Source organism: Hyperolius riggenbachi, chromosome 4 (assembly GCF_040937935.1).
Source record: "Hyperolius riggenbachi isolate aHypRig1 chromosome 4, aHypRig1.pri, whole genome shotgun sequence".
NCBI classification, from domain to species: Eukaryota; Metazoa; Chordata; class Amphibia; order Anura; family Hyperoliidae; genus Hyperolius; species Hyperolius riggenbachi.
This window is the reverse complement of record NC_090649.1, coordinates 141735921-141958451: the sequence shown is the minus strand read 5'-3', so window position 1 is coordinate 141958451 and position 222531 is coordinate 141735921. Positions and strand designations below refer to the sequence as shown.

The 222531-nt window shown below is 44.3% G+C and overlaps 2 protein-coding genes across 3 annotated transcripts; both read right to left on the bottom strand.

The window, feature by feature from the left end:
- Window positions 1–23792: 23792 nt before the first annotated feature.
- WWTR1 (WW domain containing transcription regulator 1) lies at window positions 23793–153392 on the bottom strand. Of its 2 annotated transcripts, none has more exons than XM_068280738.1 (6): window positions 152615–153392; window positions 65325–65464; window positions 38754–38965; window positions 27754–27887; window positions 25917–26029; window positions 23793–24584 (listed from the first exon to the last, which is right to left on the bottom strand). In XM_068280738.1, the coding sequence occupies exons 1-6, from the start codon at window positions 153022–153024 to the stop codon at window positions 24403–24405; spliced, it is 1191 nt and encodes a 396-aa protein (XP_068136839.1). In that variant the 5' UTR covers window positions 153025–153392; the 3' UTR covers window positions 23793–24402. The 2 variants fall into 2 exon arrangements, with proteins under 2 accessions (XP_068136839.1, XP_068136840.1); XM_068280739.1 differs by having other exon boundaries at window positions 23796–24584; window positions 38760–38965; window positions 152615–153390.
- Window positions 153393–205386: 51994 nt separating this feature from the next.
- Window positions 205387–217761, bottom strand: COMMD2 (COMM domain containing 2). Its single transcript, XM_068279228.1, has 5 exons — window positions 217608–217761; window positions 214286–214363; window positions 212140–212222; window positions 211882–212055; window positions 205387–206492 (listed from the first exon to the last, which is right to left on the bottom strand). Exons 1-5 carry the CDS (start codon window positions 217672–217674, stop codon window positions 206295–206297), a joined length of 600 nt encoding a protein of 199 aa, XP_068135329.1. The 5' UTR covers window positions 217675–217761; the 3' UTR covers window positions 205387–206294.
- Window positions 217762–222531: the final 4770 nt, after the last annotated feature.

Here is a 222531-nt window from a genome sequence, read left to right as displayed (position 1 = left end):
CAATTTATGGGGAGATTATTATTTAGTATGTATATACAGTACACTGCCATCTTCCACAGCACTGTACGGAGTATATTGTCTTGTCACTTATCTGTCCCTCAGAGGGGCTCACAATCTAATCCCTATCACAGTCATATGTCTGTATGTATCATGTAGTGTATGTATCATAGTCTAGGGCAGGGGTCCCCAAACTTTTTCGAACAAGGGCCGGGTCAAGATACTTCAGACTGCTGGGGGGCTGGAAAATACAGAAAATGATGTAGAAAAACTGTACATTGAACCTAGGTATTGTAGACAGCGCCTATTAACATGGATAGCCCTCATGTCTCCCATTTATCCAGACCCGATATTATGCCACCAACACAGCATGTGTAGATAGTATGACTCCCAACACAGCTTTCTGGCTTCCATATGGAAGGGTGGTGCCAGCACTGCTATGCAATATGCGGGCAACCAATATTTAAAGATGCATCAGACGGCATCTATAAGTAATACATTTTGTATGTGGGGGCAAGTGAAAAAGCCTCAGGGGGCCACATTTGGCCCGTGGTCCTTAGAGGACCACTGGTCTAGGGCCAATTTAGGGGGAAGCCAATTAACTTATCTGTATGATTTTCGGATGTGGGAGGAAACTGGAGTGCTTGGGGGAAACCCACACAGACACTGGGAGAACATACAAACTCCTTGCAGATAGTTTGCTGGCTGGAATTCGAACCAGGGACTCAGTGTTGCAAGAGTGCTAAGCACTAAGCCACTATGCTACCCAATGTGATATCATTTGACTGCCTGAACTGCTTTGCATTGGCTGTGTCTTCCTGAAGGTGGTGATGTTAAAGTGTACCCGAGCTGAAGCTCGTGTTCAAAATCACATACCGTACTTACCTAAGAAGAGGAAAGCCTCTGGATCCCAATGAGGCTTCCCACGGCGTCCTCTGGTCCCCATTGCCACTTGTGGACCCTCCAAAGATTACTAACAAGGGCTTATCAGTAATCATACTGCGCCTGTGCAAGGATGGCCTGCACAGTAAGCTGGAGCTGCTTGTGTACTTGCATAGGTGCAGTACAGCGGTGCTCATGCATAAAGAGGGACAAAGTTGCAATCTTCAAGAGTGTACTGGGCAAATGTGGTGATCTGGAGAAGGACATGGGGAGCCTCTGAAGGATCCAGAGGATTCCCTTTTTTTATGTAAGTATACAGTATGTTTTTTGAACTTAGGGCCACCTGGGGTTCACTTTTAGCTGTGTCTTACTGAAAATCAAATGGAACACATTCTCCTGGCTGTCCCCAGACTTGAATGTTAATGTGCCTGTGCTTGTTGCTTGTGTGCAGGGATTCTTCCAGGTATCATACTCGGAAAAAACTGTGACGTCCAGAAGTGATTGGTATAAATCTACCCTTCAGAGCATTCCTTCTTTCTCTGGGTATTAGTGTAGCATCGTCCTCACTGCTACTGGACAAAATGTAACCTCAAGGGCTGCAAATAGGAATGGCATGCACAGCAAATCCTGCCCTAGCAATTACTGACATCAAAGAGATGTGCGAACTGTAAGATAATTGTTGCAGAAATATAAAAAATACATTATTACAGTGAAAATGTAACAAAACCACGCCCTTAAAGATGGGCTGGTGATATTGCTTTGGCTTTTAACTTCATAAAGTTATATTTCAGTTGCTGAGCGCATGCTACTAGTGATGGGAATTCCGGCTCTTTTCAGAGAATCGGCTCTTCTGAATCGGCTCCCATTAAAGAGCCGGTTCTTACGGCTCTCAATCGGCTCTTCATTAAATATCACTGGACACCACTAAGAATCGGAGTAAAAGCCCCGCCCCCGTCTCCATGACAACTCCAGACTGCTTCGCTGACTGGGGCAATCCCTCCTGCTACTGCTCTGCTCTGCCCCATACACTCCTACAAGCTGCAACTACAGGACTACATCTCCCAGCATGCCTTAGCGCCCTTTATTACATAGCTGTGTGGGGCGGCTGAGGCATCGGCTCTTTTAAAACTGAGAGCCGGCTCTTGTCGTTCACAGCAAAGAGTTGGCCCATCACTACATGCTACTACACAGGCGTGGCCACAATCGTGCCAAAAGAGAAGCGTGGCCCGGATCAGTTGGAGGGTTCCGGGGCAGCGACAGAGGATCAGAGGACTGTATTTACTTTTGTACATTAATTACACCTCAGGTTCTCTTTAAAGAGAATCCTAGGCGGAACTGAAAGAAAAAAAAAACATATTACCTGACTCTCCTCCCTGAGTTAATCAAGCTGCTTTTCGCCATCCCATATCGATCCTTTTGTCCGCTGGGTCTAAATGTAGATTTTTTTTACGAAAGTGGTAGTGACCGGGGTCACAGCACCTCACTGAGTGAGTAGTGCACACTCACCTTACCGCGAGCTCACTTCTTCCTGTGTCCTCTCTCTATTCCCACTGGGGCAACTATACTCCATGTGTAATGAGGAGAGGACACAGGAGGAGCACGCCATTACAACACTCCTCACGAGGCCTGAGGTAGCACATTTTAGATGGGTAGGGGGAGACCTGGGTGCCCAGCAGTTGGCCCTGCATGTTGGCAGCACCATAGATTTTTAATAGGTTTCTAGGTGCATCATGATTCCCTCCTCCACTCAGCTCCAAGTGCTCCAACAATGTCGAATAGTTACATAACTGATGATTCCAGCTGCGACATCTGCTTTATCACTTGAAAGATGGCAGAGAAATCTGCTCACTGGAATCTCAGAGAATTTAAAAAAAGTGAGTTGTTAGATAGAAAAACATGCTAGCTTACTCTGTGGCTGCATTATATACAGTCCATGATCTCTGTCAAAAGTCAGAACCAACACACGACACATCATACTTACCTCCTGTGTAGTATACTCATCAATCTTTTTCTCCTCTCCTGTGTCCACTGTGATCAATGGAATTCTCCATCCTCCATTTTAAATGGCGATGGCCCAGTAACAGCTTCCTGGTCAACTGTTCAACTGCAATATCTCGCATGAGATCTGCAGACACGTGGCCCTGCACAACACTATCGCCGTGCTGGAAATTTTTACTTTCTTGTATGTGTGATTCAATTTTTATGCAGAATTTGATAAATATTTAATGCACCATAGAGCCATATTAACCACTTCCCGACCGCCCACTACACAGGGGCGGCGGGGAAGTTGAGCCCTGCAGGACGGCCTCACCCACAGAGGCGGCGGTCCATTTAAGGGCATGGGCGGAGCGATCGCGTCATCCGTGACGCGATCCTCCGCCGGCGCCTGTCACCGCTCGCTCGCCGCAACATCCCGCCGGCTATACGGAAGCGCCGGCGGGATGTTAACCCCGCGATCGCCGCATACAAAGTGTATAATACACTTTGTAATGTTTACAAAGTGTATTATACAGGCTGCCTCCTGCCCTGGTGGTCCCAGTGTCCGAGGGACCACCAGGGCAGGCTGCAGCCACCCTAGTCTGCACCCAAGCACACTGATTTCTCCCCCCCTGCCCCAGATCGCCCACAGCACCCATCAGACCCCCCCCCTGCCCACCCCCCAGACCCCTGTTTGCACCCAATCACCCCCCTAATCACCCATCAATCACTCCCTGTCACTATCTGTCAACGCTATTTTTTTTTTATCCCCCCCCCTGCTCCCTGCCCCCTCCTGATCACCCCCCACCCCTCAGATTCTCCCCAGACCCCCCCCCCCCCCAGACCACCCCCCCCTGTTTACTGTATGCATCTATCCCCCTGATCACCTGTCAATCACCTGTCAATCACCCGTCAATCACCCATCAATCACCCGTCAATCACCCCCTGTCACTGCCACCCATCAATCAGCCCCTAACCTGCCCCTTGCGGGCAATCTGATCACCCCCCCACACCAATAGATCGCCCACAGATCCGACATCAGATCACCTCCCAAATCCATTGTTTACATCTATTCTCTCCTCTAAACACCCACTAATTACCCATCAATCACCCATCAATCACCCCCTATCACCACTTGTCACTTTTACCTATCAGATCAGACCCTAATCTGCCCCTTGCGGGCACCCAATCACCCGCCCACACGCTCAGATTGCCCTCTGACCCCCCCTTATCAATTCACCAGTGCATTAATTACATCTGTTCTTCCCTGTAATAACCCACTGATCACCTGTCAATCACCTGCCAATCACCTATCACCCATCAATCACCCCCTGTCACCCCCTGTCACTGCCACCCATCAATCAGCCCCTAACCTGCCCCTTGCGGGCAATCTGATCACCCACCCACACCATTAGATCGCCCGCAAACCCGCCGTCAGATTACCTCCCAAATGTATCGTTTACATCTTTTATCTTCTCTAAACACCCACTAATTACCCATCAATCACCCCCTATCACCACCTGTCACTGTTACCTATCAGATCAGACCCTAATCTGCCCCTTGCGGGCACCCAATCACCCGCCCACACGCTCAGATTGCCCTCAGACCCCCCCCCCCCCCTTATCAATTCGCCAGTGCATTAATTACATCTGTCCTTCCCTGTAATAACCCACTGATCACCTGTCAATCACCTGCCAATCACCTATCACCCATCAATCACCCCCTGTCACCCCCTGTCACTGCCACCCATCAATCAGCCCCTAACCTGCCCCTTGCGGGCAATCTGATCACCCACCCACACCATTAGATCGCCCGCAAACCCGCCGTCAGATTACCTCCCAAATGTATCGTTTACATCTTTTATCTTCTCTAAACACCCACTAATTACCCATCAATCACCCCCTATCACCACCTGTCACTGTTATCTATCAGATCAGACCCTAATCTGCCCCTTGCGGGCACCCAATCACCCGCCCACACGCTCAGATTGCCCTCAGACACCCCCCCCCCTTATCAATTCGCCAGTGCATTAATTACATCTGTCCTTCCCTGTAATAACCCACTGATCACCTGTCAATCACCTGCCAATCACCTATCACCCATCAATCACCCCCTGTCACTGCCACCCAACAATCAGCCCCTAACCTGCCCCTTGCGGGCAATCTGATCACCCACCCACACCAATAGATCGCCCGCAGATCCGACATCAGATCACCACCCAAGCGCAGTGTTTCCATCTATTCTCTCCTCTAAACACCCACTAATTACCCATCAATCACCCATCAATCACTCCCTATCACCACCTGTCACTGTTACCTATCAGATCAGACCCTAATCTGCCCCTTGCGGGCACCCAATCGACCGCCTACACGCTCAGATTGCCCTCAGACCCCCCCTTATCAATTCGCCAGTGCAATATTTACATCTGTTCTCCCCTGTAATAACCCACTGATTACCTGTCAATCACCTATCAATCACCCATCAATCACCCCCTGTCACTGCCACCCATCAATCACCCCCTGTCACTGCCACCCATCAATCACCCGCTGTCACTGCCACCCATCAATCAGCCCCTAACCTGCCCCTTGCGGGCAAACTGATCACCCACCCACACCAATAGATCGCCCCCGCAGATCCGACATCAGATCACCACCCAAGCGCAGTGTTTCCATCTATTCTCTACCCTAAACACCCACTAATTACCCATCAATCACCCCCTGTCACTGCTACCTATCAGATTAGACCCCTATCTGCCCCTAGGGCACTCAATCACCCGCCCACACCCTCAGAATGCCCTCAGACCCCAGCCCTGATCACCTCGCCAGTGCATTGCTTGCATCCATTCCCCCCTCTAATCACACCTTGAGACACCCATCAATCACCTCCTGTCACCCCCTAGCACACCTACCCATCAGATCAGGCCCCAATTTGCCCCGTGTGGGCTCCTGATCACTCGGCCAAACCCTCAGACCCCCTTCCGATCACCTCCCCAGTGCATGGATTGCATCTATTTTCCCCTCTAACCACCCCCTGAGACACCCATCAATCACCTCCTGTCACCCCCTAGCACTCCTATCCATCAGATCAGGCCCAATACAACCTGTCATCTAAAAGGCCACCCTGCTTATGACCGGTTCCACAAAATTCGCCCCCTCATAGACCACCTGTCATCAAAATTTGCAGATGCTTATACCCCTGAACAGTCATTTTGAGACATTTGGTTTCCAGACTACTCACGGTTTTGGGCCTGTAAAATGCCAGGGCGGTATAGGAACCCCACAAGTGACCCCATTTTAGAAAAAAAAGACACCCCAAGGTATTATGTTAGGTGTATGACGAGTTCATAGAAGATTTAATTTTTTGTCAAAAGTTAGCGGAAATTAATTTTTATTGGTTTTTTTTTCACAAAGTGTCATTTTTCACTAACTTGTGACAAAAAATAAAATCTTCTATGAACTCGCCATACACCTAACGGAATACCTTGGGGTGTCTTCTTTCTAAAATGGGGTCACTTGTGGGGTTCCTATACTGCCCTGGCATTTTAGGGGCCCTAAACCGCGAGGAGTAGTCTAGAAAACAAATGCTTCAAAATGACCTGTGAATAGGACGTTGGGCCCCTTAGCGCACCTAGGCTGCAAAAAAGTGTCACACATGTGGTACCGCCGTACTCAGGAAAAGTAGTATAATGTGTTTTGGGGTGTATTTTTACACATACCCATGCTGGGTGGGAGAAATTTCTATGTAAATGGACAATTGTGTGTAAAAAAATCAAACAATTGTCATTTACAGAGATATTTCTCCCACTTAGCATGGGTATGTGTAAAAATACACCCCAAAACGCATTATACTACTTCTCCTGAGTACAGCGGTACCACATGTGTGGCACTTTTTTACACCCTAAGTACGCTAAGGGGCCCAAAGTCCAATGAGTACCTTTAGGATTTCACAGGTCATTTTGCGACATTTGGTTTCAAGACTACTCCTCACGGTTTAGGGCCCCTAAAATGCCAGGGCAGTATAGGAACCCCACAAATGACCCCATTCTAGAAAGAAGACACCCAAAGGTATTCCGTACGGAGTATGGTGAGTTCATAGAAGATTTTATTTTTTGTCACAAGTTAGCGGAAAATGACACTTTGTGAAAAAAAACTATTAAAATCAATTTCCGCTAACTTGTGACAAAAAAATAAAATCTTCTATGAACTCACCATACTCCTAACGGAATACCTTGGGGTGTCTTCTTTCTAAAATGGGGTCATTAGTGGGGTTCCTATACTGCCCTGGCATTTTAGGGGCCCTAAACCGTGAGGAGTAGTCTTGAAACAAAAATGACCTGTGAAATCCTAAAGGTACTCATTGGACTTTGGGCCCCTTAGTGCAGTTAGGGTGCAAAAAAGTGCCACACATGTGGTATCGCCGTACTCGGGAGAAGTAGTACAATGTGTTTTGGGGTGTATTTTTACACATACCCATGCTGGGTGGGAGAAATACCTCTGTAAATGACAATCTTTAGATTTTTTTACACACAATTGTCCATTTACAGAGGTATTTCTCCCACCCAGCATGGGTATGTGTAAAAATACACCCCAAAACACATTGTACTACTTCTCCCGAGTATGGCGATACCACATGTGTGGCACTTTTTTGCACCCTAACTGCGCTAAAGGGCCCAAAGTCCAATGAGTACCTTTAGGATTTCACAGGTCATTTTGAGAAATTTCGTTTCAAGACTACTCCTCACGGTTTAGGGCCCCTAAAATGCCAGGGCAGTATAGGAACCCCACAAATGACCCCATTTTAGAAAGAAGACACCCCAAGGTATTCCGTTAGGAGTATGGTGAGTTCATAGAAGATTTTATTTTTTGTCAAAAGTTAGCGGAAATTGATTTTAATTGTGTTTTTTCACAAAGTGTCATTTTCCGCTAACTTGTGACAAAAAATAAAATCTTCTATGAACTCGCCATACTACTAACGGAATACCTTGGGGTGTCTTCTTTCTAAAATGGGGTCATTTGTGGGGTTCCTATACTGCCCTGGCATTTTAGGGGCCCTAAACCGTGAGGAGTAGTCTTGAAACGAAATTTCTCAAAATGACCTGTGAAATCCTAAAGGTACTCATTGGACTTTGGGCCCTTTAGCGCAGTTAGGGTGCAAAAAAGTGCCACACATGTGGTATCGCCGTACTCAGGAGAAGTAGTATAATGTGTTTTGTGGTGTATTTTCACACATACCCATGCTGAGTGGGAGAAATATCTCTGTAAATGGACAATTGTGTGTAAAAAAAATTAACAAATTGTCATTTACAGAGATATTTCTCCCACCCAGCATGGGTATGTGTAAAAATACACCCCAAAACACATTATACTACTTCTCCTGAGTACGGCAATACCACATGTGTGGCACTTTTTTGCAGCCTAACTGCGCTAAGGGGTCCAAAGTCCAATGAGCACCTTTAGGCTTTACAGGGGTGCTTACAATTTAGCACCCCCCAAAATGTCAGGACAGTAAACACACCCCACAAATGATCCCATTTTGGAAAGTAGACCCTTCAAGGTATTCAGAGAGGGGCATGGTGAGTCCGTGGCAGATTTCATTTTTTTTTGTCGCAAGTTAGAAGAAATGGAAACTTTTTTTTTTTTTTTTTTTTTCTCACAAAGTGTCATTTTCTGCTTACTTGTGACAAAAAATAATATCTTCTATGAACTCACTATGCCTCTCAGTGAATACTTTGGGATGTCTTCTTTCCAAAATGGGGTCATTTGGGGGGTATTTATACTATCCTGGAATTCTAGCCCCTCATGAAACATGACAGGGGGTCAGAAAAGTCAGAGATGCTTGAAAATGGGAAAATTCACTTTTGGCACCATAGTTTGTAAACGCTATAACTTTTACCCAAACCAATAAATATACACTGAATGGGTTTTTTTTTATCAAAAACATGTTTGTCCACATTTTTCGCACTGCATGTATACAGAAATTTTACTTTATTTGAAAACTGTCAGCACAGAAAGTTAAAAAAATCATTTTTTTGCCAAAATTCATGTCTTTTTTGATGAATATAATAAAAAGTAAAAATCGCAGGAGCAATCAAATAGCATCAAAAGAAAGCTGTATTAGTGACAAGAAAAGGAGCCAAAATTCATTTAGGTGGTAGGTTGTATGAGCGAGCAATAAACCGTGAAAGCTGCAGTGGTCTGAATGGAAAAAAAGTGGCCGGTCCTTAAGGGGTAGAAAGCCCTAGGTCCTCAAGTGGTTAATATTCCACAGTTAAAGGTTCACTAAGAAAAAGAAAGTGAGGGTGAAATTTTTTTATTAGGACAAAGACAACAAAAAGCAAACACTTTTTTGTTTGGCAGGGTTAAAAAGTCATAGTACAGCAAAGTCCCCAGTATCCGGCACCAGCGGGAATCGCCTGATGCCAAATACACGTGCTTGCCGGTTGCTTCAGCAATCAGCCGACAAAAGCACTAACCTCCCTCCCCATGCATCATAAAATACAGAGCCTCCGGGACTGTCTTCTAACTTTCCTGTAGTTCCTAGCGGCTTTCCGGCATCCTCCATGTACAGCTCCCACCGCGTCACCTGACCCAAGTCAGGTCATGTGACACACCGGGAGCCGTGCACGGCACTGGAAAGCTGCTATGAGCTACAGGAAGATTAGAAAACGGCGCTGGAGGCTTAATGAGTATTTTATGCCCTGCAAACCCCCCCAATAAACCCAAAGCACAGTCCCCGTTATCCCATTAGGCATGCCGGTTAGATGAGACTTCCGGTTGCCTGAGTTTCGAATAACGGGGACTTTGCTATAATAAGTATGGTATTTATTGCTGTTTGTGCTCCTGTCAAGTGACTCTCTGAGAATTGGGACAGTGAAGAGAATTGGCTGTAAAAGGGACACTAGCAGCAATAAGAACTCAGCAGAGGGGCTAACTCTTCCCCACTCTATCCAAAAAGTGTCCTAATTGTAATGAAGAATTTTCTAAGTCCAGAACCTTATGATAGGCAATAATAGACTATATGAGCACATGTGGAGTTTATCCTCTTGTGGGTAGCTGGGCTGCAGCTATTCTGGGTAAGTCTTGTCTGTGGGCTTGGGTTTGGTCACTGGCTGCTGTACTTGTCTAAGACGTTTCAGAAGTTCATCCTGCTCTGTGGTTTATGTGGATGTAATCTATTCCAAGGTTGTAAATGACACTATTTTTTGTGCGTCTGGAATGGAAAAACTCATTTCTGTCTGGGTCTGCTGGGCTGTTGTAAATGGATGTCTGTAAAGAGTTGGCCTTAGTAGTTTACACTGTTTGGAAACTGTATTTACAGCCAGGGAAGGCCAGATTGTGGCTGATAGCAGCTTCCAATGTGCTGAAGCTTTTATAAAGGTGCTTTTCACGAGTGGTCAAACCTATCAGACATGAATGTGGAGGAAAACTATGTGTGCATTTAAAAGAAGAAATAAAACATGATATATTTAGAAAAGAGGAGTTGGATGATCATCCAGGAAAATATTAAGGTTAGTCCGAGGGTATGGGCACACCATGGTCGTTCTCGACCCAGCTGCAGAGTTCTATTCTTACGAGCAAAATTTCTACTAAAGCTGAATTAAAGTCACAAAGGAGAAAAAGTAAAAACTTTACAAGACATCATTGATAATATACGTATTTGCAGCTGGTTCTTCTGCATTATTATTATTATTTTTTTAGAAATAACAATTTAATAAGTTACTGATGATCATAAATGTGTTTTGAAGTGCCCAATGATATCAGTCAGCTATAAAGCTTCTTTTTCTGCCCCCCTGAACCTTCTCTGATATCACCAGGTCCCTTTTTCAATTCACATTTTCTCCTAAGTACACATCTTATCAATATGCCTTTTTAACCATCAGAAACAAGAAAATACTCTCGACAGTACTTTTCCATCTGCTTTGTGGTACTTATTTAATTGCAAAATGCTGAAAGGTTATTTTAAACAGAAGATAAAAAACGATCTCTTAGGAGAAAACGTAAGGTGTCCATTCATCAGACGACTTGGCGGCCGATCGACCATCTGATTCAATTATTGTAACCGGATGAAAACCAGTGCTGCCAAGAGCATGCCTGATCAACAATGCAACCGACTTAGGGCCAAAATTGGTTGCATGTATCGATCGGACATGCTGCAAGATGGAGAGATGACGTGCCCAATTGGGTGCGTGGTGGTAACGGTGTGCGATATCGGGATGAGCAACAAACACAACGGAACTCCCTGTTGCCCCATGCAGTATACTTTACCTGTCGGTGTCTGCTGCTGGTTCCATCCTACGTGCACATATGCGTGTCCCACGTGGTTGCCGGCATATACCTGGGCACAAGAGAGTATACCTAGGATTAAGACATCTAGTTTAATGCATGTGCGGCTGCTGTCTATGAGTACCTCTCTCGTCTGATGTTTTTGCCGGGAGGTGTGCTCCTGGCCAGCTGCCCACACCTTGGGATGCCTTTCCCCCTGTTGGTAAGTCCTCGTGCCTCTTGGAGCCTAAGTGTGGATTTCTTGTGGTGGCGCGCTCTGTTGAGCGCGCCGTCTTAAATGTCCCACATGTATCGGTACGGGTTTTTACTTATCGTAGCTTGGGGAGTTGCCATGACGATTGACTCTCCCAGCATGGCATCATGTGTCTCCATGGCGACGCGCCATGACGATCGACCTCCCCGGCGCGGCGTCATACGTCTCCATAGCGACGTGCCTTCCGGATGCCATGTCACTTGTACGAGGCTACGCACTGCCGGCCATTGGATCTTTTCTTTTGGTCCTTTACCACGCCCCTTCCGCTCCGGCGGTGTTACTGGCACTTACAACAGCGCTGACAGCGGGTCAGCGCTGTTATTGGCTATTTTCTTTTTCGTTTTCCGGAAGTTTACTCTGACTTTTGTTTCCGCTCTTCCAGCTTCGGTTAACGGTTTCCAGTGGCATAGAGGGACTCCCACGGCAGGAATAGACACCCAATTGATTTGAAGTTTCTGGTGAGTGACAGCCATAGACTCCAGCACTATTAGGACGTTTATATGTTTTATAGCAAAGTTTGCAATGAGACCCTTAAGGGGGCATTACGTTTGTGATAGATACTATCTGTAGATTGGTGTCTCACATACATATTCAGCATTGATCGTCCTATTTAATTTATTTATGTGAAGGGGCGTATTCTTGGCTTGTATGGGCTGACCTGATTTGTCACTTTTGTATTTAATGTGATGTGCACTTTAGTTGGATGTTTGTCTGCACTTATCTGAGGAAGGGGACCCTGCGTGGCCCCGAAACAATTGTCATACATAGTGTTGACACATTATGTTGTAATAAATCAACTTTTTGGCTTACTGGAAAAGCTGGTGTGCGAACCTACTCTTGGACCTTTTGGAATATCATCTGATGTTGCTTTGCATCTAAAGGTTCAGCACCCTTATACAATACGGAAAGGTGTGCCGCTCCAGACCCTACTAGTGTACTGGGCACAATAGAGATCTGTCTCTTGGTCGATTTAGGCGATAACACAAATTGAGTAGGGGCCTTGGTGTCTCATGGTGGACAGAGACAAGGCTGTGCAGCTGAATAATTACAAAAAATGCACACCGTCCATCACAAGAAAGGGAAAGGACGTATTTAAAATTAATGGAACTGTCACAATTTGAGGGATAATGTTAATATAAAGTTTCATGTCATTCTTCTTTAAAACAGATAAAGAAAGCAGTTTGGCATGCAGAGGTGTCTCAGTAGGAGCAACGTGTAATGCCCTACCCTTAATAGGAAATTATTTTAAACATAAAGTGCTTTATTTATTTACATATTCATAAGCTGGAAGATATTGGAGAGCATTGAAGATCATAAGTGATTCAGCACAGACAGGCGGGATTTATTTGTCTGCTACAAAGTGACAAAAGTGTGCACCCCTTGCACTATAGCCAGGGTTGTTGGAGCATTAGTCAACTAAGCAGTTGCATCTCTGAGGTTCTATGCCAGTGTGTTGCATTATTGCTATGCTGCTAGTGTGAATTCACTCGTCAGACTACCTTTACCAGTAACAGTAGTATTAACCCTTTCTAATCCCATGTTTGAATATGTCAAACATTGGCCTCTCCTGATATAAGTCCAACGTCGAACATGGTTCGTTATAGGAAAAATGGCTGCCACTAGGTGGTGCTGTTGCTGGGTAAAATATGGCACAGTGTCAGCCTCTTTAGATCAAAGTGTTGGATTAAGTCTGACGCTTTGATCACCACTGGCCCCATCCTCCGATGCTGCGCCACCTAATTTAAACATTATGTGACAATATTTGGGGTAATCACTAGCGGTGGCATTGCGGATTAGATCCAGCATCACCCTATGTGCATCAAGGGCTCGGACAATTGTCTGATACTTTGATTCCCTCCACTGTGCCGCGTAATTACAAAATTATACTAGGCATGTGCGGGGGTGGAGCTACAGAGCACAAGCAGGTGCTGGGCCTGCTCTTCCCCCTGATGCTGGGTTGCCTACTCGGGGGGGGGGGGGGGGGGGGGCGTGGTGATGAAGAAGTTGGGTTGGAAAGGGTTAATGAAGACAAATGGTACAGACTAACCAGCAAGCTCATGGTGAACCAGAACTCATTGGCGTGTGTGAGGGGCTACAATGGTCCTATAAGCCTACTGACTAAAATGCATGTAAAACAAAAGCTTTCTTGAAACAGAAAGAATTTGCGATAATTCAGGTTTGAATGCTGGCCTAGTACAAGGGGTCACAAGCTCAGCAATTGAAATATAACCTTGTGAAGTTAAAGCCATTGCGCACCAGCCTGTCTTTAAGGGCGTGTTTTTTTGTTACACTTTTACTGTAATAATGTAGCTTTTATATTTCTGCAACAATTATCTTACACTCCGAACATCTCTTTAATGTCAGTAATTGCTAGGGCAGGATTTGCTGTGCATGCCATTCCTATTTGCAGCCCTTGAGGCTACATTTTGTCCAGTAGCAGTGAGGACGATGCTACACTGATACCCAGAGAAAGAAGGAATGGTCTAAAGCATAGAATAATACCAACCACTTCTGGACATTATTATTTATATGGTGCCAACATCTTCCACAGTGCTGTACAGAGTATATTGTCTTGTCACTGTCTCTCAGAGGGGCTCACAATCTAATCCCTAGTTACCATAGTCTTATGTCTATGTATGTATCGTGCAGTGTATGTGTATTGTCTAGGGCCACTTTTAGGGGGAAGCCAATTAACTTCTGTATGTTTTTGGGATGTGGGAGAAAACCGGAGTACCCGGAGGAAACCCACACAGACACGGGGAGAACATACAAACTCATTGCAGATGTTGACCTGGCTGGGATTCGAACCAGCGACCCAGCATTGCAAGGCGAGAGCGCTAACCACTACGCCACCGTACTGCGCCGGACATCACAGGTCTTTCCAAGTATGAGACCTGGAAGGACTTCTGCACACAAGCAACAAGCACAGACTCAGGTCAAACAAGAGACACTCACCAAAGAAGAGAGAAGCTTCTGGATCCTCCTGAGGCTCCCCACATCCTCCTCCAGGGAATCAGGAAAAAAAGGGTGCCTGGGGCTAATGAACTATTTGGGCGCCCTATAGTCGCTAATGTAAAATATTGGCTATTGGGAATCAAAGAAAAAATTAGGGCGCCCGATAAATTTTGTTTTGAATTGAATTCATTTGTAAATTATCGGTATAGCTTTTTACACCATTTTTTTTGTTTTGATAATTTGTAAAATGTTGTTTTAACTTTTTATATCTTTTTTTCAATTTTGATAATTTTTAATTATCTTTTATAGCATTTTGAAATTTTTTGTTTTGAGACTTATAATTTTGTTAAATATCGTTTTTGTATTAACGTTATTTGCAGCAGAGAAAGGGAGTTTTAGGGTTAGACGTCAAGGGGATGTTAGGGTTAGGCACCAGCAGGGGGGGTCTTAGGGTTAGGCACCACCGGGAGGGGGGGGGTCTTAGGGTTAAGAACCACCAGGAGAGTCTTAGGGTTAAGCACCAACAGGGGAGTCTAAGGGAGGTAGAGGAAGGGTTCTGTGAGAGAGTGAGGTTAGGTTTATGCTAAGTACTCACGGGGGACAATTGTAGCTGTCGCTGCACACGGGAGCGTGTGCGCGACAGTTCGTCGACAAGTCCCTCTGCATCCACACTGCAGCAGAGGGATTAGCGATGCGGCGGAAGCTGTCGCCGAGGTTCCTCCCCCCCGCCGGAAGCTCCGTGTGCCGTGTGTGGGTACCTGTCGCTAGCCCGCATACACATGCGGGACTAGCGACAGTTCCGGCGAGGTTGCGGCGACGGCTGTAGCCGGCGATTGAACATATCAATCGCCTGGCGACAGCTCCGACGGGCGACGGTTCGGGGCGCGCGCGTCATACACACGGGCGAACCGTCACCGCAACACGCGCGTGCCACGTGGTTGCGGCGACGGCCGTACCCCGTGTGTATGAGCCTTTAGTTGTAGTTAAATATCAGTAATATTTACCAATGTTTTACTATAGTTATTACAATTGGATGTTAATTGTAGAGCTAGCTACAGTCCCTCTGCAGAAAAGCATTTAAAGCCCTTTTACCTGCACAGTGAGAAATATAAACCTCAGCCTAGTTCTGAATAGGATTGGGACCGTATATATTCATATTTATCAAGTCATGTCATTTACCCTTTAAATACCATATATGTGTTGAACATTGCCCAATGCCAGTAAGTCTTTTAATGCATTCTGTAGGACAGTTGATTGATTAGGGGATTAGCGGACCCAGCAGGAAACTTCATGGGGAAATTCTGCTATCATGAATGGGTGGACAGCATCCTTTCGAACTGCTAGGTTTCTGATAGGTATATTTATTGTATTTATAAAGCGCCAACATATTACGCAGTGCTGAAGTAAAGTACACCCACACTATTCAGCCAATCACAACACTTCGTGTTTTAGAGAGTGCTGTGATTGGATTTCTGGTTTCCTGGTGTGTCCTCTAAACTAGACCAGCACCAGACAGTTATATTATCTTTGATAAGAACCTATAATGTTAATCTAATAAAGATGAATAATAAGTGAACACACCAGACACCGGCACCTTCTGGAGGGTTTATTGCATATTTGCCCAAACAAAGAAGCATTGAATAAGATGGCATAAACAAAGGAAAGAGTATCCGCTATAAGGTCTATCCATGTGTCTCTCAGCTTCATAGGCAGCATACATTCATATACAGAACAGTCAGAGGGGAAAAAATCAACAACACTCACATTGATTACAAAGTAGGTACAAATATGGAGCACATTACAAAATAATGTAAAATAATTGTAGTGTCTACATTTACAGCAATAAAAACAGAATTCCATGCAGATACATCTCAAAATTTGTCAAAAAAAACAAACAAAACAAAAAACACTGCAGTGATGTAGTGTGAGGCGGCAGCAGGCTGCAGGTTGGAGACATTAGTGTTGTACTGCATACCCTTTACACAAGCACATCATACACTGGGGGAGGAGCTTCTAGAAACGGACAGGTCAGTGCCTCAAATAATGTCACAACTCTGGCTGTAATATAAAAAAGTATTTTACCCAAAGCTGTTGATTTACACTGGAGAACATTAGTGACCTGGACTAAATGTTCATTGTACACGACCACAGAAAGTATATATATATATATATATATATATATATATATATATATATATACACATATACATACACACACACACACTCTGGCAGCTGCAGCATTCCGATCTGCTAACATACAATACAGAGTCAACATTATACCAGTACCAGGAAAGGCAAAATGGAGGCACTGTGGGCCAATGTTTTGTGAATCCTCTGACTCCTTTCTCAAGGAAAGCCTTACTATTCGGTAGGTTTTAGTTGAAATGTGTCTATTTTTATCTAATGGTGGTTCCCACACATGAAGGATTAAATACCTTGGCACCCTTGATATCACATTAAGTTATGCTGCTTAAACTCCCCCATTTATTGATGTGCATACCACATAAGCCTAAGTACTGGCCAACTAACAGCAGAAGGGGGGTGAGAATCCAGGCCAGGTTTTTTAGATTGCCTATGTTGTCCAGTGTTCTCCAGCCTTAGTAAGTCCATAGTATGATTAAGTCCATCAATTACATTACACATGTCAACTCAGGTACATAAATGTATAGCTGCTCTATTGCAGTGTTTCTCCATGTTTGTCCAGTAGTATATCTATAATCACAACACTTTGCCTTAAGTGTACCCTGAACTATTAGAAGTGACACATACCACCACACTCTACTATTGGCATCAAATCAGGACAGTGTCTTCTCCATAATGTAAGCAAGGACACACACTAGCCCATACATCATTCACTTCATGTTCACTTTGGTATTGGTTATTACAGTACACAGATTCTCCCAGAATGCAAATGTACAGGAAGTGCTCAGCCCTGCAGTAGGAGGTTGAGCCCCACCAGTGTATGTGGGTGAATTCCACCCAAGGAGCCTGGTTTGCAAAGGCATGGTGGTTAAGTGGCTATAGTTACAGCCAGGACACTCTGCGTGCATTCTGTATATTCTCCCCAAGTTTGTGCGAGTTTCCTTCAGGTGCTGTGGTTACCTCCCACATCCCAAGAACATCCTGGTAGACTTCCTCTGACCCTGAATTGTGGTGTACAGGCACTAGGCTGGGAGCCCCTCTGACAGACGCTTAGTGTTGTGACTAGTTTAATGTACTCTATAAAGTGCTGTGCAGAATGTTTCAGCACTGTATAAATGCGTAATAATATGATGTGACCCTACCAACCTGGCCTGGGCTTACTAATAAAAAGTTCCTTCTGCAAGTTCAAGCACTTGGCTGCAATTGCAGAACCACTAATTTGCTAACCTTTCGGCAACCCTTGCTATGACTCACGCAAGTTTTGCAGGCTCTTGCCACTTAATTACAGACTTTTGTTTTTAAATTAAGCCATGCAAGGCTTATAGAATCAGGTATGTTCTCCAGACCAGGTCTGAAGACCTATGTAATTTAATGGCTGATGGATTTGTTCAGATGCTAGAAGGTAATACTGCTGAATTGCAACAGTCAAGTTTCCAAATAACAACATAAGCCAGTTACTTCTTACTTCTGAAAATAATGACTTCTGGCCCCCAAACAGTAATCAACCAGTAAGGCACAAAGCCATGTACAATGTATAATAAGGCTGAACTATAAATCAAGGTAACTTTTCAGTAACCTGACTCTAATCAAATCGTCTTGTAATGGGTTCCTATATTTCCAAAGATTACAGTATATGATTTGGTTTTTGAAGTTCCATGCTTGGTGAGCAGGTATGGCTAGGATATGAGCAGCAAACAGCTAATGCATCCAATGACCAAGCTACTGTATCCATTCAGATGCGAATGCACTGACTTTTCTGGCTCCTTGCTGTGACATCTAGCAGTTATACATACTTTTTTTTCCCGCTTATTCTATGTTTTATCAAGGCGGGATTTATACTTTTTGTGCCTGTAGGCCAAGTATGTTGTGGCTCCCCTTTCTTGTGCAGCACTGCCCCTCCCATTCCATGTGCAGCCCCCTCTTCCATGTGTATCATCCATGTACAGCAGCTCCTCTCTTTCATGAACAGCTCTATCAGGGATCACTTTCCCTTTTCATGTGTTGCTCCCCATTTTCATCCCCATTATATATGTAGAAACCCTTTTTCACGTTCAATTGCCGCCTTGGGCAGCAGCCGTCCAAGGCCCTGCCCTTTGTGGCCTTTCTAGTAATCCGGCCCTTTGAATGGTGCCTGTTGCTGTCCATAAAATGATTGTGTATCATATACCATAGACCAAATACACGTAACTGCGGTAAGATTTCAAATAGCATATGTGTAAGGAACGGTAAAATTGTCACGTGCTTCAGCTATATTACCTTTTGGCCCCTTGTCTTGTACAGTACTCTCTCTATAATTCATGTCATTTCTGACTACATGCGTCCACAACTCTGTTTAGTCTCCACACATTTGTATTGGCAGCTCTCTTCTTACTCTGGCATAAAAGGCAAACAGCCGTTTCATGTAAACAAAAAATATTTCAAAGTTTCACATAAAGAGCAGAAAAAAAAACACCTTTTTTTGTAAAACATATTTAACCGTGGATCTGAGAATGCAAAATATGTTGAAATTGAGGGCCAGATGATGAATTTTTGCTTGTGAAGAAAGATTATTCATTTTCAAAGACACAAGACAGCCATCAAAATCAGTGAGCTGCACTTAAAGAGAGATTTCATTATTGCTGAAGAAAACGTAGTGCTTTCAGATCAGCTCTATACGCAGCAAGGATTTATTTCGGCTTGGTTACTTCATATTCACAGGCATATAACACACATCCATTCCACAGTGTTTCAACCAGGATCTAGCAGATAGGGGTGTCAAGTTTTGCTGCTAATCACTGGATCCCTCTGTGGTGGAAATGCGTAACAAAGCCTTTCATTAGCTCCAAGCAGCTTATTATTCCTGCTGTGAGATGGGTCTTGCGGCAACAGTACTCCCAACACTGATGCCAAGGCTGTGTGGATGGAAATTTTATAATGGAAGGGGAATTCCCCTTTAGAGCTGTCTCAATGTCTGGCCTGGGAAAAGTGTCCAATCAGCTGATGTGACTCCCGCCTCAGCTCACTTGCTTCATGCTAGCTCCAGTTCTGTGACTCAGGTACCACTGAACACAAGAATCAGCATCACAGCCAAACAACATGGATTTTAGTCAAATGGAAAAAATGGACCGCTAGTCGGATTTAAAAAAAATAAAAAATCCATGTTAATAGTATTTTATAACAAACGTGACACACTTCTCTTTAATGACATTCAGCTTAGTCTCTTAAAAGCTGAGTTACTCTTTGCCAGACCAGGCAGCATACCCCATAGGGTGTACCTACTCTGATGATCCACTGGAGGAGCTCACACGGTTTGTGGGGAATAATCTCAGATGCAGCAACACATCTGCTACCCACTACTTATCATTTTTAAATAAAGAAGAACAGTGGTGGGAATGGCACTCAAAAGGACTGGGAACAGCAGCTGGACCTTGGTTAGGATATCGTGCTCTAGATCAATTACAGTTCAGTATATCCAATAAGAGAAAAAGCAGATCTGGCACCAATATGCAATAATCCAAGTGTTTCCCTTTAATCCAGTAGATACAGGCAATACATTAGGAGTATAGAGTGGTCGGCCTACCACTGTATACTCCTAATGTATTGCCTGTATCTACTGGATTAAAGGGAAACACTTGGATTATTGCATATTGGTGCCAGATCTGCTTTTTCTCTTATTGGATCCACTACTTATCATGCATGCCACTCTGATATCACAACGGATATACTCATCTGGGTAAACAGGCCTATAGGTAAGCATGGGTCCATCCTGCTTGTCCGCTGTTCTGCTGCCCCCCTCTCTGGAAAGTAGTCTAGCATCAGCCCTAGTATGATCTAACAATAATGCTCTATACCCACTAAGCGATTTTGCATGACAAACAATTTTTCTCATGATATCGTACAACATCTCTTAATGAAAATTCTTTAAACAAGGTTTAACGATGCACACCACCTGCGGGTATCATTCGTTTTTGAAAGACCAACGCGTCTGATTGAGTCGTTGAGGATCGCTCCAATCCTCATTGACGTGCGCAGGTTTTGCCGATTTGGCCAAATGGATCAGGGAAACAATCGTTCGTCTTCGGAGATCCATCTGGACGAATCTGCCAGTGGGTATAGATCACCATAGGTGTAATGTACGCATTTATAACCTAAAACATGATAAGTACAAACGATGTACAGTAACCCAGAGTGACCAAATACTAACCAAATTCCAATTCTGTAATTGATAAAAAATGGCAATATAAGTGTCTTGCCTACTATTTCAATGCATAGTAATATTACTTATTTCTGTATCAGCCATCTGTGTCACCCACTGGACAACAGAGAAGTCAATAATATATTCACAAATGCCATAAGAAGGTTTTATTAGAGTTATGTTTGGCCCGTGATAACTGTGGTTCACATTACATATTAATAAAACCAAGTGATAGCTGAGGACATACGCTGACCTGGCATAGCACCATCAGTAAACATAAATGGTGCAACAAGTGTTAATAAACTGCTATAATGTTTCACCACTGCCTGTACTAATGCACTGTGGCATCCCCTTTGGTTGCTGTTTGACTTGTGTGTTGTTCAGTGGTAGTCAAGGTAGAATTGTCCCTCCTGCTACTGGTGTACAGAAGGAAGGGGATCAGACCGCACTTAAGCCTGAGCGAAGCATACTGTAAATGATCTCAGACTTATTTTAGGACATCTCATATTGCACGACTATAAATGCTTCAGCTCCAGTGTAATGCATCGCTATAGACCTCTGTAACTTTCCTATCAATTTCAAACTCCAAAACTTAGACTGCTTACACTTCATGCAACATGTTGTAGAAACTCTACACTCCTGGCAGCAAGCAAAATAGACAAAGGCAATTAAGTACATGTTAGAGGATAAAGCAGCAAATACTGGATACAAAAGGCATACGTCATATACCATCTTGTCAATCTAGATTGGCCAGGAATTCATTTACTAAGACAACATATCCTTTTCTCTGCTAGTCAATTACTGCGTTCCACTTTCTAAAAGCAACTGTTTAAACTACTCCTTAATCACAATGCTAAATCTAGCAACTCATCTGAATAAAAATCACCTCTCAATTCTATTTATAGTTACAGTAAGCAGATCACCTTCAAATTTCCACTAGTATACTCGCAAACACTGCTTTGGTTCCAAAACACTACATGCAAAGTGCCTGAAACTTCTTTTAGTTTCAGTTTAACTGTATAACCTGTTTTTTCACCTAAGATACTTCCTACAAAAAATTGCATTGCTGTAAAAAATACAATATGCATATGGCCCTACAGAATCTGACAAAAAAACAAAACTTAGCTCCACTTAGTGATGTGTTTTATATTTAAAGTGAACCCGAGGTGAAAATAAACTGATGGGATAAACAATTGTATTTATCCTCCTACTCCTTAAACTGACCTTTTTCTAAATATCCCATGGTTTTATTTTAGATTAAAACATTTACAAAGTAGATTGAATGTTTTCTTGCCTCTGCTCAATGGCAGCCTATTAAGTGTCCCTGAATTAAAATACATGAACTATTTTCTCAGAAGTTGTAGTCTGCCAGGAAAACTTAGATGGCTGTAATTAGCTTATCAGTGATGTTTACTATATTTCTCGCAGGGTAACGACAAGACAGAAGCTATCACTTCCATAACTAGAAATTAACTCTTTCAGGCAGCAAAGTAAAACAGCCTGGTTATAAGTATGTTTTGCCCTGTATATACACATGTTTATCTCATCATGTCACATGTCACCTCGGGTACACTTAAATATTGAGCTTGCATTTATGATGACAGAACCCATGATGTACTGTTGGATTAATAGTTGTGAAAGGCATCACTGGTCTGTAATTTTGAAACAGGTCTACAGCCACACCTAACTAGTTACGATTGAACAGACATCCTATACTTGCTGCTAAGGACCTGGTTTGGTGGAGATGCATCTCAATGGCCTGGAAACCAAAAACAGGCACCAGGGGTATGTGGTAAGGCCTACATACTATCAAGACAGACGTTTTGCTTGTCTTAACAATGAAAAACAACAAAAAAACAGTCAGATGTACTAAAGATCAGTCAATTTTTCAAAGGCATGAACGATATTCTCACTAATTAACTGAGCCTTTATATTTTTTTTCCCCCCAAGATAACAAAACGGCAGCCTCAATAGTTTATGAAACGGGTACGGCAATGCTTAACTTCATCAAACCTGACAATGGATACATTTATTGTCTCTTTTAGATTCTTGTAACACAATGCCAATCAAAATTATTCTTTATCCAGCAATGTAGACCAATGAAAAAAAAATTATAATAAAAAAAATAATATTCTACTACTAAGTGTCAATGATAGTTCCTATTCCTCCATCTTCATAAAATGTATAACCCATGCCACTAAATATCCCTCCCAGCCCTCTTGATTTCAACCATTGCACTTTCAGGATTTTTCATTTATTCTTCATTTGCCTGAAAGGTTACAGGTTTGTTCTGCAACACTGACAGGCAAACTGCAAGACCCTGCAGAGGGACAAAAGTCCATATACCCAAAGTAAGTGCAAAGAAGGATCTCTTGTGGATTACAAAATGTTGCATCAAGAGATTCTGATCAATAATGCCTTTAAAAATTCTGTTATAAAATAAAGCTTAGCCTTTTTTTATATAAATATTCTGTTGCTTAAAAAAACATTTTCTGGATTTTAGGACGTCATCTGCATCTATCGCTTAACTGTTTAACTGGTGCCCAAAATGCTTACTCAGTCCCACATTTCCAAAGTAATACAGGATATACTGTAGACAGACCCAGCAATCTGGCAGCGGCTAACGATTACTCTATCGCCACTGAAAAGGCAAGTCGGGTCATTTATATATATAAATTTTACTTTTACAAAAGTCATACACAAAAAATTGGTTCCAATATATGTAAGCTACATGCTAATTATTTTCCTGTACATAAAATACCCTCCAACTGTGTGAGTTTTTCAGAAAACCCACTCATAGAAGTATCTGTTTTTTTTTTTGTAATTCAACTACTCCCTTTGATAGTTTCAGAGATCCCATTTCTTTATGTTATAAAAAAAAGTCTAAATTCAGTTATAGTTAGTTAAAAAAATAGTGCTTAATAAAATAAACAATACAATTGAATATGCATTAAAAAATACCAGTACAAAAATCACATCATTTATAAAGAAAAAAAAAGTGGTAGTTAGTACCAAGCTGGTCAATGTTACAATATTGTAGTGTTTATTGAACATTATGCTACTTTCAAATTGGAAGCACTTTTGTTCCCCCCCCCCCCCCCCCGCCTCCCCCTTAAAAGCTATACAGTAATATACTGAACAATAAATCTAAACGTAGTGTTTGTGTTTATGCAAAAATTAAAAAAAAAAAGAAAAAGGGGGGAAAAAAAGTAAAAAGGTCAAAAAAAAAAGAAAGAAACAACCTAGGTAGCTTGGCATAATATGGAAAACTACTTGTTATATGATTTCCAGCACAATTTTTCTACTGTCACAATGATTTAAAGCTTATCTTAAAAAGGTTAACAAGTATTACAAACTATAGTTATAAATAAGGTGTATGTATACTGCACAGTTCCATTTGATTCTTTGCTTGTAATTAATAACCTATGTTCTCCTAGACTAAGGCCATCACCAGATCTAGATGCAGAAACATGACCTGTGAGATGGCCTCACCTTGCTAAGCCTCAGACTGTTTGCAATCACCACTATGGCAAGGTGGAGATATAATATGGAATAATAAAATGCGTTTCTGATAAACAAATATATATGACTGAACAATTTAGTTCTGTTAATGCAGATGAGTCAATATGTGAGTCAACTCATGAATGTTTTCTGAGGCTCATCATACATTTCCATACAAGAACTACAATAAAGATAGGTTATTGAGGACAAAAACACAAAGCAGCCTGAGCTTCAGCAATCTACAGCCAGGTGAGGTAGGTGTCATTTTTGTTTAACACACACTCCACGTCGTTTAGACTTGGGATCAGATCTTCAGACTCCAATGTTCCAAGGTCCACATTTGTCCCTGGGAGCGCATCAAGGAAATCTGGAAATCGCGTTTGTTGGTTCAGATTCAAAGCAGGCTGACCAAGAATTTCACCTAGGGAAAAAAAGAAAGAATGCAGTGAGTTATAGGATAACAGGACAATATCCCCATAATGTAGCCTCATGTGCCAGGTACCTAAAGTATCCAGTTCAAACTCCTAATCCTCACTTGCAAAGCTCTCCATAACCCGTCCCCTCCATACACTTCTTCAGCAATATCCAGATATGATCCCAACATAAACCCCTCTAGTCCTTAAACTTGGCTAAGCCCCTCTTGCTCCTAGACATCTCCTAAGCTTTACCCCTTCTTTGAAACTTTCATCCTTGACAAGCGTCAATTCTTCAAACTTCAATTGAATCCTTATCTGCACCTCAAAATACAAGCTTACAATCTGCCCTAGGCCCTTTTCAGACAGATATGTCGATCTGTACCAGATTCCAAAGGACTTGTTGCTAACTCCATTAGATTACTGTACCCAGTGTCTGCACCCCTCTCTAAGATTACAAAGGTGAGCTCCTCCTACTAGTGTTTCTTGTCTTTGAATAAACATCAATATCAAATAGCAAAAAGATTAAAAAAAGTTGAGACAGGGGTTTCAAAGGAAAACAGGTGTGAAGGTAAAATGCAATTTTTAATTATAAAAGGAAAATACCAACAACCACATATCATAATAAAAACAGAGGCTCACAAGAATGTATGTTCAAATTATAACAAGGCCTGATGTATGTTTCGTGGCTTACAAGGGACACTGTATCAGACAGTTCATAGCATATATGAATCCTACAGTGACCATGTTAAAAACCATCAATCATGGTATGGTCCAGTTAAACAGTGAGCATAGTATCTGACCACAGGGACCACCTCACAAGGCAATAAAACTGATAACAAGTGCTTCCAATAGAAGACCCAAAAAAATGTGGGTAACAAAGCAGCAATTAATAGTTCACCAAATGGAAGAGGATAAGACAAAAGACGAATGGGAACCCTGTATAAGTGAGGAGAAAAGCATCACGTCTAGTGAAGACTATGATGTGAATAGCCTGCATTGGTGTCCCAGGTAGTTGGCACTGGAGATGTGATTTTAAATTTAACTGGGCAGCTTTTTGCTTTATAGCCAGAACCAGATCTGCATAGGAAAAATCATACAGTATTTGGAACGTTAATGATTGATAACTGACTGCTGGATTAACCAATGAATTAGCTGTCAGGTGATCAATCATTAGCCTTCCTAGACTGATAAGTCCCACGTAAAACTCCAGTTCTACTCACATAAATTCTGCCTCTTGCTTACATGGGCTGTAGTCAATGAATCTGGAAACAAGGTGTTGGTTAACCACACATGCTATTATTTACCACCAATGCAGGTGTATTAGAATTCCTTCATACCTGTGTCCATTTCCTCCATATTATTGAGGAAGTCTTCAGGTGTCGTTGGTATGCTGTAACATCCAAGGCCAAGGCCACTGTCTGTGCTTTGTTCTCTGGAGTGGTATGGGCCACTGTGAAGGGACACAAATAAAATGGACGTTAATATTTACCGCACTTTGTATTGCTACATAATATAAGATTTCTACAAATAGAGAACCTGTTCATTATACCAGGGGCTCTTTTACATGGGCAGTGCATCCACCCCCTGTCAACTGCTCCTGTTGAACTGCCAGGTGTTTGCAAGAAGCTGTGAGTGTTTGGCACAGGCGGTTTATTTGAAATGTAATATACAGTATAGCTAGTTTTAGTTACTGGTTTATTTTACATTTTGGACTAAAAATAGATATTTTAACAAGGTTTTTTTTAAAAAAAGCACTTCATAAAAATGAAATTTCCACTTACCTGGGGCTTCCTCCAGCCCACCGTAGGTCGCAAACTCTCTCGGCCCCTGGCTGGCGGCTCCATTAGCAGATGACTTCGGCCTGAAGTCGTCCGGTCCGCGTCCCTCTTCCTGATGAGAGTTCTCATGCTGGGCGGCTACGCGTCATCATGCCAGCCGGCGTGAGAGTCCTGAGCATGCGCGGTTCAATATTAGAGAACTGCCTGGGGACCTTGCGGCCTACGGTGGGCTGGAGGAAGCTCCAGGTAAGTGGAAATTTCATCTTTATGAAGTGCTCTGTGTCTCTAAACTCCTGCTTCTCATTTCTGTCCTCTGGATCACTAGGGTTCAAATCAACACTCTGATGGTCCAGGAACAGAAAGGGAACAGGAAGGACTATCAAAGTAATACTGTAAGAGAAAAAAGTGTCCCTGGGGGTTACTTACCTCAGGAGGGGGAAGCCTCTGGATCCTAATGAAGCTTCTCATGTCTTCTTCAGCCTTGGGGGATCCAGCGCTGGTAGCCCCTGAACAGCATGCAGCAATACTTACCAATCCAAGTTCCTGCGTAGGCACAGTACAAGCTTCCCCTTGGTCTGCAGCGGAAATAGCCAGGCCCAATCGTGTCTGCTCCACTGAGCAGGTGCGAGTTGCCTGCACAGCAGAGCAGACCTGATCATCCCCGCTATTTCCCCTAGAACCTGAGAGGAAGCTTGTACTGCACCTGTGCAGGAGCGAGGATTGGTAAATACTGTCATGCGCTTAAGCCCCTACTGGCCGTGCACCGCCTGCCAGCGGGGGGCTGCCAGTGCTGGATCACCAAGGCTGAAGAGGACAGGCAAAGCCTCATTAGAATCCAGAGGCTTCCTCCTCCCAAGGTAAGTACCCCATAGGAGTACTTTAAATCACTCAAATGGGGACATCGATAGCTATAAAAACCAAAACCAAGATCCCCACGCCTTCCAGAGATAAAAGGTTTTCTTGGAGCACCCACTTACAATGTGATATGATAAAAGGATTTTTTTTGAAACATATGTGCACAGAGGGAGATATTGCTTGCTTGGTAGTTGGAACACTTCCCACAATGCAATCAGGTTCACAGACACGGAACAGTCATGACCATGGGCATGACATCACACTGTGGGAGGGGTTTCACAATCCCTGCCACGCAGAACCCCTGATGATCTATTCGAGAAACGGTAAAGATTTCTCATGGGAAAGGGGGGATCGGCTAATGATTGGGATGAAGCTCAATCTTGGGTTTAAAATTCTCTTTAAGTAGGACAAATAAGCAAAAATCTAAATTACAAATATGTATCTTATCCTATGCCCAATCCCATAAAACATTCTTCTTTAAAGGATCAATAAGTTGTAAATGATACATTTTATGAAGGAATTGTATTTGTTTGAAACTTGCCTGTTCAGGAAAGGGTCTGAACCATTGTTTGATATGGATCGTATATCCTGGTTCATGGTGGGGGGATTCACTGTAGTCTGAACAGGGGCGATGGATTCAGACTCCATTGGTAACTGTCGACAAAGTGCAGCTTCCTGTTAAGAAGAAAAACATGGAGAGAAATGATTAGATGCTTAGTAGACATGAATTCCCACATAAGCAGCACTGCATGGAGGAAGAAGGACTCAATGCTCATTTTCAGGAGCCATATTTAGACTAATGGGCGGGTCACACAGACTAATGACGCTGTCAGATTTTAGAAAACGTGAGCCGCTTCCTACAGGTGACTGAATGGCTGGAAGTCATGCTTTTCCTGTCAGCAATCATTTAGTCAAAATCTGGATCCATTAAACTTTATATGAGCTAAATGCAATAATTGGGTTGTTTCCACATGTCCCAATAACCTGGAGCCAATGGGTGGGTATGATACTGCAAAGAGTGTCATTAATGTACACAATAAGGATGAGACGTGACTCATACGAAGGGAGGAAGGAACTGAGGCATGAGAGATGGAGAGCACGTGTTGCCAGCTCATGCAACACGCCTTCCGCCTCGCTTGCTAAAGCCCCATACATTGGTGTCATTAACCTGCTGAGCGGTCTGGACGAGCTCAGCTCGCCCAACACCGCCAGAGGCTGCCGCTCAGGCCCTGCTGGGCCGATTTTAATGAAATAAAAAGCAGCACACGCAGCCGTCACTTTGCCAGCCGCGTGTGCTGCCTGATCGCCGCTGCAGCGCGGCGATCCGCCGCGTGCAGTGGCGAAAGAGGGTCCCCCCAGCCGCCCGAGCCCAGCGTAGCCGGAACAAACAGTTCCGGCCAGCGCTAAGGGCTGGATCGGAGGCGGCTGACGTCAGGACGTCGGCTGACGTCCATGACGTCACTCCGCTCGTCGCCATGGCGACGAGGTAAGCGAAACACGGAAGGCCGCTTATTGCGGCCTTCCGTGTTACTTCTGGCCGCCGGAGGCGATCGGAAGAACGCCTCCGGAGCGCCCTCTAGTGGGCTTTCATGCAGCCAACTTTCAGTTGGCTGCATGAAATAGTTTTTTTTTTATTTAAAAAACTCCCGCAGCCACCCTGGCGATTTAATCAGAACGCCAGGGTGGTTAAGACACCACTTTCACTCAGCATGATTTATCTGTTCTGTGTGATATTGATTAGTGAATGGCAGTTGCTTAGTCCAACTGCCAAAAAAAGTGTACAGTGAGCAGGGAGGTTGTCCAACATCACTGCATAAATCTTTTTCAGGGAATGTCTTTATAAAGAATACAGGCCATGCAGAGAATCCCCCATAAAGAGATAGACTAATCCAAAACCGGTAATGTCAGATTTCTACTACCTACTGTAAGTGACAGCAACATAGGAGAGAAGTAATGTATGGCTCATTTTACTCTGGAAGAAATGTACTTCTTATTTGTATGTGTTTTATATTTTAAAGATTTTAGTGACAGTTCCTCTTTAAAGGACAACTGACCTAGAGGCTGCCATATTTATTTACTTGTAAGCAATACTAGTTACCTGGCATTCTGCTGATCTTTTATGCATCAGTAGTATCTGACTCACACACCTGAAAACAGCATGTGGCAAATGCAGGCAAACTTTTGATCTGCATGCTTGTTAAGGACCACCTGAATGAGCTCTGTTGCAGTTTCTGTTGCCAGATGCAGGAAGACACCTCCAGCTCATTCTCTACCCTCCCCTCTCAGTAGAAAAGATTGGGGAGTGTGGCAGATAATCTATACACTATATACTGATCAGAGATCACGCAAAGTGATCACGAAAGGTTGCCTCAGGAGACAGTTATCTCCATGGCTGTGTGTAACTACACAACTGAGCATTAACCCAACAAAAAACAGATGCAGCATAACGGAAGAAGACCAGTAATAGATCCTACCAGGTAAAACAGTGACCATTATTACACAAAGAGAGTATGCTTTTTTACGAGAAATTAGACATACTCATCTTAAGTATTTCCTAACAGGGCTACACCGTTCCACTTTGAATTGACATCAGTGAAATAACACACCTTTAATCCAAATAATTATGGTATTAAGCTGTAAATAAACTCAAAAACGATTCACAGGCACGCTAGCGCTTTTCAATTGTCGTCTCAGGTGCTGCGGCTTTAAGACTGTAATAGCAGAGCAGGTTCAGGGAATGTCTTGGTGTCACTGGATTGCTCAGTAAATTTACTTCATGAGTGTCTTAGATAAAAATGCGCCAAAGGTCTCGACAAGTTCAAACATGTTTTAGGCTTCTATTTTAGGCTCGGTGACAGCCGGGATACATTTTTGTTTCATAGTGTGGAAGTGCCTTTTATAATTTATCCAGTGCACCATACAGCTATCAAGGGTGGCTTGATATGGTTCTGTAAACACAGACATAGCATGTAGGAATGTAAGCTCTTTTGGGCAGGGCCCTCTTCCCTCCTGTGTCAGGTTACTGTCATTGTTTGTCTAATTTTTTTTTTTTAAACCTTCATTAATGTAAAATGCTGCATAATACCCTTGAGTTTCATTAATAATGCAGAAAAATAAACTATGCACTGGCTTTTTTCCCCCCCGAGATGACTCCTAAATTCAAGAAGGACACTGTACCAGTCAAGACTGAAGCCAAGTCTAAGGCTTTGAAGGCCAAGAAGGCTGTGTTGAAGGGTGTACACAGTCACAGGAAAAAGAAGATCCACACCTCTCCTACTTTCCGGAGACCCAAAACATTGAGACTGAGGAGGCAACCCAAATAGCCCAGAAAGAGCGTCCCCACAAGGAACAAGCTTGACCATTATGCCACCATTAAGAGTCAAACTCAAATCAAAAGTTGGCCAAAATTGCACACTAGGACCAATTCACGGGCCAACCTCAATGTTTAGTGGCCAGCTCCCTCCCTTATAAAGTTCCCTGGTGTGTAATGCCCCACCTCGCTCCATACCCTATACAGTTGCCTAGTGTCTAGGAGGCTCCTCCCACTCCTGTACAGTTCCCCGGTGTCTAGCAGTCCCCCTTTGCATCCCTAAACAGTTCCCTGGGGTCTAGTGCTTCCTCCCCCCCATATAGCTAACCTGGTGGTCTAGAATGGGCCAAGCATAATGCAAAGTGGGGAAACCACTTGCGGGACAAATTTGCTGGCTCTGAAGCCAAGCTTTGGCCCTCAGATTTTGACATGTCTGGCTTAATGCAATACAGAAATAGTCAGCCATTGATCCCCTGCCTCCACACTGTTCGGGTGGTGAAAATGTACTGCTATCTCCATTCATTTCTTTGATCAATAAACTATCCAAAATTACTTGTGAATTTGTCGAGTTCGTCCGATACGTGGGGTCAATAGATCACTGTCAGATTACATTTAAGTGTTATTCAGTTAAGTGACTCAATCTGCTGGATATATGGACCTGTGCATGACTACCCAAAGGCTAGATTTCTCTGATGAATATTAAGTACAGACAAGTCTGGATGTGTGTAGACTAATAGACTGTGCCGGGCACAGCAATGGCATTCACATCCTGCTTAGCATATCTCACTACTACAGAATGCCTGTTCCCAGCTATACGCTTCATACAAGCATTAGATACTACAAATGTTTAGCCTGCCAACATAACACTACAGGGTCTGTTTACAAAAGGGAGAACAGGTTGTTCTCCAGAACAGCGCCACTCATTTCTTTAATATAACTAACCTTTTCTGACCACCACATTTATAAAAGTGGCAATCAGCTGAAAATATCACCATTATGCAGTGTTTTCTCCACTTTTACCATGACTATTACATAACAGCACTTTGGCAGTGGCAAACTCCATCAGACATAGTTCACCCTTTTTGCTAAACACTGAAAAATGTGAAAGTAGCAAGTTGCGCCCACAATGATAGTCTATAGGCCCCTTACCTCTGCTTTTCAAGTAATGGTCAAAGCTAGGACTAATGGTTGAGCAGTTACCTGTTAATTTGGGTGAATGAGGCTTCTGATATTAGAATCTGATAGAAAAGTTGGTACTGTATACACCATTATGAAAGTAGTTATCAGATTTCGAAAATTGAAAATTGTTTTTGTTCTTCTCTTTTTATTGATAGGTCTCAGAAGGGTGGTACTGTTCTACCTGCAGCTAACTGATGCACAGGCAGCACAGAGGCGTAGTCCATAGCACTCTCGCCTTGCAGCGCTGGGTCCCCAGTTCGAATCCCAGCCAAGGCACTATCTGCATGGAGTTTGTATGTTCCCTGTGTCTGCATGGATTTCCTCTGCGCAATCCAATTTCCCATCACATCTTGGTTTCCACCTAAAATTGGCCCTAGACTTTGATGGATACATGACTATGGTAAGGATTCGATTGTGAGCTCCTCTGAGGAACAGTTAGTGACAAGACTATACATACTCCGTAAAAGTGTTGCAGAAGATGTTGGTGCTACATAAATACTAAATAATAACAATAATGCAGGAAGACAGGAGCTATAAATCTGAATCCAACCTACATTGCCACCTCCTGGTAAGTATAAAGCCTGGTACACACCTTCAATCTGTTCATAGTATTCAAAATCTGTCGGCCATCATGTTACACGTAGGTGGTTAAATTGGCCAATCAAAACTGAAGGTTTGTACCAGGCTTACAACTGCAACCCATCCTGACAGGCATAGTTAATATCTGTGAGTGCTACGATTCTTGTCTATTTCATCTTCAGTCTACACAACAATGTACAAGGCTCCTTGCAATATTGGGTACCTGGGGACTATTTGTGTTTGTAAACAATATTCTGGTATGAATCATCTTGGAAGAGGTGCAAGGGGTATTTTGAATCAAGAAATTCCCCGGGCTAATATGAGTTCAGGCTTGTTAGTTTAATACCCCCAGAGTAAGGCGTTCACTGCAAGTAATTAAATTGGCCACAAGGAGTCTTGAGTTTTGCCTACAAAAATGCAAACCCCCAACAGGACAAATCCCTGAAAGAGACTTCTTTTCTCTCTGCTGGGTGTGTCTGCTCCCAGCCCAGCAGCTGTCAAGTCTAGAGTGGTTAGAACGCCATCTAGTAACTGCTGTCAGGTTAAAAAGAGACTAGAGAGACTTGCCAAAGGAATTCCATAGCCTTTCACCCGAGCCCTTCCGCCTCATTCCAGTTACCTAGCAACCAGTCACAGTACTAACTCAGCAGTTCTCAGGACACAGGTTATGCTAAGGATAATAAGCCAGAAGTGACGGATTAGCTTTGGGACAACGTACTTATTACAATTAAGTCATTACAGCGGGGAGCATTGCATTGCAAAAGTCTTTGATGAAGGCTGAAGACTGTTATGGGGTTTATTAATGCAACTTTACCAGAAGAAAAATTACCTTTAGTGAACACTAAAGAGTCTGAGTATGCACACTATTCTGCACTCATAAAAGGAGACCACGTAGCTCTTTGATAAGGACGTCCAGTGATAGAGCTTCCCATCGGTAACTAAACTGCTTCACTATGATGCCTGCCATATATCTGCTATCTGGTTCAGATGCAGGTGATGCTCACAAGTGATCATTCACTAATCCTTATACTATGTAATTATCCAAAGCAATCCAACATCAAGCTGTGTAACTGAAACAGAACATTTACTTTAGATTAGAAGAAGTTTTTAATTACAGATTTTTAAACATGCTATTCTACCCTTGGAATGACCAAACGCCTTGCTGAACATTAAAGCAAACATTAAAGGACAACTGAAGCGAGAGGGATACGGAGCCGTGTATATGGAGGCTGCCATATTTATTTCCTTTTAAGCAATATCAGTTGCCTGGCAGTCCTGCTGATCCTCTGCCTCTAATACTTTTAGCCATAGACTCTGAACAAGCATGCAGCAGATCAGGTGTTTCTAAAATTATAGTCAGATCTGAAAAGATTAGCTGCATGCTTGTTTCTGGTGTTGGCTGGGCTGCCAGTCAACTGGTATTGTGTAAGAGGAAATAAGTATGGCAGCCTCCATATTCTTCTCACTAAAGTTGGCCTTCAAAGTAAGCCTGTGCCCAACTGTTTATAGAGTGACAGTCAGGCCTAATGCTGGGAATACACAGCTCGATTCTGAGCCATTTAGATGGCTCGATAATTTCCGACATGTCCGATCTCCCGCCCGATCATTTTGCCGGAAGATAAGAGAATCGCCCCCGGAATCGAGCGGGGAATCGATTGAGCGACAAAATCGAGCCGTGTATACCCAGCATAAATCATATACCATGCCTGCCCCTTCCTTCCTCACTAATCTGCTCCAGTTGTCCAATTATCACTAGATCGGTGTACACTCTTCCTGTTGCCAATATCACACGAATAGAAATGGTGACCGTTGGGCAGTGAGAGCAGATTAGTGAGAGAGGGATGGAAAAAGCACAATTTGCTACTCAGGTCCATGTCTCCTCACTCCACTCCATGACTGCTCTTTGGTCTTCAATAATTTCTGAACCACTGATCCAAGACGTGTATGCAGATCAGGTGTTGTGTATCTAATAGATGCATGTCTGTTATAGGCATGTGACTCCAAAACCACAGAAGTGTACATTTTACCATGACAACCTAGACAATCAGCATGGCATGTTCACCTTCAACTACTCTGTGGTCCAGGCATGCCCTTGCTATAGCACAGCCATTGGAGAGGATAACTACGTCTGGTACACAGGTGGTGTAAACAAGGGAAATCACAAAATCAAGATCCCTGAACTGAATACAGAGGCCATTTTTATCTGAAGCTAATGCTATAGGATTTAGTGGAATGTGATGGCAAGAGCCACATATTGTTTTGACAGCTACGTTTATTGTAATATATGAACCTGGATCTTTTATTATTATAAAAAATCATGTCTGTAGGGGGAGAGGAGATACTTGTGATTATTAAAGCAGAGGTTACTATTACAGCCCATCCCCAGGACAAAAAATGATTAAAGTTCTGGGTAGAGAAGTAAGGGGGCAACTTTTGGGTTTTTATTACTTTCATTCCCCAATACTGTCTGTCTTCAACATTAGTGTCGGGAAGAACAAAACAAAATTACAAGTTTTTTTTTATTGTGCCTCATTTCCTTTCCTCAGGGCCACCAAATTTCATATTAAGCCACAAAGCTTCACGGAAGAAATACAAAATATTCTAAAACCAGCACCAGATTTATGTGTGAAGCCAACCTACTTGGGTAACTTTTAGTACTAATGACCACAGAAGTGGAGGTAAGGAAAGCCGTGGTTCGTAACCAGAACACCTATTCACATTGTTGCTTTTAGACTAGGGCCTGTTAGCTGTAGCTTGGGGGATTGTCATGATCCAGACTTCCACACATCATTCCAATACCTTATTTGTATTATTTCTTAGTATTTAATCTTGGTTAGAGAGTGTAAGCAGTACTGCAGGAGGCACCTATCTATAGATGTTCCACTTTGCAGCGCTTATGGTTCCTGGAAGTAGAGTGTGTCAGATGTCAGGCATAAGAGGCTACGTAAAATGTGTGATCTGACCTCCAACACTTGTCATATTGGGAAGCCGAGTTAATGAACATCTGAGTAGTGACAAGTCTCTCCTGATAAACTGGTGACGTCAGTGTGAGGATGTCCCTCCCTACAAAGGTGCACCACAAGTTATAATAAAGCTTGGTGTGTAACGCAATCATTAGTATAATTGCTTGCATGTTTATTTATTCACTTGCAGAAATGAAAAACAAGGTCAAGGTGGAGGCGATCAGTGCAAGTATAATATGCATTAGCAACATCCATACCCTCCCTGTTCTTCCTCGTTTACCAGAGTGCATTTTGGCATCTGTGTTTGCAGTATTTGTTCCTCATACTAAAGTCTTTTGCACACTTTTTTAACTTAGGTCATCTGAAATGATCATTTACAGAATACCCAGATAGCTCATGGTGACCCAGAACCAATAGGAAAGTAGAAGGGGCTAAAAGAAACCAAAAAGCCCTCTTACTGAAAAACAACAGTGAATATAATTTTGCCTTCTTAAAACAGAAGGTACTGTATATACTCGTGTATAAGCCCCCACCCCCACCCCCCCCCCCCCCACCCCACGGCTTATATGCGAGTCAGTTGAGCAGAACGGATGGTGGAGCAGGCTTTGTTACTGACAGAAGAGTGTAAGGATTGCGCACTAGTGATCCTGCTCTTGCCAGCCAGCTCTCTGCTGTGTCTGTGCCCCCATCTATCTGCAACATGGTGTGCAGAGTGCGCTGCTCAAGACTACCTGTGTCCCCTGGCTTGTGGAGCAGAGTGTGCAAGCAACATGTCAGCGGTGCAATGATCGGGGACTCCTCCTGTGTGGCAATTGCTGTGTCTCATATTTATGACACCATCTAGTGTCATCTTAAAACACAGCTGTATCATCCTTGGGGCACATCTGGCTATGGGGAGAGAGGCTGACTTGCACTGGGGGCACACAGGCTACTGTGTAGGCTGGGTATACTGCATGGGAGTGCTTATCCACACATGTATACATTACATTTTGCTTATTAAAGCCTTTAAAAGACAACTGAAGTGAGATGTATATGGAAGCTGCCATATTTATTTCCTTCTAAACAATGCCAGTTTCCTGGCAGCCCTGCTCTTCTATTTGGCTGCAGTAGTGTCTTAATAACATCAGAAACCATGCAGCTAATCTTGTCAGATCTGTCAATAATGACAAAAACACCTGATCTGCTGCATGCTTGTTCAGGGTCTATGGCTAAATGTATTAGAGGCAGAGGATCAGCAGGATAGCCAGGTAACTGGTATTGCTTCAAAGGAAAAACATATGACAGCTTCCATATATGGATGTCATGCTGCACCCACTGTTTCCACAAAGACCCTGCTATAAGTGATTGCAAAATAGTTCCCCACCAGAAAACACAAGGTACTAAACTGTGGTAGCCCTCCCAATATCAATCACTATCCCATACATCCAGTATGTCCAATAGTCTTTTATCTATGAGCTTATATTTATACAGCAGAGCAAGAATGCAAACAGTTCATCTGTCTGCACTTAACTCGAGTATCTGTATTTGGTGAACTTGAATGCTGTAAATTACTTTGACAATTCCTGTCTATGCACAAATGACTCAGACTGAAAGAATGTCTGCAAATGGAAAGTAGAAGAAAAGCCTAAAGTCCGGTATTCTTGTGCAGAAAGTCAAGTTTGTTGACATGTAGTGGGACATTATAGACCACAAATTATGCAGTCTCTTTACCATTAGGGATTCTCCTAACTTACAGTGAGACTATCAAGTGACTCATTCCTAGAGATCTCATGAGAAATTCCACCAGCAGTTTTTCCATCATTCCCCAGATCTTCGTGCTGCTTTACAAGTATAACTACAGTGGTACACTGCATGGACAGAGAACTACAGTGGCGGTGAAGGATGGTGCTCATTGTTTAAGTGTAGCAGTAGAACACATAAAATAACAGTGTCACGTTACCTTTATTATTTAATGTGCTAGGATATGTCTTTATGATAATCTATCTCTGTGACCAGAGGCCTGTGTTGGCCTAATATTTCAGACCCACATCTGACCCGCAGCCCGCAACACAACACTCTTTCTGGTGAATCTAATACCCGCACTCGACCCGCAAGGCTCAGGACCCGTAAACTTGCCTGCGACCTCCACAACCTGTTTTTATCATTTTCTCCGAGGCCGATTTCATTGCCTCGGGTTACCCTTTTTGCACACAGGGTAAGGCAATAGCAATGAAAGTCTATGGGCCTAGCACTGGACCGTTGCAAAGTCAACAGTGTTTTACCATTGGACTTCTGTGGCGATGGAATGCATGTAAGTCAATGAGTGATGCAGAAAATTAAAATACGTTGGCGGTGCGGAACAACAAGAATACAACAGGGAACCTGGGAATCCCAGTGACATACTTCCTGTCAAGCAGAGAGTACATCACTGGGCAAGGGGTGGTAAAGGCGTGTAAGGGGTGTCGCTATGAATATGACCCTGTCGGCACACTCTGCGGCATGGTCATATGAATAACGATTTGTGCATTGCGATGGGGCGGAGCATCGCACCGAAAACGCACTGGCCAGGTGTAAAACAGGTCTTAAAAGACAACTGTAGTGAGAGGTGTATGGAGGCTACAGTAGAGAAAAGTCCAGTAGCTCAACCGCTATAATAAAACTTTTGCTATAATTGCACAAATCCAGGTCGAGACCCAGTCAATTTTTTATTTTGTAGGTGTATGGAGGCTGCCATATTTATTTCCTTTTAACCAATACCAGTTGCTTGGCAGCCCTGCAGTTCTATTTTGCTGCAGCAGTGTCTGAATTACACCAGAAACAAGCATGCATCTAATCTTGTCAAATCTGACAATAGTGTCAGAAACTCCTGATCTGCATATGCTTGTTCTGGGTCTATGGCTAATAGTATTAGTGGCAGAGGATCAGCTGGATAGCCAAGTAACTGGTATTGCTTAAAAAGAAATCAATATGGCAGTCTCCATATACCTCTCACTACAGTTGTCCTTTAAAGTCTAATTGGATAGCTGCAAAGTAGAGCTTAGCTTGTACGTATGATGATCAATCCCTGTGCCCTGAACCCCCCCAACCCCCCTCCCTCCCCCCCTCCCCTCCCCTTCATATGCGTGCAGCAACCTTTCTCTGGGCAACTGTTTGCACACACTAGGCATCCACATGTCAATGCATGGACGTTACTATTGGTCAAAGAGATGTGTGGCAATTCTTCCATAGGTGTGGCTGAACCCAAATAACTAGGGAGCACGTATCTCTATGGCTCTATAGTAACAGTTGTTTGATAGGCCTATGCATAATCTGAGTGGAATATATGCAGTTTTGGAACAACTGTCTATGTAAAAATAAAGGGGGCAATGCTAGTGATCCAGGAAAAGAAGGAAGTTGGGTCAATCAAAGCCATCAGCTGTTTGTCAATTAGTCATCCAAGCAACTCAAGGTTTTATTTGGCTGAAATAAATCCCCTCCAAGGGTGCACATTAGGACAAGTGTTTATTATTATTATGCAATGCTGCTGCCTACATTCACCTGTCGTAGGAGTTCTTCTTGCCGCATTCTGATCCTTTCTCTTTCCATCTGGATCCTCTGCAGGCGGAGCTTCTGTTGCTGCTGTTGCTGGGCAGTGAGTGAATTGGGCAGATTGATCAGTGCTGCTTGGTGATTCTGGGAGTGATGGCTCTGTTGGGACATGGCTGGACTAGAAGTCATCTGTTGCTGATGCTGGTGATTCATTACTAGAAGAAAAGGGAGATGGTTTATTAGTCCAAGATTCCTAAACTGTACTGTATCTCATGTCACTGAAGTGAGCAAAGACCTGAGCAGTTTACTGAGTGGATTCAACAGTACAATAAGTAGACAAGACAAGACAAGTAACAGTTATATCACTCTTTTCTCCTGGTGGACTCAAAGCGCCAGAGCTGCAGCCACTAGGGTGTGCTCAGTAGGCAGTAGCAGTGTTAGGGAGTCTAGCAAGGGGCGTCTCTAGCCATTTTGTCACTCCAGGCAAGAAAACCTGTGGAGCCCCGCTATGAAAATAATCGTAATGCAGCAGCTTTTCACCAGGAAATAACCGTAATGCTGCAATGTTTAACCAGTAAATAATTGTAATGTGGCAGCGTTTCACCAGAAAGAAGGGGGCACAAAGGGGACAGAAAGAGGCACAATGGGGGACAGAAAAAAGCACAAAGGGGGACAGAAGAAAACACAGGGAGACAGAGGCACAAAAGGGGGACAGAAGACGGCAGAAGGGGATGTAAGGATGCACAGGCAGACAGAAGGAGGCAGATAGGGACAGAAAGTTCCATAGGGAGACAGAAGAAGGCACAAAGGAGGCACATGGAGACAGGAGGCACAAAGGGAGACAGAAGGAGGCACAGGAGGACAGGAGGAGGCAGAGTGGGACTGAAGGAGGAACAGGGGGCAGAGGTAGCACAAGGGGACAAATAAAGGCAAAGGGGACATAAGGAGGCACAGGGGGACATAAGGAGGCACAGAAGGAGGCAGAGGTGGCAAAGGGCGACTGAAGGAGGCACAAAGGGAGACAGGACAAACAGGGGGTCAGACATGGCACAAAGGACTGAAGGAGACACAAGGAGACAGAAGGAGGCACAATAGGGACAGAAGGGGGCACAAAGGGGTAAAGAAGGATGCACAATATACAGAGGTGGCAGCTGCCTGCAACTTACGCTAAGTAGATGCAGCAGAAGCAAGAAATAGAACACCCACGTGGCAGGGTTTAATCTGGTGGCAGGGCTTAATGTGGGGGGTGGGGCTTAATCCAGCAACATGGCACCCCCCAGAACCAATGGCACTCCAGGCAATGGCCTGTACTGCCTATGCCTAGAGGCGCCCCTGAGTCTAGGCAAACTTGGCCCTCCAGCTGTTACGGAACTACAAGTCCCACGATGCATTTGCCCTTATGAGTCATGACTGTGGCTGTCAGACTCCTGCAATGCATTGTGGGACTTGTAGTTCCGTAACAGCTGTAGGGCCAAGTTTGCCCATGCCTGGTCTAGCCCAAGGTCTCCTACTGAATAGGTGCTGGCTTACTGAACAGGAAGAGCTGAGATTCAAACCCCGGTCACCTGTGTCAGAGGCAGAGCCCTTAAAGAGGAACTCCAGTGAAAATAATGTAATAAAAATGCTTCATTTTTACAATAATTATGTATAAATGATTTGGCCAGTGTTTGCCCACTGTAATATCTTTCCTGTCCCTGATTTACATTCTGACATTTACCACATGGTGACATTTTTACTGCTGGCAGGTGATGTCACTGGAATGAGATGCTGCTTGCTTTTTTTTGGCAGTTGGACCCAGCTGTAAACAGCTATTATTTCCCATAATACAATGAGCTTCACAGACAGGAAACTGTCAGGACCATGGTCCTGACATCCCACTGTGGGAGAGGTTTCACCACAAGATCAGCTATACAGAGCCCCCTGATGATCCATTTGAGGAAAGGAAAAGATTTCTCATGGGAAAGGGGGTATCAGCTACTGATTGGGGTGAAGATCAATTCTTGGTCACGGTTTCTCTCTAACCAGTACACTATCCAGCCACAAGTAGTAACATAGGCCCTGGGTTACCAAGGATGGGCTGTAGTAGAAACCATGTGTTAACCAGAATACCTGGACTGGACTATGTCAAAAGGCTGCCATTCACTGCTCGATTGCCACCAGATCTACCAGCAGATAGATCCCTCTGTGATCGAATCTGATCAAAGAGGGATCTATTGGCTGCCTACACTGCAAACAGATTTTGAATCGATTTCACTATGAAACTGATTCAAAATCTGTGGAACTGCCCCTGCGCCCCCCCCCCCTGCATACATTACCTGATCCGGTTGGCGTGAGTCCCCCGGTCTCCGCTCTGGGCTCCAGCTTCACTTTACTTCCTGTCGGGGGAAGTTTAAACTGTAGAGGGCGCTCTACTGTTTAAACTTCCTGTCGGGACAGGAAGAAGTGAAGCCTTCCAGAGCCCAGCGGAGAAGGGACAGCTGTAGAGCGGGGTATACGCGCCGGCTGGATCAGGTAATGTATTGCCACTAGTGTCGGTCGTCGGACATTCGAACGCCGCTATCGACACACTCCCGACCCGATGACGATCGAGCGAAATCTTCCGCGCGGACAGGTCGACGGTAATGATCGATTTCGGACAGAAATCGATCGTTCGGTCAGCGTTTGCGCAACGATTTCACAGCAGATTCGATCACAGTGATTGAATCTGCTGTATATCGGCGGGAAATAGTATAAGTGTATGGGCCCCTAAATGTTTCCTTTTGTTAGATTGAAAAAGATTACAACGCTACCCTGGATCATATCAGATCATAGTAATAACTGTTTAGCAACCACATGTAGCACTTACAGTGCAATTTAAAAAAAAAAAATATTTAGGTAAAATGATCGTTACTGAAGGTGCATTAAGCTACTGCAATTTCACAGATGCTATTTCACTCACCTTTTAGCAAAGCTTCACTAAGATCTGATATGACTCAGATGAGGTTTTCAAAAATTTGACACATTTATAGCAAATTTCTCCCTGACCTCAGTAAATTAGGGCCACTGTGAAATGCGTCTAGGGCTGCCGTTTTCTCCCCCCCCCCCCCCGATCTACTATGGTAACCTGCCTCATTTTTAGCAGTTTTCTGAACTCACCTGTCCCGCTGTGCTGCTCCACCTGTGCTTCCCATCTTTATCCCCAGCACTGGCTGCCTCTTCTTAGTGACCTGATGCATGTGTAATGACATGCGCCCAGTAATGGAGAAGAAACAGCCAGCGCCGGTAATTGGGGACAGCGAGCACGGAGGCAGCGCATTTGGAAATGTGAGTTACTGTCAAAAACAGTCCAGGGTCCCGGGGAGTAGTGGAGAGAGATCTGGGGAGGGGCCTGGCAGTACTCGGGGACCATCGGTAAAAATGCCCCCTTTGCTTAAATGGTAGCAGCAGCCCTGCTTGGTAGATCAGTTAGCCTGGTACGAAGCCCTACCTGCTAATCTCATTCATGTCCCAAGCTATACATGTATATTGCATGAAGACACAAAGTAGCAATACACAGGAGGTAACATAGAGTTGGTTGATCTAGTCTGCCAGTGATCTACTGATTCCAATAATTTCAATCAATAACCTTTTTAATCACTTTTGGACTGTTTGATCAATCCCAGTACGTTTTCTGCTGAGAGTCAGTGGGGAGTAGTGGTAAATCAATCTCTTGGCAAACTTGCTAGCTTTAGAATATCCAGGGCTGTGGAGTGGGTACAAAAATTATCCGACTAAAACTCCTCAGACTATGAAACCACCGACTCCAGGTACCCAAAATTGCTCCAACTACTTCACTCCAACCCCACAGCCCTTGAAGGGCTATGGAGTTGGTACAAAAATCATTCGACTCCAACTCCGACTCCTCAGTTTATGAAACCACTGACTCTGACTTCAGGTACCCAAAATTGCTCTGACTCTGACCCCACAGCCCTGAGAATATCCTTCCTGAATTTTGGCAAACAAAGTGGAAAGTCATGTGGTAGCTGTGTTAAGCACAGTCTGGATGCCCAATAAAGTTGTAATAATTTGAATGTAAAAGAAAAGATCCTGAAACCGCAGATACCGTATATGAAAAGAAAAATGCTTGCACAAATCCTTTTAAAAAGGCTTCAGCAGTGACAGCACTGCTGACTATCTGTGCTATTATATCCAACGTGATAAGATAAGGTAGGTTAGAAAAATGTTGTTTGCAAATATAATTATTAACACAACGCAAGAATTAGGTCATGTTTGAATAAAAAAGCTGTATGTGTGTCCCCAGGCCACCCACTTGAGACGCATACTACTTGATACTCAGGTAATCCGAGCCACATATTTCTTGTGTATCTGAAACTTTATAGTTGGGAGTGACCAGATATTTAAACTGCAGCTTGAAAAAAAAAATCTCAACATATGGAAAGTTCGTAAGCAGAGCATCTTTAAAGGTGCAGCAAGTCTTTTACTCCCAGTAAATACAGCTGCAAGCAATTCACCTCTCCAGCAGAAAGACTACCAGTAGAAGCTGGATACAGTAATTTAACCCTCGCAAACAGTTTAAAAGTAATTTGACAGAATGTATCGGAGCACTTAATGCTGGCTGTATGGTGCAGAAGACATGCTAGAATGCAAGTGGAATGAGCCAACAGGACTTTCCAATCTTGGGAACATACCGCCTCTCTCCACTGCCTCATATTCCATAGGAATGTGTATGCACCATCTGCTGGTTATTGTTACGTTACCTGGAGCAATGCTGCTGCTCCCTCTGTGCCTCTGCTGTCACACAAGTGTCCAGTTTAATGGCAGTGTATTCAGTTGGCACCTGAGTAGTGAGGTTTCTTGCTGAATTTCCTAATCTCACGGATAGCCCAGAACTACAAGTAGGTTAGGTATACATGGGGAGGGCAGAAACATGTAATCCCAGCAGACACAGGAGGGTGGCCAGAGATTCAAGCGTCATCTGATCACTGAAGACTGTATAAAGACAAGATGCTATAGCCTATATCGAGGGGCGAAACTAGACTTAATAGGGACCGCCTGCAAAAATAGCAAGGGGCCCATTGGTCTCTGAACCCCATGATGGTCACATGATCGGGAGGCGGCGAATAGCGGCAGAGAGTGTTCTGCTGTGAAACAGTGTCTTGAAGTAGGAAAAAATTGCAGACACTCCTGCTACTCTGCATGGCGGGAGGAGGTGGCAGGACGGTTTTTGTGAGTGAACAGGGAGGGTTTTTTTGCTAACTGGCTGCACTTGCAGTTGGGGAAAGGGCGGTGCCCCCAAAGCCTCTGGGCCCCCCTGCGATAGCAGGGGTCACAGGGGTGATTGTTACACCCATGCCTATATTAGGCCTGAAAGATAAATTGAATTTAAACCGAAATCGCGATCACCAAGAGTATCGCAATGACGTAATTTCCTCATAGGTGAAGTTTGAAGAAGCAACTTCATACTTCCCCCAAGTCCGGGCGGGTGCGGCCCGCAGCATCGGCAGTGTTGGACATACCTTCTGCCCGAACCCAACACTGTCTGGTCTCTATTGCCGTGTGCCAGCTCTTGTGCACGGAATACTTCCTGGTTCCTGTGTGTCACAAGACATACAGGAAGTGTGCCATGCATTAGATCCTGCAGGAGAAGAAGTGGATAGACGGTGCGTCGCTGGACTTGTGCCGGAATGTATATTCCGCAGCTTGGGGGACAGAGGAGGCACAGAGAGAGACCCAGAGCAGGTACAGAGAGAGACACAGAGGAGACACAAACAAAGGGAAAATATAGAGACACAAAGGAGACACAGATGGTGCACAAAGAGAGGCAGGGAAACAAACAAGCACAGAGGGGGGACAAAGCTTGATTTGAAGGAAATCGTGAATCGAACTCGTGACTTTGGACAGAAATCGATCAATTAAATTTTTTCCTAAAATCGTTCAGGCCTAGCCTATATCCTATTAACTTTTTTATGGAGTTTTCTCCATGGAAATATTTTCAAACCTTATTAATAAAATACCTTTAAAAGCCCTTCCAGTGATGTCACAGCCTACGCTGATTAGCCTCTCCTCACGCCGAGCATTCTGGGAGACCAGACATTATTTACACTTACTTAGGAGCTCTCAGTACAGTATACAAACATTCGGCAGAGCTGCACCTGACAGGACTAAAGATGTCACCACCTGTGATAAATTTCAGAATGTAAATCAGGTAGAGGACAGATCTTATAATGGTCAGACTATAACTAATTTATAAATCGTAGGTATGCAATGAAGTAGCTAGATCCGCACTTGGTCTCCAACTCGAAATCGTTTATTCAGGACATATCCCAGCGCAGTAAAGCAGCATGTGCTGACATGTTACTCATCTTACTCATTGGCTAGGAGTAAGGACCTGCGAGTCCGAAACATGTCAGCAGATGCTGCTTTACTGCGCTGGGATATGTCCTGAATAAACAATTTCGAGTTGGAGACCAAGTGCGGATCTAGCTACTTCATTGCATACCTACGTTTGGCTTGGCAGCCTGTGATCCAGCTCAGTCCTATCTTGTATAGTGCAGCGGTGTTCCACACTTTCACCTCTAATTTATAAATCAATACCGGAAAAAAAAAAATAATAAAAACAAAAACATTTTAGTCATGTTATTTTCACTGCAGTTCCTCTTGAACACATCTGGGTTGGTTTGGATTTCCATTGGCGTGCGCTGGTCCGCTCATCTGGGGTGCTAATCTCCCAGATTACCTTCTTCTGAGTTCCCCTCTGTCAGCAGAACTCAGAATTCAGCTGAGAGCCATTTTGCTCAGCACTACCATTTGTTTGTCTTCACATTAACTTATGAGGACTGCCCAATGTCAGGTGTCAGACTGTACAGAGTCTGATGGAAAACACATGTCTGTGGCTTTATGGACAGCAAAACCCACCGGCTTTATAATTTTTGCTGCAAATCAGAGGCGCTGGCCCCTTTCTCTTCATCTAGCCGGCCTCGCCAGTAAAGGGAGACGTATGCTGAGCATATTTCTGAGAAGCGGCGCAGGCCGTCCAACAAGATCAATGAAAAACACAGACTCTTTTTTTTTTTCTACTTGGGTTGAACTTTGTTCCAAAAATCTGCAAGGTATTTAGAAAGTGGAAATCCAAAAGACAGTAACAGTTTTACATCTGAAACCCATGGCTGCGACTTACCAGCAAAGGGAGAGTTCTCACGCAACTATAAATGGTTAGTGCATATTTCTGAAACGGCACGAATCCCAACACAACATAAAGCAAGGATGAGAGTGGAAGCTCAAGGCAACCAATCAGATTTCAGTTTATTGCAGTCAGACTAGTGAAAGGTCATATTTGGAAAGTTTGCTATGAGTGGCAAGAAAGCACAAAAAATATGAGAAATAGCTGTTCCTCAAGGAAACATGTGAATGTAATAAAGGCTCGCGAAAATATTAGGTGACGGGTGAAGCTGAAAAATGTCTCACCTTGCTCACACAAATTACTCGGCTATGTACTAAACTATGCCCTACTGATAAGCTAATTCAATAGGGGAAGATGCAATACGTGCTCCAATATTGCAGTCCTCCGTATTACGCCTTTTATAATGTAATTTGTGCTCCTATTGCCGGTGCCCAAATTACTCAGTGAACGCTGCTATAGCCGTGATTCAAATCATGGCCTAAGGTGGCACACAAATCTTAGGTGCCGCAAGGAGCCCCTTTTAATGGTCTTGCACTAAAACAACTTCGCTGTATTTACCATTTAAGAGTGAGGATTCAGACAAAAGCAGAGACGGTTCTCTCATCCAGCAAGGTGAAACATTTGCATCAGGCGCATTGATTACAGGGGTAGCATGTTTGTACTGTGTGTTCACACTTACAGCATGCAGTCAGAGTAGGAGGAGAAGTGAGTGGAGAGCGAGTAAGGTGAAGAGGTCATCATTGGGGAAAAGCAGCTTGTTGTGCTGTGTGAGGAGTCTGACAGTGAGTGTTAGGGGGAGGCAGGAGAGCAGCAGTGTTTCATTTGACTTGCGCAGCAGAAGGGAGGAGGTGGCACTTCTGTCCTGAATGAGGAGGACCCTCACAAGTTTGCCTCAGGCAGCAAAAAGTTTAGAACCAGCCCTGAATAAATGTACCAAGTAAAAGAATGTCTTCATATACATCGTCACCTTCTGTCTGTAAAAAGCTCATTATGTCTGGTGGAAAGCCCAACTTTTTAATGGTTACATCTCTAAACTTCAAAAGTCCCCATCTTTAACACTGGAGAGTTTGTCTTTGTTATCTCTATCACTGGCCATGTAACCTGACAGTTACAGAAACAATGATGTATAATTATTATTGCAGTAGAGTACCAGTTTTCCAGAACTCAACTAACCAGTAGTCTCAAGTAACCAGAACAAGTTGCCAGCAGTACTCACAGTGGTGAAGGCCTACTTCTTAGGCCGTTTTTGGGCTCTGCTGTGTTCAGAGACTAGGTTCCCAGGCTCCCCCAAGGTTAATATACTTTTGTTTCAAGGGTGTTTATTGAAAAGATTTACATTCACATATTAAACTTACATGAGAACTGCAAATTCCCTACTCAGGGGATGCGTGATAATAGCTTCATAGTTAACAGCAGTAAAAACCATGAGGGCTCTTTCACACTAGAGGCTGCGGTAGAAAAGGCTGAAAGTCAGCCTTTTGCTTAACGCCAATACATAGCGTTTTCAAAGCATTTTCAAAGAGTTTTACAGCTCATATGAAAACGTCTTTTTTTCTACTATAAAAATAAGTGAACAAATTAGCTGTAAAACGCTTTGAAAACGCTGAAGTTGGCGTTTTCCATTGACTATCATTGAAACGCCAACAGCCAACTTCGGCTGTAAACAGCCCTGAAAAAGCTCCTGGGAGCGTTAAAACGCAACGCTCCAAAACGCCGAGTTAGATGTGAAAGGTAAAATGAAAGTCTATGGACTTTCTTTTACCTAGCAAAACGCCAACTTCGGCCATGGCGTTAAAACGCCGAAAAATCCCTCCAGTGTGAAAGGGCCCTTAGTGATTTATAATTGTAGCATATATGGAAGATAAAACAAGAGATAAACACATGCTTACATTTTTTTTTATGGGAAGGGAAGGAAAACAGGGAACAAGGAAGGAAAAGGAATAAGTGGATTAAGGGAAGATCCATGGGTGGGAATCCCACATCATGCCAATGGACACTACCAGTGGAAAGGAGAGGGATTGAAAAGGGATAGGGAGAGGGGATAGGGGGAAAGGAAGGGGTTGATGATATATATGCCCAAAGCTGGCCCAACGACCCAACAGTTTCAAGCACAATCATTTAAAAATAGTGTAACCTTTTGACAACTACCGCAGGTAGCATATTACTCGCTAGAGGGTTGAGGACTCAAAAGGAATGAAGAGTGTAGGACAATCCTTCATTATTCTGCCATGTAATTCTCGGGTCCCAAACCTTTGCTTTAATATACTTTCAATTACCGGATTATAACATTTACGGTAATACAGACTTCATGGTATGTATAATGTGTAGGATTAGCTAGGCCTATTTTTAACATTGAGTTTCAAGTAACCAGAAAGCACAGTTATCCAGCATCAGTCAATCCCTGTCCAGGCCAGCTAACCAAGACTCTACTGTAGTAATACAAGACATTTACATAAAGCTCACATTTTCTGCAGCACTTTAGTGACAGGATTTGGTCACTGTATACTGTAAACAACCCTCACAAGGGCTCAGAACCATATGCCATATGCATGTGCAACATTTCAATAAATGCTGTGACAAGCAGCCAGCAATAGATTTGTATTAGGAGCCTCTGCTGTCCGCAAGATTGTCACTCCTCAGAAACATTGATGACCTTCAGTCACTGGGGAAATGGAGGACATCATAAGCCAAGTGCAGACATTGTTTGTCAGCCAAAAGGCGGCCATACACTGGTGGATTTGACATTAGATCGACCAACAGATAGATCCCTCTCTGATCGAGTCTGATCAGAGAGGGATCATATGGCTGCCTTTACTGCAAACAGATTGAGAATCGATTTCAGCATGAAATCGATTCACCATCTGTGGAGCTGCCGCTGCCCCCCCCTGCAGACATTACCTGATCCGGCCGGCGCAAGTCCCCACTGTCTTCTTCTCCGCTCTGGGCTCCAGCTTCACTGTACTTCCTGTCCGGGGAAGTTTAAACAGTAGAGGGCGCTCTACTGTTTAAACTTCCTGTCGGGACAGGAAGAAGTGAAGCCTGCCGGAGCCCAGCAGAGAAGGAGTAGCGTGGACAGAGGGGATATGCACCGGCCGGATCAGGTAATGTATTGCTAGCTAGCGTCAGTCGTCGGAAATTCGAACGCCTCTATCAATGCACTCCCGACCCGCTGGCAATCGAGCAAAATCTTCCGCGTAGACAGATCGATTGGAACAATCGATTTCGGACGGAATACGATCATTCGGTTGGCGTTTGCGCAACGATTTCACAGCGGATTCGATCACAGTGATCGAATCTGCTGTATATCGGCGGGAAATAGTATAAGTGTATGGGCCCCTTTAGGATAGACTGAGCAGACTATAATTGTAGTAGCCTAATCTGCTATCTCAGACGGACTCTGCTAAAGCTAGACAGGAAGTAGAAGTCATTTTTCACTCTAAATTGTCAAGGAACAGTGCTGTTCTTCATGGACAAGTACTAATGACACCAATGAGACTTCTATGGAATTTTAACCATTTGGATCACTGGCACCACAAGTATCCTACTCCTCTATCAAGACACAGTTCAAATTAACATCTTTGTAGTAATGTACTGCATTTGTTTATTGCTGATCTCAGCCACAACAAAATCCATCCAAACCATTCCCAGTTTTGTTGTTTTTCTCTTAATACCTCTATCAAATAGACAGGGCATCTGAACACCCAAGCTTGTTTTTCCTCCTCTTATAGTGGGGTATGTATAAGGAATGATCAGTGTGATAGTCCCGCAGGAGGCCCATGATTAACCTCACTATGGGCTGGTGCACACCGAGCGGCTTTTTCAGCGTTTCTGCAGCCGCTTGCGGCTGCAGATACGCTTGGTCAATGTATCTCAATGGGGTGGTTCACACCAGAGCGGGAGGCGTTTTGCAGAAACGAATCCTCCCGGGGTGAGGCATTTTTTGGATTGCGGATGCGTTTCTGCCTCAATGTTAAGTAAAGGGAAAAACGCAAACCGCTCTGAAAAACGCCTGTTCAGAGCGGTTTTGCCGGCGTTTTTGTTACAGAAGCTGTTCAGTAACAGCTTTACTGTAACAATATATGAAATCTACCACACCAAAACCGCTGCACAAAACCGCAAAACGCTAGCTGAAATGCTACAGAAAAAAAAGAAAAAGCGTTTCAAAATCTGCTAGCATTTTGCGGATCTGCTAGCGGTTTTTGGTGTGCACCAGGCCTCTAGGAGAACTTGAAGTGAGAGGAATAGGGAGGCTGCCATCTTCATTTTGAAACAATGTCAGTTGCCTGACTTCTGTGCTGCTGCTTTGCCTCTAATATTTCATGTCACTGGCCCAGAAGGAGCATGCGGATCAGATGCTTTCACTTTGGTCTGACTCCCCTGGCTGCATGCATGTTGCAGGTGTGTGACTCAAAACCAATTATAGCCTTAAAGAGACACTGAAGCGGGAAAAAAATGATGATCTAATGATTTGTATGTGTAGTACAGCTAAGAAAATAAACATTAGCAGCAGAGACATAAGTCTAACATTGTTTGCAGTAAAGGAAAAGCTAAGAAACTCCAGTTGTTATCTATGCAAATTAGCCATTGAGCTCCACGACTTTCAAAGTCGCAGAGAACTCTGCCAGACACTTGAGATAATAAGCTTTAAAAGACATTGGCCTCAATTCACTAAGATCATGCTAGAGATAATAAGGCAAGAGAAAACTTACCTCCACACGTGAGAGAGTTATCTTACCTCTTCATTCCTTAAAGAGAAACTGTAACGACAAAACGGCCCCTGGGGGGTACTCACCTCGGGTGGGGGAAGCCTCAGGATCCTAATGAGGCTTCCCACGCCGTCCTGCATCCCTCAGGGGTCTCGCTGTAGCCCTCCGTACAGCCGTGACGCAATATTTACCTTCCTGGCTCCTGCGCAGGCGCTCTGATGGCTGTCGGCTCCGAAGTAGGCGGAAATACCCGATCGCCGTCGGGTCTGCTCTACTGCGCAGGCGCCAGTTGCCTGCGCAGTAGAGCGGACCCGACGGAGATCGGGTATTTCCGTCTATTTCCGTGCCGAAAGTCGCCACAGCGCCCCCGCTGGAGCCAGCAAAGGTAAATATTGAAGCTACAGTCGGCTCTGTCGCCGCTGTTCGGAGGGCTGCAGCGAGACCCCCGTGGGACAGAGGACGGCGTGGGAAGCCTCATTAGGATCCGGAGGCTTCCCCCACCCGAGGTGAGTACCCACCAGGGGAGGTTTTTGTTGTTACAGAGTCTCTTTAAGTTACCTCTCCTGTAGTTAATTTATCTCCTCTGTAGTTAATTTACCTCCTCGGTAGATATTTTCACATGCAGCTAATTAACAGCCTGTCTTTAACTCTGGGGTTATTTTAAGGATTGGAGAGTTAATTTAAAGACAGAAGAGTTAACTTTAGGCTTGCCTGAGGTAAAATGTTTCCTGAATACTACATGCCTTATCACCATGGTAACAACTCTAGAAGAGTTATTAAAGACAGGAGATAAGTTTAGTGAATTGAGGCCAATGTATCTTTTTTTCCCTCTGCTGGGAAGATTTTCCAGAGCAGGCTAGTGAACTTTTGAACCCATTTAGAAAGCTGAGTAGTGTCTAAACTGCAAATATTAGAGAATGATACAATGTTATAAAAAATACGATATAACTGAAAATAAAAATATTAGAATATTTTGTTTACTACTAAAATTCTAGTAATTATCTTTATTACACAACCAATTCATTATATCATAATTTTTTTTCGCTTCAGTGTCTCTTTAAGCTCCGCATGACTGCCAGGCAACTGGCATTGTTTATAAGGAAATAATGGCAGTCTCTGTATTTCAGGCTCCTTTTAAGCTCTATACAGCCAAGGAGGAGGGAAGGACATTGCCCATGGTATCTAGCAGCCAAAAAAGAGTTAGCTAGAAGGGTCATGGTGGACAGCAAGAGGTAGGACAGATATTGTTCCTGCAAAATAATGTATTTGTATGAAGATTTCTTATTTGTATTTAATGGAGAGAGGTACACTAGACATGTGGTGTTTTTCCTGAGATCTCCAGGCATTTTTAATAATATATAATTACAGCCCCTCCCAAACACACACACACACACACACACACACACACACACACACACACACACACACACACACACACACACACACACACACACACACACACACACACACACATAGTGGCATTCTAAAAGATATAAATACCACAAATATTAACTTAAAACTGCAGTCATTCGACCACTGTAGAATTCCTCTTCCCGAATCTTCCAGCACTGTGGAAGGAATGCCAAAAGGTCATGCGCTGCATAAGGGGTGGCATGTCCTGCACTCCTATGGGACCCAGCCTGCAAGGCATACTGGAGATAAACAATCCCTACACAGAAATTGCTGAAATAAAACCTGATTGATTGGTCTTACAAACCATGCCAGCCAGACTGCACCGTGACTTTTGGTGTCCCTGGAGGTATCAGGAAAAAAGGTTGCACAAGCAGTCTTTTAGGGGTAGGCATTGGTAAAGAGAGGTTTTAGGGTTAGGCATCGGTAGAAGGAGGTCTATGGTTAGGCATTGATAGAGGGAGGTCTTAAAGATAGTCATCGGTAGAGGGAGGTCTTAGGGTTAAGCATCAGTAGAGAGAAGTCTAAAGGTGCCCATACACTCGTCAGATTGGCAGCAGATAGATAAGAAATGCATCTGATGATCTATCTGATGCGTTTTTAGAACATTTTTTACCAGGATAGAATTCCAATAGATTTCAGTTTGAAATCTATTGAAATTCGATCTGATGGCATTTTTTTGCCATCAGATTTCCATTAAGGCCAATGCAAACTGATAAGCAATCTCATCAGATCGACCTAAATTTTCCACCCTGCCAGTTCGATGGAAATCCATCGAAATCGATCGAAATCGGCCATCGATCGGTCGATTGGCCAACCGATTTGCAATCGATCTATCGATCGGGATCGATCGGTCGGCCAGAAAATTGGCTGAGTGTATGGGCCCCTTAAGGGTTAGACATCGGTAGAAGAAGGTTTTAGGGTTATGCATCAGTAGAGGGAGGTCTTAGGGTTAAGCATGGGTAGAGGGAGGTCTTTGCATTGGTAGAGGGAGGCTTTAGGCATAGGCATCAGTAGAGGGAAGTCTTTGCATCGGTAGAGGGAGGCTTTCGGCATAGGCATCAGTAGAGGGAGGTCTAGAGTTAGGGATCGGTAGAGGGAGGTCTTAGGGTAAGGCATTAGTAGAGGGAGGGTTAATATTACCGATATTTTACTAATGGAATTACCGGTAAGTAGTAGAATATTGGCAATTTTACAGATATTCTATCTTTTTCCAGGCACCTTTTTTCCATATACGCTCCCTGGATGCTACCCAAACATGTATAAAAACACTAGTCAGACACAAGATAACAACAGCTTTCATTGCAGCCATTGTCTTGTGACTGATCTGTGTTACCATGAACATGCCGTTAGTAACCAGGGTTGCTAATAGTTACAGTATGCTGGTTGACCACATTAGAGACCTTTTAGTGTGATCTGAATGTGAAGGTCTAGATTAGAATAACACCCAGCCAGATAAAAACAGTAAAAATAAATAATTAATATTAAGTTTGACACAAGAGGAGGAAGTTAAAGCGTCTCTTTCTGAGCCAATTCATCCTTCAGCATTTTTGCACAGAGATTACTCATCCCTTTCAGTGACTGAAGAGGCGCTGTGCAGTGTTTACACAATCGCAATTTTCAGCTTGTAATTACAGCCTTTATATCTTCTATTTCAAAACAGCTCTATTGTAACTCATCTCGGTAATGGCTGGGGCCGTGTTGATATATCATTAAAGAAAAATCCTGGAGATCTACTTTAAATCCCAGGGTTGATTAAACTACTTAGTGAATCAAAAAACGTGGTAATTTTCCTCTAAGCATAGATTACATACTGGATTACACACTGCGATCCAGCTTTTCAGTGTAGGTGTGGCTTCTTCCTCATTTCTGTGCTATATACAGAGACCTTTCTATGAGTGTAGACTGCCTCAGGGGACCACAGAAACAAATCCAAAGCACAAAACTGCTCACTCTCACACACAAGCATGGAGGGAAAGTGTTGTCTCTCACTAATGCCAATCACATTTTGCTTTCAGTTTTAATGTATAGATAAACTGAGGAGTCAATGCCCAGCAAAGGAGTTACCAGATAATAGGAACTGTGATACTGTGTGTGGAGAAAGGATAAGAGAAAAGAAGGGGGTCCGCTTCTATGTCTTCAAGAATTTATTAAGGACTTTACCAATTTTCACATTGTTTTTTATGAGATATTGGCTTGTGGGGGCGGGTGTCGGCCCGTCCCTCCCTCCTTTTGGGTGGAACGGTGCTAACCCCTCCCCTACTTTCCATTTTAAAACTGTGTGTTTGAGCTGTAAAATGTTGCTATGATTAAGGACCAAGTATAGGTCCGAAACATGTCAGCTTTTGTATGTCCTATTGCTGTTTGGGGATAAGTCCTTAATAAATTCTTGAAGACATAGAAGCGGACCCCCTTCTTTTCTCTTATCTGTTCCTTTGCCTAGGCTGCCTAAGGTCCAGCTCTGTCTATTGCTGGAGTGTAGCAGTTATTCCTTGTGTTCATTGTGGAGAAAGGAACTGGAGCTTGTTAGCATGCCTAGAATAAACATTGGCCTAAAATACATCCAGGTGTCTCCATGGGTCAACCTGTACATTCCTTATTGTTGCTATGATTTTGTGGTGCATAATATTACTGTACTGCTAATTATATTTGCAATATTTCTATACATTTTCCTATTCCAGCACTAAAATCCCCCCCTCTTAATGCCTAACACTAACCTCCCTCTAGAAACCTAATACTAACTTTCCTGTTTCCACCTTCTCACCTACACTCCTAACACTAACCTTCCATTCACCACTCCTAACACTAATCTTCCCCTCTTCACTCCTAACACAAACCTTCCCCTCTCCACTCCTAACACAAACTTTTCCCTCTCCACTCCTAACACAAACCTTTCCCTCTCCACTCCTAACACCAACCTTCCATTCACCACTCCTAACACTAATCTTCCCCTCTTCACTCCTAACACAAACTTTTCCCTCTCCACTCCTAACACAAACCTTTCCCTCTCCACTCCTAACACCAACCTTCCATTCACCACTCCTAACACTAATCTTCCCCTCTTCACTCCTAACACAAACCTTTCCCTCTCCACTGCTAACACAAACCTTCCCCTCTCCACTCCTAACACAAACCTTCCTCTCTTCACTCCTAACACAAACCTTTCCGTCTCCACTGCTAACACAAACCTTCCCCTCTCCACTCCTAACACAAACCTTTTCCTCTCCACTGCTAACACAAACCTTCCCCTCTCCACTCCTAACACAAACCTTCCACTCTCCACTCCTAACACAAACCTTCCACTCTCCACTCCTAACACAAACCTTCCTCTCTTCACTCCTAACACAAACCTTCCTCTCTTCACTCCTAACACAAACCTTTCCCTCTTCACTCCTAACACAAACCTTCCTCTCTTCACTCCTAACACAAACCTTCCACTCTCCACTCCTAACACAAACCTTCCATTCACCATTCCTAACACTAACCTTCCCACCTCCACTCCTAACACAAACCTTCCCCTCTCCACTCCTAACACAAACCTTTCCCTCTTCACTCCTAACACAAACCTTCCATTCACCACTCCTAACACTAACCTTCCCACCTTCACTCCTAACACTAACCTTCCCCTCTCCATTCTCAACACTAACCTTCCCCTCTCCATTCTCAACACTAACCTTCCCGCCTCCACTCCTAACACAAACCTTCCTCTCTTCACTCCTAACACAAACCTTCCTCTCTTCACTCCTAACACAAACCTTTCCGTCTCCACTGCTAACACAAACCTTCCCCTCTCCACTCCTAACACAAACCTTTCCCTCTCCACTGCTAACACAAACCTTTCCCTCTCCACTGTTAACACAACCCTTCCCCTCTCCACTCCTAACACAAACCTTTCCCTCTCCACTCCTAACACAAACCTTTCCCTCTCCACTCCTAACACAAACCTTTCCCTCTTCACTCCTAACACAAACCTTCCTCTCTTCACTCCTAACACAAACCTTCCATTCACCACTCCTAACACTAACCTTCCCACCTCCACTCCTAACACACACCTTCCCCTCTCCACTCCTAACACTAACCTTCCCCTCTCCATTCTCAACACTAACCTTCCCGCCACCACTCCTAACACTAACCTCCCTCTACAAACCCAACACTAACTTACCAGTCTCCACTCCTAATACAAACCTTCCCGCCATCTCTACTCCTAAAAGATGTATTGTTGCTATTATAAGAAATGGCTTCAGTTCAAATAAAATGAAGAGTAACCACTGAAGTACTCGTGTCTATAAATAATCCACTTTATGCAAGGCAACACCAGAGGCCAGTCAACTGACACTCATGATTCAGAAGATTTAGGGAGAGTACACATCCAATTTTGATTGGCCAATGACTGGCCAATTTTACCACTTTCATTTAGTATAAGAGCTTACCTACATAATCTGTTCGTAGTATTCCAAATCTTTTAGCCCTCATACTACATAGAAGCGGTAAAAATGGCCAATCATTGGCCTATCAAAGTTGAATGTGTGTATGCACCCATAGAGGCAGAGAACAGTAGCCAGGCTAGTACAATCTAATAAAAGGAAGCCAGTGCTGGCATCTTCCACACCCCTTGGGAAATGGATTTCCTCAAACAGGGCTATCTCAGGCTATTTGCTTACCTGGGTGACTGCTGATTATTGCAGTGTTTGCTTTTGGGTAATACTATACTTTGTTTATATTTGCTTTATTATGCATCAGCGCCATGGAATATGTTATAAAGCAATAATAATAATAATAATAACTGTCAAATATTGCATCCCATGAATGTTAGTTATTTTATATTTGTATATTTCCATATATGAGTGCTTGTGTGTGAACAAATTACTGCTGTTAGAGAAATATCCTCCTTTGCAAGCCAATTTTGACATTTCTCACTTTGCCAGGGTCTATGATAGTTATTATATGTTTATTTGTGATGCTATTCCTAAGTATTTATATATTGGCACTGTAAACTATATTAAAATGGCTCTGCATATGGTCTGGGTGTGTCTGGTGGCATAACTACGGAGACAAAGGCCTCACTGCATATTTTCACTGCTCCCCCAGCACTGTATATGTAATATACACACTGGGCCGTGCCCTACAACCTGGTTCCCAGGAACAGCTGCAGATGTAAGCAGGAGTGGCAAACAGGTTGTTAATGACATTCACAAACAGAGGTGATCATTATCACTGTGATCCCAGTATATGCAAGGAACACATTTATTAGAATCGCTGGCATATACAGTGCCAATCAATGGACTACTTGAGAATTGGGTCTTTTTTGCATTTATTCGCATTCTCCACGATAAAAAAAATATCAAACAAACCTTTTTTTCCACATACAATGTGCAGTTACAATTGTATTGCTTTTTGCTGCAAAATCTCAAATTAAAATAAAAAATTGCGCATGAAAAACCTGAACACATTGAAATATGATGGAAGAATGAAAAGCAGACGCAATATCACATATCAGACGCAATATCAATAAGGTGCCTGCCTTAGGCTCCCATGCACACTGCAAATCCGTTTTACGATTCCGATTCTGTTTCCGATTCTCCCTGAAAACATTCAACAGAAAAACGGCTAAAAAAAATGCAGCTTGCAGTAAAGATTAAAAATCGGAATCGGATGTAAAAACCGATTAAAAAGCGGAATCGCATGCAGTGTGCAGGGAGCCTAAGGCCTCTTGCACACTGCAAGAAATTCAGATTCAGATTCCGCTTTTTAATCAGTTTTTACCTCCGATTCAGATTCAGATTTGCAGTGTGCAAGGAGCAAACTGCAAATCTGAATCTGAATCTGAAGTAAAAACAGATTAAAAAGCGGAATCTGAATCTGAATTGCTTGCAGTGTGCAAGAGGCCTAAAAGTTACTGTAGTGCAGTGTCTGCAGGTGGGCGCCGTGGCAACCTCTGCATGCACATCTGTCATGCCCCTGGGTGTGCCTATATACTATATTCCTTTACTCCAAACTTTCCCTTCAGACCACTCAGAGTCGGGATTAAAGACAAGAGGGAGACACCACATGGTTTAAGCCCACTAACTAAAGTAAGCATAAGGCCCGGTTCACACTTGCGGTGGCCCTCCGGAATCGCCGTGCCGGAGCCGCACCGCTTGCAGAACGGACGGAACGGACGCACGGCATAGCAATGAAAGCCTATGCGTCCGTTCACATGCGGCCGGACCGGATCCGGACTCCGGCCTCCGTTCCAACATGCGCTATTTTTTCATCCGGCTCCTCCGGCAGCCGTATCCGGGGCGGAGCCGGACTGCACCATCCGGCCAATACAAACCAATGGGAACCGGAGAGCGCACAACACACTGGCTGAGAAATCCGGATGTTCTACCCCACTTCCTATGGGGATTGTTGCGGCGATATTGGATGGGGACACATGGGCAAGCATTTTGGAGTGGAGCAGCACAGCTGGATCCGGATCCGGAGATGTTGGCAGCATGTCGCAGGTGGAGGTGAGTGCTAAACAGCAGAGGGCCTGATTCCACAGGTCCCCCTTCTGCTGACCTCCCAGAGCCCAACATTTTTTTTGTTTTTAACGTTACTTTTGCCAAACGGATCCGGATCGCATCCTGATGGACACCTGATGCAACCTGACCGGATCCGGATCGGATCCGGATCAGAACCGTACGGTTCCGATCCGGATCCGGTCCGGATCCGGTCAGGTCATCCGGTCCGTTTGGCAAACAACCGCAAGTGTGAATGGGGCCTAACATCACTACTTGGTATACGATTAAGAGGAGCTCTGGGCATGAAGAATTTCTGGTTCTCCTCTGAACTAAGTACTTACCAAATTTTTAAGATAAGAAAGAGGGACACCTTTAAGACACACCCCTGCCACACCTCTAACCACGCCCCCACCAAACCCCTAGCCATGCATACCACAATGAATTCATAAACCAAACATAACATTAGATGTGAAAATGACAATGGTCACATGCCCACTGCACCCGCTGTCTGAAATATATAATTTTAGATAACAATTTTAGATTGTGGCAATTTTTTCTTTTTAGACCTTTAGTGCTGTTTCCACCACAAAGTGAGGGGAGAACGTGGTAGCCGGGAATATATCCTTTAGGAGGTTTTCAACATATGTCGCTACATCTTGGCTTTCGGCTCCCTCAGGTAGGTCTAGTAAACATAAATTGTTCCTTCTATTCCTATTTTCAGCATTGGTTTTTTAGACCTTTGGTAGTGAGTCTAAAGGATTGTTGTATATTTTTTTTATCTGCATAGAGCTTGAAGGATGTAGTGTCTATGGTTGCTTTGTGCACAAGGCATGTGCTGTACTGAGTTACTGCAGACCTGATGTGGTTGGCATCTGCTGAAGTGCCTGAACACATGGAAAAACCTATGCGGCAAGCAAAATCTAATCTAAATTGGCAAGTTGTTGTGGAAAGGATGTGTTAAAAGGTGAAAAACAAAACGGAGACTTTCCATCGTCGTCTACTGATCTGTGAAGCCAGCATACAGTTATTCCATGATATCCTCTCGAAACAATAGGACATTCCCCCCCTCCTCGCAACAGGATATGGAAAGGTCTGGAGCTTGTGTTTATAACTTTCAGGAGCGATTACTGAAACTGCTCATTGTTTTGGGGTTTCCTGACTGTTTCATTTCCAATAAAAAGGGTATCAGGTACATTACACCACTGTCTCTATCGTTCTCATCAGTAAATAATATCACGTGTTAGGACGGACAATTCAACTCTACTAACCCCACACTTTATTTAAAGTGAACCCAAGGTGAAAATAAACTGAGAGATAAACAATTGTATTTATCCTCCTACTCCTAAAAATGTTTTTTTTAGATACCTCATGGTTGTTTTTTTTATATGTAAACATTTACAAAGTAGATTGAATGTTTTGTTGTTTCTGCTCAGTGGCAGCCTATTAAGCGTCCCTAAATGAAAATACATGAATTATTAACCTTTTTCAATCGCCTCTTCTCTCATAAGTTATATTCTGTCAGGAAAACTTCTATGGTTGTAATTAGCTTATCAGTGATGTTTACTGTATTCTTGACAAGGTACAGACAAGACAGAAACTGTCACTTCCATGCCTAATAATTAACTCTTTCACGCAGAAAAATAAATCAAGTAAAACAGCCTGGCTATTAATAAGCACACATTTTTATCTCATTGTGTCACATTTAGCCTTGGGTACACTGTAAGTCCCACTACAGGTATGCTTTTTATTCAAGTTTTATATATATATATATATATATATATATATATATATATATATATATATATATATATATATATATATAAAATATATATATATATATATATATATATATATATATATATATATATATATATATATATTTTATGTTCGATGCATATAAACATTTTAATGTAAAAGATGATGGTTTGGCATTTCAAACTTATTTTTGAAACAGTTTCTTTAAAGTTTTCATCTTCCACTGATGTCCTCGACACTCCCTCCTCTATCTTAGCCCAACCCCTTGCAGTGACACAAACGCATGTGGCCATTGCAGTGTCAAAGGTCATGTGACATGAGAAAGGAAGTGACTGTTTTGTCTGGTAAAACCACGCCTCCTACAGAATGCCTATCCAATTGAACTCGTGGCTGTCAGTCTGCAGTGGGCTATTGTGGTTCCAGAGGAGAGAACCAGTGCATCCTTTCTCCTGTAACATGGAAAACGTCAATGATGGACTCCCATGGTTTCATGGCCAGTGTCAGGTGGATGGGGCAAAGTGAGCAGGGACCTTGATGTCAGCTAAAGAGGAGGCGGACACCGATGGAATACTGCAAAAGGTAATTTAAACTAATGCAATAACAACTATTTTTTTTTAATGAGTAAAGTGGATCCGAGGTGAACTTTTACTCATTGCATAATTGTGTTCCTTTCCTATTGTTTATAGGGCATTCCTCAAGCTAAATACTTTTTTGTTTTAATACTCTAATTCCCTATTCCCTACAAACTAAACAAGCCACACCCACATGTTTTCAGAGAGCCTTGGCAGTAGCAAGGGCTCATGGGAGCTCAGTCTGGGCAGGAGGAGGTGTTACTAGCCATTGATTTCAGAGGCAGAGGGGAGGAGAGGGGATTAGGTTTTTTTTCACAGGCTAGGTGCTCAAGATGCAGATTAGCCTGCCTCTGTGTAATGTTTACAAACAACATGGCTGCTGTCATTGTATCACAGGAAGAAATGATCATATTCTATTAAAGCTGTTTGCAGCAAGATTTGCTGTGTAAACTATCTAAACTTTAGATAAGATATATAGACAAGTTACTTGTTATAGTTAATTTTTCATCTCGGATCCGCTTTAAATATAAAGCTATTAGCTATATGAATAGATTGTAAGCTCACAAGGGCAGGGACCTCCCCCTAGTGTTTCTCATACTGCTGTAATTTTAACATATGTACATGTACCAACTACATATCAACTATGTATGTATCTGTATTTATTGTATTCAATGGCATGACTGTACAGTGTCTTGTATTTCTTATGTATATTTGTTCCCCATTATTTGTTTGTACTATGTACAGCGCTACGAAAGATGTTGGCGCTATATAAATAAAAAATAATAATAAATAGATAGGCACCTCAACTGAATTTTTTTCTTGTATACTTCATAGCAGTGTATTTTGTCATTTGACTTGATTTCACTATTATTTTCTCACAATAAAGTCTATCACAATGGCAAAAAAATACCGGTAAATATTATGTTTAGCCCTATGTTAAATGCATAAAAAATGTGCATTTAAAATGGTCTTACAATAATTACTGAACTCACCAGTTGCACAGGATCCCAGTGCCCATGTTTGCATCAGGGATCCTAGTCAGACCCACCCCTTAGTGATACTTACTGAGTCTCAGTGGTTATGTGACTTGGACAAGACCAGGTTCAGACTGCCAGGCCTGGGAGGGGAGTGGAAGGAGGAGCACGTATGTCGCAGTGCAGTGAGGAGCTGACCACCTGTGATCTGCTGCAAAATGTGACTTCATATTCATTTTTGCAAGTTTAAGAGACACTGGAAGGAAATAAGGGCCCTTTTCCACTAGCAGTCGCTAGCGTTCACGCTGAACGCTAGCGATTGCTGAATCGCAATTACCGGCGATTCCCCGACGTTTGCGGCCGCGATTTTGCTATGCTATGCACTGCATAGCAAAATCGCGGCAAATATCGCTCCGCCGCGCGTTCACGTTCCCGTAAAAAACTAATTGCGGTAGTGGAAATGACCTACCGCGATTCCTATGTTAAAAAGCAAACCGTAGCGATTGTAAAATCGCTAGCGGTTTGCGTCTTTGCGATTCAGCCAGCGCAAACGCGCTGGTGGAAAAGGGCCGTAAGAGAGACCCTGGGGGGTGCTTAACTCTGGTTAGGGAAGCCTCTGGATCCTAATGAGGCTTTCTTGTCCTCTTTTCTAGCCCTAATCCAGCGCTGGCACCCCCGAAAATCCACCAACAGGTTCGTCTGCGGATGCGCATAAGCAACTGCAGCACGTGGCGTACCTTTGGGATCCAGTGCAGGTGCAGTACCATCTTCCCCCTCAGGCTCTGCCGGAAATGGTCGAGCCCGATCGTGTCTGTTCTCTGCTGCTGTCTGGGGTCCTCAGTGCCGGATCGGTGCTGCACATGAGGACTGGGAAAGCCTCATTAGGATCCACAGGCTACCCCCTCCTGAGGTAAGTACACGCAGGGGCTCTTTTTTTTCCTTACAGGTTCTCCTTAATCTTACATGCAAACTTTAAAAAAAATGCTTTTAAAAAATCAATCTGAACTAGGGCTTTGAGTTAAATTATGAAAATCAGTGCCATGTTGTAAAGCTTTTACAAAGTGCACTAAAAATGTTTTGATTTTCATGTGACTGTATCCAAAAAACAGGCCATTTAAAGTTGAAGCCTACCATCAGTCATTGGAAGTGCCCTGCACTGGAATGTAAAACAGATTCACCAGCCTAGATATGAGGATCAACTGATGTAAACAGTTAGAAACTGCACTGAAAGTTGAGTTTTGTAACAGACCACTCGCCAAGTCTCCTGTTGCGGCTGTTCATTATAATGAAATCCAAGGTGTGATAGCAGCTGTTCAACAAACTCTTCTCTTCTCAAGCCAACAACCCAAAAAAAACCCTTTTGGATCACAGTATCCTATATCACATTGCTAAACAGCCCGGTTTCAAACGCAAACGTCACTTAATCTGGCATTCCAGCCATGGGTTAGGAAGGCACCAAATGAAACAGAACACATTACGCATCACATTGAGTCATTATTGTTTTCCAGAATTAACATTGCCTAATTTTGAACAGATGGCGTTCGGAATAAACACTTGGTGTTGTGAGCGGCTCGCACTAAAAACAAGCAAATGAATGGAAACAAAGCAGAACTTGCGGCACGGGGTAAAATATTTGAAGATTAAGCGATCTCTCCCCTGAGGTTTTTATTTGCTCACAGTCATGCTAGGATGTGGTATTGCTTAGTCACTTTTATCAAAATAATATGAAAGTGTTTAGAAGTGCTTTTTGTATATGCAAACAAAGCCAAAATATGGTGCAAGGCAGGGGAGCCGAAGACACAAAGCACACTCAACTTTCCATGTTATAAATAAGAATTTCAGCAAGAAGAACATATGTTCCTGATTAAACATAGAAGCTCGGGATCAGTCTTGGGATGCTTAGAATTTTGAGCCAGCAGATGGCAGGTCTTCAAAAGAAAGATATATTTTAATTCTGAGACTAGGAAGAGAATGAAAGGATAGAGACATAGGTGTAGACTGCCATTTCTTTCAAGATGGAACACTTCAAATTGGACTCTGGGGTGCCAGCCAAAAAGAACTTTTAACTCGCTCTGCTTTTCACATTATTCTCTTGAAAAGTCTACTAGGACGTTGGCGTGGCGTGCTTTGGCCCTCTCACAACATGGAATTTATATGTGCTTAGGTATGTGACATTTGACTATTGGAAACCTACAGGCAAGAGCAAGCCATAGACTTGTTAAGCTACTCTCTTGCAACAGCCTATAGCCAAGTCTTTCTCAGAAAGTCTTTCATATACACAACGTGCCAAATGTAAGCTGAAAGGAGCCTACGGAAAAATAATCCGTACAACTAGTTATCCATTACACTACAGATCAGTTAACAACCACCCCTGGTACCGTAAATCTCAGCTAGAAGTTCTGGTCAGGTGATTTTGGTGCATTGGGTATTTGGGATCTTAGAGATTGTGGGTATATTATTGTTACATGAAAGCATTATTGTGCAATCACTGAATTAAAATGTGTGCCAATATAATAATCTGAACTTTTGTATAGCGCATTTCTCCTGTCGGACTCAAAGCGCTCAAGAGGACACCCTGCGGTGTTAGGGAGTCTTGCCTTTAACTCCTTACTGAATAGGTACTGACCCTAGCCAGGATTTGAACCCTGGTCTCCCAAGTCAAACGAGGTGCCCGTAACCAGTAAACTATACAGCCACTACTGTTCACTCATTGCTAACAGACAGAGAACGCTCATTTTACAATGACCATGGTCTACCGTGTGTACAGAGCTTTAGAGAACAAGCTTCTTACAGCTCAATTTGCAAAACTCATGATGGTCTGATATGACCTAGGCATGGGTTGTACATTTTACCACCTGTTAGCAGAGATGTTTCAGTAAATCCAGACCAGACTTGTAGACCCACCTTATGATCTCCATCTTGGGAGAAATGAGTCTTATTCAGTGATCTACAAATTATATTACTGAAATGAATGACAGTCCAGTTTCTCTACAGGCCTCAGCCCTCTATGCCCAGAATGGCTTGGATGAACAGCAGTCCACTTGGATTTTTTTCTTTAGACAATTGCTTTGTTGTTGAGAGCATTAAAGGGCCTCCTGCTTCTTCTCACCATGCTGACTCCATAGGACAGAAGTGCAGTATGGACTACTGTCAGTGGCTGCTGTACAGACTGTTACCTGAAATAATCATAAATGATGGTTCTAAGAAAGACCAAGATCTGTATGACCCTTTAAGGAGCTTCATGAATAGACTTGTCAAGGCCAAGACATGTGTGGTGGGGTTGCAGGATAAAAGCTGGATGCCAAGAGTCCAAATTCTCCCACCTCTGGTAGGGTAGGCAGATGCATTACTAGAGCCTTATTCAGTTTCACTATAGTAAGATAAACGCTTACTAAGCACAATTATGTGAAGCATAGGAGCCTTTGTCAAAAGAATAACTAAAACGGTCCTGGTGTAAAACTTATAAATAAAAACCAAAACCTCTTTAGCATAAAACAAACAAAGAACACATACCAAGATTGGGTTGGGACATCGCCAGTGACCTTTGGCTAAGAGGGGTGGAGGTGGTAACAGGATGGTGGTTCAGATGAGCCATTGGCTGTTGTTGCATTGTCTTCCGTGGGTCTTGCCATGTTGTAATTTTCTCCATGTGGCTGTAATGAAAAAGAAACATTGTTATAAATAACACTAGATTTATAAACAACTGCTCACCATAGCTAGATAATAGGCCTGAAAGATAAATCGAATTTAAATCGAAATCGCGATCACCAAGATCACAATTTCGGAATCGTCAAATCGGCAATTATCGCGATCACGTCATTTCCACATGGGGGAAGTTTGAAGAAGTGTGCTTGGCAAAACTCCGGGTTCCTGTATGTCACATGACATACAGAAAGTATTCCGCGCATTAGAAGCTATGTCCAGAACTGATGCAGCTTGGGGGACAGAGGAGGCACAGAGAGACACAGAGAGAAACAGAGCGGGCACAAAGACACAAAGGGGGCAAGAGAAAGACCCAGAAATCGTTCAGGCCTACTAGATAAGACAGAAATAAATTAGAAGTTGACGATTAAAGTGTTTCATGTCAACTTGCTGATATCTTGTTATTATCAGAGCCCCTTATACTGGGTACACACAATGCTATTTACCGCCAGATCGACGGAAATCGGAACGATTATTTCCATCATGTACAATCTGCCCCCGTTCGTTAACGGGATACATTTCCCTACGTTATCATGGGAAAATCGTTCCTGTTATCAATCAGGAGGCGTTTGGACATGTACACACAATGCAACTTCCTGTCAGATTACACAGCGATCAGACGAGAAACTGCACCGTGTGTACCCAGCATAATGGATATGAGATACCAGTAGGTGAATTAATCCATAAGTAATTACTCATAGCCAAATGTCATCTGCTTTCACTATTTCTATCAAGGCATATACCGTAATAGTATGCGATATAAAATGAATTCCCTACATAAACAAGTGTTTTGTTTTTCTCTTTTCTTCTGTGAAGACGTGTCACACGTTTCTTTTCTAAAATGGTTTTCCCCACAGGTAATAAAATACCCTTGGTAGCTTCAGACACTGTATACATTTCCACATTCCTGTGGTACCACCCATCAGCACAAGCACTCCTGCCCTGTAACCACTAAAATGTGTTTCTTTCAGGATACAGAGAATACAGGCAGATGTTATCCACTCTGTACCTGTGAGCTGCTAGTAATTTCAGTAATAAGAAAATAGATATAGCACAATGTAATGCCTCAGGCCCCTTTCACACTGGGGCGTTGCGGCATTTTACCATACTGCTACCGCAGGGCAATGTAAGTATGGGTTGAATCACATTGCCTGCGGTGCACTGGAAGTGCCTCATTTAACGCTAGTAAATACTCGGGTTACCGTGCGGCACCTGCAGCGGCTTGCGGCAATCTGAGATTGGTCAGGAGTCATGTAAGTCTATGGCGACACATGGATTTTTAAAAACGATGGCGGCAACGGTGCAGTGCACAAGCATGTTTTAACAATACACTTCACCCATGTCCCAAAAACAGGAAGTGAGCACAAGCAAGCATCACTTCCTGTTTGGACAGCTGTCAGACAGGGGTTACCGCATACTAACGCGGTAATCCCCGAAGGCCTGTTTTTGGCGGTGCGGGCACAGCACGTCAACGCTGCCGCCAATATGCAGTCAGAAGCCGGCCTCAGACATGCATGTCAAACGCTAATCCAAGAGCTAAATCTGACCCACAGTGCCCTTTAAATTTGGCCCCCAAGCTGTTTCCCCACTTTTCATTATATTTGAAACTCGAACAAGTGTACCAGCACCTTTACTCTGGAATACATCACTGCACTCTGTACACAATGCCCCAGGAATTGAGTGAGATGAAGCCAACAGTTGTCTTGTTCTTTTGTTATGCAAACACATTTAAATGACACATAACAGGAGCAGGGAGTCAGACAGCCAGTGGAATGGCTACTGGTGCCAGGATAGGGGCTTTTGTCACTGTGAGGAAGGAGAAGATATTATGACTCAGTTGCATCAAAGCATGACCGCATTCTGCCTAAAGTCAGAGAAGAACAAATCACAAAACTCTATCTTCTGAAGGCCTGACTCATTGATTGCACTCCCCACTGAGACACCCACTCCATGCAGCAGATGCACAGGCAGAGGTTGGGAAACCTATTTATACTGTAGTTGGCTAAGTGATGTGTCATTCAGAACACCAAGCGTGGTAATAGAGCTATACACTACTACATTAGCATTTCCCTATCAGAGAGCTGTACATGTGCACAGTGACAAGGCAATAACATGAAAGTATTATGGCTGCTCAAGACTGTGTTGTGCTAACAGGTTCCAATTATTGGACGCTCCCCAGGGGGAAGTAATACTCAGCAGCACATTTTATTGCTGAACGGGAAAAAAAAGAGGAATTGGAACAGATTCATAAATCCTGTAGAAAAGCAACTGTCCAGGTTTCCCATACTAAGTACAAGTAGTCCCCGACTTATGAACACCCAACATATAAATGGCATGAAAACGGAAATAAGTCAAACATTTTTTTTTCAAACAGGCCTTTTAGATTTTTGACAAAATCAATATCAAAGAAATTCAAAGAAAAATGTTTTTTAAACTCTGTAAAATGACATTTTTCTGCGATACACTATTTACACTATACTATATAGAGAGTTCAAAGTTCTGCATAAACATTTTACATATTTTAAAGCAAACCTGTGATCTAGCACTGTATACAGGGGGACAGAAGGAGGCACATAGGGGGACAGGGATCAGAGGTGGTACAGAGTGATACGGCGGAGGCAGAGGTACACAGTGGAGGCACTGAGGGAATAGGGGGACAGAGGTGATACAGTGGGGGGCAGAGGTGGCACAGAGGGAGACACTGAGGGAACAAGGATAGAGGTAACACAGTGTGTGTGTGTGTGGGGGGGGGGGGCTCAGAGGGGGACAATGAAGGCAGAGGGAAACAAAGGTGACATAGAGGGGGACATTGGAGGCACAGGGGAGGTACAGGGGACAGAGGTTGGTATCTCTGTATAGATCCTTTAGGAGTGCTTTTCTAAAGAATAAAGGAAATGCTGAGAACCCCCATGAGGAGATATACTAGTCCAAAACCTGTCAGATTGTTACTGCCAACTGTAAAGGTAATTTGTAGTGCATTTTGCTGAGGGAGAAATGTACATCTTATATGTATGTGTTTACATGTGTTTTTTTCACAATAGTGGTCTTTAATGGAACAATCATTCTACAAAACCTCTGTGCAACACCACACAATCTCTATATTTTGAAAATAACTTAATCTTCTCAATTATCAGTACACTTAAGGACACTTTAGCAATCATGCCTGGTACACACTATGCAATTTCCCTGAGTCGAAACGATTATTTCTCACAGATCCAATCTGATTTTTGATCCTTTTCTGATCGATTTTTTGAACACTTCAAAAACTCCCGAGTCAATATTCATTAATTTTACTAAGAATATTGTCTTTTCTCCAAAGTACACGGGGAAAGGCGATTCAGGAGGTGAAATCAAATCGAATTTCCCTGAGTCTTATCAGGGCTTGTGCAAGAAGCAATAGGTCTCTTGTTTCAGTGACAGGACAGGGCATGTTCAGTGTCTGATCAGCTTGTGCTCAGTTCAGAAGACCTGTAAACACACCTAGACCAGCAGGAGGTTACTTCACCAATGCAAAAGCAGGTGCTGGGAAATGCTGACTGGGGCACCCAAGTGCAAACATTCACCTCATGAAAAGAAGGAAACTCAACCCTACCCGCCCGCACCTCCAGGACATGATGAAAAACCGGCTATTCTGGCAGCCTGAATGAAAGATAACAAAACACTGGGTGAAGTGTAGTCTCAATACAAGGTTAGCCAAGTAAATAGCTAAGGAAAAAACAAAAACCTCCAAGATTGTTGTACAAAATCAGATGTTGTGTGCTGCTTGAAAGAAACATGTCCTGAGGGTATCAGGCCATCTTCTGCAGTGTTCTGCATCTCCACTCATTTTGTGTGCGTTTTCTGTCTCCTGCCCACATAAATATCCTGACAGAGACATAGCATAGTGCATGACTGAACTAGAGCAACATAAACACAAGAGACAAGAACATAAAAATAATAAACACAATTCTATAATAATAGTCCAGGGGACATGAAAGGTTCCTGGACAAAAAAAAAAGTTTAACGTTTGCTGAAGTATATCAATACTCATGTTCTCATAATTAATTTTTTTTAAAATGCAAAAAAAAAAAAAAGAAAGAAATCCAAGAAACTAAAATTGAAAGACACTGAGGCTGACCATAAACTATTCCAAAATAACAAGGGAATTTGGTGGAATGCTTTCAACTTTTGCTTAACCAGAACTGGCATCAAGGATGGGGGCATTATTACAAAATCAACCGTTGAAAACAATTGCAAATAAATGCACTAAGTTCTCAAACTGGTAAAAGTAAACCCATTTTTATTATCAAAAACAGGATATATAAAAAGTATCTAAAGCCAATCTCCTAAAACAAAACCTCAACACATAGTTTAAGCATCCTATTCTAACAATGTTCATATTTCCGCTGGATTAGCTCATAAACATGCCACTGTACAACAGTTCCATAGATTTCCCCATACAATGTTGTTATTCACATCCCCTCAAAGGAGGAATCATAGTATTGTATGATACTGATTACATTGCTGCCTGAGGGCAAGGTACATAAACACCTTCTTAATTCCTCTTGTAATGGACAACCATCCACAAACTGATGTCTAAGAAGCTTGATGGTCACCTATGAAGTGTTGGTACAAAAAAAACCAAACCAATCTTGAAGTCAAGATGTGGATATTTCACTTGAACGGTTGCTGATATTGTGTATCTATAGTCCGTCACCACAGCAATGTAGTACAAAGATGCCGTGCAAATATCTATATGATGCCTCAAAGTCATGTACTCTGTGTAAAAGATGTGAGAAAAACAGCAGTCTGCTGATAAGGATCAGTGCCGATGTCATCTAGATAAGCTCCCTGCTCTTTTTGCTTATTAGTTTTGTTTATAGCTGTTGGAACATGAATGGAAGATCTGACAGCAGTGAAAGCTAAATGTGGCAAAACCACAGCAGTGGCGGCTGGTCATGGCTGTACCTTCCAAGTGACTAGCAACCATCCATAGCATCAGAATGTGTTGCTAGGCTGTAGACTAGCAATGTGGTCCATTCTTCTTCAGCTTTTTGCCAAGGTGGAAGAATTTGGCAGACTGCTATTACATTTCTCCACAATGGCTTAATATAATATCCTTACTGCTTAGCTCTTTACCCCCCCCCCTCTATAGGACAGTACAAACTGCCCAACACAGATCCAAATAAACATGTCTATACAGTGATCACTGGAAATCTGTCATCTAAAGTGATCACACAGGATTGTTTCAGGTGAGCAAAGTCTAGAATGCATACATAGCACTAGCATAGTTGTGAAGTTGTCACTGCTTCTCTTATTCTATTGAGATTCTACTGCACCCCCACAGAATCAGTCCTTTGCTCTTCCATACTGGTCTGGTATGCTGGCTCCTCCGCCAGCGAGAGACACAAGCTTCATAAAGGGTCATCAGATCAGCAGAGAAAATCATCAGGAAACCTCTCCCTGCACTCGACTTCCCCTACAACTCTAGAGTGTTGAGGATCGCACACGATCCCTCTCACACAGCCCACCGCTACTTCAGTCTGCACCCATTAGGCAGGAGGTTTCGGGTCAACTCCACCAGACACAGGAATCCTTTCTTCCCCTCTGCTGTCAACCTCTTGAACTCCATCCACGTGCTCCCATCCACCAGTGCCCCCCCATAGGTTCAGTTGCTGCTATGATTAACCTATGAAGGCAGGCAATGTAATTACACTGTACTACTTCTTCCCTGAGTCACTACATACTGTATTGTCACTGTATTGTATATTGTTTATATGCAATATATTTTTATACTGTATATGGTATGTTGAGCTATGTAGTGCCAAACCCAATTCTGGGCATGACCCAGTCATGCCTGGCAAAATAAGGCCTTGTTCACATCTAGAAGTGCAATAGCTGACGCCAGCGTTTTGCGATTTTATGCGTGATTATTTTTGGAGCCTCCTGGCACTTACCTGCGCATTGCGTTTTTTTGTAAAGCGCTTTTTTAAGCGCGATTTGTTTTTTCACTTTATGATGCAAGTTAGGAAGTTAACTTTTTGACCCGGAAAATAATAAATACAATGTATTTATTCATAGAAGTGCTGGGGAAATCGCTATACACAGCGCTTTTTCAAGCATTTTGCGATTTCACTTTACCTTCCATTGAGGCAAATTGCCCCACAAATGGTACAGGCAGCGCCTTGCTGAGCGGATTGGAATCAAACCGCTCATACATTTTGCTTTTTACCAAGGTGGTACATGAACATTTTCATAGGGAATCATTGCACAAGGGCTTTTAGGGTGATTTTGAAAATCGCCAGCGCTTAAAAAAAGCCAAAAGCACCCTTAGTGTGAACAAGCCGTAAAGGATTCTGATTATCACCTCCCCTGCCAGTGACATCCCGGTTTTACTTTAGCAATACACTAAAGCGTTGGGTGGTCAATGGTAGTTTGTTTTTAAGCCAGTGGGTCATGAATAAAGTTGGCAGGTCACCCTCCGGTATCTGATCCGATCAATGGCTGGCAATGCATGTGCTTCTCATATTTATCCACTCTACTAAACAGTACATGGGTAAACAAGAGCAACATTGCACCTTGGCTGTTGATATGCTTGCGGTGATGCTGATCACAATGGAGTTTGTCACCAGGAAGGTCAGGGAGAATAAATGTGCTGAATTGTACTGAGATTTCTCTGCACTAGCCACTTGCTGGAACACAATGCACAGCACATGCTGACAAGCCAAGAGGGGCAGAGCCATGTGCCTTTGTGTTAACTGTGCACTTATCCAGCAAGCACTCCATCTTACTGACGGGAAGAAGTAATTATGGAGACCGAGAGGTTTTCTTGGTTTATATTCTGTATAAATGCTCGGAGCTGGCACAGCTACAAAGAGACACATACACAACTTAACCGACACCCTCCAGACGCTTAAAGTAAAAAAACAAAGTGCTAAGAGTTGAAAGGGTTGTCAGAGCTAGGAACAAATTAATAAAGCTGCCAAGTTGGGGGTAATGAGTTAGAGGAACTGATAGAACACTCTCTGATAAACAATTTATCCTTCCATTTCATTTGTGTACATTAATGTGTTTTAAGAGACATGGGTTTGCTTTAACAGATGCAGAGGATGTCTTTTTCAGTTTCCCATTTGTGTCTGGGGTTTTCTCGTATGGCTAGGAGGCAGTAATATAATTTGCCATAAGGATTTTCCATTCAAAGGTGAATAAGAACGATGGAAAGTCAGATACAACTTCATGGCGTGCTCTAACTAAAGGTGGCCATACACTTAGCAATTTTTCCAGTAAATGGTCCTAGTACATTATAGCGTTCAATAAAAAGGTATAATTACAGCTTTTTTCTGGCCATCTTCTTCAGGAGAGGTAAGGGCCTGTTCAGACTATATGCGTTCCTAGCCGTTTTCAGGGAACGCGTACTGGTACCAAAAACGCATAGAAACGGCTCCTAATGCTTTTGAATGGGCTAGTTCACATGTATGCGTATGAGACGCATACGTTTCTCATCCGCATTGCTGCACGCAGTTCTGTGCCATACGCATAGAAACGGACGCAATGAAAGTCTATGGACGCGTATCAAAAACGCGTACTATTGCGCTTTTAGCGTCCGTTTTCCTCTGCGGTTCCCATAATTCTTTTTTTTCCCCTGGGTCACGTGTTTGTGCAAAACGCAATAGAAAACGCATTCAAACGCAAGAAAAACACATGCGTTTTTCAACTTGCGTTTCTTTGAATTTATACGCGTTCTACAAACGCAGCAAGTATGAACAGGCCCTAAGGCCAACCCCAACAGCATACATGTAAAAAGAGCATTGGGAAATGTGGGCGCAGGGTGCAGACGAAAAACAGCTCACCATGCTGTGACAAATTTCTCAGCGGCGTTCATTACTAAAGTTTTACATTTTAAAGTGTTGAATTCTGGGACTTCGTGAAAACTCCTAAAGTAAATCCATGAGTGTATTCTGTAAACACTGAGTGACAAATTCTTGTCATACTCAACTGGGAAGACGTAGTGTGCCAACTTTTACAGTAGACATTTTGACACCAAAGATGCAACAAGATCTGGGAGGCCCTTTTATTTTGCTGCCTGAAAGAGTTAATTTCTAGGCATGGAAGTGAAAAGACTCGGTACCTTGTTGGGAGTATAGTAAACATCACTGATAAGCAAATTACGGCCATAAAAGTTTTCCTGGCACAATACAATTTCTGAGTTCAGGGGAGAGATAGAAAAAGGTCAATAGATTATATAGTTTAACTCTGGGACACTTAATAGTCTGCCACTGATTAAAGACAGTAAAACATTCAACCTATTTTGTAAATGTTTAAATATAATATAAAACCATAGGATACTTTAAAGTTGTTTTAAGAGTAGGAGGATAAATATACCTGTTTATCTCATTCGTTTATTTTCACCTCGGATTCTGTACTGTGGCGGCAGAACCAAAATAAAAACAGGACAATTCATGTGTTCACAATGTTGGCAAGATCATAAGTGTTTTACAGAATTTGAGGTCAGGGCGCATAAATAATCCACTCAGCTCACCAGATCTTTTTTTATCCATTTCCGTCCAGTTTCCAAACCCTTAAAGAGACTCCGTAACAAAAATTGCATCCTGTTTTTTATCATCCTACAAGTTCCAAAAGCTATTCTAATGTGTTCTGGCTAACTGCAGCACTTTGTACTATGACAGTCTCTGTAATAAATCAATGTATCTTTCCCCTGTCAGACTTGTCGGCCTGTGTCTGGAAGGCTGCCAAGTTCTTCAGTGTTGTGGTTCTGCTATGAACTCCCCCTTCCTGGCCCCTCTATGCACACTGCCTGTGTGTTATTTAGATAGGGCAGCTTCTCTCTTATCTTTTACAAGCTGGATAAATCGTCCTCTGAGCTGGCTGAGCTTTCACATACTGAAGAATTACAGACAAGGGCAAAGCTGTTTGCAGGAAGAAACGAGCAGCCTGAAACTTCAGTGCATGAGAACAGGGGGAAAGAAACACACAAATGATCTCTTTAGATTCAAAAGGAAGGGTGTATACAGCCTGCTTGTGTATGGATGTATTTTCTATGTGTGGACATACTGTACATCAACCTACTTCCTGTTTTGGTGGACATTTTGTTTGTTTATAAACAAACTTTTTAAAACTGTTTTTAACCACTTTTAATGCGGCAGGGAGCGGCGAAATTGTGTCAGAGGGTAATAGGAGATGTCCCCTAACGCACTGGTATGTTTACTTTTGTGCGATTTTAACAATACAGATTCTCTTTAAAAGGTCTGAAAGTGAAGAAATTATCATCATCTGCATTCTTAGAGCAACCCTGAAGTGACAATGAACTGATGAGATAAGTAATCGTATCTATAATCCTAATCCTACATAGGACTTCCCTAGAACCCCATTGTCTTATTTTTTTATTTAAAGGTTAAAAATCTAGGTTTCAAGTTTTGATGTCTTCAGAAGAATGAGGGTAGATTTTCAATGTTATTCAGCTCACACACACAGCAAATAAAAAAATCTGTTGAGCTTTTTAGCAGACTTTTACTGCAATTTGGAGGAAAAAAAAACATGCAGGATTATAACTGCAGAAAGCAGGGAATGCACTATGACATATCTGCTGTGCCAGAATGATATATGCAGCTGATTATCTGGGAAGTGACAACTCACTTCTAGCACTGGTGGAAAATCTGTTTTCTTAGGTGATAATTAAAATGTCATAACAATCTTTTGTTGATGTTGCTGATGGTCATGCACTACTGACACAAATTCTAGTACAGTATAAACAAAGCGAAAATTAATGTATCATTGTACTAGACAGAATGGTTCATTATCATAGCATAACTACTGCCAGATGTACAGTATGTAATGTCCTTATACAGAATATACACAATGGCTATCATTCATAAAGGACCAGTCGGTAGTGCGGGAAAACACCGTTCTTCTCCGCAAGCGGTACTTAAGACTTCAGGGTGGTCGTTCATAAAAAAAGTTGAATGTTGCGATACAAGTGCGGAGGTTTTCTGGAGGAAGCTGGCGGTAGCGTGGCGGAAGACATGCGGAAACATAAAAGCTGCCCGATTCCCTCCGTGCGCTGCTCTGTCTGATGCTGCTTGGGAGGTTCGTCCCATTCATTCACAAGTAATCCGCCCGCCTATCGCTACTGTCGAGCAAGCGGTATTTTCCTTCCGCATACCGCTTGCTCTAATCTTTATGAATGGACGTGTTTGTTACTTTTTCTAGAATAATCTAGAAAAACTCCGCACAAGGCGGAAATGTATCGCTCTTCACAGGAATGTGAGCTTTTCATGCGGAAAGAGCATTTATGAATGGGGATTTTGCTGAGTGTTCGGTAAAGTCAGCGGTATTAAGCATTTCCGCATGTGGAAATGCTTTATGAATGATAGCCAATATATAACTATAATTTACAGCTTACTGCCTCATCTGCTAACCCCTTTGTCTACTCCCCCAGTGTCTCCGCCCCTCTGCCCTCTAGATTGTAAGCTCACAAGATCAAGGACCTCTCCCCTGTGTTTCCTGTTTCTGTATCTTTTATCAAATGAACATCCATCAGTATTGGTGATGTTTTTCAAACTACACATCAGTTGTATGTACCTGTACTTGTATCACTGGTTGTCCTGATTGTATAGAATGTTGTACTGCTCATGTATCTATGCACCCCATTATGTATGTTTTGCACATTGTAAAGTGCCACGGCAGATTTTGGTGCTTTATAATGTATATAGATTGCAAACTAACAGGATATAAGCCCGACGAAGGCTGCAAGGTCGAAAGCTTGCTTATTTTTATTCATTTTTAGTTAGCCAATAAATGGTATCATCCTGATTTAAAACTTCTTGCTTTTACTGATGGCTAACACGGTACAATACCCTACTGTATATAGATTAATAATTATTCTTATTTTAGGCCACGTTCACATCATGAAACGTTGATAGCCGTGCGTTCGGAATGCAACGCGTACGAACGCACGCCATCTGCGTTTCTATGCAAGTGAATGGGTCAGCCGCGTGTTTTGTTGAAAAATGCGTGCAGCATGCGTTCGCAGACTGCACTGGTCTGGAACGCATGCAGTGTGATCATCAGACAGTGCAGTCTATGCACTTTCTGATGTCGTGCGTTTCGGCTTCCTGCACATGTTGCCGAAATCCGGACGGCAACGCGTGCAGTGTGAACGGGGCCATCTAGGCCTAGAGTGAAGACAGGAGCTATTGGAATACCAGAGCACTCTCCATGTTTGGCTTCTTGGCACAGATATGTGAGATATTTCTGAAGAGATACAGGAGCTGTTTGTTCAGTTAGCCCTACATGTTTGATGGTGTTTCAAGCTTATGAGACAACAATCTCGAAACCAAGGTTGCACAGAAATTGTTAGTGAGGCAATACTGCAGAGATTGGAAGACAGGCCGGTTTCACACCAGCAACCAGCGTTTTGATTACGGTGCGATCAGACTATTGCATTGGACTGCAACGCTAAAAACAGGCTTTGGAGATACCTGTGGCAGTGTAATGACCCTTCAAGTAATTTTTGGCATCGATTCAAATCATTATTGAGGCTCTCTAGCGCTCACTTCCAGTGGCTGAAATTCACATTGCAAGCAAGTGTATTAAAAAAATACGCTTGTGCGCAGAAGCACTGCAAAAAAAGTTTAAAATATCTCCTGCGCCATTGCCTTACATGACTTCCGGTCAATGAACGTCACCGTGGATGTTGAGCCATAAGGCGCTGATAACCCCGTGATAACCTGCGGTAAAAACTGGTAACACAATGGGCTTGATTCACAAAGCGGTGCTAACCCAGTTAGAGACTTTAGGCATGATAACCATTGCACCACGCTGGTGAAAAGCCAGTTTAGGCGTGATAAGTTTAGGTGTAATAAGTTTAGGCATGATAAGTTTAGATAAGTTTCGATCGCTTGCAAAGTCTCGCACGCAAAGCAGCGCCATTAAACTTTATGCAAAGTGCACCAGACTTTGCTAGCGCAAAACTTTTGATCAGCTGTGCACTGCGGCGCTAACCCAGTTGGCGCTTAAACTTATCTTGCCTAAACTTATCACTCCTAAAGTTATCACACCTAAACTTATCACACCTAAACTTATCATGCCTAAACTGAGTTTAGGCATGATAAAGGGCTTTTCACCAGCGTGCTAACTGTTAGCACCGCTTTGTGAATCAGGCCCCATGTGTGTGATGTGAAAGTGGCCATGCTCCAATTATGACTGCTACCTCGAACCCCCCTCCCAAAATAAAAATAATCACAACACAGTACTGTGTCTCTTTGTGTCTCTAATACTACATTGTATAGTCCACTGACTATACAATGTAGAAGAGGTGATGTCATAAGATAGTTACCAATAGGGATGGCCAGTGAGATGCAAACTAAAATCTACTTTCATGCCTACATTGCACTCTAATACAACAAGGTCAGTAATGTTATCATGGCTCACTCATGTATGAACAAAAACTTAAAGGGAAGCTGAGATGAGTGTGATATAGAGGCTGACATATTTACAGTATTTCCTTTTAAACAGTGCAAGTTGCCCGACTATCCCCCTTATACTTTGTGTCACTAATACTTTTAGCCATAAACGCTAAACAAGCATGCAGATCAGGTGCTCTGACTGATGTTTGACTGGATTAGCCACATGCTTGTTTCAGGGTTGTGACTCGGTCCCTTCACATGCTAGAAGATTAAAAGGACTGCCAGGCAACTAGTATTGCATAAAAGGAATTAAATATGGCAGCCTCCATATCCCTCTCAAATCAGGTTCACTTTAAGGGGCTATTAAGTCATACAGCATGCTATGAGTATTGAATTAAATCCTTTGCCAGTAATGGTTAATAGATTAAATCTAAAGCACTAGTGGGATTTCTTGGAAGGCATCTTCTTGGAAAGTAAATTTAAATATTTACCTGGTTTTCCCAAATGTAAAATCCTGCCTAATAACTACAAGAATATACAAACACCTCACGATTATCCAGTAATATCTTTCCACAAATCTGTACTAGATGAAAGCCTCATACACATGCTGAGTGGCCTCTACTGCCCCCCTTCTATAGGACATTACAGGCTACTCAGCAAAGCCAAGTGAGCATAAACGGTCACTAGTTACAGGTAAAATGTCAGCTGAAATGATCACAAACGATTGACTGACAATCTTCAGCAGTCAAGTACTGATCTATAGATTATGTCAGTCATTGCGTGTTCACAATGACAGTTGCAGATTTTTATAGACAACGTTTGTCATCACTCTAAAACAGGAAAGATCTAATCATGTAAAGGAGGTGCAATGATCTTGTTGCACATCAAGGAAGTTCAGCTGAGGCAAGTGTAGCACACTGCACTAAATCAGCTTCTAAATTTCCTTTCTGTGCTCCTAAACAGAGATTATTATTATTATTATTTAGTATTTATATAGCGCCGACATATTAAGCAGCGCTGTACAGAGTATATATATATCTTGTCACTAACTGTCCCTCAAAGGAGCTCACATTCTAATCCCTACCATTGCCATATGTCTATATTATGTAGTGTAAGTACTGTAGTCTAGGGCCAATTTTAGGGGGAGCCAATTAACTTATCCGTATGTTTTTGGAATGTGGGAGGAAACCGGAGTGCCCGGAGGAAACCCACGCAGACACGGAGAGAACATACAAACTCTTTGCAGATAGTGCCCTGGCTGGGATTCGAACCAGGGACCCAGCGCTGCAAGGTGAGAGAGCTAACCACTACGCCACCGTGCTGCCCAGAGATAGGAGAGAGATAGGAGAGAGATAGGAGAGAGATAGGAGAGAGATAGGAGAGTTTAAAAAAAACTATTTCCCTGTTTGTATGGGCTAATCTCCAGTGGGTGTGATTTTATTTGTGTGCACCTAAGGTACTCAAACGGAAAATGCATTCGAACTGACAGCCAACAGAAAATCATCGAGCTGTTTCCATCTTTTTTTATGTGTAAGGTTGACGGAAAAAAGTGACATGTTCCTTTTTTGGACATTGCATGCATGCATTCACTGAAAAAAATAAGCTAGTGTTAGGCAGAGGAGAGGGGGGAGGTTAGTGTTAGGCATTGGAGAGGGAAGAGTAGTGTTAGGCAGAAGAGAGGGGGGACTATTGTAAGGAAAAGAGGGTGGAAGGTTACCATCCTCCACATGACACCGGTAGTAATGTAAACTATATTACTACAGAAAAGAACCACATTACATGTTAAGAGTGGAGACAGGGAGGTTAGTGTTAGGCAGAGGAGAGGGGAGGGTAGTGTTAGGCAGAAGGGAGGAGGGAGGTTAGTGTTAGGAGTGGAGACAGGAAGGTTAGTGTTAAGCAGAGTAGAGGGGAGGTTATTATTAGGCATTAAAGAGGGGGGAGATTAGTGTTCAGCATTGGAGAGGGGGTAGGTTGGTGTTAGGCACCGAAGAGTGGAGGGTGGTGTTAGGCAGAACGTTGGGGGGGGGGGGGGGGGGGGGCTAGTGTTAGGAAGAGGGGTTGGAAGGTTACCATCTTCCATACCGGTAGTAATGTGCAAAATGAATTACTGCAGAAAAGTATCACATTAGATGTAAAAATCCTGTACTTTGAATACCATCGTTTCTATCCGCTAATGGAATAAGCTCAGACATAGTAACAGACTGTAAGTGGTATTATATATAGCTGTGGTTATGAATGCAGATGAAGCAAGAGGCAGGAACTGGTAAGCGATGTGCTATTGTCACCACCTTAATCTGAGACAATTGCATGTCGCAGTTCTCTTTATGCATCAGTATGCCCCATATCGTGTTTGTATATCTAGATTGTAACTAATATCTTTCAGCAGAGCAAGGAGCATTAACACAATTGTGAGAAGCTCAACTGTTCCTGGCAGGAGCGTCAAGAAGAACCAGTAACTCCTCACCAGTGACCTAGTTATCCCGCTGTAAATAGAATAATGGAGATGATTATGCTGAAACCTACAATCTAGTTTGTGGCACATGACACACACGGAAGCATAAAGCAGACAGCCGGGAATGTCTATGCAATGGAAGGTTTACAGCTTTGATGTTAGGAAGTATAATACTAGGCTTTACCTATCCAATACCAAATTTCCTTTGTTGGACCTCGTAGTGAAACCAAAGAAAAATATGGCTCAGTCTTACACCCTATCAGTTCCGTAGGTGGTTTTACGTCCTTTCCAACCATCTTCTATATCTAAACATGATATTCTGCCCAAGTCTTCGAAAGATCCAGTTGTAGCCACAAGGGAGCCCCTTCCCTGATTTATACGGTCAGGGAGGAACAAGTTAGGGCAACTGCTCAATATGTACAATACAAGCTGTGCGCACTATACAGTGTAGTCTGGGCGAGCTAAGCAAGTACGGTATTTTCTGTTCTTACATGTTGCCTGAGGGCTGGGGTGACCTTCCGGGTCATAGGAGAACCTGGTGAAAAGTCCCTCCCTCACGGCTATTCAGGGAAGCCTTCTACAGATAGCAAGCAAGGCAATAGATACAGCTTTAGCCACAGCTAATAACCCTCAAAAAGGATGTTATAATTCATGTAAACGATACACGATTTCTGATTTCACTAAGACTTGGTGCACATCAGAACGCAAAACAGACATCTTTTTGTCCGTTTTGCTGAATCCGAATCAACGAAAATTGCAGAGATTAACAGCTCCTATGTTATTAATAGGATCCATGTCAGCTCGCAACAGATCCATAATATTCACTGCGGTTAGCGGAATGTAAAGTTCTGACCTGGACGATGCCTATAGTGGAAACAGATCTTAAAGTGGAACTTTTGCACAGGACAGAAGGAAAACATAAAGAACTTCATCCTGTATGTTTTTAGAGAGTTTAGCCTGTCCAAGTCCTCACCTGTGACTAATCACAAGTGTAATTTGATCACTCAGCTGTGTCAGCTCAGGAATCTCCTCTGCCAAGCCAGAGCAGCTATTTTGAAAACATAAGATGTTAACCCTATGTCTGCTTCCATGAAAGCAGGAAGTAGACACACTGTAGATTTATTGCAGGATTTGTATCAGCAGTAACAAATAATTTTTTTAAAGGTTATTATGCTGTTGCTAATTTTTTATAGCAGAGATGAAGTTCTGAGTTCAGGTCCGTTTTAATATATTGATAGCTGTCTTATGTTTCCCATCGGCTAGGATACAACAATTAACAACAGAGAGCTTACTGGAAAAATATAACATCATGCTGTTCTGGGCTTATGTCGCTACAGAAATTCAGGCGTGAATGTGGCATGGAGACACTGCTCCCATATGCACTATTGTACGTACTGTAATCAGTATTTATTTACCAGCTAAGCAAGAAAAAAAGCTGTATTTCATCACACCAAGTGATGACATAAAGGGAAAAATCATTGGTTAAGTGTCATAATGGTGAAAGAAGCCTCCATGAAGCTGGACCCTCTGTGAATACACTAGGTATGAATCATGCCATGAATTGTATGTCTCTCCCTGTGACACAAGCATGAGGTGGTAGAGGAAACAAAGGTCTGTCAGCCCTCCAGCACGTGCCCATGTGACTGACATCTGCACCACAGGCTGGCCTGCAGAGGCAACTCTGTTACAACAGGAAAGACTTCCTGCTCACACAACACTCCCCTTATCCTCTGCGGCTTCACATGCACTGGAATCACTAACAACTTTGTTTCACAAAGGACGGGAGAGTTCAAGGTAGGCTTTGAAGAAAATTGCAACCAAGTTAAAATTGCTGGTTCAGCCAAAGCATAATAATCACCCCCAATGTGGTATGAATCAAAGACAGTTTTTAAAACTAAACAGAAAATTAATGGATTGTGCCTGATATTGCTCTTGCACACGACAGCTATTTTTGTGTACACATCATATATTCAAGGGAAGCATATTTTAGGACTGAGTGAATATTATTAGGAATCGGGCCTACACTACACACTACACACTACTGGGAGGGGGGGCTGCTACACTACACACTACACCCCCCCCCCTCAATAAATTGCATGGGGACCAGTACCCATTGCCTCCTCCCTCAAGTTACACCGCTGCCCCCTCTTGCAAGAGTGGCGAGTAAAACACTTCCCCATCTTCCTCCCCCTACTTTAGCCCCCCAACACACACCTGGTTTCTGCACTCTAGAGCTTTATATTTACCTGCTCCAGCACTGAGTCATGTCTCCACACACTCTCTGCTTGCATAGCTCTGACTTCCCATACATGTCATGTGATTGGGAGCCAGAGGGATACATCTACAACTACGAGTACGGCTTCCAGAAAGAACTGAGAAGACCCGATGCATGCTGGAGCAGGTAAGTATTACACTACTCACTGCTCCCCCCTCCCCTGGGTGTTAAGATATTTCTCTGAGCTTTTCCATTGCAACAGTATTTATAAAGGAATCAGGGTCAGACTGCAGGGGGCATAAAATATATACAGTAATTCATGAAGAATCCAATGAAAACAATGGAATACAATCATTACAATTAGTATAATTCTTAACAACAATAACAAAAATCTATTCAATCTCAGGCTGGTTACACTAAAATTATAATTATGTCCCTCTTCTGTGACTGGAGTTGCACTTTAAGTTTGTTCTGCCCAAGAATCCTTTAGGGCCAGAGCCCACTAACGCAGTTGTATCCGCTTTTCAGTTAAACATCAATGCTACAGATGCTGAAAAGCGGACAGAAGCAGACACAACTGTGTTAGTGGGCTCAGACCCTTACTAATAAAGCTATGTATACATCGGCCTGCTTCCACAAGTGAGAAGTGACAGATCATGTAGAAGGGATCTGATGTACCACCTTGCCCCACTTTTTTCAGATGTCAGCACAGATCTGAGCAAAGACTCAATCCAGCCACTGCCAATGCTATCACTGTGACACTCAGTGCAGAGTACAAAGCTTGGTGGGCATCAAACCTCTGCCCCCTAGAGGAAAATGTACCATAATGCCCCATCACCCTTTTGATTAATAAGCTGTCTGTTATCTATGAGAAGTATATCAGTCAGATATGTTGACGTCAACAGATCACTGGCTTATTTGAGCAAAATGATAGTCTTCTGGAAAAAAATAACACGTCTTCACACTATTAGCTCCCCCTATCCTTTAGTTTCTGATAAAAAACAATGTTGTAACAATGCATGCAGCTAAAACAGCAATTTTCTGGTCTTAGATTTTAATATGCAACAATGGTAACACTATAAACCAATCATTAGAACTGCCATTAAAGCCCTTTTTAAGTCATGCTTATGAATTTTATTTTGTAACGTTTGTCTGTTTGTTTAAAAAAACAAACCATGAAATAACAAAGCTTTTCTCTATTAGGTAGGCACTGCAGGGCCGGAGCTACCATAGGAAAAAATAGGCAGTTGCTCCAGGGCCCCAGAGCCTGTAGGGGCCCCCAAGGTGTCCCTCCCCCATCTTAAATGTTGCTCCCCAGGGACTCTGCAGAGTCTGTTAAGTTGGGGGTTGATTGGGGGAGGGTCAGCAGCCAGCTCAGGGGACCAAGAGGGAAATTTGGCGGCAAAAAAGGGCCTTTAATGGCGCTTTTTGGTCGGGGGTGTCAGTTGGGGGGCCCCCAGGCTAATTTTGCCCTAGGGCCCAATTGTTACTTGAACCGGCCTTGAGGCACTGTGATTTTAAGATGTAAAACCCTTGATTAGACTAGAGACATGGCAGAACGTCCCTGCATCGAGGTGAAGATTCCAATGGGGCTGCTTGTTTGTGTCTATTCTTAGAGTCTCTCAAAATACTTTGTTGGCACACAGCATCAACTTCTTCCCCTGGGCTCGCATTTACAGCTGTTGCAAAGCACTCTGGGTGGCTCCGCACTGTACCCTTGAAAACAACTGGTGGGATCCTTACACCAATATCTAAGTGCAGCTGTCAAAGTTTCCTTTCCAACTTTAGACGTGGACTAACCCTCATCAAAGCAAGTGATGGTGAGGACTCATCGGGTTTCCTAAAGACTTTTACTCAAATATTAAACCCCCAGTTTAGGCTTGTGTAAAAAGTATCATAATTTGCAATGCACATAGGCCTTGATTCATTAAGACTTATCAAATCAATAACCGAACTCGATAAGTTGATTTTAGGATTCATCAGTTATTTACAGCTGTTAGCGAGCATTCGGTAATCATTCGGTAATGATGCGGTAAAACGGAAGAAAGTGCAATTCATGAAAATGAAAGTGGGCGTGGTTTAGCGTTAAATTTAGGATTAGTTATCTCCTTCACTGCTCTGTCGTTATTCCTGTCAGATCATTGCTGACAGAGAAGATGGAGCCATTTGTAGTGGTTATGTGTCAGCTGAGAGTGATTCAAAGGCGCAGAAGGGCAATAATAAGGTCTAGAACTACATCAATTTGCAAGAGAATGGCTTTATTTGCTAGACTAGGACATCTGCATTTCTCTTGAATCATCTTGTAAGAGAACACAGGTAGTGCCAGGGTTAACTAAATTGCTAGCTGCACTACATTTTTTCAGAAAAGGCTCCTATCAAGCCATAGCTGGCAAAATTGTGGGATTGTCCCAAACCACTTCCAGAATCCTGGTCCAGGTGTTAAGCACAATTCAGAATGTTGCTATGTGGTGTTCAAAGGACTGCCTTTTTACCCACAATTCCACGGGAATCTTATGGCCTTGTGTTAAATTACCGCTGTAAAATGGAAATACCGACACGTTACCTAATGGTTACCGCATTGTTATCGAATTCACACCAAATGCGGAAAAACCTTGATGAATATAACTAGAAATCGATAAACTTCGAATTCAGTAACGAACTGGAAAAAGCTATCGCAAAGACTATGATGAATCCAGGCCAAAGTGCACAATTGGTGCAGCTCTGCAAAACTTGCAAATGAGAGCCATACCCTCATTTGCTATTAAGAGCAATAGTGGATTGCTGAACAGGTACTTCAAACAAAAACATTTTGGATGATATGTGCTTAGCAAAGCACTTTCAATCCCCCACATGTAGTAGAAATGGTAGATGATTTACTGTATATACTCGAGTATAGAAATTTAGGTCTGACTCACTAAATAGTATAGGGGTCGACTTATACACGAGTCACAAGCAATACTGAGCACACTGAGTAATGTGTGTACTATTGGTGACATTCCCATTTGCAGCAATTTATCCAGTAGTAAGTGACACATTCTTGATAATGGAAATGCCAAGAAAGCACAGGTCTGAAAGTCCTGGCCGCAACAATTACCAAAGAAAGGGGCAGGGGGAAAATACTGGGCTGTAGGAAGGGGATTGAATAACTGCTGCACTTGGAGCTCTGGAGGAATTATTAGCTGCACTTACAGGACAGGAGGGGTTAATGGCTGCAATACTGTAGGCAGTGCAGTCAATAAACCCTCCTGGTCCCCAAGTGCAGCTTTTGATTCTCCCTGGGCCCCAAGTGCAGCCATAAACTTTGCTGGGTAGACTTATACTTGAGTCAAGAAAAATTTCCAGCTTGAGAAGGTCAAATATTGGAGTTGACTTATACACAAGGTCAACTTGTATTCAAGTATAAGGTATCATTTGGTTTCCAAATCAAAAGCACATTTGACAATCGTTATTGTGTTAAAACAGTTTGAACAGGCTGTAGTGGGCTACTGCAGCGTCTGAGAACAGGCATTCACTATCAGGACTGTGGAGTCGGTACAAAAATCATCTCACTCTGACTCCTCAGTTTATGAAACCACCGACTCCAACTTAACAGCCCTGTTCTTAATAGAATTTCATGTTACTTTCTACAAAAATCTATTACAACTGATAGGTTTTTTGATCCATGTTTGATTGCTTTATCAGTCCAAGATTGACGAGGAAAAAAGTGGACAGAAATCATCACATCGGATCTAATAACAAGAAGGACAAGGTGATAAACTATCGATGTTGAGTGCTTATATCTTCTACTACTGTATTCCTGTCTTTACTCACAGACTGCTAACTCTGTGGTAAATCATAATTTGTGGGTGATGGCATCTAACGTTTATAATCTAGCTGGCCATGAAAAGCTTTATTAAATGTCGGCTGTTCATTATAGCTCTGCAAGACGCATGTTTTCAAGTGATTGCATATTTTAACATGATCGTGCCCAAACTCCAGTTTATGGTGCTGTAGGGAACACATATAGATGGACTAGCTGAGCCCAACATGTGTCCAGCAGACAATGAGTCAAACATCTTCCAGAGTCCCTTTCTACTGACAGAGTTCATTGTCAGTATTCAGAATGCTCCAGACTTAACTCTGTAACCAATGACACTCAGGGAAACAAAACCTCCTTTGATTTCTATTGGTAATTTAGCATTTAAGATGTGGACAGCCAGAGCTCAGGGAGAGAACAAAAGGAAACAAACTGAAACATACAATTCAGATTGTGTTCTTTGCAGCAAATACACTCTTATGTCTCTAGCTTGTTAGCAATGATGTATCTCCTCAGCCAATATTGTGACCAAATGGCTGTAGTCATGATTAAGGCCTCTAAGAAAAAAGGTTCAGTATGCAGTATGTGGCTTAGGCCACTTTTCTACAGACTGCGTTTCAATCTAATGTTTGGATTGCATGCACTGTGATTAAACTTACAATCTTACAATCTTTTTAGGAGGGGCAATTATGTTAAAGAGGATTTTAAAGTAAAAACATGATTTTTTGGGAGACTTCAGAGTCTCTTTAAGGCAACCCTATCCATACAGTAAACACTGAGAATTAACCCTTTCAGTGCTCCCTGCAAAGTAAAACCAAGTTAAAACTTCAGGGTTTTGTTTAATATAATGGTATTGAAGAATTGTTTTTTCTATAAAGGTTGTCATGCTGTGGCTAATCTTTTAGAGCAGAGAAGGAAGTTCTGAGTTTAGTCCCACTTTAAACAAAGTCAATTGGGGTTCCCTTTTTCCACTTCATCTTTATTTCGCAAGTATGCTGGATAATGTACCCAGAATTGTATCTGGTACACATGGCAATGGCAGTTATGGCAGTAAAAGACAAGATCTGAGAATATACATGCTACATACAATGGAAGCATGCACCGATCAGAGAATCAGTTCATCAGTTAGGGTGTAGGGCGGGATCTGCATAACAGATCAGGGTTCAAAACTCAGGGTGAGCAACAGATGCAGTCCAGGAGACAGGTGAGGTGATGTTTCCCAAGGGCTAGAGTGCTGAAACCTGATGGGGCGCTTTAGTTCAGTAGGAGGAAGGCCCTATGTTTCCACCTCCCTCAGGTTTGGCTATATTTTAGTTGAACCCCGCTCCTCAATCTAACTTGTAACACCTCCCTCCATGTTAGCCAAACTCTTAACTGATCCTCGTTTTTCCTGCCGATATCTGAGTTTGGCTGCGCTGAAGCTGAACTTAATACTCATCCGTGCACTGTGCACTGTCCCCATCACTCCATGCGCTCAGCTATGTCATAGCAAAGCACCTGCACTAAATCTTCAATCAGCTATTAGTGGCGCCACAATTAAGCACCCTGGCCTCCCACACCTGCAAATTTATATTGCACTCTATGAGGGCGCCATGACACAACCAAAAACAACTCTTTGGGAATCCCATCTCCTGATTTTTAGAAACTTGGACATGAAAGAAAAAAAGCAGATAAATATATTTACACATTATAACTGGCTGTGCCAAATCACCTCGATCATCTGGAGTAGCTTAGCCTGTGAAGCATACATACTGCGCTCTCATGAGGTCTGACACTTCCCAGCAGATCTTTGCTGTACGCTGTAAGGTGTTTGGCAGGTCGGATTCTTGACACTTTTGAAGGGGCTTTTTCCAAGTTAGTGACAAACCGACTTCTCCCAGCGCTCAGAATTTCCAGCAGATAATGCAAGAGGTCTTGCAGAGTTCAGCTGTCAGACAGAGCGGTCCCCTCCAGTGGAAAATTAGCACCATCGCTCCAAATGCATTTGTGCAAAGCAGGTCCTGGCACAGCGAGCAACACTAATCATTCCCAAAGCCCAAACTTTAAACTTGAGAGAGGCTTAACCACTTCAATGCCTAATCCCAGAGGAGCCATGAAGAATACCATGTTTTAAGTTTAAATAACAGGCCAGCATTGATTTACATCTGTAATACTGCAGACTGTCATTGTCTTTTTACTTTTAAGTGGACCCGAACTCTTGCACAAGACAGAAGGAGAACATAGAGAAATACACCCTGTATGTATTTAGAGAGTTATATGATCTTTCTGCTGTGTCAGCTGGCTGCCTCAGCAGAACAGCTAATTTATAAACACAGGAAGCTAACCCTATGTCTGCTTGCATGAAAGCAGGAAGGAGACACACTGCAGATTCATTGCAGGATTTGTATCAGCTTTAACAAAGAAATGTTTTTCATTCAAGGCCATTATGCTGTTGCTTATCCTTTAGAGAAGAGAGAGGAAGTTCTGAGTTCAGGTCCCCTTTCAGCGCATTGTACGATCATCCAGTTTGGTCGAACCCATTTAAAAAAAAATCCCATCTAATGAGACCCACATAAAACGTATTGATTTTCCATATCATACTGAACATTCCTCCCCAGAGATATATAATCCGTAACAATAATATTTTTGTTCTATAACAAAAACATTTCATGTAAAATCAAACATCAGAACACGAGAGTGTGTTAGAATCCTGAATAACATCTGACAATATTGCTGTGCCCTGACCCTTAAATAAGAACGTCACATCTCCTGAAGGCAACAAATGCGGCTTTTCCACGAATGCAGCACCTGCTATACATTCCAAACTATACTGCATTACTAAAATAGTCTTTGCTACAGCAGAAGCTCCTCTATACAAATATGAGACCTCAAGCTTCATGGCTGCTTGCTGTACCACTTCCAGCAACTATCAGACAGCACGGGTCAAATACAAGTCAAATCTATGCTATAAACTAAAAGCTGGGGAACTTGACTGGAGTATGAAGCCACCATTAGCTTTCTCAGAGATCTGGGACTAGCTGGAACACACTCAGCTACTCCATACACCATACCAAGCCAGGCCTGATTGGTCCTTGTACAAACTGCAGCATGGCATGCAGTCATCATGCAGCAGGCTCTTGTGTACAACGCCCACCCCCCAACCTCTCTACCCTTCCCCAAGTTCTCTGTATGCTGGAGAAGTCTGCAGTGCCTGTTCTGCTCCATCAGAAATGGACAGAGTCAGTGTGATAAGCTAAGGCTGAGAGCACACTGCTCTGTCAGTTTTCTGTATGCATTTTCTGCACACTACGTGTGTCTGTATGTGTGAAAACATGCACGATTTATCACAGAAGCTAATGTAATTGAGAAAATGCATGCATCCTGTTTTTCTCTGCATGGGGAAAACACATTCAAGTGTGCACTAGCCAATTAAATAACATTTGTTCTCGGTTTGCCTGTGCAGAAAGGGGGGGGGGGGGCATTCACCATATGCTTGCTTGTTTCTGCAATTCCTGCATCTAAACATACTCCATCCTCCTGCTGTCAGCTATCAATCTCCCTGTAGACCCCTTCAGAATGTTTACAATGTCTTTCTCAACCGCTTCTTTTTGCCTGCTTTTCCTGAAAATCCACATGTCACGTCATCCTCCCACTGTCAGCAACACCATATACATTGCTCCCTCTCTGCTATCGTCTCCCCTTTTCTCTAGCCACGAACTATTCCTATTTCTGTGCTCACACTACCCCTCCTCTGCTCTCACTAAACCTAACTTGCATACACACAAGTCCCACCCCCACATCTCTCTGCTCTGCCTACTACTCCTCCTGGCTTCTGGGGACATATCACCGAACCCAGGGCCCACTCCTAGACCTCACACTGCTCAGACTACAACTCATTCCACCAATAACAAACCTCACCACCTCCCCTCCCAGAACACCTACAATCTTATTGACATCCCCCTTCTTCCCAGCTCTCCCCTCCCTATATCTGGGGCTCTATGGAACTCCCGCTCCGTTTGTAATAAACTGGCCTTTATCCATGACATGTTTATCTCCAACACTTTCACCTTCCTGGGGCTCACTGAAACATGGATAACTCCATCAGACACGGTGTCTCCAGCTGCTCTATCATATGGAGGTCTAAAATTGAGTCATGCCCCTAGACCTGGCCACAAACATGGAGGGGGGGTGGGGATCCTCCTCTCTGAACACTGTTCATTTAAACCACTCACACCACTGCCCGCACTCTCATCCTTTGAAGTTCATGCTGTCCGTCTCTACTCTCCATACCACATTCAGATTGCTGTTGTCTACCGCCCGCCCGGTCCAGCCTCTACTTTCATCGATCACTTTTCAGCATGGCTTCTCCAGTTCCTCTCCACTGATATACCCTCTATCATCATTGGAGATTTTAATATACCCATCGATACTAATTGCCCTACTGCCACCAAACTGCTCTCTCTCACCTCCTCGTTTGACCTCGCCCAATGTTCCTCCACTTCCACCCACAAAGACGGCCACACTCTTGACCTTGTCTTTACCCGCCTCTGTTCTATTTCAAGCTTTCATAACACTCCGCTTCCCCTCTCAGACCACAACCTGCTTACCTTCTCAATCAATTCTTCTCTACTGTCAACTCCTCCAACACTACACCATACAGTCACGCGCAGGAATTACCGTAACCTGGATGTGAATTCCCTGACTGAGGCCTTGCAACCTCTAAGTACCCTGTCTTCCTACACTGACCCTGAGGCAGCATCCAGTTACTTATTTAATGTAGTCTCCTCTGCCATGAATTCAGCCGTTCCACTCACCACCACCCGCCCCCGCCAAACTAACAGGCAGCCCTGGCTCACTGAACAATTCAAACAGCTGAAAAGGCACTCCAGGATGGCAGAAAGATGCTGGAGAAAAAGCACTGCTGTAGAAGATTTCAATCACTATAAACAAACTTTGCAGGAGCTCAGGGATGCCCTCACCTCTGCTAAGCAGTCTTATTTCTCCTCGCTCATTTCCTTACAGTCCCACAACCCAAAACAATTGTTCAACACCTTTAACTCCCTACTTCGTCCCCCACCTCCTCCCCCTACCACATGTCTGTCAGCCGACAACTTTGCATCATACTTTACAAGCAAGATTGATGCAATACGCAATAGCTTCAACACGCAACCATTTTTACCAGCACAGCCGTCACCTATAAATTCCTTCTGTCCGCCTGCACCCTCACCCACCACTAACTGCCTTCCCCCCGCTCCACAAGACCAGTCTCCAACTCTAACATCTTTCACCACACTAACTGAACAGTGTCTTTCCTCACTAATCTCCAAAGCGCATCTCACTACCTGTGCCCTGGACCCCATTCCCTCTCATCTAATCCCCCAGCTTTCCTCCTCCTTTAATCCCGCTCTAACAACTCTATTCAACCTGTCTATCTCCACTGGCACTTTTCCTTCCTTATTCAAACAAGCTATCATCACACCACTAATCAAAAAACCCTCTCTTGATCCAACTTCTCTATCCAACTACCGTCCTGTCTCGCTCCTCCCCTTTGCTTCTAAACTGCTGGAACGTCACATCCATTCAGAATTGTCTGCCTTTCTCTCTACCAACTCCTTACTTGACCCCTTTCAATCTGGATTCCGCACACACCATTCCACTGAAACTGTCCTCACGAAAGTTGCTAATGACCTACTGGTAGCTAAATCCAAAGGCCAGTTCTCCATTCTAATACTCCTTGACCTTTCCTCTGCCTTTGACACGGTTGATCATGCTCTGCTTCTACAGACACTGTCATCTTTAGGAATCAAGGGACAAGCACATTCCTGGATCTCCTCTTATCTCTCTGGACGCTCTTACACTGTCTCCTTCTCTAACACCAAGTCCTCTCCACACCCACTGTCTGTTGGTGTACCTCAAGGCTCTGTTCTTGGGCCACTTCTTTTCTCAATCTACACCCGTGGCCTGGGACAACTAATTAACTCTTTTGACTTCCAGTATCACCTCTATGCGGATGACACCCAAATCTATCTCTCAGCTCCTGACCTGTCCTCACTACTATTCAGAGTCCCCGACTGTCTACGTGCCGTTTCTGCATTCATGTCCTCCCGCTTCCTCAAACTCAACATGACTAAAACGGAAATTGTGATTTTTCCACCATTGCTAACTACACCCCCACCAATTGCAACCATAACGGTAGACAACACCCCAATAACCTCAACCACTAAGGCCCGCTGCTTGGGGGTTATACTTGACTCAGAGCTCTCCTTTAAACCTCACATTGCCTCATTATCCACCACCTGCTATTTCCAGCTCAAAAATATATTCCGTATCCGTCCCTTCCTCACACAAGAGGCCACCAAAATGCTTGTTCATGCCTTAATCATCTCCCGCCTAGACTACTGCAACACCCTGCTTTGTGGCCTACCAAAAAACAGGCTAGCTCCTCTCCAATCCCTTCTAAATTCAGCGGCCCGCCTCATTCACCTTTCCACACGCTCTTCCGATGCAGCCCCACTGTGCCATTCTCTCCACTGGTTACCCATCACCCAGAGGATCCAGTTCAAACTCCTGACTCTAACATACAAAGCCCTCCACGAGTTGTCTCCTCCATACATCTCCTCACTCATCTCAAGATATTGTCCCTCCCGCAACCTTCGCTCCTCCCAAGAAATTCTCCTGGCATCTAAGCTGATCACCTCCTCTCATGCTCGCATCCAGGACTTTACACGAGCATCAGCCCTTATCTGGAACTCTCTTCCACAGCCTGTACGTCATGCTCCAAACCTGGACATCTTCAAACGCACTCTTAAAACACACCTTTTCAGACAAGCTTATAACATTCTCTAGCCCTTATTTACTTATCTGTCACAATGTAATCAGAGGCAAAGAATCACTGCCTCATCCATCCTCCACCCCCTTACCTAGTGTGTCCCCCACTACCCATTAGATTGTAAGCTCGCAAGGGCAGGGTCATCCTCCTAATGTTTACTGTTCTTGTAACAATATTTGTGCTGCTTGGAACTCTGTTGTACATTTGTTAGTTGTATCTATGTTCCCCTTGTCGTCTTATTGTGCTTTGTAAAGCGCTGCGGAATATGTTGGCGCTATATAAATAAAAAAAAATAAAAATAATAATAATAATAATAATAATAATTCAAAGTTTCGCAGGGGGGCCCAGTGATTTCTAGTTACACACCCAATCCTGCTCTGTGCACTTATTGCCCATGCAGCAAGATGGGAGGTTTCTAGGCAGTCTGTACGCCCCAGAAAGTACATACTCAATGATTCTAAAGCAACTTTGGTTTCAGCTAATTTTGGAAATCCATAGCTTGCTGGATTGCAGGAAACCCCCTGATTCTCAAAAGAATCACGCACGAAGCATGCACACCACAATCCCCGCACTAAGCCTCCGCCTATTGCTCCACCCACACTAAATCGCCCCCCCCCCCACTAAGCCATCTCACACACTAAGCTGTGTCCTGCATAATTAATTATTCACGGACGCAGCTGCTTGCACACATCACAACACTTTGCCGCCGCCCACAGGTGTTTCTGGGTCCATGCATATTTACAACCATCAGTTAGTGTACAGTATTATGTGGCACCCTGAGATTCTAAACTTTAAGGCAGCAAGCAGCTTCAGGCTTGTACATTAATGTAAGCAGAGGCACAGTGCACCGTACACTGCCTGCTCTGCTGCATGTGACCCGGTGCTGCTTCTGCTGTTGTCATACACTGACACCTTTACTGAACAGCACTTTATACCTCTGATATTCTGATCTTAAGTCACGTATAAAAGCAAAAAAGTCTCAATAAGCAGACTAATCGTGAGAAGTTCAAAACGCTCGTTGGCCCTGAGCGAATCCACTGCCTGCTGTATCCAGGAAATCCTGCCAGACAGACACTGTTTGTAAATGGCTGGGAAATATGGTCTATTGCCATGAAAAACATAGGAAAAAAAAGTATGATCTACATTAAAGAGCCAGTCTTTGCCCAAACTGCACCTTGTCCGAGATAAAGGGACCTTGTCTATTACCGGCGACAGGCATCAACCGCAAAAAGAAGCTGCATTAACCAACTAGTTTATGTAAGAACTTGTGACACTGCGTTGCCTACATTTCACAGTTATAGTCACCCCTAATATATTAATTGGAATAAAGCAAACAAAGGGTTAAAGCTCACTGTAAAAGTACAGGTCATTAAGGCATCTCTCATTTTAAAGAGAAACCATGACCAAGAATTGAACTTCATCTCAGTCAGTAGCTGATACCCCCTTTGCTATGAGAAATCTATTCCTTTTCTCAATTGGATCATCAGGGGGCTCTGTTTGGCTGTGGTGAAACCACTCCCACAGGAAACTGTGAGGACCATGGTGCTGGCAGTTTCCTGTCTGTGAACCTCGTTACATTGTGGGAAATAACTGTTTACAGTTGTTTCCAAATGCCAAAAAAACAAGCAGCAGCTACTTCCACTGACATCACTTGCCAGCAGTAAAAATGTCATCATGTGGTAAGTGTCAGAATGTAAATCAAGGAGAGGAAAGCTTTTACAATGGGCAAACACTACTAAATCATTTATACATGATTATTGTAAAAATTAAGCACTTTTTTATGACATTGTTTTCACTGCAGTTCATCTTTAAAGGGGGGCTCTTAATTCCTCTCAAACATTAATTATTACAATGATCCGTCATAAGATACAAGTGCTCAGAACTAGAAGGAAATGTACCTGAAGCTTACAACTTCCTGGAGCTGTTTACTGTCACCTTAGTACAAGGACAAAGAAAATGGCAGTTTCTATTACTTTACTTTAAAGGGATTTAGCCATTTATTTGACGAGCCTGCTACAAAGTCTACCTCATACTACCTTCTCCTGTATAGGTCCGCAGTAAGGTTATATTAAAAAAACCCTCTCCTTCCCTTCTCCATTGCCACAGCCCAGCTCTTCTGCCAATGCCACGCTACACCTCACACTCAGATTGGTGAGGAGAACAGCCTGTTTCCTTAAAGGGAACCTGAAGCGAGAGTTATATGGAGGCTGCCATATTTACTTCCACAGACAATACCAGTTGTCTGACAGTCCTACTAATCATTCTGGCATAAGTAGGGTCTGAATCACACACCTGACACAAGCATGCAGCTAATCTTATCAGAATTTTGTCAGATCTGCATGCATGTTCAGGGTCTATGCCTAAAAATATTAAGGTGTCCATACATCTAGCAAATTTGACTGTGCGATCAACCATTCGATTCAATCATTTTATAGACTCGAGAGGGAATCAAGAGTGTTACAGAATTCCCAATCGATGAAAAGTGGCTGATTTCATGTCGAATCAACCAGCTTACTCGATTGAGCATGATGCAAGAGATCGGTCGATCGCACAGGAATTGGCTACAGTTCACAGGTCAATCGATCAACTCTAAATCGATGTTTGCATTCAGGGCATGGAGGCACAACATTGGTCAGATTGATTAGTGAAGGTGAATCGCATAGGATATCATTTGTAGTGTGTGGGTCACTAGTCGATCGACTTTCGATCAACCATACTGAAGTTGATTACTTAATAAAGTCGATCGCTTTGTCAATTGAATCAGAATCGCTAGATGTATGGCTACCTTTAGAGGCAGAGGCTCAGCAGGACTGCCAAGCAATGTGCATTGTTTAAAATTAAATAAATACGTCAGCCTCCATATCCCTCCCTTACTTTAGGTCCCCTTTAAGATGTCCACTAATAATACAATCAATTGTACAATCTTACCAAATCTATGTAGTAGAAGGTTAAACTGAGAGAATATACTTTGAATGGATACTTTAGGTAGTCCCTAATATTGTATAAAAGTGGTAAAATTATATCATAAGTGGGCACCTTTAGGGTGCATACACACTAACAATTTTAATTGGCAATGATTGGCCAATTTTACCACTTCCATATAGTATGGCAGCTTACCTACACAATCTGTTCATAGTATTCAAAATCTATGTACCCGCTACATGGAAGTGGTGAAACTGACCAATCAATATTGGATGTGAGTAAGCAACTCAAGGTGCCATGTGTGATAATGGCATAACATACACACGTGCATTAGCTGCTGATTTATGCAAATGTATGCACTCCCTTTGCTGATGAAATCAAATAATTTGATGTGTTATTAAAATTTGGTTTGGTGACTACAAATTAAAGGGTAACTGAGACGGATGAAAAGTAAAGTTTTATACATACCTGGGGCTTCCTCCAGCCCCCTTCAGGCTAATCAGTCCCTCGCTGTCCACCACCCGGATCTTCTGCTATGAGTCCTGGTAATTCAGCCAGTCAGCGCTGTCCGGCCGCATGCCGCTCCCACAGCCAGGAGCATTCTGCACCTGCGCAATAGTGCTGCACAGGTGTAGTATGCTCCTGGCGGCGGAGTGTGTGCATGCGCACTACGCCTGACTGGCTCAAGTACCTGGACTCATAGCAGAAGATCCAGGTGGTGGAGGAGGACAACGAGGGACTGATTATCCTGAAGGCAGCTGGAGGAAGCCCCAGGTATGTATAAAACTTTAATTTCATCTGTCTCAGGTTTACTTTGTTACACAGTAGTACTATACTCTACATATGCACTCCCCACAGAGCTACAGGGAATCCACTGAGAATGCTGTGCACATTGAACACAGAGGTGTTGTCTGTTTACAATCTCCTCATTCCCCTGCAGAGTACCTGCACATCATTCTTACATGTACCCACACTTACATTGCCTAGGGCCTGATAGATGTTCTTTGTTCCGGTTTGAACCTTTTACAAGTACTCTTACCAAGGACTAGTTTTAGTCTAAAGGGAATAAATATAGTAGTCTACATATCCTTCTCACTTCAGTTGTCTTGTAAAATTCCTAAGCGTTGGCAGTTAAGAGACGAATTTCATGTTACATACTTTTAATCAACAAAATTGTAATATGCAAATTAGAGGAGTCGGAGTCGTGGAGTCGGAGTCGGTGGAATCCTAAACTGAGGAGTCGGAGTCGGAGTCGGTGGATTTTTGGACCGACTCCACAGCCCTGGTTGTCAAGTAGTTAAAACACACTCAAGTATAGGTACACTGCCACTTAAAAGCCAACCTTGGAGCAGAGACTTTATCTCAGAAAGATGAAGGAAAATGGCTAGTTATATCCAGAAATTGTATAACTAAATATCCATGTTCTGGATGAAAAGCACATGTGTAGTGTGTGGCAAGTACATCCTATGACTATCCTAAAAACTATTACTTTAAAATCGCTTATTGCATAATTTGTTTAACTAACTCACCAGTAATAACATTTTTATTTTTAGCTGAAGTCCACATGAACTGCAGAAAATAGCTGTTTTGGCAGCCAATTGCATTAGCGCTCCTAAGGGTCTACTTACACAACGTGCATTGCGTAATGCGAGCGCTTTAACACTTGCGTGCTTCAATGCATTGCTATGCTGGTATGCTTTTGTGTTGCTCTGCATTTTTATTATGTGTTATGGAAAGGAATTCCAGAACATGAACATCCAGAACACATCATATGGGTGTTTAGTGCACTTTATAATAAACATGTGCATTAAAGCTGACACAACTACAGAGTCTTCATATTACCATAGAAATGTATTGTGTCTCCTATGTCTGTGCTATCCCCAGCCATGCATGCATTAGTGTACTGTTGTTATGCAATGATCTGCAATGCACACATGTGAGTAGTCCTACAGAACAGAGTTAAGGTCGCCTGCATGGATCTTGGCTCGATACCTACAGCGACAGTTCGGGGCCAAGAACTGTACAGATGCACTGCTAGCCTACGGGCTAAAGGCATGTACTATTGGTACAGAGCAGGAAGGAAAGCTGAGGAGCAGTACACAATGGAGCAGAAGCGGTAATGAGCAGAGCAAGGTTCTCGATCTATGTTTATGCTTCTATCTAGCATGCTTTAGAAGTTGCTTATCTGCTGCACAATACTTTTAAAATGCAGAGAAACATGCATGGGTCTTAAAGTTCCAATACTGTAAAGATGTTGAGTATTGGAAGAGACCAAGTGAGTGATCATCCCTGACCATGGGATTTGAGGAAAAGCCACAAAGGCCATGACCTATGGCACCGGGAAACAAAGGGCAAACAGCGGCTACCCACACTCAGGCAGGTAAACAGCTAAACATGTAAACTGCACTGGTCACAAGCCCGCTCCGTGGCCATCCTGCTTTAAGAGCTCTTTTCCATTGGGGTAGTGATGTTAATGTGGCTACATCGCCGTATCGCATCACTTCCGCGGCTGGCCGCTTCACTTCTGCATCGGGAGATGCGGAAGTGTATGGAGGGGACAGTGGGCGGATGCTCCGGTCACAATGGAAACTGTTCCATTGCCGTGCATTGGGATCAGGACACCTGCAGTGCAAAGCGGCTATGTAGCCGCATCACACCACTTCTAATGGAAACGAGCCCTAACAGGGGCGAGCAGTGGGGCACACCAGTGCATGGGATGGAGCAAAGGACTAAGGGTTAATCCACACTGGCTGCATTTTGTACGGCAATTGAGTTTTGAAAAACACATTCTCATTCAGCTGATTAAAAATTGCGGAAAAATCAACCCAATTTTGAAAAATCATGGCAAATTGAAGTGATCGATGTTGCCATGACTCTCAGTCAATTGAATGCAGCCAGTGTGGATCAGCCCTAAGGGAAGCATGGGCTGGGGGGAGTGCAGGACCAGGGTAGTACACAGGATGGGGGGGGGGGGGACCAGGGAGAGCATAAGATGGAGGAGCACAAGAGGATCAGGGGTTAGGGATGTTGGTGAGAGTGATCCTCGGGCAGCAAAGTGAACGATTAGCATTAGCAGCTCTGCGGACGAGGAACTTCTGGGTACCGGCTATTTTTTTGTTATTTGCATTACACAGGTAACTGTAGGGATAGCAGAATATGAACATTTTGACCATAGTGATCCTTTAGAACATGTGTGACATTGGTGTCTACAGAAATGCCATTTGAGCAAATGTCACTGAAGACACCCCTTGTTTTTTCCATGTGTCTATCTGCTCCAGCACTAAGTATCCTGTTCTATAGGCCATTTCCTCTCTATGACATGTACAAAAACATAAAGTGGCGTAAGTACGGAGATAAGGCCCTTTTCCTGAACAGGTGCGGCTGCCCTTCTGCTAATCTCACATCTCAACATTTAAACTTCAAAAAGATGTCTCAGCAGCATGAATCAGTTAGTTTGCCTATTAAAAGATCTTAATCCGTGTCTGGGTGAGATGTAAAATGGAGCAGATGCTGTTTGAGAACGGCCTGATCTTTGCAAGGTTTTCAGCACCCGTCTCTAAATATGGGCTCCACCGCCATTTTTCCATTATAGATCTTTGATGTATTTTTAGTGCAGGAAAAACCTGTGAAGATATGTATTGCCCTACACCTCCTGCTAATCCTGTTACTCTTAATATCCTCTTACCAGCACCTTTGTCTATATAGCTGGGGGGACTTCAGAAGAGTTTTTACAAATCTACTCACAGTGGACCTGGAATATCAGAGCTGCCAGCATGTATATAGCGGTGCACCCCAAGATCCCCCAAAAGGCATGCTAATAGGTGGCAGAGGCATGCTAATAGGTGGCAGGATTACTCATCACTGTGAAGTGGGCACACACTGTGCCCAAAGTAAATACTGAGGGTCAATATGTAAAGCATCTGATATTCTGGCATCAGAATAGATAATTCTTGAGGCTCAACTGTAATCTGAACATCCGGCTTCCTCTTGCTGTAGTGTACTATCCTCTATATATTGCTTAAAGAGGAACTCCAGTGAAAATAATGTAATAAAAAAGTGCTTCATTTTTACAATAATTATGTATAAATGATTTAGTCAGTGTTTGCTCATTGTAAAATCTTTCCTCTCCCAGATTCACATTCTGACATTTATTACATGGTGACATTTTTACTGTGGGCAGGTTATGTAGCTGCTGCTAGCTGTTTTGGCTGTTACAGACAGCTGTAAACAGCCATTTCCTGTCTGTGAACATTGTTACATTGTGGCAGTTTGCCCAGAGTACCGAGGTACCAGAGCCTCTTGTAGGAGGGGCTTCATCACAAAAACCCTGATGGTCTGTTTGTGAAATGCAATAGATTTGTCATGTAAAAGGGGGTATCAGCTACTGATTGGGATAAAGTTCAATTCTTGGTCGGAGTTTCTCTTTAAGGCTGGTTTTACATCTATTTTTTGTGTTGCGTTGGGGATGTAATGTCCCTGACACATCTCACTGCAACAGAGATGTGGGGCAAAAAATGACAAGCATGTGACCCTGAGAGGGTCATATGCATAGCACCGCCCTTGCTCAGTGAAACAGTCCCTGCTGGGCAGGAAGTACATAACTGGGAATCCCGTCGCTCCACGCAAGAGTGCCGCACTGTGCTTTGTCATTAACACTATGTGCATTGCCTATAAACTATGTTTACCCCAAGCACCGTGCTGTGAGCGCAGTGCTTGCGGTAACGTGCTTTTGCCCTTGCGTCGGATCGGATGCTTATGGCGCACCGCAAGGGACCGCAGCCTCCATAGACTTTAATTGCCTTTGCGGCAAAATAGGGTAATGCAATGCAGGTTTAGCCAGCATGTACAAAAGGGGTTTAAAGAATACCTGACCCAAGCAAGGCTACCTGGGGTTAGCACTGAGGTATATTCATGCTGTGTCCACATCCAAATCCTTACAGAATACATACAGCAAAAACCTGGGGGTTTTCAGCCATTCCACAGTCCATCCAAAGATGGCTAAAGTTAGAATTCCACTATAAATCCTCATGAATGTTGAAGATGTATAAGAAATGATGTCGCAAGTCCTGTGCTGGGATGAGCATTACTCTCCATGAACCATCCTGCAGCAAAATCCTGCCCAGTGCCCACCCTAGCCTGTGAGCTCTGCCCACCAACGCAATAAAGCTTAGGGGTGAATGTTGTGCCAGTCGCACAGCACAGATCAAGGTAGGTAACTGTCATGATTCATGCGGGGAGGGGTGGAAAGACCAGTTTGAGGTACCTGTCCATGTAATAGTACTTGTCATTTATTAGATGCAGATCTCTGTACAGATATGGGATTTGTCACAACCGTGACACACTTTCATTAGTACATATTTTTGAGTGTTGTAGGCCCAGCTACTAAACATCATCTAAGGTTCACCTCACACCGCAGCACAAAATGTCCCATTTTGCTGGATCATAAAAACTGTTGGTGATCCAAAGTTCATGATAGGATCCATTCACAGTGTCAGTCCAGAACAGATTTGTTTGATGCGACCCAATAATCACAACACCAAAATCTAATCTGCATGATTTTCCTGGACAGCGGATGTTTCCTACAGAATTCTATGGTGGAAACGCATTTGCACTAGACTCCTACTGGACACAAAACACCACTGAACTGGACACTGCACTGTCTGCTATCAATGTTTGTGATTCAGCTCCACACGAACCAAGTATTATAGTTTACTAATTACAGTACTCAAATCTGACCTTTTTGTGATAGGTGAGGCTGTAGCAGCTAACATTCCTGTCTTGAAACTGAAATCACATAACCAGAAGCACCGGAATACAGAAAATTAAAGGAATACTGTAGGGGGTCGGGGGGAAATTAGTTGAACTTACCCGGGGCTTCTAATGGTCCCCCGCAGACATCCTGTGCCCGTGCAGCCACTCACCGATGCTCCGGCCGCGTCTCCGGTTCACTTCTAGAATTTCAGGCTTTAAAGTCTGGAAACCACTGCGCCTGCGTTGCTGTGTCCTCGCTCCCGCTGATGTCACTAGGAGCATACTGCGCAGGCACAGACCATACTAGGCTTGTGCTATACACTCCTGGTGACATCAGCGGGACCGAGGACACAGCAATGCAGGTGCAGTGGTTTTCAGACTTTAAAGTCTGAAATTCCAGAAGTGAACTGGAGGCGGAGCCAGAGCATCGGTGAGTGGCTGCGCGGGCACAGGATGTCTGCGGGGGACCATTAGAAGTCCCGGGTAAGTTCAACTCATTTTTCACCAACCCCCTACAGTATCCCTTTTAGGCCTCTTGCACACTGCAAGCGATTCAGATTCAGATTCCGCTTTTTAATCGGTTTTTACTTCCGATTCCGATTTGCAGTTTGCTCCCTGCACACTGCAAATCGGAATCTGAATCAGATGTAAAAACTGATTAAAAAGCGGAATCTGAATCGGAATCACTTGCAGTGTGCAAGAGGCCTAAGGCTGTGTGTGTGAAGCTGCTGCCGGTGCTTACTGTAGATTACATCGTTCAGCTATTCAGGTTGCAGAGGGGATGACACAGACCTATGCACTCTGAGCAGATTACAGCCTATAGCAATGACAGTCCATGGTGAAATCTCTGTACTTCCGATCAGGTACAGTACTTTAAAATGAATTTATTTAACATGACTTAAACCAAAAGCTTTTAGACACAGACACAGCACATTTATATTGCGATTTTCTCCTGGCGGGCTCAAAGAGACTGAGCTGCAGCCACTAGGGCGTGCTCCATAAGCAGTAGCAGTGTTTTGGAGTATTGCCCAAGGTTTCCTTACTGAGATGCTGATTTACTGAATAAAGAGCTGAGATTCAAACCCTGGTCTCCTGTGTCAGAGACAGAGCCACTATCCTGCCACAAATAAACACAAGCTTTGCCACTAAGTGACTACCTAGACCCCGTAAAACATTTGTACTGTTTCTGGAAAGAAACATTAAGATCTCTTTCTATCTCGGCTATCGATGGTCCAAAATGGATTTTACTCCTCCTACAAATGAAGCAAAACCCTGATGTGTTTTTACCCTTCTTGCAGCCTACAAAGGGAAGAATCCATTCAACATGGCAGCGTCGCTTAGTCAATATTGTTTTTGGGAATGGTATAGATTTTCATTGTACTTTGCAGTTTCCTGTTTTCTGCAGGAAAATGAATCAGTCATTTGCTTATTCAAGATAAAACTAGGGGAAAAACGAGGAATTATATTGTTCTTTCAGAAGCCAATTTAGCAGGAGATGGAAGGATCCATGAGTCAGTATCCTGCACTGCTGATCTCTGTGCTGCCTAACATCTAATACACACTGCTACAAGAGGCTGATATGACCCAGCATATCAGCATTATACACTGTATATACATGTATGCTGCCCAACATCTAATACACACTGCTACAAGAGGCTGATATGACCCAGCATATCAGCATTATACACTGTATATACATGTATGCTGCCCAACATCTAATACACACTGCTACAAGAGGCTGATATGACCCAGCATATCAGCATTATACACTGTATATACAAGTATGCTGCTCAACATCTAATACCTACTGCTACACACATGAGGCTGATATGACCCAGCATATCAGCATTATACACTGTATATACAAGTATGCTGCTCAACATCTAATACACACTGCTACACACATGAGGCTGATATGACCCAGCATATCAGCATTGTATACTGTAAATACACAGGTATGCTGTCCAACATCTAATACACACTGCTACAAGAGGCTGATATGACCCAGCATATCAGCATTATACACTGTATATACAAGTATGCTGCTCAACATCTAATACACACTGCTACACACATGAGGCTGATATGACCCAGCATATCAGCATTATACACTGTATATACAAGTATGCTGCTCAACATCTAATACACACTGCTACACACATGAGGCTGATATGACCCAGCATATCAGCATTGTATACTGTAAATACACAGGTATGCTGTCCAACATCTAATACACACTGCTACAAGAGGCTGATATGACCCAGCATATCAGTATTATATACGGTATATACAAGTATGCTGCACAACATCTAATACACACTGCTACAAGAGGCTGATATGACCCAGCATATCAGCATTATACACTGTATATACATGTATGCTGCCCAACATCTAATACACACTGCTAAAAGAGGCTGATATGACCCAGCATATCAGTATTATATACGGTATATACAAGTATGCTGCACAACATCTAATACACACTACTACAAGAGGCTGATATGACCCAGCATATCAGCATTATACACTGTATATACATGTATGCTGCCCAACATCTAATACACACTGCTACAAGAGGCTGATATGACCCAGCATATCAGCATTATACACTGTATATACATGTATGCTGCCCAACATCTAATACACACTGCTACAAGAGGCTGATATGACCCAGCATATCAGTATTATATACGGTATATACAAGTATGCTGCACAACATCTAATACACACTGCTACAAGAGGCTGATATAACCCAGCATAACAGCATTATACACTGTATATACAAGTATGCTGCTCAACATCTAATACCTACTGCTACACACATGAGGCTGATATGACCCAGCATATCAGCATTATACACTGTATATACAAGTATGCTGCTCAACATCTAATACACACTGCTACAAGAGGCTGATATAACCCAGCATATCAGCATTATACACTGTATATACAAGTATGCTGCACAACATCTAATACACACTGCTACAAGAGGCTGATATAACCCAGCATATCAGCATTATATACGGTTCTTTGGTTTAGAAACAGTGAAAAGGGATTCTAGGGGTGGTAATTGGGTCAAAAATCTTCAACGTAGGGAAAGTTATTGGATTTCTTTCTTTGAGGCGGTAGGCCCTCTGGGACTAAATGAACGCAATGATTTATCGTTATTTTGTAACTAGTGATATTTTGCCTGTATTATGTTTATTTGAGCAATATGAATATTATTCTCATTTTGATGTTTTTATAATGTAACTCTTCTGTTTTTTTCTTTTTCTCCTTTCTCTCTCCTCCCTGTTATAGGTTGAATGTGAGGGGGAGGAGCCCGCCTGCAGCCCCATCTACCAGCGGAATCATGCATCTTGGTCAGGTAGCCCAGCCTCTTTACTCTGTCTAATAGGGTTTGAGCCAACCACTTATACATTTTGTCTGAGAACTTTGTAATTGCCAGCGTGTGCCCGCCTGTTGCTAGGTGTCCGCTTTTGTTCTGGGTCACGTGGGAGGGTTGGTCCCTTAGCGTCCCCTTACTGGTGTGGGGGTGGGGCTTCCCTACATGGATCAGTCAGTGTGGGGCTATTGGTTAGAATGAGACGCTGCATACGCATGCGCTCTAGTATCCTGGCTGTGCAGATGACGACTTCCGGCCCGCTCCTTCCGGTATTTGGTACGCAGACGGCGTCCCGGAAGTATCCCATGCGGACATTGTGGCTGCGCTGCATGTGGCGATCTCCTCCCTCCGTTATCCTAACTGTGAGTATTTAAGGGGGGATATGAGGGGGGCTCAGTGTCCTGATGAAGCACTCCGTGCTGAGTGCGAAACAGCTGTAGACGTCTCTTCCATGCTTGTCACCCTCTCTCCTGGCTGACCATTGCTCTGGTCTTTTGCATTGCTTTTAAATGGAATCATAATAAAGGCCTGTTTTTACTGGATGTGCCCAGCCGCCTTTTGCCTTTACACTGTCTTCACCCGCTGGATCTTGTTAGTGCTTGGAGCACTCCGGAGTGTTTTTGGGCCCTGAGTCTTGTGCACCTCCCCCTCTATCTACTGTCAGCATTATATACGGTATATACATGTATGCTGCCCAACATATAATATACACTGCTACGAGAGGCTGTTATAACCCAGCATATCAGCATTATATACGGTATATACATGTATGCTACCCAACATCTAATACACACTGTTACAAGAGGCTGATATAACCCAGCATATCAGCATTATATCAACAAACAACAAACAAACACAGAACATTTATATCGCGCTTTTCTCCTGGCGGACTCAAAGCGCCAGAGCTGCAGCCACTAGGACGCGCTCTATAGGCAGTAGCAGCGTTAGGGAGACTTCTACTGAATAGTTGCAGGCTTACTGAACCGGCAGAGCCGAGATTCGAACCCAGGTCTCCTGTGTCAGAGGCAGAGCCCTTAACCATTACACTATCCAGCCACTTATATATATGGTATATACATGTATGCTGCCCAACATCTAATATACACTGTTACAAGAGGCTGTTATAACCCAGCATATCAGCATTAACATAATGTATATAAATGCATTTTTGATTTTCAACTGTAACTGCGTGCATTGAAACGTTTTAATAACACATGCTCTTCTCGGAGCTTGTGTTTTACATTGTCTTTCATTGTAACGCGTAATGCAAGCATTGCCCAATTAAAAACTCCATGGAATGTCAAACTACAATGCACAAAAATGCAACGTTAGAGGAGAAAGGTAAAATGAAAGTCTATGAACTTACACTTTACCTAAGAAAACGCACACAATGGCCGTTGCGTCAAAATGCGCAAAATCATCCCTGATGTAAAATTAGGCCTAATACACAATGCTACAAGAGGCTGGTATAACTCAGCATATATCCCAGCATATCAGTAATATATAGATAATACACACTGCTACAAGAGGCTGGTATAACTCAGCTTATATCCCAGCATATCAGTAATATATAGATAATACACACTGCTACAAGAGGCTGGTATAACTCAGCATATATCCCAGCATATCAGCAATATATAGATAATACACAATGCTACAAGAGGCTGGTATAACTCAGCATATATCCCAGCATATCAGCAATATACAGTATAGATAGTACACATTGCTACAAGAGGCTGGTATAAATCAGCATACTATATACATACAGGAAGGCTCATGAAGTTATGTAAAATACATCATTCTATTTACAGATGTCAACATGTTTAACATATATATTTTTGAGTCTGTTACAATGTGTTCTTTCATACTAAACATTATTCTATTTTTGCAATAGTTTTCTTAAACAAACACACTGGAAGCCATCCAAGCTAAAAATTCCCTGGCAGCAAGTATCTTTTGCTATGTAAAATCAATTATATTCAGTTCTAGCTGGATATGGGAGATGTTTTCGGCTGATAAATAATATATATGTCATGCTGTACGGATTGCTATATATAGAAATTCAGCCATCTAGTTCAACTGAAAAAAAGCAGTGATCGGAATGGAATCCTCAGCCCTTGACATGGTTAGGATAAAAATATCTATGTAGGTTTCATAAGTTCTATACAAACAAAAAACTGTGCTTAACGATTCTGCATGAAACTAAATATAACCGAGTCCCCATGCCTAACCTTACCCTGCATCATGGATATGCTAACACAAACTTTATCCATCTCATATTTTATTAACGTCCCAGCCATCCCTTATCACTCAGTTTTCCTAACTGTACCCTAATTCTAACCCTAACCAGACCTACAACGATCATACCAGCAGGTTAAATGTCATTTTTGTGATGTAAACGCTGTGCAATCATAGTGTCAAAAAGTCCTGCTAAAAACTGGTTAATATGTCCTATATAGATCTTTGTAGGTTACTGCAAAGTCTAGAGCAGGGGTCTCAAACTCGCGGCCCGCGGGCCGTTTACGGCCCTCGATACAATATTTTGTGGCCCTCGCCTGCAAAAGCTTCCTTATAGTTCGCTTCAGTGCTCCCAAGTAATCCGCCGCATCCCCGCCGCTAAACGAGGGCTGCAGAGCCCCCAAATCGCCCGGGGGGCAATCCGCCGGCATTTCCTGGAAGGGGCAGAGCTTTCAGCTTCAGCTCTGCCTCTCCTGACGTCAATCGCCGCATGGATCGCCGCCTCTCCCCGCCCCTCTCTGTAAAGGAAGAGTGAGAGGGGCGGGCAGAGGCGGCGAAGCGCCGCGATTGACGTCAGGAGGGGCATAGCTGAAGATGAAAGCTCTGCCCCTTCCAGGAAATGCCGGCGGATTGCCCCTTGGGCGATTTGGGGGCTCTGCAGTCCTTGTTTTGCGGCGGGGACACGGCGGATTACTTGTAATGGGAGCACTGAAGCGAACTATAAGGTAAAATAGGCAAAATAGTTTGCTTCAGTGTGAATTTGATTTTGAAATAAAAATCAATGCAAGCGACGGGGGTGGGTGGGAAGGGGGGTTTGCTGGGCCGGTGGTGTTGCTGCTGATTGTGAAATCCCTTATGCGGCCCAGCCTCATCCTGACTTTGCCTCCTGCGGCCCCCAGGTAAATTGAGTTTGAGACCCCTGGTCTAGAGGGCTGCTTTAATGAGATATTCAAAAAGACCTCTAAGTGCCTTATGAAATCCACTGGTATACACAGTTAAAGTGTACCTGAGATGACAGGAAATAAACGTTTTATACATACCTGGGGCTTCCTTCAGCCCTCTCCACGCAGATCGCTCCCTTGCCGGCGTACAAAGCCTACTGGATCCTCCTGTAGCAGCCCCGTTATCTTCGGCCAGTCGGCGCAGGAACAGCGTGGCCAAGCGCGCTCCCCTGTCTCGTTCCTTTGGCTGGGTGCGTTCTATGTCTGAACAGTAGCACTGCGCAAGTGCAAAACGCTCCTGGCAACGAGGACGGACACGCGTTGTCCAGTTCGTGCATGCGCAGTATGCCCGACTGGCCGTGGAGAGAACATGGAGCGATCTGTGTGGAGGGGGCTGGAGGAAGCCCCAGGTATGCAAAAAACTTTTATTTCCTGTCATCTCAGGTTCCCTTTAATGCCATCTCAAAAACACTAAAAAGTCCAAACTGTGACTTAAGGGTGAATTCTGGACTCTCGGGAACCCCCTATACATATTCCTGGCCTTCCTCTATTTCTGAAACCCGGCATGTGTACAGCAGTCGCTGACCCTTTTTGGCTGCTCAGCCAGCTTTGGCCGAGTGATAGCCTAGATCATTATTCTTCCCACTTACCCCTGCCTGCTGCATGACATAAATCCTGTGCCTCCCCCCATAGCAACAGAACGTACAGCCTCGGCCCTGCAATGTTGCCTGAGGTATCTGGTCCTGATCCCCACCCGGTTACATGTCTCGTATGTGGGTATGAGCTTATAGCCTGGTACATGCTTTCAATTATGATTGGTCAATCACTGACCAATTTTATTATCTCCATGTCGTATCAGGGTTTTCCTGCACCATCAGCACATAGTATTCAATATCTGTTGACCCTCATACTACAAAAAGGTGGTAACATTGGTCATTGATTGGCCAAACATAATTGAAAGTGTGTACCAGGCTTTAGGGTGCATAAACACATCCAATTTTAATTGGCTAATTGTACCACCTCTATGTAGTATGAAGGCCAACAGATTTTGAACAGATTGTGAAGGTAAGCCCTCAAACACTACATGGAAGTGTGAAAGAAAGGGGGAGAACCGAGAGCCCAATATGGTGTAGTATGTTAATGAGGTGATGTCTGATGCAAACACACACAATGGTTATACTCACAAGGACGGGTCGCCTCCAAGGCAACCACTGGATAAGCAGGCGGGGAGAATTGTAACCTGACCCCGCTCAGGGTTAAGAAATCGCTCTCTGTAGATAGAAGGAAATGGGGATACACCCCTCCACCAAGGGTGGACTAAACAGAGGCGCTATATCTGGCTCTTGACCCGACTTTGCTCCCTCCAAAAATTGTTTGCCTGAAGAAGCGGGACTGTTACCCGTGAAACGCGTTGCACTTTTGGAGCTCATAGTAAATGTTACTTTAAACTTGAAGTAACCTGCCCGTTGTCTGGCCATTTTTTCAGAAGGGAGGTGAGTCCACCCACTTCCCCCTTTTTAACAATTTTAACTAATTTTACTCTACTTGGCGCCTCTGTTGTTATACCACATAACATGGAAGTGGTAACATTGGCCAATCATTTCAGAAATGAAATGCAACAGCAGCAACCGGTATTGTGACTGTGCACAAAAGTTGAAGTGCAACATTTAACAGTGCTGCAAAAAAGAAACTGTCTGTATATGTGTCGTGGATGATGATACAGGATGGCCACTTACCCACTACTTAACTGAAGTCACAGAATGTATGGCCATATCTCCTCATTACCCCCGACCTTGCAGCAAGTTTCCTCTTCAGAACAATGGAGATGCCCCTGAATTGTCACCATTTTCCATGCTGTACTATTTGTATGCACTATATATATATATATATATATATATATATGATGGAATACGCTGATGAGTACTGAAATATGTACTCTTCACATCTGTCATAAAAATTAAACAAGCATTACTAATAGATGTAATCAGGGCTGTGGAGTCGGAGTTGTGGGTTCAGAACACTTTTTGGGCACCTGAAGTCGGAGTTTACCAAAACAGAGGAGTCGGAGTTCTGGAGTTGCAGCAATTTTTAGGTACCCGGAGTTGGAGGTTTCATAAACTGAGGAGTCAGGGTCAGATGATTTTTGCACCCACTCCATGGCCCTACAAGGGTGAGGAGTCAGAGCAATTTTGGGTACCTGCAGTCAGAGTCGGTGGTTTCATAAACTGAGGAGTTGGAGTCGGATGATTTTTGTACACATTCCATAGCCCTGCAAAGTCGAAGAATCTAAGCAATTTTTAGGTACCTGGATTCAGAGATTTCATAAACTGAGGAGTTGGAGTCGGATGATTTTTGTGCCAACTCCACAGCCCTGGATGTGATGCACCAGATTACTCTATTCTTATACAGCTAGAAGAAGATGGGAAAAGTGCTAGCAAAATGATGAGATTTTAGCTTTGAATATGGCTGGCCTGACATTTCCTTCTAGTTTAATTGCTTCCATATAATAGTCATGCTAGGACTCTTGCACACTTCTAACTCATGCTGTTTCAAAGGGGCCGTTGTCCTTTAATAACCTCCAGAAAGTCAGTCCAGCAAACTTCGGGCAAGACCTGCTGCCAGTCTGGAGTGAAACAAACAGGTTTTTTCACTTCATCTAGGACATACTGGAGCAGGAAGTGAGTCAGGTCTAACCACGAAATTGTCCGCAGGCATCGAATGGAAAAAAAGGGCTCCAAAGCTGTTTGGTATGAGATGTAGCATTACAACACTGACCTCCAGTAATAAAGCGTGTAGCAGCCTTTCACTGGCAGGCCAGCCACAATCAGGCTGGGAGACATTAATACAATGCGCAGACATATGGAGAGGACATGGTGGCCTGTTTCTCATTTTCTGAAGACAGAATTACACAACATCTCCTTGTGTCTGCCAGGCTCGCTTCAGGAAGATTTCACTCTTGTTTGGAGAGAAGAAGACGACAGAGCTCATAAAAGGGGGGAAATATTAAAGCAGGACTATGAAGAAAATACAACTAAATATTACCTTCTCAGGACATCTGTCTTAGGTTATAGACGTGGTAAAGCAACTGTCTGCAGAAAGTATATCCGGTAGCTTTCCGAATCAGGTAAAAAGGGCGCAGCAGACTTTATTGAAAAAATGGCGCCGCTATAGCCACCTATTATAAAAGCCACAATTAGCAGAAAACAACAGAAATTTGGGCGCATGGCAGCAGCCGCTATTAGGTGCCGAAACGTACTGTTTTTGCCGCAAAACGCAGCTTTTATAATGCAGCAAAGAAGTTATATTTGGGCGCATGGAGGCACCCGATTACTGGCAAGCATAGTAAACTTTTTCACCCGGAGGCACCCGATAAAAACGCCCACTATGCAATGCCGCAATTTGCATTTCCGCAAACCTCCAGTGGCTGATTCTATGGGTTGCCTCGAGGTGTGGAAGTTTATGGTTGCTTGCCGGTAGTAATTGGCGCCTCTGTGCGCCCAAATGTAGCTTCTTTGCCGCATACTGCGGCTCTGTGTTAAAGGGGGGGTTAAGGTTTGGGGGAGTTAAGGACCACTGGGGGGCGTTGTCTTAGGGTTAGGCACTACCCAGGGGAGTCTTAGGTTTAGGCACCACCAGGGGAGTCTTAGGGTTAGGCACCACCAGGGGGGTCTTAGTTTTAGGAATCAGTAGAGGGAGGCTTGTGTGTGAGAGTAGAGATAGGTTTAGTCATAGAAAAATATCGGTAAAACTTAAGCTGGCCACTAACGGTCCAATTTCTAGCAAAAAATCGTTCGTGCGATCAGAAATTCTGATCGGATTGGTTGTAAATAATCTCCATTGGTGGACACAATCGATTATGAACGAGTGAAAAAAATGTCGCCCGAATGAATTTTCATCGAACGAAAATTTGGATTTTCTTGGTGGTCGTGATAGATAGGAAGCAAAGATTGGTTAGTTGATGGTGTAGTGAACGATTTTTCGTCCGATCAGAATTTCTGATCGCTCGAACGATTTTTCGCTAGAAATTGGACAGTTAGTGCCCACCTTTACCAATACTTTACTATCGCAATCCAGCAGTAGAATACCACTAATTTTAGCAATATTCTTCTAGTGGCAATTCCCAATGTTTTGTATAGCTGTAGCTGAATAGCTTTCTCCTTGAGTTAAAGTGAACCTGAAAATATTCTGATGCTGAAGAAACAGTATTCTTACCACAAATGCTTTTGTACTGCTTCCATTAGGTAATGTTGCCAAGGCAAATATGTCAAGGTCTGCCTTGCAAGAGCATTGTGGGTGAGTGATGTCATCTATAGCTTGTAAAGTATGCATGCGGAGGCTTGGAGCATAGGTATTTCCATGGTGTATACCACCAGGCCGACAATGCTAGTTCAAGCCCTTTGTAAATGTTGTGCTCTGTTTTTAATGCAAGAGTGCTAAAATTAAGTTACTAAGTCCAAAATATTATGGTTGTTTATTAAGGAAATTCTTGATATTTATCTGTTTAGCAAATATATGTAAACCTTTGCTTTAAACTGATCTGAACTGACTTGTGATGTGATGAGATAAACATGGGTAAATAGAGAAGTAGCCCTATTACAGTATAATATCATTATAGTAACCTTCAAGGGAAAACTGGTTTACTATATCAGAAGTTTACTATATAAGAAATTGTCCTAGAAATGGCCCAGCATGCCCTGATACATTCTCTGCTGCAAAGGATCAACTTTGTCCTCCCATTGGAGGTACAGTACAAGCATTTGGTGGACTACAAGGTTAAGTATACTTTAGGGCTGCATAGCCAGGACAAATCACTGGTACAGTATTTAGGGCTCCTTAAAAATGGCAGCCGTCACTGAATAGAGACAACCACTTGCTTCCTGTGGGTGGCTCTGATACCTCTGTGGGTGGGACTTGCAGGACATGTTCTGCAAAACTTTCTGCTCACACTTGAGCCAATCATGAAGCCTCTCTTCAAAATGCAGCCAGTCATGATAAGCCACTTGCACCTTTAATGTGAGTGGATACGATACCTCCACTGGCTGGACTTAGCACTCTCCTCTCCACTCTCCTTAGTTTCACAGTGAGTAGGGCTGCTCTGATCTTCACCGGAAGTGAAAGTAGCCTGCACTGCACACCACACGCTACCAGGAGCATCATCACTAATAAGGGAAGAGATACCCAGGAGTGCGTACAATGCCATGGGAGAACTGTGACAATACGTTTATCACTGATTGCAAAGTGGAAATGGTAAAACTGCATTCTCTTTTGGTTATGTTCACATTATTCCTCATTTTCCCCAGGCTGCTTATTTGTACAGCACTGGATATCCAGCACCGGTGCCATTCTTGTCTTACAAATGTTATCAGGCATCAGCTCACCTGCAACCAGCCTGCAGAGAGCAGCCGACCATGGGTTTCACACTGGAATATGATGCATGCACCGCCCACTGTCTACTATATCCAGAGTCAGCATCACGTAGGGGCCAAAATACATGTTTACTACAACAGAAGTTTTATTATATTAGAGTTTACTATACCAGGAGTTGCTCCTATAGACCTATAATGGAGATTGGCCAGAGACCTCGAAAGGTAGTTTACTATAACCAAATGTTTACTATATCACAGTTTATTATAATGAGATTATACTGTAATAACTAGTCTGAGGTCAATTATGCTAAATACACACAATGCAGTTTCCCGTCAGATCGATGGGAATCGGACAATTATTTCCGTCATGTCCGATCTACTCCCATTTTATAACGCGATCTAAAGAAATCACACAAAAAAATCAATCCCGTTATCGATCGGGAGCAGTTTGGACATTTGGACAAGTACACATGATGTAACTTCCTGTCAGATTACCGGGATGGGAAATTGCACCGAGTGTACCCAGTATAAGGGCTGTGGCCCGTTAGAGCATTTTCAGCCGTGCAATCCCAGCAATTCCGAAACACTAGGCTAATGAAAGTTAATGGACATGAAATCACAGGAGCAACTGCGATTTGCCAAAATCACAATCATTGGTCCTGCAACATTTTCAGGGGGATTTATTACGGGAAAGCAGGGCTCAAAAATTGCTTTCCTCTTAATCGCTCTGAAATTCACTGCAATCTCCTCTTGCAAAATTGCTCTCAGCCTTTTGAGTTGCAAATGCATGTAGCCTTATATTTTTTTTAATCCTTGCAATAAAAAAAAAAATAAACCTTCTAGACAGAATTCAGCTAAAAACATGCCAATAACGTATGGTTGGTTAATAAACCTGTTAACTCATCTTGCTGTATAGGCATTTGTTTAGCTGAATTTGACTGTCTGGAAAGCTACTTGCACTGCTCTAATGCCATATTAAAAGTTGTGTTTTACAATACTTTCTGCAAATAAACCCTCCTTATTCTTGATTTGCATCTATGATTGAATTGAGGGGTGTGGCTAACCTACTTTTAACTGTGTTACTGTATACTTTTAGTGATTTGTATTGCATTTGTTTTGCAGCTGAATGAAGCCAGTTTTATGTCACACTGACATGGCTGCTGTTTAGAATTCACTATTGGAAAATAAGTCTTTAAAGAGACTCTGTGACAAAAAAAGTTCCCCTGGGGGGTACTCACGGGAGGGGGAGGCCTCAGGGTTCCAATGAGGCTTCCCCTCCCCTGTAGCTTCAGGCAATCCAGCACTGGCTCCCCCAAAGCCTCCCGCAATCCTCGCTCGTCAAGCCCGACAAGGCTTGAAATATTTACCTTCCCTGGTTTCAGCGGGAGTGCTGTTGCGGCTCTCAGCAGGGAGATAGGTGGAAATAGCCGATCTCTGTCGGGTCTGCTGTACTACGCAGGCGCAGGAGACTTGCGCCTGCGCGGTAGAGCGGACCGACAGCAATCAACTATTTCTGCCTATCTCCGAGCGGAGAGCCGATACTGCGCCTGCGCTGGAGCTGGAAAGGTAAATATTTACATTCCCGCTGTTCAGAGGGGCACAGCGTGGGACACAGGAGGACGGGGGAAGCCTCTATAGGAACTGGAGGCTTCCCCCACCCAAGGTGAGTACCCTCCAAGGGAACTTTTTTTAGTTACAGGTTTTCTTTAAACCAAAAATACATAATTTGAGACTCCAGGAAAGTTATATTTACCATTAGTAATACACATACAATAAATTACGATATGTTGTAAGGTTTTTTCCAGTTCAGGTCTGTTTTTAGAACTGCTGTGTTCTCCCCTCCCCAGCAATAAGTGCAACTAAACAGTTCTACTAACCATTGATCAGTTCTGCACATTAGCTTGGAGGAATGTTTGCCTATTCCTACTAAAGGTCCACATCAGTTCAGGAATGTAGCTCTGCGCAGAATGCTCCTGGCCCCATGAGCGCGGGCCCGTATGCACACTCGTGCATAAGCCGCTGCCCTAGCCCAGTCGGCAGCCGCTACGGAAGGAACCGCATAAAAGTGGCTGTCTATGGACCTGCGACAAGGGACACAGAGACTTTAAAGATAATCTGTACTCTCAAATTCTTACAATAAAAATCATACCATTCTATTCATTATGTTCTCCTGGGTCCCTCTTTGCCATTTCCTCCGTGATCCTGGCTTTTAATCGCCAGTTTTAGGCAGTGTTTACAAACAACAAAATGGCCGCTAACCAGGAAGTGATGTATGTGTATGTATATATATATATATATATATATATATATATATATATATATATATATATATATATTTATACATACATATATACACATACATCACTTCCTGGTTAGCGGCCATTTTCTTGTTTGTAAACACTGCCTATATTGTGTTATAGTATACTACAAGTTTTTATTACATAGTGAATTATCTGCTCTCCAGTCTGGATTTCTCACAGTTCTCAGCATGACAGGCAGCTCCCTTGCCCCTCAGAGAGCTCAGAGGGTGTGCAGGGGGTATGCATAACTTCTCCCTATCACAGCAGAAGCAGCCCATTCCTCTCTGGCTCGACAAAGCTTGACAAAGGAAAGAAGATTAGATATATTACAGAGACAGTGCAACTAGAAAAGGCTGCAGTAATCCAGACCACATTAGAACAGGTATAGGAACGTATAGGATAGAAGAAATAAGGCTGAAATTTTCGTTACAGAGTCTCTTTAAGGGGCTAGAGGAAGCCCTAGGTAAGAAGAGCAGCATTTTTTTTTCGCTTATATATCCTTTAAGACTAAACAACGTGCCAGTAGAAGGGAAGGGTTAAAACGGAGTTCCTGAGCATAGCTAATTATTCCAGGGGCATTGCTAGTCAGGGCTGTGGAGTCGGTACAGAAATCATCTGATTTCAACTCCGACTTCTCAGTTCATGAAACCCCCAACTATGACTCCAGGTACCTAAAATTGCTCCACCACCACTAGCCCTGGCTAGTGCTCAACTACCCCTTCCCCCACCTCCGCCATTCAATAAAAACAAAGTTGTAAATTCCAGTTATCAAGGACTGCACCCTCCTTACATTATAAGCCCAGGGGGTATCTTCTAGTATGCAAGTGAATAGGGTGCTACATTGTCATCCTGTAGTACAAAGGAAAAGAAAAAAAAGAAAGAAAAATTCACATTAAAACCATTGGCACTTGAGGATAAAGCAATGAACTGTGCTCACAGGCAATGGTTTCTGGAAGTGTTCCTAAGCCCATGTAATATTTTCCACTACAGAATCATGTCTGTTTTTAATTTAGTGTTGCTTGAAGTCCCTAAGATCACACCCATCCAGTAATGACTTTTGGCCTTGTCCCCTTGCATAGACAGATTTCTCGGAATTCTTTGGATATTTTAATGAGATTACGTATATGATGAAATTCCCAGATTCTTTGAAATCTTACATTGCACTAGTCTGCTTAGTGGTGTATACCGCTGCATTCTTACTTCCAAGACTCAGCATGTCCGGGATGCTCTGTGTATAAAGAGCAAAATTTAAAGGGCACTCAGCTAAAACTTAAAAGAAACCAGCTTCATGTGAGATTTAGCTGAGGTCCCTTTAATTCATCATTACCATGGCTCTGCGGGCAAAGTCAGTTACGGTAAGTCCTCTCTTAAAGGGGAACCTAAGCCTGAACAAACATACTGTTATTAAGTTAAATTAGTTATGTTAATTAGAATAGATAGGTAATATAATCTTTTACCCACCCTGTTTTAAAAGAACAGGCAAATGTTTGTGATTCATGGGGGCTGCCATCTTTGTCATGGGGCAGCCATCTTTTTGGTTGAAAGGAGGTGACAGGGAGCATGAGACACAGTTCCAACTGTCCTGTGTCCTGCTGCAAACATAGGCTTCAAATGTCAAATTCAAAATGTAAAAAAAAAAAAATTGCACCAAAACAGCAGAACGAGAACAACAACATCAGAAATCCAATCATGCTTTGCACAGCATAAGGGGAAAACTGCCTGGGCAGTTTTCTTCTGTGCAGCTAAAAATGAGGCTTGTATAAGAGAAACAAAGCTCTGATGCTGTGAAACTGTTAAAGAAACACCAGGCCTTTTTCAGTGCTGCTGTGTCGATTTTTAGTCTGGAGGTTATATATATAGTCATACACTGGTCGATTGCCACCAGATCGACCAGCAGATAGATCCCTCTGTGATCGAATCTGATCAAAGAGGGATCTATTGGCTGCCAACACTACAAACAGATTTTGAATCGATTTCACTATGAAATCCATTCACAATCTGTGTAGCTGCCTCTGCTGCCGCCGCCCCCAGCGTACATTACCTGATCCAGCTGGCGTGAGTCCCCCGGTCTCGACTGTCTCTTCTCCGCTCTGGGCTTAAAGGGAACCTTAACTGGACGGGGGGGGGGTAAAGAGTTTCACTTACCTGGGGCTATTACCAGCCCCCTGCAGCAGTCCTGTGCCCTCGGCACCGCTCTGGAATCCTCTGGTCCCCCGCTGTCACTTAGTTTTGTTTTTGACGACTCACCAGTCGCCGGCCGCCATGCATATTATTGGATGCATTCACCAATGCAATTAGCGCTATTGCGGACCGCAACGCGTACAAAAATACTGCATGCGTAGATATGCGACAACGCGTATTTTTGTACGCGTTGCGGTCCGCAATAGCGCTAATTGCATTGGTGAATGCGTCCAATAATACGCATGGCGGCCGGCGACTGGTGAATCGTCAAAAACGAAACTAAGTGACAGCGAGGGACCAGAGGATTCCAGAGCGGCGCCGAGGGCACAGGACAGCTGCAGGGGGCTGGTAATAGCCCCAGGTAAGTGAAACTCTTTACCCCCCGTTCAGTTAAGGTTCCCATTAAAGTTCACTTTACTTCCTGTCAGGGGAAGTTTAAACAGTAGAGGGCGCTTACTGTTTAAACTTCCCCTGACAAGAAGTAAGTGAAGCCAGCCGGAGCCCAGCGGGGAGAAGTGACCACGGGGCAGCGGGGACACGCGGAACAGGTAATGTCATCGGACATTCGAACGTCGCTATCGACGCACTCCCGACCCGCCGGTGATCGAGCGAAATTTTCCGTGCAGACAGACCGACGGGATCGATCGTTTTTAGACGGAAATCGGTCGATTGGTCAGTGTTTGCGCATCGATTTCACAGCAGATTTGATCACAGTGATCGAATCTGCCGTATATCGGCGGGAAACAGAGTAAGTGTATGGGCACCTTTAGGCTTTTATCCAATTAAATGTTTGCAATAGTGGATACACCCATTGTATGTGTCAGAAGTAATTTCATTCACCACTAGCATAGTGGCCCCTGAAAGAGACTGGCCTTGGTGCAGCTCGGGGGCACAATCACTTATCTGTGGATTCCCAGAACTAACAACAAGACAAATAATCAGAATCAGAAATAAAACCAAAGTCCTTGTGGAAGTATAGTCAGTTACATAGATATTTGGGTTGAAAAATGGCAAACATTCATCGAATTTAACCAGAAAATAAAGTACAACACTAGCCTGCACCCTCACGTATTCCTGTTGATCCAGAGGAAGGCGAAAAACCCTTTTAGGGCGGGGTCCAATTAGCCCCAAAAGGTAAAAAAAAATCCTTCCCGACTCTAGTTTGCAATCAACTCCCTGGATCAACACAACTGGGAATTACCTAGTAATTATAGCCATTGGAAGTATCTAAGCCCCCCTTAAACGCAGATATAGAATTTGCCACAACTACTTCCTGTGGTAATACATTTCACATTTTAATCACTCTTACTGTAAAGAACTCTTTCCTAGTCCAAAAGCCAGACGTGCTCACGGTAATAGGGAAAGTCCAATGGAATTCACAACAATGAAGGCAAGATCCAGGCACTGTCTGTGGACTATTCTTTGTTGAATTAGTTTGTCTCTCCCCCTTGAGCGAGGCATGTACATGCATGCCTCTTGGTGGATAAACAAATTGAATAATCGTCCACGGACAGTGCCCAGATCTTCCCTTCCTTGTTGTGAATTTCAGTGTAAAACAATCAATATATACCTGCCAAGTTCTCCAATTCTACTGCCTCACAGGAAGCTCCTCCTCTTATCCTCTCCTATAGGGGAAGCCAGGTATTCACATCACAGAGCAGTTGGGTAATAGGTGAGGAACCATGTAGCCTGCCCTTCATAGGAGCCCACTAACAATCCTATTTCACCTTCCAGATGACCTTTCATCTATCGGATCAGATTGGATACTTTTGATGGTGCCAATCCACAACAAACAACTGGATCATCGATCTGTTTTTCAGAACAATTCTATAGTATATGAAATGGTCGGATTGGTTATAAGTTTAATCCCATTTATGGGAGTGATTGATGAGCTTATTGACCCTTTCCTTCCAATCGCAATTATTGGATCCCTCCCTAAAATTGTATCTGGGCACTTTGTGGCTTTTTACCATTCAAGCAAACCCAAAGCGAAAATAAACTTATGAGATCATGAATTGTATGTGCAGTACAGCTAAGAAATAGAACATTAGTAACAAAGAAAAAAGTCTCATTATTTTCCAGTACAGGAAGTTAAAAAACTTTAGTTGTTATTATCTCTGCAAAAGAGCTATTGGACCCACTGGGTAGAATTCAGTCCTGTTTTCTGAAGCCCTTAAACAGCCAAGAAACAGTTAGAGACAGCTTGAGATAAGGTTTTACAGCAGAAAAGTTCAAAAGGTTTATACACACCTACCAACTATCTGGCCAACTATCTGCCAAACTTGTCTGTTAAGCCCCATTCACACGCTCAACAGCAGTCTTTTGCTATTTTTTTAAAAAGCTGAAAAGAAGTCAATCGAACAGTTGGATTGACTTCTTATCAGTCGTACCAGCTGTTTGAACAATAGCAAAATACTTTTTTTTTTTAATCATGTAGCTAGCCTAGCGCTAGCTAAGTGATTCTCCACTTCCTTCTCCCTCCCTCCCACCCATCCGATCGACGCCGGCAATCACGCCCATAAGGAAATCCCGTTCTGAACGGCATTTCCTTTAGGGCTTCCCCCGTCGCCATGGCGACGAACGGAGTGACGTCATTGACGTCGTGACGTCACAGGGACTACCGATCCACCCCAAAGCGCAGCCTGGTGGCGATTGGCGGAGCAAACACGCGTTGGGTAGCAGCGGAACGGCGGCGAGCGGAGCAAACACGCAGCTAGCAAAGTGCTAGCTGCGTGTTTGAAAAAAAAAAAATTAAAATCGGCCCACCAGGGCCTGAGCGGTGCCCTCTAGCGTCTAGAACGCTAGGGAGGTTAAGTTTGGTAGATAGTTGGACAGATAGTTGGTAGGTGTGTATGAACCTAAAGGGTCATTATTTCTGCTTTGTTTTATAGCGTAAAGGGGTTCTGTGGATCATTAAAAACTGACACCAACCTGGGGCTTCTATTGGCCCCCTGCAGCTGTCATGTCCCGCGCCGTCCTCCTACGATCCTCTGTTCCCCGCCGCCAGTCCCGGTCCAATTATTCCTCTGACACAACTGCGGCTGCATGGCCATGGCCACGCACGTGCTCGCTCCCTCCTCTGAGAGCTTATCATGCAGGCACAGTACGAGAAAACTTCGTACTCTGCACAGTAAGCTCCCAGAGATGCGAGCAGGAGCAAGCACTATTTGTCTAGTTAGATGAATAATTGACTGGTGCCTGCAGCAGGGAACAGAGGATCGTAGGAGGACAGCGCGGGACATGACAGCTGCAAGGGGCCGTCAGTGACAGCCCCAGGTAAGTGTCAGTTTTTGTTTTTTTAATGATCCACAGAACCCTTTTAAAAGTAAACGGTGCTAACCCAGTTAGCACACCTAAAGGCTTTGGTGCTAAGTAGTTTACATGTGCTAACTACGGTGCTAAGTAGTTTGCATGTGCTAACTACTTAACACGTGCAAAGCATGTTAGCACATGCAAAGTGGCCTTTCACTAGCGTGCTAACACTTAGCACCCTTTTCTGAATCAAGCCCAAAGTGTGGTTTCTAAACTGCAAATATGACAGATTGATTCTATGTTATAAAAAATATATATATAACTGGAAAAAAATGCATTATCTCATAAGTTTATTTTTACTTCAGGTTTGCTTTCATGAGGCTTCGGTTGACATCAGATGAGGAGGCAATGACTGCATGAGCTCCACAGTTACTGCACTGCTTTATACATTACTATCGTCATAAGTTTACTACAGCAGAAAGTGAGTATATCAGCTCTTATGAAGTCACTTTCTTACAGAATAGCTAACAGCTATATTTTTCTTTACACACTCTAAACACTTTTGTGGTAATTTTCCGGACACAATAAAGGTATAAGTATTTCTTAGCACTGTACTTCAATGTCCAACAAAAGCAGCAGAAGTGTCATGGGAGTTAAAACTGAACATGCAGGTTGTGTGACATTGATGTCTAAGAACTTTCAATGTGAAAGAATCTGAGAAAAGAGAGAAAAAAAATAAAACAGCAGCTTTGTGTGTTATATCCTAAAAAAGCAGCTTCTGTGCCGGGCCAAAACTTGTTTTTACAATACAAAGCTGACATTGTTAAAGCAGGCATTCTGAGGCAGCATCAGTAAACCCAATCTGTGACTTTAAGTTCAGCAGCTAAGAGTCAAGTTACAGCATGTTAGCGACAGCGGTCACTGCCCCCTTCATACAGCAAGTTTACAGTCCTGACCAAAATAGAACCCCCAGCAGTGAGCAAGATGTAAAGGCGCTACAAAATGGCTCTGCAAGGCCTCAGACAGGCTAAGTGCAGACATGCCATTTCACAACAGCACTGGAAAACTAGAGTTTACAAGCTCTGAAAATGACTTCCAGGGACGCTCCGAGAGGGAGATGATGTACCTCAACCAATTTTCTACCTTGTCATCATGATTTAACAGCTCTGGTCCATCTCCAAGCACAGATCTGGATACACCATCTGAGAGCTTAGCAGATTGTCCAATGTTCTCTTTTCATTTTAAAAGGACCAGGGCTGGGCCGAGGCAGAGAGGCTCCAGCCTCAGGGCGCAGTGTAGGAGGGAGCGCACAACTCACTCAGCTATCGTTCCCCTATTGTGTTTGAAGCTGATAGAAATAAGAAAAGGGGATACATGGCAGTGACTGCAAGCCAGATAACTAGAGATTAAGGTGTTGGGGGGGGGGGGGGGGGGGGTTTAGAGCCCTGGAGCGCCTTAGTCTAATAGCAATCAGTATGTGACAACTGGGGAGGGAGGTATGGAAGGGCGCACTTTGGTGTCTCAGCCTTGGTTGCTGAAGGATCTTGTCCCGGCTCTGAAATGGACCTTCCGCAGCTAAATTTCCCATCTACAAATGTGTAGTGAGTTTAAGTGGTACACTGTGCATTTCACATGCAGGAGGCATAATAATCGCTTCACTAAGATGTCTGATTATAGCTGTTTGACGAGTGTCAGCTCCATGCTCAGAAAAGTCATGACTTTCATTTACACTATTGGAAAGGTAACAGGAAATTGTACAAAGCAGCTCCCCTCATCTACCCACAGTGCCTTCTACCAGAAGGAATGGGTATGAAGGGAAGAAGACAAGGATTCTCTGTGGTACCAGCATTGCAATGTAAAACAACATCTGGGTAAGTAAAGCAGAGGATGACCGAGGATCACCAAGAGCATTTCAGAGGAGATACGGTATATGTGTGCCCCAACCCCTTACAGGTGGCTGCTCATGACCACATTCTCACATTGGCTGCTCATGACCATGTTCTGTTTCGAGCTACAGTAGGGGCACACTCTAGATTCTTGTCAGATGACTGCTTGAAAAGATTTAAAGTGCTGTGAGACAGTCGTCAATCCCATGCAGCCCACAGGCTGTACCTGCAGTGCCGCATGCAGGGCCAACCTTTGTTACTGCTCTAAGTCCCTCTTTCCTCATCTGTAGGTTATCCACCACCCCTGTAGCAGTAGCAGCCACTGATTATCAGCCGCTAGTATGTCAGCAGCAGTAATAGCCACTGATTAGCAGCTGCCACTGTGCCAACAGCAGTAACAGCCACTGATAAGCAGCTGCCACTATGCCAGCAGCAGTAACAGCCACTGATTAACAGCCACCAGTATGCTAGCAGCAGTAACAGCCAGTGATTAACAGCTGCCAGGATGCCAACAGCAGTAACAACCACTGATTAGCAGCTGCCCCATGCCAGCAACAGTAACAGCCACTGACTAGCAGCAGCCACTGTGCCAGCAACAGTAACAGCCTCTGATTAGCAGCTGCCACTGGGCCAGCAGCAGTAACAGCCACTGACTAGCAGCAGCCACTGTGCCAGCAGCAGTAACAGCCTCTGATTAGCAGCTGCCACTGGGCCAGCAGCAGTAACAGCCACTGACTAGCAGCAGCCACTGTGCCAGCAGCAGTAACAGCCTCTGATTAGCAGCTGCCACTGGGCCAGCAGCAGTAACAGCCACTGATTAGCAGCTGCCACTGTTCCAGCAGCAGTAACAGCCACTGATTAGCAGCTGCCACTGTGCCAGCAGCAGTAACAGCCTCTGATTAGCAGCTGCCACTGTGCCAGCAGCAGTAACAGCCTCTGATTAGCAGCTGCCACTGGGCCAGCAGCAGTAACAGCCACTGATTAGCAGCTGCCACTGTGCCAGCAGCAGTAACAGCCACTGACTAGCAGCTGCCACTGTGATAACTGCACACGGTATATGGGTTATTTCCCGTGCAAAATATTTTATTTAACAAATGTCACAGGTATAGTATACCTTACGGCGATCAGCAAAAATTGTGTTCATTTCAATAGTTCAGCCCCCAAGAATAGCGATATGGCCCTTTGGCCATAAAAGTTTGGACACCCCTGCTCTACAGTGATCAGAAAGCATGCAGAGCTGAGGCCACAGATGGAATATGCCAAGCCTTTATCAGGAACCAATCATGCCTACACAGCAAATGAAGGTAAACAGCCTGTTTCCACTATTAATCCATTCTTTCATTTTAACCGTATATCTCTTTAAAAGCAGCTGCGAATGTATAACCTAAACTTGCTGAGAACTCGCACATAGTGTTTTGGATGATGTAAAGCAATAACAGCCCCAAGTAATGTGTAACAAGCTTATACATGCAATGTTATTAAACCTTCCTGCAGATCCAATCCTGTTCCAAATGGGCACTTCAATACCACCCTGTACTCCTGACAGAGCCCTCACCAAGACTGACTGATTGTCCTCCATAAAGAAAAAACGTAAGTAGGCTTTGTTTGTGCCAAGCAAACATCTTTCCTGAGCTACCTGCGAATGTCCTGCCAATTTATGATAACGGATCATCTTGTCCTCTATAGCTCTGGAATGTGGCTCTTTTCTGAATGTTAAACATAATCTCAGTTAATAATCACCAGCAACTCAATAATTATTAAAATTTAAGCAAAGACAAATAGCAAGAACAATGCCGGCTCTATGCACACGAATGGCTGTGTCCTCCAGTCATGAGCTTTAAATTCCAGCTTTTTCAGCACTTCATGTACAACTTCACCACAGTCCTGTAACCCTTGTTCACCCAGTGTGAAAAGAGACAAGTGTCTGGCAAATGAACGGCCGTATCCCTGGATGTGGGCAGATGGACGGCTCTCACACAGAAAAATATATAGGAGGCCAGGCTGTATGTGTTATATCAGACTAGCGTTAAAAACAAGCCCCGTACTATGAGGTAACTCATTTGGTGGGCGGTGATCGATGGCCGATAACAACCGCCTTGGCCAATGACAACCGCCTTGGCCAATAATTATTTTCGCAACTACTGAGTGTACAGTGGCGTCTGACATCACTTAAAGGGGAGCTGAAGATAGAGGTATATGGAGGCTGCCATGTTTATTTCCTTTGAACCAATACCAGTTGCCTGGCAGCCCTGCTGATCCTCTGCCTCTAATACTATTAGCCATAGCCCCTGAACAAGCATGCAGAAGATCAGGTGTTTCAGAGTTTAAAGTCAGATCTGACAAGACTAGCTGCATGCTTGTTTCTGGCTTATTCAGATACTACTGCAGAGAAATAGACCAGCAGGGCTGCCAGGCAACTGGTATTGATTAAAATGAAATAAATATGGCAGCCTCCGTATACCTCTTACTTCAGTTCCCCTTTAAGGATTGGGCATGTTGGATCTTTAACGACTCCCGACTATGACCGATCACAATGCTAATTTCGCTTCCCTGATCGTCATCCCTCCACCTCCCTTCAAAGCTACAGAATTCATCGCTAGCCTATAGGGTAGCGATGCGTCTGTATAGCACCGTGTCCAGATATGTCATCTGAGGGATTGTTCCCCCGATCCTCGATGGGTGACAATAATCACGTGTGTACTTAGCTTTAGTAAATTCATACATACATTCATACAAGTAAGTCAATACATGGGCTGCTGCTTTTAGAGTTGACAGAAAATGTTTTTTGACGTTATTTGACCGCAATATCAAGCATACTTATCTAGGTGCAAGTTAGTGCAATGGCTTGACATTCTAAGCACTTCTTTTCTTAGACATGTGCTATGCAGACATGTATTTTTTTGTAAATACCGGTAAATACTGTATTTGTCATCACTATATGTATACAAATAAAGCCACAATGATTAGGGTGTTTTATCAAATGTTAGATGAATCCAGCAAACTAGTCTTGTCCAGAACATCCAAGTGCAATAAATCAAAGCCAGTGACAGCTGACATATGATACATTGAACTTATTGAAGTAATATATGAGACACTTTGGAGGGGATCTTGATATCGGTATGTGGATTACATGTTTTGTTTTGTACTGTTTCCTAGAGCTGTATGCATGTTTGGAAGCTGGAAGGGTGCTTGCAAGGCAAACCGAATCCATCACTGTCCAATAGAATAATGAAGAAGTGACTGACTTTGGGCTTTATTGAAATCAAGGCATTCCCCAGATAGTTTAGAGGAAAGAGCTATTGAAGCTCACTAGGGAACATTATATTACAAGAGCACAGCAACATAGCAATGTGGCATATTAATCTCCAATCTTGGAGACTACCTTATTGCGTCTGAGGCATACTGTAGTGTCAGACATCTAGAATGAAATAGCTTGTGGTGACACTTATCACAAGGGAAAAGTATCATTCTGAATGTTACCATCATATGTTATAATAAGTGTTGCAATATTAAGGGGAGAGTGTCCCCATAAAAATCACATTTCAACAGCAACTGGTCTGAGTGTATTAAGTGATAAAGATGCTAATCCTGCATTCATAACTTTCAAAACTTTTTCTGTTGTTATGATGTGGTGTTATCACATACTGGCCCTTTATTAGTCAGTGCCAAACAGTTGCATGCGGGGGACGGGGTTCTTTTTACCTATAATATATTCCTCCTCTTCCCTTTATTTCCCTGCCAGCTGCTTATCTGAAACCTGATCCCCTGCTCACTTGTGTTTACAAGCAAGGCTGAGGTGACTCAGCGATTGGAGGAGAAAAGAAAAAAAAGTAAAGGGCAGAAAGACTTCCGAGGAGAACTTAAGGCTTCTTAGACATTAAAGGCAGATGGGATCCAGAGCCTTCCCTATTCTTAGGCAAGTATGTAACTTTTTCTTGGCCCACTACAGGTATCCTTTAAGAATATTTCCTCTCCCTTCCTGTTATTATCAGCCCTCTCACTGGCACAGGCAGTGAAGCCTCGACTCATGCTAGATGGTTTGTTCTCGGACAAGTCAGCTGCCGAGATTCTCACATGTGTATGGTGGCCCTGATGTGTCACCAGAAGAGTGTCAGAAGATCTTGGTCAATTCCATTGTTCTACTACTCCCTTCTTTTGCAAGGGAAATGGGGAAACGTCAACTTACAACCTATTTTTTTACATAGGAAGCAAGAGGAAACCTTACTGATCATATGGCTCAATATGCCATTCCTTTTACTGCACTGCACTAAGTAAAAATATACATACCGTATATATTTTTTCCAATTAATGCCTTTCACAAATTTACTTTCAAAGCACACAGGCACATTTTACCTTTACTAGTTCAAACAGTCTGCTCCAGCAAGCCCACAAAAACCCAGTTTAATATGTAAAGAGCATTGGTAATGATCAAAGTGCATTAAAACACAACCAACTGTGTTAGTAGTCAGATCAGTGGAGGGTGTGTTTATGAGGGTTTACTGAACTCTCTACTACGTTCTACACAGGCAGGCGGCAGCTCTCACTTTTTAAGCGTAAAAATTTCCAGCATCCTATTTATAAACATGATGAGACATGTCACTATTAATGCATGGTACCTCTCCACAACGACACTGTCAGCACTTAAAACGATGGCATATTCAGGTCTTATTGGTGTCATTCAGGCCCATCATCATGAACACAAGCCCCTCCCACTCTGGAGGTGGACCCGTAAGGGGAATATACCATATATCACATGATCTTGTTTAGTGATCCAGACAACAATCTCTAAATGACACCGATGAAAGTGACAAACAGGCACACTGTATTCTTACTTACCCTGCTGCTCATTTATCCACTGCTCCTTTGCCCCTCCTCCTATCTCCATTGAACAGTAAACTCTTCTTGACTATAGCTGACATGTCTGTACAGCAATCATACACAGCAGTGTTGCCCTAAAGATTAAGTAGCAATTGTTATGGAAGGTATGCATTGAGTGGGTTTATGTTACGTTAATCAACCCTTGGCCATCAATCTTAGTTACTGCTTTAATATATTGTTGTGGTACGGTATATGGTCTTTGGGTGGCTAAGTCACATGGTGTTTCTCACATCACGTGACTTTTAATAGCCAATGGAAAGCTAATACTGGTAAGTGGACCATTGCACCAGTGTTCTGTCATGGCAAAAATACATGGATCCGTTATAATAGACTTATGCTTACTGTCGAAAACTGCAATCAACAACAATGCAAATATACAGCGTGGAGGTGCAGCCACTTTATAAACGGGTGCTTCAATTTTAAAACAAATGTTTTGGTCTGAGTTCAGATTTTTAGGTGTATCCATCTTGTGAAAGTTCCTTCTAAACTCAGGTCAGATCAGTACAGATTTTCAGATCAAAGGGCAGACAACAATCTGACAGTGAATTCAAGATGACCCACTGAGCCGTCATACTGTGTGTGCTGGACTGGAGAAGCAGCCTGTGAAATATGATGAGCAATTCCTCTGCATTCATCAGGCTCTACTTCAAACAACAGTGCAGAGAAAAGCTTCAGCAACTGTGCATCACAGCTGTCTACCATGACTGGTACAAGTCCTGCTACAATTATAGAAATCACACCCCAGTGCATGTGCTTAGCCTCCTTTGAAACAGAATTTACTTTAGTCATTTGAAAGATTAAAAAAAATAGTTCAGCAATTAAAAATATTACACACATCATGTACTCATGCTTTTTTTTTTGGGAGGGGGGGGGGGGGTCAGAATGATATTATATATCAAGTTTATATTAGGGTCACTGTTGCAAATCTCCTTAATAATAAAACCTCTTCCTGAATGCTGGGCCTGACCTCCTTAATTTTAGCCCTCCCTGAAACCTGACTGGAAACTCCAACATTAATGTTAATTCTTTACCAAGTAACCTACCCCCTTGAAGTGAACCGAGCAGCATTTTTAGCGCCCAGAGCATCTCAATAGCACATAAAGAATGCATGCTAACAATGTGGCTCATTGATCCACATGGGGGGGATATACACTAACTTTCAAACAGTTTAAGGAATACCCGAACTGACATGTGACATAATGAGGTAGACATGTGTGTGTACAGTGCCTAGCACACAAATAACTACGCTGTGCTATTTTTTCTTTCTCTGCTTGAAATAGTTAAATATCAGGTATGTAAGTGGCTGACTCAGTCCTGACTCAGACAGGAAGTGACTACAGTGTGACCCTCACTGATCAGAAATTCCAACTATAAAACACTTTCCTAGCAGAAAATGGCTTCTGAGAGCAAGAAAGAGATAAAAAGGGAAATTTCCTATCAGTGAGGGTCACACTGTAGTCACTTCCTGTCTGAGTCAGGACTGAGTCAGCCACTTACATACCTGATATTTAACTCTTTCAGGCAGAGAAAGAAAAAAAGGAACACAGCATAGTTATTTGTGTGCTAGGCACTGTACATACACATGTCTATCTCATCATGTCATATGTCAGTTCGGGTATCCTTTAAAGTCACACTTGATTACCTTCACACCTTTCCCTGGATAAAAAAGAAGTGGGGGGGGGGGGGGGGGGGAGAGACAGCTTCTATAGCTATTAGAAACCAGGCAAAACTACAGAGAACTACAGAAAAAAATCTGATGTCTAACCAAATTTTGCTGCTAACCCTAACCTCTTACACCCTTCCTGCTGGTTACTAACTCTAACAACTAAAGCTGACCTCCCCATGCCCTGTCCCCTATCCATTAGTGCCTGACCCTAGGCGGATTGGTCAAAACTAGTCTTATCAGCTGAATGATTGTTTGTACACACGCCCGATTTGACGTCCAAACAACCAGTCTGAACGACCGGTCATTTGGAAAAATCAGACGTGTGTATGTACCTTAATGAATAACCCCAGTACTCAGCTGCCATAAAAGTTTTGGCCTTAGTGTCCAGACCCTAAAGCTCGCAATACACTGTGCAGCTTTTTTTTTTTTTTTTTTTTTGCGCTATTAGACAAAAACATTGAATCGGGCAAAAATTGTGTTTACTATCGTCAACGCAATCAACATAACGGGATCGGTAATGGTGGCTCTTGGGGATGTCGATTGTAGTTTCAATGGCAGTGCGGATGTATAGTCTATTGCCGACTAACCCTTCTTCATATAGCAGGTATTCTGGTAATATTTATTTATAGCAACAACAGCATTTCTGCAACAAACGGCCGCTGATAAATTGCCCCCAAACATTGCAGCACATGATGCTGATCATCCAATCTCATTGGTGGAAAATCCACCTGCTTTGCACTGTGGATGCCTTGAAAAATGTAACCCTTTAAGTGTGTCCCTATGATCTGTCACAGATTACTCAGTCATGTGAGCACAGCCCCTCCATCCTGTCCTCTGATTGGTTTAGTCACAGATCATTACACAGCCTTAGTGGGTTTATGTGAAGAGACTGAAGAAGTGTGCAGAAATGCCAAACAGAAAGTAATAAAGCAGCGTTACAATGAAGTCTTTTGATCTGCCATTAAATCACAGTGCTCTCAGTATGTAGCAGACCCATGTCACAGTGCATTTCATTGTAGTTTCCCATTCAGTCTGTATTAATGTATTCTCCCCACTCAAAGCCTAGAGCAAGAAAAGATATATGGAGTACATTCAGACGTTTGTTAGTGGACTACAGCAACATTTCCAAAAGACTAATACTATGGTCAGGCAACGCAACTGATATCAACCCATTATCAGCACAGACAACAACAGCTGGTACAACCACCGCAACCACTGAATAATAGGTCTGCTAAAAACTCAATCAGAAGTGTTGGACTAGTATTGGGTATCTATGGAAACACCAACCAACAGTTATGCTAAGCATACATGGGTCGATCCGGTGGCCGATTAGCCGCCGGATCGACCACCGCCGCGTCCCCACTCGTCGAGCACGGAATTGATCCCCGCGGTGATCGGACACTTCGGATATTATCAAACGAGCCATCAGTGGCTCGATTGATAAGGGAGCATCGAGCCGTGTATGCCCAGCATAACTGGGCCTGCACAGTACACTTCTGGTAACATCAGCGGAAGCGAGGACACGGCAACGCAGGCGCAGTGGTTTTCAAACTTTAAAGTCTTAAATTCCAGAAGTGAATTGGAGCATCGGTGAGTGGCTGCGCAGGCACAGGATGTCGGCGGGGGACCATTAGAAGCCCCGGGTAAGTTCAACTCATTTTCCCCCGACCCCCTACAGTATTCCTTTAAGTCTACTGTCATTTTGTCCTGGGAGTCTTGTTAGTATGCCCAGCTTGAGACTAGTTGACTAGTTCAGAAGGAAGGAGATAAAAGGCTCATTAATATTGCATTGCGTAGGCGAAGCTTTCTGAACTAGATAATAAATTATTACGCAAGACGGCTGCTTCCACACTAACTGCTTCGACTGGGGTGAACTTATAGTTTCCCTGCTGTTAAGTCCACACCAGCATTGTTTTCTGCAGCTCTCTCTTTCTGTTTCCATGAAAGGAATAAGGGCTTGTTCACACTAAGGGCACTTTTGGCTTTTTTTAAGCGCCGGCGATTTTCAAAATCGCCCTGAAAGCACTTGTGCAATGATTCCCTATGTGAGTGTTCACATATGAGCGGTTTGATTCCGATACGCTCACCAAAGCGCTGCCTGTACCATTTTCGGGGCGATTTGCCTCAATGGAAGGTATAGGGAAATCGCAAAGCGTTTGTACAGCGATTTCCCCAGCGCTTTCATGACTAAATACATGGTATTTATTAATTTCAGGGTGAAAAGAGTTCACTTCCTGGCTGACGTGAGGAAGTGAAAAAGTGGAATCACTCTGAAAAAGCATTTAGAACAGCGATTTATAAAAAAAATCGCAATGCGCAGGAAAGCACTGGGAGGCGCTAAAAAAAATAAATAAATCACACAACGCTGGCTATTTATGATGTGAACAAGGCCTAAGAAAGTTTAGCCAAGTTGAGTGATTCTATTTGTAGGACGGTCAGTGGATCATAGGGCAACATGCACTCTTTGCAACTGTGAATGCCTCACATATTGTTTTGTATTGCTCAATGCAGCACAGAACCAACAATCTACCCTCTCACCCACAGCAGCACTTGTGTCCTGTGTCTTAGCAGAATGCATGGGCAACACTTAGCAGTTCAAACCTGTCCCTGAGGAGCTCATTTCACATTGCAAAGAAAGTACAGATTCCAATAGACCTGTGACTGGGACAGCCAGGGGGCTTGGCAAACAGACAGGCTGCAATGATTAGTTTCTGAAATGACAATGCAACCGATTATTATTCTTAATAGCTCTGTCTGTATCGGTGTGACACCCAAACTAATCTGACAGCTCCATTATCTTTTATCAGGTTTCTTCCTCACACTTTTACAGCAGACTCAGGCTCATCAGTCTACTAGGTGAGGTGACATGGCAAATATTCAGCTGCACAAAGCTGTCTCTGCCCAGGAAAGGGGTGAAAAACAACAGAAAGTGCTCAGGAAGCAACACAGCCAATAGTGATTCTATCACTTTTATCAAATCTGCTGGTGATTTATTGCGCCCAACATGTCCACTCACTTTACTACTGATTGTTTTCTTACAAAGGATGATGGGGTATGTCAGAAAATTTCTGTCAAGTGAGCATGAGGGGGAAGTAGCAGGACAGTGACTGTGGCAAATTATTGTACTGTAGCAAGTTGTATAATGCTATTGATGTAATCAACTTTAAGCTTCCTGCACACTGCACATCCGATTTGAGATTCCGATTTCGATTCAGTTTCCAATTTGCAATTCCGATTTTCCCTGAATGCTACCAACAAAAAAATGCTGAAAAAACGCAGCATGCAGTAACGATTAAAAATCACAATTGCATGTAAAAAACGGTTAAAAATCGGAATCAGAATTGCATGCATTGTGTAGGGGGCCTTAGATCAGATTTCTGCTTTCTTGCATCATCACTACCTGACTAACCACTACTTCCTGATTTATTTCCAGTGGAGCAGGGATCAGCTGAAACCCCCTTTCCCACGAGAAATCGTTACCTTTTCTTGAATAGATCATTAGCAGCCTATTGCACTGTTAGTGGGTGTGGTATAGATAATTGCAGTCAGTGCTGTCTAGCTAATTTTTTTCTTATCTGCCAGTAGTAAAGATGATGACTAGCAGGCTCTTGTGGATAAGAGCTGGTTCACACGGGCGTCTGCTGAGCTTTCGCTTGGCATTGCGTTTAAACGCCAGCGTTTAAAAGCCAGCATTCAAGGCTAGCAGTTCTGGTCTCTGCTATTGTTTCCTGGCGTTTATCCCCTGAAAGCAGCATGTTGCTTTCGAGACTAGACGCAACGCCGGGATCTACTGCCAGGCTTTCATGAAAGCCTGCAAAAGTCAGCTCTAAACGCTCCTATTCACTTACATGGGATGGCAGTAGATCCCAAAAAACGCTGCGTCTGAAACGCTGCGTTAAACGCCACAAAAACGCCCGTCTGAACCAGCCCTCAAACAACTTGAACAAATGGCATGGCGAATATTAATCATATTTTGACCTGGAAGGTCCAATGGCTTTATAGGACGAGATCACCGCGCGTTGATTGGCCCAATCGGCTGCCTGTCAAGTGACATCCTATTGGGCCAATCAAGGCACCAGGATCACGTCCTAGAAAGCCACTGGTCCTGCCGAGTCCCAGGGCGGGTTCAGTGCAGTGGCAGTTAGTTACAAGGAGCATGTGTAAGTTAGCAGCGCACGCTAAGCTACACTACTGCAGCATAGCGTGCACTGAGCCCACACTCTTCTCATTAAGCTGCTCTGCTTTAACAGCGCATGGTGATGAATCAAGCCCACTATGAATAGATTGTGTTGGTAAGCTCTCTTGCTACATGGAAGTGGTCAAATTGGCCAATCCAAATTGGATGTGGAAAATTAATTTGTTCTATCTATGAAAGTTTCATAAGTGTTATTGAAAGTAATGGCAGAGGAGGCGTCCCATTAAAGAAAGTTGGGTAGTATGCAATCCAGAGATTTGTACTTGCATTTTTTGGCTCCTCTCCCCTTGTATGCCGTGTTGCAGCTATATAGAATTGGTTGTCGGCAAACATGTTCTATAGACACTTCCTTGACAACCAGCTATCAGGGCATGAACGTTTACCCGAGTTAATACCTGTTATAAATACAACAACCCTGCAAACAGTGCTGTGTGCCTAGGACAGGTCTTAGTTCATTAGTCTGTGGTATAGACATGCCATGAGTTTCTGGGAATCCACAGCCTGCTCAGACTGGTAATGGCAAATTCAGTTTGTGAATTGGAAAATCAAGTCATTTAGAGCGAACCTGAACTCAGAACGTCCTCTCTGTTCTTAAGGCCTCTTTCACAGTGCAACGTTAAAGTCGCACGTTAGAAAATGTTCCAACGCAGACTAATGCACAGTAATACAAAGTCTGTGCGACATTCCCAGTGCACACGCTGCGTTGTGTGTAACGTGTAGCAATATTTAGAAAGTGCTGCATGCTGTGTGTTTAGCAATACATTTGCTGCGTTATGTGTGTTGCACATGCTCAGTAAGGTTTTTTTTTTTTAAATGTAACACATGCGCCATTTTCGTTCCATCAGTATGCGGCGAAAACGGCGCACCAAGAGACACATAACGTAGTACAAAATAACGTCCAATTTTTTAACCTACATGCGCTGCGTTAGGAGCACGTTGTGCGACTTTAACGTCGCATCAAACGCAACGTCCCACTGTGAAAGAGGCCTAAAGATAAGCTACAGCATAATAACCTTTAAAGAAAAACATTTCTTTGTCACAGCTGATACAAATCCTGCAATACATCTGCAGTGTGTCTACTTCCTGCTTTCATGGATGTAGACATATTGTTAACATCCTGGGTTTACAAATTAGTTTCTGATACTGAAACTTGGAAATTACCATTAAAGTGGCTATCCTGAATAATGTACTGAATCCTACTATATGTCACTACAGCAGCTCTTTAAAGTTCATGGAATCATAAGAAGGCTGCTAGATATACAGAAAGCAACCGGCAGATTATTAGGTGTTGTAGCTGAAAACAGGAAACTGGTGCATGAACACAGCTTAGCTTAGTTGGGATTGCCTAAGGGAACCTGAGGCAAGAGGCATACAGAGGCTGCCATATTTATTTCCTTTTAAAGCAACACCAGTTGCCTGGCAGCTCTGTTTATATATCTAGCTGCAGTAGAGTCTGCATCACACACCTGAAACAAGCATGCAGCTGATCAAGTCACACTTCAGTCAGTATCTGCCATCTCCAGTGCCATTTTGCAGAGTGTAGCGTGAGAGGACCAGGAGGGCTCCATCGGATCCAGAGCCTTTCCTCTTCCTAAAGTGGACCTGATATCTTGCACAGGACCCAAGGAAAACAGAGAGACATGCACCCTGTGTGTTTTTAGCGAGAAGAGCCTGTCTAATTCCCCCTCATCTTCAAGTAATCACAAGTTTAATTTGATCTCTCAGCTGTGCCAGCACAGAAATTTGGCAGTTCTCGGCAAACACAGCTAATAGGTAAAAACAGGATATTAACCCTTTGTCTGCTTCCATGAAAGCAGGAAGTAGACAAACTGCACATTTATGGCAGGAGTTCTATAAGCTGTAACAAAGAACTGTTTTTCTTTAAAGGATATAATAACAATAATCCGAACATTTGTATAGCGCTTTTCTATTGTCGGACTCAAAACTATCAAGAGCTGCAGCCACAGAGATGCGCTCAAGAGTCCACCCTACAGTGTTAGGGAGTCTTACCTTGACCTCCTTACTGAATAGGTACTGACCATAGCCAGGATTCAAATCCTGGTCTCCCATGTCAAAGGCGGTGCGCTTAACCAGTACACTATTCAGCCACTGGATATTATGCTGTTGCTTATTTTTAAGAGCAGAGAAGAGTTCAAATCCGCTTTAAAGAGACTCCGTAACAAAAATTGCATCCTGTTTTTTATCATCCTACAAGTTCCAAAAGCTATTCTAATGTGTTCTGGTTTACTGCAGCACTTTTTGCTATCACAGTCTCTGTAATAAATCAATGTATCTTTCCCCTGTCAGACTTGTCAGCCTGTGTCTGGAAGGCTGCCAAGTTCTTCAGTGTTGTGGTTCTGCTATGAACTCCCCCTTCCACGCCCCTCTATGCACACTGCCTGTGTATTATTTAGATAGGGCAGCTTCTCTCTTATCTTTTACAAGCTGGATAAATCGTCCTCTGAGCTGGCTGGGCTTTCACATACTGAAGAATTACAGACAAGGGCAAAGCTGTTTGCAGGAAGAAAAGAGCCTGAAACTTCAGTGCATGAGAACAGGGGGAAAGAAACACACAAATGATCTCTTGAGATTCAAAAGGAATGCTGTATACAGCCTGCTTGTGTATGGATGTATTTTCTATGTGTGGACATACTGTACATCAACCTACTTCCTGTTTTGGTGGACATTTTGTTTGTTTATAAACAAACTTTTTAAAACTGTTTTTAACCACTTTTAATGCGGCGAGGAGTGGCGAAATTGTGTCAGAGGGTAATAGGAGATGTCCCCTAACACACTGGTATGTTTACTTTTGTGCGATTTTAACAATACAGATTCTCTTTAAGTATCTAAGTCTTTTTTTTTTACATCACTTTAGGTACAAAAAATACAGAGGTACAAAAAATGTAGGTACAAAAAAATTCAAAGAATGGGGAGTTTCAAGTCAATGTGCAGCTCAAGTTTTGACTCCAAAAGTGAAGATTTTGGTTGAAAACAACAGAGATCAGTAGAGAAAATCCAACCAGCTCGGTACAGTTTTTTTTCCCCCTAATCACTGTCACCTCAAAAGCTTGGGGACCGACTACTGCCCAATGCTACAATAAATGAGATTGTGTGACCTTCATGTAATGCCTGCACACAGCTTTGCTAATGCCACAATGGAGATCTAAGTGACATCCAACACAATAAAGCTAATCCATGAGTGATTCCAGTCAGGACACTTGCACCTCGTTGTCTCCTATGAAAGACGTGTCAGCTTATTCAATAAGCGTTGTTGCTGCTGGGCAGGGTACTATGGCATGGAAAGTCCTGTTGCAGTCAATGTCATTTTCCATCCATTACACCCTTGACTGGCTTGACTGGCATGGCCAGAGCTTAAAGGGAGAGCAGCTACTGCATAACACTTGCTATTAATAGTGTCAGGTAATGACACAGCCTTCAGATTTATGACTGCTCCTCTGCTTGTTATATATTCATTATTAGACATGTGCAAGTCGACTCCCTGATTTCACCTGTTGGGAAAAATCATGGTAATATACAGCAGGAAGTGGGTGTGTCTTTCCTGCTTCGCATAATGAGTTGTTAAGATGAACATTAAAGTCATTGCACTTTCCCTCCCCTGGCCCAAATCGCCAGATTTCTTTTAAAAGAAAGATTTAAAAAAAGAGAGGGTGGTGATCGGAGTTTATATACATAACTTCTATGAATACAGCTACTGTCACTCTCTCTTCAAAACATCCTCAACCCTTGCCCTATTTAGGCTGTGTGGGTGGGTAGGTGTGGTGAGGGGGCGCGGCAGGTGTGCAAATACTTTTGGAAACTATCCATAAACTTTGAGACCAAACTTGCATCACTGAAAAGGCTCTCCTGTCCCTGTGCTTGTACACATGCTGTTTTGCATGTATAGCTGGAGTTCTGAAGGCTCTGTACTGCATCTGACTAACATCTGACAAGTTTTGGACTACTCCATCTCTTTATGGGGTATTCTCTGGGTTTTCTTTATTTTCAAAAGTACTTACTGAATGGCAGTTGTTCAGTCCCACTGCCAAAATAGAGTGCAAGCGAGTAGGGCGACTGGCTGACATTTTTGTATAGGTCCTTTCCAGGTAGTGCTTTTGTAAAGAATAAAGGTAATACTTAGAATCCCCCATTAGAAGATGGACTAGTCCAAAATCTGTCAGATGTCTCTGATTTTTACTGCTTACTGTAAGCGACACCAAGATAGGAGAAAAGTAATTTATAGTGCATTTTACTCTGGAAGAAATGTACTTCTTATACACATGATGATAGTGATAATTTAAAGGAAACCTGCATTAACTTTAAAGAGAACCCGAGGTGGGTTTGAAGAATATTATCTGCATGCAGAGGCTGGATCTGCCTATACAGCCCAGCCTCTGTTGCTATCCCAAACCCCCCTAAGGTCCCCCTGCACTCTGCAATCCCTCATAAATCACAGCCACGCTGCTGACAAACAGCTTGTCAGAGCTGGCTGTGTTTATCTCTATAGTGTCAGTCTGCTGCTCTCCCCGCCTCCTGCAGAACTCCAGTCCCCGCCTGCATCCCTTCCCTCCCTGCTGATTGGAGGGAAGGGACGGGGGCAGGGACCGGAGCTATGCAGGAGGCGGGGGAGCAGCTGAGACTGACACTACAGATGTAAACACAGCCTCACAGCATGGCTGTGATTTATGAGGGATTGGAGAGTGCAGGGGGACCTTAGTGGGGTTTGGGATAGCAACAGAGGCTGGGCTGTATAGGCAGATCCAGCCTCTGTATGCAGATAACATTCTTTAAACACACCTCGGGTTCTCTTTAAAAAAAGGAGTGTCACTTGCCAGGAGCTTCGACCAGCCCCCTGCAGCCGCCCTGTGCCTGTGTCAGTCCTCAACGATCTTCTGGTCCCCCACCGTGGCTCCAGTTCACTTTCAGCTGCCAGCGACCTCTTTGCCTGCGCAATGAACAGAGGCGCCAAAAGTATAAGATTAGACTAAATGAGCTTAAAAACCAACTTAAATGGCAAAATTGAAGGAGGAAGTGGTGGTCTTATTCACTCAAGCAGACACGACAACGACTGCGATTCAGACAGTCAAACACATTTATTAGGAACTCCAAAAAGAAATGCAACGCGTTTCGCAGGTTCAACCCCGTTTCATCAGGCAATATGGGGAGGAGTATCAAACAATCTGCACAAGGATTCAAATTAAGAGCATTAAGAGCGTTAATTAACAGAGGCGCTTAATTTGAATCCTTGTGCAGATTGTTTGATACTCCTCCCTATATTGCCTGATGAAGCGGGGTTGAACCTGTGAAACGCGTTGCATTTCTTTTTGGAGTTCCTAATAAATGTGTTTGACTGTCTGAATCGCAGTCCTTGTCTTGTCTGCTTGAGGGAGGTAAGACCACCACTTCCTCCTTCAATTTTGCCATTTAAGTTGGTTTTTAAGCTCATTTAATCTAATCTTATACTTTTGGCGCCTCTGTTCCTTATATACAATTTCGAGTCCACCGTTGGTGGAGGGTTGCTACCCTTTCTTCCTGTCTACAGAGAGCGACTTCTTAATCCTGAGTGGGGTCAGGACAATCTCCCCACCTGCCTTTACAGTGGTTGCCTGCTGGTGACCCTGAGTTGTGAGTATTTAGCAATACAAACTTATTGCCACCTCATCCAGTACGAATTACACTATTGGGGCTCTTGGTGTTCCCTGTTTTTATCTCTTTGCCTGCGCGGTCACAACGATCTTCTGGTCCCCCACCGCGGCTCCAGTTCACTTTCAGCTGCCACCAACCTCGCGCACGCCGTTGATCCCGCTCTTATCACCGGGATCGTCCTGCGCAGGCGCCATACAAGGTTTTCTCACACTGCACCTGCACAGAATGCTCCTGGTGATGGGAGCACAAATGTAGACGCGTTCAGCCAGAGCCGCGCAGGCTGTCAACTTGTAAGTTGGCGAAAGTGAAACAGAGCTGCGGCTGTGGACCGGAGGATCTTTCCAGGACGGCGTGGGCACAGAGCAGCTGCAGGGGTAGCTGGGAGAAAGTTTATTACAGGTTTCCTTTAAAGTAAATTTGAAGCAAACAAATAAAAAAAAGGGAAGGCTCTGGATAGCATAGGGCCTTTCCAGACCTCTCTCCATTCTTTCGTTTCAGCATTGTGCCCTCAAGAAGTTCTTCGACTAGTTTGGTTGAATACCTCTTTGCTCCCTCCGGCGACACTGCAAGGCAGGGCCCAGGCTGTACAGATGTATCGATAGCCTGAAGGCTAGCAATGTTTTCTGTTGCTATGCTAGGCAGGGGGGAGGGGGCAGAGGGTACATGCGTGACCTCACGTGGGAGTCGGGTGAGTGGGGAGAATAATGCTCTCAGCCAACGTTCAGCTGAAGCAATTCACAAGGCTGATTGCTGGCCCAGCGGGGTCTGCTGTACACTAGATTCTTGGTAGAGTTGTCATTATCGGCTGCCTCACCCGAGTGTACGGGGCTTATAGGTTCAGCAGCTGTCTCCTCGGAGTGTGCAAACAGATGATCACTGATGCAGGGAGAGCAGCTGGCAAGACACATTAGGTCAGAAGTCCACTTTCTTGCTGAGCATGACTCTTTAAGGTAACCATACAAGTCTTTAACTACTGGCAAAAGCTTATTGTCAGTTTAAAGACATATTTGTTTTGTGTAAAGGTCTTAGAAGCTCTATTAGGTTTTTATTCCAGTCTGTTTCCTCATTTGGGACAAGGAAGTGAATACATTTCTCATCCATGGACGAAAGACAGCGAGAAATCAAACTTCTTCTGCAGCACAGAGAAGATGGAACCTGCATCAGAATGTTATTGCTACTTCTCATTCTGTCCCTGGGACCACCGGCATAGATAGGATCTAATCTGTACCAGATAACACCCATACTGAAATGAAAATTCACCGTTAAAGTAGAAGAATTCCTTACAACTGAATTCCAGATGGACAGCTGTATGCAATATATGTGACATGTCTCTTTACTGTCCAGTTATTAGTCCTGTTATTGAGATGGACACAGATGATTACTGGTTGAACTCGATGGACGTATGTCTTTTTTCAACCAAAATAACTATGTAACTATATAATGTAAGAAGCTCAGTGAGTGCACCTTGCTTACATCTTTAACTGAGCAGTCAGTCAAAGTGGGAGATTTGGGCTCAAGCTATCAGCAGAAACTTGGAGGCCGCAATAGGCGCTATTATAAACTGCGGCTATACTATGAAATTTGGGTGCCTGTGCGGCTCAATATAGCGCGGGCGCCCAAATGTCACAGTATAGCTGCAATTTATAAATGCACCTATGGGGGTACCCAAACATTATCGTAATTGGGGTGGATTGGCGGTGGGGTCGGTTAAGTTTAGGCGTGGTGGGGGGCAGTAAAGGTTAGGCATTGGTAAAGAAGGGTTGTGTGTGAGGATAGTGTTAGGTTAACCTCTTCAGTACCGGACTGCTCTGGCCCCTAAAGGACCGGAGTCATCCTCTTCCTATTTCGTACTGTAAATGCTGTGATTGGATATCAGCAATCACGGGTCAGGAGCCAATGAAATCAGCTCCTGGTTGATATGCGGAAGCTCTGCTGTCAGCGATGAGACCGTGTGGCGGAGAAGATTGAGTCTATGCCATGGCTGGAATAACAGGACATAAACAGGGCGTATATTTCAATCATCGTGGTCTGGAAAAGGTTAAGTTGTAGTAAAACATCTGTATTATTCACCAATTCTTTACTACGATAATTACTTTTTTAAAAATGTAGAATATCAGTACATTTTACCTAGATTCTGCTAGCCAAAATTTGTGCCCAAATTTCCTTGCGACCTTTCTCCATGCACGGGTCTAAGTTTAGATAATCTAACCTCTTTATTTGACTGGGAAACAACATATCGCTACCAGTATGCCTGTAGTGCTGAAGTTCATATTTAGCCTCCTATTCTCAATGCATACATTTACACTGGTTAGCAATGCACACACTTTTTGTTTCCAAGAATTACTTGGTTGGCTTGGTTCTGTAGTTCCTTGCTGTCAGCAGAGTAGGAGTTGTTTCTCCAGCACAGAGCAGATCACATGACCCCACCCACCCTTCTTCCTCTGCTGGGAGTGATTAACTCTTTGTGGCAAGTTTTGCCTCCCCGCAGTCTCATTATCTTCCTGCCCATTTCCTCCCTGCTAATTGTGTAAATCACTAGACCATTTGCAAACACTCCCCAGTGTGTCTTGCCATGTGTACCTCACACTGCCCTGCCCTGCCTGCAATAAAAATAAAATCATTGCTATTTTAGTTCATCCTTTTCTAAAGGGTGTGAAAAAGTTAAATGCTTATTTACACATGGAGCAGGAACAGGAAGATAAGACTGTGCTGAGTTGTAGTTGTAGTGCTGGCCACAAAGGGAAAAAACATTTCAGCAACACAAAGAGGAAAGGGGTGGAGTCAGCTATGAGAAAGATTGGCTACTGCCCCTCCTAGCTCCTGCCTGACTGCCTGCTGTGGGTAATAATTGGATAGGAGACAAATCTAAAAAGCTGTCTGTTCAATAATACTGCACGGTCACCTTAGCATAAAATGGAACTTCAGGACCAGCCAGCCAGTATATTTAATACATTTACTGAAAAAAGTACAGATATGCAAGACACAGAACTTAATGTATAGCGTATTAAAGCAAATTTACGATCATATACAAATAGGAGGCTGGCACAGCAATGTAAAAAGTGAAGATTGCATGAAAGCTGCATTGTATGCCTCTGCATTACTAAAATGAGGGTCCCCCATTCCCCTGACGTGAGATGCACATCCAACTAGAACTTAACTTTAGAATACCCCTCACATGCTGTCTGGAATCTGTATTAATATATGTGTATGTATATGTAAGTGGAAAGACTGCAAACAATGCCACCAAGTTCACTTTAGGGTGCATGAGCACATCCAATTTTGATTGGCCAATCAATGACCAATTTTACCACCTCCATGTAGAATGAGGGCTAACAGAATTTTAACGCTATGAACAGAGTGTAGGTAAACCATCATACTACACGGAAGTGGTAAAATTGGCCAATCAAAATTGGAAGTGCGTGCCAGGTTTTAGGTGTACTATATGTAACAAACCTACAGCCGCCTCCTGTACCCAACATCACAGCACTCTGCAATGCAGTAAAGCTTGGTCCCACCTTCCCAGTGTGAGGTGCTGGGCACAGGACTCTGACAACTGACACAAACATGAGGCAGATACACTTGCAGCATTTAAAATGCATTTAAATAAAGAAATAAGTGGGTGAAATGGAGATTTTATTTAGGCTTCTATTGCTGCTTTAAATACCATTTATCTAAGCAAATTACCGGTACATTTTACAAGTGCCTGAAATGACATATGTGCATTAAGAATCACAAGCCAGTCCTTATGGCTGGAATAGTCTCACGTGGAGAGCCCTGCACAGCAGAGGTTTTCGCTGACTTTGTGTATGTGGTGAGGTAAAGAGGAATGAGCAGTGTCAGAAGTCATGATAAATCCCCAGCTCTGTGAAGTGTTTGCTGTGGCAAAGTACTAGAGAGTACAGTTCCAGCACATCATCTGTCAGCCATGGGCAGCCTCACCTCCCCTCACTTTATCAGCTGTTTCATGTAAACATTGACAGACAGCACTGAGGAAGCCAAGAACCAGTTCCACAAATGCTGCGGTCACCGTGGCCGCTGGTGGAGGAGGTACAATGTATACAATGCAAACAGTTTACAACTCGGTAACATTACAACGGACCTAAATTCTGAACTTCCCCTAAAAGATAAGCAACAGGCTAATAACCTTAACATTTAATAACTAGATAATAACATTTCTTTGTTACAGCTGATACAAGTCAAGTTTGTCTATGTGAAGTTGCATTCCTCAGCTATTCTGACTTCTCGCTTCTAGACTTGCTAGAAAATATGTATGGAAGGGAATCTGAAGGCCTTTTTAAAATACAAAACAGATACTTACCTAAGTAGAGGGAAGGCTCTGGGTCCTAATGAGCCTTTCCGTTCTCCTACAAGCTCCCCCATTACCAGTCCACGACCAATTTGTTCATGGACTGCTCTCTTCCAGGTTGGGGAGACTTCGGCTGTCTTTGGAAGCACTCGGGCTCCCGAAGACCAACGGCTCTGTACTACACATGCGCGAGTGCGTAGTGGCCTGTCTTCAAAAGCCTGATCGCTTCCGAAGACTGCCGAAGTCTCCCCAACCGGTAAGAGAGCAGTCCATGAAGAAATTGGTCCTGAACTGCTAACGGGCGAGCCTGTGGGGGAACGCGGACACCGGGAGGAGAACGGGAAGGCTCATTAGGACCCAGAGCCTTCCCTCTCCATAGGTAAGTATCTGTTTTTTTATTTTAAGACTCTCTTCCATACATACTTTCAGTTACTATCACCTGAAACAATAATTACTGACTGCTTAGGGTGACAGTTTAGGGATGATTGTTTTGCAGACAGCCTGTTCTGTTCCATGGAACAAGGGTGTATAACTCCACATAGTGAAGTAGAAGAAAAAATATCTCTAGAAAATGCCAGATTTTATTATTTGAACCACTGCTACAGTGTTCAGTCGATCACCAGCATGGAGTTTACACAGCTGAACGACTGTCAGTGATGATTTTAGCCAAAGGTGCTTAGGTTTACCTCCAGTGGTGCAGATGAAGAAAGATGAGAGATACAGGTATGTATTAATTAGGAGGGTTAGTGTTACAGGAAGGGGTAGAGAGAATCAAGATTTATTGGTTTGCACACCACAAAGGAGTAAATATTAAAGTGTACCTGAAGGCAAAAATAAAGAGGGAAGCCTCTGCACAGGTGCAGAATGCTCCAGGGGATGGGAGCGCAACGGGGGTGTGGGCACGCCGAGTTGTGCATGTGCAAAAACACCACGACTGGCCACGACTGACTGGTCTACCGGAAACGTTTCTAAGAGAACGGAGGGGCCAGAGATGGCAGTGAGGGATTACAGTCAGCTCATGGGGCTGGAGGAAGCCCCAGGTTAGTATAAATTGGCCCACACATGTTATTTCAGGTTCCCTTTAACTTCACTAGTTCAGCCACCTGACACTCACAAGAATGGCTAAATGGCCCTTGGCCTAAAAGGTTTGGGCACCCCTGCACTAGAGGTTCCAGGGCCTTTACTCCTCTGAGGTATTTAACTTGGGACCAAAGACTACCCCAATACCAATATCTAGGGGCCTGAGACTACCTAGAAGTGGTAACTTGGAGGAAGAGGACCCATCAAAACTGATTTCTAGTCGTGCTCCTGGCAGCATCTATCATGGGCCTCCCTTATGTGGATGTTTTCAGACATGCCCCCCCTAGCTCTCATGCCTGTAGGTTTGTCAGCTTCCACTATTATCTTTAGCCATCTATAGAGTACATTTGGGTCCTAATACCGATTGCACAGACTCAGTATTACTCATTTCTATTTCTATTCAGAGGTTTGATGGGAATGCATAATCTTCAATGAATTTCAGATGGCAGCAGCATTGTTATGTAAGTAACTAGACAGAGGTCTAGACAGATTGGTATTACTTGCTGATATCATGTCCCCTTCCAGTAATCTTGTATTGTAAGCAGTCTACATCCAGTTCTGGGAAGCAGTCAGGTGCTGGATAACTTTTTTAAACAGAGGCCATTCTAAGGCGAACATTTCAAATTTGCGCTGACAAATTTCAGCGCAGGGTGAAGCCGAAAGACAGCTCCCCCTGCGTCTGTTCCAAATCCAAAAATGCGTTATTGGCAGGACCAAATACATTTAGCATTGCCATAGCAAAACAAAGCATCAACATGGGGAGGGGTTTGTGGGAATAAGGGAAGGGTATAGGGGGTTGGGGTATGTAGGCCTTAGAGTGTGGAGGAGGGGGTCTGGGATATACAGTCCATAGGGGGGTATTGGGGGTATACAGTCCATGTGGTATCATGTTCCTCTCAGTTGGTGGCAGGCTGTGACATATTGGGCAGCTATTTGCATGGTTGTTTCCTCCTCCCCCTAGTAGGATACAGAGTTTCCTTTCCTCATATGTCGAGGTAAAATCCTTGATGTGGTCAGAGAGGCTCTGGAAGTGGACAGTTCTCACAGGTGCGTATTTGCTGCAGTATAGCTGGAAGTGAGCCACATCCTCCAAGACCCCCTGGTCACATTGTCACATTGTTTAATGTCCGCAGCGGCATTACCCCCTCTGAGTTGTTGCAATGTGGGTTGGGGGGGGGGGGGGGGCATGTAGTTTGGGCACCGGCCAAATTAACTTGCCAGTGCCAAAATAAATCACTGAGCGCTTCTATAGCCGTAACTCACATTATGGCCTATGGCAGTGCCCAAATCAGAAATTAGCATCTCGCTCATAATTACTATACTTCTTCTTTACACTTACACTCCTAGCGATCTGCGTCGGACCAGAAGTCATGCAAGTCTAAGGTAAACCCGACACAGTTTTCAGCCCCGCGCATGCGTGGAAGCGTATTTTAGAAATATGCTTCCACGCATGTCATCTATTGCCCAACAGGAAGTGAGCATCACTTCCTGTTCGCCAAATACCAGACAAAGATGACCGTGTACTAATGCGGTAATCCCTGAGGCCTCGTTCACATCTAAAAAGGAAAACACAAACGTTTTGAGATTTTGTGCGCTGTTTTTGTAAAGCACCTCCCAGCGTTTCACTGCATGCTGCGTTTTTTTGTTAAAAACGCTTTTCTAAGTGCTTTTCCAGAGCGTTTTTTTAATTCACTCCCTGACGCAAGTCAGGAAGTTAACTCTTCGAACCGGGAAAGAATAAATACAATCTATTTACTCTTAAAAACACGTATACACTCGCCACATAAAGCGATTTTGTGAGCGTTTGCGTTTTTCCTATACCTTCCATTGAGGCAAACGACCTCAAAAATGGTACAGACATCGCTTTGCTGAGTGGATCGGAAATGAACCGCTCAGATGTGAACTCTGTCATAAGGAATCATTGCACAAGCGTTTTGAGGGCGATTTTGAAAATCGCCTGCGCTTGAAAAAAGGGCAAAAATGCCCTTAGTGTAAACAAGCCCTGAAGGCTTTTTCCTGACAGAGTGGTGCGCTAGTCGCACCACATCGCTGCCGCCAAATTGCAGTGTGAAGCTGGCCTAAGCCATAGACCCTAAACAAGCATGCAGATCAGATGGCTATGACAAATGTGAGAAGATTAGCTGCATGCTTGTTTCAGGTATGTGATTTAGACCCTGCTGACCAGAAAGATCAGCAGGACAGCCAGGCAACTGGTACAGTTTAAAAGGAAATAAATATGGCAGCTTCCATAGGTCTCACACCTTGGGTTCCTTTTAAACAGTACAGTGAGGCCCTATTCACACCTAAAACCGCAAAATGCCGGCGATTACCGTTAGCGTTTTGCGGGAGTGATTTTTCTGTGATTAACGTGGAAAAATCATTGGACACTGCAGCGTTGTGGGAGCGATCGCGATTAGCGGTGCTATGCATGCTAATCGCGATCGCTAATCGCGAATTGCCGGCAAAACGCTGCTTGTTAGGCGTTTGCGGTTAACGCTAACTGCAAACGTGGCAGTGAGAACACTGTCATAGGTCTACATGGGCTAGCGTTTTTTAAGAACCGCTAGCGTTTTGCGCTGAGCAGGAATCATGCGATTCCCGCTCAAGTGTGAATGGGGCCTAATTGAAGGTTTTCTTTTCTACAAAGTTGTGGCCATCAAATCTCTTCCACGCCAGCGCTGCTTCCATATCTATGTATGGAACAAATGTGATAATCAGTTAATATATGTCCATATTTTTGTGAATTGCTGAACTCTGCATAGACTCCATAAATTCTAAGCAGTCAATTGTCATTTCCAGACAGTAGTGCAATGATTAATTACACAACATTATCCGGGTAGGAGTATTCAGAAAGCACACAATCCCATGACTAATCTTATAAGTCAATGGACGCCATTAATTGCAGGATGTTTATACGGTTCGCTATAGTGCAGCATTGTACAAATGTGATTACTGTACAGCAGCATGAGAAGTGTAAGGTAAGATTGCACGTATATACAGAACTCAAGAGGATATAGATTAGAAATACAGCTGTTCACACTATATTAATGCTGGTGAAAACAAACAGTGAGCTGCAGCCAGAGGAATATATACTGTAGTTACCATGAGATTAAAGGGAACCCGAGATGAGACGCATATGGAGGCTGCCATATTTATTTCCTTATAAACAATGCCAGTTGCCTGGCAGCCCTATTGATCTTCTCGCATAAGTAGTGTCCGAGCCAAAACCCTGGAACAAGCATATGGCTAAACCAGTACCCGACTCAGCTGAGTCAGAGTACCTGATCTGCTGCATGCTTGTTCAGGGTCTATGACTAAAAGTATTAGAGACACAGGGTCAGGAGGACTGCCAAGGAACTGGTATTGTTTAAAAGGAAATAAAAATGGCAGCCTCTCTATCCCTTTCACCTCAGGTTTACTTTAAATGTTGGGCTCCTGGAGGCCTGTATAGCCACACCGCACCTCCACTATACACTTCTACTGCCTTGCGCATTGCCAGACAAACCAGATATGTTTTGCATCCATCAGCAACCCAACTTAAAGTGAAATTACACATTTGGTGGAAAGTGGATTGCTAACAATGTCCCCTATATGGCAGCAGACACCTGACCTATTCAGCCATTTTCCTAACAAACTAAAGGTACTAAACGTACTCACGCCGGACTGGAGGCAACGACGGGTCCGTCGTCACCTCCCGCTGGGTGGGCGTTCCAGCGACAGTCCGGCGTGTGTATCCGCCCGGCGAATCACTCAGAAACAGCCGTATCAGTCCGCTGACAGACTGTACTCACGCCGGACTGTCGCTGGAACGCCCACCCAGCGAGAGGTGACGACGGACCCGTCGTTGCCTCCAGTCCGGCATGTGTACGGACCTTAAGGCTCTTTCAGACCAATGACTGAACTGCGCACTTGGCAGACAGTTTAGCATGCTGTCTGCCGCCCACAAGCGCCATTTGGATGCAATTAAAATGCAACCGAATGGCAGCGGTTATAACACCAGGTGTGTCAGCGCTTGACCCGCAGTGGCATTACTCAGCAGGAGATAATCGCAAGATGTCATGTCTGACAATTTTTCCACCTCCAAGTAGTATGAGAGAAATTGCAATGCAACATTGGCATAGCGGGTGATGCGATTTTTCATTCCTTTCCATTTCAGTTCTTACTGGGAAAATGACCTAAAAATCCCAGAAACACTTCACATTTTAATTGACAGGGAAAAAACGCCCACAAAATCACTAGCAAAAGCGCTTTTTCTAGCGCTTTGCGCTTTTCCTATACCTCCCATTATCGCAAAATTTCCCTGAAAATGGTCCATGAAGCAGATTTCAGATCAGAAAGCAAATGGAATGCTCCAATCTGAACTAGCGCATAGGAAAGCATGGTGTAAGCGCTTTCAGGGCGATTTTTAAAAAATCGCCAGCGCATAAAAAAATGAAAAAGCGCCTCTAGTGTGAACGAGACCTAAGAGCCGGTTTGCACTAAGTTAGCAGGCGTCTTGCAGGACGCAAGCCGCCACTTGCAGTGATGTGAGTACACAATTGAATCGCTTAGCCATGCCATGCAACATACTGTCCAGAAATGTACCACAGTGCGATTTGGACAGCAAACCATTGACTGAATAGGCAGCTTTTCCCCATGTGACTCGCCTGCGGGAAAGCGCTGTAGATTCCAAGCAGGTTTAGCCCTAGAGAAAACAGGCCCTAAGAGGATACTTAGTTGACACAGTCCAAACCCTGTCAGGTTTGTCAGAGTTTTACCACCTACTGTAAGCGACAGGGACATAGGAAAAAAAAATTGAAGCTTCTTTTAAACTGCAAATCACAATACGATTCCGATTTTGGGCCTGTTTCCACTAAAAACAAATTCATATTGTGATTTTCCGCATCAAAACTGAAACCAATGCACAATGGACTCATTTCCATTGAATGCGAATTTTCAGGTGCGATGCGGAAAAATGATGGATTGCATACTGCAGATTTCTGCAACTCGCACAGGTCAAATGCAAATCGCGAATAATGAGTCAATTGCATTTGTAATGCTGATTTCTGCATGTGTAATGCAAAATCCGCAATTGATTCACAAATCATAGCTGGGCAGAAGAAAGAGCAGGGTTGATGGGATTGAGGTTGCTGGGCAGGTTATACATCACAATGGGAAAATTTGCATACAAATGCGATGCAAATTTAAAGTTGCATTTGCGAATTTACGGACGTGCATCACTCCGTGTGCTAGAGGAAATAGACCCTTCCACTGGATAACACAAAGAAAGGCAGAAAAAATGCAGCATGCAGGACTTTAAAATCGCACCAAAATCAGAATCACATGTACTGTAGTGTAAGAAAGCCCTAATAGTGCATGTTACTCTGGAACAAATGTACATTTTAGCAGGGATGTGCAGTTGGTACAAAAATCATCCAACTCCGACTCCTCAGTTTATGAAACCACCGACTCAGACTCCAGGTACCCAAAATTGCTCTACTCCGATTCCACAGCCCTGCATTTTATACGTACTCATACACGTGTATTTTACATTTAAAAACCTTTCACTTGGTAGCCCCTTTTTCCCCAAGCTTTTTTTTTCCTCAGTCAGGGCCAGAAAGAACTTCTTTTCTTCTGAAGAGAATGATGTGATTAAGCAATGCTGACATGTGTCCTACTGATTCTTAGAATTTAGCGACTGGACTGGTCTGCTTCAAGACATTAGATTGCATAATACTCTGACAGCAGAGCAAGAAACAGCATTCCAATGCTCCACTCTGGCTGGAAAGGGGTTACTGAAAGTTTCCGGCTCCACCAGTCAAGAAAGTTTTGTATGCATCACAACTGTTAGAAAAAAAAAATCAATGCGGTATAAACTTAACAACGGTACACACAATGCAATTATCACTTCAGACTATTTCCAATCTGGAAAATAATTGTATCAGGCAGAAAAAAAAAAAAAAAAATTAAATTATATATATATATATATATATATATATATATATATATATATATATATATATATATATATATATATATATAATCAATATTTTTCTTGATCAGACACAGCTCGGACAAGCTGACGAATATCAATCAAAATGCTGGCTAAGGTGGCCATACACTGATAGATTTGCAGCAGATTCAACCATCAGATAGATTTCTGTCAGATGCCTGTCAGGTCGAATCTGACAGTAATCTATCTAAAGAGGCCCATACGCTCAGCCATTTAGCGGCCGATCGATCGCAAATCAATTGCCCGATCCATCGATTTGTGGCCAATTTTGATCGATTTCAATCGATCTGACATGCTGGAAAATCTAGGTCGATCTGTTGAGATTGCATATCAATTTGCATTGGACCTAATGGAAATCTGATGGCAAAAAAATGCCATCAGATTGATTTTCAATAGATTTCATACTGAAATCTATTGGAAATCTGTTCCTAATAAAAAATGTTCCTAAACACATCAGATATATCAGAAAATCTATCTGATGATCTATCTGCTGCTAATCTAACAAGTGTATGGTCACCTTAATGCTGGGTACACACTATGAGATTTTCTGGCCGATTTTCTGTCAGATCGATTATTTCCAACATGTCTGATTTGCTTTCCGATCGATTTCCGAGCATTTTCCGATCGAGTTCCTATTAAAGTGATCGGAAAATGCTCGGAAATAGATCGGAAAGTAGATCGGACATGTTGGAAATAATCGATCTGACAGTGAATCGGCCAAAACATCTCATAGTGTGTACCCAGCATTATGTGTGCCACACACTAGGAACAGATTTCCAATAGAGTTCATAATTAAATCTATTGGAAATCGATCTAAATGCATTATTGGACCATTAGATCCAATGCAACTCTATGGGCCATCCATCTGCTGCCAGCAGCAGATCGACCTAGATTTTCCATCCTGTCAGATAGATCAATTCAATCGAAATCGGCTGCAAATCGATCGATCGACTGATTTGAAAGAATCGATTTTTGATTGATCAATTCTTTCGAATCGACCACTCGATCAATGGCTGAAATCGACCAGTGTATGGGCCCCTTAACGTTCCATGTGTACGTTCTTTTAGTAAATTCTTGATTGACATCTAATCAGAAAAATGTTTGTTTGGAAATCTGATCGGAATTAGAAAAAAAAATTCATACGCTAGCTTTATTCTACCTCTGATCGATTTAAGATCTGAATATCGATCTGTTCACTCCTTCAAATAGGATCTGAAGTCAAAATTGCTCAGTGTGTACCAGATTGCATAATACTCCTGACAGCAGAGCGAGAACCAACATTCCTTTGCTCCACTCTGGTTGGAAAGGGGTTAATGAAAGTTTCCGGTTACAGTAGTCAAGAAAGTTTTCATGTATCTTAATAACAATGTAAATAAATAATAACAAAGTTAAAAAGACATAAATAATGTGCTAGAAAGTTTAGCGCAGGGTGGCAGCTACTTACTTGAGGAAATACCTCTGGCCGGTGTGGGTGTAAGCCATCTCCCAGCCTGGGGGCAGCGGCTGCTCATCGGTCACATCGTACGACTGCTGGCGGAGGTGAGCGTGCTGATGGGCCGGGCTGGGGACGGTGCCGGAGCCGGCACTCAGCTGCAAGGAGGCGGGGGAAGAATGCGATCGGACGTGCTGGATCTCCAGCCTGGGGGGGTGACTGCCAGAGTCCGTGCTGGACTGCCGCGAGTGTGAGCCCGAGTCCGGCTCCATGAAGAACGACTCCGGCAGGATCTTCTTCCTCCAGGAGTTCGGCTTTGGGGTCATCACCGAGTTAAAGAGGTTCTCTAGGTCCGAGTCCAGGTCCTGGGTGACATGGATGACCTGCTGCCCCGGGGGAGGGAGACCTGGATTCTGGTTCATGCTGGCACAACCAATAACAACAAGGCAAGAAGAACTCTGACAGATCCCTCAAGCTTCTTCACTCTGGACAGGAAGGGGTGGCCTCCCGATTTCCCAAACAAGTCGCAGATCCTGGAGAACTTTCCTGCTGGAGAACTTTTTAGAACGTTGCGAGACTGAAAGTTCCAATAAAGTGCAGAAGCATGGTGACGTCACACAAAAGTTTCTCTCCTCTCGCTGACCTGAATCAGCCTCTGGGGAAGAAATGGACAATCCAGGCTCTGCTGCGTGGGATGCTCGGGCTCCTAGCTACTCAGTGTTGAGCTGGATGTCCTCAACAAAGTAAGAAAATGTCAACTCACAGGACAGGGAGAGGCGTCTCTGGGCAGAAACTTTTTTTTCCCCCCTCTTGATCTGAATAATGTATGAGCTGCAATCAGTGCCCTGCCCTGCAGAACCTCCTCCTCCAGACCGGGACTTTACCTTACAGGGCAAGAGCCTCAGGCTTTCACTCCCACATACAGTTCGGGTTACAGTGTGGGTGAAACGTGCAGGAGTTTGCCTGGAATCACTTTCTGAGCAAGTTTCACCATCACACGCAAAGCAAAACACAGGCTTACAATTCTCACTGTATTAAATCCTACATATAGTAGAGGGTTGGCCATACACGTGACCACTTTTCTTTAGGGCTCTTTCACATCAGACAACGCGTGCAAGAGCCGTTCTCCTGCACGAATTGTCTGCCTGCGGCGTGTCGTCGGGTATCTGCGGTGCGACGCAATCAGCGGCGGTAGCTGGTAATTAAACCCGACGGAAAACGCCGGCTCGCGGGTGCATTGGATGAAACACTGCGCCCGGGTGCATCGGAAACCGCAATGCATCGAAACCGCAGCGTGGGGTGTGAAAGGTAAAATGAAAGTCTATGGACTTTCATTTTACCTTGGTTAACGCAAACGTTGGCCATTTGCGTTAACGCACAAAATCTGCGCAGGTGTGAAAGAGCCCTCAGGCAGTTTTGATTCAGTCTGCCAGCAATCTATTGCTCCAGGCATGGCCAATCCAAGGCCTTCCCAAACAAGCCAAAACCCTAATCTCCCCCAGGTGTATAGTTGTCCTCTGCAAATAATTTGGCAACTGAGCGACTTACCTGCTCTGGCCATCATGCTCCTCCATCACTCTGCATGCTCTCTGTCTCCATCCCTACTGCCCACATCTTCCATGCCACCCGCCAGGATGTTACCTGTGGTACATCGCTGTGTCACTGAGAAGAGGCGCCGGTCGGGATGAAGACCGGGAGCATGCAGAAGGAATCAGTAGAAAGACACAGAACAGTTTAACCGCACTTATCTCCTGCCTGACTCAAAGCACCAGAGATGCAGCCACCACTAGGACACGCTCTATAGGAAGTAGCAGCATTAGGAAGTATCGCCCAAGGACTCCTTACTATATAGGTAGGGCCAAGATTCAAACCCTGGTCTTCTGTGTCAGAGGCAGAGCCCTTAACCAGTACTCTATCCAGCCACTGCATTACAGACTACCATCTATGTCCCGATAACAGACACCATGACTTTTTTTACTTATTACTTGATGCAGAACTTCTTGGGTCGCGGGAAGCCACTGTGGCACTATTCCTTTGACTGTTTCTTGGTTTCAGGATCATAGATGTGGAGCAAGGTTTCACCCTCAGTCACTAACCTAGCCAAAACTCTTTCCTTCTGATTACTGTTCAAACCTATTGGCACCCACTTGGTTAAAATGAATGGGAACCGCATTTTTAAAAAAATGAAGCAAATACTTTTCTAAGGAGAGGGAAGGCTCTGGGTTGTATAGAGCCTTCTGTCTCCTCTCTAGGTGCTCTCTATCCTGTGCTGGCTAATTTAGTCATACTGCTACCGGGCGAGCCAGCACTAGATCGAGGGGACCAGGAGAGGAGCCGGAAGGCTTTATAGGACCCAGAGTTTTCCCTCTCCTTGGGTAAGTATCTGTCTCATTTTTTTTAAATGCGGTTCCCATTCACTTTACAGCTTGAGCATGTCTAGGATAGTGGTGATAACAAATTCAACCTGCTCCCATGAAATTCCTGTATCGGGGCTATCTTTTTTGCACATATTCACCAGTCCTCAAAAATCAGCTTGTGGACAGCATCACTTGTTTCTGGGTCAGTTGAGGTTGGGGACGCCCACTGCAAGGCTCATTTTCAACAATGAAATGCCCAGTCTTGAAATAAGATCCTGGTTTTGACAGTTCTGTAGGAAGGACACTGCTCCGCCAGTGCTTGTGACATATCAATGTTAAGGTGGCCATACATCAGGCGACTTGGCTGCCAATCGACTATCCCATTCGATCATTATAATCGGATCACATGAAAATCTGTGCCGCCAAGTGCATGGCCAATCGGCAATGCGACCAATTTCACTCCCGAACGCGACAAAACCCCCGGCGCTGACCCCCCTAATGTTAAAGTTCCGTGCATGTAGTACATTACCTTTCTGCCGCCTTGGCTTGTCCCCGCAGGCTCCGGGCGCACTCCACTCGCCATACATACGCCCCCCACGTGGTTTCCTAGTAAGGGGCGCGCGTATGACGTCATACACATGGCCACGTTACTAGGCAACCATGTGGCGCGTGTGTATGATGAGCAGAGTGCGCCCGGAGCCTGCGGAGACTAGCGGAAGTGGCTGAACAGTAATGTATACCTTGCACTGGGCACGAGGGACATTTTTCATTGGGGCACAGCGGCGAGGCAGACGGAGGCGAGGCACAAGGGCGATTCCCAAGAGATTTCATGCTGAGATTGATCGGGAATCGGCCTGTGGTGTATGGGCAGCTGACAGATCTCTCTCTTATTAGATTAGATTAGAGAGAGATTTGTCTCTTGGTCGAATCTGCCCATACATTGCTAGATGTATGGCCACCTTTAGTGTCCTTTGCTGACTTTCCCTGGAAAAACAAAAATGTAATGCCAGCCTGTAACTCCAACGACTTGAAATTTGCTTGAGCCTCTGCCATCACAGCTCCTCACTAAAAGAAAAAGCTGTTTTAAAAATCAAAAATACCTGATATTTGCACAGTTACATATTAAAATATTAGGCTGACGCATGCCCCCCACACTGTTTTTTTTATTTCACCTGGAAGAGGGCATGTTTCATCACCTCCTCGTACACCTGGAACGAGGGCGACCTGAGGGGTCAGCTGGCTGACTCTGGGACCCGGGGGGGGGGCAACAACAACAAATAACATTTGTAAAGCGCTTTTCTTCAGTAAGACTCAAAGCGCATAAGCATGGCTCAGACCAATAATTGGTTGCCTGGTAAATTGAAAATGAAGGGGAGGGGGGGGGGGGGGGGGGCAGGGAAGATATGGAGGGGCTTAATGCCACTTATGACAGGGAGGGGTTGATGGGGGTGAAACAGGTAAAAATGCTTTAGGATAGGTGCTGCTAAAATGGCTATAGTAAACGCCATCTGCTATTTATCAAGGGCCATAATTACTGTTCACTGAGGCTAATTGTGGCTTTTACTACTGCCGCTAATGGCGGTAGAAGGGTAGTTTAGGATGTTAAAGTTAGGCAAGGGGGTTAAAGTATACCAGAGCCCAAATGAATATGAGAAATGGGGGCAGTTACGGGGGAGAAACGGGAGCTGTCCTGATGCTCACCGCTCCCCCATTCTCCATTCTTCCCCCTCCGCTGCCTGTAATTGCCCTCTGGCACCCTGTTCCGGTTGGCCGGGTTGGGCATCAGTGCACCTGCGCTGGCTTTGCTGCACGCGCTCTAAAGTACACAACTGCGGCCGGGAGTGCTCTGTAATTGTTCATGTCATCATAATGATGCCATGCGCATGTGCGGAGCACTCCCAACTGCGGTTGCGTACTTTAGAACATGTGTAGCCGGGCCAGCACAGGCGGACTGATGCCCGACCTGGCCAACCGGAAGAGGGTGCCGGAGGGCAATTACATGCAGCGGAGGGGGCAGAATGGAGAACGGGGGAAGCAGTGAGCATCAGGACAGCACACCATACATGCATGCTCCCCCGTTTCTCATATTCATTTGGGCTTTGGTATCCTTTAATGTTAGGCACAGGGTAGTTAAGTATAGGCAGTGGTGGTGAGTAAGGGTTAGGAACCGGGAGAGGGGTTAAGATTAGGCAGTGGTGGTGGAGTGGTTAAGGTTAGGCAGCGGTGGTGGAGTGGTTAAAGTTAGGCAACGAGGGTGAAGTGGTTAAGGTTTTGGCACCAGGTGGGGTCTTAGAGTTAGGCATAGATAGAGGTAGGGTTCAGAGTGAGAGTAGACAGTAACTATACCTGCTCCTGGCGAATCGCGTCTCCTCCACTTTCTAGTTAGTTTGCAAAAGTCCTGCAGCCAGCCAATCACCATACGGCTTCAGTCCCTGCATGGTGATTGGCTGCTTCAGGACACTTGCAAGCTAACCAATATAATGCTTCTGCTTAGGTTAGGTCATAGTAAAGTATCAGTAAAGATTACCGATATTTTACTTCAGGAATTAAATAGTAGAATATTGGTAATCTTATTTTGTTTCTCTTTCTTTTTTATAGGTACGCATTAGGGGAGCCCCATTGAGCCTAGATTTGGGCCTACACTAATCTATCAACTTCCAATCAATTTTGGGGTATTTTATTGATTGAAAGATTGATCACACAAGTTAGGAAATCAGGTAGAAATCCCTGTTGAGTGACTGGGTGTGTTTGGTGGTTACATCGAGCATATTCAGTAAACACTGCGAAAGTTATCATGCGCACACGGCACAACTCATGTAACAACATAGCATGCTTTATACTAGCAGAACGTTCATTACCTGGGTAGCACAGCGGTGTTGATCCAAGGATTTTATCTAAATGCCATCATGAGTTGGGAAGGATTTTTTTCCCTTTTAGGGCTAATTGATCCAAGCCTTGTAATGTTTTTTTTCCCCTTCCTCTGGATCACCTGGGATGTGTAAGGGCGCAGGCTAGTGTTGCACTATGCTTTATGGATTTAACTCAATAAACGGATGTCATTTTTCAATTTTCAACCAGGGACTGACTAATCGCTTGCCATATTGGACTGTAAATAACCTGTGCATGGCTAGCTTGAGGGCAGGGAGAATTGAAATGGAGGCCCGAATACAGACAGGGGGCTAGGGAGCATCCTCCCAAAAGTAATTAAATGCTTGCCGCCACCCAAACATTCCACACTATTTAGGAACCTCCCTTGGGGGGAAGGTTAATTTGCTATGTTTTTTATTTTTGATGCTGAAAGTCTTTAAAGTAATGTTTTGATTTTATCCTGAAATAATTTATTTCTGTTTGAAACAGGCAATAATTTTAGATAATTTACAATCACAAAAATAAACAGCTGGGCATAGTCGCATGTTAAAAAGTTTTATAATGCTGATTTCCACAATGCAATGATAAATGTATGCGACATTCACAGTGTGACGTTAGGCTTACAGTGTAATGTGATGCATTATGGTAAGAAACTGCATGCAGGCATTACCTCTAAATGCATAACATAACAGGTACAGGGAAGCATACTTTTTATTGTCTGCATGCTTTACTGTACCTACTGTATGCGATGTAACGTGGCAGTAATGTTAGGTACAAATTTTTTTGTTGCATCGTGTTCCTGTTGAGCAGGGAATACAATGCAACGTCCCACTGTGTACCTAAGCATTTTACAACAAAATAAAATCTGATTGAAATTAAGCTCTCTGTGTTATCATTTAATCCCAGAGTCATCTAACAATCTTTTGTACTGATAACTGTAAGGGCTGGTTCGACTTGAGCGGTTTGCTGCGCTTTACTGATCGCTGGCAGTCAGAAAAGCGCTGCTGCTAATGTATCCCTATGGGATCATTCTCACTGCAGCGTTTGTGACTTGTGTAAATCGAAAACACGCTGCATGCAGAGCTTTGGGGGCGATTTGTTGTGATTCTCGTTCTGTTGAACTGGAATCAAAACGCAAATCGCGGTAAAATCGAGGCACAAAACCGTGATTCACAATTTGTGTTTTGAGGGTGAACCGGTGTTCCAACACCTGTTCCAACTAACTAGCATACATTGACAGAATAGCATACATTTAAAGTGATATACCCCTTGTTAGTAGAATCAGTGTCCCCTTGCCCGCTCGCTTCGCTCGCTGGGCTGCGGGCTCGGTCCTCGCTTCGCTCGGACAACTTTTTATTCTAACTCTATGTCCACTTGGATAGTGGTGATTGCACATCAGCACACAGGCAGCTAACTGGGGTTGAAAAGGTTAATGCTGCTGATGGGTATTATGGGGTTAATGTATGCCCTGCATGACTTTGCACATGCTCAGTAGCATTTGTATGCTATTCTGTCGGGTATGCTAAAATGTTGGAACACCGGCCCTAATCAAATAGCCCGTGGATGGAATAGTGTATGGTCAACTTCATTTATACAGTAATGGCAAGTGTGTGAATAAGCAACTCAGACAGTGTTTTTTTAATAGTTCTTTTTAATAAAAATAAAAAAGGAGGGGGGGAGGTGCCTGAGCCCCCAGAGCCCCCCACTCTGCTACTGTTGGAGGTTTCGACCACACTGAAGAGATGCATCCCCAATTCCTTACATTTGAGCTACCTTTAACCCCCTTGGCGTTATGATTATTTCTGGATTTTAGGGTCTAAAAGTGGTGCAATTGTTTTGCACCTTTTCAGACTCTAAAACCTAGAAAAAATCATGCTGCCAGGGAGATCTGCACAGCCCCAGCAATCACTTACCTCCCTGGCTCCAGCGCTGCAGTTATGCCTCCATCCTCCGGGTGGCACTGCAACTCTAAAGTGAGATTGCCGGTTGTCGTCATGACAACTGCCGGCGATCTCACCAGGAGGAAGCAGAGCCTCGGAGGAGCGGAAGAAGAATGGCGGCCGGCGTCTGGATCCCCGGGATGTATGTAGAAACACCCACTACGCGCATTGCTCTGCACACAGCCTCCGGCGGCTACCCCGAGCAGAGGTCGGGATTACCGCTCTGAGCTGCAGTTTTCCGCCCCAACCCTAGTTCAGGACTACCGCCAAGGAGGTTAGTATGTGTCAACCACTTTAATTAGTAAAGGAGTCTGGCTGCTTATTTTTATTTATTTATTTAAGTATTTATATAGCGCCGCCATATTACGCAGCGCTGTACATAGTATATTGTCTTGTCACTAACTGTCCCTTAGAGGGGCTCACAATCTGGTCCCTACTCAGTGGCGTAACTAAGAAACGTGAGACCCTGGTGCAAGTTTAACATGGGGCCCCAAGTACTCTATTGATATGGAGCCCCAAAACCTATCAAGGACGTCTGCGGTATCAGAGAGGTGTATTTAGAGTAAGGAAAGAGTTTGTTAAGTTTTACTGCTAAGCAATGCACATATAGAGGTGTTCATTACCAGCATAGCACCAAGGAAAAGCTAAAAAGATGGATGAAGAAGGGCTCCCAGTGGGCCATTCTGGTCCAGGGGCCCCGGGGCAGTCACAACCTCTGCATCCCCTATTGCTACATCACTGTCCCTACCGCTTAAATATTTCTTGTATTTATTATTAGTTCAGGGCAGGCTGCTTGACATGTTTTGTTGCCTTCAACTGATTGCATTCTATTGTATCATAAGTGGCATATGTGGGATTCCTTTTAAGAGGAGTACACTTCTGTATCTTGTGTGAAGAATTTGTGCAATATTTGCCACAGACTACCTTGTTTCCTGATCACTCCTATATTCTTAGCAAATACAGTACAATAAATTCACTTAATTAATATTCACACAAGGGGTTAAGTATAATAAAGCATCATCTACATGGTTCAATTTTCTATCCGATCGACCGGTGATCTGATAAGAAATTGCATCGTTTGTAGAGGTTCAAATAGTTTCAGATCAATTTTGCGATAGATTTTGCATTGATAAGTACCCAAAATCTATTGCAAAATCTAACGCACTCCGATTGGGCCGGTTGGAAATTATCTATTAGATCCGTCTAATAGATCTGATCTGATGGAAAATTGTACCGTGTAGATGAGGTTTTAACCCTGTACCATAATAAAGTATTTTATGAAAGTAAAACTCCATGTTTTTTCCACTAATCTGTAATATTCTTGCTTGATTAAAGAGACGCTGTCCAATCTAATGGTAACCTTCCATCAGAGTGACCTATAGAGATTTTCTTCACAATTGGATGGGGTGGTTATTTTGGATGGTTCCACCAATAAATTGATGAAACGCACTTGAAAATGGAGTATTAACCACTTTACCCCCGCGCGTACGTATTTCTCCGCCCCTTTTTCCATCCTTTAAAAACCAGGGACGGAGAAACACGTACTTTCCGCGTTCCCGACGCTGTCCGCGCTCCCGCTCGTAAACACGCCGCCCGCCGCTAGTAAAACCGCCGCCGCCCGCTCGCCCGGAGATCAATGAACGGGAAAATCCATTCCCGTTCGTTGATCTAAGCCCCACAATGACCCGCTGCTCTCCTATGGGCAGCGCGATCATTGTGAGAAGAAACTCACGTGTCCAGCCTCCTTATTCTTCCTCCAAGCTTCCGGAAGGAGGCTTGGAGGTCGCAATAAAGCAAAAAGTTACTGTGGCCATCTTGTGGCCAAATAGTAAACTACACCCTACACATTTTTCACATACAAATAAATGACTTTTACACAAAAAATTAACTCATTACCTCCCACACTCCCCATTTTTTTTTTTTTTGTAATTAAAAAAAAATTCAAAAATTTACAATTAAAAAAAATACATAATTAGTTACCTTAGGGACTGAACTTTTTAAATATTTAAGTCAAGAGGGTATAACACTGTTACTTTATAAACTATGGGCTTGTAATTAGGGATGGACGCAAAACTGAAAAAAATGCACCTTTATTTCCAAATTAAATATTGGCGCCAAACATTGTGATAGGGACATAATTTAAACGGTTTTATAACCGGGACAAAAGGGCACATAAATTGCATGGGTTTTATTTACAGTAGCATGCATTATTTAAAAACTATAATGGCCGAAAACTGAAAAATAATTTTTTTTTTCCCCACATTTTTCCTATTTTCCCATTAAAACACATTTAGAAAAAAATAATTCTTGGCATAATGTCCCACCTAAAGAAAGCCTAATTGGTGGCGGAAAAAACAAGATATAGTTCATTTCATTGCGATAAGTAATGATAAAGTTATAGACGAATGAATGGAAGGAGCGCTGAAAGGTGAAAATTGCTCTGGTGGTCAGGGGGTAAAACCCCTCAGTGGTGAAGTGGTTAATACCAAAATGTCCCTATTTATTATTTTCCAACTATAACACTTTAAAAAAAAAGGTGTTTTTACTATAAAAGGTGCCTGCTCTACTTTTACTACAGTAATCCTGTTCAGTAGCGGTGCATTGTGGGTAATCACAGATGTTCACTTAAAGCTAAATTATTGTAAATCCCTTGTGTTTTAAGAAGGCAAACCAACCTAAGCATTGCTTTTTAGGAGGAAGGCTTTTTGGACTCTTTTAGTCCCCTATACTCTCCTTGTGGTTTTGGGTCACCTCCTCTAGCTGCTTGGTTACTGTAATCCTGGTATATTCAGCTCTGCGCCAAACAGCATATATAGTACTACTGAGAGAACAGGAGGCACAGAAGGGACCTTGTTGTGCAGTAGAACACAACAGCCTAATATGCTTTATGGCAATTCCAGTCCTGGTTTTCATTATCAGTGTCCTATCAATGTCCCAGCACCTTGTAACTGTGTACAGGACATCAGGCTTTAAAGGGATACTTAAGTCAAAAAATAAAATAAGTTGAACTTGCCCGGGGCTTCTTGCAGCCCCCTGGAGTCTTCCTGTGCCCACGAAGCCGGTCCAAGTCCCTCTGGCCAGCAGTGGTGACCCCCACAAAGCTGGCCAGTCGCTGCCAGTTACTGTGCCTGCGCAGCTCCAAGCCTTGCACACCTTGAACATGCTCCCGCAGCCATAAGCGCTCTGCGCACGTGCAGTAGCTAGCAAGTTTTGTGTACTGCACATGCACAGAATGCTCCCGAGCCATGGGAGTGCGATGAGGAGGTGTGTGGCCAGGCAGCTTAATGGGGTTTGCTGCTACTGGCTGGAGGGCTCTTGGACCAGCGTCGGGGGCACAGGAGGACTCCAGGGGGCTGCAAGAAGCCCCAGGTAAGTTAAACTTATTTTTTTTAAGCACACTTTAGATTTCCTTTAAGTACTGTATATACGTAGCCTCCCTGGCGGTAAGCCCGACCTGAGCTCGGGTTAGGAAAAATTAGCAGCCAGCGGTAATCCCGAGCTCAGGTCGGGGTAGAGAATACCTGGATTCCTAAGCTGTGTAGGAGTCCCGCGCGTGATCGGCACTGCGCTGCTGGACTCCAGCCTCTGTCCGCGGCTTTTTGCAGCTTTTCTTTGCCCGCCGGGATCCCCATATCCCCGTTTTTCTTCCGGGGACCCAGCGGCCAATGAGTGCGGAGGAGCGGCGGTGGCGGCGTCACGGGACAGGGGCGGGACATAATTTTAAAGTGGCCTGAAGAGTCGCACAGACTAGAATGTAAACAGAGAAATGCGCCCTGTACTGTAGTATGACTTTGTATGTGATATATAATATATATATATATATATATATATACATATATATATATGTATATGTATATATATTATACTGTATATATACAGTATATATATATATATATATATATATATATATATATATATATATATATATATATATAATTTGATCTCTCCCCTTTGTCACCTGACTGCCATGGCAGAGATGGCAAGAAAGCTTACTTGAAAGCACAGGATGACAATATAGCCACTTGGTTTCCAACTGTTTCAGAGCCAAGTGCTTCTGCCTTACTGTTACCAATTTTTGCCTGAATTTTCACTACTCTCAGCCTGCCGCCTGCACCGACCTCAGCCTGGATTTTGGCTGCTCCCTGTATATTTATTTGTACAGTGTACAATGTAATTAATTCAACAATTTGGTGTTCTAGTCTTTTATTTATATGCAGAATGTCTACCAGGCTTTTATTCTGACATATTTTGGTGAGTTATGACTTAAGAATTGGAGGCCTAAAATTCTTGAAAAAAAATGTACCACTCCACTTTTGACTCATAATTCCAGACAGACATGCACCGCCAGGGAGGTTCAGAAACAATTCTTCATGGCTATTTTGGCCAAAAATGTATAGTGTGTATAGGTGTCTGGGAGCAGTGTTTCCACACTCATACCTTCTACTACCCTTCACTCCTTTAGTCAGTTATACGACCTCCCTGGGAAGTTGTCATATTTCCTCAAATACTTGGCTGATAGCTCTAGAGGCAGTATAATGGAAAGGTTCATCCTTAGCTGTGAGTTCCTCTGACAATAAGCAGGCCACGTTGTGCCGGGCAATACTGGGCACGTGGCTCATTTCAGAGCCAGCTGCATCAATGTGGTGAATAATGTAGTAGCATAGGAAGATATGTTCACTAAACATAACATCTATCCAAAAACTTGAAGCCTTTGAAGATCATATCTGCAGGGTACTCGCGAATCACAATGCTTGGTTCATTAAATGTCATTGCTCTGGCATTTATTTGAGGGATTTTGTTGGCAACTGTCTCAAGTAGGGGCTTCTAGAAGGGCTCAGGCCTGGCTTGGTGAATCACAGTCTGTGTGTGCGTGGTGGCGTCAGCTCTGAGAAAAACAAAACAGAAATCTTGTGTAAGAGAAGATGAAGCCCAGAGGGGGAGACAGCTTCTAATCTGCTGAGACACAAACACTCTGCTGTTGTAAACTCGCTGCTAAGACTAAACTCAGAGCAGCGACAGGGATCCATTTTATTCTCATCTCTGAGTTTCTCTCACTGGAGTTTATTGCTACTGTCATATCAGCCTAATTGCAAACTCTCTTTAAAAAGCATATGGTACGTTATTATTCTTACCATATTAGGCATCCCGCAGAATCTGGCATTCGGCTGTTGGCTACTTGACAAAGGCAGACAAGATTTCATTCAGGGATGTATTGCTGGGCAGTCATATATTATTTCCTTTTAAAAGGAACCTGAGGTGTGAGACCTATGGAAGCTGCCATATTTATTTCCTTTTAAACAATACCAGTTGCCTGGCATTCCTGCTGATCTTTCTTGTTAGTAGTGTCTAAATCACACACCTGAAACAAGCATGCAGTAAATCTTCACAGATTTGTCATAAACATCTGATCTGCATGCAGGGCCGGCCTTAGGTTTTACAGCGCCCTGAGCGTAACCAGGTTTTGGTGCCCCCCCCCCCCCCATTCATCCTCTTTGCGTGTGAGCGCACCACACACATACACTAATGGGGGGGGGGGGGGTGGAATCTGCTGCCTAAATACACTAAAAGGGGATCTGCGACTGCAAGACCAGTAGCCCATATACCAGTGGTGGCAAACCTTTTCGAGACCGAGTGCCCAAACTTCAACTCAAAAGTCTCTTGTCTCTTGTAAAGTTCCAACACGTCAATTTGAACAAAATGACCCCCCCCCAGAACATAAGAGATGACAAATACCAGGCCCTCAAACCTACAGTGACCAGATTTTTCTGGGTTCAACCTTGGACAGGGCAGGGTGTGTGTTGCGAAAAAATGGGCGTGGCCATGACATTGTATGGCCGGAGCTAACGTAATGATGTAACAGCGAGGCATAAGTTAGCAGTGTTTCCACCATGATGTGGTGAAACGAGGATTCGCATCATGGGTGTGCTGAAACTGTGTGATGCTATTTATTAGTATACCCGCCGTAACCCCAAAGCAGCAAATATAGCCAACTATGACCATTTAATAATAAATGCAGCAACAGTTACCCCAGACACCAGAAAATAAACGCAATGTTGGCAACATTTCAGCAGAAAATAACGCAATGTTGGCAACATTTCAGCAGAAAATAACGCAATGTGGGCAACATTTCAGCAGAAATTAACGCAGTGGGCAACATTTCAGCAGAAATTAACGCAGTGGGCAACATTTCAGCAGAAAATAACACAGTGGGCAACATTTCACCTGCAAAAAAAAGGAATTTACTCACCTGACAGAAGTCTCCTCTCCCGGCCAGCCTCTGGCGCGCCGCTCCCCCGGAGATACTGCTCCTGCTTATCTCCCGCGCTGAATGCAATAGCAGGGCTACGGGAATATGGCACCCGAAGCCCTGTACTGGAGACACAAATAGTCTCCAATACAGGGCTTCGGACACCATCTTCCCGTATCCCTGCTCTGCCTGCCGGAAGACTAAGCAGGCTGGAGCGGGGCTGCGGGCTATGAACTGGTGCGGCGTCTATTAGAGGAGGTGGCCAGTTCATGCAATCGGACGGGACATAGCGCAGCAGCGATGGCGTGCCAGCAGATTAGGCTACGCGTGCCGGGTCTGGCACGCGTGCCATAGGTTCACCATCGCTGCTATATACGCTAAAGGGGGAATCTGCCTACATCTACAAGACTAGTAGCCTATATACACTAAGGGGGGGATCTACCATAGGTAGGTGCCCCAGTATAGGTTAGATAGGTAGCTGCCCCCAGTATAGATTAGATAGGTAGCTGCCCCCAGTATAGATTAGATAGGTAGCTGCCCCCAGTATAGGTTAGATAGGTAGCTGCCCCCAGTATAGGTTAGATAGGCAGCTTTCCCCCAGTATAGATAGGTAGCTTCCCCAGTATAAGTTAGATAGGTAGCTTCCCCCCAGTATAGGTTAGATAGGTAGCTGCCCCCAGTATAGGTTAGATAGGTAGCTGCCCCCAGTATAGGTTAGATAGGTAGCTGCCCCCAGTATAGATTAGATAGGTAGCTGCCCCCCCAGTATAGGTTAGGTAGCTGCCCCCAGTATAGATTAGATAGGTAGTCCCCCCCCCCCCAGTATAGGTTAGATAGGTAGGTGCCCCAGTATAGATTAGATAGGTAGCTGCCCCCCAGTATAGGTTAGATAGGTAGGTGCCCCCAGTATTGGCTAGATAGGTAGCTCCCCCCAGTATAGATTAGATAGGTAGCTGCCCCATGTATAGATTAGATAGGTAGCTGCCCCCCCAGTATAGGTTAGATAGGTAGGTGCCCCCAGTATTGGCTAGATAGGTAGCTGCCCCCAGTATAGATTAGATAGGTAGGTGCCCCCCCCCCCCCCAATTAGGTTAGATAGGTAGGTGCCCCCAGTATTGGCTAGATAGGTAGCTGCCCCCAGTATAGATTAGATAGGTAGGTGCCCCCCCTCATAGTGGAGGGGGAGCCGCGGGGAGGGCAGCCCGACCTCTCCCTCCCTTCCTCTTCGGGCCACCCTCCGTGCTCCCCCCTCCGATGCGGATTGCAGCAGTGAGAACAACAACTCACCTTCCTGGTTCCGATCGCCGGCGCCTCTCACTTGCCGCTGGTCTCCTCTTCTACAGTTAATGATAAACACTAAACTTCCTGTGAAGCAGGAAGTTTAGTGTCTAATATCAGTGACTGTAGATGAGGAGACCAGCGGCAAGTGAGAGGCGCCGGCGATTGGAACCAGGAAGGTGAGTTGTTGTTCTCACTGCTGCAATCCGCATCGGAGGGGGGAGCATGGAGGGTGGCCCGGAGAGGAAGGGAGGGAGAGGTCGGGGCTGCCCTCCCCGCGGCTCCCCCTACATCACGGTGGCCGCACGGGGTTTGCCAACTTTGCCCCCAAATCACCCCCAGCAGTGGCACCAGGGGGCGGAGCGAGATGGACCCAGCCGGGGCCGCAGCTTCCGCCTTAAAACACAGGCGGCAGGAGCTCCCCCTGGAAGCCGGCGCCCTGAGCGATCACACAGGTCGCTCAGGTCAAAGGCCAGCCCTGTCTGCATGCTTGTTCAGGGTTTGTGGCTTAAAGTGACCCAGAGAGGAAGAACGCTGCAGCTTTTTACTTACCCGGGGCTTCCTCCAGCCCCATATGCATGGCTGTATCCCTCACTGTCCTCCTATAATGTCCCGTTCAACCGCGGTTAGCCCCGGTATGCGGCTCAGTGACGTCAGTGGCGGTCCTTCTGCGCATGTGTGGACAAGCACAGAAGGCCCCGGCTGCCGCCACTCAGTCAGACTGAGTCCAACTGAGCAGCTTGCCGGGAGTTGACCGCGGCTAAACTGAGGATTTCGGGTGGACTGCGGGAGGACGGCGAGGGACGCATCCAAACCTGTGGGGCTGGAGGAAGCCCCAGGTAAGTAAAAAACAGCAGTTTTCTTGTTCTCGCTTTAAAATATTAGAGGCAGAGAATCAGCATCTGAATTATTTAAAAGAAAATAAACATGTCAACCTCCATATCCCTCTTACCTCGGGTTCCCTTTAAACAATGCAAATTGCCTGGCTGTCCTGCTGATCTTCTGCCTCTAAGGGTGTCCATTAGAGATGTCATGAACATAGAATTTTCTGTTCGTGAACGGTGAACGCTAACTTCCGCAAATGGACCCACAGCGGTCCTGCTTCTCTGCCCTCCAACCAACCTGCCTGACTGCTGACCCACAACTTCTCTGCCCTCCAACCTGCCTGTCTGCTGACCCACATTGATCCTGTTTATCTGCCCTCCAACCTACCTGCCTGTCTGCTGACCCACAGCATTCCTGCTTCTCGGCCCTCCAAGCCTGCGTGCACTCCTGCTGACTCACAGCGGTCCTGCTCTTCTGCCCTCCAACCCTGCCAACCCCTGGCCCTACTCCTCCTCTGCGACAGGAGAGACCTCGGCAGTTACACTCCGGCCCTCTGCTTAACAGAAACATGGCTACATGAGGACATCCCCGAGAACGCCCACCTTCTCCCGGGCTTCAGCATTATCCGAGCAGATCGGGACCCTGTCCTCTCAGGGAAAAAAAGAGGTGGTGGCATCTGCTTCTACATCAGCTCTTCATGGTGCACCACCTTGATGATACTCTACAGGAAGTGTTCTCCAGACCTGGAACTACTACTAATCAACTGTAGGCCGCCATACTCACCACAGGAGTTTTCCTCTTTTGTCCTTGCTGGAGTGTACATCCCCCCGGATGCAGACGTCAAATCGGCCCTACTGGTCCTAAGCGAGACCATCTTGCAGTGGGAGACATCTCTTCCGGATTCACTGTTCATCGTCGCAGCCGATTTTAGCAAGGCCAACCTGCGCCAGGAGATGCCACGCTATCATCAGCATGTAGCCTGCCCCACCAGGGGCCTGAACACCCTTGACCACTGCTACACGGCACTAAAGGATGCATACAAAGCGGCTCCATCTGCAGCCCTGGACTCCGCTGATCACTGTCTCATCCATCTTATCCCTACGAACAGGAGGCGCCTAGAATCAGTTAAACCGACCGTTAAGTCTACCAAGGTGTGGTCAGACGAGGCCAAACTGAAACTTCAAGCCTGCTTTGAATGCACCGACTGGAAGTCCCTGGAAGCACCAGACCTGGATGAATGGGCAGATAACGCTGCTTCATACATCAGTTTCTGCAAGAACTCTAGTGTACCAACGAAATCCTTCAAGGTGTACCCGAACAACAAGCCGTGGTTCACCAACAAGCTATGGCAGCTGCGGAGATGAAAGGAGGCTGCACACAAGTCCGGAAACCAGGAGGACTACAGAAGGGCAAGAAACGATCTTAATCGGGAGCTGAGAGCAGCCAAAAAAAGAGTATGCTGAGAGAATTAAACATAAGCTGTGCTCAAACGACTCACGTGCTGTATGGAAGGGGCTGAAGGCCGCCACCAACTACAAGCCCCAACTCCAGCATGCAACACCCACAGAGCTGGGACAAGGTCCTCCAGCACCCAAGGCTGAGACACAAAAAGTGTGCCCCTCCGTCCCACCCCTCTCCAGCCGTCGCACACTGATTGCTTCCAGACTAAGAGGCCCCCCCCCCCCAACACCTTAATCTCTAGTTATCTGGCTTGTCACTGCCATGTATCCCCTTTTCTTATTTCTCTTTGCTTCAAACAAAATAGGGGAATGATAGCTGAGTGAGTTGTGCACCCCCTCCTACACTGCGCCCTGAGACTGGAGCCTCTCTCGCCTCTGCCTCGGCCCTGAACACCCAGCCCGATACTAGCAGAAGAACTCAGCAGATTCTACTGCAGGTTTGAGAACCAGGAAGAACCGGAGGGGAACCTGGTACCGGCTACCCCACCTCCATGCCCTGCAAGCAACATCCTGAGCCTGCCCTCTCCCTTGGTGGTGAGTGAGGCCGAGGTCCTGCGCCTCCTATTAACACTAAATGCCAGGAAACCCTCCGGCCCCGACGGAGTATCTCCAGCCTGCCTGAAAACCTGCTGTCGGCAACTTGCTCCCATCCTATTCGCTATCTTCACCAAGTCCCAGGGGGAAGGCAAGGTCCCCGCATGCTTCAAGAGGTCTACCATCATACCTGTCCCTAAGAAACAAGGGGTCGCCGAACTTAACAACTTTAGGCCCGTGGCCCTGACGTTCTTCATCATGAAAACCATGGAGCGTGCGGCCCTAGCCTACCTCAAGCTCTCCACTTTGCCCCTCCTAGACCCTTTCCAGTTTGCCTACAGGGCAAATAGGTCCACTGATGATGTGATCAATATCTGCCTGGAGCTCATCAACGACCACCTTGACAGGCCAGACACGTATGCTAGAATACTACTCCTGGACTTCAGCTCGGCCTTTAACACCATCTGCCCACGCATTCTCCAACGAGACCTAGCTGCACTTGGAGTCCACCCAAGTCTACAACTTTGGATCATGGACTTTCTTACTAACAGGTCCCAAGTCATCAGACTGAGGGATATCCACTTTCAAGCAGCAACCACGAACACAGGGGCCCCTCAAGGCTGCATCCTGTCACCACTGCTGTTCTCCCTCTACACGAACAATTGCAGTTCTGAGGCAGACTCTGTCAAGGTCATCAAGTTCGCTGATGACAGCACCATCGTTGGCCTTGTCACCAAGGATAATGTCCAGGAGTACCGTCAGCAGGTGGAGAGAATTTACAACTGGAGCAAGGAGAACAGGCTGGTGCTAAACACTGCAAAAACCGTTGTGTTAATCATTGACTTCAGGAAGTCTACTTCCACCCCACCTCCAATCTACATTGACAGCAATGAGGTAGCCAGAGTGCCCTGCGCCCGGCTTCTGGGTACTACCATCTCCAGCGACCTCAGCTGGAAGCCCAACATCACTGCCACCCAACAGAAAGCCCAGCAGAGACTCTTCTTCCTCCGCCAGCTGAGAAAGTTCGGCATAACTCAAGAAATTCAAACCAGCTTCTACTCCACCATTGAGTCGATCCTCTGCTCTTCAATCTTGGTGTGGTATGCTGTTTTATTTCCCTTGGAGGTCAACCTTCTTAATTCCCTCCACATTCTACCATTAAAGCAACCCCAACGAGCGGAGGGGCCGGCTGTGCTATGGCTGACCAGTCAACCGAACCAACCAGCCCACAAGACTGTTAGACATCTCAGTGTCACACTGGGGAATGTGATGTATATTACAATGTAATGTTAACTGATACCTCTGCTGTTCGCTGCTATCTAGCTATGTCTCTATCTATGTACTCTTCCTGAGCTATATGTATTGTGCGAAAAACAATTCCGGGCATGACCCAGTTCATGCTTGGCGAAATAAATGATTCTGATTCTGTTCACGAACAGGCGAATTTGGCGAACTGCCATAGACTTCAATGGACAGGCGAATTTTAAAACCTACTCTGGCCACAAAAGTGATGGAAAAGTTGTTTTAAGGGGTCTAACACCTGGACAGGGGATCCATGCCAAAAGTCCCACCATAAATTGCGGAGTTGGTGCAAAGTTGTTATTTTTTCCTTAAAGGGTAGAAATCACATTATGCACAGCTCTGGGTGTCAGTGGGCTGTGGAGTGTCTCACACAGAGAAATGCAATAATACTATCAGAATACGGTGAAATAATAATGCACTGGAGTGATTCTGTGCCTGCAACTTAATAAGGCAACAGCAATAGTGTGCACACAGCTCTGGGTATCAGTGGGCTGTGGAGTGTCACACACACAAAAAAAACACAGGAGACCGATGTGCTAGCCCTCAAAAGGACTGTTTGGGGTGCTTTCACAGCAAGTGAGGAACAAGAACACAGTCCTAACTAATGCGTTCCCTACCTATCTGCAGCAAGTCTGACCCTGCTGTCACTAACAGTCAGCAGCGAGCAGAGAATGATTTCAATATGGCCACTGCAACTGCTTTTTGATAAGGGGGTTGGGGGCCCAGGAGGGGGTGCTTGCAGATTGGCTGCCATGTGTCTGCTGAGTATGAGGTAAGGGGTCAAAGTTTAGCTCAATGATAATGTATAGGGGGCGGGTCCAACACAACAAATGTTCGCTGTTTGCCGCGAATGCGATCAGCCGATGTTCACAGAATACTGCTCGCCGGTGAACTGTTCGGGCCATCTCTAGTGTCCATACATTACTCGATATTGCGGGCCGATCAGCCGTATTCGATAATTTTATTGAATTGGAAATCAATTGGTCGCAAGGGTCTGATTCACCCAATAAGACAATCAGATGTTGGAAAACCTGCCCCCCCCCCCCCCCCCCCTTTCCCCAGTGGTTCTGTGAACTCTGCAATAAACCTCTACTAACGCTAAGTTTTCTGCAATTATATATAAATGTGTATATGTACAGTAGCCCTGCAGAGGCTAAAAGCATTTGTAAACTTTGGCCAGAAGAATCATAAATATAACAATAACAATAATATTTCTATAGCGCTTTTCTCCCTGGGGACGCAAAGCGCTGTTGAGAAATATGAAGAGGTCATGTTTTAAAATCACCATCTTAAAGTGGTATGAAGCTCAACATTTCCTCTTTGTTCTAAACGATTATTTACTGTAATAAATCTACTACCACAAAAAAAAAAAAAAAAAAAAAAAAAAAAAAAAAAACAGAACAGGACTCAAACTGTAAAACACAACACCTTGTTCTTCAGTAAAACCCTCCTAAAAGCTGAAGAGGTGATACCATTATCTTTTGTTTACATTCCTCTGTTGCTACAATTAGTATACAGCCAGCAGCGTGCTGAAATGGAACTGCACTGAGCTAAGAAGCAGAGAGAACTGAGAAATGATCAATAGATTTTAATATATAAATACAATAGCTAACAATAAAATGCAATGGCATTTTATTTTACAGAGTAGATAAACTGTACTTTGGGAACTTGTAATTTTAAACATACAATATTACTTGTGCACAAAAGCAAATCTGACAACTGTACTGTATAGGTAATGAAAAGTAGGAACACATATTTTTATTGAATCTCATGAGATAATGTAGTCATAATTTAGTCAAAAGTATAAAAAAAGATCTTAAACACTTCTTTGGCTTTGGTTTGTGTATAAAAATAGGTTTTACTTACTTTACAGCCTTCCAGTGAGATACCAATACCAATGTATATTTTATAATAAAATGGAAAAAGCGGGTCGGGTGCAGGTACCAGATTCACCAGAAAGCGGGTTGTGGGTCGGGTGCAGGTCTGAAAAATTAGACCCGCGTAGGCCTCTACCTAAGATACAAGGGGCTTTATTCTGGCCATTCAAATTTAAAATTTAATTTACAAGCCTAAATAGGTGTATTGATAGGAAGAGACCTCGATTTAAATATGTATATTTACTCTCAGTCTCAAACTCAAAACTTGGCAAAATCATTATACAGTATATTAAAAATTATATTTATGTTACCGTGATACCAGTTACATTATTATTTCTTTCAATATACTGGATGCTTCTTTTGATTGTAATAACATGCTTCATATACTCTTTAGGTAAAACAGATGAAGAATACATTTCATGCTGTTCTATAAGCAATAAAGATGTTTGCGGTGTTGTTTTGTTAGTAATTTGTTGTGTTTTTCTGGATTGCATGTTATGCAAAGTATGCCAGTAATGCACAGATCTCCCATGTGAGTGAAGGCAGCTGGCTGTATGGGCAGGTGATACTGAGACAGGTGTCCCCAGTCAGTGATACTACAAAGGGACACATGCAGGATTACTAGAAGGACAGACTGGATGGGGTAGAGACTGAGCAGAGGAATTATTGGAATGACATACTCAGCTGGGGTGAAGGGCGGGGGCACCGATCAGATGCTCCAGACTATTGACTGTTATGTGTAATGCAATTTATACAATTTTCCCATGCTGTGCTACATGATTTGGCTACACTTACAATAATAACTGGATAAAGTATATGAAAAGAGAAAATCTTTTAAACACAACTAAACCTAAATTGGAGCAAAGCAATTTTAAGAGCAAACCTATGAGGTTTGTGTGGCACAAATTTAGATACTTGCCACATCCTCCTCTGCCAGGCTGTACCAGCGTTGAGACTCCCGATCGGTGCCACACTAAGCCTATGCAGTAGCACAGAGCCGCCAAGCTTTGGTGGAAAAAGCTGAGCATGTTCAGGCCTGTGCTACAGTGCAGGCTGTTTGCACATGGGCAGTAGCACCGACCCAATCAGGCTCAGCGTTTTCTGTTAAGGGCTGGTTCACACGGGCGTCTGCTGAGCTTTTGCTTGGCGTCGCGTTCAAACGCCAGCGTTTAAAAGCTAGCTTTTGAAGGCTTTTGGGAAGCGTTCAATGCTAGCAGTTCTGGTCTCTGCTATTGTTTCCTCGCGTTTACTGCCTCTGAAAGCAGCATGTTGCTTTCGAGACTAGACGCAACGCCGGGATCGACCACCAGGCTTTCATGAAAGCCTGCAAAAGCCAGCTCTAAACGCTCCCATTCACTTGCATGGGATGGCAGTAGATCCCAAAAAACGCGTCTGAAATGCCGCGTTAAATGCCACAAAAATGCCCGTCTGAACCAGCCCTTAAGCACAGGCAGCTCTGTGCTACTGCACATGCTCAAGCCATCAACAAGCCCTTGTTGACAGTTTTTGTGCAGGGACAGCGCTGGAACGGGATGGTGGAAGAGGACGGGGGACACCTCTGTAGGATCCAGAGGCTTCCCTCTCCCATAGTAACTACCCAAATTATGCATTCTTTTCCCCTTCAGTTTTCCTTTAAAGAGACTGTAACAACATTTTCAGCCTTATTTCTTCTATCCTATAAGTTCCTATACCTGTTCTAATGTGGTCTGTCTTACTGCAGCCTTTTCTAGTTGCACAGTGGCTGTATTATCTCTGTTATATAATCTAATCTTCTTCCCTTTGTTGGCTTTGTCGGCTCAGGCAGGAATGTGCTGCTCTGCTGTGATAGGGATAAGCTATGCACACCCCCTCCACACCCCCTGCAGGCTCTGTGTGCTGTGTGTTGTTGCTGTATTATTATTATTATTTATTGTATTTATAAATCGCCAACATATTACGCAGCGCTGGACATTAATTTAGGTTACAGACAATATTTAGGGGTGACAAACAGCAATATGACAATACAGGAATACAAGAAAACCAGATCACACAGCACAGTATGAGTACAAGGTAATGCTTAGTCAGTCACTGGAGGGGAGCATGGAGATTAGGCAAGTTAGGTTCATTCAAATGCATAGCATGGGTGCACAGTAATTGAGGTGCATGATCAGGTAAGACACAAAAGGAGGAGGACCCTGCCCAAAGGCTTACAATCTAGAGGGAGAGGTAGGGACACGAGAGGTAGGGGACCAGAGTTCAGCTGTGGGTTTAGAGCAATTGTGAGGGGTGGTAGGCCAGAGTGAAAAGATGAGTTTTGAGGGCCTTCTTGAAGGCATTGAAGGAGGGGGCTGCCCTAATGAGTGGAGGTAGGGAGTTCCATAGTGTTGGAGCGGCTCTTGAGAAGTCTTGGAGGCGTGCATGGGACTGGGTGATGCGGGGGACGGTCAGGCGAAGTTCATTGGAAGAGCGGAGTAAACGGCTTGGTGTGTATCTCAGAGTAAGATCGGAAATGTAGGTTGGACGGGTTTTGTGGACGGATTTGTAGGTCAGACACAATATCTTGAATCTGATTCTGGACTGGATAGGAAGCCAGTGGAGGGATTCACGGAGGGGAGCCGCCCTGGTGGAGCGATGGGAGGAGTGGATAATTCTGGCTACCGCATTCATGATGGACTGCAGTGGGGCTATTTGGGTCATAGGGAGACCAGACAGAGGGCATTGCAGTAGTCAAGGCGGGAAATTATGAGGGCATGGATGAGGAGTTTGGTGGTGGCAGAGGTCAGGAAAGGGCGAATCTTACAGATGTTACGAAGGTGGAAGTTGCAGGACTTTGTGAGGTTTTGGATGTGGGAAGTGAAGGAGAGTGCGGAGTCCAGGGTGACACCCAGACAATGGGCTTGAGAGGTAGGGCGAATGGTAGTTTGGTTAACAGTGACCTGCACATCTGGGAGGTCCAGGGATGACCGGGGTGGGAAGATCATAAATTCCGTTTTGTCTAGATTTAGTTTTAGTGTATGAGTCACAGACAGAGCTTCTCTGAGCTTTTCACATTCTGGTTAGCAGCCATGTTTTTTGTTTGTAAACACTGCCTAAAACTGGCAATTACAAGCCAGGATCTCAGCAGGGAGTGGCAGAAACAGCACAGAGGGGCCCAGGAGAACATAATGAATAGAATGGTATGCTTTTTATTTTAATAATTTTAGAGTACAGATTCTTTTTAAGAGCAATCAGAATGTTTAGTAACATAAACAGTATAAAAGCAAAGTGGTGGGCGGAATACCTTTACCAAATTGGCTTGGACCTGCAATTGCATCCTCTCCACACTGGATTCAGCTGCTGGGTGGTTCTATTAAGTGGGACCATGTAGGAAGTAGAAGGACAACAGATGCCTGACCACATGTCCCAGCATTACTACATGTGTATTTTAATGAATGAGTGAGTAATTACAAGACCTCAAATCTACCGGGAAATAACTGAGTGGAGAGGTCATATGGGTAGGAGCACAGCTGCAGGCAAACACAGCTTTACAATGGATTCTTGAACATGAAAAGTTATATTCCAAACATAATAATTTACGCTAAATTATTTCACTGGTTTCAGAAAATTTTCCTTGCTCATTGGTGGGTTTATTTAACTGGGTCTAAAAGCAAACCTGAAGTGAGAGGAATACGGAGCTTGCCATCTTCATCCCCTTGTAAACAATGGGCACGATCCAATTCACTTATTCTCCCAAGTGTTCTCCTAAGAGATGTTCCTTCTTCTGTTTAAGAACATAAAATAACATAAGCACTTGAAAAAGTTCCAAAAAGTTCTTTCTAAATTATTGTATTTTCTTGCCAGCTGGAGGCTTTAAAGACATTTTATTGATAAGGTGTGAAAATTTCAGGTAGATGAAAACAGGAAAAAAAAGTGAATTTGATCGGGGCCAATGCTAGTTGCCTGGCTGTCATGCTGAGCTGTTTCAGTTATTTTTGAGACACACCTGCAACAAGAACCCAACCAGTGTCAGACCAGCACTTCGCTTGAGGCTTCTATCTCTCCCTTTGTGTCTGTTTAGATGTAATTTGTCAGGGATTTTCTACACCACTTTCACCACTTTTTTTTTAGTCTTCAGTGCATTTCAACAGAGCTTGTTTTCGCAACGTCTCTAAATCCAGATCAGCAAAACAAACCAAGTGGAAGGATTTTTAATTGTGGAAATAAATTAAATTTGTCCACACTTTTATAAACAGGTCCTTTTTCATATCTCAATTGAAGACCGGACCATAAATCATACTGTACGGCATGCATGTAATTGCAAAATTTGGGTGCAGGATAAAGCCAAAAACATCTCACCCTGCTCCTGCAAAAGTACCAGCGGCGTTAGATACCATTTCCCCTCCAGGTTGCCATGGATTCAAGGGGAATACGTAATTTGGCTTCCAGCTATTGCTGGCGGCCGAATTACACTGTTTGTATAGTAATTTGTGTTCCGTCTTCTGACGGCGTCCAAATTACTGTTTGAGCACCACTATAGCCATAATTCACATTACGGCCTATGGCGGAGCATGGTACACCTTAATTTCCTGTGCTAGGTTCTGAACATACTGAACATATGGCATGCATACCCCAGGATGTACTTTCGCTGGGCTGAGGGGGTACATTACCTTGTAGTAGTCAATCTATTATATTCATTTTTAACATGAAACAAAAAAAGATAACTCATATAGAAATAACCCTGGATAAGGATTTAGTGAATTAAAATCATCAAGGAATATTTGAAAATTAATTTATACCCAGTCATGGAGAAGTAAGAAATATCTGTAACTTAAGAGGTATAAATGTACATAGTTACATAGTTACATAGTTACATAGTTATTTTGGTTGAAAAAAGACATACGTCCATCGAGTTCAACCAGTATAAAGTACAGCACCAGCCTGCTCCCTCACATATCCCTGTTGATGCAGAGGAAGGCGAAAAAACCCTTACAAGGCATGGTCCAATTAGCCTCTAAAGGGAAAAATTCCTTCCCGACTCCAGATGGCAATCAGATAAAATCCCTGGATCAACATCATTAGGCATTACCTAGTAATTGTAGCCATGGATGTCTTTCAACGCAAGGAAAGCATCTAAGCCCCCTTTAAATGCAGGTATAGAGTTTGCCATAACGACTTCCTGTGGCAATGCATTCCACATCTTAATCACTCTAACTGTAAAGAACCCTTTCCTAAATAAATGGTAAAACGTTTTTCCTCCATGCGCAGATCATGTCCTCTAGTCCTTTGAGAAGGCCTAGGGACAAAAAGCTCATCCGCCAAGGTATTATATTGCCCTCTGATGTATTTATACATGTTAATTAGATCCCCTCTAAGGCGTCTTTTCTCTAGACTAAATAAACCCAGTTTATCTAACCTTTCTCGATAAGTGAGACCTTCCATCCCACGCATCAATTTTGTTGCTCGTCTCTGCACCTGCTCTAAAACTGCAATATCTTTTTTGTAATGTGGTGCCCAGAACTGAATTCCATATTCCAGATGTGGCCTTACTAGAGAGTTAAACAGGGGCAATATTATGCTAGCATCTCGAGTTTTTATTTCCCTTTTAATGCATCCCAAAATTTTGTTAGCTTTAGCTGCAGCTGCTTGGCATTGAGTACGATTATTTAACTTGTTGTCAATGAGTACTCCTAAGTCCTTCTCCAAGTTTGATGTCCCCAACTGTATCCCATTTATTTTGTATGGTGCTAGACCATTAGTACGTCCAAAATGCATGACCTTACATTTGTCAACATTGAATTTCATCTGCCATGTATGTGCCCATATAGCCATCCTATCCAGATCCTGTTGCAATATGACACTATCTTCCTGAGAGTTGATGATTCTGCACAATTTTGTATCATCTGCAAAAATAGCAACATTGCTCACTACTGCATCTACTAGGTCATTAATAAATAAATTGAAGAGCACTGGACCCAGAACAGACCCCTGTGGGACCCCACTGCCAACAGTCTCCCATTTTGAGTACGATCCATTGACCACAACTCTTTGTTTTCTGTCCATTAGCCAGTTCCCTATCCATGAACACAGACTCTTCCCCAGTCCTTGCATCCTCAACTTTTGCACCAGACTTTTGTGGGGAACAGTGTCGAAGGCCTTTGCAAAGTCCAAGTATATCACATCTACAGCATTCCCAATATCCATATTAGCATTCACTACCTCATAAAAGCTGAGCATGTTAGTCAAACAGGACCTGTCTTTAGTAAACCCATGTTGATGCTGAGAAATAAGATTATTTTCTACTATGAAGTCATGTATAGTATCTCTTAGTAACCCCTCAAATAGTTTGCATACAACTGATGTTAAACTTACAGGTCTATAATTTCCTGGATCAGATTTTTTGCCCTTCTTAAATAATGGGAAAACGTGGGCTGTACGCCAATCCACTGGGACTCTGCCAGTTGCAAGAGAGTCACAAAAGATAAGATAAAGGGGTTTATCTATAACTGAACTTAATTCCCTTAGGACCCGAGGATGCATGCCATCCGGGCCAGGTGCCTTGTCTATTTTTAATTTATTTAGTCTTGCCTTCACTTCTTCCTGCGTTAAGTATTTAATATTACAGTTAGAAGATTGAGACTCTTCCGCCTCTGTAGTTTGCAACAGTGCTGTTTCTTTTGTGAAGACAGAAGCAAAGAAAGCATTTAATAACTCTGCCTTACCTTGGTCATCCACCATTGAGTTCCCACCCTCATCCTTTAGGAGTCCTATACAGTCAACCTTTCTTTTTTTAGAGTTAATGTACTTGTAAAACTTTTTTGGGTTAGATTTGATATCCTTAGCGATTTGTTTTTCAGCTTCAATCTTTGCCTGCCTAATTTCTTTTTTACAATTTTTATTGCACTCCTTAAAATTGCTTAGTGCAGCCTCGGTCCCCTCCTGTTTTAAGACCTTATAGGCATTCTTTTTCCTCTTCATTTTATCTTTAAAGAGAACCCGAGGTGTGTTTAAAGAATGTTATTTGTATACAGAGGCTGGATCTGACTATACAGCCCAGCCTCTGTTGCTATCCCAAACCCCACTAAGGTCCCCCTGCACTCTGCAATCCCTCATAAATCACAGCTGTGCTGTGAGGCTGTGTTTACATCTGTAGTGTCAGTCTCAGCTGCTCCCCCGCCTCCTGCATAGCTCTGGTCTCTGCCCCCGTCCCTTCCCTCCAATCAGCAGGGAGGGAAGGGATGCAGGCGGGGACTGGAGTTCTGCAGGAGGCGGGGAGAGCAGCAGACTGACACTGTAGAGATAAACACAGCCAGCTCTGACAAGCTGTTTGTCAGCAGCGTGGCTGTGATTTATGAGGGATTGCAGAGTGCAGGGGGACCTTAGGGGGATTTGGGATAGCAACAGAGGCTGGGCTGTATAGGCAGATCCAGCCTCTGTATGCAGATAATAATCTTCAAACCCACCTCGGGTTCTCTTTAACCTTTCTATTCATCCATAGAGGCCTTTTTTATTCCTAGACATTTTGTTTCCATATGGGATATACATACTACAGTATTGATTGAGTATAAGTTTAAAAGCTTGCCATTTCCCTTCAGTGTCTTCCCCTTGTAGTACATTATCCCAGTTCACCAAACTTAGTGCCTGCCTAATTTGAGTGAACTTTGCTTTTCTAAAATTCATAGTTTTAGTGGTCCCGCTGCCCCGTGGCCTATCAGTCACCAGATCAAACGTTATCATGTTGTGATCACTATTTCCCAAATGTTCTTGAACCTGCACATTTGATACATTATCTGGTCTATTAGAAATGATCAGATCCAGTAACGCATTCCCCCTAGTTGGTTCAGTTACCATTTGAGTCAAGTAATTGTCTTGTAGTGCTGCCAGAAATCTGCTGCTTTTACCAGAATGGGTAGCCTCAATACTCCAGTCAATGTCTGGAAAGTTGAAGTCGCCCATAATTATGACCTCATTTTTACCTGCAGCTTTTTCAATCTGCTGTAGTAATCGCAGTTCTGCAGCTTCATTAATAAGAGGTGGCCTGTAGCATACCCCAATAAGCAATTGGCAACTTTTATTTCCACCATGAATATTTACCCAAACGGACTCCACATCTTCGCAATCTTCCTCCATTTCATCGTTGAGGACAGCTGTAAGAGAATTCTTAACAAAGAGACAAACCCCTCCACCTTTTTTCCCTGTTCTATCCCTCCTAAACACATTGTATCCTTTTAAATTAGCTATCCAGTCATGGCTTTCATCCATCCATGTCTCGGTTATTCCCACAATGTCATAGCCTTTGTCATTCAGAATGAACTCTAGTTCGTCTATTTTATTTGCAGGGCTCCGAGCATTGGTTACCATGCACTTTATATTTTTACCACCACATTTACCTATTTTGTTTACATGAAATGGACTACTTGAATTTTTACCAACCTCCTTAATCTTTACACTGTCCCCACCCCCCTCTCCACCCTCCATAATGATAGGTTCCCACTGTCTTTTTACCTCATCTTGTCTACGTATTGAGACTTTATCCTCCCGCCTCCCCCCAGATCCTAGTTTAAAATCTCCTCCAACCGTTTAGCCATCTTCTCCCCCAATGCAGCTGCACCCTCCCCATTAAGGTGCAGCCCATCCCTGCTGTAGAACCTGTAGCCGACTGCAAAGTCTGCCCAGTTCTCCAGGAACCCAAACCCTTCCTTCCTACACCAATTTCTCAGCCACTTATTTAACTCCCTAAGCTCCCTCTGTCTCTCAGATGTAGCACGTGGCACTGGCAGTATTTCAGAAAACACCACCTTGGAGGTCCTTGCTTTAAGTTTATCTCCAAGTACCTGAAAATCATTTTTGAGGACCTTCCATCTCCCACTAACTTTGTCATTGGTGCCAATGTGTACCATGACAGCCGGGTCTTCCCCAGCCCCACCCAGTAATCTGTCAATTCTTTCCGCTACATGCCGAACCCGAGCACCCGGGAGGCAACAGACTGTACGGCATTCGCGGTTTCTTCGACAGATTACCCTATCTGTGCGCCTAATAATTGAATCCCCTACCACCAGTACCTGTCTAGCCTTAGCTGCACTCCTATTCCCTTTCTCGTTACAGCAGTCTGCCCCTTGGTTGCTAAGGAGCACATCCTGCTGCAGCATTGCTACTCCTGAATCATCCTCCCCAATATTACGCAAACAAGCATACTTATTAGTGAGGGACAACTCGGGACTAGCCTCCCTGCCACTTTTTCCCCTACCCCTTCTAACTGTGACCCAACTAGCGGCTGCCTCTGCTTCTTGATCCGGCTGTACTCCACCCTCCTCATCTTCAACGGTTCCATCCAGTGTCTGGATCGTGAGATCCAAGCTCTTCTCCATGTTGTGTATGCTTCTCAGTGTTGCGAGATGCTTATTTAGCTCTGCGACTTCCGCCTCTAACTGAGCAACACGCACACACCCAGGGCAACAGTAAACACCCTCAATCCGCTGATCAAGGCATGCATGCATGTTGCAGGATGTACACTGTACAGCATAGTCCAACATGATGACTTTTGTGTGGGGAAAAATTATTTAAAGTAAACTGTGGCGGTAAAAGATGAAACGGGAGATTGAGTGTAGCTGGGGAGGAGGAAAGGGAGAGTAAGTAAAGTTGGGGAGTGTGGGGAGTGAGGGAAGGAGAAGGGGGGGAGGGGGCGGGAGGGGGAGGAGGGGAGGAGGAGGGGTGGAGGAGTGGAGGTGGAGTGAGTGAAGTTGGGGTGGAGTCCTCAAAATTTAAAGACTACACCACAACGTGCCTAGCACATTCTAACCAATGCAAAAAAACGCAATATTGATTGAAAGTTTTTTTTTTGTTGTTTTTTTTTGTTTTTTATTCCTTACCTACTTCCTCTCACCACTCTCTTTGTGCCTGTGTTGTAACGCCTGTTTTTAACGCCTATGCCACTTGTGTCGCAGCCAATTAGTGAGCAAGCTCAGTACTGAGTCCTGAAGCTGACCAAATACCTCCTGTTGCAGCTAGTCCCTCCCCCTAGCTAATTGCCTGCTGCAAAACAAACTAGAGGGAAAAGAAAAAAAAATTGTACTTTTAAAAACTGACACTTGCTGCTTAATATCAGATGAACCACAACAGACAATCCACCAGATATTGCAGCAGCAAAAAACAATATACAAACAGCAATGTAATATAATTAGTGCTCACAATTCCCAGCAGTGAAGTGAAGCAGCCCTCCACCAAGATTAGAGGTTTGGCCTACACTTCCTGTATGATAAAATTCATGCATAGGTTTTCCACACTTCTGATTTTAGGCTTTGTTGGACTAAAGCCTGGTACACACTTTCAATACTGACTGGCCAATCCCTGGCCAATTTTACTACCTCCATGTAGTATGAGGGTCAAAAGATATTGAATACTATAGATCATATTTTAGAATCAGAATCAATTTTATTTTGCCAAGTAAGTTTGCACCTACAAGGAATTTGTCTTGGCAGTTGCTTAACAAACACAAACAAAAACAATACAAGGACAGACAGTGTGTATATTACAAGTCAAGGACATTATAAGTATAGTGGCAGTAAGCAATGTGAGAATTGTTCATTTTCAGTTCTAGCTGATTACTTTCAAGTCCTAGCAGCTCTAACGTGGTCTGCATTTAGTATGGCTACCGCTTGAGGAAAAAAGCTGTTCCTGTGTCTGGAGGTTTTGGTAGCGATTGACCGGAATCTTACTCCTGAAGGCATGCGCTGGAAGATGGAGTGAGCTGGGTGAGAAGGGTAAGAGGCCATTTTGGTTGCTCTCTTTCTGCACCTGCTAGCGTAAAGATCCTGCAGGCAAGGTAAGCTACAGCCAATTATCCTTTCCGCTGATCGGATGATGCGCTGCAGCCTCCCCTTTTCTAATGCTGAGCAGGAGCTGAACCATAGTCATAGATGATGTTATGGTGGATTCAATAATTGCAGTGTAGAACTGCACCATTACATTTTGAGGTAGGCCAAACTTTTTCAGCTGGCGTAGATGGTACAGCCTTTGTTGCGCTTTCTTGACAATAGTGGCAGTGTTGTTGTCCCATTTTAGGGCCCGTTCAGACTGCAAAACGCGGACGGCCACGCATGCAGAACGCAACGCGTACGAACACACGCCATCCACGTTCGTATGCGTTGCGTGGCTGATCCCATCACTGAAAAGTGAATGGGACAGCCGCACGTTTTTGTAAAATCTGTGTGCAGCATGCGTTCCCGGACCGCACAGGTCCGGAACGCATGCAGTGTGAACATCAGACAGTGCACTCTATGCACTGTCTGATGTCCTGCGTGTCGGCCCCCCGCACGCGTTTCCAAAACGCGGCTGGAAACGCGTGCAGTCTGAACGGGCCCTTAGGTTGTGTGAGATTGTGGACCCAAGAAACTTGAATGACTCTACCTGGGTTATTGTGGTTCCATTTGCAATGGGGAAAGCACACAGCCCTGGGGTGCACCAGTACTGATTGTCAGAGAGCTTGATGTGAGTTTACCAAGTCTAACACACTGTCTTCTGTCGGTTAAGAAATCGGTTATCCATTTGCAGATGGATTCAGGTATGTGTAGCTGGGAGAGCTTGCTGTGTAGCAGAGATGGCATTATGGTATTAAATGCAGAGCTGTAATCTATAAATAAAATCCTGGTGTAGGTTCCTGCGGTGTCTAGATGCTGTAGTACATAATGCATACACATGTTCACAGCATCGTCTGCGGATCTATTAGGCCTGTAGGCAAATTGCAGAGAGTCCAGCAGGGGTAAACCCTCATACTACATGGAAGTGGCAAAATTGATCAGTGATAGGTCAATCATAACTTAAAGTGTGTAAAATCCAGGTACACAAATTCAGTTATGATTGGCCAATCACCACTCACCTGTAGCATGAGGGGCGACAGAGTTTGAATACTATGAAAAAATTGTTCATGTAGCTCTCATACTACATGGAAGTGGTAATACTGGCCAATCAAAATGGGATGTGTGTTAAGCCTGGTACACACTTTCAATTGGTCAGTGTTTGATCAATCATTGAAAGTGTGTACAAGGTTTTACCCTTTACTTATGATGTGTCTAGACTAAAGCCTGGTACACACTTTCAATTATGATTGGCCAATCACTGACCAATTTGACCTCTTCCATGTAGTATGTGGGTAAACTGATATAGAATATTAAAAGCACTGCAGATTGTGTGGGTAAACCCTCACACTACATGGAGGTGTTAACATTGTCCAGTGATTGGCTAACCATAATTGAAAGTGCATACCTGGCCTTAGGGCGCATTTCCACTTAGTTTGGAATTTGCATTAGAACTAAAAGCAATGCTATTTCAATGGAGTAGTTTCCATTGAAAGTGTTTTTTGTAGTCAGTTCTAATCAGAAAAAATTGGACAGTTCGCTACAGATTTTCGCACCGCATATCCCTTTTCCATGTAATGATTGTCACTTATGCATCGGAATATTCGCAAATAGAAAACCACATGCAAAATGATATATCCTTGTGGAGTTAGGGCATTGGATATAACGTATAGAGGAGTATTCCTTTCTCAGGTTTGGCTGTGATAGAGCATTGGTCCCTCAGCTTTGGCTTTATCAGTGTACTACACACAACAGATAGGCAGCATCACATACTGCATCCTCCTCCATGTATTATTAGCAACAGGTATCTTGTGAGGCGCTGCAAGCAGCTGAAATGTGACAAATGGACATAGCAGACCTTGGAGTTACCTTTTGTTGGCAACTGTTTCTGACAATTGTTTTCTCTTCCTGGAGGGGCTGCCAAATGCTGCTCACTAATTTGAGGTCACAGACACGCAGATGGCATAGAGCTGCTGTCAAAATACTACTGACTGATTACCAGCGAAAGGCTCTCAGTTGTGGTCGGCCTGCCGGCAATATTTCTTGCACTGTCCTGGATGGCTCGTGTCACAAGCCAGGTACACGCTGTAGCATACAAGCATGAAGCCACACACTCAGCTTTACAAGGCACACTTTCAGCTAAAGAAGAAGTGCCTGTTCTTGCTTTGACAGAGTAAGAAAAGGTTAAAAATGCCATCTTTGTCAGTGTCCTTTAATAACTGCAAAAAAAAATCAAATCTTTTAAGAGCTGGTTCACACCAAGAGCGCTTTCAAAAGCGCTAGAGTTTCGAAAAGCGCTTTGCTAATATCTTTCTATGGGCTAGTTCACACCAGAGCGATGTGTTTTTTTTTTACCAAACGCAACACTGTTAAATTGCTTTAAAAATTGCTGAACAGAACGATTTTCAGGCCTCATTCACATCTAAAAATGAAAACGCAAGCGTATTGCGTTTTTGTGCGCGTTTTTTTAAGAGCCTCCCGGCGCTCCACTTGTGCGCAGAGTTTTTGTTAAAAGCGCTTTTCTAAAGCGTTTTTTTCATTCACTCCCCGGAAAGAATAAATACAATGTATTTATTCTTAAAAACGAGAACACAATCGCTGCACAAAGCAATTTTGTGAACGTTTAGTGTTTTTCCTATGCCTTCCATTATAGCGAAAACACCCCAAAAATGGTACAGGCACCGCTTTGCGAACGGTAAAGCGGATGCAACATGCTAATATGAACCTTCTCGTAGAGATTCATTGCACAAGCGTTTTGTGGGTGATTTTAAAAATCGCCTGTGCTTGAAAAAAGGTAAAAAACTCTGTACAGGGCGCCACGATAACCATAGTGACCCTGCAATCTGCAGAACGTATGTGCTTCGGATCAAATCTCATGCAGTGTGAAAGGGCCCTAGAGGTGCCCATGAACGGCACATTTTCTTCTGATGTGATTATTCGATCAGATTTGCGGGATCACCAGTAATAAGATGGCTGGATAGTGTACCGGTTAAAGAGAACCCGCGGTGGGTTTGTGTTATCAATATTAAGACACAGAGGCACATTCAGCATACAATCACCAGCCTACAGTGTGTCCCCAAGCTCCCCCTGTGCTCTGCTGTCCACCATTATTGAAAAACTGCCAGGCTAGCGACGCGCAGATTGTCGCTAGTCTGCTGTTCACCTTCTCGCTGCCACTCACCACCGCACCCCCGCCCGTATCCCTTCCCTCCCCGCCTCTGTAAGCCGATTGGAGGAAGCTTACAGAGGCGGGGAGGGAAGGGACTCAGGTGGGGAGCCGTGCTATACAGGAGGCGGGGGTGCGGCGATGAGTAGCAGCCAGAAGGTAAACAGCAGGCTAGCGACAATCTACGTGTCGCTAGCCTGGCAGTTTTTATAATGGGGGACAGCAGAGCATGGGGGGAGCTTGGGGGCACACTGTAAGGACACAGAGGCTGGTGATTGTATGCAGAATGTGCCTCTGTATCTTAATATTGATATCACAAACCCTCCTCGGGTTCTCTTAAGAGGCTCTGCCTCTGACACAGGAGACCTGAGTTCGAATCTCAGCTCTGCCTGTTTAGCAAGTCAGCACCTATTCAGTAGGAGACCTTGGGCAAGACTCCCTAACACTGCTACTGCCTATAGCGCACACCCCAATGGCTGTTCTGGCGCTTTGAGTCAGCCAGGAGAAAAGCGTGTTATGTTATTTTATCTTGTCTTGATTTTCACCATAAAACCGATCGGTTCAGGTACTCTCTCTCAAGATAAGTGCAAACAATTCAAATCTGTATAGTTTTTTTTTTTAATTTGCACTGTCTTGTCAAAAAAGGATGCTCTATTTTTTACTGCTTTTCAGCAACCCTATGCCAATTAAAGGACAACTGAAGTGAGAGGGATATGGCGGCTGCCATATTTATTTCCAAATAAGCAATACCAGTTGCCTGGCAGCCCTGCTGGTCCTCTGCCTCTAATACTATTAGCCATAGACCCTGAACAAGCAAGCGCAGATCAGTTGTTTCTGACATTATGGTCAGATCTGACAAGTTTAGCTGCATGCTTGTTTCTGGTGTGATTCAGACACTATTTCAGCCAAACAGATCAGCAGTGCAGCCAGGTATTGTTAAAAAAGCAGCCTCCATATTCTTCTCACTACATTTTTCCTTTAACTCATACACATTTCAGACACAGAGTGATTGGGGCACGATCCCTTGGGCAACAGTTCGTGGTCTTGTAAGCACGTGACTAACAGCAGCTAATATTTATTTAATTTAAGCCAGGTTTTCTCAGATGCTACATGCAGAATCTGGAATCATCAGTGTTTATTGTAGTACCCTAAACAAGACGACAAACGTTTTTCTGGTCGGCAGCAAGAAAGCATTTGAACATGATGAAACAAGCCTCCGGGAGCTGTCCATCTGATCCGGCCTCTAAGCAGAGGGTAGCTAATACATTTTTAAATCTGATTTGCTAGTCTCCAAACCCATTAAAGAGAAACTCCGACCAACAATTGAACTTTATCCCAATCAGTAGCTGATACCCCCTTTTACATGAGAAATCTATTCCTTTTCACAAACAGACCATTAGGGGGTGCTGTATGGCTGATATTGTGGTGAAACTCCCCCCACAAAGAAATTCTGAGTAGTACTCTTGGCAGTTTCCTGTCTGTGAACCTTGTTGCATTGTGGGAAATGGCTGTTTACAGCTGTTTCCAACTGCCAAAAGAGCATGCAGCAGCTACATCACCTGCCAACAGTAAAAATTTCACCATGTAATAAATGTCAGAATGTAAATCAGGGATTTAAAAGATTTTACAATGGGCAAAAACTGACTAAATCATTTATACATAATTATTGTAAAAATGAAGCACTTTTTTATTACATTATTTTCACTGGAGTTCCTCTTTGAGTGGATCATGAGGTGTCTAAAAACTAGTGGAAAGTCCATTGGAGAATTATTCACATTTATTGCTTTGCAGCCTTTGTTGTATCTTAATATTGATATCACAAACCCTCCTCGGGTTCTCTTAAGAGGCTCTGCCTCTGACACAGGAGACCTGAGTTCGAATCTCAGCTCTGCCTGTTTAGCAAGTCAGCACCTATTCAGTAGGAGACCTTGGGCAAGACTCCCTAACACTGCTACTGCCTATAGCGCACACCCCAATGGCTGTTCTGGCGCTTTGAGTCAGCCAGGAGAAAAGCGTGTTATGTTATTTTATCTTGTCTTGATTTTCACCATAAAACCGATCGGTTCAGGTACTCTCTCTCAAGATAAGTGCAAACAATTCAAATCTGTATAGTTTTTTTTTTTTAATTTGCACTGTCTTGTCAAAAAAGGATGCTCTATTTTTTACTGCTTTTCAGCAACCCTATGCCAATTAAAGGACAACTGAAGTGAGAGGGATATGGCGGCTGCCATATTTATTTCCAAATAAGCAATACCAGTTGCCTGGCAGCCCTGCTGGTCCTCTGCCTCTAATACTATTAGCCATAGACCCTGAACAAGCAAGCGCAGATCAGTTGTTTCTGACATTATGGTCAGATCTGACAAGTTTAGCTGCATGCTTGTTTCTGGTGTGATTCAGACACTATTTCAGCCAAACAGATCAGCAGTGCAGCCAGGTATTGTTAAAAAAGCAGCCTCCATATTCTTCTCACTACATTTTTCCTTTAACTCATACACATTTCAGACACAGAGTGATTGGGGCACGATCCCTTGGGCAACAGTTCGTGGTCTTGTAAGCACGTGACTAACAGCAGCTAATATTTATTTAATTTAAGCCAGGTTTTCTCAGATGCTACATGCAGAATCTGGAATCATCAGTGTTTGTAGTACCCTAAACAAGACGACAAACGTTTTTCTGGTCGGCAGCAAGAAAGCATTTGAACATGATGAAACAAGCCTCCGGGAGCTGTCCATCTGATCCGGCCTCTAAGCAGAGGGTAGCTAATACATTTTTAAATCTGATTTGCTAGTCTCCAAACCCATTAAAGAGAAACTCCGACCAACAATTGAACTTTATCCCAATCAGTAGCTGATACCCCCTTTTACATGAGAAATCTATTCCTTTTCACAAACAGACCATTAGGGGGTGCTGTATGGCTGATATTGTGGTGAAACTCCCCCCACAAAGAAATTCTGAGTAGTACTCTTGGCAGTTTCCTGTCTGTGAACCTTGTTGCATTGTGGGAAATGGCTGTTTACAGCTGTTTCCAACTGCCAAAAGAGCATGCAGCAGCTACATCACCTGCCAACAGTAAAAATTTCACCATGTAATAAATGTCAGAATGTAAATCAGGGATTTAAAAGATTTTACAATGGGCAAAAACTGACTAAATCATTTATACATAATTATTGTAAAAATGAAGCACTTTTTTATTACATTATTTTCACTGGAGTTCCTCTTTGAGTGGATCATGAGGTGTCTAAAAACTAGTGGAAAGTCCATTGGAGAATTATTCACATTTATTGCTTTGCAAGATTCACAACACTTATGAAACCACCTAGGGCTGCAGTTTCCATGGGGTACAATTGGGCAACTCCCCAGTGATCAGAGCCCTTTGTAGTCCCAGGTCAGGGACTGCATAGGTCACAATAACTGTACTGTCAGTACAGTATAGAAATGTAAGGGGCACCATTTTACCTAAAACGTTCCAAGAAACCACTTGCTGTGCACAGCAACTAGGAGTTTAAAGAAAAAAATGGCGGCAGCTGCCAGAATCCGCAGCAAAATGTACTGCAGATAAATGACAGTTGTACATTATACCGTAAGGTGAGCAGGATGAGGCACTGCTCCACTTCACTTTAGAACATGAGTCACAGGATTATAATGGAGGAAGTGCAGAACACTGAAAATGTAAGCCTCTGACAAATCGTATGGTTGAATGGAAGGGTTTGCATTTACGCAGTATTTATGGATATTTACATATAACAAATGACATTTCGGGGGTGACTCAGGCTTTAATAGTTTTCTTGAAGGATCTCCAGATGCAAAGTTCCTGCACTAGTCACTTCTCACAATGGTTCTTACACATGGCCTCCCCTTACTGTGAACTGGATACATTGCTCATTCCTCCACAAGTGTTCCTGAGAGAGATGTGAGCAGAGAGCAGCTTCATACTCAGCTTGCTACAAAGCACACATCTTACTGGCATAGCAATAGCCGGAGCAGTGTTGGTCGGTTCACACTTGCAGCAGATCAAAAACAGATGCATTTAAAAACGGATCCGCTTTCCACAATGTTGTGCTTTTTCTAGCACACATTTCCAGTACATTTTCAAGGGCATCCAAGGTGAAAATAAACTGATTAAAAAACAATTGTATTCATCCTCCCTTTCCCAAAAATGTATTTTTTTTATATCCCAGTTTTATATTTAAATCTAGTTTTTACTGTTTCATTGTATCTGCTCCATGACACCTTCATTGAAGTATGCTGGAGATCAAATCTATGAATTACTGTTTTATGGCTGTTATTACGAATCAGTGAGGATTATGCTATAGTCTGACCCAGTCCGACCTGGACAGAAACTGCCACTTGCATACCTGATTTTTAATTCTTTCAGAGAAAAAAAAAAGGAACACAGCCTAGTTATTTGCGTGCTTGGCACTATACATAGAGATGGCTCAAACCTCTGATTTTCGGTTCCGCAAAAGTTTGGTTCACGCGAACTTTGGCGAACCGCAATAGACTTCAATGGGGACGCGAACTTTAAAAACTACAAACATTTATGATGGCCACAAAAGTGATGGAAAAATGTTTCAGGGGGTCTAACACCTGGAGGGGGCATGGAGTGGGATACATGCCAAAAGTCCCGGGGAAAAATAAAGTTTTTATGCACAGCAGCGTTTTAAGGGCAGAAATCACATTGAATGCAAAATTGGAGGCCTAAAGTGCTTTAAAACATCTTACATGTGTATATGTTACGGCCAGAACCCGAAGTTTGGCCACTTCTAGTTCTGGCCGGCTACTTCAGGTTCTGGCCGGCCAATGTGCGAACTGGCCGCTGCGCTGTGGCCAATGTGAGAAATGGAATAATTCCTGCAACGTTAATGTATCTTCTGGCCGCAGCGCAACGGGCAAATGTATCACACATCTTAGTTAATTTAATGAAATTATGCCGGCGGCAGTGTAGCAGATGGAGCCGCCGGCTTTATCTCTGCCTCTCTCTCCTCCGCCTCTCTCTCTCCTTCTCTTATGGGCAGCGAGGGGGGAGGGGGGGAACACGCGTGTCCCCCCAGAGTTGTTCGTCGCGGCAGGGAATCCTGCCGTTCTTGCAGAGCGGGTGCTGGCAGAAGCAATGTCTGCAGCCTCCCCGCTCTGCTTTCCTGGCGCGACGAACGACTCTGGGGGACACGCGTGCCGCCCCCCGGCTGCCCATAAGAGGAGAGAGAGGCGGAGGGAGGAGAGAGAGGCAGAGCAAAAGCCGGCGGCTTCTTTGCCGCCGGCTTAATTTCATTATATTAACTAAGATGTGATACATTTGCCCGCTGCGGCCAGAAGATACATTAACGTTACAGGAATTATTCAATTTCTTACATTGGCCGCAGCGCAGCAGCCAGTTCGCACATTGGCTGGCCAGAACCCGAAGTGGCCGGCCAGAACTAGAAGTGGCCAAACTTCGGGTTCTGGCCGTAACATATACATCAATCAGGTAGTGTAATTAGTGTACTGATTCACACTGACAGACCAAACTCACTGTGTAACGCACCGCAAACAGCTGCTTGTGTAGTGACGACCGTGCTGGACTGGTGCGCACCATGGCAAGTGCAGGCGATAGCAGTTTTCAAGCCCATATGTTCGCCTGGCTGAAATAGCTCAATGCAGAGGCGTAGCTAGGGTTTTCAGCGCCCGGGGCCAAAGACTATTAATGCGCCCCCCCAAAGTCAAGGTGCGCGTGCCGCGCCGAAAAGGGGCGTGGTCACATAATAAATGTGGGCGTGGTTATGGGTGGAGCCAAATGTATATGGAGGTTAGCAGGCTCACGCTCACCCACCCTCCCTCAGTATGTACCTTCCAGCATGTTCCAAGACAAATTCAGCAATCATGAGCCCCCCCATCAAGACAAATTCAGCAATCATGAGGCCCCCAACATAACCAACTCAGCAATCATGAGGCCGCCAACAAGACAAATTTAGCAATCATGAGGCCCCCAACAAGACAAATTCAGCAATCATGAGGCCCCCAACAAGACAAATTCAGCGATCTTGAGGCCCCCAACAAATCATGAGGCCCCCAACAAGACAAATTCAGTAACCATGAGGCCCCCAACAAGACAAATTCAGCAGTCATGAGTCACATAAATAGACAGCATTTCACATAAATAGGTAGAATGCCCCCTTAATATGGTAGACACCTCTCACCTGGCAGCAGTTCTCCAAAATACACTCAATCTGACGTGGTTCCCCAAAAATAGGTAGCCCTAGGTCTATAGTTGTCCCCAGAATAGGTGGCCAGCAGTATAGATGTCCCCAGAATAGGTGGCCAGCGGTATAGATGTCCCCAGAACAGGTAGCCAGGGGTAGAGATGTCCACAGAACAGGTAGCCAGGGGTATGTGTGCCCAGTATATGTAGGCAGGGATATGTGTGCCCAGTATATGTAGCCAGAGGTATATGTGCCCAGTATATGTAGCCAGGGGTATATATGCCCAGTATATGTAGCCAGGAGAATATGTGCCCAGTATATATAGGCAGGCGTATATGTGCCCAGTATATGTAGCCAGGGGTATATATGCCCAGTCCATGTAGCCAGGGGGTATATATACCCAGTATATGTAGCCAGGGGTATATATGCCCAGTATATGTAGCCAGGGGGTATATATGCCCAGTATATGTAGCCAGGGGTATATATGCCCAGAGTAGGTAGCCAGGGGTATATATGCCCAGTATATGTAGCCAGGGGGTATATATGCCCAGTCCATGTAGCCAGGGGGTATATATGCCCAGTATATGTAGCCAGGGGTATATATGCCCAGTATATGTAGCCAGGGGGTATATATGCCCAGTCCATGTAGCCAGGGGGTATATATGCCCAGTATATGTAGCCAGGGGGTATATATGCCCAGTATATGTAGCCAGGGGGTATATATGCCCAGTATATGTAGCCAGGGGTATATATGCCCAGAGTAGGTAGCCAGGGGTATATATGCCCAGTATATGTAGCCAGGGGGTATATATGCCCAGTCCATGTAGCCAGGGGGTATATATGCCCAGTATATGTAGCCAGGGGTATATATGCCCAGTATATGTAGCCAGGGGGTATATATGCCCAGTATATGTAGCCAGGGGTATATATGCCCAGTCCATGTAGCCAGGGGGTATATATGCCCAGTATATGTAGCCAGGGGTATATATGCCCAGTATATGTAGCCAGGGGTATATATGCCCAGTATATGTAGCCAGGGGGTATATATGCCCAGTCCATGTAGCCAGGGGGTATATATGCCCAGTATATGTAGCCGGGGGTATATATGCCCAGTATATGTAGCCAGGGGTATATATGCCCAGAGTAGGTAGCCAGGTGTCCCCCTCCCTGGCTCCCCAGCAGGAGGGGAGCAGCGCAGAGAAGAGGGAGAGCTGCTCTCCCTCCATCGCTGTCCCCTCCATTAATGTCCGGGTGCTGGCAGCGACGGGCGGAACTTACCTCCGTCTCGTCGCAGCGCGGATGGATCTGCCGCTACTCTGGTCTAGTCCAGACCAGAGCAGCGGCTGCGGGACCCGAACTTCCGGCCGGCGCTGGAGCGAGACGGAGGTAAGTCCCGCCCGCTGCGCCAGACACCCGGACAATAACGAAGGGGACAGCGAGGGAGGGAGGGAGAGCCCTAAGGTGAGAGAAGGGGGGGAGATGGCCCCCTTCTCCACCGTCCGCATAGCTCTCCCTCTTCTCTTCTCTGCGCTGCTCCCCTCCGCAGAGAAAAAAAAAATCAGCTCAGCTGGGCGCCCTTAGGGACCCGGCGCCCGGGGGCACTTGACCTACCCCGACCCCCCTCTAGCTCCGCGCCTGGCTCAATGACAGAACAACAGTGACTGTTCAGCTGATCGAATTTGGTCTGTCCACAATGAAGCAACGACCTTATTATCTTTGTACAGCAGGAGACATTGGCAGCGTTTCCAAACAGAGGCTGCACCCGAATTGACTACCTGCAATAGATGTGCAGAGCTCCACAATTGTGGACTAAAATACACAACATGCATTCAAAACAGGTACAGCCAAGGAGGACGTTAGCTTCAGTATAAATATGTGCACAAATTATTCCCTACTAGACTTCCCCACGGCGGTGATGGGTCCTCTCGGGGAAGACCTACCGCTAGTCTAACGATAAAAACACATTTTTTTCCTAGTGCTGCTAGTCATAAAATGGTATACACATTTCTATCAAACAGACATCAAACAAATGACAGCACTCATAGGCTGCAACTGAATTGTAGACTAACAGAGGCATGCAGAGCCCCACAGGGCTAAATACATGCCTTGAATGCAAATCAGATGCAAATCATGTACTAGTCCTAATCTATAATTTGAATGCAAATTGATGCACATGGATGCAGCTAGCCATAAGTATACTTACATGAGTTTTGTACAGCAGGAGACATTGGCAGCGCTTCCAAACAGAGGCTGCACCCGAATGGACTACCTGCAATAGATGTGCAGAGCTCCACAATTGTGGTCTAAAATACACAACATGCATTCAAAACAGGTACAGCAAAGGACGTTACTATCTTGGGTGTGCCACCCCCACCTGAGACACTAATATAGCCTGCGGTCTTTGCTACATTGTGATACACAAGCCCCTTTACCGCGGCAAGGTAACGATCACGAAGGGGAACTGACACATGTACTTGCATTTAGTTTTGTTGTTGCAGCTGCAGTGCAGCCAGAAAAATTAGGCAGGCATGAACACGCACCAGAAATATTATTATAGCGGCCACTGCTAACAGCGGCTTTAAAAAGTCAGGAATCTGCCTGGAGTCCTGGACCCTGTTAGTGGTGGCGTAGAAGGCAGTCAAGCGGCCTGCAGGCAGAGATGCTGTGTGGGGGGCGACTTAGTCTTGGGGCAGGCAGTCACACGGCTTGCAGGCAGAGATGATGTGTGTGGGGACTGACTTAGTCTGCGGGCGGGCAGTAGCCCTCCGGGATCCATGCCTCATTCATTTTGTTAAAGGTGAGGTACTGAACACTTTTGTGACTTAGGCGACTTCTCTTCTCAGTGACAATGCCTCCAGCTGCACTGAAGGTCCTTTCTGACAGGACGCTTGAGGCAGGACAAGACAGAAGTTGGATGGCAAATTGTGACAGCTCTGGCCACAGATCAAGCCTGCGCACCCAGCAGGCCAGGGGTTCATCGCTGCTTGCAGTGTCTACATACAGACTTAAGGCCAGGTAGTTGGCTACCTGCCGGTCGAGGCGTTGGTGGAGGGTGGATCCGGAAGGGCTAAGGCGAGGCGTTGGAGTAAAGAATGTCCGCATGTCTGACACCATGAGATCGCTGGAGTGTCCTGTCCTTGCCTGCGTGGACATGGGAGAAGGATTACTGGCAGTGGTACCTTTATTCCGTTGTGCTGTGAAATCACCCTTAATGCACTGTAAAGCATAGTTGCCAGCTTGTTCTGCAAGTGCTGCATCCTTTCTACCTTCAGGTGAGTTGGTAACATCTTCGCCACTTTGTGCTTATACCGAGGGTCTAGTAGCGTACTAGCGTGGCCACCCAGTACAGGTCATTCCCCTTGAGTTTTTTTATACGGGGGTCCCTCAACAGGCTGGACAGAATGAAAGACACCATCTGCACAAATGTAAATGCAGACGTACTATCCATCTCCTCTTGCTCTTCCTAAGTGATGTCAGGTAAGTTCTCCTCCCCCCCCAGCCATGAAGAATACCACGGGAACATTGTGCAGCCCAAGCCCCCTGCGACACCTGCTGTGGTTGTTCTTCCGTCTCCTCCTCAAAGAAAAAACACCTTCCTCATGATCTGACTACTCTTCCCCACATGACTCTTCCTCCTCCTCCTCCCCCCTCTGTGCTGCCGCAGGTGTTGAGGAAACATCTGGTTTTGCTGAGAATTGATCCCACAACTCTTCCTCCTGTTCCTGTAACTGTTCCTGTTCACGCTCCTCCACAGCTTGATCCACCACTCTACGCACGGCATGCTCCAGGAAGAAAGCATATGGGATCAAGTCGCTGATGGCGCCGTCACTGTGACTCACCATGTTTGTCACTCAAACAGACGCATTAGCCTGCAGGCATTTCGCATGAGTGTCCAGTACTTCGGCCAGAACATCCCCATCTCCCCAGAGCATGTCCTTTCACTGTAGTTGTAGATAAAGTTGGGTGCAGCGCTCAGCATATATCAGTCTCTCATAGGATCACATGCGTTGGTGGGCTCTCCATAAACATAGGGGGGGGGGTTGAATCAACACACTCCCCCCAAAGTGAAAGGACTCACCAGATCAGCTGGCCAAGTGGGCCCGTCTGCGCAGCAGGGGTATCGGCCACCCCTCAGCCACCTCAGGCAACCTCAGCTGGGCACTTGTGTTGCAGTAGTCGTCACCTCCAAAAGAAAGGCCTCACCATAGCGTAAAAGAGTAAGGGATTGTGTCCCACGTTTATTTAAAAGTTCAGCGCCGCTCCATAGCTCCGCCCAACGCGGAGCCCCTGATGAGTTGCCATAGCAACGAAACGCGTTGGGCGGAGCTACGGAGCGGCGCTGTGCGTGTGACGTCACCGGACGCGGTGACCATCCATACACGCTTGTTGTACACATCAGCGGCGGTTGCGGGGACTGGAGCCGGGGCAGCCTTCATGGGCGAGCAGGCTATTTAGAGCTGTGCGTTTTCCGGCCTCCCCATTCCTATGCGACATCTGATGTTGGACTTTGTTTATGTCTTAAACTTTTAAATAAACGTGGGACACAATCCCTTACTCTTTTACGCTATGGTGAGGCCTTTCTTTTGGAGGTGACGACTACTGCAACACAAGTGCCCAGCTGAGGTTGCCTGAGGTGGCTGAGGGGTGGCCGATACCCCTGCTGCGCAGACGGGCCCACTTGGCCAGCTGATCTGGTGAGTCCTTTCACTTTGGGGGGAGTGTGTTGATTCAACCCCCCCCCTATGTTTATGGAGAGCCCACCAACGCATGTGATCCTATGAGAGACTGATATATGCTGAGCGCTGCACCCAACTTTATCTACCACTTGTCCAGCTTTTCACAGAAAGCAGGGAGCGCTCCACCTGTTGAACTGGTGTTTTGCCTATATTATTGCTAAATCAGATGCTTGCATCTTTACTTGACTTTTATACATTTTGATTTTTTATATTTTGTGAGCGCTAGTATATATTCTTTGCTTTCACTGTAGTTGTAGAGATACTGGTTGACGGCTTTCTCCTGTTGTAGCAGGCGGTTGAACATCAGGAGCGTTGAATTCCAGCGAGTCGGGCTATAACAAATCAAGCGCCTCATTTGCAAGTTGTTTCTCCACTGAATATCGGCCAAGCATGCCATGGCCGTGTAAGACCGCCTGAAATGCCCACACACCTTCCTAGACTGCTTCAGGATGTCCTGTAAGCCTGGGTACTTACACACGAATCTGTGAATTATTAGATTCAGCACAGTGCCATGCAGGGTACAAGTGTCAACTTTCCCAAATTTAAAGCCGAAATGAGATTGCTGCCGTTGTTCACCACGTTGCCAATCTCCAGTTGGTGTGGGGTTAGCCACTGATCCACCTGTTTGTTAAAGTGAACCAGAGACGAAGCACCCTCATGTATTTTACTATATAGATCAGTGGGAACATTAGAGAAAACACCTACCATGCTTTCTGTTTCATTTTGCACTGCAGCTTGTTTCTTATCAGACCTGATAAAATCCCCGACTGAGCATTCAGTCTGGCTTTTCTATGACTCAGCTATAATGATCACTGAGCAAAGCCAGCAGGGGGCAGGCTTGGACTTGAAAAGACATGAGAAAACACAGACTGAGCTATAAAAATTCCTGAGCAAAGCCAGACTGAATGCTCAGTCAGGGATTTTATCAGGGCTGATTAGAAGCAATGTGTGCAGTGCAGAATGAAACAGAAAGAAAGGTAGGCGTTTTCTCTAATGTTCCCACTGATATAAATGGTAAAATACATGAGGGTGCTTAGTCTCTGGTTCCCTTTAAGAGCAGCCAGGAGAGCTGCTCCAGTGTGACTCTCCGCTTTGAGGCAAGACATGTCTAAGATGGCGTGACACCGTCGTACCTGGCATGCTGCATAGGCCCTGGGGAGCTGGGGCTGTGCAGCTGGATAGGAGATCACAGCACCAGTAGAGTTGTACTGCTACTCAGCCAAGGAGGAGGACTACAGCGAAGAGGATGTAGCAGGAGGAGTAGGAAGAGAAGGAGAGGAGGTGGCAGGAGGCCTGCCTGCAAGCCGTGGAGGTGTCACAACTAGGTCCGCTGCACAGCCACGTACTCCCTGCTTGCCATCGGTCACCAGGTTGACCTAATGGGCTGTGTAAGTAATGTACCTGCCCAAACCATGCTTGGCAGACCAGGCATCCGTTGTCAGATGGACCTTTGACCCAACGCTGTGTGCCAGAGATGACACCACTTTCCTTTCAACTTCACGGAAGTTTGGGTATTGCTCGTATTTGAGAAATAATTGCGGCCTGGTGTCTTCCACTGCGGTGTCCCAATCGCCACAAATTTTCGGAAGGCCTCAGAGTCCACCAGCTGGTATGGTAACAGCTGGCTAGCTAACAGTTCTGCCAAGCCGTCAGACGCCGGGCAAGGGGGTGACTGGCAGACATTGGCTTCTTCCGCTCAAAGATTTCCCTCACGGACACATGGCTGCTGCTGTGTGCAGAGGAGCAGGAACTGCCCAAGGTGAGAGGCGGAATGGAGGAGGGTGGCTGTGATTGTGAAGGTGCAAGGGAGAAAGCGGCTGAAGATGATGGACCTGAAGGAGGAAGAGAAAGAGGGTGGCTTTGCTTTTGTGTGCTGCTTTTCCTCAGATGGTCTTCCCATTGCAGTTTGTGCCTTTTCTCCATGTGCCTTCGTAAGCAGTTGTCCCTACACGGGTGTTGGCCTTTTCACGGCTCAATTTTTGGTGCCAGAGAGAACAGATGGCATTGCTCATCAATTTCCACACCGCTGAACCCTGTGGTGATGGCACTATGGTGGCGTCAGCAGCTGACGTTGAAGGGCATGTTGGCTGGCTGTCCATAGGTGGCGATACATGGCGCCGGATACTGCCACCAGCTGTTTCTGACAATGAGCTCCCCCAGCTTCTTTCAGGAACTCGTCTCCTCCTACTCCTCTGACTCCCCCTCTGAACTGTCCCTCTGTTCATCTCCTCTATTGGGAACCCACGTGACATCCGTATCATCATAATCATCCTCCCCACCTTTGCTTGTTTCAGACACCTCCAAAACCGCACCAAGAGCAGGTACTTAATCATCCTCCTCCTCACACCTTACGTCCATAGTGTAGCTTAACTCATACATATGAGGTGGTGTAATTTGCTTAGCACCTTCATCTTGTTGTAACAATAATGGCTGTGAATCAGTAAATTCCCCACCAAATAACTCCTGCGATGTGTCAAATGTAGCGGATGTGGTGCTTGGAGTAGTGCTGGTGGCTGCGGAAGATGAGGTGTTCTGTTAAATAGTCAACCACATCCGGACAATCTTGGGAGTTGATGGGATGTGCCTTCATCTGAGCACTGTACTTTGGTCCAGGGCCACACGAAATCACGTCAGGACGACCTCGAACAGACCTGCCTCTGCCTGTTTTGTCCATATTGGGGGGGGATGAAGTGAAAGGTATGCAATGATATGACTAATACGATGTGCAGTCACACAGGTGCAGTTAAAGGTATGCAGTGACTAGTATTACAATACAATGTGCAGCTGTCACACAGGTGCAGTTAACAGGTATGCACGGACTGGTATATAAAACAGCATGCGGTCACAAGTGCACTGAACAGGTATGCAGTGATTGGTATTACAAATGTGCATCTGTCACACAAACAGGTACCATGAACAGGTGCAGTGCCTGGTATATAACACTGCATGCTTCAGTCATGCAGGTGCAGTAAACATGAACATGTATGCAGTGATTGATATTACAAATGTGCAGCTGTCACACACACACACAGGTACCGTGAACAGGTGCAGCGACCGGTATATAATATAACACTGTTTGTGGTCACGTAGGTAGGTGCACAGAACAGGTATGCAGTGATTGGTATAACAAATGTGCAGCTGTCACACACACAGGTACCGTGAACAGGTGCAGTGACTGTTATATAACACTGCGTGCGGTCATGTAGGTAGGTGCACTGCACAGGTACGCAGGGATTGGTATTACAAATGTGCAGCTGTCACACACACAGGTACTGTGAACAGGTGCAGTGACTATTATATAATATAACACTGCGTGCGGTCATGTAGGTAGGTGCACTGAACAGGTACGCAGGGATTGGTATTACAAATGTGCAGCTGTCACACACACAGGTACCGTGAACAGGTAGTCACTGAATGTGCTGGGCCTGGCAATGGCACAGTAGGAATTACCAAGGGGCCAAGGGCCAGCTGCGACTAACTGACAAGGCTGTATATGCAAGTGTCTATGGAACACACACACACAAAATAGATCACAAGAACAACATTAGCTCTCAAAAGAGCTATTGAGGGGTGCCTTTTAGCAATAAGTATCAGCAAGGAGCAAGCTAACAAGAGCCTAACTAAGCTTTCCCTTTGTCTCTGCAGCAAGCTCCCCCTTCTCCAATTACTGCAGCCGCACGAGTGAGAGAAATGGCCGGCGCTGCCTGCCTTTTATAGGGGGGGGGGGGGGGGCTCCAGGAGGGAATGTAGCCTGATTAGCTACCCTGTGTCTGCTGACTGTGATGTAGAGGGTCAAAGTTGACCCTAATGATGTAGTATAGGGGGTCAAACTCGCATATAGTTCGTGTTCGATTGCGAACGCTAACCACCGAAATTCGGTCGAACCATTCGGGCCATCTCTAACTATACATACACATGTCTATCTCCACGTCACCTCGGTTGTCCTTTAGCGTATAGTAAAGACATGGTGGGTGTTTTTAATATGGTAATGTACTTTTTTTGACCAATAGGAAGGAATTGGTAGTGATTACGCTGTGCCAAGCAATTTTTCCCCATGTAGCCTTGTTTAACCCTTTTGGCGGTCTATTAAAAACCGCCAGGGGGCAGCAGAGCAGTTTTTTTTTTTTTTTTTAAATCATGTAGCGAGCCCAGGGCTTGCTACATGATAGCCGCTGTGCAGCAGCATCCCCCCACCCTCTTCGATCGCCTCCGGCGGTCTCCGATCAGGAAATCCCGTTCAAAGAATGGGATTTCCTGGAGGGCTTCCCCCGTCGCCATGGCGACATGACGTCATCGGGAGTCCCGATCTACCCCTCAGCGCTGCCTGGCACTGATTGGCCAGGCAGCGCACGGGGTCGGGGGGGGGGGGGAGGGGGGGCAGCACGGCGGCGATTGGACTAGCTGCGTGTTGCAATAAAAAAAATTATGCAAATCGGCCCAGCAGGGCCTGAGAAATCCTCCTGCGCGGCTCAGCACGGGCTTACCGCCAGAGAGGTTAATGTACCACTTTATTTTTAATGTACTGATAATGTTAATGTACTTCTTTACATGTTAATGTATGGAAAATAATAGTAATAATAATGTTAATGTGAGACTGCTGGTACGCAAGTGGTTAATATATCACTAAAATACTGCTTGGTCGGTATGTTTAAAGCCCTGCTTGTAAACAGGTAGTCCACACAAATAAAAACTGTGGGGCTGAGCGGGAAGTTTAGGCAATCCACTTTGGCATGTGATTTGTGTGCAAAGTTGAGTGTGTGAACAGAAGTTCGGTATTTATGTTGGCTTTCATTGCCTTGTCAAGACGGCCAATATTTTTAACATTACGATCCGTTCCTACATTTTTTTTTTTTAATCGCTCCAAAAAGCGTACTGAACTGGTACGTTTTTATTGCAACTGTGAACCGTCCCTTTCTGTGGAGTTTATGGGGGTTGAAGTCTGACCTTGACCTTACTAATTTGTTATAAGGTGTAGGCAAAATTAAGAAGACGCTTGTGTTTTGGGATGGATTATGATGCACATGGAAGTGGGTACTGGAGGAATGACTTGGTACAACACAGGTGAAGGATCTGCAGGAAGGTGATGTATTGCAGCATCTCTCCTAAATGCTCCTCTTGAATAGTATGGAGTTCCTCCCTTTCAGGAAATGACATCACTGGCTTCTAGAACCCACACTTGAGGTACTGGTATTTCCAGCAGTGTATATGCGAGCTATACTGACCAACAGGGATGCTCTTAACTTCGAATTCGGATAAAATTTGAATAGGGTTATTCAAATTTTATCCTACTAATTGCAGCAGCTGTGCGGGTGGGGGTTAATCTTACCCATCAGGCGTCTTCTCCACTCGTCTCTCGGCGCCTCCCACACTGCGTTCCAATCCAGCGTCACATGATTACATACACTTCCTCCTTCAACCCAGAAGTGTATGTAATCACGTGATGGCGGATTGAAACGGAGCGTGGGAGGCGCCAAGGGACGAGCGAAGAAGACACCTGATGGGTAAGATTAACCCCCCCCAGCCCACCCGCACAGCTGCTGCAATTAGTAGGATGAAATTCGAATAACCCTATTCGAATTTCATTCAAATTCAAAATTAAGAGCATCCCTGCTGACCAACACCGCTTTCCTGCAGGTTCTGTACATTTACATTTGTGGAAGAAGCTGGTGTTAACTACACATTTCTCCATCCATACACTGTGTGCACTAGAACTTGTATGTCACTGTAGACTGCCATGTCCACTAATATCTGTAAAGAGAGGGCACCATTGCTGAAAGATAAACCAGAGCTGAATGTTGGGTCAAAAAAACATACAGTATACTTACCAAGGAAGAGGGAAGCCTCTGGATACTGTTGAGGCTTCTCGTGTCCTCCACTCCGCTGCTCACCGGGACCCTTCTAGCGAACCAGGCAAAAAACGTGCTGAAAATGTATAGTAGTTGTCGCAGACTGTTCCCCGTCAGGCAGAGAGTGACTGGATGGTCAAAGCAAACTGATCCATCGTTGTGTAGCAAAATTCGTCTACAGAATCGAAATCACCATTTCTGACAAAAATCGTGCAATTCAATCTTTTCCTAAAATCGTTCAGGCCTACTACCTCAAAATGTAATGGTGCAGTTCTACACTGCAATCATTGAATCCACCATAACATCATCTATGACTGTATGGTTCGGCTCCTGCTCAACATTAAAAAAAAGGTGAGGCTGCAGCGCATCATCCGAACAGCGGAAAGGATAATTGGCTGTAGCTTACCTTCCCTGCAGGATCTTTACACTAGCAGGTGCAGAAAGATAGCGACCGAGATTGCCTCTGACCCCTCTCACCCAGCTCACTCCATCTTCCAGCTCTTGCCTTCAGGAGTAAGATTCCGGTCAATCGCTACCAAAACCTTTTAGACACAGGAACAGTTTTTTTCCTCAAGCGGTAGCCATACTAAATGCAGCACCCCGCTAGAGCTGCTAGGACTTGAAAGTAATCAGCACAAAACTGTAAATGAACAATTCTTACATTGCTTACTGCCACTATACTTGCATAATGTCCTTGACTTGTATTATAAACACTGCATGTCCTTATATTGTTTTTGTTTGTGTTTGTTAAAGAGAATCTGTATTGTTAAAATCGCACAAAAGTAAACATACCAGTGTGTTAGGGGACATCTCCTATTACCCTCTGTCACAATTTTGCCGCTCCCCGCCACATTAAAAGTGGTTAAAACCAGTTTTAAAAAGTTTGTTTATAAACAAACAAAATGGCCACCAAAACAGGAAGTAGGTTGATGTACAGAATGTCCACACATAGAAAATACATCCATACACAAGCAGGCTGTATACAGCATTCCTTTTGTATCTCAAGAGATCATTATACACAGGCAGTGTGCATAGAGGGGCCAGGAGCAGGGAGATGCATCACAGAACCACAACACTGAAGAACTTGGCAGCCTTCCAGACACAGGCTGACAAGTCTGACAAGAGAGAGATAAGTTGATTTATTACAGAGATGGTGATAGTAGAACGTGCTGCAGTTAGCCAGAACACATTAGAATAGCTTTTGGAACTTGTAGGATGATAAAAAACAGGATGCAATTTTTGTTACGGAGTCTCTTTAAGCAACTGCCAAGACAAATTCCTTGTAGGTGCAAACTTACTCCGCGAAATAAAATGGATTCCAATTCTGATTCATGCAGCTTAGCTGTAGATTTAAGAATACTTGCTGATTGTCAAAAGAACAATATTTATTCATTCATAGCAAAGACATCTATTTACAAGTTTGTAGTAATGTACAAAGGAGATTTTATAGCACAGGCATAATCAAGCTGTAATGCATATCGACTATTATTCCCGTCCTTTCAAATTAATTAACAGCTGTGATCAGATAGTCAAACAAGCTGCATAGCACTAAATGAAGATACTGCATAATAAACTTTACTTTGCAAGTGCTTCGTAAAGAAAACAAAACATTTGTTAGTCAAGAGTCTGAAGAATGAACTCATACTGTTGCCCCATAGTGGTGAGCAGTCTTAAGGCCTCTCGCAATTTTTCTGATGATTTTCCCGATGATCTGCAATTTGTTTTAGCGACAAGCGTCCATTTACGCTATCTCACAACATGGGTACATGCACGTGATCACACAAACGACGATTAGCGATGCAGGGCGATAACTGTCACAGCGGATTGGGTCTTTAAGATCCCCAACAACTGCACGCAAAGTACCGCCATCGCTTGAAATCTCGTTTGCACCTGTCATGTGATGTCATGCATGCCCACCGCTAGGAAGATGGATCAGAGGGTGCTTGTCATTGTGGGCCGTCGCTAGAATCTATCCTCCTGGGTAGCGAGGCGAGTGTGTAGCTTTTTTCACTGACCCAGGAAGAGAAGCTAACTGAGCCTATCAAAGCCAGCAGCTACCAATCAATTAGTTGGCAGCTGGTGAATTCTGATTGGCTAGATTTATTACCTGCATCCACAGAGATCTGCTTGTTAGGAGGATTGCTCCTCCTTCCTTTTTCCCACCATGTCCAGTCAGACACTCCTCAGTCTCCTATGCAGCACTAGATATGAAGGGAGAATGCACTCTGAACAGCAGATACATTTTTTTTTCTTCAGACACTTAAATGTATATTTATTTAATGTTGCGTACAATTCGACGGCAGTGGTTGGTCTTCATCTCTGCAAGAGCTTGCTCTAGTTCCTGGATAATATGGATCAGGGTGGCTGGGTCTGTTTGTAACACGCTGGTGTTGACCTCCTCGTTTTCCTTCAAGTGAAGCTTCATTGCGATGGTTGGTTTTACTTGGTGCCTCAGACTTCGGCTGGCAAGCTACATCAGGGCAGGGAAGACAAGTTTATGTGTGAGACTTCAGTCAACCTACACAGAGAAATTCCTGCACATACAAGTTTCCAGAGCACTAGACTGCCCCCTGCTGGCCTTTTATAGATTTTTTTCATCATAGAACTATGCTATCTTATCTTGCAATTATCAAGAATAGCAACCCTACTTTAACTTTCAGAAAAGCAGTGCCATGTAAATACAACTAATGCTAGGAATACACAATGAGGTTTTTCGGCAGATTTATTGGCTGATCATTTTTCCAATCGATTTCCATTCACTTCTATGAGAAAAATCGATCAGAAAAACAATCAAATTCAGATTTGACCTGTCAGAAATTATCGAGCCATCTATCTGCCCAAAAACATATTGTGTATTCCCAGCATAAGTTCTGTAGGCATAAACTGGACTTATTGCAAATCTGTAGCGAGGGAAAAAAAAAAAAAAAAGTCAGATACAAGAAAACTCCTTATCCTGCACCATTGGAGATGATGGCAGATAAGTAGTTTCTGGTTGCTTGAGAGACAATTATAAAAATAGGCCTAGCTAAAAAAAAAAAAATTAATGTTGATTTGCAGCAATTAAAAACAAATGGTAAGTGGGTCAATCATTAAAAGGCATTTTTGCTCTCCCAAACCAAACATTTCTTTAATTCAAAATATTTAGTTGCACCACTCTGACACATACAAAGATACACTCCTTAAAGCCTATGAGCATTTCAGTGCATGCTTTTCACCCTCCTCTTTGCATAACTAGGGTTATACAGGTGGCAGCCATTAGCAATTCCTCCATTGCTGGACACCATCTACTCCACCAGTTTGCCGGATTATTTGCCGGCAATATGAAAGGAAGGGAGGGGTTTCTCCAATAAATGTAAAATATTTTAGATTTGTCATCATGCAGCTGAAAAAAGGCTGCTATTTATTATTATAATTTAGAAAATAGATTTTATTTCTGAAATCTTGTATTTTTAGTTTGGGTCCACTTTAAATAAAACAGAGATGTGCCTCTGTTACAATGTCGGCCTCTAGTGTTGGGTTATAGATTGTAAGCCTCTGGCAAGGCTCTCCTCCCTAGTGTTTTCAGCTTGATTATGCAATCTTATGCTGGGAATACACTGTACGTTTGTACCATGTAATCGAGCCGCACGATAGATTCCGGCGCATCCCCGCAGGCGCCCGGATCGATTCCCGCTCGTCCCTGCAGGCAGCTTATCTTCAGCTTGTTTATTCTTTTGTTCTGTCCGCCGGTATTGAGCGCGGAATCGATCCGGTGGAGTATCAGACGCGTCGGAAATTATCAATCGAGCCATCAGCGGCTCGATTGATAAGACAAATCTAACCGTGTGTGCCCAGCATTACGGTCAGTCGCCCCTCTTGTGGACTAGAACAGTCTCTATTTTGACCTATGTCACTGTACTGTTATCAAATCATTTGCATGATCTTGTTTTGTTGTGAGTTTCTTGTATGTCCTACCTTGTATTTCAACCCATTTATCTATTGTGCAGCGCTGCATAATATGTTGGCACTTTATAAATACAATAAATAACAGTAATAATATATACAGATATGTATATTTGAAAAATACAGTGACAACTTTATTGCAGCAGCACAAAACTTTTTTTGACTGGTTTATTTCATTTTCGTGGACATAGCACTGTTAATACTGTATATACACAAGCTATTTATGATAACTCCCGAATTTTTCAGACCATAAGACACACTTCTCCCCAAGAAGTGCTCCGAATAATACTTTTTCAGACCACGCCAGGTGCCCCCCCCCCCCCCCCACCCCCCATCCTGTTGCAGCAGACTCTTGTGTTCTCCTCAGAGCTGGGCGGAGCACCCGGCTAGTCTCCGCTACAGCCCAGCTGAGATCACTACAGTCTGCGGCAGATTTGCCACCTCCACACTCAATGCAGTGTGCAGCGGCTGTGCCATTGGAGCCAGCCACTGTTACTCACACTATCTCTGCCCACCCCTCAGCTCCTGCCTATCCGTGATGTAGAGGGGCAGGGAGAGCCTGGTAACGGACATTACAAGCACCGCGGGAACTGCAAAGGAGATGGAGCTAATTAATCCCTGATCTGCGTGACTAGTGCAGAGGGCGGGGCTCTCCACCACCAGCCAGTCTTCACATCGCATCAAACTTCCCAGCATGTGCTCCATCCAGCCTTGCAGGGCAGAAGTCAGATAGGGAAGAGTGTGGAGCAGCGTTCATGCAGAGAGAGCCGTGACAGCCTTGCAAGGCAGATGGTTATCCGTTTCCACTGATGACCCCCAGCAACGGAATACTGACTGTGACTGACAGCTTCCCCTGTGTGCTGTTGAGGGCTGTGTCTGGTGTAGCATCACCTCTATGGATGCACTTTGTTTGCTGAGAGGAGAGGAGACTGGTAACAGACATTTTGTTACAGCTACTATTGCTGTCCTGCCCCCACTGCTCTGTCATAGAGATGTAACATTGCTATCAGTCTGCAGACATCCTGCAGTGTGCTGAGCAAGTTACAGGAGCTGTGAGGCCCGTTTCCATCTGAAAAGCGCAAAACGCTAGCGCTTAGCACTAGCGATAAGCACGGTAAAATCACTGGACACTTCCACGATTCAGAGCGATCGCGATCAGCACTTTATTAAGCACTGTAACGTGACTGCTCCAGAATCGCGGCAAAAATGCAGCATGTAACGCAATATTGCGATTGGCACTAATCGCGAAACGCCCGCGATCCATGCCAATCGTGGCAGTGAGATCAGTCCCATAGGGTAAGATAGCACTAGTGCTTTAGCGATTAGCGGGAATCAACCACTAATCGCTCACATGTGAATGCTGCATTCTACATGCAATGTCGAAAATTCATATTTAGAAGGTAGTACTAATTGCAATCCTCTCCTCTCTAACCCACATATTGTTTTTCTGAGTGTCTATCCCCTTCATTTCTCCATTTTTCACACTGTTTGGCCTTAATTCACGGAGCTTGATCAAACACTTTATCAAACGTTTGATAATTTTCCTCATGGTTAAAATCTAATTTTGAATTCACTAAGGTGTTATAGATTTATTGATCATTTCATCAATAAAACATTCGATAAATCTATAACACTTTAGTGAATTCAAAATTAGATTTTACCCATGAGGAAAATTATCAAACGTTTGATAAAGTGTTTGATAAAGCTCCGTGAATTGAGGCCTTTGTCTTCTCAGACAGCACACAAGAGCCGCACCGTAAGCCGTGCAAGGTCTAGTCAGTGTGGCTTGCACCAAATTGGTACAGTCCAGCAAAAAAGTAATGACCAGCAACGGCTGTCTCTTAAAAAAATGCAGGTTTTTATTCACTTAAGACATCTGTGAATAAACATAGCTCTTAACATCCAGCAACTTTCAGGATGTAATTATACCTCCAGTATTGTAAGTTCTTATGCTAGATACACACCATACAATTTTCTGTTAGATTTTAAGCTGGATCTACACGAGGCGATCCGACGGCTCGATTAGCCGCCGGATCGCCTTTTCCGCATCCCCGCGCGTACCCGCTGCATCCCCGCTCGTGCGTCGGATTCGATCCGCCCACGTCCCCGCGCCGCTTATCTTCCGCTCGATTCCCTGCAATTGTCCCCTCGTGGGGAACGAGCAGGGAATCGGCGGCGGCAAAATCGGACCTGACGGATCTTATCAATCGAGCCGCATCAGCGGGTTGATTGATAAGGAACATCGCCTCCACATCTCCTCGTGTAGACGAGGCTTTATGTTAGATTTACCTGCCACATAATTTCCAACATGTTGGAAATTATCTAACCATCTACCTGCCTAGCAATTAGGCATTGTCCTACTCAGCAGGAGATAACCAGAAGACAATGCAACAGAGATAATGACCATTCTCTACAGAAAACCTAATGCTGGGAATACACGGGTCGATCCAGCGGCCGATTAGCCGCCGGATCGACCCCAGCCGCATCCCGGCTCGTCCGCGCGGATCGATTAGTGCTCGTCCCCGCCATTGTCCGCCGGCGGAGGTCGAGCGGCTTGATCGGGCCAGCTGAATATTATCAGCTGGCCGGATCAGCTGGTCGATACACGGTACAGAAACGTATCGTGTATCCCCAGCATAACAGAAACCACTAACACAAAATTGTATGGTGTGTACTAGGCAATAGATGCATGTAGAGAGCTGAGGATCTGCAAGGCAATAGGATAAGCCCCCATTGCAGACAGGTCTGCCCACACAACGGACGCCGGTTCGAACGCGTACACCGTTCTTTGTCAGGTGAATAACTTTTTTGTTGGTTTGTCCATTTTCCACACTCACATTTTTTTTTTCTTCTGCCTTTAGTCTGTCTATTTCCCTCTGTCTCTCACACACTTTCTCCCTCTCCTTTCTTTCCAAGTCCTCTTTTCCCCTCTAGTGCATGCTGTTTAGCATATAGACAAACAACACGCATGTCCAAAACTATTGAGACTTTTTTTGTTGGCATGACATAACTGAAATGTCTGTGGGCATGTGAGGCTTTGAAAAAGCCACAAAAAACTAGTTACCCTGTCTACATCCCTGTCTAGTCTTAATCCAGCTTCGGCAACACTCTTATCTGTATGCCCACCCCAACAGCACCACTCAATGAGAGATCATCCAATGTAACCCCAAATACAGCAGTACCCAGCGTGATTCCTCCACTCAGTAGTACCCAGTGTGTTCCCCCTTATCCACTTCCTCATTCAAAAGCACCCAGCATGATCCCCACCGCACACACACTTAGTAGTGGCACTCAGTGTCACCCTCCATCTCCACTCATCGTGGCCTTACTTCCCCACCCAGCTACTTTTTCATGCCACCTGGCAGGAAAAAAATTCTGGGGAGAACAGTGGGACTGCTTCCCGGATCACTGCCTGGAGATGATGTGGGGCCAAGTTGTTATAAACCGATAACAGCTTCTAAATACAGCTGGGAGCCCTGCCAATCACGGCCACTCCTTGGCAGTCACAGGGGCCGATGGCCTCAAGGGTGGGACCATGGCTCCATCATTGCAGCCAACCACTGCACTCGCTGTCACATTTGTTTTGCATTTCCGTGGTTGTGTTCTCAAGATGGTGATAACCTGAATTTGATACAGGAATCCACTTATCAGAAATATTCAACAGTGAGGGAGGTTTAGGTAGGTAGTATTGTGGTACTCTGTATGTAAAATTATGTGCTTGTAATATATTCAAAGCTGTTTTTAGCTCAGTTTATCTTTAAATAAAATCACATAAATATGAAAAAGTTATACGCTTCCAAACCCGAATCGGTTTTTACATTTACATTCTGTTTGAAGAAAAGCCAACCAGTATGAGCTACGGCCAATAACAGCAAAAACCAGGAAAAGAAAATCCTTTTTCACACCCCTGCATATACCTGCACATCCAGGCGCCAATCCAGATTGTGGTAATGAGGTAAATCTGGTTCCAATTCACTGAGAATTTGACGAATCTCTTTTCTATTCTCCAAATACAGCTGCAGGAGGACTTTATTCAGCTCTTCAGGGAATCCCAGAACCAGCACAGAGTCTTGGAAGTCTATTTCTGAGATCTGAAAAGAGTGAGGTGTCTGTGAGGTGGTGAGGCAGACAGCTTACACGGAAACTGCTGACAGGAAGAATAGCTGCTCACTTACCATGAGCTTGGAGCTCTCAGTCAGGAGGTATGTCAGCCCATCTACAGCCTGCTGGATAGTGGTGCTGCTGACCTCTAGTTTCCCTGCAAACAACATACAAGAGGAGATCATTAATCACTCAGTCATGACTTTTAGGGCCTGTTTCCACTACACGCAGATTGGATGCAGAAAAACTGACTCCAATGAATGTCTATGGGCCTGTTTCCACTAAACACGATTTTTCTGATGCAGATTTTACCATAGGCATTCATTGGAATCAGTTTTTTCTGCATCCAATCTGCGTGTAGTGGAAACAGGCCCATACACCCGCATTTCCTCTCACACTGTGCACAGCATTTATCATCCCAGGGATTAACACTGCTCGTAGAGAATTGAAGAGGAATCGTAACCAAAATAACATAACAATGAATAAAAGTGTTGATTATTTGTTACAATATTAATTGATATATTATGTAGTGAATATTTGCCCATTGTAAAATCTTTCCTCTCCCTAATTTACTTTTTGAACTTTATCACAGGCGGCAACATCTTTAGTACTGGCAGGTGATCTCTGTGGAATGTTCGTTTACTTTTAGGGATTCTGCATAATTAACAGCCAAGGATAAGCCTCACTGGGAAGGCGGGGCTAAAATATATGGCAATAAATAGATATAGGATGTGTTTCTGATGGCAAAACTAGGAGCATTACCATAAAAGTGTTTATCCTGAATAATTTACTACATTCTACTACATATTATAGTTCCACTTCAGCTGCTTTTGGACCACAGTAATTAAACCCTACGTCTTGTTTGAGAGCAGTTATCCCTGCCAAGGTGTAGATTTCAATTATCACACGCTCCTGCCGGTAATGTCACTCTTCCACTGCTGGAGCCCACTCGCTCTGCTGTTGCTATGACAGCAGAGCTCTGTGAGCTGGTCAGGAGCTGATTTCATCGACCCCGTGATTACTGGGGAGAGACATATTCATACTCCATTTAAAAAAAATTAAAAGGGTACAATGTTATTTAGGGCATAAACTATTTTTGATGTTTTGATGTTCCAACACCCTTTAACCTCCTTGGCAGTATAATTCTTTCCTGTTTTTAGAGTCTAAAAACGGTACAATTTTTTCATGTACTTTTAGACCCTAAAAGCAGGACAAATCATACCGCAAAGAGTCTACAGCAGCCCCTGCACATTACTTGCCTTCACTGAAATTCCCCCTCCTGTCCACCAGGTGGTGCTCTACCCCTATGGTGGGATCCCCATTTGTAGTCATGTGACAAACCACAATCTCACTCAAGGGATCGAGAGTCTCCAAGGACCGGAAGAAGACTGGCTTCCAGTGTCTGGATCTTGGGGCAGGCGAGTTATGACTGCTGTCGTGCTGCGTCCCCATACTTCCCACCTGCTACTCCGAGCCTGGCTCGGGGTTACAGCCAAGGAGGTTAAAATGTCCCTTCCTATCTGCACTGCTGGCAGGATCACTGAGAGGAGTAACAGAGTATTGTTACGACTCTCCATATTAACAGGCAGGCATTGCTAATGTATGAGGTTAGGAAGGTCAGGCAAGGTTGGGCCACAGTAGTTAGAGAAGCTATAATTAGACTGGGACATAGGTTGGGGATAGGGATGTTTCAAGGCTATACTTTGGAGTGAGGCTTGAGGGAAAGGATGAAAGGTTCGGAATAATGGAAGGAGAAGAGATGAAGTTTAGCCGCCAGGAAGGAGGTAAATGTAGTGTAAGGGATGGGAAAGGGAAGGTTAGGATTTTTATTTTATAGAGCAGGTGACAATGTTAGGGGTAGGCTAGTGCCATGAAAAGGTCAGGTAAGAGCGTAGAAATTCCAGATATAACTTTTGTACCAATTTACCCAAAATCTTGGGTACAAACATTCCAGTGCCAAATGCATACGCACACTCACAGGTAAAAAGACAGCAAGGTAAAATAATCTTAGCTAAAACATAGCAACTAAAATCTCTAGACATATTGTGCTGGCACAGTACATTGACATTGATAGTGAGATGGAAGCATGGGCTGTTTTACAGTCAAACAGCTTTAGCAAGGCCAGTACGCAGCCAATGCCACGGATATCCTGTTCAGCAAACTCTGGGCAAGAGTATTAGCACAGACAGCGTTCAATACAGACACACTTCCATTACTTACTCGCTGCACCTTCATAGACTTTTGGATTTGATCCTCTTCGTAAAAATTCAATAGCAATTCGTCCAAATTCTCCAACAACTGAAAGAATAATCAAGTTTTAGTATTTATCATGACCCTATATAAGCATGCTTAACAGAAAACTGTATATCCTAGTTGAATACAATCATTAGAGTGCATCCAAAATTCCTTACCCGACATGTTCTGTTACATTCCGGCTAGAGAGGGTCACTGCGATGTGAACGGTTCTTATTTGATGCAGGATTATGCAAAATTGGTATGAAAATGTATGCAGCTTGAAAATGGACCAATCAAATTCCCTTATTGTGGAACTTGATTGGTCCATTTCGTTTTTAAAGAGCACCTAAAGCTGAAATGACAGAGTCTGTAATGACAATCTAAATGAGGATGGATGGGTGGGGGGGTGATGGGGTTAAATACTCACCTGTTCTGACGTCTTCCTCCCCAGGAAGATCACTCTGCCACCCTCACAAAACTGACCCTGGTGATTTTTTTTCAAAAACGCCAAGGCTCTAGCCATGTCCACCTGTATGGCTGTGGGCTGCCCCCAGCTCGGCAGCCGCAGCCTCATTGGAGCTGCCAAGCTGGGGATGCACCGCAGACACCGAGTGGAGTCTTATAAACATGACCACTGCACTGCTGAGGAGGGCATCGGAGCGCAATCTATGCCCCGATGACTTCAGGACAGGTATGGATTTAGCCCTGCAAACCCCTCCCCCACATCCTTCCTCATTCAGACAGAGCCTGTCATTACAGGCTCTGTCTGACTAGATCCTCTGGATCCGAATGAGGCTTGCCTTGTCCTCCCCTTCAGGCCTGTTTCAGCACTGGCACCCCCCAAAATCCAGCAACAATTGCTTGTGAGCGGCTTTCCCAAGAGCACCGGTGGAAATAGCCAAGCCTAATCGGGTCCGCCTGCGTAGTTGAGGGGACATGATTGGGCTCAACGATTTCCGCTAGAGCAGAAAAGCTGCTAGTGTGCCTGGGCGCAGAAGTGTATGTTATTGCTTTCTTATTTTCCGGGTGCCAGTGCTGGAATGGAGGGATGAAGAGGGATGGGCAAAGACTCATTAGGATCTAAAGGCTTCCCCTCTCCCGAGGGATCTGTTTTTTTTTTATTTTTATTTTTACAAACTTACAGGTTTTCTTTAACCACTTCCCCTCCCCCGGGACAAGTAACTACATCCCTGCAATTTCCCACTATACCTCGCAGGGACATAGCTACTACGTCCCTTGCCTCCCCGCACTCCTGTGCTCGTTAGCAGAGAGATGAATGAATGCAAACACAGTTCCCATTCATTCATCTCTGTCCCCGTGTGAATGGTCGCCTTCATCAATAAGATGCTGCAGTCATTTATTTACATCAGACGTATACAAGTCCACGCATTACTTCCTGTTTAGCGTACTATAAGTATTGTTAAGGTGTACCAGAGCTGACGACATATGAAAAACTGATAATTATCCTGGGCTTCCTCCGGCCCCATAAGCACGTGCGAGTCCCAAACCCGTCCTCCCATGGTCTGTCGTTCAGCCGCGATCAGCCCCAGTAACAGGCTCAGTCGAGTCAGTCCAGGTCTACTGCACATGCGCGGGAGGTCCACGCATGCACTGAAGACCCAGACCAGCTACCAGGGTTGATCACGGTTGAACGGCAGACCGCGGGAAGACAGCAAGGGACTCACGTGCTTATGGGACTGGAGGAAGCCCTGGGTAAGTATCAATTTTTTCATATGTCGTCAGCTTTGGTAGTGTAAAGGGGGGGGGTTAGTTACAGTTACCCATCGGGGGGAAGGTTCTGTGTGAGAGTAGTATTAAGTTTGGCATTAGTAAAGTATCAGAATTTAATACAGACAATTTACAATTTTATAGTAAAATATCAGTATTTAATACTGATATTTTACTATCTGTATTCCTGCATGCCCAAATTTCCAGGCCCCTTAAATGTACGTTTGTGGTGAAGGGAAGCTGTGCATGAGATGGTAAAAATGCCAGTCAGTGGCCTAGGCAGGAGAGTATGCTTGCCTGAAGATCTCATGGAGTCTTCCTGGTTCTCTGTCAGTGTCCTTGTCCCAGCGCTGTCCCCTGTTCAAACTTGGCATCTCTAGGAGCCCATTGAAACACTCTGGGCACTAGTCTGCTTTAGGGGTCCAAGCAGGAAACCTCATAAGGAAATTCAGCTAACATGATTGGGTGGACTGCAGCGGTCGAACTGCTAGGTTTCCAACAGGTTGTATTAAACTGTACCCATACTATTTAGCCAATTACAACACTTTGTAAGTGCTGTGATTGGAGAACTGCTCCCTGCTGGGTCCCCAAAGTAGACTGTTCCTGAGTGCTTTTGAAGTCCAGCACATCCATACTGCACTCACACAGTACAAAGCCATCCATCTCACGAAGCATTCAGGAACACGACCAATGGATCCCCAAAGGCATATTCAACCAGTTGGTCGAATACCTACAATGGGGGTTACAGCGCTGGAACTAAGCCACCAATAGAGGACCGGTGTAGTGAAAAAATTTGCTACCCATCATATTTTGCAACTTGCCATAGAGGACAGTGTATGCCTGTGTAGGCGTGGCTTCTCTCTGTTAACACGCCTGTAATTTTTTGCAACCACAGATTGAGCTAGAAGGGGGATTGTTCCCTCGGGGGGGGGGGGGTTATTAGTTGAGCAAGAGGGGGGATTGTTCCCTGGGGGGGTATTAGTTGAGCAAGAGGGGGGATTGTTCCCTCCCGGGGGGTTATTAGTTGAGCAAGAAGGGGGATTGTTCCCTCCCGGGGGGTTATTAGTTGAGCAAGAAGGGGGATTGTTCCCTCCAGGGGGGGGGGGGGGGGGGGGGGGGGTTATTAGTTGAGCAAGAGGGGAGGGTTCTGTGTGAGCATAGGGTTTGGTTGGGTTGCATTTTCTGATACAGTTAGGTTAAAGTCAATGGTTAGGTTGCACTTTCTGATAGCTATACCTATAAATAAGTGCAACCGGTTGCAAAATCTGATAAAGTTGCAAAAAATTTCACCACACCGGGAAGCTCCTGAACCCTTCCCTCCTATAGGTGAGTATGCCTTTAAAAAATGTAATTTCAGTATCACATTTTCTATTGTAAAATGCACGCACATTGACATCACGCTAGTCCAAGTGGACAATCACTGCATGTGTTTGGCTTATTTCCAGGCTGCATTTGTATTGCAATAAAATACTGTATTAGTAAACTCGGAAAATGAGCATGTCATTGATGATCTCTGTACAGCCGCATCAGCCAATCACCGCCTAGCAGTGTCCGCGCCGCTCCCCGTCACGTGACTCACCTGCGCTCTCCACCTGAGTGAGGATCCGCAGGTGATCGCGGTGCTCGTCACTCAGTACCAGCAGCATGATACCGCCTCATCTGCTACAACGGAACGGCCAGCAGCCAGCCGCCCTCATCACATGACCAACGTGACGTGCTCTGCAGAGACCTTTCCGACTGGAAACAACCGCCAGGCTTATTGATTCCCTTCGCACTTCATTCATATGCGGCCGGACGCCATTGCCACCTAGTGGTAGATTTATATAATACACGCACACTGCTTTTATTACACTCATCTATGGGAAAACTTCAAAAGCAGCTTCAATCTTGTCAAAGTGACTGAAATGTAACCTTTGACTGCCAATATATTTTTTTAAGTAACGGTTGCTTTACACGGGCATCTGCCCCGCGTTTACCGCCGGCGTTCGGGACTCACCGTTAAAATGCTCCCATTCAAGTGAATGGGAGCGTTTGTACCAGGCTTTTACCGGCGTTTGCACGAATGCGGCGTTCAGATCCCGATTTTTCCTGGTGTTCAAGGCGACCCTGGACACTACATGTAGCGTCCTGGGACGGTTAACCGCTGAGGCTAATGTCCCCCTGTGGGGGAGAAAAACGCTGACTGCAAATGAACGCTACGGAAAGCCACTGAAAGCTCGAACGTGACGCTGATGCAACGCCGCAGAACTTAACGCCTCCAAAAGCCGGGCAGACACCCGTGTGAACCAGCCCTAGCAGTAGAGGGCAGACAGAACTGAGTTTGGTAAGTATTGATGCACACATTCACAGACGATATATCATTCAGCTCTGCTAGTTTCCTGTCCCCCTCCCCTCCAGCTGTCAAACTTACTCCAGCACTGTTAATGACCAGATGCATTTGTTCTTAACTAACCCCTACAGTGGCCTCCACAGATCCAAAAATTACCTATGCGCTATGCTTGCTGCTATAGCCGCGCCAAACTTAGGCACTTATGCGGTCCGCTGCATGCTCCAAGAAGTCCTGCCTCTACACCTGTTAGACCTAAGGGCAGGGGCATAACTAGAAATCACTGGGCCTGCCCCCGCAAAACTTTGGATGGGGCCCCCTCTTCCCCCCAGGTCTCCCAAGACCCTGCTGAACAATGAATAGGGACTGTCTACACATCTTTGTCTGCAAAACTTTGTATGCTTCCTTATAAGTGGCTGAGCAGATGCAGTCATTAGAACAATTGTGCAGAGAACAGAAAGCCTTTCTCCCTGCAACCTTAGTTCTCAGTCTCTTAGAACAGGAAAAATAAATGTCTCCCCCCCCACGGGGCCCCCCTGCGGCTGCATCTCTTGCAGGGTCTATTGTTACGCCCCTGCCTAAGGGGTCCCCTCAGTTGCTGCACTAGTTCTTTATTTGTGCTATAGGCTATAGTATTAATTAATGATCACCTGTGATCCTTAATAGGTCCTTTGTGTACTGGTAATTGTTAATAACAATATTTATTTTCCCCTGCGTACACCTCTCTCACTCAGGTATTGTTTTGAAAAGCAGATTTTAGTGGCCTGTATAATAAGATTAATATGCATACAGTTCTAGTCAAGGGGAAGGAACAGTATACATTTTGCACCCAAAAGTTGTCCCAGGGCTGCTACAGAGCTATGGGCCCCAGTGCAAACTGAGTGGCTGTAGCTATGTTAATTAGCAGTGGGTCATGTGATCAAGACCACTGCAGACACAGATGAAGTGTATTTTATATAATTTGTTAGTATAACGCGAGTGGGTAATTTTGAGACTCTCTGAATATCTCAGACATGCGCTCACACACAGTCAGATCAGTGCTCACCGCAATAGGCGCAAGGCCTGTGGCTTCCATTTCACCTAAAGGTGCCAGCCATTAGGTTTGTTTTTTGTGTTAATAAGAATTTTGATTATTGGGATGTTATAATAATGTTGGACACATGTTGTTTTGTTAGAAAACAATGCACTTTTATCTGTTGTTGGGATATTTTTGTATAACAGCGTACTTATCACTGTATATTGAAATCCAGTAAAATATACAGTAGAGTCTCATTTTTCCAACACAGGTGGGGATTGCCTGATGCTGAATATGTGTGTTTGCCGGTTGCTTGAGAAGTCAAGCAACCGGCATTAAAAACAACACTAACCTCCCCCAATGGATTAACTGCACATCAGTGTGCATAAGAAACTGCGAACGATTCCTCCGGTGCCATTATTTTCACTTTTTTTCTGCTTCCAGCTACTTTGTGGCGTCCTACTTGCTCGTCCCCAATGTGTCACGTGACCCAGTGTGGGTCATGTGACACCCCGGGGAGCCGTATGAGGACACTGCGAAGCAGCTGAGAGCTGAAAAAGTGAAAAGGACGGCACCAGAATTGTACGCAGTTTCTGATGCACACCTTAGTTAGGCACGTTGCCATTTTGTCCTGCCAAGCATGCTGGTTAGCAGGGCCGGTCCTGGACTTTCTGCTGCCTGAGGCAAAGATCGTGAAGGCGCCCCCCCCCCCGGTCGACAACTCCCCCCCCCCCCAACCCCCACTCCGCCCTTAATGATTACAACTTTCATTCAAAGTATCTATAGAAGTGACGATTATGAGCCCAGGAGCAATAGAGAGCTAATACTGTAGTTGAGGGAGGGCCCTTCGGGGCCCCTCTGGCCCAAGGGCCCGATGCTGTTGCAAGCTCTGCAACCCCTATTGCTACGCCCCTGACAAGTAGTAAACACAAACATCAGAATTGTATGAGGTGCCACATGCTGAGAACTTGCATAATGTTACAGCGGAGTTTAGCCACCTTAATTATCCAGAAGAACTGCTGATGTACAGCAAAGATGCACTTTCAACAAACAGAGACAGAATCCAATGTTCACACACCTGTTTGCCTGCCCATAATCAGTGCCAGGTATGTGCCCTCTATGGGAAATGATGTTTGAGAAGCAGTATTACAAAATAACCAGGCAACTTAAAGCGAACCTGAACTCAGAACTTCCTCTCTGCTCTAAAAGATAAGCAGATAAGCAGAGGCATAATAATATTTAAAGAAAAACATTTCTTTGTTATCGCTGATACAAATGCTGCAATAAATCTGCAGTGTGCCTACTTCCTGCTTTCACGGGAGCAGGCATAGGGTGATCATCCTGTGTTTACCAATTATCTGCTCTGCTGAGGTAGCCAGATCACAGAACTGAGATATAAAATTACAGTTGTAATTGGTCACAGACGAGGGAGAATTAGACAGGCTAAACTCTGTTTTCCTTCTGTCCTGTGCAAGAGTTCGGGTTCACTTAAGAGGAACAAATGATGGGATTTTTAACAAAGAGGCACTACAACTGGCTCAATGCAAAGTAGCTACAAATCTCTTATTAGAGAAAGCAGTTCAAGCTGTGTAACTGGCTATTTGACTGGAGTTGAGCTTTCACAGTATTTATCATCCCTGCAGAGGAATATCAGATGCCTGTTGAGGAGCCTTTAAACTGAACTAACTGAACACACATAATCAGAGAGCTCTCATGTGACACCTCTCTCACATTACACCATGTACCACAGTTCTATCTCATCATATAGGAAGCCCTATCATTTAGCGTGACATGTGTCTTGTATACAGCAGCTGAGCACTGGGAAATCATGCAATGCTACAGCCAGAGTGCTGACACACAGGACACCAACACATCGTTTTTGGAAAATAACCCAAAGGGACCTAGACTGACAGAAACGTGGACTGTGACTATATTAAGGACATTAGACATCAGATAATCATTTAATGACATAACTAGATGCTGTGGATAAAGGCAAGGCCATATAAATGCATAATACGAAGCCCAGCCTGGGACAGTCACACAAGCCATGACTAGCAGCCCTGCATGGAAGCAGCCAGAGGCTGCATACTACGTGGAAGTTGCAGTAAAATTGTCACACAGTGTGACTGTTAGCCTTACCTGGCCTCCAAGGATCGGCAATGTCCCTAGATGCTGTTTCAGCTTGCAGAGGTCTAGCGTGATGCCGCAGCAGTACAAGACACATCTTCAGCCTGGCACTGCTCCTCCACAGTGGCGGGTAGCAGCCCTGTGTGCTGGGGTGACAGTCCTTCGCTAGCAGCATGACGGAAGGGCTGGAGGACCGCTGTGTGTGGGGAATGAATCGTGAAAGGTGGCCACGCTTTACCCAGGGAAGCTGTGCTGCTTTCTCTGCACGGTGTCCGTGACAATCAGGCAGCCGGGCAGCAGAGCGGGCGGCAGCCGCCGCCATCAGCAGGATAAGGCAGCGTCACAGCCTTGGAGGAGACAGGAGAGGCCGCAGGGCTCTGAGTCGTCGGACTCGGAGGCCGGACCGGCAGCATCATGGGTGGCATGTGGCAGCAGAGCGGGCGGACGGTGCACAGCCTAATGGGGGGTGCCAGAACACAGTCCGGGCGGTCTCAGCAGAGGGTCACTCACCACGTGTGCAGTGCAGGCACGGGGTCGGAGGCGGGGTCGGGCACCACAGGAGCAGCCGGACTTTACTGCAGAGCCTGCACTCTCTCTCTCCTCTCCACAGTCACTCACACTTCCTCTTTATGTCTGGTGCCGCCCCTTCACTTCCTGCCGCCTGAGGAACCCGCCTCACCCCGCCTCATGGGCGGGCCGGCCCTGCTGGTTAGTTAAGTCTGCCAGATGCCTGAGTTCCAGTTAACTGTCTGGAACTCTACTGTATTATATCAGTAAGGCTCACCAGAGCCGGGACAAGGTCCTTCAGCACCCAAGGCTGAGACAGCAAAGTGTGCCCCTTCATCCCTCCCACCTTAGCCGTCACACACTGATTGCTATTAGCCTAAGAGGCGCCCCAGGGACCCCAAAATCCCCAACACCTTAATCTCTAGTTATCTGGCTTGCAGTCACTGCTATGTATGCCCTTTTCTTATTTTCTTTGTGCTTCAAACACAATTGGGAATGACAGCAGAATGAATTTTTCTCCCCCTCCTA

Bases quoted from the DNA above. Each gene is read 5' to 3' on its own strand.
- COMMD2 (XM_068279228.1), bottom strand. From the start codon at position 217,674: ATGCTGCTGGTACTGAGTGACGAGCACCGCGATCACCTGCGGATCCTC. The intron at 214,364-217,607 runs GTGAGTCACGTG...TTATTCTTTCAG, and splicing joins CACTCAGGTGGAGAGCGCAG to TTGTTGGAGAATTTGGACGA. The intron at 212,223-214,285 runs GTAAGTAATGGA...TGTTGTTTGCAG, and splicing joins AGTCTATGAAGGTGCAGCGA to GGAAACTAGAGGTCAGCAGC.
- WWTR1 (XM_068280738.1), bottom strand. From the start codon at position 153,024: ATGAACCAGAATCCAGGTCTCCCTCCCCCGGGGCAGCAGGTCATCCAT. The intron at 38,966-65,324 runs GTATGTGTTCTT...CTTTTCTTCTAG, and splicing joins GATGTCCCAACCCAATCTTG to TAATGAATCACCAGCATCAG. The intron at 24,585-25,916 runs GTATGAAGGAAT...TTTTTTCCCTAG, and splicing joins TATGGAGGAAATGGACACAG to GTGAAATTCTTGGTCAGCCT.